The following is a 270,999-nucleotide window of genomic DNA, read 5'->3' as shown; positions in this document are numbered from 1 at the left end:
CCCATGTGTGCTTTTTTGAACGGTATTTCAAAACTTTATTAATATACGATTAGTCCTCCATTACAATTTCATTCTTCTGGGAAGGCTTTCGGTCCCACTAAGCACGTTTTCACACCTGGCTCGTTTCGAGCGTTTGTTTCGGAACCTGGTGCGTTTTTTGCCTTATTAGTTGGGTTCGTTTAGGCCTAAACACGGCATTCACACTCAATTGAAAACAAACTCTGGGGCGGTTCGGTTGAGGTGAGAAAGCAATCCGACCCAACGGACCAACAAACCAAGCGATATAATAATAATCTGCGGCAGTGTCTGATTCTGTAAGTGAGCATGTCACAGATGAAGAGTGCCTCTTCATCTTAAAAATTGCTTTTCTCCGTGCATTGCAAGAATGCTGTCCCAACAAAGTCTGGATTCCAGTTATAACTGCATTATATATCAGGACAGCTACAGATAATGCCACTATGAGCTTTAAAGGGGTTCTATTATGCTTTTTCACTTTTTCAAATTTAGTTAGTGTGTAATGTTGCTGTTCGGGCATAATAAAGATCTGCAAGGTTACGAAGCTCCACTCCAAAGGGAGATATTTTATTTAACAGAATCCACTTTCCAAGAACTACAACGAACGACTCGTTTGGAAGTCATAATGTTACTCATTTAAATAATCTCTTAAATAATACTCACCCATGGAATATGCAAAAAGGGGACACGGCCTAGCTGAACTGCATTAGAGAAGACCGTGTTGTCGCTATGTCAAAGAGACAGTGACTACCACAGTAGGAAAAAATAAAATACTGTGGTAGTTGTCAATGGGGCCAGAGATCTGCTTGGTTACAAACATTCTTCCAAATATCTTCCTTTGAGTACAGCAGAACAAAGACATTTATACAGGTTTGGAAAAACTTAAGGGTGAGTAAATGACAGAATTTTTATTTAGGGATGAACTATCCATTAAAGTGTCTTATTTGTCATCCAAATGTAATGGCCTTACATTTAAGTTAATGATTTGTTTTTGTTTTGTTTTTTCATTGTAGGCCTACTTATATTTTTAAAAAATCTACCTGTAATATAGCTGTAATTAATTTCTGTAATAATTACAAATAATTTGACCCTTCCCATACACCTGTGCCCAACCTTAAAAGGTTAGTTCACCCAAAAATGAAAATTCTGTCATTAATTACTCACCCTCATATCGTTCCAAACCCGTAAAACTTTCGTTCATCTTTTTGATTAAATCTGAGAGCTTTTGGTCCCTCTTTTGACAGCAACATGCAAATACCACTTTGATGCTTCAAAACATCATCCTGTCATTTTAAGCCAAAAATTGGGGTCAACCTTGGACAAATTGCAACAGAAGCAAACTCAACTGATTTTGTATCCTCAATATGTCCTGAGTAAGGAAAATAAAGTCCCGAAGAATCCCATTAGGAGAAAGTTTCTAAAAAGAGTCAGTCCCATGGACCCAGCCCCAAACCCCATCTCTGCAATAATAATGAATAAAGGCTGGTTTAAAGTACTTCTTCCTGCCTCTATGTATTAATGCTCGTAAATGGGTTCCATTCAGACCTTAACATTAAGTCCTTTACTCTTATATGTCAACAAGATTCAACAAGACATTTTCACCTGGCTGTACCCAATGTTTAGACCTGTTGTGGTATTTATGCAAATTAGCACATACGTAGTTAGATTATGCACCGTTTGCCCATGTTAACAAACAATTTCAAAAAACTTGTAATACATTTTTTGTTTGTCTTGATGTAAGTAATCAACTCAGTCATTTTCATGGTGATATCTAAAGGTTAAATTTTTTACCCTATTCACGTGAGAAAAAGAATGAATAGGCGTATGAATAGGCTATATTTGGGTTTTTTTTCAAAACTTTCCCCTAATGGGATTCTTCTGGGCTTTTTTTTTTTTTTTTTTTTTCTTACTCAGGACATATTGAGGATACAAAATCAGTCGAGTTTGCTTCTGTTGCAATTTGTCCTACCTTTTTTCATAAAATGACTGAAGAGACGATCTCTTTAAATGATGAACAGATTAAATAGGCTTTTATTTACATATAAACATTGATCAACTCACACATCATTTGGGGTAAACGGAAGCTCAAGCATGCTCGCTTGACACGCGAGAAGGCATTAGGTTTATTCTCATGTGTGAAGCCATTTGAGCTTCTGAAAGAAACAATGAGGTTTGTGTTTGTGTTCCGAAGATGAACAGAAGTCTCACGGGTTTGGAACGACACGAGGGTGAGTAAAAAATTTTTTGGGTGAACTATCCTTTTAAGATGTGTCACTGCAATTAACTTCAATTAAAGCGATAGTTTACCAAGAAAAAAGTAAACATCAAGTCATCATTTAGACATTTACTCACCTTCATGACATTTCAAACATGTTAACTGTGTGACGAAGAGACCAAAGTCATTTACTGAAACATTTTCCGGCTGTCAACTGCTGTTAAGTGGGCTGAACAATAGATAAGTTTATTGTTAGAATCTGAACAAATCTTTTTACCTGGTTTTGTGAACTGAATCAATTGACTCTTTTGTCTCCACAGAGCAGTTCATTCACTAATCAATGTTTGTGTTCTACAGAAGGAAGTCGTGCAGGATTTATCATGATTAAGTTGCAGAACAGATTTCATCACTGATTGATTTATATTGTAATAGTCACGGCAATTCGTACAAATTCAATGAGGTGGCTAATTCCTACGAATTCATACGACCTCACTCATATGAATTAGATTTTTGCTAAATCGCACATATTTTACGAATTGCCCAATTCGTATGAATTCATACGAATGACCTACCCCAAATTCGTACGAGTGAGGTCGTACAAATTCATACGAATTAGCCACCTTTTTTATCACTCGTACGAATTCGTACGAATTGGTTGTGAGATCATGTTGCTTTGTTTGTATTGATATTGTCATGGAACAGAAGAATGCAGACAAAGGTAAACTCTGAATGGAGTGTATTGAATTACACCGGTTATCAGCAGGTGAGTCTCTGGATTGCAGATAGTTCTGGTGATACTTGGCATGTGAATGAAAGTTTTATCTTTTGTAGGTGACAGAGAGAAGTGCCCGGAGACTGGCAGACGGTGACGAACAGAAGACTGAAGATGATGAAGGATGAGACGAGAAGGTTCGATGCATAGGTTAGGCCTAGTTTTCCACAGGTAGGTATCGGGTATGAGTGTGTGAAGCAGACTTAAGTGGTGTGGAGCTGATGAAGGTGAATAATGGCAGGTGTGGATGATTGATGAGTGTGGGAGCTGGGAAATGTAGTGCAGTGGTGACAGGACTAGTGACTGAGGATTGTGACAGATATAGGAGACAACAACCTACGACACAACTGGATCACATATGATGAAAAAAGTAGCTAACTATTTTAGACAGGCTTCAGATTCAGAAAGAAATTACTTGAGTCGGTTTTGTAATGAATAATTCTGAGTAGCCAAATCAGTCAGATGAATCCGTCAGAACAGCTAGTTCCATGCCAATGCATCATTAGCCTCATAAATACAGCCATCTCTGTAATTTGACAAGGACAGTAAAAAAATTAACTAAAATAGGTCATATGTCTATTTAGCTCTTTAACTTTTAAAGTTTAAAAAGTGTTTGCTGGGTCTCAAGATTGATTACACCTCTCTTGGTGGGTCCTATGAAAACCCTTGTCCTAACTATGAAGTGAAGTTACATAATCATAGTCTTCCTGATCTAAGAGTTTCAGAAAATAATTTGATCAGAGGCCAACTCTTTTTTCAAAATATCAATTTCCTTGTTGTCTCATGAATGTTTTACTCATAGTGTATTAATGGAAACCCTAGATCATGAAGGGATTTCTCCTTAAATTTTCATTTCCTTCTTCCTTGTACACTGATCAGCCGCAACATTAAAGCCACATGCCATATATCATGTAGGTCCTCATCAGACTGCCAAAACAGCTCTGATACGTCGAGGCATGGACTTCACATGTCCTCCACATGTCCTCCACAAGTCCTCTGAATGTTTTATGTGATATCTGGCACAAAAACAATAGCAGCAGATCCTCTAAGTTCTGCAAGATGCGAGGAGGGGTCTCCAAGGATCAGATTTGTCCAAATGTCTGTTCCCCAGGTAAACTATGCACATGCACCTGGGCATCCACCTGATCTTAAAAAATGTGATTCATCAGACCAAACAACCTTCTTCCATTGCTCCATTGCCCATTTCTGATGCTCAGGGTCTACAGCATTACAGTTGGCCCCTACCCCCGAATAAAAATGTCACTAGGCAGTTAGTCAGTACATTTCAAATTGTGAAACATTACTTTAGAAACATTTCTTCCTTGTTTTTCTAGATGAAAAGCCCTTGATAACCCCTACTACTCTCTGTATGAACGTACAACAGGATCTATCAACTATAACCATAGTGACATTGACTAAAGTAAATACAGTTTTAAAGTCTTATCACATTTGAAAGAGACGAGGCGAATGTTCATTCGTCAAATTAACCAACAACAGCTTTAATACCTGAGTGAGAGCAAAGCATTTGAGTCGTGCCAAAGACTTTATATAAGAGACTTTGGTCGCACATACATAACACTCACAGAGGCAGTTCAGTGGAAGACAGTGTCCATATCTAAAGTTCACCAGTTGTCCTTCCTTGCACCACTTTTGCTATGTACTAACCAATGCGTACCAGGAATAACCCACAAGACTTGCCATTTTGGAGATGATCTGACCCAGTCATCTTTGTCCCTGGTCAAAGTCACTCAGATCTTTTCGCTCGCCCATTTTTCCTGCTTCCAACACATGAAATTCAAAAACTGACTGTTCACTTGTGGCCGAATATATCCCACACCTTGACAGATGTCATTGTAATGATATAATCAATGTTATTCACTTTACCTTTCAGTGGTTTTAATGTGGCTGATCAGTTTATATCTTGCATATCGACAGTTACATTAATGTTCTTTGCATATGCTTATTTGGTCTTTGTGTGCTGTAAGTCAGCTAGTTCTTTCGCACGAACTCCATTTCCTTATGCATATTATGTGCATGAGAATTACCCCCCAAATTGCTGTATAGTGTGGCATTACAATATTTCTTCCCTGTAATTGTGTGTCATAGTATAATCCGTTAATTAGAAGGGATTTACCCCATTTGTTTAACCATGTAGTTGTATATCCGGTAAGTCGTTTAAAATATTTGAGAAACTCTTTTCATCATCAAAGGGAGTGGGAAATTAAACTGAACATGGACAGGTAGATGATTTATATGTAAAGATGAATACAGAAGTCACAGCATAGAAACTCCCTCCCTCCTGCTTATAAGGCTCTGGTCTGTTTTACATATGGTCAATCAAAGGTTTTTGCTGCCTTGCAAACATCACTATGGAAAAGCAGAAGAGACATGAATTCAGGTAATCATTTTTTGTTTTTCATTTATCAAACTTACATTAAATAATTAAAATTAAGATCTCCACAAACATTTAATTATGCAGCTAAATGCTTATTTTCGAATTTAACATTTTTAATATTCCACTTTCTCTCAAATTGATTTCTTTATAAAGAACAATTCTTTACCTATTCCTGGCATATATTCCTTCAATCTCTCTAGCATGATAAATACCAAAAAAAATTGTACATCTTTTAAATTTCTCGTTCAAGTGAACTTTAAATTTTCCATTAAGCTATTCCCTTTTTTTCTTCCCAAACAGGCGACCTTGGGATGCGTGCAGAGAAGTGCCGATCATTCAAGATGAGCAGATACCAAAGAAACGAGTGCGGTGTTTGAAATGGTTCTCGTGTGCCATTGTTGGCGTACTTGTCTTTGCCCTTGCGCTGCTCAGTAAAGTGAGCTGCTTTAATAATCATTGGCTAATCATTTTTGGGTGATAGGATAACAATTAACTTGTCTATTGAATATTACACAAAAGGCTCGGCTAGACTGAAACTAATTTTTTTTTTCTTTACAGACATCATTTTTGCTTTTGATAACATTTGGGAACAATGAAACTGAGATTATATGTTCAGAAAAGAAGCCGGCCGCCCTACTTGGCATTGGCTTTGTTCTGGTTGGGCCGAGTGTTCTCCTTTTGCTAAAAAGCACATGGAAGTTCATTTTCAAGAGTGCAGCCATGCCCTCTAAAAAAACTGTTTTTTGGGTAAGCAAACAGAGTTTTTGTTAAACAGATGTATAGTAGCAGAGAAACTGATTGTTATGGCAGTAACCTTTCTGACTTTGATTTGATCTGTGCTCTAGGTCCTGTGTGTTGAGTTCCTGGTAGCATTGGGAGCTGCAATTCTAACAATAGTAGCCATGCCACACTTTGACATTGTCACTAATGTGATGATCCTAAACAGTGTGAGCATCCTGTCAGCAGTGTTCCAGGTAGTCGCTGAGTGCCTCGCCAAAGAGAGGAAGCGGCTTATAATGCTCCCCGTAAGCTCCATTTTCTTAATCGTCCTGGGTTATGTGCTTTTTGTAGTCAGTTATCTGGCAAACGAACATTCCCCTCAGATGAGAATATCAATTGGCCTTGCCATTGTGGGGACCATCTGTGTTTCTGTGAACTGGTGGGAAAACTACAGCACGCTCTTCTCCATCTCATGTCTAGAGGACATTTCCAAAGACATCGCTCAGTCCCGTAATGTGGTGTGCATCATCTCCAGTTTGATGAGAATCCTGATTACTTCAGCTGTGGTTGTAGCCTATGTTCCTCTGTCTGGTCAGAACTGGGAATCGGTCAAATCCATCTTCGAAACAGTCATTATTTCATTGGTGGCGCTCCAGATTGTATCCTCTGCGCTGTGCCACTGGTTTGTAGTTGTGGCTTGCAAGATGCACTCCCTGCACCGCAGCTTCGCTTTGCCCATGTACATGGCCTCGATTGCAGTTTTGGCAGTGTTTTTGAGTCCACTTGCATTTAAACTCCCAGAGTCTAATCAAACTTCTACTTGTTTTGAGAACGTTCAGTCAAAATCCAGTGATACATTGTTGCGGTTGATGTTGACTGATGCTACAAATACTCTAAAAGCCAGGTACATCGTGGAAAAAATGAGTAAAGGAGGACTGGCGTGTTTGATCTGCTCTGCTCTGAGCTGGTGGTTGGGACTCATGCTCAGTACATTTTACATCTGGTTCCTGAAGATCCATCGAATAGAAAGAACCCAAGATCTGTTCGTGCGACGCATGTATGAAGGAGCGTTTCTGGAACAGTCCATGTTGCTGAACACCCGTTTTGAAATCAGAAAGAAAATCAAGGAGAAACGGTGGTAAGTGTTTCAACTTTCTAACTCTAAGTATGGTTGCATATTGTTCATATCAGCCAATATTAGATATTTTTAAATGATCTGTATCGATGTTGAATGGTGCATTCTCATTGTTTTTTACATTTATGTTATCTGACTCTTACTTCATGTCCATCTATATATAATAACACTGTTAAATGCAAAGTAATTAAATACCCATTTTCATACTGTAATGTTGTGATGCATAGTCACTTGTGTCCTTACATTTTTTTTTTGACTTTTTAGTGCGTTATTTTGAATATATTCAGACAAATTAGACAAACTTATCTTGATCAAAGCATTTTACACAGTAAATGTGTTCCCATTAAATTTTTTTCTAATATGAAGACATCAGTGAGATTAAAAGGAGAGTAAATGGAGTCTCCGGCTTCTCAAATGTTTGGTCTGACAAAAAGACTTTAATTTTACATGTATCCCATATAGTTTTAAAAGAGTTTCAGCATCTCAGACTGTACACTCGCCAAAATACCAAAGTTTGCAATAAAACTCAAATTGCTCGAGTAAACTCTAATAAAAAAGAATTTTAACATGAACTCAAACACGTCTTATCACATTCTTCCAAATCCAAATTATCACAGCTATGCCGTGCACTGTAATTTTGTAGCTTTATACTTTTAACTGTATGTCAACTAACAATTGATTCACTTGCTTCAAATTTTACAAATGTTAGTAATTAAATGAAATGTATCTGAGAGCGACCTCTGAGGAATTACAATTTTCCTTTGGATTTCTTAAAGGAGAACTCCAGTCAATTTTAACATTGAGCTCATTTTTTTGTAAATTTGGAGTGCTGTCAGTACAGAGAACAACGACAAAAATCGGTGTTGCCTACACCATGTTATCCTCTTTTTAAAATTTGCACTCTGTTGACTTCAATGGGGCAAGTTTTAAACCTGCTTTTAGCCTCTTAACATCATTGATGTGTCATTACAAGTGCCCAGCCATGTGAGTGATTCCTTCAGAGTGAACACGGGTGAATCTGACTGCAGTAGATGTGAAAGATATTAATAAAAGTGATGTTAATTCAGCCAGCGCTCATACCTGTATTTACATCCTGTTTTCGGTCGAAGTCCAAAGTAGTCGATTGTCGAGTTCACGCGCGTGATAATAGGTAACTAAACCTATGCGCGTGAACTCGACAATCGACTACATTGAAGTCAACAGGGTGCAAATTTTCAAAATAGAATAACACGGTGTAGGCAACACCGATTTTTGTCGTTGTTCTCTGTACTGACAGCACTCCAAATTTACAAAAAAATGAGCTCAATGTTAAAATTGACCGGAGTTCTCCTTTAATATGTGTTCCTCAGCACAGAAGAAACCATCAGAGTGTTTCTGTGTGCAACGATGTGGCATGAGACCTACGATGAAATGATGAAGATAATCATCTCTATGTTCAGGTAAACATACACTTACTCATTCAGTCTCAATTGAATTGTACTTGTAATTAAATACTATTTCTTTTACTACCAGGCTCGATAAATACAGGCCCAAGACCGACAAACACAGAGACGTCGAGTTTGAATTCCATATTTATTTTGATGACGCTTTCGTGGATGTTGATAATGGAAGGCAGCGCCATGCAAATGAATACGCTGAAATTCTTGTGGATGTAATTAAAGAAGTTTACACGTAAGAATCCTCTTTATTTTGATCTGTTTATGGTTACTGAGAATTTATGGGAAAAACTAATCTAATATTACTTCACATGCATTAGCATTTTTAGTGAGGAGGATCCATGTATATTCAAGCAGACGCCACCACTACCATGGCAGAAGATCATAAACACCCCCTATGGAGGTCGTCTGGAATACACCCTTCCTAATGGCAATGTGATAATGGTTCACTTCAAAGACAAGCAACTTATTCGTCACAAAAAAAGATGGTCTCAGGTAAGGGTCATGCAGCTAAACACAGGTGCAGATGTTTTGTGCCCAGAACTTCACTAATCATCTGTGTTTGCAGATAATGTACTTGTATTACATTTTTGGTTGGAGACTTAACAGACAGTACTTCAAAAAGTTTGAGGTAGGAGAAGAACTGGATGACCTTAAGGAGAAACTGAAGGTTAGATGCTTAACTTTAAAGTTCACCACTAGTATTTCTACAGAATAATACAATATCAGCTAGACTCTGAATGTTTTTAATGCTCATTAGAGAGAGAAGGAGAACACGTATATCTTGGCCCTGGATGGGGATACTGATTTCCAGCCATCCGCAGTCATGCTGTTAATTGACAGACTGAAACTATACCCAGAGGTTGGGGCTGCCTGTGGCAGGATTCATCCAACAGGCACAGGTTGGATATATATATATTAAGTATAAACCATTTTTATCAGGTCATTTTATTGTTTTTGATTCATTACTGTAAAATTTTCTAAACATCTAGAATAGAATAGTTTTGGTTCAGTAAGATTTTTTTTATATATATATCAAAGAAATCACATGTGAGTGATTCCTTCAGAGTGAACACGGTGAATCTGACTGCAGTAGATGTGAAAGATATGGATAAAAATTATGTTTATTCAGCCAGCGCAAATACCTGTATTTACTTCCCGTTTTCGGTCGAAGACCACAGTAGTCGATTGTCGAGTTCTCCACTATTGCTTAGTTACCTATGATCACGCGCGTGAACTCGACAATCGACTACTGTGGTCTTCGACCGAAAACAGGAAGTAAATACAGGTATTTGCGCTGGCTGAATAAACATAATTTTTATCCATATCTTTCACATCTACTGCAGTCAGATTCACCGTGTTCACTCTGAAGGAATCACTCACATGGCTGTGCACTTGTAATGACACATCAAGGATGTTAAGAGGCTAAAAGCAGGTTTAAAACTTGCCCCATTGAAGTCAACAGGGTGCACATTTTAAAAAGAGGATAACACGATGTAGGCAACACCGATTTTTGTCGTTGTTCTCTGTACTGACAGCACTCCAAATTTACAAAAAAATGAGCTCAATGTTAAAATTGACCGGAGTTCTCCTTTAAGGAGTACACTACTATGGACTATATGAAGCTAATAGGCATTAACTAAAAGCCATGAAACTCTAATATGACTGTTTTTACTGTATTTTTGATCAAATAAATGCAACCTTGGTGAGCATAAGAGACTTCTTTCAAAAACATTTTTAAAATCTTCCTGGAACCCAAACTTTTAAAAAACTTTTCTAGAATGGTTTTCAAAGTATGAGGCAGAGGAAATATGAAGAATAATTAACCAGATAAAACTACTAATAATAAATTAAATTAGAAAAATAATTCAAAGAGAATCAAAATAAATAAATTACAATTTAAAAATAAATAAATAAATCAAGATAAAAACCAAATATGTCTGAGCTGTATGTATTATCTGTAGGGATAAAGCCAGTTATGATACCTATAATCATACAGTAGGTGGTATTTTCCACCAAATTCATCTGTCATTTGGTAGAAACTAGTCGCAAATATAGACATGCACTCATCTTTGAACTATGGAAACATCTACATTAAATATGGTACGATGATTAACTATTTCGCCGCTTGATGACCATTGTAAAATCTGAGATCCACTCATCTATTCTAAAGAAAACTGCACGTGCGACTACTTATGTATAGTATAGATTATAAAGGTGATAAACTGACTAATAAGATATTATGCTTAAAGGGCCCATGGTGTGGTATCAGAAGTTTGAATATGCGGTAGGCCACTGGCTGCAAAAGACTGCAGAGCACGTGTTCGGCTGTGTACTGTGCAGCCCTGGATGTTTCAGTCTTTTCAGAGGAGCCGCACTCATGGACGACAACGTCATGAAGAGGTATACAACTAAAGCAAGTGAAGCCAGCCACTACGTACAGTATGATCAAGGTAATGTCTACATGAAGCTAACCACATGACAAATAATATCAATTCAGCCTAGACTAAATAAATTCACCCTCTTTTCGGTGTAACGTCAGGTGAGGACCGCTGGTTATGCACTCTGCTTCTGCAGCAGGGTTGGAGGGTTGAGTATAATGCAGCATCTGATGCCTACACCAATGCACCTCAGGATTTTAAAGAGTTCTACAACCAGCGCAGACGCTGGGGGCCTTCTACCATGGCCAACACCATCGACCTCTTGGGCTCAGGAGGACTGACCTCTGAGAGGAACAGCTCTATCTCAAAACTTTACATCTTGTACCAGATTATCAGCATGGCAGCTTCCATCTTGGGCCCTGCCACTATCTGTCTCATGATATCAGGTAAGGATTTGCTTGCATAGAAAAATTGACAGTAATTTATTTGCATTAGATTCAGTGTGCTGTTTTATGGCAGAAAAAAGGGCTATTAAATGGCTATTAAAGTGCTTTCTTTATCTTGCAGGAAGCTTTGTGTTCATTTTGGAAATCGGTGAAAATATTGCTCTTGCTTTGGCCATAGTGCCCCCTACTGTTTATCTCATCTTGTGCTTCAAACTGACATCTGACATGCAGATTAAAATTGCAGCAATTATGAGTGTGTTCTACGCATTTCTCATGGCGGGAACAATTCTCTGCATCATAGGTAACGGCTATGTCTTTTTTCATGCCTAAAAAACTATTTAGAACATCAATATTTTTAGACTGCACATACTTAATTTCCTCATTTCTACTCTCATAGGGGATTTAGTGAGGCAAAAAACTTTTCTGACCCCCAGTGGTCTGTTCCTCATCGGCATGGTGGTGTTGTACATCATTACGGCAGCTTTACACCCTCAGGAGTTCTCGCTGGTCATCTATGGGTTGTTATACTTCCTCTGCATTCCCAGCGGGTATTTACTCTTGGCCATTTACTCTATAGTCAACATGAACAATGTCACGTGGGGCACTCGTGAAACCGGCGGCCAGGCTAAGACTACAGCAGTCGATACCTTCAAGAAGAAGGTCATGAATGCCACATGTTGCAAATGTCCATGTTTGGAATCTGAAGAAGATTCGAGCAAGGAGATACTACCTGCAGAAACCATAACAGAAACTGAAAAGCCACATGTTCCTTTGGAAACACAAAGGTTAAAAAAACAAAAACAAAACTACACTATAGCATAAATTCACATTGTTTCATCCCATTTCTATCCACCTGTGTAGAATTTTTATATAGATTTTTAAAAATTAAATTAACTAATTACTTTCAGATTACAGTGGATGTTTTTAATACTACTATCACTAATAATACTGTATTCCTTCAATGTAGGGCAGAGGAGTTCCCACTCAGTGCTCATCAAAGTAAGTATGACTTCCATACTTAAAGGGTTAGTTCACCCAAAAATGAAAATTCTGTCAGTAATTACTCACCCTCATGTTGTTCCAACCCCGTAAGACCTTCGTTCATCTTCGGAACACAAATTAAGATATTTTTGATTAAATCTGAGAGCTGGATCACTCCTCCATAGGCTTCTAAGTGATTGAAACTTGCTGGCCCAGAAAAGTTATTAAAGAGATCGTTAATATAGTCCAAGTGACTACAGTGGCTCAATCTTAAGTTTATCAAGCGACGAGAATACTTTTTGTGCGCAAAAACAAACAAAAATAACGACTTTATTCTACTATTCATTTCCTTCTCTCTGAGCCTCGAGTTAGTGTACGTAGTGTTTTTGCGTAGCGCGTCTGTGTTGCACGTCACCACGTATGCTCACTATTGGCCGACGCTTGTCATGTGTGTGATGCGTGATGACGTGCAACACAGACGCGCTACGCAAAAACACTACGAGGCCCAGAGAGAAGGAAATGAAAAGTGGAATAAAGTCGTTATTTTTGTTTGTTTTTGCGCACAAAAAGTATTCTCGTCGCTTGATAAACTTAAGATTAAGCCACTGTAGTCACTTGGACTATATTAACGATGTCTTTAATAACTTTTCTGGGCCAGCAAGTTTCAATCCCTTAGAAGCCTATGGAGGAGTGATCCAGCTCTCAGATTTAATCAAAAATATCTTAATTTGTGTTCCGAAGATGAACGAAGGTCTTACGGGGTTTGAACAACATGAGGGTGAGTAATTACTGACAGAATTTTCATTTTTGGGTGAACTAACCCTTTAATATCCTAATATTCTAGCTGTTGACTTATTGAATTAGATTACGATTAAAACGGTTATATATTTCATTCCAAAAGCTTGGATTGAACATCTGCAGATGAAATCTTATGACTTTCCCTTGCATGAATCTGCGCTTCCAATGGTAAGACAAATTGGAAGAAATAAATTATATTATATTATATTATATTATATTATATTATATTATATTATATTATATTATATTATATTATATTATATTATATTATATTATATTATATTATATTATATTTGTTTATAATTGTTTTATAATTTTTTTTATTTTTGCTAAATAATTATGTTTATTATTATTCTGCCATAATACATGGCTACATTTGAATGGACGTCAGTGGAGAAACTTGCTTTTTGCAGGTTTTTTATTTTATTTTATTTTTTTGGCTGTGCTAACTGGCCCTGCCCTTGGTTGCTGCAGATATGTCACATGCATAGTGCATACACATAATATACATGTACTGTTTCACCACATGCAGGATGAAATCGATTTCTGGAGAGAATTGCAAAGAAAATATCTAGAACCTCTTAAAGAGAATAAAGAACAACAGGAAAAAATAGCTAATGATCTGAGAGAACTTCGAAATAAGGTAAGCCTCGTAAGCTTGTCAATATGCAAAAATGACTTTGTATGTGGTTTTGTCTATATGCTCTGGAACAGTAAATTTTGGTCTCCATGCTGTTTTGCTGTTCCCTTTCATATAGGTTACATTTGCCTTTTTCTTCTGCAATGCACTTTGGCTAGTGGCAACTTTCTTCCTTGAGACAATTGGTGACTCAATCTCCATAAAGATCCCAAAAATGTTTCCTAATGGGACTCGATCCCCAACAGAAGTTTTTTCCCTTGATCCAATTGCACTGATGTTTCTACTGAGCTTCGCATTATTGCTGATAGTGCAATTTATTGCAATGCTATACCACAGGTAACTAAACATGCACAAAAGAATAAAATCACTATCACTGATTCTTTTGTATGGTGAAAATTGCCAGACCTTTTTGTTTTAGTGTTTCACTAAATCACAAAGTGGAGATCATGCAATACATTATATATAGAACCAGTCTAAAGTCTGAAGATAAATCATTCCGTTTTATTCCTATTTTTAGTAATGGTGTATTATGTTTGTTTGTTTCAGAGTCTACACATTAATCCATTTTGTGGCATATGCTGATACAGAAATTAAAGCTTGTAGAAAGCAGTCACATCAGGTGAGCCAATGGATACACACTACATTGCCATTTTAAATGTTTTTTTATTTATATTATTAACGATGTCCACGTTTCAATAGGTTGCACAGATCCAGGACTCAAACCCCCAGTATGAGACGTATGAGCCAGATACAGCCTTATGTTTTCAGAACCCCTCTGTTTTGAGAAGAGGTGTGACTTCTGTATAAGGATTTGTATTTAAATCTAAAGATTTATTGTCCTATAGATACTAATGTAGCACTAATAACATTTTCTGAATTATTTATTTAAGGAGTTCATTAATTTATTAATTATTTAAAATTGAAAGAGTAAAAAATATGTCAATTAATGATTTTTATTGAGGTAATTACATGATATGGCAACTAATAATCAGATTAATCACAAGCAATCACCGATAATGGGTAGTTTTTGCTAAATATTACATTATTTCTGCCTAATAAAGCTTTGGATATATGAACATTACTAGAGAATGACCTTTTAAGGAGATTATGTTACTTGTTAAATTAACAATCCTAAAAAATATTTTAAATGATTTCTTTGTACATATTTACTGTTGAGTGTATTTAAATAAAAATGATGTATTATCTTTTGTAATCGTCTCTCATTGTGACTCCAGACGTAATGTTATTGAATAGATCACAGTTTTATGCCATCATTGATGTGACATATGAATGGTGCATTTAAATTAATGTATTAATTAATTATAGAAAGGCCGATGGTAGTGTTTACTTGTTAATGTTTAAATGCCAATTTGACATATAAATACATTTATAAGTTATTAGGTTTCCTACACTTATTATATTGATTCTCACAATGTTGGCCAAACACACACACACACCCACACACATGGTTAAGTTAAAGTTTATTTAGATTAGTTTATATCCCAAATAGTAAATACAATGGTACAATAAAAATCAGCACCAACTATGTCTATGTAGAGCATTTTGCCTCTAACAATATGAGAGAGTCATAGTAGCATGTCTTTCTAAACAATTATACAAAAATGGGAAGCTTTTATAACAGCTTTCAATAATAAGCTACTAAATATGATAAGCTTAGATCAATAGTTAATTTACATTCAAACATGAATATATGTACATTCACTAGTGATCTGCTAACCATATGCAATGTAATGTTTGTTAATGTCATTAATGAAAGTTGTTGCCATATCTTTAAGTATAACCTGAAAAAATTATACAATATTTACATAATAATTTGTGATGTGTAAAAGCACATAACAATAGCACTATGTTAGAGGACCGAATGTATTGGCAAATTTAGTACAAAAACAAAAGGTTAAAGGCTGAGCTATGAATTATTCAGTACTAGTTCTCAGGGGAAAGTTCTGTCTATGTTCATGGAATCGGCATAAGGATAGACCAGGAATCCAGAGAATGTTGTGTAGCGTCCTTGGTTGCTGTAAACGGCGTATCCGTCATCCTGCTGACTGTACAGCCAGACACTGTCTCCTCTTTTCAGTGACAACAGCAGACTCTGACTCTGCATCTCTCTCCTCCGCGACAAGTCCTCGTCGAACACCATGGCCCGCACCTCCCCTCTGCCCAACATCAGCTTCACCGACAACGCCCGACGAGGGTGTTTCCCCACAGTAAACGCGAAGAAGTACGCACCGGGGAAGTGGCAGGTGAAACGTCCAGAAGTTTTATTAAAGTGGCCGCCTATGTTAACGTACTCCACGTCAAACGTGAGAGCTTCTCTTTCCCGATGCCCTCTGCTTTCACCCAGCACTGATGATGTTCTTGCCACTGAAAACGCAGAACGTGGTTCCTCAATGGTTGTTCTTCTCCAGTCATAATGGGCATCTATAGGGGGAGGACAACCTGGAATATGGAGGCCTGGAGGAGATAGGTGGTTACTGAGATCTCCAACAGATGATGTGGAGTCTGGGTAGACGAGATAACCGCTAAATGTGATGTATGGTCCAACGTTGCTGTAGATGGCGTAGTCGGGATTCTCCTGAAGCAGAAGGTAGACCGTATCCAAGGGCTTCAGACTGACCATCACGCTCTGGCTCTGCACCTTGCGACCCTGGTTCCGGTATCCGTCGTACGCCATGGCCTGCACCTCCATCCCGTTCTTCACCAGCATGACAGACAGCATCTTCTTGGGAAACTTTCCCACGGTGAACGAGAAGTAGTACGCACCAGGCAGGCGGCATCTGAAACCGCCTGTATCTGGGTTGAAGTCATCACCGATGTTGACGAGAAGGCGGTCAAAGGTCACGACCCGCTGAGTGCCACCCAACACGCTGCTGCTACGTGTGGCGGAAAAGGCCGAGCGCGGGCCTGAAGTCATTGGGGGGATGTTGAGGGACGCTACACAGCCCAGACATGTGACCAGCCCAAGTAAACAGGACACACCACTGCTTGGTCTCCATAACGTCACGCCAGCTGCTGTAGAAAAATACATTATCGTTATCAGAAGTCTTCAATGTCACTTCTTGGCACTGTTGAAAACGTAAAAAATAGTTTGCAAACAACTCCAAGTAATTATTCAAAAATATATCAGTGTGCCATTATGTATTTTGTACCAAAGGTACAAATTTAAATCTGTAATGCTGTATAATACTTTAAAATCAAACATTTTTGAACTCTGGTGGTCTTCAGTCAGTAGGCTATGACATTTTTTTCACTTTATCGGAATTATACGAAATTATATCGCTATATGTACACACAAAAATGTGGATCTGATCAGAAAAGGCTAAACTGTCTTTAAAAAAAATTGTTTCAGTTGAAAATGACAGCCATAGGAAATGAATGGGAAATATAAAAAATATGAAGCAATTTTCTGTGGTACTGTCTACAAATCAGCCATGATAAAGTAGTATTTGATATTGTCTAAGTATATATCCAAAGGGAAAACCTAAAAATGCCCTTATAAACAACTGGGGAATACCCAGCCAAATATATATTTGCAGACATCTAGTGGTTGCACTATAGTATAACATGATTTTGACATGAATACACCAATCTGCCTTCCGTGCATTATATTTTAAATAACTCATGCTCTATTTTTAACTTAAACACTGTATTCATTGAAAATAAATATTAAAATATTATAATTATTTTATGTAGAAATAAATGTGCATCATTTAGAGGTGTGTTGTCTAGTACAATAAAATCCCCTCAAAATACAAAATATTAAAGAGTAAATATTATCAAAACAAAATATAGTAGGCCTACATTCCTTTTTAAAAAGTTATCCTTTTTGTCTCCTGTTCACAAGTGTGAAACAATAAGGAATACCAAAGGATTATATAAAGATTTGTATCTAATCTTTTTTTCACTTTTAATCACTCGAAAAAACAACATCAAAGTTCTGCACTTTTGGCATATTAAATGTGTAATGAACTGGTTAAAATGCCATATCAACGTGCTAGGAAGTTAGGTTTAGCGCTGTCAGAATGGATTCTGCCGTTCATATCAAGTGCTCAGGAAGCAGTAGTCCCTCTAATTCAGCTGGCATTGTCTGTTCACAGTGTGCACCGGGAAAAGGCAATAGATTAGACATTGGTTCATCTGCTCCTATGTGCTGGAACAAAGGCATATTTGGGAGGGAGAATTGACTGACTAAATTTCAGTCTTTCAATTTAAGACCTACACTTTTGAATATATTTTGATATGTAAATGCTTATAAACATAAAATAAATAAATATGAATTCTTAATAATATAATACACATGTAGAGCATAACATAAAAATAGGCCTATCAATCTTAAAGTTTTAGCTAGGTTTTGTCAATAATGGGAATTGCTATATTAAACAGGTGTTATTAAACAGGTTATGTTATTCAATATAAATTAAATATGACTTTGTAGAATGCACTGTAGATTCAAACTACAAAAAGAAGAAGAGTTATTGTTGTCTACTATTAGCCTACTGTAACACAATATTTGAGCATAAATCATACTGATTAAAGACAATAAGAAAATATTTTTTAAGCAAACACAGTTTTCATACCTGGTCTAAGTATCTGCAGAAACTTCATTTCTGTGACGACCTGCTCCCTTGTCTCTTAAGCCTCGGTTTGTACACCGCTGTGAAGAGGTCCAAAAGTTAATTCTGTGTGGCATCTACTCTCTCCAAAAACTAATGCCTCTCATGTCCAAATAAAAGAGGTATTAGGGGGGAGAGAGAGAGAGAGAGAGAGAGAGAGAGAGAGAGAGAGAGAGAGAGAGAGAGAGAGAGAGAGAGAGAGAGAGAGAGAGAGAGAGAGAGAGAGAGAGAGAGAGAGAGAGAGAGAGAGAGAGAGAGAGAGAGAGAAGGTGCTTTATGAATAAATTTTTTCAACCTAAATCAAATTTATTGCGTTTTATGATTTCAAGACTGCAAATATGCATGTATAGAGTTAAGTATTTATGTAAATAAAAACTAATAATAGGCTAAACATTATTTTGCAATTAGGATGGTGGTTATTTGTATATAGCAGTGTTCACTGTTCAACCTTATGTATAGATAATTTTATTGTTTTTACACAAGTAAACATCCTTCATTAAACTTTAAAAAGCTAAAGAAAAAACTAGATTTTAGTTATAAATATTTTTTACGAGAAATTAATTTTACGAAATCTTTTCTTTTCACTTTTCTTTTTCTTTTCTATTCCGTGGAAACAAGTTTCTGTATTAAAAACTTCACTCAAGTGTGTTTTTCGGTGAAAGAAACAGCTTTACCTCAATACAAAACTACAACAACTTCGATATTATTGTCGTCATCATCATCAATTGCGCACGTTTCCGCGTGCGTCTAGACGCAACGCGCCGGAAGGCGTGTGTGCACTGCGTCTCCGCCGTCAATGCAAACGAAGTAAGAAGCACCGAGAGTCAAAGCTAAAATCCGCATTCAAGACAAGATGGCAGGGTTGCCCCGCAGGATCATTAAGGTAATCGTGAAGTGAGACACACTGCACATTTGTAGTCTATCTTTTTTTATCATATCTCCACGAAATCCTCAAATATCATTGTAATTATCAGCCAAAGAGAAGCGACAGATGGCTTAGCGTTTGGCACTGTATTTGTTAGCCACTTCCGTTTCGGTACATTCAGTCGTATCCCGAATATGGGTGGGTTAAAAATACATTCACCGCTGTGAAAAATGGCGGAGGGCCTGTGTCTTATTCATTACTATTTGGTGCACAGAATCAAAAGCATTAAGAAATGACAAACGTTCCCATAAGTCTAAATGAGAGTGGCTCGCTCGCGGCCATTCATTGCTTAAGCTCGAGCTGTTGTGTGTGTGTGAGCTCGCGAGACTGCTAACAGCTCCAGAGACGGCTAGCTAGGCGTAAAAACTTAGTAATATAATCCGATTTAAGCAGTCACAATTATTTTCACAACGATTTTACATATAGATTATATATGTATACCATTTTTACTGCGTGCAGGTTGTCTTATCTGGCCATTTAGGGCACGAACATTTGCAATATAATTTGTCTCGCTCGCTTCCTGTCGGCTAGGGAAGCTGTTGCGATGCTTTTGCTAAACGAGCTAATGACTGCAGGCCCCAAACAGCAGAAATGTCAAATAAAACACAACATGAGGTAACATTAATTTAAGAACGGCCCATCCTAAAAGAGAACTGTTGTTTATTTTCACGGAAAATGTCAACATTTGTAACGTTGGAGGAAAGCGACAGTTCATCCAAAAATCATATTAAAATCGTCATCGTTTATTAACTTATGGTGATGCAAACCAAAAGCAAAATATTTATGTCCGTCTGGAACGCAGAAGGAAATGTTAGACAGAATGAAAGTCTCCATTCACTTTCATTGTGTGAAAAAATGCAAAATTCTAGTCTCACAGATAAACGTTATATTCCTTTTGGACAACAGGAGAGTGAACAAATAATGACAGAATTTTCTTTTAAAAAACACAATGAAAATAACTCGGATGAACAGATTTATGGCTAGTGAAATTACGTAAATGGCTTCCTCCTGATAAAAATCACAACTCTGAGTTTGGTTTCATTTTATTGTACAGTATGTGCACTTACATGTATCAGTGTCCTTAAGAAAATACTGGGTAACTAAATGGGTTAAGGTTAGGTTTAGGGTTAGGTTCAGGGTTATTACCCAGTTATTGTAACACATATAATACGTACATCGTATAAATGCGGAACAGGACTAAAATAAAGTGCTACCGGGAGTCTGAATGCGTATGCTTCTGCATCTGTATATTATCAAGAAGGTTTCTCGCTTTGCATTGTCCACTTCTGCTGTTGTCCAGTAATTAATGCTTATATGTCGAGCACTTCCAGGAATGTTTGACCACAGGGAGGAAACGTTCTTTTATTTGCACCGTTCTCTGAATAAGACATTGAAACAGTTGCAGTAGGTTTGCGTGTGAAATGAAGTGGGTGGGATGGGAATGCATCCTTGATGGCCCGTTCCCCAAGCATGAGACCATGACAGGGAGCCCCTCTCTTGTCTGTGTTTGCTCTGCATGGTTTTGTCTGTAGGATATCTGAAACATGCGAGGAATTTCATTCTGAGCACAATGTATATGCTGGGTTAAAGGATCAAAGTAATGTAATGAATGTGATGATAAACCGTTTGAGAGTCGTCATCACACAATAAACCCCTCTAGATCATCACATTAAGGTCCTGATCATGCAGTCAGGCATTAATTGATTAATGCACATTATTCCTTACATGATTGCGCTATAGTGTACGATTTAAAATAGTACAAAAGATTTATATTTCAATTAAATGTTCTTTTGAACTTTCTATTCATCAAAGATTCCTGAAAACGTGTTTGTTGATGATAATGATGATGATAAATTATTCTTGAGCAGCGAATTGATTTCTGAAGGATCATGTGACACTGAAAACTGGAGTAATAATGCTGAAAATTCAGCTTTGCTATCACAGGAAAAAATTACATTTAAAGATCTATTTAAATAGAAGTTATTTTAAATTTTTAAATTTTCAAAAACATTTAAAAAAAAGTCCAACCCCAAAATTTACATTAGATCTTTCTTGGTTGGTTGATTGATTTTGAATTGTAGGCTATATGACAGCTTTTATTAACCAGTATCAGGATTATACAAATATATAATGCTAGATTTGTTTAGTTGAAATACTGGAAATAGAAGAGAAGAGTCTTGTTTTACAGGTTCATTATCATATGGCCGAAGAACTCTCCTTTTTTGAACCAGGTTGCAGAACAGGTGTGGTAGCTTTTAAACATAAGTTTATAACACTGAGATTGTAATATCCACTTTTTGGCATGAGTTCTCAGATGCCAAACAGTCAATCTATAAGGAGTGCAGCATAGTACAGCAGTTCTCAGATGAACAACGTCTCCAGACTCAAGCATTCCACGGGTGATATCAGATTCTCATTAGTCATATGGGTGTGTGTTTCCAAAGGACTGTCAGGGTCAGCCCTGTTTCTCTCTCTAACTGAATGCAAAGTGTCTGTCTTGATTGGCTTGTAATGGCTGTCAGTTTCACCCTTGTAGTATTATTGGTTTTAGATTATTTCTGGAACATGGGTTGTATTTTGAGATATTACTCCATGTTAAATGTCATTGAGCAGTGCAAGATGCAGATACAGGACTGCATCAAGACTGATCATGGAATAAAAAGATATAAAACCGTGCTTGATATTGAAATAGCAAGATACTAATGTGATGCAAACTAAGAGAGTGTTTACTGAAAACATTTATAGTGCCTAACCAGTAACATCTGTGGTGATGTAAGATCGTCCTCTGCCCTTCTGAAGGTTAAGGATACTGTATTATCTGTAAATATTCTAGTTCTGACATTGGTTACTATTTAAGCACACATAAAGTTTGTGACTTTGCTGAAATGTACAACTTTTCCTATTTTTCGTGGTTAACATAGTTGTGCATACGAAAGTTTGGGGTCAGTAAGGTTTTTCTTTAAATAATGTTTTTGAAAGGAGTCTCTTATGTGCACAAAGGCTGCACTGATATGATCAAAATACAGTAAAAGCATTATTATTGGGAAATAATTACATTTTAAATTACGTTTAATATGTCATTTATTCCTGCGATGACCAGGCTGAATTTTCAACATCATTACTCCAGTCTTTAGTGTCACATGATTCTTCAGAAATCACTTCTAATTGGCTGATTTGCTGCATAAGAAACATTTCTTATTTTAATCAGTGTTGAAAACGGTTATAATCTTTTTTTTTTTTTTTTTAGGATTTAATAGAACATACAAAATAATAGCATTTATTTGAAATAAGCTAGAGTTCTTTTAAATGGTTTTGTCTACAAATAAGAATGCAGGACTCACATTTTACCATGTTTAAATTCATTCTGCCATTTTGACCCTAATATCAGTGCTGATAAGTATATGTGGGCCTGGCCAAACCAATATCTACTTAAAAAAAAAGTATTCATAAAATTATAAACCTAAAATGATTCATGACCTGTCAGATATGAATCACTTTGCTGTACAGGTTTGTTTGCCATTGGAATGTTGTTGATGCAGGACAATTTGTCTTTTGTTACATAGCCATTGTGCAAGGCAACAAGGTGAAGTTATACCGTTTTTTCAAAAGAAAAAATTCTGTCATTGTGTTCATTACATGTTGGCTCTTTCTACTGTTTTGTTTACTCCCGTGTACTCGACCGTCTCACTGCCAGTGCTTTGGCTAATCAGCTGAGTGTGTAGAGATGCCTTATGTTCCTGCCAGCCTAATTGATCTTGTTTCCATGCGTGTGTGTAGGAAACACAGCGTTTGTTGGCAGAGCCGGTGCCAGGTATAAAGGCAGAGCCAGATGAGGGGAACGCTCGCTACTTCCACGTGGTCATCGCCGGACCTCAAGACTCCCCCTTTGAGGGGGGAACTTTTAAACTTGAACTCTTTCTTCCTGAAGAATATCCCATGGCAGCTCCGAAAGTACGCTTCATGACCAAAATATATCACCCTAATGTAGACAAGCTGGGAAGAATATGTCTAGATATTTTGAAAGGTGAGAGACCATTTTATTCCATCTTCTAAAACTTTCAGATTATACTGATTTTTACTCATCATGACCTAAACATGATTAAGAGTTTAATGCTTTAATTCTGTTGTAACTGAATGCCATTATTTTTTAAATAGCAATATTTACACTTTGAAATTAATCTGAGATGATCATCATCACTAGATTTTCCATTAGTCAGTTATCATTTATTCATTCTGAAGGGCCTTTTTCTAACATGTCATGCAGACTTAATTTTTATTCAGCAAGGATGCATCATATTGACCAAAAGTGACAGTAAAGACATTTACAGTGTTACAAAAGATTTCTATTTCAAGATTTTCTCTTTCTATTCATCAAAGAATCCTGAAAATTGTATCAAGGGGTTCACAAAAATCTTAAAGGAGAACTCCGGTCAATTTTAACATTGAGCTAATTTTTTTTGTAAATTTGGAGTGCTGTCAGTACAGAGAAAAACGACAAAAATCGGTGTTGCCTACACCGTGTTATCCTTTTTAAAATTTGCACTCTGTTGACTTCAATGGGGCAAGTTTTAAACCTGCTTTTAGCCTCTTAACATCCTTGATGTGTCATTACAAGTGCACAGGTCATGTGAGTGATTCCTTTAGAGTGAACACGGGTGAATCTGACTGCAGTAGATGTGAAAGATATTAATAAAAGTGATGTTATTTCAGCCAGCGCACATACCTGTATTTACATCCTGTTTTCGGTCGAAGTCCACAGTAATCGATTGTCGAGTTCACACGCATAGGTTTAGTACCTATATGATCACGCGCGTGAACTCGACAATCGATTACTTTGGACTTCGACCGAAAACAGGATGTAAATACAGGTATGAGCGCTGGCTGAATAAACATCATTTTTATTCATATCTTTCACATCGACTGCAGTCAGATTCACTCGTGTTCACTCTGAAGGAATCACTCACATGGCTGTGCACTTGTAATGACACATCAAGGATGTTAAGAGGCTAAAAGCAGGTTTAAAACTTGCCCCATTGAAGTCAACAGGGTGCAAATTTTAAAAAGTGGATAACACGATGTAGGCAACACCGATTTTTGTCATTTTTCTCTGTACTGACTGCACTCCAAATTTACAAAAAAATGAGCTCAATGTTAAAAATGACCGGAGTTCTCCTTTAAGGGCTACTTTGTATTCATCAAAGAATTGTGAAACATATGTATCATGGTTTCAACAAAAATATTAAGCAGCACAACTGTTTTCAACATTGATGATGATAATAAGAAATGTTTCTTGAGCAGAGCACCAGATCAGCATATTAGAATGATTTCTGAAGGATCATGTGACACTGGAGTAATGGCTTATTGTCAATTAATTTATCAGTGAGAATGCTAGATATTACAATATCAATATTTATCATTAATTGTCAAGATTGTTTATGTTTGTATCTGATGCCCACATAGAGAGAGAGCACAGAAAATGGGAGAAGCAGAAAATTAACATAAAGAACATATTTAACATTTTTATTCAAAATATTGCTTTATTTATTTCTGAAGTCTGCTAGTAATGGCAAAATGTTGGACAGTAGAAATGTTAAATGATGTCTTGTCTTTTTCACCCCCTTTTAGGTGAAGTAGGTGATAAAACGTACTATTAAAATAAGCGACATTAGGATCTTGTCCCTAGAGAGTATGGGAGAAAAATGAATGTGTCATGATTTCTGGAAAATACTCATTTTATCTTTACCTCATAGCAATGGCAGTTTGAGTCTGTAACATCTTATAGCTCCCTTACCTGACATACTGTGAAAGATGTGCCCATTTAATCTCTTTAAGAAGATTGAGGATCTCAGATTACACTTTTGACCCCATAGAGAATGATCCCTCTGCTCAACTGTACATGGCTAGACTTAGCGCATATGAAAGCTAGCAGGTACTTTTCTCCTAATGCTCTTTCTCTTGTTGATCTCTCTCCATGGCATGATGTCAAACAGATAAGTGGTCTCCAGCCTTGCAGATCCGCACAGTGCTGCTATCAATCCAGGCATTACTAAGTGCACCCAACCCTGATGATCCTCTAGCAAATGATGTCGCAGAGCAGTGGAAGTCTAACGAAGCTCAAGCCATAGAGACAGGTGGGTGCTGGTTAAATGCGCTTAAAGGGATGGTTCAATGAAGAATAGATATTGCCAATGTTTATTTGTCCGCATTGATTTAAATCAGGGGTTTTTCTGGGAGCTTTAAGAGGCCAGTGACACTACTTCAGTAGCCGTGTTTCCACTGTCGGGACAAAAGCGAGCGTGCTAGTGCGTGCCAGGGCCAGTCGCGTTTCCACTGTCACTTCCGGGGCTTGATCGGGCCTCATCTGGGATTCCTCGGGGTCAACAGCCCCCGGTCCAAATCGGTCCAACTGGGGCTTGAGGAGTGATCATGAACAAAGGCGGAGTCAGGAGTAACACTGCTGTTTTCTAACCTCAACATTTAAAACAATTTTCAGCTCAAACTTCCTTTCAGACACCAGTGAGTGTTTAAAATAACGTCAGATTGCGATCCAATGGGGATTCTGATCACTGTATGAGGCAGAAATATATTTATATGTGATGCTAAAGGCTGCTTATGCTAACCATTGTGAAACTAAATACACATATGAACATGGAAAATACCAGAGACCTTCATATATAATCATATACCGGACTTGAACTTAGACTTGTTATAAATTACTCTCCGGTTAACAACACGTATAACTCCTGTTTTCTGTCCATCTCTGTTGCTCTGGCTGAAAGGATAACAGTATAGTGAGACAGGAGAGATCTTTTAAACCTCCTTAGAGCACATCATTTCATGGGAAATTATTAGAAATGCTCATTCTTTCTTAAGAAATGTGATGTGAACAAATAAATGGGAAGCAGGTGCGACAGAATAAGTATGTGTTCTCTTTTTTTATGTGGTTTTCAGTCTGCTAGGTGTGACGTTATTCTATGGAGGCGGGTTTAGGGTAGCTCTAGGGGGCGACTGACCTGACAGTGGAAACGCAGCTTAATTTTAGCCTTGAGGCTATTGGCCCCACCGGCACGCTCTTAGTCCTGGCTCTCACTGGCCTGATGATGGAAAAGCGGCTATTGATAATCTTTCTGTCGCAAAGGATAATGCAGAATAGTTATTTTCATGTAGCTGTCTTTGAAGTACATTGTTTGGCTATTGCTAATTAGAAAAAATGCACACCCTTTTTATTCACACAACTGTAGTTGAAGTCAGTTTTGTGCTGAAGATGCCAAGTAATTTATCTCTACAGAGTATGAGAAAGCATTTGGTGGTGTATTAACTCTGCATTTGTTTGTCTTTTTCAGCTCGAACATGGACCAGGCTTTATGCCGGAAACAATATTGAAGTCTAGAGATGTTTGGGGGCACAAAAAGAGAGAGAGAGGAAAAAAAAAAAAAAATGGAAGTCAAGAGTGAACAACTCCATGTTCTGCCAAGACCTATTCATTTTCATGTAAAGGACACAGTCTTAGGAAACAAAAAAAATTATGATAAACTGAAAAGAATATATTAACAAAAGTAAACAGAAAACTTCAGACAATTTGTGATTTAAATGCACATTAGTACAAAAAAAAAAAAACCACGCGTCTTTGTCCTGATTCACTGCTGTTCTGATGCATGGGCAGATGATCTACTCATACGGCTTTCTTTTACAGTGGTTGGGGAGGTAGCCACAGACTTCTGCTATGAAGCGTGCATTAAAACTGACTGTCATTTTGTCTGTCCCATTGCATTTTTTTGGGGGGTGGGGGGGGGTGGGGTGGTAATTTTTTATATTTCTTTTAACCTTTTTTTTCTTCTCATTGCTCTTTGTTAATGAGGAGCAGCAGACTAGCCCCTGTTTAGAAAACTTGTCAGACCTACCCTCTTAGAAGAAAACCTAGCAAAAAAAGTATAGGTTCTTTAAAACGGAAAAGAGACGCAAGATTGAAACCACATGCAAACAATTTCACCTAGGAAATGGTTCAGCTGGAAAGTCTTTCCACCATCACAGAAACTGTTGAAGATGTAAACCCTAATGTAGAATTTGTTCTGGACTATGGGTAAGGTAGAGCCTAGAGAGAAGGGAGAATTTGCGTAATATTTCTTTAGTATGACCATTCTGTCATCATATCCGGTTTTTAGTGTTTTGTTTTATCTATCTTGCCATCGCTGTACTAATTGCACTCTTGAAACTCCATTGCGTGCTTTTATTCTTGTGTCCATCACAGTCCAGTGCATTGAGATTCATTTGTCTGTTTCTTCCCTTCAGCATTTATTTTGAAACGCCAAGGTTGCAGGAGACTGGAGATGAATGATAAATAGTACGATTTTAGTAAAGGGATGAGGGGTGGGAATGTTTGCAGAAACATTGCAAAAGATCAATAAAGGCTTTGTCTCAATTTCCTCGATTGGTCTTTGGTTAAAATGTCAACTTCAAATCTGTTTGTAAATTCCTGCTTTCTATAGAAAGGGGGAAAAAATCCTACTTTATAAAATGTGATGACAACAGTCCACACACATATTTCTGTTCTTTCTGTAAATAAAATCTGTTGATTAATAAGAAATATTTATGTGGTGCTTTTATTACATTTCTGAGAATGATAAGCAGGTTAACTGCTCACTTGTTTTTTCTTATGCTGTTCTCCTACCTTTCAGTAGGCTTTCATAAGAAAATGTTAGTCACATCTTAAAGTTTATCATGACTCCAAAATAACCTGAGCGATCAATTTCAGATTTATTTCACTTAAAGAAATTCCACCAAGTAGCCTACATCTTTAAAGGATTTTGTGAGTTCTGAAGATGGTTGTTCATCATCATCATTGAATTATATTAACTGTTAATAATTAAGGATTTACGGATTAACACATTTAAGTTGGTTTCCCATGCAATTTCACAGAATTGCTCTTTTGTTGTTAGTAACGCGAAGTCCGACTTTCTATGAATCGGTTCTTTTCATAGAATCGGTTCTTTCACTCAACTGGTTTCAAAGAAACGGTTAAACGCTTCGTCGGTCAGGCTGCCTGACAATACGGGTAACGTTATGGTCAGTCTCTTTTAGAACATTGATAAGTTGCTTAGAGACAATTCTTAAACTAAATTACATCTGTTGGCTGCAAAGTTGCACGTTTTAATTAAAAAAAATGTGTGGTGAGAAAACTGTTAGGTCTAAGCCATAGACAAGCACATGGAGGTGTTGGTTGTCTTTATATAAGGATATCTGAATCATTTGGGACACAAAGAAAATGTATATTGATAAATCAACAAACCGTTCTAATGCTTTGCTGTCTGACTGAATATATTGCTCTGTTAATTCCAACCTAGATTTGAGAATCAGGTATATTATAATGAAGAAAATAAATGATTTAATAGCCTACAAAAAAAATAAAAAACTGTTAGGTAACTTAGGCCTAATCTTACGTAAACGTTTCCAGTAGGATACATTTTACTTGTTTCATTTCAACTATTAAATTAACGCTCTTTTCCTTCCATAAGTCAAATCCTCGATTCACTCTTGGTTTGTCAAGTGTAACCTGTCAAAATAAAAATCAGTGAATCGTTTATTCAAGAATATTTCGGACGGTTCACTCCGTTAGGCTATATTATATTAGTTTACTCTTAAAACTATTCCATTAAAGGGATAGTTCACCCAAAAATTTAAATTTTGTCATAATTTACTCACCCTCATGTTGTTCCAAACAAACCTGTTTCTCTCTTCTGTTGAACACAAAATAAGATATTTTAAAGAATGTTGGTAACCTGACAGTTGGCGGCAGCCAAAAAGAAGGAAGTCAATGGATGCCGTCAACTGTCACCAACATTCTTTAAAATATCTTCTTTTGTGTTCAACAGAAGAAAGAAACTCAAACATGTTTGGAACAACATTAGGAGTAGTAAATTATGCCACATTTTTTATTTTTGTGTGAACTATCCCTTTAATACTCAGGTACCAGCAGATGGCGCAAATACAACATCACAATCTCAGTTATAACGCTGCAGTGTTGCTTTTGTCTCTGCGACTTTAAATCAATAACCGACGATTGTATCAAATTTATAGCGATGCAGCATCGTTCAATTATACCCGCTTCAAGCGTCGGTGAATCATTTCCCCCTTTCCGCTGGCGGCTGAGATGATGTCTCATTCATATTTCCAATCAGGGAAACGCCTATCTGTTGATGGCATCTTGGGTTTGTAACGCAGATCCTATTGCAGCTGATTTAAGGCGACTGCGCAGAACTGAAGAGCCGCAGCAGAGGAGTGTTCACACTTCACACAGCACCAACCAGACACCATGGTCAAGATGAGAACACCCCAACTCACGATCTCCGCTTTCCAGAGAGGAATTATGTCTTCAACATGAGGCACGTCTTATAAATGCAAACTGCATGATCAGCCTGGAAAATCTGGGACGACTTTCAGCTCTTGGCCTGAAAGGCAGTTGCGTTGAGCGTACGATCCAACAACTAGGCAACCGAGAACACTTGTATTCTTGTTTTGTTCGGAGAAAACCCCACATGATGAAATTCAAGCCAAATCAGACAAGGACATATGACGGAGAGGGCTTTAAAAAACGAGCAGCGTGTCTATGTTTCAAGAACGATCGGGAGGATGAGGTAAGGTTGAGAAAAGTGCAAATGGGGTTTATGTAGTGATATAACTGTCGACTACTGTACGACTATTGTCGCCTACAGACACGTCAGAAATAGATATTGAAACCTGTTTTAAAGTGACATTACTTGTTACTACCTAGTAGGCTATGACTTATTGCTTAAATCAATGTAAACCAACAATTAGTGACTAGAATCATTAGATTCTTGTTTTATAACACTTCAACATAATGTATTATTAATGCATTAACTAACTAACAATGAACAATGCATTTATTTCACTCTTTATTTATCTTTTTTAACGTTCTTTAATAACAATACAACTGTTCATTGTTAGTTCATTTTAGCTCAGGTGCATTAAATAGGCTAATATTAACAGATGGAAGTGGAACTTGATTGGAATCATTTATTATAAGTAAATGTTTAAAATAAACTTACTAATATTAATGAACGTTTTAAAAGTATGTTAACTAAAGTAACGTTATTGTAACATGTGACCACCTAATTAGTTACTTAGTTACTATCTGTTAACTGTTCCACTGCAACTTTGCTGTCGAGTATCTTCCGACTATGAAGTTCCTCCTTTATGTCTCACGTCAAGTTCCTTTGACTGTTAAACATTCTGTTGGACTGTCATTTTTATGATACTGCTAGAAAATGCTTTTATTTAGAAACATGTTAACATGGAATATTTCAGAATGGTTCACCCACATGTATTTTAGATTTTATATGTCAGGTTGAAATGTATTACATAATAATTGATAATTTTATGTATTGTGATATTAACATGTAAATATGTAAATTAGCCCGATGCTAACATGGCTATAATAGATGCAGCAGTTATGTAATCCAAATTTACCAGCAAATATTTAATAGGTACTAGTAGCCTACTTATTTATTGTTACTAGTAACTATCCGTATGTGTTTCAGCTTTATTTGTTGTACCAGTAGGCCTACCATTTTTTTTAAAGGGATACTCCACTTTAAAATGAAAATTCTGTCATCATATACTCACCCTCATGTTGTTTCAAACCTGTATGAATTTCTTTCTTCTGCTGAACAGAAAGGAAGATATTTAGAAGAATGTCAGTAACCAGACAGTTTTTGGTACCATTGACTTCCATAGTATATTTTTTTCTTACTATGGAAGTCAATGGTACCAAAAACTGTCTGGTTACTGACATTCTTCTAAATATCTTCCTTTCTGTTCAGCAGAAGAAAGAAATTCATACAGGTATGAAACAACATGAAGGTGAGTATATGATGACATAATTTTCATTTTAAAGTGGAGTATCCCTTTAAATTACAGTTGTTAATCAGAATTGCTACAATAGTTCAACTAAAAATATTGGTCACACTTTAGTTTAGTGTCCAATTATCACTATTAACTAACTATTAACTCTGACTTTTGCCTCAATAATCTCCTAATTACTGCTTATTAATAGTTAGTAAGGTAGTTGTTAAGTTTAGGAATTGAGGGATTGAGAATATTGTCATGCAGAATAAGGCATTAATTTGTGCTTTATAAGTACTAGGCCTAATAAACAGCAACTAGTTAATAGTGAGAATTGGACCCTAAACTGTTACCAAAATTGTACTTGTAAGATGAAAAATGAATTTTGAAAAATGAATGAATGTGTCTATTTAAATAGTATCACAAAAGAAGGAATATGTTCTAATAACTATCTGAATAGTTAAAAGTAACTAAATAATATTACAAATAAAGATTGCACTTTACAAAAAGCTTCTCAACGCTCAATGACCATTAATCCATGATTCATGTCTAGAAATATATGACTGTGCATGGAGGACTGATGGCAGGTTTTATAAATGTAATCAATGAGATCAGCACACTAAAAGCCAGCAGTGAGCTTTACTCCTGAGTAATGACAGCTGTTCAAAACAGGTTCAAAACAAAATATGAGTATATGAGAACGAGAATAAAGGCACACAATGTTCTTAATAAGCAGGGTTGCACTTGTTACCTAAGCTCTTTAAATGTACTGTATAGTATGAGATTTTGTTTTCATAGAGCTAGTTTGCTTGGTCTCAGATATTTTTTTAAGACAGACTATATAGAACTATATGTTGTTTTATAGAGCTGGGTTTAGTGTGTAAGGTTTTTGTGATTGACTGGCGAATGCTTGCCATGTACAGTACAGACAATTTATGCACCTTTAGGCTCAAAATGTCAAATGGATAGTCACAAACAATCAGTTTTAGATCTAAATCACCCAAAAATGTATCATTTACATAATTTACTCACCCTCATGTCATTCTAAATCTGAATGATTTACTTTAATCTGTGAGATATTTTGAAAATATATGTTTTTTTTTTGTCTATGCATTGAAAGTCTTTCAAAATATAATGTGTTCCACAGAATTTAAAGTCTCTCATTGAAAAGTACTATCAAATTAATCACCCGCAGCATTTTGCGACCTCCTCGAAAGTAGTTTCTGCTTAGACTAAAAATACTGTCTATTATGAAACTTGTCAGTCACAGTCGAGGTGTTCTTGACTCCTGAGACGAGGGCTTGACCTGATGTGGAAAGTGCACTCAGAAATTACAGGAAAATGCTGTTGTATACACAAATACTCCCCCATAGATGTTTTCTTTTCCTTAAATGAACTTGACCAAACTACCAAGTCAGTGAATCTTTAATTAAGTAATACTAGAGTTGTCAAAGTTACATAAAGCATGTTGAGGCACGGGAGCCTCCGACCCTGAATGTTCCGCATTGCAACAGGACCTGGTCTCCCAGGTTTCTCCTCCATGTGATTAGCACTAAGAGAGGGGGGTGGGGAGGGGGTAAGTTACACTATGTTCTAAGGCTCCAAGTGACATATCAGGAGCAATTTATAGAACCAGGATGACAGCAATTACTGTCCCCTGACAGAGTCCTTTTTCCACTTTTTTAATCTGTCTCTTTCTTTCTAATTTTGTATCTGATTGCAGTTTAGCTCTCTTTTATCCTCCTCTTTGGGAAGGATCTTACCTCTTTTTTTTGTGTATTTCTATGCTCTTCTGATCATTTGAAGTGTTGAGTACAGGAACTCTACTGTGGACGTCAGTGCATTCCTGCCGTGGTGATAGTTAGCTGAGTACAAGGTACAACATAGCTCACTTGAGAGAAGTGCAGTCCTTCAGCTCATCTGCCATTTGTGCTCTTGTCCTACAAGACCTCACAAAGCCTCATAACAGGGCTGGGGGAAAATCTCAATTTCTCGGTTTTAATCAATTCTCATTTTGATGAACCGATATCGATTCTTAAATCCCAAGAATCGATCTTTTGGTCTATGCTGTTTTCAGTTGATTAATGAACAAAACGTTGTAGCGTGCGTGCCCCCCATCCAATAAATTGCAATAGAGTGGTGCAGGTATGACTTCAGAACCCGGAAGTCTAATTCGCCGCTGGTTCCTTAGAGAATTTCCTGTTTTTTTTAATGGGTTTTTCAATTTATGAGTAAAATAAAGCCTGTGGTAAACATAACTTGACGATACTTTGACAACGTTTGGTTCTACAAGGTAAATTACTCACACCCATATCGAAAACGCAAATTTTAAAGCATTTGTGTTTATTTTTGGAAACATATGTTTCTAATAAGTAACTAAACAACAGTTTTGGGTGTGTGCAGTGTATGTTGTAGAAAAAAATGTCAAAGTATCGTCAAGACCTTATTTAACTTATGAACTGAAAACTCCCATTATAAAACCCCACAGGAAGATCTCGAAGGAACCAGCGGTGAATTAGACTTCTGGGTTCTGACGTCATACCTGCACCACTCTATAAGCTTTGTTCTTTGTTACTGTTGTAATGAAACAAAGTATCAGCTTTCAAATTCTGTCAATGAATATCATTTTGGCGCTCTTTAAAGTCCCTGTGGACCACAAGTTGCAACCGACTTTACTTCAGTGTTGTGACGTATTTCCCAGTGAAACAGAATATTGAATTGGGGTTTTACTTTAACACACCTCCTCTCCATCCCTTGCTCATAGCAGACTGACGGTTGGAGGGAAGTGGTTAAGGATATTCAACCCAAGACGTCAAACTGACGTCATCAGAGAAGGAACGTCATAGAGTGGTGCAGGTATGACATCACTTTGTAGGCCAAAACGTGGAAGCGAGTTAGCATTTAAGCACCTCCGGTTCCATCATCCCGAAGTCAATGGGGTTTTTTGAATGGGTTTTTGTTAAATGGCTGAAATAAGGTCTCTGGTGAACACAAGCTCAAGACACTTTTATTCCGTGACATAAAACACCTCAGGATTACCCCAGGCGGTTTGCTAACAATTGGCTAAATGGGACTACAGCGGCAGTCAAGGAGATTAAACGTCATTATGCCGAACATGTAAGCTCAGTTCGCTTTTATAGCCTCGTTATGCTTTTAATTGTGCTCTTTATAAACTATTCTAACTCAAACTTTCTGGGGAAAAGTATTTAAGATAACCGAAAGAGTTGTCGGAAGCTTAGTGATGGTGACGTTGAAATCGCGAGACCGTGATGTACGCTAGTTCGTTCATAGCCTACCTTTTGCTTTTTACTTCTGGTGACTGCATTTAGGCTTCAAAATTCATAAAAGTTGTGTTCATCTGTGAAAATTATGAACAAAACGTGCAAGTATCATAAACTTTTGTTGATCACAGAGCTTGTTTTTAGCGACAATCCATAAGCCTATGGGAAAATCCTATTGGGTTTTTTCGAGGGAACCAGTGTGATGCTAACTGCTGGTTGGCCTACAAAGTGAAGTCATACCTGCACCACTCTATTCCGGAGTGGAAGCTTGGAATCGTGGAAGGCAGCGTGGAAAAATTACCACGACAAACAAATGTTTTTTCTAACTTTCACGGATTAATTGTTCACCACAAGAATAGTAATGTGCGCTATAGTAAATAGGGTCAATTTGGATTTCATGATGACTCCCGAAGTGGCAAGCAATGCAGAGCGCACGTGAACTGATCATCTCTTTCTCTTTACTACTAGTTGCAGCATAAAATAAACATGAATGAACATCATAAGGTATGTTGAAAGATACAGTGCAACTTATCAAAATCTGTAATATGTCTCATGTAGTCGCTGAATCAGTGTTTCAACCACGGAAAGACGTCAATAGCTTGTAAACTATATAGCTCGTATTTGTCAAATAATCAGTCAAATAATCTCTCAAAGGGTGTTAAAAAATTATGCAGAATATTACTTCTGGTTCATTCATTACACTGGAAAGGTCAAAAGTTGAGCGTATTGAATTATGAGGTACAGTATTCCAAACATAACAATAATTTGCTTGTGTGCATTGAATGGTATTACTACAGCAGTAATAAGCATGTCATTTTATCAGAAAAAAACATGCTTTGTTGACTTTCCTCATGACAGTGTGGTTAAGATGTGTATTTACATTCAGAAAGAATACTGCTGATACAGTGCTTCTGCAAATGTGTTTGTGTTTTTGGGTGTGTGTTTCGGTTGAGCAACTGTCATTCTGTTGCCCACTTAAGACTTTTATTGAATGTGGTGGCTTTGCTAGTCTTTGTTTTGCATCTTGGCAAAATGCCTGAACTGTTTTTCTTTGGACAGAGTTGTCCCAAACAAAAGTAGATTTTATAACTTTAGCTTTAAATATACAAAGAATTATGTTAGGGATAAACAGTCATTTCTGGTCTACCAAAAGGACCACGTTCGCCTCAGGGACTTTATTTCAGTTTTTGAACTGTCAAGCTCAGCAGACTGGTTCAATAACAGTTGTGCCAGAGTTGTCATAGCAACAATGATCCCCTTAAATGCGAACATGATACAGTGGACTGAACCTGAACAATGACCCTTAAAACAAGCCAGAATGAAATGGCACTCAGTTGCGTGCTGTACGTGACTGATTTTAAGCCGCAAGCGTTTCCTCCTTTAGCTTGTGAGCTTTACATTTCAAACTTGCAAATGAAGTGAAAGGTTTGAAAGCGTGAATGTCTTGGTAGCCTAGTTTTGTGCTATTATGCATGTGAGTTGGTTTAGCATGTCAGTAGCTCGTCTGGGACAGCATTACGTTAGCAACTGGAAGGTCATGGGTTCGATTCACAGGGAACACACACTGATGTGTGTTTTGGTCGATCGGATCACAAGTGGACGATGCTAAATACAGGTGTAAATGGGGTCTAAAAAGTTTTGAGCTTGTCCACTTTTGACCACTTCCAGAAGTAGTCGAAAGTGCATTTGACCGGATTGCTTTCATGGTGTAGTAGACGCTCATGTGGTTGAATGCGTTTGAACAGCCGCAAAAGGCTGCCTACTCTCTGCATACTGACCTTTGGGAAGCCCACTAGCCAGATTGGATTTAAACTTTGTCGGCTGAAGACCTAAGTTTGGCTTGAAGACGAAATGCGTACCAAGCACAATGTTCTCTCACCCTGATTTCTAACATGGAAATCAGATTAAAAACTAAAGCTGATGCTCCGTCTCCGTGCGCGTTCAAATGTAAATTACACAAGCTTATTTTGTCCATTAGATCGAAAGATCTGAAAAAGCCCATACATTTACCCGCCCATAGACCTCCCCTCGAAGAAATCAGGACAGAAATGGTTGAAAGTGGACAAAAGAGATGGATTAAAACACCAGGTGTGAACGGGAATGTGTCTCCCTCGTCTACTTGTGATACGATCGAGCAAAACACATCTTAATAGGATAATAGCCTATAGGATAAAAGTATTTGCCAAATATGATGTCTTGCATTCAAAGTTGCAAACTATCTGTGAAATTGTAAAACCTTTTATAATCTAATCCACAAATACATTTACAGACTTTCCCGAAATGTCAAACACAGCCCTGACCCTCATGCCTGTCGTGACTGGAAGACAGCCTGTCTGCTGGGGTTTGCCCAACTGAAAAGATTCACGTTCTCTTTGGTCATGTTTATGATGATGGGGTCACATGTGCCCCTCAGACTCAGGCTGGGATTTAACATGCATTTCATCTTGAGTGTCAGTGGGGCTCTGAACTGGGTCAGTATGTCAGTAGATGCTCAGGTCTATGAGGGGTTGGAGTAATAAATAATCATTTTTATAATGGAGAAAAAGATTGAGTAATTGATTGATTATACAAGTAATGCTATTCAGATGAATGGGCTGTTTTTAAAGTCATAGAAACTGTTATCCATTTGTTGTGGCTTAAAGACAGTCCTTGATTCAGTCCTTTTACCCTTGATTTTTAACGTCATCGGCTGGTAGAGTGTTCTATAAACAGCAGGGTTGTGCAATGTGCACCATTCAAAACGAGGAACGGGAAACACGAGAAAGCCGAACTTTGAAACAAATGTTTAACAAAAGGAAAACTATACAAAAGATATGTGTAATGTAGCAGTCAGGCATCAGTAGTGTAATGTTAAATGAATGCAGGGAAATTTAATATGCTGTGGCATTGTGGTGTGTGCAAAAAGAAGCACAAGAAAACAAAGAACAAAAGGAAACAAATCAAGTAGGCCGCCCGCATCTGTGATCCATCTTGCTTCTTTTAAAGGCCCAAAGGGAAGTAAGCAACAGGTGTCTACAATGTGACCATTTAGGATGGCGAAGACATCCAGCCAGCGCTGGGGAAAACCCCACTAAAGACACGGGTCGACAAAATATAAAACAAAAATTAAACCCATATTATTTCTAGTTGCCAAGACAGTATTTCTCATTTATCATTTAGCTTAACTTGATGTACTAAAACTAAGAAAAAAGAAAAAAAAAAAAAAAACTAGATAGCCATTAAAAAATAATACAAATAAAAAAAATTACTAAAACTTTAACAGATCTTAAAATTAAAAATATGAATAAAATCTATAATATCTAATTTCCAAAATAACAATAATACAGTGAACACTGTTACAAACAGAATTCTTGCAATTTGAAGTAGAACGGAGTGAAATGTCTAACTGCAAAAATCTTTGAATAATGCATTTAATTACAATTTTTTGAATTATACCCATAAATGTTGTCATACATATTTCTACAATAAGGAAATTATATTAATTAGAAGCGTTTGAAATTCCAAATGTAGGAATTTAATTTATCTAAATTGTATTAATTTATATTTATTAATAATTTAACTTATGTTATAGACCAAGGGTGCCCAATCCTGCTCCTGCTGATCGACTGTCCTGCACAGTTCATCTCCAACCCTAATCAAACACACCTGAAGCAACCAATTAAGGTCTTCAGGATCACTTGAAAATTAAAGGCAGGTGTGTTTGATTAGGGTTGGAGATGAACTGTGCAGGACAGTCGATCAGCAGGAGCAGGATTGGGCACACCTGTTATAGACTATGGTGGCAGAACAGTTCATTTCCCAGAATGCTCTAATTTACTCAATGTAAAATATAATAAAAATATTTGAGATTCTTGGATTTGATGGTTAATAATGTAGTCTATTAATGTATCTGCCTGTCAGACATAATTATTCAAAATTGTTTCTATCTACCTTTGCTGTTTTGTGCTGTTAGTCAGAAGATTTGATAACATTGTGGCTTAGTTTTATCAATTTATCAGTTTAAAGTTTTTTTTTCAAAGCTATCAGTAGTTGGGGAACTTTGCAAAACAGTTCACATAGCCAAATATTGACTGTAATGCTTGCTGAAATGAAAGTGCACTAAATTGCTAAAAATAAAGGTGAACAACTTTAACTCTAATTACCATGCTGTATTTTTATCCTTGAACAACTACTGTAACTGAACCATCTGCATTAGTGGGCATATTGATTCTTAGGTTTTCCCAAACCAAGGCTATGATTGAACCGTGTGATCCTTCAGGAGAAATGTAAAGGCGGAACCTGTGAGATTTCTCCACATCTCTCTTGGTCACCTGGTCTAGCCGCAGCTGTTTTTGCTCCCACACCTCATACCCCAAAGCAGAGCTTGACTCTCAGCAGACAGAATCTGTCGCTATGGCTGAGACAGCTGTTGCCGGTAGTTTATTTATAAGACGTGATTCCACAGATATACGATTGCCTTCTAGAAGAGTGGTGGAGAGTGACAGCATTGAGCGAGTGTAATGTAGTAGCTCATTATGGAAGCAGAAATGCAATTGTAATAAATATAAAAATTTTAGTAAAAGACTGTGATCAAACTTTCTAAAAGATATTTTGGGAAATGTCTTTTTTTGTCCATGCAATGAAAGGCAATGGGGTCCAATGTTGTTTTGGAACCCATTGACATTCATTACATGGACAAAAAACATCAAAACATTAACCATTTCTCACTATTAACTAACTATTAACTATAACTTTTGCCTCAATAAACTCCTAATTACTGCTTATTAATAGTTAGTAAGGTAATTGTTAAGTTTAGGTATTGGATAGGAGGATTAAGGGATGTAGACTATTAAGACATTGAACAATTGACACTGAAGACTGAAAAACTGTCAAAACATTAACTATCACTCTTAATAAAAATGAAATGAATTGCTACAGTACATGCTGAGGCCAACATTTCTTCTAGAGCGCAAGGAAGTTTATCAGATGGATGGTATTTTTGCTACTGATGGTACTTTGAGCAGTATCAGGTTAGGCTTAGTGATACAATCAAGATATCCTGACAAAGTGTTGATGAGCACTTGGATTTGGACTAGCTGACTAAGCTCTGCTTGTGAATGTGTGTGTGTGTGTGTGTGTGTCAGGTTTTGCTCGTTAGCAGCAGTCGACACCCAGATCAGTGGATCGTTCCAGGAGGAGGGATGGAGCCAGAAGAGGAGCCTGGAGGAGCTGCGGTTCGAGAGGTCTATGAGGAGGTGAGCTCTGTCCTCGAGGTTTCTTTCTCATTGGTTCTCGACTCTAGCCCTGAAGCTCCAAATTCCTGCAGAGGGAAAGTTGCTTTCACACCATTTCATAATTATAGTACCAGTTCTGAACTGTAAAAAGCCTTCACGTGCTTGTTGAACTTGTAATTACAAAGTGTAAACTCGTAATTTTCTGAGAGCTATGATTTTTACTAGCTGACCACTGCAGATTTAAAGGGTTAGTTCACCCAAAAATGAAATTTCTGTCATTAATTACTCACTCTGATACTTACTCAGTCGTTCCAAACCTGTAAGACCTTTGTTCATCTTCGGAACACAAATTAAGATATTTTTGATGAAATCTGAGAGGTTTCTGAACCAGCCATAGGCAGCAATGTCATTGCAACTTTCAAGGCCCAGAAAGGGGGTAAAGACATCGTTAAAATAGTCCATGTGACTACAGTGCTTCAATCTTAATGTCATGAAGCAACGAGAATACTTTTTGTGCGCAAAAAACAAACAAAAATAACAACTTTATTCAACAATTTCTTCTCTTCCGTGTCAGTCTCCTACGCTGTTGATGTTGTAAACACAATGTAGCGATTCCAGGTTCTACGACAGATAGCCGGCTCATTATTGGCTGGCGCTGTTTACGTAAGCACCACGACGCATGCATGTGATGCTGACCCTGGAGCTGGCCAATAATGAGCCGGCGTTCTGACGTAGAACCCGGAAGCGTTACACTGTGTTTACAACATCAACAGCGTAGGAGACTGACACAGAAGAGAAGAAATTGTTGAATAAAGTTGTTATTTTTGTTTGTTTTTTATCAGTAACTGTGACTTATCATGTTATTTATGTATTTATTAGCGTAAAATAAAAACCTTGTCTTATCTTCTCTGGTTTACTGAAGGGGGTTGCATCATCAGGTGGTCTGTTGGGTAATGTTGGTCCCTCAGGCTTCTGAGGGTCTGTCGGTAGGTCCAAGGTCCTAAATGAGGCTTGACTGTACTGTAGTTATGTTTAAAGTGCCAACATAGAGACCGTGATCATGTTTAGGTGAGAGTTATGGTTTGCAGCTGTCTCATATCTTGTCACCAGGATTTTTTGTTTTACACCATGCCATACTGCTTATTGCATACTTAGCAGTATATACTATATGCTGCATACTATTTTTTTAAAGTAACACAGTATAGCAAGTTGCAACCAATCATCATCTTGGTAAACCAATTTTTAATCCAGTTGTGGACAAATGTCTTAAATTAGTCAAATAATGACTCAAGAATAATATTACAAACTAAAGACTAAGGTCACATCTTTGTTCATCTTTTTTAATGTGTTTTATGCAGTTCAATTATCCATAAAAAGTCCATGAAACTCTCTCATTCACACTGCATTCCATTCAGTTTTTGCCCACACCTTTGACTCAACTGTTTTCGGTATAAGAGCTATGGTCATGTGATACCACCACCACCACCACCATATAGGTTCCTCAATCATCATTCACAATCTGTACATCAGCCTGTTTTCTTTCATCTTCAATTTAAGAGGCTTCACTAAATGAATCTTTTCATGTTTAGCCCTGCTAATGGTTATGTGGTCCATTTCAAGGATGGGCTGTGTCATGACATTGAAGTGCCATCATAGAGGATGCCAGGAGGGTAATTTGTTGACAGCTGTGAAGCATTACAGCGACATTTAGAAACCGTGTACTGTTACCGTTGGCCTCGTCCGTCTGAAATGCACATGTCCCTGAGGTTCAAGAGTCATGGTGTTTGGACACTTGCAGTTGCCCAATGTGAATGCAGCTTAATTACAGCAGTCAATGTTTTTTTTAAAGTATGAAATTAATTATTGTACCCTAAACGAATAGTGACATTTACAACAGGGCTGGACACGCTATCTGGCTGTATAACAAAATAAATCAGCCAGCGTTAATGCTTTCTTTAATAACATATTGAACTCAATTCAATAATTTAAAATCGATTGAATGAGTTTTACATTTTAGTGAACTAAAGCATAATTGCATAACACTGAAAAAAAAAAAAAACCTGCCCAACTAAGTAATATTTGGCCTATTTTTTCCTTCATGCATAAGACTTTATTTTGTACTTCGAGGGATTTATTTGTTACATAATGGTTTAAAAGGTGTAACTCAAGCCATTCGAGTGTTAGGGAGACCCTGGAGGAGACCATAAACCTGTCTGTGAATTACAGCATGCTGCTACTGGTTATGGCAACACTCATGGGACATAAACTACTACCCCCCCCCCCCGGGGGTTTGCCAGGGATGGGATGTCCCAAAGCTCTTGCGAAGCGGGTCGTTTTTTATAACAGGCCTCTTGTAAAAAGGAACTTTTTTTTATTGTTTAATGAAAACTGAATACATTTGTTTACTTGAAATGTTAAAGAGGACCTATTATGCTTTATTACATTTCAGGTCTCTTAAGTATGTAATTTTGTTGTTTGCACTATGCACATTAAAAAGTCTGCAAAGTTACAAAGTACAAAGTCCACTCCAAAGTGAGTTATTCTCTATATCAGTAAAAACTGTTTCTGAATTCCCTGAAACGCCTCAGTTGTACACTCCTGGGCAGAAAAAAAAGGCCAAGCCCAAAATGGCTAAACACTAAGCTTTTCATTGTCTTAACCACAAATTATTGGTCAGGAAATTAGCAAAATGTAAGCAAATGCACTCCTATGTGTGTGGAGTGATTAATCACTATGAAGCATGAGTTGCATGGTGACGCTCCAGAGCGGTGTCTTTGGAAATCTGGTGAGAAATATAACAATGAACGCATCTCTACCACAGTGAAACATGGAGGAAGAGGAGTCATAGTACAGGAGAATATTGCAGAATGGCTTGCTTCACAAATGAAAAGTTGTTATCTAAAGAGAAATTATCAGATGTTATTTTTCAACAAGACAATGCTCCGGCCCAAATTGCAAAGACAACCAAGAAGTGGCTTGAGAACAAGTCCATGAGGCTCATGTTTTGGCCTGGTCAGAGTCCAGATTTGAACCCTATAGTGCATATATGGTTTCACAATAAACTCAAATGAACTGGGAGACATTTTTCAACTCTAATGAACTGTTTGAAATCATTAACATTGAGTGAAACAACACTGACTCTTCTTCATGTAAAAGGCTGTCTGCAAGTTGGGGAAAGGCTATTCCTAAGTTACTTTATCTACAGTATTTGTGCAATTCTTGTTAATTTCCCGACCAGTGATTTGTGATTAAAATGGTTAAGAGCATTAAAAGACCACTAAATATTTTGCCATTTTTGGCTTGGCCTGTTGTTTTTGCCCAGGAGTAGTGTAGTCTTGAGTTTTCTTCTGGGAACGTACACATCACAACATCCCACATTGAAATATTTATTGCCTGAGGCATGCACAAAAAAGTCTTCTTGGTTGAGTTGCATTTGTAGTGTGTTGAAACTCGTGGCTATGGTAAGGGGTGTGACATTTCCGAAACAGGTTTGAAGCGGTTGATTAATTACAACACACTGGTCCAACCAACCAATGAGGGGCTTTGAAAGGAGGGGCTTTATAAGAGACCGGAACTAAACAGATAGTTACTGACAGACTGGGAAGCGAGGTGCTGCAACAATGGAAAATATGTGTATAAGATAAAATAAGGTGCTTTTTTAACATTCAAGCATGAAAACCTATTCTAATTGACCCCAAAAACAAAATCAAGACTTTGTAGAAGTCTTTTGGAGTATAATAGGTCCTCTTAAAAATGAATGTAGCTAGGCCTAAACTCTGGATGGCACATAAAAACGACATGAAATGTTTCAATTTGGTCCTTTTCCAGCTATGATGTTTATTTTCAGGGTTTGTCTAGGGCAATGCTCATGTTAAGTGATCGTGTCAGATGAGGATACACAGAGATGACAGAAACACTCTCGAGGCATTTTAAATAGACAAATCTCTCATAGTCCCTCAAATCGCCCCCTGTTGTTTGTCAGTTCCGATTTTGAACAGTCGTATCAACCCAATTTACAGGGTGAGCTCGGGCTGGTTGGGGCATTTTGCAATGTCTGAATGAAGACATGATGTTCCCTTATGAGCATTATGTTGTCCGGGAGTCTCCTGTGTTATGGAAACACGCAGCTCAGGTCTCCCGGATCAGTGAGCTGGGGCTAATGTTTTGGCCTGATGTGTCGGTGTCAGCTGGTACGGTTCCAGAAATTTGGTGTGTTCATCTTCATGTTAAGCCGCTGTTAGCACTGATAGAATCATGCTGCAGTTTATGTCATAGCCGAAGTCATTTGCCGAAGTCATTTGATTTGTTATGGGACTATATTTTTTGTTATTCAACTATATTTTTGTATGATTTACAGCTTGATGCCTCAACCATGTTTAAAACTGAAAAAGCTTGTAGGTTGGGACAAAAGTGAGTCTCTCTAATGCCTTTTCCGTGTCTATTCCTGCTTAAACAGGCTGGTGTGAGGGGTACCCTTGGCAGGCTACTGGGGGTGTTTGAGGTAAGACTGCCAAACTGCCTTATAAAAAATAAGACTCTGTCACTGATACTTCAATAAACAAGGCTTTATTTCATAAACATTCTTAAATATCTTATCTTCACACCTACTCAATGCACATTGTGTAGCCATGTGATAACTTTATATTTCTCATTCTGTACAGCAGAACCAGGACAGCAAGCATCGGACATATGTGTATGTGCTTACTGTTACAGAGACACTGGAAGACTGGGAGGACTCAGTCAATATTGGTGAGTTGATGTTATGAATAAGACTGTCTTTTGTATATTCAAATTGAGATTAATTCAGTAACTGCTGAAATGTGATTCATAATTGTTTTTCATTCACTAAAATGAACCGACTCAGAGTTGTTCACGTGTGAATCAGATCAAATTTGATTTGGATTTGCTTTTGAGTTGATTTACTTTTTTGAATGAAATTTATACTTCTGTTGCGCAAGGATACAATAAGTTGATCAATAGAGACAGTAAAGACAGTTTGCAAAAAAATTCTGTTTCAAATAAATGCTGTTATTTTAAACTGTCTATTCATCAAAGAATCCTGGAAAATTTCCACAAAAATATTAGGCAGCACAACTGTTTACAACATTGATCATGACAAGTTTTTTGTGCACCAGGGGCCGTATTCACAAAGAATTTTAAGGCTAAATGTAGCTCCAAACTGGCGAATTTAGGAGCAACTCCTAAAAATAATGGGCGTGTCACTCGTAACTTTAGGACTCCTAATTTTTTTTGACTAAGAGTAATACACGAAGCATTTTAGCCCTAAAAGTAGCACCTAAGCCTGGGACAGCTTAAAAGAAGTCGAGAGGACTCCTAACTCACTAAGACCTATTCACAAACTGCTTTTTGTGGCATTTCACGTTGCCATGTTTTGAAATGCGTATGCGGCGGCTACAGGAGCTTCCAATCGCGAGGGAACAATTAGCATTTTAGGCATAACTAGGGATGCAATAACGCCACCAACAATAACCAAAACTAGGCTACTCATTGCATGTAAACTAATTGTAACGTTTCATTGTGAATCAAATTAAAATGTTCTTCTCTTTGCAAACGTAGGCAGAGGCATATAGTGACAGATTAATTCAATAATGTTGCAAAGATATTGCATCAATCCATATGTTTCATTAGGCTACTAGGCTATTTGTTTTGCCTTACTCTTTATTCATTTAGGCTATTTATTCAGTTATTCATCATCTTCCGTCCTTCGCACTACTTGTGTAGCGCACACACTCTCAGACCTGTCACCTGTCACTCATCATCGTAGGGGAGGTGTTTGGAATCATTCCCGCGTTACAATCATCAGCCAATCAAGGTGGTCACTTCAGTCAAGCTCGTGCATGAGTAATGACGTCATCCATAGCAACGAAGACTCACTCTTAGTTTAGGAGTTGTCATTTTTCTTTACTAAGAGTAGGTCTGAAAGGCGTTGTGAATAACTTTTAAGAGAAAACTCCAAGCTAAAATCTTTTAGTGCGATTTAGGAGTACTCCTAGTGGTAAGATAAAATTCTTTGTGAATACGGCCCCAGATCAGCATATTAGAATGATTTCTGAAGGGTCACGTGACACTACATTTTAAATTGTAATATTAAAATAATATTGCTGCTTTTACTGTATTTTGATCAAATAAATACAGCCATAAAAAAACTATAAGGTAAACTGTTATTTTAAAAGGTTAAAAAAAGGTTTACTAATTCTTGATCGACTTTTTTGTGGAACACAAAAGAAGTAATATTGTATTGAATCGTATCATTGAATCGTAATATTGAATCATGGCAGAGTCGACGAAGAAAGCGCTGTCGGAAGAGTGCAGAGACGGCACTGCGTGAGTGGTATTTACGACAGTAACGTTAAATACAAGTACTCCACAGCGACTCTAGGGGTCGCTGTTTGAGAAAAACGGAAACTGCATAGTGTGCCTTTAAACGACACCGTTTTCAACTAAAAACGTAAAACTTTTTACGCCGTTTTACATTTTTAGTACATTGTTTTTGTGTAAATGCACCCTTAGGCTGATAAAAAAAAAAAAGTCTTGAAAGTTGTCTGATTTGTGTGCTATATTACAATTCTTCTGAAGCCATTTGACAAAGTTGCTCACTAAAAATCCTCCTCTCCGCCATAGTTCTCAAATCTCATGCGAAGCTATCATACGGCTTCAGAACAAGACTTGGAATATTGCAGCACACAGGCCGCATTGATTACCATGGAAATTGGGTCCTTCAGAGAAGTTCACCTGTAACAAAGTGACCTCTTCCCAAGTCTGCAGTAAATCAATAGTCGCGACTTTATTTGTCTACAAACAGCTTAGTCTGCTAACAGGGCAGAATTTAAATAGTTTTAGACAAGCTTATCATAACCAGCTCATTTCTTTTCATAAGGCGCAACTGCTGATCTGTAAGCAGCTGCAAATATGGGGATTTATGTAACTATTCTCCAAAGCTATTACAGATACAGAGCAGGCATGTGGATTAGCCACTTAAAACCTTCTGTTTACTGAATTTTTGTTGTCAGGAAGGATACACAATAATAACATTTTCCCACAGACAGCGCAATTCAAAACTTGCACTATTTGTAGATGGTGAGGAAAGAAAAAAAACAGGTAATCCTTCAGTCCAAGCAGCCGTATAAATAGACCGAAGTTTGTTCACAGGGAGGCGTGCTGTTAGCAGGGGCACAGTTGTTTTCCAGTTAGCGTCACTACACCCCCCTAACGCTGGCCTCGCTCTGCTTGTACCATAGTTTCGGCTGCCAAATAGGGCATCATAACCTCAATACACAGAGAGGAAGCGGGTGTACTTGACACAGAGCTGAGCTGAATGCATAGAAAAGCTCAATAGTCTGATTGTCAAAGTAATGACCTTTAACCTTCCTGCATATATGACATATTTAAAAATGCTTAAGGTGAAATTTTTAAGTTTCAGCACTTTGTGAGAGACAGTTTTGAGGACTATAAATACAGTGGAATGTTTGCCAGTCAGATGGTTGGGCAGCCAAATGTCTGTCAAGTTTACTGTGAAGTTGACCTTTTGTGCTGTATTTAAATAAAGCTGTGCATTTTTAAAACTGAGCAGCAAGTCTTCAAACCGTCTAGATCTTTAATTCAGGTCTGTCTCCTTAATGATGATTCTGGTCTTTGCGTTGGCTGGTTTTGCGTCCGCAAAAAAACGAAAACAAAAAGCAATTCAAAATTGGTTTACGCCACATATGTGTACCAAAACATACTGGATATATAACTTTCTTAACATAGTAAAATATTAATGTACAACAGCACAACTTAACAAGGTTAACCCTGCTACTATTGATGCCTGGACACCCTTATCGTTCCATTTACTGGATTGTATAAAGAACATTGGACATTTTTTATTGGATGTCTGTTGCCTCCCTTTCCCCTATTTGCGCTTGTTGGATAACTATATATTTGCGCTATATGTTTTGGTATTTTTTTTTTTATATTTGAAAAAAAAACTGAGCAGTAAGTGTATTTACCCGGCTAACAGGAAATGTTCTCAACTCTGGCTAATGTTCTGGCAAGGTTTTCTCAAAGTTATGAGCAAACATGTAAATAGAACACTAATTCAGAGTTATTTGGTCTTTAATAATGTTATTTGTGCATTGTTCGCTTTTTTCTGAAACGTTTTAGTTGGATGTTTGTCTAATGTTTTTTAAATGTTACTACTTGTTTTGAACGTTCAGAGAACATTCAGAAATGAGGGTTCTCGCACCATTGGTGCTCGGACCCTATATCATTTTCATAATTTAACGGGATTCTAAGAACATATTTTTGTTAGCTGGGCAATTTCATTATGTCAGAAGTAAATGTACACTGTAAAAAAAAAAATCTGTTACATTTACGGTAAAATACCGGCAGCTGTGGTTGCCAGAAATTTACTGTAAAAAATACGGTAGCAACATTTTAGATTTTACAGACTTTACTTAAATTTACAGTAATAAACCGTATTTAATTATCTGATATAATGTTAATTTACTGACCTATTGAAGTATTTATATCTGTTTTGTACCATAGTAATACACTGACAACCACCAATCACAGTGGAGATGAAAATCACATGATGAATTAAAGCTCATCACAAGCAGCTCTTTCACAAGAACGTTAATACTAATATATAGAAGCTGCACAGTGTCATTAACAAACACTAAACACCATCATGTTTCACATAACACACGTGACATTTTAAAAATGCAATAAACATTCATTTAACAATATTAAATGTAACATAAACCCCTAATGTCATAACTGATTAGAAAAAACTAAGAAAACTATGAAGAAACATAGTCATTTCAACAAAAATACATCAAATGTGAAGTGTCACGCAGGGAATTGTGGGAATGTCAATTTACGTTTTTTCAATGTAAATTATACAACTTATTCTTTTTCACTTCCAAAAACTGTAAATTTAACGGTATTTTACAGTAAAATTACATTAAATGTACCGTTAGATCTATCACAATTGTTTACCGTATATAGTAAGGAAACTTTCTCTTAACCAATAAACAATTTTTCACTGTAGCGTTTTTACAGTCTTTGACCGTTAAAATCACGATATTTTTTTACAGTGTAGCTCTTGCGAGTACAAAATGAATCACCTCAGGCAATAGATAAAAAACATGGTGAAAATGAGGAACAAATATTTTTCAATGCTTTTGCATTCGCTTACATAGGGGCGGTACATCTGCATATACCAATAGACACAATTAACTGGTTGAAATTTGTCAACCGGTAGAGATTTTGGACTATCTGCTCTATCGCGGTTACACGGCTCACATGAAGTTGCTGTCCTACGCAGTCACGAAAGCTTATTGTTTGCATGCATTTTTTAACTATTGCTGTTTAAAAACAAGTGATTTAGCTGCGTTAAAGTGCAGTTAGCAGCGAAAGACGACTCATTTCACTATATGCGCGCTATATTTCTCATCACAGTCTGAGAGACACGCGCAAGTGTTTTTTGCCGACTAATTGGGCTTGAAGAGTTAAAGGGATAGTCATCCCTTTCTGTCATCATTTACTCACTCTATGAATGTCTTTCCTCTGTTGAACAAAAAAGAAGATATTTTGAAGTAACCAAACAGTTGTGATGCACCATTGACTTCCATAGTATTTCTTTCCTACTATGGAAGTCAATGGGGAGCAAAAATTTTTTAGTTACCCATATTCTTCAAATATATCTTCATTTGTGTTCAACAGAGGAAAGAAATTCATAGGGTGAGTAAATTATGACAGAATTTTACGATTTGTGTCTTTGTTCTATTGTAGTTTTTTCCTATATGCTTGTAATTGGTTTCTTTGTTCTTTCTTTATCACTTTTTGCAAGTCTCAGTAAGCTTTAGAGTTGTTGTTTTTTTACTTAGGCCAGTATTATTTTTTTGTTGTATTGAAAATGGTGACAAGAATTATGAAATTTCTAGTAATTTTAACTAGTAATTTTATTTATTGAGATCATCATAACCTTATTTAGAGCAAAAATAACTACATTGTGATATATATGGTTATCGTGAAATAAAAGTCATATCGCGATATAAGATTTTGGTCATATCACCTACCCATACTTCGCACAAAGGGGAACGCAAAACTTTTGTGAGAGTATGGGAGGGCGATATGACCAATATCTTATACCACGATATGACTAATTTTATTTATCTAGGATTGACACCATTTTTCCTCCCATCTAATTTTTTTTCCATCACCATGTCCCTTAAGGTGATCCGTAGACTACTGTATTTTATGCTTTTAAATATTTCAAAATGCTCTGAAATATGTTTTGCAGGTCGGAAGCGGAAATGGTTCAAGATCGACGAGGCGATCCGGGTGCTACAGTGCCACAAACCTGTCCACGCAGAGTATCTCCGCAAACTCACTCCTCACTGCGGCCCCACAAACGGCAATGCTCAGGAGCCGGAGAACACGGATGACAACGCCCCCCTCCGCCAGACAGCCTCACAGGACTGTGAACTGGCCCGTTTGCACAGATAGAACTGCCACTAGAAGGCACCGATGCAAGGAAAACCATTGGAAAAGACAGTTTTGCATGTATAATTTCAATGTTTACTATTTGAAATTTTTTTCAAGTGTAGAAACCAAAGGCTTGTCGTGAAATGCCTGCAAGTTTCCGGGTCAATAAGAACAAGGAGAGTTGTTTTCATAATATTTCATTCGTAAACGTGCATTTCAAGCCAAATAAGGTAAAGTTATTTGAAGAAGAGTGACGTCAAGTAAGCGCATATTAATGGAGACGCGTGCCGTGATGGATATTTTAGAAATATTATTTTACAGATGCTTTAGGTGGAGGAAGACAATGATGGATGTGAAAAGGACTGATTGTTGTTTAGAAAGGATAAAGGATGGGTCTTTTTGAAATGCTGTCTATTTATATCTAATAGATAACTACTCTTATTTGTTAGGTATTGGGTAAAATTCTTGATAAAGAACCAAGTAGGGGTAAAAAATTATCATAATCATGAATTATAGAATACGTAAATAGTCTAAAAGAGGATTTGGGCTACTTTTGGTTATATTAGATGCCTTCATCACAGATATCTACCTGTAATATAGGTTTAACATGCTGTGAAGTTGAAGGTCTTTTCACAGTTTGGTCTTAAATGTGAATTTGCCACATTAAGCGGTGCAATGTGATTACCCTTCTTTCTCTTTGCACATAAAGGTTTAATTTTCCATCTCCTATAATTACTTCTGAGCCACTGTCTCTTTAAGACACAATGGCATTTGGTAAAATGTGAGAAAAAAAATAAAAAAATAAAAGTCTGGTGTCATTGGTCCATGAAAGACTATGTAATGTTATGCTGTTTATATTGCCTGAAGTGATATTCTGAATATTTCAGAAAAAAAAAGGCATAAACACCTAATGTTAACCCTAATACATCTCTTGTCAAACCAGTTTTTTCTAAGATCTGCAGAAATGCAGTATACATTTATTTTGATTATAGTAACAATTCACGCATAAATAGCTAAATCTTGGGAGTTTAAATAGCTGAGGAGGAATTTTATGTAATTGTGCATAATGCTTTTCCTTTGAGGCCTTTGTAATCTTCCAATGTTTGTTTGTTTTTTTTGTTGTTTTTTTTTCAGTGGAATTTTTATGCGGAATTCACTGAACGGGATGGAATATGTGGCCAAACTGTTTTATTAAGACTGTAAATGGTAAACTTACCTTTCTTCAGAGGGAAGATTGCATGTTAGGTTGTAAATATGTTTTAATATTAAAAATGTCAGCTTCTGCCTTAGTAGTTTATTTGGTATTATGAGTCCCACATTTGTTTTAGACATTTAAAGTTAAAGTTAAATTATTGCACTGCTAAAAACACAGGCACCTCAGCTCTTTAATTGTTTATCAGCGAGGCTCAATGAACACTGTTTGATATGTAAAACATTATGGTGTTAAAATGTCCACAATGTGAATGTGATTTGACAGAAATTGAATTTTTTTTTTTTTGCTTGTCTTCGGAAATCAAAATTTTCAAACAAAATAAACTCATCTCTGATCCAAACTCAGAATGAACTCTGTAAAGAACAAGTCAGGATGTTAACTGTGATTTGTAATAGCTTATCTGTGTGCATACGTTGCTTTAAAAAAACAGAGGGATTCGGCATGATAACATAGGATAACATAATAATCAGGTATGGATTTCCTTGGAAAGTCATGTGGCAAGTCTTCTCTTGGAGGCATATAACTGAATGCAGGTAAAGTGGGCCGTTTAAGCTTGATTGTACTGTGCTCAATGGGTTTATACATTCAGAGCATAACAATGGTCTTTATTAAAGAGATTCTATTTCTTTAAATATTAAAATAATTTTGGTTGATGCAATATGACATTAGGGGGTGTGGCCACGCCTCAAAGGAAGATTCCCTCAAGGTGAAAGGTTGAAAACACCTTTTCAACCTTACCCTTCGACATAAGATTTTCATTTTTAACATAAGGTTGCTCTCTAAATCTATACAAATATTATTCTTGACATTAACCATTTTGTTTGTTACTACAGTTGACAAGGAATAAAATTGTTGTATGAATGTAAAAATGTTTAAATATTTGTTAGATTTCTTGTAAGGTGCAAATTTTTGCTGACCCACTTTGGCTGAATGTGTTGGGGTTTAGGTAAAGTGGGCGACCTTTAACCTTCATTAATTATAATTCAATTCTTTAAATAAATTGGCATCCACTGGTTATTTAATAGCTGATGTGTATAATCTACTTTTTTAGGAAAATGAGTGTGCAGTCAAGTCAGAAATAGAAGAAAGGAAAGAAAGATTAGAAAGGAAGGCAAGGCATTAAGTTTAATCTGTGGTGTGAAGAAAGGATGAGAGGAGCAACATTTAAATGTAGAGTATAAAGCTTTAACAATTGGACACAAAGTTAATTTAAGGTGTTTAGAGAAAACAGACAGAATTTTTTTTTTCAATATGGTTACCATTTTTGTTAGCCTTGCATGTGTTATAGTCAATGCTGAGAGTTCATTTTCATACACATTCTGATTTCTGAATACTTTGACATTCAGATTTCATTCAATTTAATGTAAACACAACATTTACTATCAGTTTTGAATTTTAAATTGAGTGAACTTGTGTATTTTACGCAGAGGTGGACAGTAACAAAGTACATTTACTTGAGTACTGTACTTAAGTACACTTTTTGAGTATCATACTTGAGTATTATATTTTCTGGAAACTTTTTACTTCAACTTCAACATTTGAAAGACAAATATCGTACTTTTTACTCCACTACAATTCTGTCAAGGTCCTTGAGTAGAAAGTAGTAACTAGTAAGTCTGGGGATGATTTTGGTTGCAGGGGTTACATTTAGGTGGAAATGAAAGTCCGGTTGACGTCAACATCCAATATTGGACAGACGTTGGATTTTGTTTGGAAATGAAAGTCGGAAAGACGTCAACCCGGTTTTCATTTTCAGCCACAATACAACATCTGTCCAACGTTGGATTCTGACATCAACCTGATTTTCTTTTTTAAAGTCTTCTAAATGCGAATTTTGTCATTATTTTGGAGCACACTAACTTATAGATAACAGTAAGGCTAACATATTCATACTAAAAGCCAAAAAAACTTTTCATAGGGCACTATTTGAAGGAACAGCCATTTGGGTGTCTCAAACCAAATTTGAAATTTGTCTGGAGAGCGTGATCTATAATGTTTTGTTGGTTTAATAGGCTACATTTAATAGGTAGCCTATATTTAAGAGGCTACTCGATCAAAAGAGTTAACACAACTACAAGCCTATAGCCTATACTTTGAATAGCCTACTTAATTATACTTTTATATCTCGATCAAAAGATTGAGTACAACTACAGGCCAAATTGGACTTTTCTCTCAGTATAAGTAAAGTACACTTAAGTGTAATTTTAAGTATATTTTCTGAGAAGTACATAAAGTATATTTTTGAGAAGTATATAAAATGTAGACTGAAAGTATACTTTCTTATTTTTAGTTTAAAATATGTATACTAATAGAACACTTGAATGAACTTCTTTTTCGTAAGGGTGGGCAGAGGAGAAGGCCAAGAAAAAGGAGGAGAAGAAAATAATCAAGGAGAAGGAGCGAAGAGAAAAAGAGTTGCTGCTGGAACGTTACATGAACGATCCGAAACTGAAGCACTTGTGGATCAACAAGCACAACCGCAACTACAACTCCTCCTAATGCAGATCATCGTCCCTCTTCACCTTTAACCTGTGTAAATAAAAAAGTGTGCAAGTTGAAAAATCCATGACTTCCTGATAATTAAAACGTATAACACGTGTAATATGAAGTGAATCAATTTGAGTAACTGTTTACAGCAGCAGAAAGGGAATTATTCAATGCAGTTCATAACAGTGTTCACAGATCAATATATTTTCTCTGATGTGGATCCTTCCAATCCATCACCTCCATGCTCGTCTTTTCATGTTTCTTGTCTATTGTTGTTTTTGTTCGTTTTGTGTAGCCTATGTAAAATTGTAAAAGAAAATTGTATTATTATTATTATTTTCATTGAATAATACATAGCCTAAATACAGATATCAAAATTATTAATCTTGATTATAATATCTGTTTTCCTTTTCTAATTTTTCCCCTCCATATCCACCCAAAAATTATTTGTGTGTACACAATTACAAAAAAGGACAACAGATTATTTTTCTGATGAACAAAAATCACAGGAATAATCAATATCGTAATGAAATCTCTGAGTAACACTTTTGGCTGGATAGAGAGCAAAGAACTTCCACGCTCATTTGCAATGCAAATAAAGTAATCGAGTCTGACGACCCACACTCTCAAACAACTTATATTTATCTGTATATATTTGACTATTTCTCCATTCGTAGAATTCGTTGGACTCTATTACGTCATTCGTAATGCTTCGTGGGATGCGTAGTTCATGGCCTCATTACCTTTCTGCACTTCTCCGATTTTCTAACACTTTTTTTGAAAAATAATATTTGTTATGTTGCGATTAATGTCTGATCTGGTTGCTTTTGTTAATGGATAAGAATATTTTACAGTTGATTTTTTTTTAATCCTAATAGACCTTTCTCACAATAACCGGAAATACGTAATCGTTGTGGAAGCGGAGTTCCTGTCAAGCGAAAGAAAAAAAAAAATGAATGGGAAATTACTTTCTTTTACTGTCTATGGGAAATTACCATAGACTGTAAAAGGATAATACTTCCGGAATAAAGGAAAAGTGAACGGTCACTGTTGCGACAAATCCCGCCTTTAAACTAATCTCTCTTTTCAATGATTGGTGGACGCTCCTTTCAGACAGCCTACAATTGGGCAGCTTAGAAGCCATTCATGCAGGCGGACCAATCATCGCAAACATTGATTAGATGAAGGGCGGGACTTATCAGGAAACGGTGTGCTTCTACAGAAGCAGCAGTGTGTGTCTGCAGGTGTCAACAACACAATATTTATACACTCCCTCATTAGCACAAAACTTTTAAGATTGGATTTTTCATAGTTCTAGTCAGAGAAAGGACCAGAATGTTAAGACGAATATTACAGATGGTGAGTGAAATACACACAGACACTCATTCAGTTGCATGTGATTTGTAGCTCGTCGGGCCTGACACTGAATGATGGCCTTTGCTCAAGATTGATTAAAATGACTTTTCGCTTGTGGTTTCTTGACGACAGTCTCGAATCGCGACTGGATCAGATCTCTTTTGTTCTTGAGGAACAGTGAATATTGTGATGATGTCATTCTGCGTGAATGTTGACATGGAGACTGAGCTGTTAGCCGGTTAGCGGGCTAATAACATAGCTTTGTCGAATTGCTTATTCATAAGTCGTTTTATGATTAACGACAAGCAATGACAAGGTGTCAGCTTTGATAATTTTGTCCCAAAGACGTGTCCCGTTGAAATAACTGGTGTGAATGTATTTTTCAGTCATCTGTCAAGCTGTGACTCACACTAGATGATTTCCCCATTAATAGAAATGTCTGATCTGTCATGTCCTATTGCTAATAGTTAAGTTATACAACCTGATATTTTAGGCAGCAGCTGACAGTCCTTGAGTCTTTCATATCTGCTTAATAATATTCCTGTAAGATCCTGTGGATCTACCATAGGTTTTTCGTCTAGCAGCAGACACCTTAAGATGTTAGGTCATCCATTATGGTAATGTACATTCTTTTGGACATGCAACATAATAATAACATGTAATGAAGTGCCTTGGAGTGCCCATGCAAACTGTGTAGTGTTGGTGTATAAACATCACCTTTCTAAAGATTTTTTTTTTTTTTTTTTTTTAAAGAAGTCTTATATGCTCAGCAAGGCTGCATTTATTTGATAAAAACAGTAATATAAAATATTAGTACTATTTCAAATAGCTATTTAATGTGTTAATGTATATTAAAATGTAATTTATTGAATAAGCTGAATTTTCAGTCCTCAGTGTCACATGATCCTTCAGAAATCATTGTAATATGCTGATTCTGTGCTCAAGAAACATTATTATTTTCTTAACTTAGTGGTGCTGCTTAATATATCTTTTTAAACTGATACTTTTTTAAGGATCCTTTAATGAATAAAAAGTTGCAAGAACAGCATTTATTTAAAATATAAATCTTTTTTAACATTAAAAATGTCACCTTTGATCTATTTAATGCATCTTTGCTAAATAAAAGTTTAATTTCATTCAAAAAGATACCCTCCTGGGACCCAAGAATAGACTTTTGTCCACTGTAGTGGACATTATATTTTAGTGGATTTCTCTGACATCATACATGTCACATGACACAACCTGGGTGTCCTGTAAAGAGCACATTCAGGACTTTTCAGAGATACCAAATGTTTGGAGGTTTCACCATGAAAACAACTACTCCTTGGTCTTTAAAAATGTCTGACATTAATTTAGTGATCAAATGTAGCATTCTTATGGAAATATGATAATATATTGTAATTATAATTTAAATTGGACTACTTTTCAAATTGTATTTCATAAAACAACATCTCAGGAAAATATTAAGGGGTTTCAAATTAAAACAAATACTTTCTGTTACAGAACGTTGTAATTGATTTCAAACGTGTCCACTGTAGAGGACATCAGGACTTAAATCATGTTTATCAGGCATTTTGTGAGACACAACAAGTGAATATGGAAATAAATTATACATCAACATTCCTATGAAATATTAGATATTACTATTAAAATGTTGCCAATTATTACTCCAATTATTACACTTCTTTTTTCATTAAATGTTGCTCCAAGAACACATTAATGTGCAAATTAGATACAGTGTATAGATACATTGCATTGAATGGGAATATTAATTTATGGCCATTTTACCCACATATTGCAGAAAGTAAAATGGTGTATCAATTCATTCCGTTATTTCTTTCATAACATAGTTGAGAATAATCTTTATACAAATTTTGGTTGAAAAAATCCTGAAACCCCAAAATTTATTGGTGATTGAAAAAAAAATCCCATTGTTTTTGCCTATACATATAATTTCATGTCATTTTATTTTTTAAACAACTTAGTCCTGGCGTCCACTACAGAGGACATAGCATAACGTATGAATAAAATATTATTTTTCAAAAATGTTTTTTTACCATTTGTTTATTGTGCTCTAAACAGTGTGATGACATGGAAAAAAACTAAATTCACAAAACTTTTTTTTTCTGGGTCTCAGGAGGATATTATAAGTATTTATACATCCTGGTAGAATTTTCTGAACTGCCTTTATTTAAAAGTTAATATTTTTTTAAATCATTGCAAAACACTGTTTGTGACTGAATTACAGTAAATGATTGCAGTGCAGTAATGAGAATTGGGGGATACAATGTTACTATTTGTCCTAAAAATAATATCATAGTGCAAAAAGTTTTAAGGGTCTTAATATCAAAATAAAATTATGCAAAGTAAAGGTTCTTTTTTCTTTTAGTTTTGGGCTGTTACATGAACATTTATTGACCCAACTCCCATCTCTAATACAGAGAGTCATTGAGGATTTGAAAGTCCTGTTTATTTGACGTGCTTTTTTTTTATACTAGTAAAAATATTTCTTGAACCAAGCCATGTGTTACGTGGCGAGGTGTCAAAGTTATTCTCTTTCAGAAGTGGAAGGGAAGCTGAAAGTAAGGTCTAATTATGACTAAGCCGTAGTTTTCGGCCACTTGTATCCCTGTTGTGACTTGTGACATCTTGTGATCTGACAGTAAGCACATATGAAATGTCAAGGGCGTATCAATGTTAGAGAACAGCATTGTTTGACATCATACTGCTCTCGATTGCCAAGATCGAGGGAAACGTTAAACTACCCTCTTGCTGAGTATACCGTTTCAGCCCGATGACTGACAGCCATGCCGAGCACATCCCAAGAAATGAACAAAGCGATCTTTGCCTTTACACCTTGTGAATGACATGATATGATGTGCACTCATTCTTGATCAGCAGCCCAGATACCTGATCAGCTGTGCCAGACATGAATAGTGTGAAATAATGAGATGAGTTTCATCGCAGCTGACATCTGATTCAAATCCTTCCTTTCTCTACTTTCTCTGCACATATCTTTGTGGATATAGACTCCTGGGAAAGGAGGATCCCAGAGCTCGGAGTCTGAGCAGCCGTCTGCTGATATGAATAATGAGTCCTCGGAGGTAAGCCGAATTAAATGTATAACCCTACCATATTAATGCCAAATGCCTCATTGCCTTAATATCTTTTTCTGTCATTTGCTAAAATGATATCAGTGTTGCATTCAGGACTTTAGGGATAGTTGACGCAGAAATGAAAGTTCTGCCATCATTTAGCCACTCACTCTTATTAGGATTTTCTTGCAAAATAAGTTTATCAAAATGTTCACTCTGCTCTTATGAAAGTGAATGGGGACGAGGGTCCGTCAAGCTTCTAGGGGTGTAACAATATATCGTGTCACAATATATCGCAATTCAATCGTGGATAGTGACAATCTGTATTGTGTATAGTTCACCCAAAATAAAAATTACTGTGTGAGAAAAAAATCAAGTTTACAGAGTTTTAATCGTTAGTATTAGTATTAACATTAATATTAGTATTAATGTTAGTATTAAACTACTATATATAATGTTTAGTATAATGTATAATAATGCAATGGGGGGATATTTGTGGGTCCTGATAATGCCAAATGTCTTATGTTACCAGTAAAAAGTGGCCTATATTATTTTAAATAGGCCTATATCTAGTGCAAACATATTCATCTAAAATAATTCTGTATTTTCAGCTTCATAATCATTAATATGTTTATTCTGGTGTCACCATTGTCCTGTGCATTGGGTTACCAGCACCAAGTCCAAGCCTATTCATTGAAACCCACCATTTAATACTAAATTTAGCATTTGAATCAACTGTAAGTTTTTTGTTAACTTTTTACCATATATATCTTGGAGTATCGCAATAATATTGTATTGTCTGTTCAGTATCGTTATATGTATCAAATCATGACATGAAGGTATCGTTACACCCCTACAAGCTTCAGAAGTGGCAAAAAAGCACCATAAAATCCAGTCCATATGACTCAACTCTTACAAAGTCATATTATAGCTTTATGTGAGCATTGTGAGGAATAAACTTAAATTTCAGTGAAGTTGTTGTCGCACAGCAGCTCTCAAATCTCATTGACATTTGCATTTATATTCAGGTAATGAGTGTCAAGACTTGTATCCAACCACAATGTGCCAAATTTGAATATGTACATATTCTAATTGTACAAATTAAAGTCTTTTTGTGTGTGTGTGTGTGTGTGTGTTTTGTGGTCACATTTACTTTCCAAGGTGCCAACAGAACATGTTTTTGCATTTCACTTTGCTGCTTTTCCATTGTTTTCCTATGTAAACATGCTAGACGATCACATTTGACCGTTGCTTTTATGTCTGGCATGTTTTGCAGCGTCTTGCATTTGAATCAGCATTCTAAATGCGCCGCTGAAGTTAAGAGAAGTCTAGACACTGGGTCTCATTCACTAATAATTGCATGGATTATGCTGTATTTGTACGCATAGCAGAACATTACACGAAAAATCTTCACAACACATGCGTATGCACATGAATTTAGTGAATCTAGTATTCTAAATGAGCGGCCGCGTGCACGAGGTTAGTCATTTGGATAGGACATAAGGACTTTCCACACAACCTTTCCTTTACAGCCTTTCATCACTCGTCAAACATATGCCGCTCTCTGGCCAGATCCTCGAGCAATGCCAAGTGTGTCATTCTCAAAACCAGTTCAAACACAAAAAACACCTTTATTGACACCTTATATTACTTTTATTCAGACGCAGATTACAGACCTCTCAGTATTCAGCTGTACATACGAGTAAATCTGCATTATCTAAACCTCACAGCTAAAGCTATAACGCAGCTTTTCTTACTCTTTCACTGTAGGCTATATGATGAAATATATTTAAGATGAAATTAAATTGTAATATTTATTGTTATAATATAATCATGTTTTGTTTGTGAAAATGTTAGTATGCCGATGTTGCGCACAAATTTGTGTGTATGCATGCTTAGTGAATAAGACCCAATTTTTCATTCCCCTGTTTCTCAATTTTTTAGATGTAAATACACGTTCTGTGTAATTGGCTCCTTAGTTTGGTAAAGAGTATCTTGACTTGAACGTCCTGCCTAACATCTCCTATTGTGTTCAATGGAAGAAATAAATGAGGGTTAATAAATGATGAGAGGATATAAATTCTTTCTTTAACTCTCATTTTAATAACGGATGTATGATGATGTTAAGTCATGTGTTCATTGCTCTTTCGAATCTCATTGTGGTGTTAATTGGTTTGTCTGCAGGGCTTCATTTGTCCCCAGTGTATGAAGTCACATAACTCTGCTGAGGAGCTCTTCAAACATTATGAGGTGTTCCATGAGCCAGGAGACCAGCCGTCCCCCTTCAGCCCTGGCAGGTGGGCTTCTGTAGTATTAAACCCTTCTTGCTCCCTTTCCTGTCAGGAAAACTCAGTTGCTCAGTCAGATAATCTTGCCATCCTGAGATTTAGGCTGAATTTAATCTTAATGTGAAATATGCTATGAAAGGAATAGTTCGGCCAAAAATGATATTTAACCCATGATTTACTCACCCTCAAGCCGTTCGAGATGCATATGTCAATCATTTTTCAGACGAACACATTTTCAGTTATTTTAGAAAATGTCTTAGATCTTTCAGTGGTTATAATGTGAAGCTATGGGGGTCCACCTCCTTCAAGTCCCAAAATGTGCATGCATCCTTCACAAAAGTAATACATCCGGCTCCAGGGGGATAAACGAAGGCCTTCTGAGGGTAATCCGTGCGGTTAGGGTTAGGGTTAGGACCCTATAGCTTCACATTATAACCACTGAAAGATCTAAGACATTTTCTAAAATAACTGAAAATGTGTTCGTCTGAAAAAAGATTGACATATGCATCTCGAACGGCTTGAGGGTGAGTAAATCATGGGTTAAATATCATTTTTGGCCGAACTATCCCTTGAAGTAAGGAATACAGAAAAGAAAGAAAGAAATAGTCATTTTGTTTTATTGTGGACCATGTATATCATGTTCACCATCAAAGAAACATCATGTATTGCGACAAGTTATTCCACAGAAAACTGCATAATATGAAAAGTTTATTATAAAGGCATGTCTTTTTCTTGTTAAGGGAGGATCTAGTCCTTCGACAGGAAGTCCAAGATTTACAGACTTCACTGAAGGTATTCTGCCTTTGACTCCCACCCTTTTTATCAGCCTTAGTATGCCTGAAATGCGCACTACTCATAACACCATTACTCAATTATGTTATTTTCCATTGGATGTGTCTATTGGGTTTGAAATTGCTGATGTGAAATTTGTGGTGTGTGTTTTCAGGAGGAACGCTGGTATTCTGCGGAACTGAAAAAAGAATTAGACAAAGTACAAGGACAACTATCGACTAATAAAGTAAATCCTTAGAAATGCTTGGTTTTTCACACAGAGATCAAAGATGGTTTAAGAAAGGTTTACGCTTTTAATAATGTCTATTGATTACTGAAGGAATGTTTGCTGTGTTCTCTAATTGAATGGCTGGATGTGTATTGATTTTAGGTCTCGCAGAGTGGTGGTACCAGTGGAGAACAATCAGGTTAGTTGAGTAGTGTTAATTAGTTCTTTAAAGGAATGTAGCAGGTTCAATAAAAGTTAAGCTCAATCAATAGATCTGTGGGATTACATTGATTCATTGATTGCATTCTTAGAAATATCCTGTAATCATATAATTGTTTAAAATTTGTGTGTGTGTATAATATATATATATATATATATATATATATATATATATATATATATATATATATATATATATATATATATATATATATATATATATAAAAATAAGAGCTTCACATTTTGGCTTTTAAACCTTTTGGCCAAGTTTACTTATACTGTAAGTATGGTGTGGTACAGTAGAATCAATTTAAATTATATATACTTGGAAATAATTTTGACAACTGAATGTGTCTTGTATTGTATCATTTTGTATCATCTTCTCAGAGCTCGAGGTAAGGCTCAATGAGTCTGAGACAGAGAAGTTCAACATCAAACAGATGAAAGACTTATTTGAACAGAAAGCTGCTCAGCTCGCAACTGAGATAGTTGGTAAGTTTGCAGGAAAGTTCCTGCCTTTTATATTTATGCAGTTTGTATGGTGACCGAGAGAGCTCAACGGGCTGCAACTGAGGAAAACACCTGCAAATTAAAGGGGTGGTATAATGCCCTTTTCACAAGATGTAAAATAAGTTTCTGATGGTCCCCAGAGTGTGTATGTGAAGTTTTAGCTCAAAATACCCCACAGATATTTTTATATAGCATGTTACACTTTTTGAGGGTTAGCAAAAACGGCCCGCCGGCCCAAAGTTGCAAGGGTGGTTATTCGGCTCACAGGCGCTTGGGGGGTGCGAGACGACCACCATTCAACCCGAAAAAAGTCATATAACTATTCCAATGACTCCGAAGCTGTTCAGTTAAGGTAAAAAAGTTACTTAGTTCACCTTAAAAAAACGATTTCTTTAAAAGCAAATATCTCCCTTTGCTTTGAACTTTGAGCTTTGTAACTTTGCAGATGTTGTTTATGCTCAAACAGCAATATTACACACTAACTAAAGTTAGAAAAGTGATATCATAATCAACCACCCCTTTAAGAAAACATCATCCGTTTGACAACACACGTGCTGCAAATACTCACAATGCAACCAAATACAGAAACGAGCTGCAAATAGCACAGACCACAACGGAAATGTTTAATACGCTGGGACCGTTAATTGTTCAATACTCGTCAGTGGTGATGTCAATGACCTGAAAGGTTAGGATTTTTTCCTGATCGCATGTGCGCTGTGAGTATTTGCAGCGCGTTTCCGTATTTGTTGCGTTGTCAGTGTTTGCAGGCATTTGGTTGCGTTGTGAACATTTGCAGCACTTATGTTGTCGTACTGATGAAGATGCGCAATGAGCTCTCTCAGCCACCGTGAGTTTGTTTCTTTTATATATAAATACAGAAGTTATTAAATATTAAATTTCTTGTATATATATATGAAATAAAATAAAACGGCTTTAAAATAAGTATGTGTTTCATATCTCAGACATCAAATCTCGTTATGATGAGGAGAAAAGCATGAGAGAAATGTTGGAGCAGAGGCTGGCCAATCTAAACCAAGATCTGCAGAGAGAGAAACAGGAGAAGGAGAAACTGGCGGCAGAGCTGGTAACGTCTCCTTTATTGTCTCATGATAATTAATGAGTTCGCATCCTCTCAGCTGCTGCTGCGTATACATCATCAATCTTTCCCAGCTTAATCCGGTCTGTCATTGACTCTCCTCCAGCTTCAGAGGCCTGGAGTGGAAGACGTGGAGGTGTTGAAGAAAGAGTTGGTGCAGGTGCAGACTCTCATGGATAACATGACCCGAGAGAGGGAGGAGGAGTCCGTGCGCCTCAGGAGCCAGTACGAACTGTTGCAGGCGAACTTCACTACCTCAGAGGTGAGCTCAAACCTGCTGTGACCTTGTCTGCACTGCACTGACATAAGGACAGAGTTACCATGATGTTTGCTTTATAAACAATTGATCTCTGTGCTGTTTATTCGGAAAATGTAGGTATTGATAGTATCTGGCAAATATGTAGACTCATGCCAGAATCAATAGCTCGTGAAGGCAGGGATAATAAGAGGTCATTCTGAGACAGAGATAAGCAGCTGACCTTTGATTGGGTGCACCAGTGACGTCACTTTGCCCTTTGAAGCAAACCAAGACTATAGCCGATTGTAGATTACTGGTTACCCTGTCTAGACAACAACTATGAAGATACATTTTCAAGGGATTTTATACTGTAGGTTACAATCATAATGTAGTATCCGGACGTGTTTGTTAAATGTCTGAGGGTCACACTGACTGTCATTTTGAACAGATTCCTGAGGTTAACCATTAACCCCCTTGCAGGCCTCCCACCTCTTGAGTGTTTCCTGTAAACATGCCTGTAATCGCCTGCACTTTTGACCTAAATATTTCTTCTCATTATATAAGGTCCCTCAAAAGCAGAATAGTCCTGGTTCATAGATCATTACACACAGGTTACTTGAGTGCACTTTTTTCACATATTCCTTTTTGACTTTGGTTGGTCTACTCAATTCAAAGGCTGCCATCTAGTGACTGTATAAGGAAATATTAAGGATGCAAACCTCATTCTTCACAAAATACCTCCATAAATCCATTAGATTATAGTGTCACTGTTTCAGACTCTTGAGAGCTGTCTAGTATAGCAATAAGCTGCAACTTAATAACTGATTTTTTTCTTACATGAATCACACGCCCAAAAGTTAGATTAACTATTTCATTTTAAATTTGATGTTTTTCCCCCCAATAACTTTCAGTACTAAACATATTCCAAGACTTCCTTTCAAAAGTGTCAGTCAGATTTGTTTTTTGATTTTTTTGAAAGAAGTCTCTTATGCTCAACAAGGCTGCATTTATTTGATCAAAATTACAGTAAAGACAGTAATTGTGAAATATTATTACAATTTAAAATAACTTTTCTAGTTTAATATATTTTAAAATGTAATTTAATCCCATGGTGACAAAATAAAATTTTCAGCAGCTATTTCTCCAGTCATCCAGTCTCGCAGTCTCACCAAATTATTATAATATGCTAATTTGGACTCTAGAAATAGTTCTTATTATTCGAATTGTTTAAATTGTTAAATTCTTGTGCTGCTAACATTTTGTGGAAACAGTGATCCAACTTTTTCAGTATTCTTAGATGAATAGAAAATGTATTTGAAATAGAATTTTACAGTTACTTTTGATCAATTTAAAGGCACAGTATGTAAGATTTTTTTATTTAAATATCCAAAAAACCACTAGAACAGTGTTATATATTTTGTTGACTTGTGTACTTACATTATCCCAAATGTTTCCAGCAATGTTTAAATCCAGAGAAATTCGGCATTTTAACCAGTGTAACGTCCCGTGTCATTGCGTCGCCTGTCAATTACGTCATATCCGCCTTACCCTCGATGTCCGGTTTTATTTCGGTAGAAACCACGGAAACAACAAAGATGCTTTAATGTTTTTTGTTTTATTAGACCGGTGAGCTGTTTGTAATCTTTATCGATAGAAAACTAATCATTGCTATCTTATTGATTGATTCAATTGTTTTCTTGATTTTCCGCGAATAACATGTTTGTACCATGCATTACAGACAATGCTATTTTTATTAATATGATATTCTAAACTTGCATACTGTACCTTTAATGCATCTTTGCTGAATAAAAATATTAATATATTTTTAAAAACCTAACTAAAACTTCCACCTAGGTAGGCAGCTCACTAGGGTTTGAAACACAGCCAGTGTTTTGCTCCAATGTACTTGTCATAACCTGTAGGCGCAGTGTATTGGCACCTCTGTCATTGTACTGCATGTCCTGTCTCACCTCACTGGTTTGTGTATTGTGTGTCCTTCTCCCTTGTTCTCTCTCACCCTTCACTTAACACTGCACCTGCTTTGCATTCTCTTGGAGATTCGTAAACTCGAGGTAACCATTTTCTGTCTTGAAGTAGTCCCTCTTAATATCTTATTACTGCATCCCATGTCGCCTATTTGTACAATACCCTAAAAGTAAGTACTGTTTTTGTTAATAAAAAATACATACTTTTTGGGTGAACTATCCCTTTAAATGTCAGTCTCACATATCTGCCATGTTAGTAGTTTTTTTCTAATCGAATTCTCGTCCAATGCACAATAGGTTGTGGGCAATATTAGCCATTAAGAGTGTACATGGATCTGCACTTTGGATTCTAACCGGAAAAAGTAAACCAATCGGGTATCTTTGGAATACTCATTTCAACATACTACTATTTGTGACACACTAATTCTAATTCCAAATACTATTTAGGACGGATAGTATGCGAATGGGGACGCAGAATACATTCTTTTATGTTTCTTTAGGTTTTTTTTTTACCCACATTCTCCACCATTATGCAATGCTCTTTTTAATTTCTCACTCAATTTTAAAATCCTTTTCTTGTTTTTGACACATGCAAAAAGTATTAAACCGAGTAGATGACATTAAAATTGATGTGAGCAAAAATGACAACGTGAGGGAAGGTAGTATAGTCTTTAAGTCCGTGTCCATGTCCATTCAATGCTATCAACAAAGAAGGAAGTCTGTAAGATGATGCAAAATTAAGATATGATGTATGAATGAACAGTAATTGAGTCATGCAGATGTTGCTTGGTATTCTGTGAGCAGGGCTGTCATCTTCGTAGAATATGTAAATAGCAGCATATAGACATATACACTGCCATTCAAAAGTTCAGGATCGAAGAAGTCTCTTAAAAACAGTAATATTGTGGAATATTATTACAGTTTAAAATAACTGTTTTCTATTTTGATCAATTTAAAACGTAATTTATTCCTGTGATGGCAAAGCTGAATTTTCAGAAGCCATTCATCCAGTCTTCAGTGTCACATGATCATTTAAAAAATCAGTCTAATGCTGATCTGGTGCTCAAAAAACATTTATTTTTATTATCAATGTTGTGCTGCTTAATGTTTTTGTGGAAACTGATTTCTTTAGAATTTTTGATTAGTACAAAAATCGAAAGAAAAGCATTTATTTGAAATAGAAATCTATGTAACATTATAAATATCTTGAACTTTTGATCAATTTTAATGCTGTCACTGGGAAAAAAGTAATAAAAATAAATAAATAAACACTTAAATGTTTATTTCATCAGCTGAATGCTTGACACCCAGTTTCCCAACAGTTGCAAATGAATTACAGGTCATACTACAGGCTAGACTTGATTTCTGTGGCGGTCTCACATTTGTGTGCTTGTTTGTAGAAAACGATTGCTCAGTTGAAGGCGGAACTTGAGAAAGGTCCTCAGGAGGCAGCGGTCTACACCCAACAGATCCACCAATTACAGAGCAACCTGAACAACTTCCAGCAGCAGACCCAGGTAACACTCACATACACAAACAAACGCAGATATGTTGTGTCTTGTTACTGGACCCCCCCTAAGCAACAAGGTATGCTCACAGCAAATCCAGCTGTATATTTTAATGGCCTACTTTATGGCTTTACAGAACACACGCCAATGCCGACTATGTTAAGACCTGCCAGCCTCTGCACCCACTTCCAAATTTAAGTTTACTGTACCTCTTGTTTACAATCACTACCAGTTGGCTTTCAGGAAACGGCCTGACACATTTCTCAGGAAGTTGCTTGGGCTGCTGGCCCTGTGTATCCAGTCCAAACTGGCCCCATTGACCTGTCAGCACACTGTGTGTTTTGATTGGCCATTAAAGAGTGTTGACATGTGCATCACAGATGCTGTGTAATTAAAGCAGCAGGGGATGTTTCGTCTCGTGCCTGTTTTGATGGTCAGAGCGATATACGGCCGCAGGTAATGACCCACAACTCTCTAGTCCATTGTTTAAGTTGTCAGGACGGGATTAGGAGATCAGAGTCCAAAGGCCCGCTGACTTCTGGAAAACGTGGACCATGGTACTGATGGGAAGTGAAATAGGGGCGATTAAGGGGTCGTTAATAGAACCATCCCTGTGAAACGTACTGCGGGATAAATATACGATAATTTCAAGGTCTTTCAAGGACAGGAATAAGAGAGAGAGTGAACTTAAACTTGCTACTCACTTGTTTCATCTAGTCTATAACTTTTTAAAGGCAGCATAACATTAGTAGATATTTATTTATTTATTGGTAACACTTTATAATGAGGTTTGATTTGTCAAATTTAACATAAGTTTATGCATTTGGGCATCTTGAAGAGTGAATAAATTTTGGTTTGATTGTATATTCTGTGATAATGGTTCAGACACCTTCAACATTTCTCACATTATCACAGTTTATTCGCTATAGTTTAGAAAATGGTAATAAAATATGACAAGAACTCAGATCAAATCAGTTGATATTTCACTGGTTTTGGCCATCCTTCTGTTTGACTGTCACAAATGAATTAGGTTGAATAGCTGTCAGCTGTTAAATTTACACAATTAGATAATACCAATTTAGGTCAACCAGTTACCAAGCAATGGTTAATTTTGTTCAGTATGTGGTGTAAAAAGTTCGCATTAGCAATTAAAGAAAAAACACTTAAGCATAACATGGTCAGGTCAAAGTGTCTGAATACATTTTTGTCCCAAATTTTTATGCATTTTACTGGTAGTTCACTGAATGAAGAATTATTGGGTATAATATGTCTCAGTTTAATTTATTTTGCTATCCTCACTTACATAAATGAACTATAGTCAGGGGTGCACATAAGTTTTTCCATCTGGTTCTCATGAGCACCTGGAGATTCGGGTTGGTGCTCACATTGCACATAGTGTGACCCATCCATTTTATTTAGTGTTTTTTTTTATTTTGATAAAATAAACAAAATAATGAATAAGGTGTGATAATACTATATATATTTTTTTTTTTTATTAAATTAAAATACAATTATTTTATAGTACACTTAAAAAATACAATGCTAATATTCACATTTACATTTTCTTTTTTCTTCTTCTTTTTTTCTTTTTTTTTAATAAAAGTTCCCACAATTTTCAAACCTAAAATCAGCAAGCTTTTATTTTGGCAGGTTGCCAGGAAGTAAGTACTTTAGTGCTGGTTTTAGCACTGCCAAATGAAGCGAGTCAGTGAATGTCACAGTTTTGCATTATGCTCTGAAACCGGCACATAAATGCATTCATTTCAAATGGAAATCTTATACAGTATTACAGTGTCGGTCTTAAATGGTGTTTGTTCATTAACAGCTGTCAACCATGTCGGTATGCAAATGAGCGGTCTGAACATATTTACCCAGCGCATTTTTTATTTTGGTACTCCACACACTAGTAAAAAAATATAAAAAATTATATCTGGTGTCTGATTAATTTTTGGTTTGACTGTATATGTATATATTTACATATATATACATATAAAATATACCACTGCTCTAAAATACTGGAAAGTGTAACTGGGGAAAAAAGAAAGTATTTCAGGTTTGAAACAAACCTCATGTTGACAAATGTTTAAGTTTTGGGAGAACTATCCCTTTAAGACTCTTTCAGACACTTGGAGGACTAAATAGAAAATGGAATAATGCAAGAAGACACTGTTAACAGCAACACATGACCGAATGAGACCGCAGCCTTTAGCTTACAAAGATGTTGGACGAAAAGGGAAAGGGTATTCAGCTGCTCTCAACCTTGACATTATGTACTGAAGTAAAGCTCAGGATATGATGTATTTATCGTCTTCGTGTCACCTTTGTGTTAGTCACTGCGCCCTTATCCTCCTTGCCCTTTAATAGCTGTCACAAGTAAAGGTCAGAACACAATTATCCAGCCCTGCCCTCAAAAAACTCATAAAAGACGTCTGGGAGATATCTCAGATTTCTGAGACATTTTGTCATCATGCCGCAACACTGTTGTTTGCCATCTTGTTGAGTCTTGAGTACAGTATGCATAGACTGGTCTGATGAGTGCTTGTTTTACTGTGTTTTTATAGGTTGTCATTAAAAGACAATAAATGTTATATGAATGAGATGTCATTTTATGTAGTAAGTGTCTAATCTTTCTGCCACTCCTTAGCTTTTGTCAGAGAAGTTATCTCGTAAGGAGAAGGAGAATCAGGATTTTGAGGAGCGTCTGGGTCAGGAACAGGCCTCTAAGAAGAGTCTTCAGGCTAGTCTGCACCAGAAAGACCTGGACCTCCAGGAGAGCCAAGCCCGGGTGTCATCAGGGGAGGCAGCTCTGAGTCGGGTCCAGACTGAATCGACCGAACGCGGGGAAGAGGTCACACGACTCAGACAGGAACTCACTGAGCTGGAGAGGAACCACCAGGAGTTGAAGGTAGAGAGGAAACAACTCCAACAGCAGAGAGACGATAAAGAAAACCAGGGCCTGCAGCAGCAAAGTGAGATTAGCAAGGTGAGAAAGAGAATCCATCCGTCCAGTTAGAATCAAATCCATCCAACTATCCAGAATCACATCCATCTATCCTTTAGTTCAGAATCAAATCCATCCATCTTTTAGTTCAGAATCAAATCTATCCATTCATCCATGCGATTCAATTTTTTTCATTTGCAATCATAATCAACATCAAATCCATTTCTCCAGGATCAGTCCCATCCATCCATTACACATTTATACTTGTACATTAAGATGATATTATATCAAGCTGTATCATCGTAATCAGGCTCTCATATTTTCCTCCTCTTCAGCTGCATGCGAAGCTGCTGGACACCGAGCGTCAGTTGGGGGAGCTGCAGGGCCGGCTTAAAGAGCAAAGACAGCTGTCAGGAGAGAAACTCAAAGATCGGGAACAGCAGGTGGCAGACCTGCAGCTTAAACTCTCCCGCGTGGATGAACAGGTAAAGACAGAAAATGGCTGATTATTAGAATTTTTTCAGGACTGGACATGCAAGCTGGAAGACTTGGAGCACACGAATGCAGTGATGCACACTAAGAGTAATTATTAGTTTAATCAGCTTCTAAATTTATAAAGTGTGTATTTACGTGCCAGACAGAATAATTATTACTGTGGTGGGCTTGAGTGTCTTGTTTTCACTTTTTACCACTGCATGTGTCTCTCTCTCTCTCTCTCTCTCTCTCTCTCTCTCTCTCTCTCTCTCTCTCTCTCTCTCTCTCTCTCTCTCTCTCTCTCTCTCTCTCTCTCTCTCTCTCTCTCTCTCTCTCTCTGGATATATCTGTGACCATGTTCGTATAGTTGAAGGAGACCTCTGCCAAGTCTACTGACCTACAGCATCAGCTGGACAAATCCAAACAGCAAAACCAAGAACTACAAACCCTTCAACAGAGCACTAATGGCAAACTTAGAGAAGCTCAGGTAAACATAACTGTAGCAGCTCATAAAGAGCCTTTTAACTGGATTTTTCTAAAAACAAAACAAAAAAAAAAACACATTATTTGCTCCACTGTGCATGAAAATATCTTCAGACATATATAAGGATATTGCTATCATAACTGGCAGGGCTTAACATTAAAGATGACCCATTTCTTACAGTATATGCCATTTTCAAAAATGTGTATATGTATTTATGACATTATTGCTATATTATTTCAAGATGTTATTGAGATTAAAACATACATACCGGTAATTATTTTTATTTTTTGGAAAGAAAATATAATTTTATTAATGAATAAACCCTATATATATATGTTTATAATTATAATAATTATATATAAAGTTAAAGAATAATATATTATGATGAAAGAGACTACTTTCAAACATATTTAAAAAAATCTGATGTCAGTAAGATTTTTTTTTTATTATGTTTGAAAGTAGTCTCTTATGCTTATGCATTTATTTGATCAGAAATAATGTAAATTGTGAAATAATAATACAATATAAAAAAAACTTTGTCTTTTTAAATATTTTTTAAAATGTTATTTATTCCTGTAATGTAAAATAACAATATTCCTGTTCCTGTAAAACTGAATTTTGAGCATCATTACTCCAGTCATTAGTGCCATTTTGGAAACCATGATACATACATGTTTCTTTGACCTTCTCATGCAGAACGACCTGGAGCAGGTGTTGCGTCAGATCGGGGACAAGGACCAGAAGATCCAGAATCTTGAAGCTTTGCTGCAGAAGAGTAAGGACAGCGTGAGCCAGCTGGAGGCCGAGAGAGAGGATCTGTGTGCTAAGATCCAGGCCGGTGAAGGAGAGGCAGCTGTGTTGAACCAACTACAGGAGAAAAATCATTCACTACAGGAACAAGTACTGGACACTGCACTAGTGTTACTAGACAATCCTACTCTATGAACAGGGCAGAATCTGACTCTAGCTTTCCACTCATGTGTTCATTTAGATTACGCAGCTAACTGACAAGCTCAAGAACCAGTCAGAGAGCCACAAACAGGCTCAGGACAACCTTCATGAGCAAGTACAGGAGCAGAAGACCCACCTGCGTTCAGCGCAAGACCGGTGCCAGGGCCTAGAGACCACCATCTCTGAACTTAACACTCAGCTCACAGAGAGCAAAGAGAAGATTGTCCAGCTAGACACACAGGTACTTGTGTTGTGTTAGTTCATAAGATCTTGACCAAAAATTGATGCACCTCTTAAAGCTACAATATGTTTTTTTTTTTTCGCCGCTAGGGGTCGCTAACCTCTTACAATAACAAAGGCGTAGATTGATGATGCAGTGATAAGCGGAATCATGGAACTTGTCGTCATGCCGATGGATCTAATAATGTTTATGGATAAGTGAATGACTGTGGTATGAAGCTGTGCGCGATTGCTAATGAGAGACAGATATCAGCGCCACACGCGAGTCCAGCGGATATAAAGTAATAAGGACATTTCATTTTATCCGAACTACACACAAGTGCTGAATTACTATTGACACAGGTCATTTTATTAGACTAATTAAATTTGTGAGTCAACGCAGCGCTGTTTCACTTGGTCTGACGTTACACTATCATACTAAACTGCACTTGAGTGTGTTGAAAGTTATAATGTTATTCTATGTGTTAGTTTGTTTGCTATATGAGACTAGCAGTAAGCTAGATCAACTTGAGAATACCATACTGATCATATTCTAACATTTCATCATGTTGAGCTATATAACATTGATTAGTTTTATGTACATTTGCTCACCTGTCTAATAAACACCTGTCATGCAAGAGCGGCGTCTCTGTCAAGCCGTGACTCGTGAAGCTCTGTCAAGTCCAAGTTTGTCATGGAGCTCTCGGCATCTCGAAAACGCCATTCCGATATTGATCCTTGTTTTATTTCTACTTTTGTCCCAAAGTCTGCTTGCCATGGTCTATAATGTTTGAACGAAACAACAACAGCGTGAGCGTGCCGCTAGACGTAACGCAGTTGTCCACGTCTGTCGCCATGGTTACTATGGCAGTACAAGCGGAAACCAGGGATAACGCGGATATTACGTCACTGACAGGCGACAAGTGACAAGGGATTATTCTAAAATTATTTAATACACTATTTAAAATTGTGAATTTCTCTGAATTTACAAATTCTTGGAAACATTTAGGATAATGTAAGTACACAATTGAAAGAAATATATAACACTGTGTGAGTGGTTTTTGAATATTTTGATACAAAAATTCTTACATATTGTACCTTTAATGCAAAGTGACATTAGAGTGTTTTTTATTTTTATTTATCCCAGTCTAATGATTTCCTATGTTAGATGTGTTAAAATATTGGTCAAGTTTGTTAATATTTAATTATAATAATTGAATAATCTAAAAAAACTCATGCCTTTTTTTTCTTAGATGAAAGCCAAGACAGAGATGCTATTGTCTGCCGAAGCAGCAAAAATTGCTCAGCGAGCCGACTTAGAGAACCATCTAGAGACTGCCCAGAATGCACTGCAAGACAAGCAACAAGTATGTACTATTGCTGTGACACCATTTGATCCTGTTATATTTGTATTAGGCAAGGCAAGTTTATTTATATAGCACAGTTCATACACAATGGTAAGACAAACAGTGGCACAGTGCTCATTCAGTAAATGCATAGCTAAACAGATGTGTTTTGAGTCTGGATTTGAATGTGACTACTGTAGGAGCACATCTGATCGCTGTATTAGTCGGCATAACTATATTAGTCAAATAGAAGAGTGTCACGAGGGTTGTAAGTTCATAGAAGTGTTTTTTTTGTGTGTGTTTGCACAGGAGTTGAGTAAAGTGCAGGCTCAGCTGGAGGAGCAGGGCCGCAGGCTGCAGGAGAAGCAGGAGCAGAGCTCTCAGCTGGAGACCGGTCTGAAAGACAGCAGAGACAAACTGCTGACTGCAGAGCAGAGGATAGAGACACTGGAGACCCAGACCAAGGTCAGCATCACTGCAGCACATTTCTGCTTCGTCAACATGACTTCATTTTAGAAACGTTTCACGCCTGCTGTGTGTTAGATGTCAAACGTCAATAATCAGACAACAGTGTTGACAAGAAATTGGTCTTGATTTATTTATTTGCTGTTTGTTATTGACTAATAATTACTTGAAACGTTTACTTGGTTGAGAAATACTTAAAAGCTACATGCCGTTGTATTAATCGAATGAAACATCAGTGATCTGATGTGTTTTCTGTGTGTTTTTGTCTGACATAGAAAGCTGAGGTTGAGATAGTTGAGCTTCGTTCTGGAAGGGAACAAGCTCAGAAGGAGCAGCAGATGCTGAAGAAGCAGATCAGTGAGCTGGAGATGAAGACGAAGGAGCTGAACCGTCTTTTAGACTCTGAAAAACAAGGGTAGGTACTTCATATTGGAAAATGTGCAATGTTAAAGACTGAAATATCTTTGTTTTGGAACAGTTTTTGTTCCTGTGTTTGTGTATTTCCTATTGAAATTGGAAGTTAGAGTAGGACATATCGAAGGGTTAATTCTGATTTAAAAACAAACATTAACATGCATACATGCATGCATACATACAGTTTAATTAGTTTCCAGGAAGAGAAAGATTATACCTTTTATATGTGTATGTGCTAGCATAACAGTTTGGGGTCAGAATTTTAAAATACTTTTATTCCGCAAGGATGCGTTAAATTGATCAAAAGTAAAGACATTTATAATGTTACAAATTTCTATTTAAATAAATGCTGTTCTTTTGAACAAAAAAGTCTCACGGTTTTATTATAATATATATTAAGCAGCCAACTGTTTTCAACATTGAAAATAAGAAAAAAATTGTTTCTTGAGCACCAAATCAGCATATTAAAATGATTTCTGAAGGATCATGTGACACTAATGACTGTAATGATGCTGAAAATTCAGCTTTAACTGCATAGGAATAAATTATATTTATTCTAGAATGTAATTTATTACAGTTTAAATTTCACAGTAGTATTTTTGATCAAATAAATGTAGCCTTGGTGATCAAAAGAGACTTCTTTCAAAAACATTTAAAAAAACACGAACCTCAAACCTTTAATTTGATGAGTATAAAATCCCTTTCCTTTCTGTTTCAGAGCTGCCAGCCAGCAAGAGGAGCTGAAGAAGAAAACCTCAGCCCTCTCCGAAACAAGACAACAGCTGGAGAAGGCAGAGCAGGAGCGTGTGACCCTGCAGGCCAGCCTGGATAATCTGTCTCAGGAGAGTCAGAAGCGGCAGGCAGAGTTAGACAAGAAAGTTCAGGGTCTGAGTGCAGATCTCCAGAAAGCTCAGGAGGAAAAGGAAGCTCAGACTAAAGAAATGGCAAGAGTGAAAGAGGCTCTGAGCAAAGCTTCTAAAGCCCTGAAAGAGAGCCAGACTCAACTGGAGAAAGAAAAGAAGAGCAGCACGGCCACTTTGGAAGAGAAGGTGGGTCACATGACAGTTTGTCATCAAAAAGTATTTGGAAACTTGTGTATGTATAAAAAATAAATTAAAGTCATGGCATTGTACAACAAATCTCAATACATTTGGCAACAGTTTTCAAGCAAAACATTTCTCAAAAAGAAGTTTAATTATCAGCTTTACTCTAATTTTTAGGAGAAGATCTATCAGAAAGCACAGCAAGAACTTCAGAAAAACACGGAGACCACTTCTAAAGAGCTCAGCCATGTTAAAGGTCTGCTCGAAAAATCGACAGAGGTAAGATTGTGAAATATAACTCCTGTTAAGTTTCAAGGAAACATTTAATCCCATGTTAGATGAATCATGATATTTCGCAATTGTTGAATTTTCTAGGCAGAAAAGGGTCTACAATCTCAGCTGACCTTACTGAACACTCAGCTAAAACAATCTCAAGATACACTGAAAGAGAGGGAAAAGAGTGCACAGCAGCTACAGGCAGAGCTGAAGACTGCGCAGGGGTCCTTGAGCCAGGAAGTGAAGAAACATAAGGCACAAGTGTCCGAGTTGCAGGCTTCCCTCGCTAAGAAGGCACGTACAGTCTTCATACGCACTAATGTGTCATAAAATGCACATAAATGTACTCTTAACTCACCCAAATCGACTGTTTCATTTCCTGTTCTTAAAGGATCCACCCAAAAGTGAAAATTCTGTCATTCTCACACTCACCCTCATGTCGTTCCAAATCTGTAAAACTTTCTTTCTTCTGTCGAACATGCCAGAAGATATTTTGAAGAATGTTGGGAACCAAAACTGGTTACCAACATTCTTCAAGTTATCTTTTTTGTGTTCTGCAGAAGAAAGAAAGACATATGGGTTCAGAAAAACATGAGGGTGAGTAAATGAAGGCAGAATTACAATTTTTGGGTTGACGATGCCTTTAAATCTGACATGTCGTTGGACATTATGACTGAACTACTTCTTCAAATAACATTGAATTGTGTTTCAGGCCGAAGAGGAGGCCAGGCTGAAGGAGCAGGTGACGGCGCTGTCTAAAGATTTAACCTCTGAAATGAATCGCTGTGCAGAGCTGCAGAAGACCAGCGACAGCACCAAAGAGAGTCTCGCCACCATTCAGTCTGATTACTACGGCAAAGAGTCCGAGCTCTCTGCTGTACGCCAGGACCTCAAGGTCAGTTTTATAAAGTACAAGAACATCCTAATAAATGATTATGTGCAGTATCTGATTATTATCTGTTGTAGGTGTGTGAGGAGAAGCTGGTTCTAGCTCAGGAAGAGCTGGTGGCCAATAGGAACCAGCTTGGTGCTCACGAAACCCAGATCAAGGAGCTGAAGACGGTCCGCACAACGCTAGAGAAAGACCTCGGAAAGAGAGACGAGAAGATCGAACAGCAGGTGGAGGCTCTGCAGAAACTCCAGAAACAACAGGTAACAAAATATGCTACAGGTTTTTGAGATATAACCATTGTGCCCTCAGGCAAGGCCTTGAACCACAGGGTTTTCTGTGGTGTGAAAGTTACAGAAATAAATGCCACCGGGCTCGATTTTGTGGCGATACTCTGTTCTGTTTTATTCCAGGCACAGTGAAACAACACAACCTTCTGTTCTAGCCAGGAATAGTCATAAGTTTAATTTGCTAATCAACACAGTCATGGAGAATGTAATTTCAGAATGATTATGGAAATGTCGAGTTGCTCAGCTGACTGTGTGTCTTTGTGTCTTTTACAGGAACAAACGAAGGAGCAGCTGGAGAAGGAGAAAGCTCAATGCGAAGAGTTGAGAGAGTGCCAGAGCGCTCTGGAAAAGGACAAGAACAAACTGTGTGCTGATCTCAAAGCTCTGGCCGAGAAGAATGAGAAGGTCAGTCTGTTGACCTCTAACCCCACTTTATATACACATTTATGAATCAAAGCAACTTGTTTGAAGGTGCACTGTTTTTTCATTGAAAAAAAAGTTACTATTATTATTATTAATTGCTAATTTCCCCCCCAATATAATTTAATTATGAATGAGTCATAAAAAAGCTGCGCCCCCCCTCATAGGGACCCTCATGTTGAGATTAAATGTCTAGCCAAAATTACTTTATTTCAGTGATCTATTTTTATACATTCTTGGTTACTGAATAAATTAAGCATGACAGATGGGTACTTCTATAATGGTATCTCTGGAATGGTGAAATATTTCACATTTGTGTGAGACTGTACACTAGTGTTCAAAACTTTTTTTTTTTTTTAAGTATCTCTTATGCTTATCAAGGCTGCTCACCAAGGCTAAATTTATTTGATCAAAAATACACAATAGTAAAAACAATACAGTTGTAAAATATTATTATTTAAGATACCTGTTTTATATTTTTAATATATTCCGGTAATGGCAAAGTTGAATTTTTAGCATCATTACTCCAGTCATCAGTGTCACATGATCCTTCAGAAATCATTCTAATATGCTGATTTGGTGCTCAAGAAACATTTCTTATAATCAATGTTGAAAACAGTCATGCTGCTTAATATTTTTGTGGAAACCAGGACACGTTTTTGAAGGATTATTTGATTAATAGAAAGTTCAAAAGAACAGCATTTATTTCAAACCTTTGAATAGTAATGTATCTATCCTGATAATTTTGAGTATAAAGTACAAGACCACCGTTGAATCAGCCCACGAAACATGAACGTAAATGCACCTTAGAATGACATACAGCATCGTCTACTTTTCTATCCTAAGTTTTTTTGATGACTTTTGAATTCTTGTGCATTATGTAACATGGTTTGATGATCTGGGCTTGCAACCAAAAACAGTGCAGATTCAAATCCCACTATGTGTTTCTAACTGGGATAATGGTTTGTATGTCGCAGGAGCTGAAGGAGCTTCAGGCAGTGAAGCAGCTGTTGATTCAGCAGAAGGTGGAGCAGCAAGGGAAAGTGGAAGCAGCTCAAGCATCTCTGGAACAGGAGCAGAGAGAGCATCAGAAGACCAGAGACTCCATCAAACAAAAACAGCAGCTGCTCAAAGCTGAGACCGACAAACTACACCAGCAATTGGTACGGATTATATTATATTATATTATATTATATTATATTATATTTAACACTTTTCAATGAGTTACATTAGTTAATTACCTTTGTTAACTACCTTTGTTAACTTGAACTAATAATGAACAATACTTCAGCATTTATTAATCTTAGTTAATATTAATTTCAACTTTTACTAATACGTTTTAAAATCAAACGTTGTATTTGTTAACATTAGTTAATGCACTGTGAACTAACATGAACAAACAATGAACAGCTTTTTTTATTTTATTAACACTAACAAAGATTAATAAATATTCAAAAGTGTTACCATATTATATTATACTATTATATTTATATGTGACCCTGGACCACAAAACCAGTCACATGGGTCAATTTTTTTGAAATTTATTTCAAAGATTTATACATCATCTGAAAGCTGAATAAATAAGTATGATGTATATTGTTAGGATAGGACAATATTTGGCCGAGATACAACTATTTGAAAATCTGGAATCTGAGGGTGCAAAAAAATCTAAACATTGAGAAAATCGCCTTTAAATTTGTCCATTTATGTTCGCGATTGTGCTGCATTCACTCACAAAAATAAATGTTTTATATATTTATGGTAGGAAATTTGCAAAATATCTTCATGGAACATGATCTTTAATAATATCCTAATAATTTTTGGCATAAAAGAAAAATCGATAATTTTGACCCATACAATGTATTGTTGGCTATTGCCACAAATATACCCGTGCGACTTGTGACTGGTTTTGTGATCCAGGGTCACATATTATATTAATTATATTATATATTCATAATAGTTCTTGTTGTTAATATTAATATTTAGTATTATTTACGATTAGTAAGTAACCTCTATTGCTGACTTATTTAGCAAAATTGCCACAAAATTTTCCACAGAAAAGTTTTAATTTCTTCATTTTAGGCATCTGAAGTGAAGGCTAAAGAGGAGGTGGAGAAGCAGAGGGAAGAGGAGAAGGTGAAGATTAATCTGCAGGTGACGGCACTAAATGAGAATGTGGCCACGCTGAAGCGTGAGTGGCAGAGCAGCCAGAGGCGGGTGGGTGAGCTGGAGAAACAGACGGATGAGCTGAGAGGGGAGATCGCCGTGTTGGAGGCCACCGTCCAGAACAACCAGGACGAGAGACGTGCACTGCTCGAGAGGTTTGATGGCTCTAGGCATTTTTTTAGTAGGGGTGTGACGGTTAGTATATAACCGTGAGACCGACGGTTATAGTTGAACACCGTCATTAGAACTCTATAACCGGCAAAACCGTGTTGTTAAAATATTTTTTACAAAAAAAAATTTATCACAGAGAATGTTTAAATACTAATTAAAAACAATTGTTAACAATCTGTGTTATTAATGGTTTATGTCGTTTCCAACTGTACTTGATTCTTTGCCAAGTATTCTTTGCCGGAGACCGACAGCCAATCATTTGAGATAGAAAGATAGGATCATGAGATGCGCAATATATCGGGAGACATGGTTTTTACCACTTAATGAAGTTTTGTTTTATAAATCGTCAGACATGATTTTTACTACTTCATTATGTTTTGCTTTGTAGAAAGCCTTTCTTTAAAACGAATTTCGTTTTGTACAAATTGTATCTTAATTTTAATAAATGTTTCATCAACCAATTGCATGTATTAAATAAATAAAAAGCAAATATAGCAGACAATATAATAACTGTGACATTGAGGCGCCAGAGCGCCGCGTTCACTTGCATTGCATTATTAAAAGCCTTTCTTTAAAGCAAATTTCGTTTTGTACAAATTGTATCTTAATTTTGATAAATGTTTCATCAACCAATGGCATGCATTTAATAAATAAAAAGCAAATATAGCAGACAATATAATAACCGTGACATGGAGGCGCTGGTGCACCGCGTTCACTTGCAACGCATCTCATCGTAAATGAATGAAACTCAGCGTAGACCTATGCCTCATACATTAGCATTAAATATCTTTGCTGCATCCTTTCTAGAACAGACAAGGGCTTTCTTGCGGCTCGCATCAGCAGAGCATTGCATCGTCCATAGACCGCAAAACAATCAGCGGATGGCGGGCGTCTGCGGCTTTAAAATTTGGTCAAAAAACGTTGGTGCGGATGATGAGTTTTGTGATGCGGTTGCGGATGAAATAATACCCCATCCTCGTATCTCTATCGATAACAACATTGAACACTACACAAATATTTTATTTTTTTCATTTAGGCGATCAAGTAGCTAATCAGCGTCTGCTGTCCTATAACAGATGAACATCGCAACGCGATTTTCTGATTTCTGATTAAATGAAAAATTGTGCCCTTTTAAAGGCTACTAATGTAGCACAAAACACTTGATAGTGCAGCAGATTAATGGCATATTTCAAGAGAATCGTTCAAATTGGTATAGAAGCATGAAATTTGGCACAGATACTCTCTAAGGGTCACTCTTTGGGAAAAAGGCGTTGGCCATCCAAAAATTCAACATGGCGGCCATTTTTTCAAGATGGCCGCTATTTCTGTCAAATGCTCATTATGTCAATCGTTCAAACAGTGATGTAGGCATAACATTTTGTGAAAATACTCTCTTCAGAATGTTTTTTTTGGAAAACGGTGCTTGTCCCTCAAAAATTCAAGATGGCAACCATTTTTCAAGATGGCCGCCATTTTTCAAGATGGCCGCCATTTTTCTTGAATCCTTTTTTTTTTTTTTTCAAATGGTGATGCTATCATGAAATTTGGTACAAATATTCTTAAAGGAACATTATCATGGAAAAAGATGTGTGCCACTCAAAAATTCAAGATGGCGACCATTTTCAAGATGGCCACCATTTCTGTCAGAGCTCAATTTAATGTGTTAAGGAAGGTTTTGTTTAATAGAGTGAACGTCATTACACAACCAGGGCACACTGGTGACTTCACTGCTGTGGAACTCAGCATGGGATTCAGTGTCAGCTGATCTAGTTTTACTTTCACTGTAGTTCTTGACTAGTAGTAATAGTATAGCTAAGTTTAGTGTCCCAAATGCTTTCTAACAGCCCCTCATCAATTAGCTAGTAATAGATGTATTTAGATAGCCGCACCTGAATTGACAGGTTGTGCCAGCGTGGGAGAGCCGAGCCAAGGGTAAGCGGGGCAATACATGACTTGTTTATGTATGCTTACCTGGAAGGTGTACAGATCACACGGGACTTAAATGGCACTGGATGAATGATCGGGCTAGGTGTAGGTGACCCGTACCTAGTTGTATCCCATACCTGAATGTGTACTATGTCTATGATTGAGGTGGTAAAAGGATAACCCCTCTGCCTTAATCAGACAACAAACCTCCAAAATGGCAAATGAAAATCCCATGTCAGCCAAGAGGCCAACTGATTGGATGAAATGTTGTCTTTGTCAGACAGACACAAAGGAACCCCTCCAATCACCACCTACCCATCATGTTTCTCAACATGATGGCTATAAAATGATTGCCACCAACATTCCACTCTTTCACAAGATGAACAAAATGCCAATGACCCTGGACCTGGAACGACTGGATGAAGGTGGTGGTATAGAAGCTACTTTGAGAAGGAACCAAGCGAAGTATCACTACAATTGTCGACTTCGGTTCAACAACACAAAGTTACTTCGTGCCCAGAAGCAACAATCCGATGCTCAATGTAGTGAGACAGATGAAGGCCAAACAAAGCATCGCAGAACCATGATGCAGAAAAGTCTAGATGATCAGGTTTGCTTTTTTTGTGATAACATATCTCCTGAATCTGACCTACATCAGGTAATGACACTGCAACTGAATGACAGACTACATGAATGTGCACAAACACTGAATGATGCTAAATTATTGTCTCAACTAAGTGGTGCTGATGCCATTGCACAGGAGCTGAAATACCATCATTTGTGTCTCATTCATCTTTACAACAGAGAGAAACTCCACCTCAGAAGGCTTGAGAAAGAGTCACAGAGTGAAACAATTCAACCAGCCATCTTTCTTATGGCTCTTTCTGAACTGGTCACCTATATTGTTGAAACCAGTCTTAATTCTGATGGTCCTTCCGCCTTCCCTCTCGCAGATACAGTACAGCAATAAGGACTTTCAGCTCCTCCAAAGATCTTCTATTGGGTTCAGGTCTGGAGACTGGCTAGGCCACTCCAGGACCTTGAGATGCTTCTTACGGAGCCACTCCTTAGTTGCCCTGGCTGTGTGTTTCGGGTCGTTGTCCTGCTGGAAGACCCAGCCACGACCCATCTTCAATGCTCTTACTAAGGGAAGGAGGTTGTTGGCCAAGATCTCGCAATACATGGCCCCATCCATCCTCCCCTCAATACGGTGCAGTCGGCCTGTCCCCTTTGCAGAAAAGCATCCCCAAAGAATGATGTTTCCACCTCCATGCTTCACAGTTGGGATGGTGTTCTTGGGGTTGTACTCATCCTTCTTCTTCCTCCAAACACAGCGAGTGGAGTTTAGACCAAAAAGCTCTATTTTTGTCTCATCAGACCACATGACCTTCTCCCATTCCTCCTCTGGATCATCCAGATGGTCATTGGCAAACTTCAGACGGGCCTGGACATGCTTCGGCTTGAGCAGGGGGACCTTGCGTGCACTGCAGGATTTTAATCCATGACGGCGTAGTGTGTTACTAATAGGGATCGACCGATATGGATTTTTTAGTGCCGATGCCGATACCGATTTCTTTTCATCAGCCTTAGCCGATGACCGATACGGGCTGCCGATTTTCTTGGGCCGATATTTGGAGCCGATACTGCTTTTGCTCACTCAGTTTACATCATAAAAATTACACATATATAATATATAATGATAACAACTGTTACAAGTCTCAATTAAGAAAGGAACATTTATTGAACTTAAAAAAAAAAACTTCTTCCATTTTCTAATAATTGCGCCAACAGTTGTTGCCTTCTCACCAAGCTGCTTGCCTATTGTCCTGTAGCCCATCCCAGCCTTAAGCAGGTCTACAATTTTATCCCTGATGTCCTTACAAAGCTCTCTGGTCTTGGCCATTGTGGAGAGGTTAGAGTCTGTTTGATTGAGTGTGTGTACAGGTATACAGGTAACGAGTTCAAACAGGTGCCGTTAATACAGGTAATGAGTGGAGAGCCGGAGGGCTTCTTAAAGAAAAACTAACAGGTCTGTGAGAGTCGGAATTCTTACTGGTTGGTAGGTGATCAAATACTTATGTCATGCAATAAAATGCAAATTAATTATTTAAAAATCATACAATGTGATTTTCTGGATTTCCGTCTCTCACAGTTGAAGTGTACCTATGATAAAAATTACAGACCTCTACATGCTTTGTAAGTAGGAAAACCTTCAAAATCAGCAGTGTATCCAATACTTGTTCTCCCCATGTGCAACCTGTTCCAGCAGCGTATCCTTTTTTCTAACAGTGGCCTTTCCTCTCTGTGGACTACACCTTGCCGTGGTGGAGAGGCTTGTGTATGAACTCCGTTGAACCTGAGAGCTATGCCGGCGGGAATTTTATATCCCTGGCAAGTTTAACTAAGCTGGACAGGTCAAAGAAGAGGAGGCAGACAAAGCAGACATCATAACTATTTGACAGAAATGGTGGCCATCTTGAAAATGGTGGCCATCCTGAATTTTTGAGTGGCACATACCTTTTTCCAAAAGAGTGTTCCTTGAAGAGTATTTCTGCCTAATTGTATGCTTGCATCACCATTTTAACAATTTAAATAATTAAGGCGAGACACTACGGGTGAATAGGGTAAAAATTATAACTAGCAGATATCACCATGAAACTTTCCCAGTTGATTACCTACATTAAGATGAGAAAAAAATGTATTAAAAGTTTTCTGTAATTTAATGTTTAAATATGCAAATTAGGCAATATCTAATTAAATATGCGCTAATTTGTATATATTTAAAAAAACGAAATCTGAGTATTGGATAAAGCCAGATTAAAAATTATTTTTTCATTGTGTTCACATATTAGATGGGGAAAAAATACAGAGGCATTTATGGATATCTACTTTTGTTATCCTGTAAATCATAATATACTGTCAATAGCCTTAAAAAATGATTTTCGCCATGTTTTTTGGAATAAAATGTTATATAAATCAGGCAAGGAATAATATATTTACAGATCCCTCTGTAAATGTCTTCATAATATAACTAGGTACAAGACTGGAAAGATTGGTGTATATAGGTGCTACTGAAGTGGAGATTTCAGACTTGGAGTATGAGAGAAAGGTAATTTTGAGAAAATGGGCTTTAAAGATTTATCATCAGCCAATGAGATTGCGCATTCAGCCCTTTTACTTTCACGATTGGTTGCTGATAAAAAGGAAATGACCATATTTGGATCCGACAGCATTGTACAGTGAAGAGAGAGCTTTCCAGCGGTGCCTGTGATGACAGAGAGCAGACAGAGATCGCGGATCGGCGGGAGGATTTACAACAACAACTTTTGTTGAATTTACGCGAAATCTACAGACGCAAACAGACAAAGTGTAGGCCTAGTAAAATAAAGACCTAAATGTGTATTTCGGACTTTTTTTCACCACAGTCTGAAAGAAGACATGGTATTGAAGACAAATATCCAAAAATCTCAAAATTGACCAGTAAAAAAAAAAACAATGTTTTTGCCTGCCATGTCTCACCTTAATATTCGACAGGAACAATGGCCATCTTTAAAAATGGCGGCCATCTTGAATTTTTGAGGGACAAGCATCTTTTTCTATTAACATGTCCTTTAGAGAGTATATTTGTATAAAATGTTATGCTTGGATTACTGTTTGAATAATTGATATAATAAGCATTGAATAGCAATGGCGGCCATTTTGAAAAATGGCCGCCATATTGAATTTTTGAGTGGCCAACGCCTTTTTCCAAAATAGTGGCCCTTAGAGAGTATCTGTGCCAAATTTCATGCTTCTATACCAAAGTGAAGATTTTTTTACTAATCTGCTGCACTATGAGTTAAGATCAAAATTTTGTCTTCTCATATTATGACTTTTACAAAACAGAGAAATATCTGACACTGAGCAGAAATATTTAACACACACAGACTTACTTTAAAATACTAGACTTACCCGAAGAGGAACACTGGCAGCTGAACTTGAACTTTAGTCAAGCGTGTCAGAGGTTTTGGGTTCTAATCCGCATTCGTATTTTTTTTTATTTTTTATATATATATATTTTTTAAACCAATTATGCTCATCAGTGGTTGTATATCAAGCAGGGACACTTTGTGTCCATTATATTTTGAGATTTCACCAGAGCGAATAGATATGAGGCGCCGTCTAGGGCTTAAATCAAACTTCATTCAAGCACATATGAAACCCTTGCATACACATATACTAGGTAGTCACACATACATGTATCCTGCTGAATGCTCAAACTAATACATATGAAATGCACGACTTCTAAAGTCGCTCACGCACACACACGCAAACTCTACACACACGAGACGCGCGGAACTCTCCGCGCACATACTCATCTGAGACGCGAGCACACACACACACACACACACACACACACACACACACACACACAAACTCTCCGCGCACATACTCATCTAAGACGCGAGCACACACACACAAACTCTCCGCGCACATAATCATATAGACGGCGCCTCATAAATAGATCGATCTCCGCAACGTATTGAAGCGCGCGTCCGAGTGAAGAATCCGAGCGCGTCCTGATCGCAGCGGCAACGAGCACTTTGTCTTTGATCACTTGATTTAAAAAACACATTTCAGCGCTAGATCTCTTATTTAACAAACAAACTAAATGAATGCTCTGCTGGTTAACTGGAGATGTTTTATTATTGGATCATTCGTGCCGCGAGATGTTTTATAGGGGGCGGTAAAAAACGTCAGGCACCGAAATCAGGCACCGAAAGTTTCGTTCTTATTCGGTCTGGTTACTACCGTTTACGTTGGAACCGGTTCCCTATTGGAACCGGGTTTCGGTACCCAACCCTAGTCATAACCGTCATCACCAATTCTGAAAACGGCACACCCCTATTTTTTAGACCTAAATAAACAAACAGAAAGTGGACATTCATTAACCATTAAGTCCAGTCATATTTTTTCATTCACCAATTTTCATGAACTTTTAATGGTCGCTCATGCTGTCGCTCCTGTTCCAGGTGTGTCCAGGGTGAGGGTGAGATTGAGAAGCTTCAGGCTAAGATGGTGGAGATGCGGAGGAAACTGGATGACACCACGGCCGCCATGCAGGAGCTTGGCCGTGAAAACCAGTCTTTACAGGTCAGACTGACCCCAACACCAGACACACTGATTTTACTGGCCTTACAATGTACCCTAGTTATGTAAACTTTAGTATTTAGTCGAATGTGATTCCTTTTTCCTGTTCCAGATAAAACAGTCGCAGTCCCTCACACGGAAGTGGGCGGAAGATCACGAGGTGCAGAACTGCATGGCTTGTGGGAAAGGCTTCTCTCTCGCTGTCAGAAAGGTTTGCACTATGCATTCACACACACTCACATGAAGCTGTCTCTCCAATGAATCAAAGAATGAGATCAATTCAGTGTTAATGATCAATCCCTGTGTTTCTCAACCAGTGGGTCACGACCCAAAAGTGGGTCACGGAATGTGTAGTCAATGAAACAACAGCAATAAAAAACATAATCCTAAATGTTTTTCTAGTGCGAGGATTTTATTTTGAAAGATGTGCATGAAAGCTGTTGACTCTCCTGCCAGACGCAGTTTAAGTAAAGCGTGACTGAGAAAAACATGTTGTCCTGATTCAGTATCTGCTATCAGATGAGATGTTGTCACGCTATATGTCAGAGTCATTATTCTAGCATTATTTTCTTAACTTGTTGCGATTATAAAAAGTATCTCACCTCAGAGAAACGAACTGTCTTGTCCTGTCAGATGTTATTCTATGCCTGCTGCACGTAAATACAGAGACGCACGCTGCATAAAGAGCAAATTTAATTACTAGCATGCTATGAGTCATGATATTAACAGAAAGTACCTATAAATGAATAATTAGTTACTGTAGTTTCCAAAATACCTATTTATTTTCACTTAGTTTGTTATTTTTGAAATTTTATTGACTGTGGGTCATACCAGCTTAATAACTTTATTGTATTATCAAAAACTATTATCAAAAACTAGTTTGGGACTAGATGCAACACCAAGACGCAAATAAAAGTTCCAAAATGTGCATTAGAAAGAAATATCTGAATAACTGAAATATCTCTAAATGAAGCAGATTCAGTACCCAAATCAAACTGTGAATACAATCTTTTGAGTCAAATCAATTCTGATACCCAGCCCTAATAATCACTGCATCTAACTTTTATCACTTCCATTCTATTAATCAGTCACGTTAACCTAAACCTAACTTAACCACCTGACCTGAATCATGACCTCTCTCTCTCTCTCTCTCTCTCTCTCTCTCTCTCTCTCTCTCTCTCTCTCTCTCTCTCTCTCTCTCTCTCTCTCTCTCTCTCTCTCTCTCTCTCTCTCTCTCTCTCTCTCTCTCTCTCTCTCTCTCTCTCTCTCTCTCACTCTCTCTCTCTCTCTATTCCCCCAGCACCACTGTCGACACTGCGGCAACATCTTCTGCGCAGAATGCTCGGCCCGCAACGCCCTGACGCCCTCCTCCAAGAAGCCCGTCCGAGTGTGTGACGGTTGCTTTGATGAGCTCCAGGGCTGATGGCCCTCACACACAAACCCGTCCCCTGCAGCCCTCGGCGTCCCGCTCACCCTGACCTCTCCCTAATAAGATGAGCAACCAGGAGAGGCCAGCTGAGGGCTGCAGGGACCACTGAGGAACAGCATGTTGCGGTGGTCACATGATGCTGAAAATCAGATCAAAATTAAGACCGGCCAGAATGGCTGTCCTCATCTGTCCAGTGCCTTTGCCACTTACGGGGCCACTTTCAGACCCAGAGGAATTAAAAGGGAGGGACCGCTTGAGCAGATGGATTACTTGTAATATAAAGATCAGCTCCTTACAGATGTTTTATGCTAAAGTACAGCAGCTTTGGCACTCAGGATTGAGGTTTACATCGATATCGTCTTTTAGAAAGATTTAACTATAAGAGGCCGAGGGTGTATACAGAGGGGTTCTGAGTAGAACCAAAGCTGTCCGCAGGGTCCTAATTCGATGTATCGTATTTGTAAGTAAATGTACAGACAAAAGAGGCACATGTGAATAATTCAGATATAATTGTCACTCTATGGAGACTGTAACATTTGTCATTCAGTGTGGGCATGTTAACATAAGGTATGTGGGTGTAATGTACATGCTTGCTTTGCTGCTCTTATCTCTGTTGAAATGAAACACTTGATGTTTGTTTTGCATTCATAATCTCACCAGTAAAAGTTGGTGATTCTTTGAAAGATTTACACACAAAAATTTTTTTTTTTTTACACAAAAAAAACTTATCAAATTGTACGTGTCAGATATACGTGCCCTGCTTTTAAGCAATAACTGCATTGGATGTGATTGTGTGCCTGCTAGCATATTGAAAAAGAATGACAGACCGCTGATTGTTTTTAAAATCTCAGCTGCTACATTTTAGATTTAAAGGTGTAGTTCACCTAAAACTGAAAATTCTGTCCAAGTTTGTCATTTCAAACCGGTATGACTTTCATTGTATGGACAAAACGGCAGATATTTGATTGTGTTCCTGTCATAGCGGTTTGAAACGACATGAGAGTGCGTAAATGACAAGACAAATTTCGTTTTAATTTTTTGTAAACTATTCTTTTATTAGAAGCCGCAAGTGTGGCGAGATGGTCCGAGCGTCGTTGTACCCAGCTAATAAAAACAAGTTCAAGGAATGTTTTGCTAACGTTAGCCACTAAGTTATGAAAACGTTATTTCTGAAGGTTTTCTGAACGTTTTTTACAATTGTTTTAAAAACATCTTTACGTGGTCTTATGGCCACAACAGTAACATTTAAAAATGTTAGACGAACGTCCAACTTAAACCTTTAATAAATCATTTCATGAACGAAGTACATAATGCTACATATGAACGAAGTACATACTCGCTTTTGTGCTAACGTTTTGTGAACATTATTAAAGACCGTAACTTTGACAGCACCTTGCCAGAATGTTAGGTGAAGCTCTGAGAACATTCCGTTATTAGCTGGGTAAACGCTTTAGTGTAGAACTGAATGTGAGCGAGTGCACTGCAACTAACTGCTGTAAAGTACGCTTCACTGTAGCCACGTTCTCGCTTAATAGGTTCCACATCGACTTGCAGCATCAATGGCACTGTTTGTTGTCAGTGTGATTCTTATGTATTGATTACTTGCTGTTTGTGTCGGTAGATGGATTCAGGAGCATAATGATTTTTATGTGTGTTAGGAAAAATCAAAAGTGTCTCAGGATGTTTTGCGCACATCACCAGCTCAGTCAAGTAACGTGACTTCAGAAAATGGATTATTATATGCCCTTTAACTTGATTTTGAATGGAATGTGTGCTGCAGTCAACAACAGTATCATATCACTCAGTGCCAACTGGTCAAAACCCTCCATCTGACATCACGTCCTGTTTTCTCTAACCATTAACAATGCTGTAATTATTAGCAGTGTTTGTAGCACATTCAGAAGAAACACAGGTTGTGCAGCTTGCAAATAAAGCTAAGTTGTGACCGCATATGCAAAGTGCATCACTTGTATCAGCACTACACACTAACAGTATCTGTTATATGGTTGTTTATTATTACTGATTGACACATTTAATTTGCTGAACAGCAGGGTGTTCACATTCATGTTGTGGTGGTGTAGGTGTGTGCCTTATGTCAAGCTTTGTTTGTGTCATCTTTGTGTATTTCTGAATGCAGAAAAGTCCCACCTGGCAAAAACCATCAATATGTTGATTCATTTCGCAGGTTTCTACATATTTGTGATGTGAAAGCAGTATCGGACATAGATGAAAAATCAGAGTATTATTAAAAAAAGCATAAAAATTGTGCAAAAATATCAAATTCCAAAGGTAATTTCAGGTTAACTGGAGTCATGACTCGAATGAAGAACGGGTGAATTACCCGTTTGTTGTTATTGATGTTTTCTAATTTTCCATCATGTTTAAAAGTAAATAATAAACTAGTTGTTTCTATTTTCTTTCAGTGTCATGCAGTGTTATTTTACTATTAATATTTTGAATGAGCTTTTTTTCTTTTTAATTTTAGTAATTTTGTCATGTGCTTTTGTGGGTTTTATTGTTGTGTTTTTTTATATATTTCTATATAGCTTTAATTTTTTATTTTAATTTAGTAATGTTAGTACTTAAACCCATATAGCACACGTACGTACATCTCGGAGACGTCTATTTGATGTGCTCGTTTACATCTGGATGTATTTTTTAGAGTGTGTGCTCATCTGCAATACGTCTATAGGACGTTTCCTGTCAGATGTCAAATAGACGTTTAGACAATGTCTTTAAGATGTTTATGTTTTAGAATGTATGTAAAACTGACATCTTAAAAACGTCTATTAGATGTTTGTAAACAGCAGATGCTTTCCAGATTAAGGATCTTTAACAGACATCTTGCAGTACGTGTAACTGAAAGTTGGTGTTTCTCATCGAATATTTGTATTTTATGGTACATTTACACGACAACAATGGACTAAAATATATGTCTGTACTTTTCGTGTACAGACGACCACATTGTCGAAACGATCCCCGTTCACACGAATCCGCGAGAACAACTAAAGAAACTACGTGCCTATAGACTGAACACGCAATACGCATGACGTCACCGTTATCACAAATTCACAATTTTCGTAGTTTACACGGAGACGATAACGGACTCTTGTACTTTGAAAAGTTTGCGGGTTTTTTTAGGCCCCCAAAATGCCGTTGTTGTGTAAATGAATGTTCAAAACGTTTTTTGTTTTTTTTTATTTTTAGTTGAAAATGGTGTTGTGTAAACTCCTCCTTAGTTTATTTCAGCTTTATTTACATTACTGAAAACGATTAATAGTTGTAGTTTTGGGGGCTGTTTACTCAACACTTTTTTTCAACTAAAAATGGAAAACTTTTTATACATTTTGGGGGCAAAGTTTTAAACTGCAAATTTTTGAAAACTATAACATTATCGTCTTAGTGTAGACAACCCCCCCACAAATTTGTAAAAAATGCGACATCATATGCTTCAGTCTATAGTGTTTCTTAGTTTACAAAGTGACATCGCCAACTACAGGCCTGGCAGCATAATGCATCATTTTTAGTCATTTTCGAGAATCCGAGTAAACGGGGATCATTTTGACAACGTTGGCATCTGTACATGAAAAATGCAAAGAAAAAACGTTTCCATTTTTAGTAGGATCGTTACCTGTAGAGTTAATACTGGTAAATGAAATACTTTGTTCACAATGTATAAAAACAACTTGACAATATTTAATTTTACATGGTCAAACATGGAAATTATTTCCAACACAATGTAGAGCATAATCATTTTTTTAAAGAAAATTTAAATTTATACAAAAATGTGAACAACTGCAAACTTACAAACACTGTATTCCAATCTACATGGGTTATTTATCTAAGCCTTTAACTTTCCCACAATACATGTCCATGTGACAAAAAAAAATTCAGCATCTTTATTTGCGACAGGAACATGCAACATGGTTCGTTCTCCAAAAATTCAAAAAGGGAATTGAAAAATGGTTCCTCTTGTGAAACTTCAAACTGCTCAGGGTCACCACAGTTACAGCTGTGCTGTTTATCCATTTTTAGCACACACACACACACACACACACAAATATTAAATTAATGTTGCTTTAAAATCAACCCTAACTGTCAAATATTGTTGATCCAAACCTCTATGACTTTCTTTCTGGGATATAAAAGGAGATGTTTAGCACAATGTGAGCCATATGGAGGACTTTCATAATACTCAAAGGTGATTTCTGTCCTTTTAGAAGCTTGACGGCCTCGGTTCCCACCGTACTGTTCTGTTAAACGGAAGGTTCGGAACGACATGAGGGCGAGTAAATGATGACAGAATTTTCATTTCTGGGTGAATTACTCAGATGCATTGTGCAATGCAGTGGTCTTTTGGCACTCTGGAGGAGGTTCTACAGAAAGTGTCTATAAATTAGATCTGTGAAGACTCCAGATAAAGAAAAGAGTTCTTGACCCGCGGCTGCTGACAGTCCTGCTTCAGCAGAGAATTGATGGCATCCTCAATCACAGACACCCACGCTTTCTGAAACATACATAACATACAGCCTGAATAAGATCTTTAGCATGATTGATAATACCATTGTTGTAAGATTTCATTGCTAATTTGAAATGTTATTGAAATGTAAAAATGTTTTGCTGCTTTTTTTAAAACAAAAACACCGTAAACACAGTAATATTGTGAAATATTATTACAATTTAAAATAATTTTTTTTCTATTGTAATATATTTTAAGATGTAATGGCAAAGCTGAATTTTCAGCAGCCATTAGTCCAGTCTTCAATATGGTTGCTGAGTAAACTGACTTATCTTAAAGGTATAGTTCACCTAAAAGTGGCAATTTAGTCATAATTTACTCACCCTCAAGTTGTTCCAGATCCGTATGAATTTTTTTCTTATGTTGAACACAAACCCAATTGCGGTTATATTCAGAGATTTGATAATGTACCTTGTTTGTTTGTGTTATCTTCTTTTGTGTTCAACAGAAGAAAGAAACTCATACAGGTTTGGAACAACTTGAGGGTGAGTAAATGATGACAGAATGATTATTAAAACGGCTGTAATTTCTAAGAAAGCATCTGCTAGAACATTCAATGTAATGTCATTTAAACATGACATTAATATCGAGTAACCTGATGATGTTTGGCACGTCGGCACTAGTTGATCTTGCGAATTAGGAATGTTGGGTGGAAATCAAAGCCTGTGTCTGTTGAAATTCAACATAAAAAAAGCAGAATCTTCTATTCACCTTCATAGATTCAGTCTGGGCTTGTAGAATGAAGACTCCAATGCATTGCTGGTAACGATTCTGGTGCATTATTATGAATGAATTGGGCAGACCAGAGGCTGAAACGTTCAAAAGACAACAGTGAACACTCTTTCAGTGTTTGTATCGACATCATTATCAGTGCTGACATGGATTCGTCCTCAAGCGATTACATAACTGCACTAAACAACTGCAACATGACCTTAATCCAAAGAATGTGTCATGGTATGTGTGTGTGTGACGTCAACACCTGTGGCATTGATCTGGTCTATGTTCTTTAACTGTAGGCGGTCCAGAGAGATGGGCTGGTCCAGGACAGTGAAACTACAGCCCTCCTGCAATAAGAGCTCAAGCTCTTGGCCCGCAGCCGGACGCAGGGGGTTCGACTCCACTACGCCAGACTTCTACAACATAAAACACACAAGCCTGTGATAATAGCGGTTTAAGAGTTTGACCATTCCCAAAAAGACAAATGCTAAGATTTCTTATTATTATAAAAGTTGAAAACAGTCATGCTGCTTAATATTAAGTTTTTTTCGGATACTTTGCTGAACAGAAAGTAGAAAAGATCTGTATATATTTAAAATATAATTTTATGCAGCAATGTAAAGTATTTGATCAATTTAAGGCAACATTGCGGAATAAAAATATTCATTTCTTTAAAAAAAATAAATCGTACTAACCCCAAACCATTAAACGGTAGTGTATATAATATAAAAAGTAAATGGGTTTTCATGTTGACTTTTCAGCATTTTAGACCTGTATATTAACTTGCAAAATAAGCTTTTTTTGTATCATTGTGATACATCTCATAAAAAAGATAAAATACATTTATATAATATATTCAACTTTTAATCTGTATAATATTATGATCTGTCACAATCCACTGATCTCTATTAAACCTTAGAGTGTAAAAGGGAGTAATGGCTTGAATCAATAATCACTCCCAGACAGAATCAACAAATCTATTTTCCATCACACGCTCGTACACATCACCCATGCTTTGATTCATGTCAATAGAGGCATGGCTGCGAGGCATTTCACAGTAATAACACCAAACAGTCACGCTTAAAAATCATACTTAACCGCACCTTTTTGCTGCGCTTGATCTTCGTGATTAGAAGGAATTCGTCAAAGAGAAGTAGGTAGACCTCATGCGACTTTGCATTTTCTAAGTGCAAAAGCAGAAATAATGTAAGTTCACACCACGCAACCATCCTAAATGCACAAGTTTCACCGATGAGAAAAACTCAGCCATCCGACCTATGAGAACGAGCTTCCCATCGTGCAGAAGACTACGGTGAGACACCAGGTTCTCCAGGGTTACAGATTTTAGCAAGTGCTTCAGATTCTGTGAAGGATCAAACATGCACAGCCGTTAAATCTCTTTAAATGCGGGCATTATTAAAGGCACAATATGTAAGATTTTTGGATTCAAATATCCAAAAACCACTAGAACAATGTTATTTTGTAAAATATATTTTGTTGGCTTGAGTACTTGCATTATTCCAAATGTTTCCAGCAATGTTTAAATCCAGAGAAATTAGCAATTTCAATTTAAAACAACGCTGCGTTACCCCACAATTTTATTTCGTATAATAATGTAAAAATAATGTGAATTTAAGTGATCAAACGTAACTGTTACAAAGTTCATGGAAGGAGGCAGACGTTAAACGAAACTTTAATCGTAAAATATACAACGAAAGCAGCGGAAGCGACCAACTGCGGCATATAAGAATAATAAAAACAGCAACGTAAAATTCCCAAGGCTCTCTGCCCCGCCCTGCTTCATACCACAATAACGTTAAAGGGATAGTTCACCCAAAAATGAAAATTCTGTCATCATTTACTCTCCCTCAAGTTGTTCCAAACCTGTATGACTTTCTTTCTTCTGCTGAACACAAAAGAAGATATTTTGAAGAAAGTCGGTAACCAAACGACTGATGGACCCCATTGACTTCCATAGTAGGAAAAAAAAAATACTATGGATGTCAATGGGGACCAGCAACTGTTTAATTACCAACCTTCTTTAAAATGTCTTCTTTTGTGTTCAGCAGAAGAAAGGAAATCATACAGGTTTGGAACAACTTGAGGGAGAGTAAATTATGACAGAATTTTCATTTTTGGGTGAACTATCCCTTTAATAAAACTTTAATACATTTGCTCATCCATGAACATGATTTCTGCCCGAATCCTGTCGGATTGCTTTCCATCAGCTGTGGAGGAAGACGAATACTCCCATGATTCCACGCTCATTCACGGCGTCATCAAGCTACGCCTTTGTTATTGTTTTAAACAAGCGACCTCTAGTGGCAAAACTTACATACTGTGCCTTTAAGTATAACGTGTGTTTATAGAGACAGATTTTGACAGACCTCAGGAACATGCGCCCTCTTGTCTCGCTCCCACACAGGAAGCCACACTAGAGATTCCTTCAGCTGCTTCACCTTCTGGTAGTTGTCCAACCACTTTACTTTTCCTTCAAGATCATCTGTACAGAGACCGAAAGAGAGAGAGATTTGGGTGGGTAACTTATTGTCTCATCAGCCCACACAAAGGTGGTTGGCTTTGAAAGGTTCAGTGCATTAATCCACACCTCCCCAAACAAACATTACTGCTTTTATACAACCACAGATCCTGTTTTTGTTTGTTCAGACTTTATTTCAATTCTAGATTCTTCCCATTCCAAGTAAAGGCTCTTTCATCAACAATGACGAACATTCATGTTGTTTGAACCCCACACCCATCAGACAACTGAAAGTCACCAGGAAGAGTTGAACACACACCCTTATATTGGTTAAACTGTGTCATTATGTGTGTTGAAATGAGCTGCTCCCATCTTGGGACGTTGTTGTATAGAAGATTAACCTATTATTCATTTCATGCTTGTCTAGTCAAGAAGCAGGTCAAGTCAAATGCAATCATTACCATCACAACAAATATTGTAGAGAATATTACTGAAAGGTAATTGCGACTTTTTAACTCACAGTTCAGACTGTTTTCTCCCAATTGCGAGTTTATATTTCACAATTCTAAGAAAAATCAGAATAGTGAGTGAGTCATAAAATCCGAAATATGAGATATAAACGTACAATTCTGAGAAAAAAAGTCAGAATTGTGAGATATAAACTCACAATTGCACGAAAAAAGTCAGAATTGTGAGATATAACCTCACAATTGTGAGAAAAAAAGTCAGAATTGTGAGATATTATTATTGAAAAAGTAAGAAAATTATGAGATAAAAAATTGCAATTACCTTTTTTTATTTTTTATTCTGTGACAGAAACAAGCTTCCATAAATTTCACTGCATTTTTATGTTGAAAGTGAAATACATATATCATCACACATAGTCAGTTAGTGGGTTATTTGTTTCAAAATAAGAAAAAAAATGTTTTGTCTTTTAAAATGACTAAATATAGAACCAGACTTTGTTGTGTGTCAACAGCAAAATCTTGTATCTCTACCACATGGTCATTACCATCATAACGGCATTTTTGATTTTAAATAAATCTATTTTATATAAACAAAAACTATTTTTATTTATTAAAAAAAAAATTATATATATATATATATATATAATTTTTTTTTTTAATAAATAAAAATAGTATATATATACTTTTATATATATATATATATATATATTTTTTTTTTTTTTCTTTTTTTTTATTAAAATACAAATATTTTAACAGATGGAAGGGCAAACATGAATGCATGAAAACACAGAGTGTGTATTTATCTCATTTCCTTATCAAAACAGTGTACTTGATAAAAACATAATGGATTTATGACAAGGTGTGCAATGCTTCAGAAAAGATAACTACGTATATCAGGTTTTCATGACTAACTAAAACATGGCAGCTGTGTGATTCACACTGATTTTGCAGCTGTCACTCTGCATATCTTTTCTCACAGCGGCTGTCACAACAAACCTCACAAACATCTTCTCTATGAAAACAGGAAAAGTCACCTTTCACTGCTTCTAATTCCTGGTTTGACAAGAGCGTTTTACACAAACCAGATCAAAGCATCTGCATATGAGGAACAAAGAAAACTATTTCCAATAAAAACTATTTCCACAGACAAAATAGTATAACATTTAAATATCACTTATAGTAAATTTTTTAAAAACACTAATTTAACAACTTCTAAAAGTAATATTTAGTAAATCTCAAAATTAATATACATTTTTCACGTAACTAAATTAACTTTTATTCACTTAATTTCAGCATTTAAAACAATTTATTTTAGTTATAAGCGTTTTATTTTTAATTTATTTAGACAAAATAGTATTACTTTTTTTAATATCCGCCATTTATCAGTTATCAGCCATAACACGAAAATAATTTTTAGCTTATTGGTATTGCCATGAATTTTCATATCGTGCATCGGTCCTTTAAACTGTCACATTAATATCATTGACTTACAGATGGCTCTGTCAACAAGATCCACGATGCTCTGTATGGTGTTCTCCTCGGCCTCGGAGCAACTCCTCTTCCCAATGTTCTTCAACAGCAGAGGGTACCGTGTAAACCTCTGCAGAGGAATCACCAGAAGATCCTTCAACTGCAGTCTGCGGCACTGCTCGTTACGTTCACACCACTGGATGAGAGAAAGAGTGAAGGATGGGAAGAAAGATGTAGTATTAAAGTGCCCCTATTATGTAGTTTTTTTAAGGCTCCTAATTTTGTTTTGGAGGTCTCCTACATGCATCCAAGGTAAAATAACACTTTATTTTTCTCATAATATACATTGCAGCATCACGTTTTTTCTCACAGTGTCTGAAACGTTTCAATAAAGGATGATTTCATGAATAGATTAGATAGATTACATGAGACATGACACTTTCTGTAAGTTGTACTGTATCTTTCAACATACCTTCTAATGTTCATTCGTGTTTATATACTTTTAACTAGTACACTGTAAAAAAAGGTTGCTGCATTCAATTTTTAAGTACAATCAATTTGGATGTTTAAAGGGGTGGTTGATTATGATTGAACTTTTTTAACTTTAGTTAGTGTGTAATGTTGCTGTTTGAGCATAAACAACATCTGCAAAGTTACAATGCTCAAAGTTCAAAGCAAAGGGAGATATTTGCTTTTAAAGAAATCACTTTTTAAGGACTACAACAAACGGCTGGTTGGGACTACGATACACGACATTCCTCCAGGGTTAGTGACATCACCAACCCTAAAATTTACATAAACTCCACCCCCGGAACACGATTTATAGATTATCAAGACAGAATATGCTAATCAATGACTAGAAGATAACTACACATAAGCTACATAAATTCATCAACTAACCATTCAGAAATGTCCTGTTGCTTCTACATGTTGTCACCTCTTCTTGAGTCTCTCCATCATTGTCTGACTCCGGTTTGAACATAAAAGGCTAAAAGTTTTTTACATTTTCAGTGAATGTCTGTGTGAGTGCAAGCTGTTGAAGCTCCGCCCTCTGTGCCGCGAGCAGCGGCTCATTTGCATTTAAAGGAACAGACACAAAACGGTGTGTTTTTGCTCACCCTCAAAAACGGACAATTTTAAAATGCTATATAAAAATATCTGTGGGGTATTTTGAGGTAAAACTTCACATACACACTCTGGGGCAGGGTTCTCAAGTCTCACGCATTGGCCGTGAGACACACGCAATTCAACCAGTTCACACGCTCACACGCCACACCGTGTATTTCTCACGCTGAAAAGGCAATGCCAACCCAGTTGTCCTGCAAGCTTTATATATAACGTTGTATACGAGGCGCAGGCACACAAAGTGAAGTTTCCTGCCGCCAGCACGTATCTCGGCCAGATTGCGTTCGTTACTAGGCAACATAGATGCGCGAACACACGGAAGTTGACGGAACATTCTCGGCCACCGTACGTTCGTTACTTGGTAACCAACAACATCGCGCGAACACACGTCGTGATGATGGAGAAGGTAAAGTTGGAAGAAAGCTCGTCTAACAGTGCTAGAACATTTAATATATAACCCATCGTATACATTATTATTGATGCAGTCAAAAACTCTACAACTACTTTGCAACCAGGCCAGAAGCTTTGGCTCAGTTTGGCTAGCTTACGTTATCTGAAACTAAGGGAAATGTTAGTGGGTATGGGAAGGAATGAAGATGTATTTCTTCATTTTATTTTAAATAAATTTAAATGTATTTATTTTATTTTAAACTATATTATATATTATACTGTATTAATAGTATTTCTAGTTACATTAAGGCTACATACGTATTAAAGCAGAGTGCTCTGGGTAATATTTTATATCCTGTCAAAACATAACGTTACATTAATCATTGCCATTGCATTTGTATTTTTCAAACACTTGCAACACAAAACACATTTCATAAGCTGGAGTGTGTACTCTTGTGTACACACACACACACACACACACACACACACACAAACACACACACATACCTTAATAATACTCTGTCATTTGTTCTCAATGTCCCACCACACAATAAATTATTATACCATTTCGACTAGACACATTCAAAATGCAAAATTTTTTGTTTTTCCAAACTGTTTGGAGCAATTTGTTATATTTTTGTAATTTTTGTAACTTAATTGTAATTTTGAAATATAACATTAAAGAGTATATTTGATGTGATTAATTGCTCTGTCATTTATCAGATTTACCAATTGTTATAATTTCAATTTGTGCTGGTTAATTATGAACAATGGGTAAAATTGGGGGGGGGGGGGGGATGGCGCAGGTGGGGGCGGGGCTCCATTAGGGCTCCTCCCCCAACCGCTTGTGATCTCACTCCAAGATTTTGATCAAACTTGAGAACCCTGCTCTGGGGACATCAAAGACTTATTTTACATCTTGTGAAAATGGCATTATACCACCCCTTTAAGTTATTTCAAATTAAATGATATTAAACTGACTTAAAAAAAATGAGTTGAATCTTGTATTACTTATAAAAAAAGTTGAAAATTGCTTAACTTATTTTGATGAGTTAAAGCAATGTAAAAACATGTTGTTATAACTTATTGATCATATAATTTGTCACAGTGTAATAAAGAGGAACACAGATGCCACTTGAACTGAGGCGCTACAATGATCGGTCACGTTACATTTAAGAGTGACAAAACGTTATTTAATGTTTGAATTTCCTAATAGCAGTGACAGAATTTGAAAGCTTAGACTTTGTTTCATATCAAAAGTAACCTGCTCTGTCTTGTCTTTCGGTGTCAGTGTCCTCTTTGCGTCACGATTTTTCAATGCTTTAGAAAATGGATGTGTGGCGTGAGAGAGTGAGAACAGTGCGTGAGAGTTGGCAGGCCTGAGTAGATGTTGTTGTCAGGCAAACGTGTTGTAGGTTCATGCAGGAAGTAAGACTGGAATTATTGATGACACGATTCAAGCAGATTAGAATCGATTCTTTCTTTTGGAAAATAATGGCTGCATACGAAAACTTGGGCAATGACTTCGCAGGCAGCGTTTGCGCAAGAAGGTACCTTACGAAACTGATTTCAGAAAGACTACTGAGGCAGCGTAACAGTTTAATGATCTAAAATGAGCAAAATAGAGAGAGCTTTGGTGAGATCTAAACAAATATTTAATTACTACAGTAGTAATTTCTCACTAGAAATGACATCAGAAGTGGAAAACGTTGGTCAAAAACGTACATTTACACACAAACTGACCAGCAACCGCAACTTTCAGTCGCCATCTTTCTTTTTCTAGCTCAAGTGTCACCAAATGGAACGCATAGGATTGTGGGATATCAAAAGCAGTGAAGATGCTTCCCTAAAAAGAATCGATCAGATGAAGGTATCTCAGGAGAAGTGAAGCTAACATTGGATTCAGACGTGCCTTGATGCCTTCCTACCCTGAAATAGAGCATTTTTAAGTTTTCGGATGCAGCCAATAACTCTGCTTGTCGTGCACTTTGATCTTTGAAATTTTGCAGACCTTTAACATTCATAAACAGCTATATTAAACATTACATAAAAGGTCATATCTAAAAAAGCACAATAGTGGCACATTTTTGATAATACTGTAGCCTACTTCTTGTCATGAATATAATACTGACAAATCAGATCCCCTGTGTGCAAGTGGAAAAGTAAGAAGCGACAGGCCAAAATTGATGTGGAGACAGCTGAAGGTGTAAGAGAGGGAAAGTAGCAGAGTCAACAGTTTTTCAGTGTTCAATGTTCCTGCGTGAGAAGCAACGGTCCCTGACAACTACCCTGCAGTGGCCTGAACCTCGTGTGGGAACATTTGCCCTGTTCCCTAGATCTTGTCAGTACATTGAGACCAAGCCCTGATTTACCATATCAAATCTTGCCTGCCACGGTTACCTTCACGAAAGAGCCAAAGTCCTCCCTGAGCTTCAGGCTGTCCAGATAAAAGATGGCCGTACTGTAATTCAGGCAGTATTTCTGTAGACAATGGCAAATGCTCTCCCCAAACGCCTGTAAAGTCAACAGTCAATAAGGGAGAGTGATCAGAAGAGAACAATAGAGAAAAAGTTCTGTTATCTTTTAGCAAACGGAACAAAAGATTAGCGGTGTTCAGTTTTTTTGTTTTCTAAAACAATCATTTGCTTAATGTCTAACATAATAATACATTATGTAAGCACAACATTGCTAAGGGGTTGGATCTCATGTTTGCTTTTGAGCAGTTATACATTATGTTTAAAGGTCACTGACCGTGTCTTTCCATTTCTATGAGCATTTTTTATTTTAGATTGTAGGAGTTATTTTGTATGTAAAGACTTTTACATTGTTAAAGATTTCGGTCACACTTTAGTTTAAGGTCCAATTATCACTATTAACTAGTTGCTTATTAGCATGCACATTACCAGGATTTTGGCAGTTTATTAGTACTTATAAAGCACATATTAATGCCTGGTTCTGCATGACCATTTCTACATCCCTTAATCCTACCCCATACCTAAACTACCTTACTAACCTTTAATAAGCAGTAATTAGGAGTTTATTGAGGCACATGTCATAGTTAATAGTTAGTCACTAGTGAGAAAAGGACTCTAAACTAAAGTGTGACCAAGATTTCTACTTCAAATACATGCTGTTCTTTAGAACTTTAAATTTATCAAAAAATATCAGCATATTAGAATGATTTCTGAAGGATCATGTGACACTGAAAACTCAAGTAATGATGCTGAAAATTCAGCTTTTCCAACACAGGAATAAATTACATTTTAAACATATATTAAATATAAAACAGTTTAAATAAAAGTTCACAGTATCACTGTTTTTACTCTATTTTTGATCAAATAAATCATAAGAGACTTCTTTCAAAAAACACCTTTGAATAGTACACACACGCACACACACACACACACACACACACATATATATCAACCTACGGTATCCTACCTTTCTAAGGAGTTCATGCAGAGATTGAGTACTATTGTTGTCTGGACTGGCCCACATTTCCTTAATGACACGCAAGAGACTTGTAAGGAAGCCGAAGCTAACCTGAAATATAGTAAGAAACAAAAGAGAACTAAGAACAATATTTTATATTATAAACCAGACTAGTCACAAAACTGCAGTTGTTAAATTTCCTGTTACAATTTTCCACCAAACTCATTGAAGTCTTACCAGACAGAGCTCATTGAGATTCGCAAAGAGCCTCCAGGAGTCAATATCCAGTAGACACTCTCTCATCTGCAGGTCTGTTAGTGTGGTCAGAAACACCTATACGCAGAACAAAGGCAAGCACATTTAAGCTCTATTCCTACAGAGTGACGAAATGGTTGGTTGGCACCAGACTATTTGTGTTAGCTTGCAGTTCACTGGTAAATTTCACTGTAACCATGCATATAAAGTACGATAAAAACTGTATTTGTCTCTTTCACTGGAGGACATGCCATTCCATAATACTAAAGGTATCATGTTCACACCTCTTTTAAAACCATAAGCTGATCAAGGAAGTAGACACATTCACTGGTGAAAAGCTCCCAAATGGCCTCCTGTTTTCGGTAGGCTTTTGGATTCTCCGCTGCTTCCAGTTCAGAGCGACCGCTCAAAAAGTCCTCCAAAGACATATCCTGAAAGAAGAGAGAGAAATTTGACTCCTTAAGGCAAGACACCACAGGCAAAAATATTTTTCATGAAGAAATAAAGATATAAAGTCAGAACTGCAAGATATAAAGTCAATTTTGTCTTTTTCTCTCGCAATTGCAAGTTTATATCCTGCAGGTCTGACTTTATAACTCGCAATTGGAAAGTTATATCTCACAATTCTCAGAAAAAAGAATTGTGAGATAAAAAGTCAATATTGCCTTTATTATATTTTTACTCCGCTGCAGAAAAAAGCCTCTATAATTTTCTGATTTTCTGGGTGTCTTGACTTAATAATAACAAAAATAGGACTTCTAAGGTGCCATGCATAAAAACGAAGGTTGCTCTAAAGCTCATCTCAGGTGGTCAAAATCAACAGATTTTTTACCTTAAATGTCTGAAAGTCTGTGTCTCTCCATTCCTGGACCTGAACGCCAGCCAGACACTTGTCAATGTCGGCTACGCTGCAAGTCTTTCCTTTTGTCTGTTGGAAAACACCACTCACATTTACTCAACATCACACTGCCCGGCCCTCAACAGGTCTCTTTGTGTTTGAGCACAAACTGTGGAGCAGATTAGATAGCAGGACATGTTCGAGCTCTGTTAGACAGGCCCGTTTTGTTGTTGTTTACTGTTAATTGAATTGATTGGGTGGAAGGTGTGCATGCATTCAAATCTGATGTAGCTCAAAATGGGTCAGTGAACACTATGTGCTAGACATCATCCGAATGACACGAAGCATCTGAAAAATTACAATGGCACCAACCACAGAACTGGCATTAGATCAAAACTTCATGGGAGAGATTATTGAAATGTTAAAATACGGGAACTTACTGTGCTACGCCTCATGAAGGGCCACTTTGATTTCTTAGTGTCTGTAAAAAATGCAATAATAAAATGCTGGTAACACTTTACAATAAGGTTCATTAGTTAACATTCGTTAACTAAGATGAACTAACAATGAGCAATACATTTGATACTGTATTTATTAATCTTTGTTAATGTTAGTTAATAAAAATACAGCTGTTCATTGTTTGTTCGTTACTTCACAGTGCATTAAAGTTAACAAATACAACCTTTGATTTTAATAGTGTATCAGTACATTTTGAAATTAATATTAACTAAGATTAATAAATGATGTACAGTAGAAGTATTGTTCATTCTTAGTTCATGTTAACTAAGGTAGTTAACAAATGAACCTTATTGTAAAGTGTTACCAAAATGCTTAACTTTATACGGAGCAAAACATTCAAGTATTGCAATTTGGAGAATGTGCTATAAAGCTACTTATTCTTTCTTTAAGATTTAATTCTGTGAGTGTCAATATAGGTTAGTAAATGTTAGCAATACATATCAAACCCTGAGTCATGACATTGACTGAGGCATGACTAACCTGAATAGTCTGATTTATTTAAAATATCAGCAGCGCCATTGGACACAAACAAATCTCCAGGAGAAACATCCAATCCAGGAAGACTCACAACCACGGAGCTCCGCCTCCTCTCCTGCAGCCTGAGAAAAAGCAAACCAGAAGAGAACAGGTGAGTTCGGAGAACATTCCAGCCCCTGAGGTAGCCAGTCTTTCAAAGTAAAAGTATGCATGATGGATGTGTACTGAAATAATGTTGGTTAACCACAGAACATCACATTCAACATTTATTTGCTTTGCATTTGTATAACGACACTTTCTACAAGTTCACCACGATCTTAGAGGGTAGATTTGCATGTGAAATGCAATTCAGCCAAATTAATTTAACCTCTATCCAGTCCAGAATAGCACAATAGCTCCTTATACCTCGGAAAACAATTATTTCACTAAATTAATCTGAGAAGGTTTGATAAACCTTGGCCAATGCGCTGTAGTAATCTCTTTATGCAGAGCCAAGCCGTGCTAAACTTGAAATTTCATACCAGATTTGCTTTAGCAGGAAATCAAAGAATTCCATGTTCACATTTCTAACATGCCTTGCTAGTATTAGGTGGCCGGAACGGCGTTTGCAAAGACGACTAACGAAACCATTCCACGTAACAGCTGTACCTGCACACCATTGCATGGATTTATAGGTCTGTCAACGGACAACTGAGCAGTGGGATATATCGGAAGATACAGATTATTATATTCACTGGTTGAGAACAAAGAGCAGCAGCAGGGGTGGGAAGTCAGCAGCACCCTGATTTTTAGCCTGCGGCAGTAGGAGCGAAGTCATTATTAATCAAATCAAATGATTTTTTTTTGTTTTGTTGAGAAAACAAACATGTAATAAGCTCATTTATGTGGTGGACTGCAAACAATGTAGAGAAGGACACATTTCTGCTCTTGTCCAGTTCCCCATACAATTAAATCATCATTATAGTTTATAATCACTATATTATATTAAACATGAATATAGTTCCGCACAGTGAATTTCTGTTTTTTTTTTTTCTGCTCTGCTTCAGGTTCCCTGTCACATTTTGACATAAAATCCTAAGGGCTTTTAGGCAGAGCTATGACTGTTTTCACACACAACTCGAAAGTCTGGTTTTTGTTTGAGTCACTCTCAGCTTTGTGCCTATCCATCTGTACAGAGACTCAATGATGTGGTGTGTGTCAATAAACAGTTTACAGGGGCTTACTTACATCTTCAAATGCAGGTATGGGGGAGCAATAAGAGCTTGGAAGTAAGAGAAAATCATACCTTCCATCCATGTAATAAAAACAAATCTGTTTTACTACAACATTAAAGTTAAAAACAAAGGTTGATCAAGGCAAACTTTGACTGTAGGCTTTACAAATCTTTAAATGAAATGTGAAGGCCTAGAAATTTGAAAGCCAGACAGAGAGAGATGGATGGATGGATGGATGGATGGATGGATGGATGGATGGATGGATGGATGGATGGATGGATGGATGGATGGATGGATGGATGGATGGATGGATGGATGGATGGATGGATGGATGGATGGATGGATGGATGGATGGATGGATGGATGGATTCTAAAGAGGGGCATTTTAATCAATAGGTGCACTATATTACATATCCATTATATTTTTTTACTTAACCACTAGTCTTCCTTATTGAATGTATGTTTAAATAAATCTGTCATGAAAGAAGTTAGTACACCATTGTTTGGATGGATAGATGGATGGATGCCTAGATTGGTGTCCATTACTTGAGTTTGCCAAACCAACATAACAAGAACCCCAACTGAAGAACTGAATACAATAACAACTCCAGATACTATATCAGTCTTTCCATGTTCATCACAGTGAATCTGGGATCATATACCAATAAACACTTGACTCATATAAAGTTGCTATGAGATATGAATTCTTCAGCATTATAAAGTGAACACCCATTTCCACGGTCCCTGGCACAATGAACCCATCAAATACTTCCTTTTTAACTTTATACTTTGTTAAAACCCCTTAAAAAAACCCTATGTGTTCGCTTTTTACACTTCCAACTTCTCCTTTGCAAGTGCAAACAGAAACACAGATGCCAGTACATTGAACCCTACCAGTAAAAAGTCACTCATTGCATCTCCTTTTTACCGACATTAAAAACAGGTCACTGCTAATGGCTTGTTATCTAGAGGCAATCCTAGAATGAAGCAGCCCTCTATGCCGACTATCCCTGCCCCAGCACGACCACAAAGAAGGGAGCATTGTCCTCGCACCTCCAAGGAATAAAGATGCCCCCTTAACATAGCTGTCCCGTCCAATCGCCGTCCAGGGATGAGCACTGCAATCAGACGGTGCCATACTGTAATTAAGGCCACAATAGCTGCCTAATTATCCACCGCTGAAAAGACGACCGTGGCCCAAGCAGAGTGGGCCCGACAGGGGGAAAAGCATCACTAATGAGAGTTTGTCTGGCCCGTACAGGGCCGAACGATGGAACTCTAATAACTCTCCATTAAAAGTTCATGTGCAGCTAACAAAGCGGCAATACAATGAACAAAGAACTTCCCTCTATCCCAACACCCCCTGCGCCAGCATGGTGGCGCTCTACTGAAAAAGTGTCCTGCTTTAGCCTCATTACCCCAAACGGTGTGTTTCCACACAAACAAATTCCTGGATTAATGAAACAACTTTTCAAATGAGAGATGTTGAGCAACAAGTATCGGCCGGGTAGTTTAAGTGAACAAGAAAATGCTGGTTTGACACAGAACAAAGTGACCATACACACTAAGGGCAAAATTACGGTTCACATGCAAATATGACTCGGGTGGGGGCGGTTTATGCAAAACATTAGATAGAAACAGCTCACCTACCTTTTATGACAGAGATCCTTGGCCTGTAATCAAAAGCAGATACAACAAAACATGAGCAAAGTACTTTAAGAAGAAAAAAAACACTAGTCATTTCTAAGTCTGCATAATATCAATTTCAAAGGATCTCATTATACAACTGGTGCGGGTTAAAGAACCCTAAAGTTCTCACATCTACAGATATCTCACTCCATTGTGGAAATGCTTGGATGAATGTGTGAGAGGAGTGAATGGGGCTTTCCTTTTATACTTTTGATTCTTCACTGACCCTTCCATTATTTGGTGATTGCTGAATGCGCTGAATGGAGCTTCATCAGAGGAGAGGTCTGAAGCTGACAATGCATGAAACTACTGATTCAATTGCTGTCAAAAGCTCTTATTGTGAACTACTACCTCAGGAGGTCGAAGAGGAATGAGACAAGAGACAAGAGGCTTTCTTTGATAAGAGCGGAAAGACTCTTGCAATTTGATTTACAGGCATGAAAAAAAGACTGTTTCATCACATATCATATGAAACTTATTATCATCAATATAGAAAAGGATAATGTACAGCCAGAAAATCAAATAAACACTGACAGGGTGATCAGGACCAGGGTTATTATCATTAACTAAAACTAAGCCAATTAAAAACATATTGTTAATTGAAATAAAGCTAAAAATTGTATGAAAATCTAAATGAAAAAAACCTGAAAAAAAACTAAACAAAAATGAGGAGTAACTGAAATAAGTTTAAGTTTAAACTACTAAAGCTTATACAAAACTAAACAAAAATATTAAATAAAAGCTAAATATTTAAAATATTATAAAATCTATCATCGACACCTATATTTTTTACGCTGTTACTTAGCAAATAAACACATTTGAGATTAAATAAGTGTATAATTGATCATTTTACCTTTATATTACCTTAATGCTTTTGCTAAAAAACAAATGGCCCTATAACACTGACTGCAACAATATTACAGTAATACCAAGCATGAAAGTTACAGTGTTTTACCTGAATAAGCAGTCTGATGTTATGGACGATGGGAAATATTAGGAAATATCATAACACTAGCGCTATTGATCAGAAGTAAGTATTCTAGAGTACCATGTTTCAGTTAAGTCTCTCATATTTACTTTTTAGATATATAGAGTTAGGAATGTAAAGCCTGTAGAATTTTAAAGACATATACCTGCTCATTGTCATCGGTGGAGCTCTCATTGTCATCAGAAACAGGTTCTTTTGAATCACGAGACTCTTTGCTCTTGCAAATGACACCATTGTCAAGGGTCTTTGATCTGTGTGATCTGATTTTCCCATGAATCATTGAAGATTCAAAGTTCCCGCTCTCTCCATCCAACTGAACAGCCAGTGGAGATGACTGCCGGAAAAATTGAGAAAGGGGACTCGTCGGAGCGGGAGACTCCACTCCTAAAGGACTGTCTAACTTGCTTGGTTCTCGGTAGGAGATTCTCGTACTCCTCATCCTCCTCAGAGTTGGGGACGTGGAGATGCGGGCCGGGGCTTGTCTATCAAACTGGCATAAATGTGCGGGCACGCCGTCAGACTCCGTGAGGGAACCATACCTCAGTCTGGATGACGTCCTTCCTAAATCTATTCGCATTAAGAAAGGACTAGCCGTTTGTGTGTCTTTGTCCTCGCTTTGCACACATTGGGTTTGAGTCTGTGCATCCGTTCCTTTTACCGTTATCCTCGCATGCCAGTCTATACAACTCCAGTCCAAAGTTTTATCCACTTCCTTCCCGTTTTCGCTTATGAAAGCATAATTCAACTCAGTCATTTTGAGTAATCCAGCATTATATCCCACAACAGAAGACTGATTAAGAATCAGATGCAGGTTTGGCTTAAGTCATTCCCACAAAAATGTATCCAATCCTTAAACCCATGTCTCTGGAGCTTCTGAAAAGCAAGAAAGGATTAGAAAAGCCACCCACTATGTTTATTGCAACTCTTGTAGAATTAGCCATGTACAGTATGCCCATTTAATCCCAAAATTTTCCCAGCACAAGTATTTGTCTCCTTAGATAACCAAATGAAACAAACTGCATGCATTGTCTTAAAAAGTTACTCAATAAGAACCAATAGAATTTAAATAAAATTTAACCCCCCAACTGAAGTAATCAGTTGTGGAAAAAAAGGAATGATACACTATAAATTCAAGAAAACCTGCAGTTTCATTTGTAGTTTATAACTGTGTATAATACATCAACAACTCTTTTTAGAACCTTCAAACTCTACTAAATAATTTTTGGTCACAAATGGGATTAAATGGTTTAATCTGCATTCACCAATACTTATGAAGTTAAGCGCCCAGACATTGAAAGCCCCTATAAACATTATGCAATTTTCAAGCAAACAATTCAGGAGGATTAATTTTTTTTTTTTTTTTTTTTTTACCACATTCTCAATAGGCAGTCTGTAGTTTATCATATAGCATGTTTAAAGTGATATTCCTTATGTTGTAGTAGCCATCATATTGTCCATCAAGTCTATCATATTGTATGATATCGTAGCATAGGCCTACTTGTATTTATTTATGCATGTTCACTTTCTAACTTTTAACTCCTATCTTATATCTGTGATTTTATCTCTGTATTCTTCTGTGGAGCCTGCAGAAACTGGATCATTACATGAAATGGGGGCCTTTTGTGATTTTTGAAAGTATATTTAATTTATATACATTATATTTATATATATATATATATATATATATATATATGTATGTATGTATGTATGTATGTACAGTATGTATATATATATATACTAAATTAGCTGTAAAACTATCAACCCTGTTAGTTTTTTAATGTTGCTGATTGCACAATTGGTTTTGTAATATGAAATATGTTATTTTCTGAATTATATATATATATATATATATATATAAAATTACAGCTAATTTAGTCATTACCAAATATCCATCAAATATCCAGTTATTTCAATAATCAATTGTTTATACAAAAATTATGGTTTAAGGGGGTGACTATATAAGAAATCAAACAGAATATAGGAGAAAGTGATAAAAAAAGATATATAACATTTTAGTAAGGATGGGTTATGACGGTAACCTTGAACACACAACACACAAAGAAACCTATACTGTACGTTTGTTGTTGGTGTGTTAGGAAATATCATGCGTGGTCATTGTTTACATGCGAGAAACAAAAAGGCACCTTTTATGAGGAATGACCCAAATACATTTCCAACATTAGCCTACATTTAATAACTACTGCATGCGTTATTATTGTGTACTTGATAAAGAAACTTGACATCACTGTGACAGAGCAGCGTGGGAAAAGGCACCTGATCCTGCTCTGGCAACTAGTGTAGGTTAACAGTGATGATGCTAATAATAAATACACTTTATTTATGAATAAACCACAGTAAAAGGCATGATGTTGTATAATGCACTCGTATAAAAAACAGACAGTAAAATACCTTAGCTTAGTTCTTTGTTTCTGTAAACAAGAAACAAAGAACTAAACGTTTATTGTTGCGGACGAATCGCAGATGTATCTTTTCAGACAATGAAAAAAAAAAAAAAAGTTAAAGGCTATTTGATTACTATAAGTGTCGATTATTATTTAAGTCTGTGCCACTTACCGCTTAGTTGTTCCCGGGTGATCTGCGAATCGGTCAGCTGGAGGGAAAAGAGTTGGACCAAATGTACAAGTCTCTGCTACAGTTTCAAACCGGCTATTTATCCTCAAAAAGGTAAACGCAACAACAGAATCCTGCTCCGTTTAAAGTGAAATAAGCGTATGATAAAATACTGCAATTGACTCTGAGGCACCGCAGGTTTTGTGTGAGGGAGGTTTTCTTTGCTGCTTTGTCGCCTAAGGTCAATGGAGGTGGAGCATAGCTGTATTGTGTTGATATGTGTGTGTGTGTGCGGTGTGTAATCTCGTACTGCGTGTGTTCATGACCTCATATTTCTTTAGACAGATAGGTAAGTAAGTAAATGACAGGTACCGTACATCCAGGTTAGATGTCGTAGACGTAGTCAGTCACACATGAGCTTTAACCTCATGGAAACTGTGAGCAAATGTCAAGCATCTTAGTTTTCCTTCCAGTGACCACGTGATAGGGTTGATGCTGAGATCAGCCAGGTTGTTATTCTCAACCTTTATTTATTTATTTATTTATTGGACGGTGTATTATTGTCATTGACAAATTAGGATGACTGATATTATAAATTGTAAAATCTGGTTTAAAAAAAACATACCAAGCTGAAATGTCCTTGTAATTCATGATGGTTTATGTTTTGAAAAACGTATTATCTAAAAAGGTGATTCGTTAAATATTTAAATACTAATTCAGTAGCCTAATTAAAAAGTTGATCGCAGAAGAGTTGTATTCAAGTCAGTATTTGTATGAATGTCATTTTTATTTTATTTTTTCGTGTTTTTAAGAACTTCATAGAATTCACAGAATTCTAAGTAATGATAAAGGTAATGAAAAAAGATTTTTGTCAGTAAAGAACCCAGCTATATAATTAATTAAATACAATTACACCTACACATTTATTTGAAAATATGGGAAATTTCAGTCATTTGTATCATCTCTCTCATCTAGGTCACAATTCAAAGTTCTACACGTACAATTTTAAAAATAGACTTTTTTTTTTTTTACATTACATTATGTGGCTGTGGAGTTGTATTAATTATATTATAAAACCAAAATTCAGTAAAAACCAAGAAAACATGACCATGTGGCTTTATTTTGTTTATTTCATCCCAAATGACACTAGATGGCAGTGCAGGCGAGTTTAATCAAACCTGAGGTCGGGCGAATTCATGTTCAAGAGATCTAGATCGAGCATACAATGTAGGCTATAAGGTATTATGCTATTACAGTATATAGAAACATATAATATATAAATTATTTTTTTTAAATCTCATAATGGAAAAAGATAAAACATTTGGTCATCTATTCAATTTGTTCAACAAATTACACCTGAATAAATATTAGAACTATTAGGCCTAATCATAAATATTATTACTGAATGTCTGATAAGCACACAGTGGGTGCTGTGATTATGCAAACATGGCCTAGATTATTTAAAGAAACTTTGACACTTTATCTGACCTTTAAGAGTGACTCCTTTAAATAGGTTACAAAGCTATCTCATTTCATATATTCAGAAGTATTTTACCAATATTCATTAGCTATATCTGGTAAGGAACTTTTCTCTTTTTTCCCCAAATAGCACGAAAAGGCGTCAAATAAAAAACAAAACAAAACAAAACTAAAACATCTCAATTTATTGTTTAATGGCAAGTATTATTATGATTTTTTTGTGCTAAATGTTGCATGCTTGCATGTACATGTATAATTAAAAACAAAACAAATAATGCCTTTTCATTCATCTACCGATATTATATTAAATATGAAATGCTCTAATAGGCTTTTTCGCGAATACATAAGCATTACAGAATTATTTGAAGTTATTAACAAAATGAAAAAGTTTGAGGAGAAACTTTAATAATTTTGCACCTCCTCACCGACACAATGCATGCACGACTGCACAAACACGCAAGTTGCATTCTCACTTTTTGTTAGTGAGTTGCATTGTGCATACCACAGCAAAAGACAGACAGCATCACTTCCTTGATTTCACGGGACAGAGGGTGAGTCTCCTCCCACTCGAGTGGCATATTGGTGAGAAAAAGCCTCGTTTGTTTCACAGGAAGAAGTTGAAAACATGAAGAAACGCGACAGTTAGAGGAATCAAAACTCAAAAGTCGCATCTCTTCTCTGGGCGGCTGGATTAAAATGCGTTACTGTCAAAGCGCAGGAACAAGTGGATTGAGACATTGAGTCGACTGGACACCACAACGCGCTGGATCAGAGTAGTTAAAGTATCAGAAAATCTTCTGAAACATTTGCAGATATGTCGGAACACAGGTCCAGTTTCCTTCACATTGGGGATATCGTGTCTCTGTACGCGGAGGGAACTGTCAATGGATTTATCAGTACTTTAGGGTAAGTGCCTCCCAATGATTATTATATTAGTCTTAAAAATGACTAAACATGGCAGTTATACATTTTATTTAGATATAGCTACTGGTGTGATTATGTTGCCCAAATATGCAATAGTAAAATATTAAAAAAAACATCCAATACAATTTCAAAGATATTTCAGATGCCAGATGAAGTTTGTTTAGTCGAAGTAGGAAGTGATTTGAGTACACACTGAAGGCCAGAGGTGCAGTTACAGCATTGCTTCAAAAGCAATAATGCAAATCATGAGCAGGAATGCAAAGTTTGCTGTTAGTTTACACACCAATACTAATACAACAATGTTGGCCTTTTTTTTGGGTCATTTTTTAATTTAAAAATCCCATTTTACACATGGGAAAATGAACAGCACATTTGAGAGAAATATCACTGCAGTGCACACAACATGCATGAAGACTCCAGGCATATCTTTCTTCTAGAAAAATCTGTTTTATTTTACATGGAGCGGGTCACCACCTCATGGGTGCCGCCATTTTTTATATCACGTGACCTGCTGTCATGCAATTGGCCTACTAATAATCATGATTATAATAATGTTCACTTTATCGAAACTCTTTCAGTTAGTGCTCTTTACAAAGTATAGCAAATAAAACAATATGACAACAAACACATTATACTGCAGACATGGAGTCTTATCAACATCATACTGTAGTTCAGAGTAAAGATATTAATTAGGATGTGTGCAATTTAACCACCCAGACAGAATTAGTATGCGTGGATAAAAAATAGTACATTTAAATCCAAAAACACTGGAACTCTTGGAATGAATAAGACTGAGCTAAACGCAGATAGAAACTTGGTGAGTGCACCGTTATTATTAACGTCGTCAAATTTAATTTGACCGTTTCTGAGACTACACTGTACACGAAGAATTTCATTCGATTTTCACGTGGTCATGTAGGAACACATCTGCTTGGGGGTTGTGTGGAATCACTTTTGCATTGTTGTGCAGTGACTCATCAAGCAATTAATGTGCAGAACAAATGACGCTCACTGTGGTCACAATATACAGCTTTTCTTTGCTCAAATATTCATTGATAGATTTTGCAGCATTGCATCAGATGGATTGCAGCAACTGTCACTTCTCTGTCACTTTTCGCAATTCATGACAGAGCTGTTTAGTGGTTTTGGAGTATTCATATTTGTAAAACTTCATGTGTAGTTTTTCAATTTCCTGCTATGATAGCATATGATTCAAATGTAACCACAGAGGTTTTGTTTGAGAGCATAAATTCTGACATGCACATAGTTCACACATACTTTGTGTCAAAGTAAGCTGTCAGACTGCATGTTTCCAGTGTTGTAGTGCAAAGTTAATATTGCAGTTTTTGTTAGGTCTTTTGTTGTATTTCTATCCAGTCATATTGTTCCATATTTTGAGACCGGCAGCGTTTGTTGAGGATAGGATATTAACATACTATTCTTACTGTCTCTGCAATTTATGAATACTGTGCACAGTACAGTATGTAGAAATTGTGCATAGACCTCAGATGACCTACTACATCTGCTAAAATGTACAGTACAGAACACTGCAATAGAGTGCAACAGTCGGGTTAAAAAAAAAACAAAAAAACAATTCCAATTAATTTTCTCCATAAAAGGGGAGTTGATTTTTGACTTCTAAACCTTTAAAGACAGACCTAGCACCCACTCCCTCCCATGAAGCACTGCGAATGATTTAGTCAGTGTCTCTAAGCACTCTCTCAAACTACTCAAAGGGATAGTTCACCCTAAAACAAAAAATGTCATAATTCACTCACCCTGATGTTGTTCTAATGACATGCCTTTCTTTCTTTTTCTGACCACAAAAGTTTTTACATTTTTTAAAAAGGCGTTACATGTACTTTTTTCTCCGAGGTTAACATAGTCTTAGTGTTCTTTGCAAAAAGAAAGTTATCACGTTCACATCTGTCAGCGGCTATTCTGACTGTCATCAGACAAGCAGAGTTCTTGTCCGGAGATGTTCAACTCAGTGAAGAATGTACATACTGTAGATACTTTTTTTGTTAGGGATGCTCCGATCATAATTTTTGCAGCTGATACCGACTACCGATTTCTTGTCATCATGATCGTCCGATATCAATTCATTTAAGCTTTATATTGATATGTAAGATCTGTGTTGACTGTCACTTAGGGCTGGAGCGGCATTTACAACACAGAGCCGTAGTTAACTGACAAGCTGAGCCATATAGCATTAATTATCGTGGACGTATCACCTGCGATAATTAATGCGATATGGCTCAGCTTGTCAGTTAACTACGGCTCTGTGTTGTAAATGCCGCTCCATCTGAAAGCAGGTAATGGCGATTTACTACTAATCAAGGAACCGGCTTTACTGACGATATGCGCCTAACAATGTCATGCGATATATCGCCCAGCCCTACTGTCACTGTTAACCCCTTACACCCTGAAGGCATTTACATGATTTCTCATTTGATAGGAAACCTTTAAAATTTTGAAGAAAATAGTACTTATGTACTTAACAGACAATCCCAGAAAAAGGTGTTGCAATTTATTGATTTATTTTGTTATTTACTCATGCTTGACATGATGACTATTAGAAAGTACATATGGCAGGTCATAAAATCAAGTTTGGTTTAGTTTGTGATGATCTTCCAGCAGGCACTGATTTAGAAAGCAGAGGCCCCTGGGCACAAAATCTTGGAGGCCCTTCTCCCCCTCGTAGGCTCGTGGCCCAAACTAACACAGCATCTTAATTTTTAGAAACCGTAAAAGGAAGCTGTGGGTTTTTCTTTACTTTAAAACAAAACCACTTTGTCCAACTCCATTTCTTGTAATGTTAACTGTGACAGCTAGGGATGGGACTTTTTGTCGACAAAACGACCGACATTCGACACATGCTCCACTCGACAAAAAAAATAGAGTGTCGACATGTCGAGGGGGCGGGGCTTGTGGGATTTCCAAATTGCATTTTTTTTTGGCTTTTAATTTATTACATTTAATAAACTTTATTTTTATTTACTTTACTTAAGTTATTATAACTTTACTTTAACCTCGGTTCCCTGAGAGATAAGGGAACGAGTATTGCGTTGCAAACGCTATGAGAAAACTCCTTTTCTCGAGAAAAGAACGACCATGGTGTGTAAACAGAAGCAGCAGCGGAAATATGCACGATCCGCGAGTGCTGAAGACGTTCTGCACCGCAGGAGGACACAAATGGGCGGCGACAGCTTCTTACAGTGGCGGGAGCTTTTTCCTCAGCGCCGTCAACAGAAAGAGCGTTAACTGTAGGTACGTACACACCGCCGCCGACTTGAGCTGCAAAGAAGCTCTGGCCGCCCTGTCAAGGACGCTTGTCGAAAGGACGCCTGGCCGGGACTCGCTCTCTCTCTCTGCTCGTGCGTGCGCGCTTAAAATTTCATATTTTGTTATGAACATTCACCCGCCAGTGTGGCGGATAGCCTTTTGAGGTTTACTCGCCAAACAGAAAATCTACCCGCATTTGGCCTTAATTTCGGACCCTGATGTAGAATATTTTCCACCCTCCGCATTGCTGCTGCTCTTTAAAAAAGAAAAAAAAGGCCGACAATCCGACAAAAAGTCGACACATGGGCCTCGACAGTCGATTTCCCAAATCCCGTGTCGTTCCCATCCCTAGTGACAGCAAAGGAGATCTATAAATGCACTGTTAGACATTTTATCGTATTTTTGCGGTAACTTACTGGCAGCACTATTGCCAGTAAGTTACTGTAAGTTCCCCTTTACAGTAGCTTACCTTTAAATGTGTTTTACGGTATGATGCCCTTACCGCAATTTAATTTTACAGTTTGATGCCCTTACTGCAGTTTAATTTTACAGTATGATGCCCTTACCACAAGTTAATTTTACAGTAAGATGCCCTTACTGCAGTTTAATTTTACAGTATGATGGCCTTACTGCAATTTAATTTTACAGTATGATGCCCTTACTGCAATTTAATTTTACAGTAAGATGCCCATACCGCAATTTCATTTTACAGTATTATGCCCTTATTGCGACTTATTTTTACAGTATAAAACAGTACTATTTTATTATTTATATTTTATATGAATGCTATTGAATTTAATAAATTCCAAAAAAGTGACTTGAGTCCATGTATATCAGCATATTCTTTATTCACTGTCACAATCAATTACATCCATTTTATTTTTTTTATTGTGATGCAACATTAGGCAAGGCAGTTTTATTCATATAGCACATGTCATACACTTTGGCAATTAAAAGTGCTTTACACAGTAAGGAATTAAAATAATCACAAAATAAAATTATGGATTTTTGAAAATGACCTTTCATGTAGTGTGTAACAGCTCTAAGGCCTCGTTTACACTGTAAGTGAAATCTAACCCAATTCCCATTTTTTGCTCATATGTGACACAGATCGGATGTGTTCTATGACAGTGTAAACCGGAAAAAAAGGCATGCATTCGGATATTTCGAGATCGGTTTCAGGCCTCATTCATATGTGGAAATAAATCAGATATAAATCAGATATGTGCCAATGCGACTGTCATATAAACAGGCAGATTGGATTTTCTGAGGCATTAGGCAACGTCTCCGCGGTTTAATGATGAGAGCAACCCTGACGCGCGTCTGCAAAGGGACGGATGGGCCTCGTTTTCACTGCAGGTCTTGATGCCCAATTCTGATTTGTTGCCTATATCCAATTTTTTTGACCGTCCGTTTACACGTTCTTTCAATTGTGACCCATATCCGATTCACGTATTTACACTTGACATACTATCTGAAATGCTGCACATGATTAAAGGGGGTTCTTGTACGGATGGACAAACTGCAGTATAAACGAGGCCTAAGTGAATGAAAACATCCTGCAAATTTTTAAATCTGAAAGTGCACTGTATATAAAGTTATTTTCTTTCAAAAGTAAGAGTCGACAATGAAATGAATCGTTTTTCAAACGAGTCATAAGCCATTTTGTTGTGACGTCAAGACGAAACATTTGCATATTGCCGACTCCAGGAAAAACTTGAAACCCTTCAAACACTACAGCTGATCCATGTGGATGCTGGATAGCATCATGTTGAGAAGACGCTGTGCTCGACAATGTGACGGTAAAGCCAGTTTTATTTTCTCTGCCCAAGAAAGAGTATGTGAAGAATCAGTGGTTAAAGTTCATCTTTACCACGATATCATAGCAGTATAATCATAAACTTTTGCTGCGTTCCCTTTATTTTACTGACGACTGCTTCTCAAATCTCGGAGTTCAATGCAGGATTCGCAAACCCCTTGCTCTTGGAAGATGGAGTTCAAAATACTTAGTTTTGAGTTTTATTTTGTGTAGGTCTCCTGTTAACTGGCTAACTCACGTTATCACTGTCTTACTTAAATACCTATGCTAATCAGTTTGTGGGCCACTATTACCTATAACTGTGTCTATTAATGCAGATTGTCTGTCGTTCTCACTACTTTGAGGAAAGATTAAGCATGGAGCAAGATTTGTTTTACCAACATTTATGTTACATCAGTCATTCACGCTAGAGCTCGGCTAATGTATGCACTGTAATTGATACGGTTTCCACGTGTTCACCGCAATAAATTAGAAAAATACTCTGTAAATAAATAAGTAAAATAATCGGTTTGTTTGATGTACATGCACTTGTTAATGCTGATGGTGAGGAATTACAGTTGCAACATCTCATAATGTACCTCAAACTGAGTAATGTATCACTGAGAAACGTCCTGCTCAAGTCGTCCTTGCGATGGAGGTTCGGGTTGAATTACTAGTTCTTCCAGTGTTTCATTATTGGACTCACGTTCGGATTGATATGGTAAAATCGACGTCATCATTCGTTACTGTGTTTAGTTTACGGTGTAGGAAGCCTCTATCCTGGAAATCCAGACCTAAATCTAAAAGATTAATGGTCTGGCGTCGACTAATGAAAATCGCCCAGCTCGAGGGGCGGTACCAAGCATGCATTTGAAAATCTCACTGCACGCAATTGGATAAGACTACAACCAATCACAACAATAAACCCCATACGCTTAGCTACCAGTGGAGCTAATTGGTAGATTAGACTCTTACCATATCCGGTCGGCAAAACAGCAAAAACGTCCTTCTTGCAAAGGAGCGATTCGAGCGCCGTCTTCTGTTCCTGTTTTAGATAAAAAGCCAAGTCTAACTCATTCATTGTAGCAGCCAAAACCGTTTAAAAAAACTGGTGTTCATCCATAGCCATCTTGCAATGTTTATAATGACTTCGACGTCACAGCGCTGTCGTCATCTGTTTAGCTCGCCTCTGGCCCACCTACATACCAGATAACCGGATGTGATTGGTGCAGCTCAGATCGAGGAGCATATTTAATGAGCACCATTACTCGACACCAGAGTAACTCGCTGAGCAAATTCAACTTGTGCTCTCGCGAGAACTCTGGATTACCAGGGTAGGAAGCCTCAGGACAAAAAAACTGATCTGATCATGATACTTTTTTGTGTGCAAATAAATTATTGTTAACACACATCCACACAAACACACACACACACTCATTAATGAATTTTATTTTAATAAAAAAAAAGAAAAAAGGATGAGGTCACACAGTTAGTGGGGTCTTGGAGGCCCCCTAGAGGTCGGAGGCCCCCGGGCACCAGCCCAATCGGCCCGGTGGTAAATCTGGCCTTGTCTTCCAGCGCTGTTTCAGCTGTGCGCTCCTATACTATGTCGCACGGTACATCAAGACCCTGTCAATCCCATCCAAGCGTGCTTCAGCTGTAAAACAGTCTGAGATCCCAGAAGTCCTGTAGCTTTAGCCAAGCAGCATTTCATGTCACTCCGTGAGGATTTTCTCAAGAGCTACGCATCATGTTATGTTGTGTATGATTTTGTTTGGATCGAGACAAACTGCTCTAAATAATGTTGTGAGATTTACTATGGTTTGCTAATGTTTTGCGAAGTTACAAAGCAGAACGTGACACAAAAACCTGATCTGGAAACTGTTTACATGCGCGTCGGTGGCAACTTTTTACGGTTTACCTCATCAAATTGCATTTGTAGAGATATGTGTTGGTCGCCATTCACTGCCATTATATGGACGTGCGAGCGGGACATTTAAAAAAAAATCTCCTCTTGTGGTCTGAAACAGAAAGAAGGGCATTCTGGCATTAGAACAACACCAGGGTGAGTAAATAATGACTTTTTTTCATTTTAGGGTGAACTATCCCTTTAAATATTTATATGCATAATATGTATATTTTGCAATAAATGTGAAATATTTTGTTTCTACATATAAGATCACCATCTTTAATTCAATAATGTCATTCATAATGCTTCATGGGATTGTAGTTCTATCCTTTATTAAAGCCGTTAAGTACAGTCTTATACCTTTTGTCTTTTTGTCTGATTTTCAAGTACTTTTTTTGGTTCAAATCAAAGTTTGTCATGTTGTGATTCACCTCATAGCTTGTTGGTTTACTTTGGTTCATGACTTATAACTCTTAAAAAAAGACTTTTATGAAAACCATAAGGGAAAAATACTTTAGAAACCAAGGCCGCTGAAAATGTTGGTGGCCACTTTTTCACATTATGGGAGTGAAAAACCCAGAATGCAATGTGTTTGATTTAACTTTCTACTGTGATGATTATTCGTTATTTGACACGTTATTTGAGTAAACTGGAACATTATTTGATCAGACTGCCAAAAGACATGTTTTACAAATTTTTTCTGTTTGCATATCGCCAATTCGAACTATTTTGCAAACTTGGCAGTTGTATAAACTGCAGTATTCAGTAGTATACTTGTAGTCCATGCCGAACATAGCCAAAGCCTTTCTTCTGAATCTGATCCTAAACAAGGCGATTTTGGATTATTTCCCAGGCTGTCATGGGTTTGTAGAGATATAATGGAAGTTGTTAAATAGACTTAAATTAGAAAGGCTTGTCTAAGGACTCGTTGTGATGTACTGGAAACCTAGAGGAAATACTGATAAGAGGCTTCATTGGTTAAAATTCAACATAATAAACATTTATGACCATAATTTGAAAGTAGTTTGGTTAAAAGCACAATAATGTGGGTGGTTTAGTTCTGTATACTGTATCAGTTCAAGGTTGTAAAAGCAAATGTAGTTGATTTTAGTCTCAATTTCTTACATACAAAAAACACACAGCTTCTCTTTTAAGTAAAAGAATAGGATTTGTTATAACATGCTTCACTTGTAGCAAAGAATGATCATTTTGCTTAGGCAAGGTCTAACTCCTTCACTCATGTCATCAAGTAATGGAGCTATAATTAGCATGTTTGAACACTGCCGGTCAGGCTTGCATTTGGTTCATGTTTAACTTGCTGTACTTTGTTGTCTTTTGAAGATTGCTGGCTGTCAAACAGTTTTAAAGAGAACAAGAAGCACTCTGTTACTCATTTATGAGCATGTAAAACTAGACCGTTAGCACCTTTCCTGTTTTCTACCCCCCTTTCTATTACACATCCTATTAATGTACTTAATGTCTTTGTTTAATACACCTATACAGATACACAGGAAGATGAGGAAGTGTGCAGGCAAAGCCAATAAAACAATTTGTCACTATAAAAATATCCATTTGCAGCACTTATTTGGCTTAGTCATCATTTGGTGGAGTGGCTCTTTCTGTGGTGGCTTGGTAGCTCTGTGGTTGTTGATGTTTTTTTTTTTAAATATATAATTATTAATCATAAGGGATTGTTATTAAATGCAGACATACCTAAAGGTTAATGTGAGGATAGGCAGATTTTAATAAAGCATTTTTGATAAATTGCGTACAATTCCTTATATTTCCCTCTAAGGTTTTTCATAGTCCTTATTAGAGGTGCACTCTTAAGAAAAATGGTTCTAAACAGTACCAAATTAGTGTTATTCGGCTTGTAACAATATAACCCTTCTTGGTGCTAAATAGAACCCTTTTTAGAACCATGCTTTGAAAGTGATATAGGACCTTAATGGTGTTATAAATAACCTTTTCAATGATATTTATTTTCATTAATATTAGTATATTAGTATCTTCATATTATTATTAATATTCATATAATTTTTTTATAAATGATTTATTAATATTGGTTTTTTTTTAGCGCTCTATCTGCCTGGTCTTACCTTGTTGCCTCTATTTTGGTTTTACATTTTAAAAAAAACAGCATGTTGTGTCAATTTAGGTACTTTTATTCTTTATTGACATGCCAGATTGTAGCAAAAATTATGGTGCTCTAACAACAGAGGATAGCTAAATACATTAATAAATAACAATTGACATTGAACATGATATAGATGTAATTAGGACCAAGTTCCATTGAAATATCTTCACTAATCCCCTATGATGTCTTTACAGCCTTCATTATGTGTGTATTCTGAGTGGCAGTTTCTCTCTGCAGATGATGAGGTTATGATACGTGACAGCATTTGAAATACACAATTGAGTTTAGCGTTACATTGTGTCTCTTTCATTTGATTATGTAAAAACAATTATGTTCATGAAGGCCAAAATGAGCAAAAATGGACAGAATGAGCCCTTTACCATGTTAACAAGAAAAAGTGATATAAAGTCATGGTATAGATTTGATGTGTGTGTGTTTTTATTTTTTTTTGTGAATGGGTATGTTTAGGCATAAAGTCATAATTAAAAAAATCAAACAATATGGATCATAAATTCCATATCTGTTACTTTGTGGAGAAGAGAAGATGAGTATCCTTAACTGAACAGAGCTGCTCATACTTACATGTTCTGTTAACTAAAAAGAGAAAAAGACATGATTGTTAGGAAATGATTGTTACATTTTTTAAAGTTATAGTTTATAGACATTTTAAGAAATTAATAATTTATTGTTGAAAGTATGTTGACAGTATGTGTATAGCTGAGCTCCAGAAAATCAGTAATGAGGAGGTTTTGACAGTTACAGATTTGAAACACAAAAAGGCGGGAATAAAGAACACAAAGAACCATTTCAGCATATAAAGGGTTCTTCAGGATGATACAGTACTAAATAGAACTATTATTACGTGTAAAGAACCTTTAAAGAACCATCTTTCTTTTAGAGTGTGGGTGATATACCGGTAGACATGATTAGAGTTCTCAACGGGTCGGGTCGGCCCGACAAACCCGACGGGACCCGCGGGTTCGGGCCGGGTTCGGGTCGAAAATATAATCAAATGACTCGGGTCGGGTCGGACCTCGGGCTTAATCTTTTCCGCTCAAAAAATAAATAAAACATTTATTAATCATCGCTGCTGTTGACCGTAAAGAAAGTCTGGCTGCTGCGTGTAACGTGCATCATGGAGAGGGGCGGGGCAGACCACATTCTCTGGGCAGACCTGACGCCGCTGCGTGCACGCCTTTAGTCTGGAGAAGAAGATGGAGTGAGGAGTAAACTTGCCGCAGGTGAATTCACCGCCGCTACTACAGCCTATTTATATATTTAAAGTTTATTGTTTCAGTTGTTTGTATTGTTTGTATTGTTAAAAGGTGTGAACATTAAAGGTTGATTTGAATTCCCATCTGCTGGTCATGATAATACGTTTATGAGAGAAAAAAAAAATCCGACGCGGCGTCGGGCCGCGGGTCGGGTTCGGGCAGATAATTCATGTTTATGTGTCGGGTTACATCGGGTCCGGGCTTTAAAAGCCACGGGCCGGGTCGGGTCGGGTTGTAATTTTTAGGCCCGTTGAGAACTCTAGACATGATTAACAGGTAGAAATTTGTCAACCAGTTGAGATTTTGAACTATTGTCTCTGTCGTGGTTGCGCTCATACCATACCATTCAAGCGCAATAAGCAGCGAAAGAGGACTCACCTGCTGTCTGAGAGACTGTTTTTGAACACATACACCTGCTCATACAGCGCGTGAGTACTGAACTTGGCGCCTAGAATTCTTTTTAGCGCCTTACTGGGCTTGAACTGTCAAATACACACACTTACATATCAAAATGCCTACCTTTGCGAGTATTCTCATAAACACGTTTATGTCTTAAGTGAACATAAATGTTTGAGAAAGAAAGCGCATGTGTACTGTATCAGTATAGCATATGAGATTAGTGCATTCACTCTTAAAGTTCTATTGTAGTCTTTTATTTCTAGTGCTTAAAGTTTTTCAGGTAGGTCTATTTCATTTGTGTCTTTGTTCTATTGTAGTTTTTTGTCCTGTTGCTTGTAATTATTTTCTTTGTTCCTATTTTATCACTGACTGTTTACTTGTTTTTTGTATTTTACTTAGTTAGGCAAGCATTAGTTTTTTTAATGTGATTTTTATTTTATTTTATTTTTTTTATTAGTGATGAGATTTATGAAATTTCAGTAAAATGTTTATATCATAACTTTATTTAAAGCAAAAATAACTCTTATCGTGATATATCGTCATTGTGATTTAAAATTATTCATATTGTGTTATTAGATTTTGGTCATATCGCCCACACCTAATTCTTATTTTAATGACCTTGAAGCAATGATGTAGTGCAAAAAAAAAAAAAAGCTCTCAAATTCTGGGAGAAACACTTAGCTGTCAGAGAGCAACTTGCTGTTACTTGATGTTATAGACCTGAAAATCTGGTCTTTGCAACTTTGGCATTCAAGAGAATTTAACTTCTTACTGTAGAAGGAAATTCATACATTGAGTTGAGTCTTTTTTCTTTTTCACAATGCTAAATTGTTCAGTGCTCTTTATTCTGTCTCAAAGCATGGAAACTAATAGTAATTAAATATATATATATATTTTTTATATAATTAAAGAAAACAATTCAAAAAGTGCATCAATGCTTATAAAATATCAGAATCAGAATCAGAATCAGAATCAGAAAGAGCTTTATTGCCAAGTGTGCTTGCACCCACAAGGAATTTTTCTTGGTACTGAAGCTTCCAGTGCACATATACAAATACAAATACAACAAGAAACATAGTAATACAAATTCTAAGAATAAAAATATATAAAAAATAAATAAAAATAGTATAAAAGTAAAAAAGTAGGGTCACAGTTGGGTTTAGTCCGAATAAACATTTACAGATTATGAACATATTTACAGTATTTTGAGTAGTATGAATAATATAAATATAAATATCACCTGAGTTAGAGAATATTGCACTAGACAGTGGGAGTATTGCACTTACAGGCATATTCCTTGGGGGCATGTTAAGTGTTCAGAAGGGAAATGGCCTGTGGAAAGAAACTGTTCCTGTGCCTGGATGTTCTTGTGGCCAGTGATCTGTGTCGCCGTCCTGACGGTAACAGTTCAAACAGGTGGTGTCCAGGGTGAGTGGAGTCTGTGATGATTTTACCTGCTCTCTTCCTCACTCTGGAAGAGTACAGGTCCTGGAGGGTTGGCAGGGGGGCACCAATAATCCTCTCTGCAGTCCGGACTGTCCGTTGTAGTCTCCTGATGTCCGATTTGGAAGCTGAACCAAACCAGACAGTGATGGAAGTGCTTAAAACAGACTCAATGATGGCTGAGTAGAACTGGATCAGCAGCTCCTGTGGCAGATTGAACTTCTTCAGCTGGCGAAGGAAGTACAGTCTCTGCTGGGCCTTTTTCACAATGGAGTCAATGTGATTTGCCCACTTCAGGTCCTGAGAGATGGTAGAGCCCAGGAACCTGAATGACTCCACTGCTTCCACAGTGCTGTTCATGATGGTGAGTGGGGGGAGTCCTGGGGTGTTTCTCCTGAAGTCCACGATCATCTCCACTGTTTTGAGCGTGTTCAGCTCAAGGTTGTTATAACTGCACCAGACAGCCAACTGTTCAACCCCCAGTCTGTAAGCAGACTCGTCACCATTTTGGATGAGACCGATGACAGTGGTGTCGTCTGCAAATTTCAGGAGCTTGACAGAGGGGTCTTTAGAAGTGCAGTCATTAGTGTACAGGGAGAAGAGCAGAGGGGAGAGAACGCACCCTTGGGGGGCGCCAGTGCTGATGGTGAGGGTCCTGGATGTGAGTTTCCCCAGTCTCACTAGCTGCTGCCGGTCCGTCAGGAAGCTGGAGATCCACTGACAGATTGAGGATGGCATGGAGAGCTGAGTCAGTTTGGCTGTGAGAAGATCAGGGATGATGGTATTGAAGGCCGAACTGAAGTCCACGAATAAGATCCGTGCATAAGTCCCAGGTCTGTCAAGATGTTGCAGGATATAGTGCAGTCCCATGTTGACTGCATCATCCACAGACCTGTTTGCTCTGTAAGCAAACTGAAAGGGATCCAGCAGGGGTCCAGTGATGTCCTTCAGATAGGCCAACACCAGTCTTTCAAACGACTTCATGACCACAGACGTGAGAGCGACAGGTCTGTAGTCATTAAGTCCAGTGATTTTAGTTTTTTTGGGAACCGGAATGATAGTGGAGCGTTTGAAGCAGCAGGGAACTTCACACTGCTCCAATGATCTGTTGAAGATCTGTGTGAAGACTGGGGCCAGTTGGTCAGCGCAGGCTTTTAGACAAGCAGATGAGATGCCGTCTGGGCCTGAAGCTTTCCTAGTCTTCTGTTTTTTGAAGACTCTGCTCACGTCCTCCACGCAGACCTTAAGCTCAGGTTGGATGGCAGAAGGGGGGAGGAGAGGGGTTGCAGGAGGTGATGGTGGATGTGTGAAGTGCACATCAGAGCGGGTGTGAGGTGTGAGTCTGGGCTTCTCAAACCTGCAATAGAATGCATTGAGAGTGTCAGCCAGTTGTTGATTCTCCACAGATGGGGGGGATGGTGATTTGTAGTTGGTGATGTTCCTCAGGCCTCTCCAGACTGATGCCGGGTCGTTGGCTGAAAACTGGTTTTTCAGCTTTTCAGAGTAGCTTTTTTTAGCAACTCTGATCTCCTTTGTCAGTCTGTTTCTGGCCTGGTTATACAAGATTTTATCCCCACTTCTGTAAGCATCTTCTTTGGCATGACGAAGCTGTTTGAGTTTCCCAGTAAACCATGGTTTATCATTAGTGAATGATAAGAATGTCCTGGTAGGAATGCATGTATCCTCACAGAAACTGATATATGATGTTACAGTATCTGTGAGCTCATCCAGATCGGTGGCTGCAGCTTCAAAAACAGTCCAATCAGTGCAATCGAAGCAGGCCTGTAGGCCCTGCTCTGCTTCGTTGGTCCATCTTTTTACAGTCCTTATTACAGGTTTAGCTGATTTCAGTTTCTGCCTGTAGGTCGGTATAAGATGAACCAAACAGTGATCAGAGAGCCCCAAAGCTGCCCGTGGGACGGAGTGATACGCATTCTTTACCGTGGTGTAACAGTGGTCCAATATATTACTGTCTCTGGTAGGACATGTAACATGCTGTCTGTATTTTGGCAGTTCACGGGAGAGATTTGCTTTGTTAAAATCCCCAAGAATGATTAAAAGAGAGTCTGGGTACCTTTGTTCCATTTCAGCTATATGTTCAGCCAGCTGTTGTAGCGCCGCGCTCACACACGCGTCTGGAGGAATGTAAACATTCGCGAGAATGAATGAGGAAAACTCCCGCGGCGAGTAGAAAGGTTTACAGTTTATGAAATGCACCTCTAAATTAGGAGAGCACATCTTCTTCAGTGTTGTTACATCTGAACACCAACTTTCGTTAATGTAGAAACACAATCCACCACCTCTCGTTTTCCCCGTTAGTTCCGCGATGCGATCCGCTCGGAACAGCTGGAAGCCCGGCAGATGTAGTGCGTTGTCCGGTATGGCTTCACTCAGCCAGGTTTCAGTGAAGCACAGAGCAGCGGAGTTTAAAAAATCCTTGTTAGTGCGGGTGAGGAGAAGAAGTTCGTCCATTTTGTTAGGAAGAGATCGGAGATTCGCAAGATGAATACTGGGTAGTGCAGTGCGGAGGCCACGCTCGCGGAGTTTAACCAGCGCGCCGGCGCGCTTCCCGCGTTTGCGTCTGACCGCGCGTTTTAACAACACCGCTGCCCCTCCAACGAGAATGTCCAGTAAAACGTCTGAGTTATCAAAATCTGTAAAAAACTTGTCTGGTGTGTGTTTCCTAATGTCCAGAAGTTCGTCTTTGGTGAAACTGATAGGAAAAGAATGACTAAACGCAGAACAAACGAACAAAAACAATACAATGACTGGAGAGCTCCACACCGAGGCAGCCATCCGCGGCGCCATCTTGATTTTGGAATGATGAACTCTTTGTATACCTGCGATAATTAAATAGAACAGCTTGTCCCACACTTTATGGGCTTATTATTGTGCATATTTTACCAATATGCTAGCCTGCCACATAATATACCCCTGGTTTCACAGACAAGGCTTAAAGGGATAGTTCCCCCAAAAATGAAAATTATCCCATGATTTACTCACCCTCATATATAAACCCTCACCCTAAAAACATATTCTGGCTCTTCCAAGCTTTATAATGGTAGTGAATGGGACCTAATATTTTGAATATATCGTATTCCAGCACGTGACGTAGGACGTCGGCGAAGCGTAAGCTCCGGTGAGAAGTGATGAACACAGAAGTGCAGAGAGGAGAGAGCAAAAGTCCAAAACGAGGATTTTAAAGGAAAAAATGACAGAGGATTTCGATATAAGAGGAGCTTTTGTTTGTTCAGCCCTATTTGTTTGAACCGAGAGGCGTTTAGGTTTAAGCTTATGCTACTCCTACATCCTACGTCAAACACTGCGTCAGAAGTTACTCTTTTGCCGCAAGTTGACTTGCGTAGGCCGTCTGCTGGAAGCTAGTTATTTTAGTTAATAACATTATAAATATGGATATTTTTCTTACAAAAGCTCATCGCTTTGCTTCAGAAGGCCTTTATTCACCCCCTGGAGTCAAATGGATTACTTTTATGATGAATGCATGCACTTTTTTTGGCCTTCAAAATATTGCTTCCCATTCACTACCATTATAAAGCTTGGAAGAGCAAGGATATTTTTTAATCTGATTGTGTTTGTCTGAAAGAAGATAGTCAAATACACCTAGGATGGTTGAGGGTGAGTAAATCATGGGATAATTTTGATTTTTGGGTGAACTATCCCTTTAAGCCTAGTCCTGGACTAGAATGCATGTTTGAGCTGTTTTAACTGAAAGCAACTTGCTCTGACATATCCTTAAATATGTCAGTGCCCCTGTAATGTTTTGTTCTAAGGTACGTTTATAAAAGCTATTAAATGCCCTAATTGAAGCCCTGAAATCGGGCCATAGTCTTTTTTTATTTACATAAATGATGGGTTTCACTTGATGATTCATACTTGTTATCAGTTTAAAGGAGCACATTTCTGGTTTGTTGTTGAGGAAAGGGTACTTGAGGTACAAAAAGGTTGGGGAAACACTACTGTCACCCAGCTCTTGGTTATGAGCTTGAGAGAGTAACAGGTGAAAAGTAATACAACTGCTCCGAAAACAGCCTTTCTGTGTGGCACTTCCTTCAAATGTTCCCTTTTTTGTGTCTTCTGCCATTGTAAGGAAGGAAGATTAGCTTGATGTTGTAGTGCTGGTTTGATTCATGAAGCATTTAGCATATTCATAAATTCAGATTAAACAGCAAATGAATTCAATAAGCAACTTAATTTTACTGTGACAACACAACATGTAACCTTTAAGAGTCTACACACACCCATGTTCCTCCGGTCAGTTCAGCGCAGTGGAGTGAACTTCATTTTATTGCTGAAGTATTTATTTACAGATCTGTGTTCACAAGATAGCCGAGCTGAGTCAAGGGCTATAATTAAGAAAACCTTGAGCTGTCGTTGATAAGTTATTGCCTATTTTTAGTTTTAACTATAACACTGAGGGAAGCCTGGGTGTTAGTATGTTTATCAGGCCTACAAAGAGCACTGTAGCTTCCTTCTTTATCTAAAGTTGGTCCAAGCTTTCACAAAAAACTCTATGTTTAAGGAGAGGCTCGTCAGTTAAATTTCCCCTCAAATCTCTGGTAAATTGTTGATGATAAACTAAATAAAATCATATTCTGAAAGATTTCAACATTTCTGTAACCTTATTCTGTTATGAGCGCCTGTGACTGAGGATAGTGTGTAATTTAAATTAGACTGTATGGGTTTGCATTGACAATAGAGTGGGCAAATATGTTCTGCATTCAAAGAGAGTTGAATAGTTTGTTGATTTAGGATTATAGAAGCATTGTCATTGTCAATTGAGTCCTCGTGGGAGGAAACTGTTTGCTTTGATATACTATTAAAGGGGGGGTGAAATGCTCATTTTCACTCAATCTCCTGTTAATCTTGAGTACCTATAGAGTAGTATTGCATCCTTCATATCTCCAAAAAGTCTTTAGTTTTATTATATTTATAAAAGAAAATAGGCTGTACCGAGTCTTTCCGGAAAAAAACGAGCGGCTGGAGGCGGGCCCTGTGGGCGAAGCTAAAGCTGTGCTAACGCGCCGAGCTAGTAACACACAGAGACAATAGAAGCAGTTTTACTCACCGAACCTTTATCATTGTGACTGCTCGATCCTTAAGCATTAGACGATCTGCAAATCCGTCGATCTGGGCTTTGTTTATAAAACAATCATCGTCGAAATGCAGAGAACAAACAGTCTACACAACTCCGTTTATGCTCAGGAAAAACAAACTCCATCCACTGGTGCCTTAACGCCGGGTTCTTTGGGAATCTGTGCAGGGTTGTCTTGCCCTGGCAACCAAAAACACACTTCTTTGGTGACATTGGCTTCCCAAAAGCCGGGCAGGGCGCTTTGATGGCGAACTGCTTTCGCTCTCTTGCTCTGGTCTACGAGTGCGCGCGCGCCCGCGATCTTACCGGAGAAGTGCCCTTAGGACCCATATAAGGAAATTCCGTTACATCTGACGTCACACATACCCATACTCGAAAAAAACTTTCCGAAACTTGTGACAAACCGGAAGGACAATTTTTGGCACAGAAATACTCCTTCAAACGTACAATTTAATTTTTGAAACTTTGTCCATGTTTAGCATGGGAATCCAACTCTTTAACAGTGTAAAAAACTCAGTATGCATGAAATAGCATTTCACCCCCCCTTTAAGCCTACTAAATCTAATTTCTTCATAAAACCTGAATTGTCAAGTTGCTCATTTTGCGTCTACCATGTACTTTCTGATGTGCTTCAGAATCCCCAGAGGATCTTACTTCCACTCTTTGAGTTGATGCATGGCAGTTGCACTCATAAGCATAGAAACATTTTTGAAAATCTCTTTTAGACCAGTCAGTGTCCACAGCGAGACTTCAGTAAATGATGCTGGACTTATTGACTTTGTTTGAAGTTTTAACCGACTGAACGCAAATCTGACTTGGTTTTCAAATCTGAACTTTAGGACTGATTTTCTACACTTTCATTTTACAAGTAATGTAATCTGATCCACTTGTTCAATATCTGATGGAAATTTTGCCACATCTCTAACGTAAATTGGAGAAAGGTCCCTAAGAGAACATAATTGACTGAGGCATTTTTCCAGTGTTCAAACAAATGTCTTGAGGAAAGAGAGCAAAAATGAATGTATACATTAGCTTCAGATAGTACCATTCAAAAGATCAGGGTTGGTAATTTTTTTTTTTTATGTTTTTGAAACAAGTATATTACGCTCACCAAAGCTGCATTTCTTTAGTTAAAACAGTAATATTGTGAAATATTTTGAAGATAATTTGAACTATGATGTTACAACAATAAAACAAACTACACAGTCACATTCCTGAGAATGAGAACTTTTCTGTTTTGTGAAATACGTAAAAAAATACATATTCATATTTATATTTGTGCATCGCTATTTTGGGGGAGGAGCGATTTTGTGACGATTGTATTTTTAAGCTTTAGATTAATTCTTTGTGTTCCACATACACAAATGTCATTATATTCTGTGTAAAGATGAGATTTTAAGATTTAAAATGATACCATATTTGGGGTGATAATATCTCCAGAAACCTTAAAAAATTAAGTGTAAATATAATTACGTAGCTCTAGGCCCCGCCCCGCCCACGGACAAGTAGAGTGGAAGAGGTTAAGCTGACTGTTTTATACACAGTTATAGTTTATTGTATTGTTATTTTCATTTTGTGTAATTTTTCTGTATTTCATACAACAGCCCAAGCATACATATACAATGGAGTGTAAAATGGAGCTGATTTATTACAGTTTTTTTCCCTTATGAGTTTGTCAAACTCATAAGGGAAAAAAAACTGTAATAAATCAGCTCCATTGAGGATTCCAAGTGATCAAGGGTATGACGTACATCCGAATGAACGAGACTGAGGGACGTTAGTGAGGGAATGGTGTAAAAAAATGGACTTGGACGCAGGAACAATGGGCTCAGCCCGAGACCCATTCTAATAAAATATGATTTCGAAGTTTAAACCATATATCCATCCATTCCCCAAACTGCTTATCCTCTGAAGGGTCAACCCATGTACTGTTTTCAAAAAATCTGAGGTTTTCTGCTTGTCTGAACAAAGAAAATGATCTCTGTTTCTATTTAGTTTTGTTAGTAATTTTCTATTTTAAGGAAATTGTTGACATTGAATCATTCAATGAATGAATACTAATAAGTTGTCATATTTTCCTTCTCAGTTTGGTGGATGACAGATGTGTGGTGCAGCCTGATGCTGGGGATCTTACAAACCCACCGAAAAAGTTTAGAGGTGAGTCAGTTCGACAACAATCACCTTAAATGCCCCAATGCTAACATATTAGCGCCATTACATGCCAATGGACTGTTAAATCAATCAATCATTTGTTTATTTATAAAGTTAGCGTCGCTACTTTTGCTTAGTTCCACTGCAGTGTATTCATAAAAGTGGCAGGCAAAATAAATCCCAACACCAAACAGTATAAATATGTAGCTGTAGCTTCCTGTGTCTGTGTTTCTTAACACCTGCTCAGTGCTCAGCCACTGATTAATTACTCGGCCCTTGAGCGATAACAGCCTCCCACACACTGAATCTTTGCTCTTGCCAAGGCCATGCAGTCTGTCTGCGCCCCACGTCTTCAGCTTTATAGTGAGATCTCAGTAGGGTGCCTGGCTGTTGCTTAATGACTACAATTGTAAGCTGAGGTGGGTAAACAGTGTTGTTCCTCAAGTGCAATTTGGTAGACTTTACACGAATCAGAATAGCACAAACTGTAAACTCTTATTTCCCTCTTGTGCTGGAGGGCTTTGTTGAAACAAGAGGCGCAGTACGAGTCAATACAAGCATACTGTGCTTTTGAATGTAACAGCCTTGTCATAATTACTTGCGCTTTTTTTAAACTACTGATGAATTTTCTAAGTAATAGTTTAATGATAATTGAGGGTAAAATATGCTTTTAATGACTTTCATATAACAAAAATGTCAAATTTGTATTTTTAAATAAAAATCAGCCCCTCGGATATTAAAGTACCTGTAAGTTTAATTTCAGGTCTATTGTCAATAGTGTAGCGATGTTTAAAGCTTACTTTATGAGTAAGTCACATTCAAACTATAAGCAGCTTTCTGGTGGTCAATGCGCTAAAACTCGTCAACCCAATGCGAAACATGTTGGGAAATCTTATGGCCTCTTGCGAAATTTCTGATTGTGTTGATTCCTTTTACAATGACCTACAATAATATAATGGTTTATGTGGTGATTCATCTAATCGCAAAGTCAATGAGCATGTGTATAAATCCAAGTGAGAGGATTTATTCTGTTTAAAATGTTTCCTTATGTCTTTTTAAAATCAGACTTTACCCTTTATATTTTACTTATACCTTTTTTGGAATAGACACATTTTGGTTTTATTTCTATTTCAGTTTTATTTCTGTTTAATATAATTTATATGCGTGTGTGTGTGTGGGTTTGTGTGGGTTTGGGTGGGTGTGTGTGGGTGTGTGTGTTTATGCAGTATGTGTATATATATATATATGTGTGTGTGTATGTGTGTGTGTATGTATGAATGAATGAAATGATTTATATAGTATATATAAATTAACTATATAAATATGTATAAATGCCTCCATTCATTCATTCATTCATATATATATATATATATTATACAGTGTGTATATATATATATATATATATATATATATATATATATATATATATAATATACATACACACACACACACACACACACACACACACACACACACACACACACACACACACACACACACACCATGTGTATCCAGAAATCTTCAGCAGCTAGTACAATAATTGTTCTTTCTGTTGTCTAGATTGTCTCTTCAAGGTGTGTCCTATGAATAGGTACTCTGCACAGAGACAGTTCTGGAAAGCAAAACAGGGAAAACATGGGAACAACTCACAGGGAGATCTCTTCAAGAAATTACAGGTAGAACAGGCTGCAGACAGTAGATATGCATCTTAGTTCTTTAAAATCACTGATTATGCAATAGAATGGTATTTTGACATTGCTAATTATAGTTTGCTGTCCTTTCTCCTTCATTTTGCAGCATGCTGCGGAACTGGAGCAGAAACAAAATGACACTGAGAACAAGAAATTGCTGGGAGAGGTTGTCAAATACAGTCGGGTTATACAGGTACAGTCAAGCTTCCTTCTTATCAACAAATGTTGTTTTTTTTTGTGTTTTTTTTACACTTTTGGCTGGACATCGAGAATGTTCTGTTTGTTTTCACACTGTTGCCAAGGCTGCTAGTGCACTGCTCAAGGGCCAAATATGCATTTGACAGCGTGGGTGATATACAGCTCCCGAACCAATAGAAAGAAAGGCCTGTTTGATTGGTCACTTCAGTCTAAATGTTTCTATGAGCTTTCACCAAAGCCATAGTTTCAGACATTTTACCAAACTTATTTGACCCAAAGGGCCCCTCCTTTGAGAGGCTGCTGAGAGCTCCCCCTTTCTGGATGTAATTTGGGGCGTAATGGGTGGAGCTAGAAGGTCCAACCACACCATAACCCTACCCATAACTCTATCCCTCCACCCATTAGATCCACAGAGGAGGAGCTGGACTGGGTCAGGCTCAACCCATGACGTCATTTGGCTCTGCATTGAGCACCGCTTGCCGCCTTTTGACTTCCGCTGTTGCTTTCAAAGCTAATGATTTATGAAGTCATGATTATGGAGCTAAATCCATGTGCCAGTGGCCTTGTGTTTCACTTTGAGTTTATTGTCAGATTATAGTCTCACATAGCCAGACTTCTTACTGCTGAATAATGTCTGGTCTATGTTGCAGCTTATTTAGTCTCCCACTTACATTGTGTATACATCCATATCACGCCCACTTACATTTTCTAAATCCATACTGTATTAACTAATATGACTGTTCATAAGTGTGGGGTTGGAACATTTAAGTTTTTTTTTTTTTTTTCATGTTTTGAAAAGTCGTTTCTTATGCTCACCAAGACTGCATTTATTTGATCAAAAATACAGAAAACAGTAATATTGTGAAATATTAATACAATTTAAAATAATGGTTTTCTATTTTAATATATTTTAAAATTAAATTGATTACTGTGATGGCAAAGTTGAATTTTCAGCAACTCCATGTCACATGATCCTTGAGAAATCATTCTAATTTGCTGGTTTGATGCTCAAGAAACGTTTATTATTATTAGCAAAGTTGAAATCTGTTGTGCTGCTTGTGCTGACTTCTGAACGGTAATCTATATGTTACAGTATTTTTAATACACTATCCTTACATTTTCAGCTGCTCCATATTAAGAGTAATAAGTACCTGACGGTGAATAAGCGTCTGCCGGCCCTGCTGGAGAAGAACGCCATGCGTGTTTCTCTGGACCCTTCGGGAAATGAGGGCTCCTGGTTCTACATCCAGCCTTTCTGGAAACTACGCAGTGAAGGAGACAATGTAGGCACAGAAAAACATCTGAAACACTCACTGTTTAGTTTCTGATGTTTATCATGTTTATTTCTTTTTTTTTTAACATTGAAATAGTGTGCAGCAGTGGTTTATGGGTCTTTTACCCATTTTAAAAAGCTAATCGCCTCATCATAACATTAACATCTTATTGTCTTAACTCATCTGGTTTCTCTTCTTGTTTTCATCTCAGCAACTGAATCATGAAGGTATATAATCTGTTTGCAGCATGCATGTATGCGAGTGTGTGTGTACACAGAGAAGTTTGCAGCATGCTAACGTGCATGTAACATGCAACCCTAACAGCCTGTTACAGAATGTTTGCACAAAGTTGTGGTAGATTTTTTTTGTCTTGATTACTTTTTTCTTTCAAGCCTGAATTATTAAATAGTTTCCAAATACTATTAGATCTAGTTTGCAACTGGTATCCAAATCTGAATAGAATTATTAAATAGTATTCACAATGTTGACATTGACAGGTTGAGGTCTGAATGTCATGCTTGTCTATGATGTTATGTTGTGTATAGAGAGGAAGAGAGTGCTAAACGACACACTTCACTCACACATTCTTTACAAATTGTGTTCACTACCACTTGCAGCATGCTATGGTCATTATATTTGTGTGTGTGTGTGTGTAAACAAGTTCTCTATTCTGTTGAATATTTAGTGCTCTCATTAGTATCTGCTCTTTAAAGACCCCACGAAATGGCTTGACAAATGTAGTTTTCTTTCCCATGTGACATAATATATTTTCTTTCTTAATAGCCAATGTCCTTTAGTTAGTTTGTTTTACAGCCATGAATCATTATATGGATCTTACTAATCAAGTTACTGTAGATGTTGGCTAATGGTATTAGGGAGAAGGATATTTTTATTCTAGAGAATTTATTGGACAAAAATTTGTGGATTCTTGTTCATCAATTCAGGAGTCATCAATATTTTTTATCTGTTTTCCCAGAAGAGAAAGACTATAAATGTGAACATTTGCTAAAAGTTAACTATGTCAACCTGTAGGAATATACTAGCAGGGATGCTAACAGACATGTACTGAAAAGAATAAAGAATCCCTGAAAACCATACTTGAGTAAAAGTACAGATACCTTACAACGAAAATGATTCCAATGCAAGTTACAATTTCAATACGACTTGAGTAAAAGTCTTACCCCTGGTTTCACAGATGAGGCTTAAGCCTAGTTCCAGACTAAAATGTATGTTTGACCTGTTTTAACTGAACACAACTTGTACTGACATGTCTTATAATATGTCACTGAAATTGTTTTGTCTCAACCAGTAATGTTTTTTTCTAGGGTACGTTTATTAAAGCTACTTAAATGTCCTAGTTTAACTAAGGCCTAATCCTGGCTGTGAAACCAGGCCTCAGAGTATCTGATTTTAACAGTACTTGAGTATTTTACTTATACTGAATGTAGGCTCAAAGATGCACTAGTCCTCAACACCTAAGAGACATGCCAGTGAAATACAAGAAACAGTTGATTTGTTCTATTGAGATGATCAAAATATTGTAATGTTGCAACACCTCAATATTGTAATAAATCAAGGTTGACACAACGTCTACAAACACTCAAGTCACAGTTAAGCTCTAATGCTCAAACGGGGAAAAGAAAACCAATATCTTTCAAAAAGTTATTATTAATATAATGGATACATGAAATATTGTAAAGTAAAATGAAATAGTCAAAGCCTTCTCGCACTGGACACTGGTTTCGGCCTCATCACCGGCTGCAGTCATGTCCTCATCTCAAATATGAAACACCTGCGATTCAGCATCTAGCTGCTAATGTGCTCGCATTTGTGTAAAGTAACCTTGTTGACAAATTACTGGGTGAGTAAGGGCAAAACTCACAAGATTTAGTACCTTCAATGCCCTGTAGATGGCGATATTGATTATTTTGTAGCAGAAATAAACTGCTGCAGAAAAAGTTAAGTGCCATGCAAAATGTAACAAGTAATTGCATTACTCATCACAAATGTATTGGATTTAAGAGTATACTTATTCAAAAACGTAGTCGAGTAGAGAGTAAAAGTTACTAATTTCTTCGATACTCTGTAAAACTACAAAGTAACCAAAAAAATTCTTAATTAGTAACTAATTACATTTACTCAAATACTTTACACCACTGACTGAAAGCCACGAAATTCCAGTTTAGATTTCATGGGGTCAAGAATGTCTCTAAAACACCAATTTCCAAACTATGCATGTCACATGATGTGATGTCATTTTGTTTCCTTTATTGTTGAAAAGTAGCCACAGCAGAAACAGTTGATGTGGAATGCAGTGTTACTTGTGTGTGTATGTTTGTAGGTGGTGGTTGGAGATAAAGTGGTTCTAATGCCTGTGAACGCAGGGCAGCCTCTCCATGCCAGCAACATCGAACTCCTGGATAACCGTGGCTGCAAAGAGGTCAGGCACTAGATGTGTTCTCAACAGTGCTGTTAATGAAATCACATGATGATGCACAAGTTCTGATGCGTTGTGTTAGTTACCTGGAAAACCTGAAAATATCAGGGATGTTTAGGATTCCAGGCTTGGAAAAGTCATGGAAGTTGATACAATGTTATGTATATCTTGAAAATGTCATGGGAATTTCTTATTAGAGAATATACTGATGTATATTTGAAAAAGTGTACTTGTGATGTATTTTTTTTTAAAAAGTCACCCGAATGTATTTTAAATTTTTTGTCTCACCTTACATTTTTTTAATGTCTTGTATAGTTTTTGGTTAATTGTATGACTTTTGTTGTTTATTTTGTTCTTGCCATTAAGATAGACCTGCTGTTGACATGACATTAAAATATTAAATATGATAAAAAAAATAAAAAAAATATTAAAAAAATAATAATGTATATATGGATATCTAATGGAAATTCAATAAAGATGTGTGTTTTATATTTCCGTTGTGACAGGTTAATGCTTTGAACTGCACCACCAGTTGGAAAGTCACTCTCTTCATGAAATTTAGTGAATACAGAGATGATGTCTTAAAAGGGGTGAGTCTGTTGTTTGCGGATTGTTAGTTATGTGGGGATTGATGTTTAGGTTTGTTTTGTGGTTAATATTCTCTCTTTAACCATGTGGGTATCTCATTTTGCTTCACTCAGGGGGATGTGGTGAGGTTGTTTCATGCAGAGCAAGAAAAGTTTCTTACTTGTGATGAGTACAAGAAGCAGCAGTATGTCTTCTTACGGACCACCCTCCGCCAATCAGCAACCTCCGCCACCAGTTCAAAAGCACTCTGGGAAGTGGAGGTATAGTTCTGTATGATGAAATACAAATATTTTCCTTGCAGTTCTTCAGTTTAGTTTTTACAAACTAAAAGTTATCTGTATGTAATGAAGTAAAATGTATCATAATAACATTTTATGGTTTATAAATGTGGTATACGCTACCGTTTAAAAATTTGGGGTCAGAAAAAATGTTTTTTGAAAGAAATTCAATCTAATCCTGTCCCGTGTGCTTCAGGTTGTCCACTATGACCCCTGCAGAGGAGGAGCCGGTCAATGGAACAGCCTGTTTCGTTTCAAACACCTCGCCACAGGACACTACCTTGCGGCCGAGGTACACATTCAATCTACTTTGTCTGGTCCTTTCCTGAAACTGTTTTCCTTTTTAAAGAGCTGTGTAGTATATGGTTTGACCTGGTGTGGTTTGTGTGAATGCCTGTGGTTTACATTTATTTGCATGCAGCACATGAAGCTTTTCCTAGGGCGATTTAGCTGTATTTACTTAGCTGACCCTGACGTAACAGTATCTGAACGCTAGGCTTTGTTTACGCCTGGTCACTTCGTAAGATGCATTCGAATTCTGCATCACTCAAACCACTTCAGGAGGTGGGATGAGACTCATTCCTGATGAACTAGACAAGTGTAAATGCATCTGGTTGTTGGAGCCTCATGTGTAAATTTTACTCCTCCTAAAATGGTACCAAAAAAATAAATAAACGTGTGAGTGCATGTTATAGGGTACTGGGGCAACTCAATAGGCTATAGGCTGCTCAAACATTTCTCATCAAATTCTCCCAAAACCAATCTGAGATATAATAATATTACAATTCATTTTATAGCTCTGTATTTTTACTGTATGTCAGTCTCATTTGTGGCTTATTTTTTTCTGTTAAGGAATTTTGGAGTAAATACCTGAGAAACATATTAAGAACCATCCTAATTCTTTTATGTGACATGTTTTAATGTTCAAACGTTTGGTATCAGAAAGTTTTTCCTGAAAGAAATTAATACTTTTATTCAGTAAAGATAGAATAAACTTATCAAAAGTGACGGTAAAGACATTTTATAATGTTACAAAATATTTCTGTTTCAAATAAATGCCGTTCTTTTGAACTTTCTATTTACCAAGTAACCTTGGTTTCCACAAAAATATGAAGCAGCACAACTGTTTTCAACATTGATAATAATAAAAAATGTTTCTTGAGCATCATTTCAGATTTTTATTATTTCTGGAGGATCTTGTGGCAATGAAAATTCAGCTTTGCCATCGCAGGAATGAATAACATTTTTAAATCAATAACAATTTTTAATCTATATTAATCTATTAATAGTATTAATACTATTAATATTGTAAAAGAAGAAACTTTTTGTTTCTAAATTAAGCTTTATATATATATATATATATATATATATATATATATATATATATATATATATATATATATATATATATATATATATATATATATATATATATATATAAAAAAGTTTAATAATAACTTTAATAATAATCTTACCGACCCAAACATTTGAACGGTAGTGTATACGTAATTGTAAACCTCTCTGAATTCTCTTAATGATCTCTTAAACTATGAAGGACTAACCTCTGAGCAACAAAATGTTCTTCTGGAGGGGTGTATTATTATATTTTATGGTTTTGAGAGTGCAGAAGATGGGCTGCAGGTGGCAGTCTTCACAATGTTTTCGTCACAGTGGTACAGAACCATTCGCAGCCATCCACTGTGCACAGGCCAGACAGAGGGCTTATTGTCTGAGATAAAAATGCTGAAAGAATCTGCCTTTGTCTCTGTGTGAATGTCATAGGGCTTTCATAAGCACTTCTGGTTCTGTTTCAGGTGAATCCTGAATTTAAAGATCGAAAAGACAGTATCAGCACCAAAAATGAGGTAAGTCAGACCTCACTTGGATGCCAGCTCTACACAATAGAACTTAAATGTCATTACTAGGACTTCAAGGAGTCTGAGCTTGCAAAATTTCACAGAAAGTGAATGGAAAAATGCTTTTTCCATTCACTAGAATTCCACACATTTTTCCCCACAATCACCACAGAAATGTAACACAAGTTTGCAGATTCTGTCTGGGCATGTCCTGGATCTAGCAATCGATAAAACATTGATGCAAGGCTTTAAAGTTAAAACCAGCCCTAACAAATAGATAGTGTATGCAAGAATCACATTTGTTGATTGTGTTAAACTTTAGAGGAAGTTTTGCATCTGACTCGCTCTGCTTAAAGGGATAGTTCACCCAAAAATGAAAATTAGCCCATGATTTTACTCACTCTCAAGTCATCCTAAGTGTATATGACATTCTTCTTTCAGACGAATACAATTGGAGTTATATTAAAAAAATGTCCTGGCTCTTCCAAGCTTTATAATGGCAGTGAATGGCTGTTTCTGTTTTGAAGTCCATAAAAGTGCATCTATCCATCATAAAAGTGCTCCACACGGCTCCGGGGGGTTAATAAAGGCCTTCTGAAGTACTGTCGTACGTGCGTTCGCGAGAGACTGGCGTTCCAGCGTATGACGTAAATTCCGGTGACGAACGCGGAAGCGCAGAGGATAGAGCAAAACCACTGATCTATATAAATTATAGTATTAATATTATTATAGTATAATTATAGTATTAGTATTATAGTCATTCTATATAGATCAGTGAGCAAAACACCGGAGCGTCCTACGTCATACGCTGGAACGGCAGTCTTTCGTGAACGCGCGAACGACAGTTAGCGGAAGTTAGAGATTACAGTTTGTAAAGTTTTAAATATGGATATTTTTCTTACACAAACGCTTCAGAAGGCCTTTATTAACCCTCCGGAGCCATGTGGAGCACTTTTATGATGGATAGATGCACTTTTATGGACTTCAAAATAGAAACAGCCATTTATTGCCATTATAAAGCTTGGAAGAGCCAGGACATTTTTTTAATAAAACTCCAATTCTATTCGTCTGAAAGAAGAATGTCATATACACCTAGGATGACTTGAGGGTGAGTAAATCATGGGCTAATTTTAACTTTTGGGTGAACTATCCCTTTAAGTGAACTACCCCTTTCTGTCTCGGCTACACGGCATTGCGGCTCAGCCCAACTCTCTTGCACAACTTCACTATTACGTAATCCGTTTCTCTCCCTTCCTTCCCGCTGCAACAGACAGACTCGCACAACTCTCGTTCTCCTACTCTCCAGAGAATTTTTTTCGTCTTCTGCCTGCATCACGCACTGCACCTTTCCGCTGTATTAGCATTCTGCTTCAGCAGCCTCACAGACAAACACACTCGCACACGCGCAGAGGGGGCTCCTTACATAAGGTCTGAATCTGGGGGTGCCCCGTGAGAGTCAGGCAGACGTGCTGTCTGTGTCTGCTTTCGTGGAGGAGTGAGTCAGAGGAGCTGCAGAGAGTCAGAGCAGAGGAGAATGTATAATGCCGCTCTCCAAATAGCCCTCCATCAAAAAAGCTCTGGTGAAAAGAGTCTGTGCCACAGATGCAGTCCTGCATAATGTCCTCACTGTAGATGACCTCTGTGTTTGTCTCCTCTGGATATATATATATATATATATATATATATATATATATATATATATATGTATGTGTATTTTTTTTTTTTTTTTTTTGCAGGAGCTGTGTCTATTATAGTAATTCCTGGTTCAATGCTGTCAATTAATACCGAACATTATTCCTACTCATTTCCTCAGTTTTTAAAAACAAGGCAAATATTTTGCACCAGAAAAACACTAATGGAAATATAGCCACAATACATAAACATTGTACATTTTAACATGAGATTAGTGTTATTAAATTGCTTGCAATCATGTCAAGCTTTGAATCCTGTCCTGATTTAACAAAAATAAGAATTGCACATTTCTGTTTTTAAATGCTTAGCTTCATAGACTTCCATTGGAATTGCATCACTATAAATGGATTTATTTTATTTTATTTTATTTTTATTTTGTTTTACTTTTAGTTAACTATAATAACCCTGGTTTGAGGTCCGTCACCCTGATTTTCTTTTAATGTAAAAATAATGAAAATTGTAGATAAATTGTACATTGTAGAAAATAAAAACTCAGGAGAAAAAAAAACTACATATTATTACCTATAACTGCAGATTCAGTGAACTTTATACACCGATGTGACCTTCCCCTTTCTCTCTGTGCAACATCAGACCAACACAGACTCTTTGTACTCTAAAAAGAAGTGGCAGGCTGACAAGATCCCCTACACCCTTGTTGCAGTGCCCCATGGCAATGACATCGCCTCTCTCTTCGAATTGGATGCCACCACCTTACAGCGGGCAGACTGCCTGGTTCCCAGGTTAGTTCCTCTTCACCAAAATAACTTTCATCCATGACAACCCTATTAGAATGGTTTTGCATTTAGATTTGCATTTATTTGTTTAGCAAACACTTTTATCCAAAATAAGGAACTGTACAAGGAATCACCCTTACAGAAGCTGTACGAACATCCAAAATTGGATAAAAGTGCAAGTTAAGAGATGTAGGTGTGAAAAAGCAGCAGTATGGGTTTTTGAAAGGGTGTATAGTGTGTTAATGATTGTAGAACAAGTGATCTCAATGCATTCAAGTGCTCACAAAGCCTTTTTAGTGCAACCTTTTGGATTTTAAAAATGTACTTAAAAACCATTTGTCCAGGTTAGTTTTTATTCAAGTGCTATCAATGGGATAGGAGTCCATAATATGTCGCATCTACTGTTGGGTATTTCCTGTAGCTCAAACATCAGAGAATGACGCTACCTACTGCAAGTTCTTTGGTTCGATCCCTTGAAAATATGTACCTTCTTTTTTCAGGAACTCATATGTGAGACTCAGGAACTTGTGCACAAACACCTGGGTGACCAGTACTAACATTCCTATTGATGTTGAGGAAGAACGACCCGTTATGCTCAAGGTTGTTTATTTCCATTTTTGATTTGAAGAAAAATTATCCTTGTCAATGAAAGCTCATGTAATTGCTCTCTTTATTTGTGCAGATCGGCACCTGCCACATGAAGGAGGACAAGGAGGCGTTCTCCATTAATTCTGTCCCCCTATCAGAGGTCAGAGACTTGGACTTTGCCAACGATGCCAACAAGGTCCTGGAATCATTTGTGCATATATTGGGTATCAGCAATTTCGCAGCAGCAAATGAACGCAGGTAATGTCATACTTACTGGAGGCCTTTTAATGCGTTAAGTTGTGGTCACATTGGCCTTCATGGTGCGGTCACAATGGACCTTTTCGTTGCACTTTAGCAAAAACATGTCCATGCCAATAGCATGCACTCTTAAAAATAAGATTCTTTATTGGCATCTATTTTTCCATTTAACACCCATGAAACCTTTCCACTGCCCTAAAGGTTCTTTATAGTGGAAAAAGATTCTTTAGATTATTAAAATGTTCTTCACACTAAGAAAAATTGGTTCTTTTAAGAACTATTCACTAAAATGTTCTTTGGTGAACCCAGAATGGTTCATCTATCTATAAAAATCTTTATTTTTAAAAGTGTAGAGATGTATATCTCTATGTATGTGTCTAACCAAGTAGCCTTTTCTGTTGGTCAGCACTGTGAATTCAAGTGTCCAATGTGAACATGAGTGAAAACTTATTTTCACTCTTCCAAATTATATATTGGGTTACATTTCCATAAGCAAAGGATTCTTATGAATTAGATGTGATCACTACTATACATTTATAATTTTAAAAACATACTTGCTCTTATGTTTTTATGTTCAGGTTTACTATTAAGCTGTTGGAGGATCTGATCTTCTTTTTGTGCGAGGTGCCAAACAACGGGCAGGACGTTCTGGCTGTTGTCATCTCGAACCCCAACAGAGAGAGGCAGAAACTCATGAGAGAGCAAAACATCCTGGCACAGGTTTGCTCAAACAGTGTACTTACAGTAAACTGATTCTTTAAAGTCCCCCTGTAGTCAATAGTTTTATCCCTTAAAACTCATCTTTGATCACCAAAATGACATATTGAAACTTTTTTTTCCCTGTAAAAAAGTTCTTTATTCCTTAAAATAGCTTGAATTCAACTCTACAGTACACCCTTTCTTCATTTAGTATACGCAGACTCATGAATATGAAAATTAGCTCCGCCTCCAATCAATCACATGATCCACTCACTCAACTTTACTGTAGTAAACGCTGCACAATGGCAGGTGAAAATACTGGTTAATTAATTTAATTCAACCATATATGTTTGAACCAGAAACTGATTCAGAAGAAGAAGTGGAAGAGTGAATTATACAGGCTCGTATACAAGTCGATGTATCAGAATGGTAATGCGTTTTATGTATGCCGGTAATTAATATGATTAGCATTTGGCTTGACTACGTTATTAAACAGCTAATAATGTGTTGCTAATGTTAAAACCATGTTCCTGTTCGCCATTTCAGAGTCAGACGGCTGCCTTCTAAAAATCAGCATCCTTACAAACGCTTAGAACAACTTAGAACGCCAGTGGAGAAAGGCATATAGTTCATCATGACATCGTAATATCCATAATTCAATTGTACCCGATTTTTCATATCAACAGAAAAATATACCACGATAACCTGGCTTCTCTTGAGACTACCCTTCTTCACAGCTTGTTTAATGATATGCTAAACCCTGCCCACACATTGACTTGATTGGTTACAAGGTAGTTTGTGACATAAGAAACACCGGCGATTTCAAACCGCTTTTTTGAGACTGTCTTTGGTTCACTGCAGTTTTAAGGAGAAAATACTCAGTAATGGTGTTGACTTATGAATTTGCACATGGTTTGTCTTAAAGTATATTATTAAAAACACCACATAAACAACATTAAAAACTTGATTTAAGGACTTTAAGGACCATCGTTTCCATGGCAGATTTCTGACTGTAATTTTTACGTTTGCAGATCTTTGGAATTCTTAAAGCCCCATTTTCGGAGATTAAAGACTCGCCAATGCCGAAGCTTGAAGATGTGGGCGAGCAGCGCAACGCTGCATTTAAATACATGCTACAGCTGTGTTACAGAATCCTGCGCCATTCCCAACAAGACTACCGCAAGAATCAGGCAAGGAACATCTTCAATTATCAACTCCAATTAATCAATCAATGTATGAGACTAATACACGTGTCCTCTTTATCACAGGAGTACATAGCCAAGAATTTTTCCATCATGCAGGCTCAGATCGGCTACGAGATCCTGGCCGAAGACACAATCACTGCTCTTCTGCACAACAACCGCAAGCTGTTAGAGAAGCACATCACCGCACGTGAGATCGAGACCTTTGTCAAACTTCTGCGCAGGAACCGAGAGCCCAGGTCTGACCCAGAGATTTTGACATCCACTCAAATGTCTGGTACTAACCAAAACTTGCAGAAAGTATGAAAGGAAATGGAATGGAATCTTTAAGGAAAACTAATTTTTTTAATTTGGGACGAGCTATATTGAGATCAAATAAGAGATTTTTAAGAATTCTTTATGACACATATGCTGTGATGTCCTGCTGGATGAAAAGAAATTAAGCATATTTTTATTTTCCAATTTCTTATTTTATTTTTTAGAAAATTATTATTTGTCCTATTAGGATCATTTAGAATTGGTTCCAAATTATGATTTAATTACATAGGCATAAGCTTTCCTTGATGTTTTTGGTTGGTTTTTTTTTTTTTTTCTGGCTAGGTATTTGCAGCGTTCTTACTGTAGAACCATGTTTTTTGTTTTTGTCGAGTTTTGTACACTACCATTCAAAAGTCTGGTCAGTAAGATTTTTTGATGTTTTTGGAAGAAGTCTCTTATGCTCACCAAGGCTGCCTTTTTGTTATCAAAAAAGTAAAACAGTAATATTGTAATGTTATCACAGTTGAAAACAGTTGTGATGCTTAATATTTTTGTGGAAACAATGATGCATAAAAAACAGCATTAATTTAATGCGTCCTTGCTGAATAAAAGTCTTAATTTCTTTAAAATAAAATACTAACCCCAAACATCTGAGTAGTAAACATTCAGATGTGATTCTTGCATTCGATGCAACTACAAGTACCACATTTTCACATTGGTTAGCAGTGGTTATAAGGTTCTTGTGCATTTTCCCCCAGGTTTCTGGATTATTTGTCTGACCTGTGTGTCTCCAACAAAACAGCCATTCCTGTCACTCAGGAGCTCATTTGCAAATTCATGCTGAACCCCATCAACGCAGACATCCTCATCCAGACCAAGTGAGAGCTGTTCTGTGCTGCCTCCTGACATTATCTGTATAACAATGACTCTGTATACAGCTATTGACAAGGTCATTTAGCTTTTTATGTTAAGATATATGACTGGGGCTTGTGTTTCTTTAGACTGATCCCACACACTGAGACCTCTCTGGAGTCATCTTTAATCCAGGAGGATGGTGAGGATGAAGAAGTGTGGCTATACTGGATTGATAACCACAAAGAGCCTCATGGGAAGTCCATCCGTCACCTGGCTCAGGAAGCCAAGAATGGACAAAAGTTGGACGTTGACACAATTACATATTATAGGTGAGAGTTTAATCACATTTAATTTTTTTATTTTAGGCAGGTTGCTTTTCACTTTGAATCGGAGTACTTCTGAATGTTTAAACAGCTGTGTTATCAAGTGCCCTATCCATTCTCTTGCAGGTGCCAACTCAATCTCTTTGCTAAAATGTGCCTGGACCGGCAGTATCTGGCCATCAATCAGATTTCCAGTCAGCTGCCGGTGGATCTAATCCTGCGCTGCATGTTTGATGACTGCCTGCCTTACAACCTGCGTGCCTCATTTTGTCGTCTAATGTTGCACATGCACGTGGACCGCGACCCGCAGGAGGCCGTGGTGCCCGTTCGCTATGCTCGTCTGTGGACCGAGATACCCTCCAAGATCTCCGTCAATGAGTAAGATGGAAGCCAGTTTTTTACCAGTGTTACTTCTAGCATCACATTGCTTTATTTATAGGACTGTTTTGTGTTGTTTGGCTTGTCTGAATGTGTATTTGGTGCACAGGTATGATTATGAGTTCAGAGACACGTCCAGAGAGGAGATGAAGAGAAAGTTTGCCCCTACAATGCATTTTGTGGATGAATATCTCAAAGATGTTGTCAGTCAGCCTGATCCATTTGGAGACAGTGAAAAGAATGAACTGACCCTTGAGGTGAGATTATGGTTGGTTCCTATAACAGTTCTCACATGTGTAATTTTCCATAAATGTGGACAGAAAACCATGCAGAAATGCTATGACATTGTTTCCTGGTCTATTCAGCAACACCACTTTTGAATCTACAGTGCAATACAAACAGCCTGACGATTCCTGAATTAATGACTCTCTAAGTTGATTTTTCGAACGTTTGACTCAAGTGAGTTGGATGTAGTGAATCAGAACCATACAGTGCAAACAGTGTCCACTTCTTGAAGTATTCACCATTATAAGCTGCTTTTGTTAGTGAATCAAATCCATTCATAGAGCATGACCGGTGTATTCCGACCTGATTCCTGAGCAAATGACTTTAAAGAGTTGGTTTTGATTCCCAAATGAATGACATTATGAGCAATTTTCTTTAGTAAATAAAATCTATCCGTATACAGTGGAACAATGTAGTCCAACGGATTCCCAAACAAATGACTCTGAGTTGGTTCTTGTAGAGAATCAAAACAACACAGCACGGCCATTGTAGTCCTTTTTTAGTGAATCACATCATGTTGTATTTGATGCTTGTGACATCTAAATCGGTGTAGTTAGTGACAATGTATATATCTGTTATTTGTGTGTCAGGTCTGAGGTTTTTCCTGAGCGTATTATGTGATGTGTCCAGAGGACAGAGCAGATTGGCTGCATTAGCTCTAACAGAATACTAATGATTCACTCCCTAACACTTTGAATTTGAATGGCTTTGCCTCTGTCTGTCTCTCTCACAGGTGGTCCACCTGGCACGTAACCTGGTCTACTTTGGCTTCTACAGCTTTAATGAGCTTTTGTGCCTCACGCGCACCCTGCTGGCCATCCTGGACATTGTCCAACCCACGTTCACATTCATGTCCAAACTCAACAAGGGCCCTGAGGGAGGTGAGAGACTTTTTCAAGTTGTCTGTTTTCACTCAAGCAATGCGTCTTCAGTATTTGTTTTACAAGATAATAGCTGCTTGTGCTTGAGGAGGTGTAACACTTCAGGCTGTGTTTGTGTAGGTAATAATGTCATGCGTACCATCCACGGTGTGGGTGAGATGGTGACTCAGATGGTTCTGAGCAGAGGCTTGATGATGGCCCACTGTCTCCCCGATGCTCAGCCAATCCACGGAAAGCAAATCTGTCTCCCTGACAACGAGAACGTCATGGTGATGGACACCAAGCTCAGGATTATTGAGATTCTGCAGGTGATGCCCTCATAGATTGCTGTAAATCTGTTGCAATGAACTAAATGTATTAATTACACTGCACAAAACTCAAGTTTATGTCTTCCACACTATGTCAAAGAAAGGTTTTGGAAATTATATTAAAGGGTTAGTTCACCTTTGAAACAAATAAAGATATTTTTAATGAAATTTGAGAGATTTTTGTCCCTCCATTAAATTCTATTCACTCAAAAATCTGATGCTTCAAAACAGTCACAGAGATGGAATCCATATTAATGGATTAATCGGTTTAACATTTGAATGGTTTAACATTTTGATGAACAAATTTAATTTAGGCTTTTATTCACATATAAACACTGATCAACTAACATATATAGAGCAGTCAAATTTGGTAAATGGAAGCTCAAGACTTGGATTAAAGTGTCTGAGTTTGGGTGGACTATCCCTTTAAATGTTGGCATCATTTTACATTTCATCTTTTCCTTTTATAGTTCATTCTGAATGTGCGTCTCGATTACCGCATCACCTATCTGCTGTCTATCTATAAAAAAGAGTTTGGCGAGCAGACTTTGGACACTTCTGCCTCAGTGACGGAAGTTCCTGTCATGGCTGGTGAGAGACATTTCATGACATACAGTAAACATTCATTTTCAGATCCCAGTTGAGGAGTTTATTCTTGTTTTAAGGGTCTGTTTGCATATGTTTTAATATTCCTATTGTGTATTTCAGAGCCAAACATTGAGGAAATTGCAGAGAAAGCAGAGAACATGTTTTCGGGAAGGTGAGGGAGTGATTATGCTTAAGAATTAACTATTGGAATAGCTTGATTGATATCGGCACTGATGCTGACTTTTTTTATAATTTTTTTTAAATGGGTTAGTTATCAGTCAGACATAGCCAAATTAAAATACTGATTGATACTGTGTGTTAATTGCTGCCAAGCTCCAAAACAAACAAAAACAGACTGAAATTTACACTACTATTCGGTTTGGGTTGGTAACTTTAAAAAAAAAAAAAAGGTTTTTTTAATGTTTTGAGAAGCGTCAGAGACTGACACAGAAGAGAAGAAATTGTTTAATAAAGTCGTTATTTTTGGGGGGTTTTGCGCACAAAAAGTATTCTTGTCACTTCATAACATTAAAGGGGTGATGAACTGAGAAATCAAAGTTTCCTTGAGCTTTTGACATATAAGAGATCATCATACTATAATAATATCCTGTAAGTTTCAGAACTGAAAACTACCTTGTTAGTCCAATAAAAGCTTTTATAGACATCAGGCTCAGCAAACGACTCGTTTTTCAAAGTGGGGAACTATGACGTCAAAGAGGATAAAACACCGCCTCCACAAAAGTAGATCAACTCCTACTTCAACACGGCCTGTTTAGCCCCGCCCACCGATTCGCCCAAACATGCTAAATAACATAGGACGACATGATAATTGCTACCGGATCGAGCTACTTACAAGCAATAAACATGCTGTTTACTAAATATTGTGCAGTGCCTGTTTGTGGAAGAAGACAGTCATAAGCTTCCTTCGGATTCCAGCATGGTTAAACTTTATTAAATCAGTCAATCACAATTTCCCGACACGGATCTGCCAGCAACATGTAAGTAACCATGTGTATTCTAATGCCTGATCTGCGATCAGTGATTTCGGTGTAATTATTCAAGTTCAGATATTTCTCTTAAAATCGTTCAATACTGTTTATGCATCAGTGACTAAACGATCAACTTCACATCATTTCTCGTAGTATTATGAAAATAATCTTTTTTTAAACTGTTATTAAATTATATAGCCTACAGAAAGCGATCAAAGAACGATCCCTTTCCATTCGCCCAAGCCGTCAATCAAACAGCACAGCGCGAGCCGCGAGAGCTTATCTGGACACTTACCAAACTCGTGATGAAATAATGACACTGTTACACTACACAACGAAGCTCTTACTGTGTACTCACATCGTGTTTGCATTGTGATTTGGTGTAAGCATTTGTGAGAGTGCAAAAATTGCATTGCAATGATAAGATCTTTATTCACGCGATCAACAGACTGTCTGTCATCTGCTCAGTGCTCATCATGCTGCAACCTTTCATGTGATGGAATAGATTTAAATATAATGCTTTAAACGATACTTTTCACGATTTGTTAATCTCGATAGCTGTAATAGTAAAAACGTAGTAAAAGTTTTCGAGAGAGTTCCTGTAATACTAGCTATTTCATATGCAAGCATGTCAGCCAATCACAGCAGTGGGCGTTTACACTGCAGTCTCACAGCAGACACGCCCCTTAAAACGGAGCGTTCAAATCTGAGGCAGAAATCAGGCTTGGAAAAATGGCTTTTATTTATAAATTATGACAATTTTTTATGTAAAAATCATACTAACATTATAAGGGCACCCCAGGCAACATTATAAAATAATAAAACAATCCAGTTCAGGACCCCTTTAAGGTTGAACCACTGTAGTCACATGGACTATTTTAACGATGTCTTTACTACCTTTCTGGGTCTTGAAAGTGGTAATTAAATTGCTGCCAATGGAGGGACAGAAAGCCCTCGGATTTCATCAAAAATATCGTAATTTGTGTTCGGAAGATGAACGAAGTTCTTACAGGTTTGGAACGACATGAGGGTGAGTAATTAATGACAGAATTTTTATTTTTGGGTGAACTAACCCTTCAATTTGATTAAAATACAGTATGTTGTAAAATATTATTACAATGTAAAATAGCTGTTTTCTATTTTAACATATATTTTAAAAAGTAATTTATTCCTGTGATGGAATAAATTCCTGTCTTCACTGTCACATGATCCTTCAGAAGTCTTTGTAATATGCTGATTTGCTGCTCAAGAAAGTTATTATTTCTTCTTTTTTTTCCCCTCAGTGTTGAAAAGAGTTTTGCTGCTTAATATTGGAAACAGTGATAAAAAAAATTTCCAGGGTTAATAGAAAGTATATATTGATCATAGAAAGATTAATAGAAAGTTCAAAAGAACAGCATTTATTTGAAATATATTTTTTGTAATAGTTGATCAGTTTAATGCGTCTTTGCTGCATAAAATAATTTATTTATTTCAAACAAAAAAAGGAAATCTTTCTGAAACCCAAACTTTTAAATGGCAGTGTAAACTTCTGTAACTTTTCTTGTTTTAATTTTCAGGAGCATTTGTGAGGGCATATTTTCTAACCATAAAAAGAAAAAGTGTGCTGTCCATTTATGTCAAATACTTGAATTAATTGAAACAAATAACAAACAACAATATTAACAAATATAGCTGTTAAATATAAAAAATCAACATCAAATATGAAGAATTTGTAAATAATACACAAGATATCAAAACACAAAACTCATTCTGCTACATTACATTTCAATAATTTTGCAGGCCCATATGTATCTGACATTTTTTCCCCAATCTCTATTTAATTTCTGACCCTTTTTCCATCCTCTCAGACACTTAAAATGTACCATTTCTTGCTGCTGTCTTTTAAACTTCTAATTAAAAAACACATTAATCAGGCCTTGTGTTTTGTGTTCACAGTGCTAAGGAGAGGAGCCCAGTGGACCTCGATGATGAAGGTGGTCAGACGTTTCTGCGGGTGCTCATTCACCTCATCATGCAGGACTACCCTCCACTGGTCTCCGGCTCCCTTCAGCTCATCTTTAAACACTTCAGCCAGAGAGCCGAAGTTCTGCAGGCCTTCAAACAGGTCTCACTCTCACTCATACTACTGTCTTCGTATCAGTGTATGGAGACTGGCAAGTTTTTAAATGGTCTGTTTTACTGATAGACGCATTATTTGCCAATGAATGTTTTTTGTTCTGCAGGTCCAGTTGCTAGTTTCTGAGGAGGATGTGGAGAATTATAAAAAGATTAAGGCAAGCCTGGACCAGCTGCGTCTGACAGTGGAGAAGTCTGAGCTGTGGGTTGAGAAGAGTGGAGGTTACGGCGGTGAAGATATTGCTGAGAATCAAAACAAAGAGCAGAATTCAGAGGTGTGCACCTACTGGCAGGAGAAACACTGCAAGCGTATTGCTAAATTATAATGCAACAGATTTGCTTCTTCATCACAGTGCATTGTGAATTCAATACAGAGAATACATTCAAAATCTTATTTTGATGCAGTGATTAATGTTTGATGTTGATTAATTCTCTTACCCTTAAAAGATTGGCTGACTAATAATTTAGTTCTAGTAATCGACCAACATTATATTACAGATATTAGAAATATAATATTCATAATGCACATGCTCTTGTAGTTTAATAATCATTTTTAATCATAATTTTGTTATTATTGTGTCAAAAATCAGAACAGTGTTGTTAGTAACTAAATCTATTAAAAAACATTTTTGTTAATTGACATGAAGCTAAAATAAAATATACATTTTATTTCAGTTAGTTGACAAAGCAAGATTTCTAATTTTGTTTGTTGAAATACTAAATCTACTAAAACTAATCTGAAATAAAACAAAGCTAAATACAAATATAAAAAAACTAACAAAAATGACAAAAGCGCATAACAAAATGACTAAAAACTTAATTAAATGTAAAATTAAAAATACACTTAAAAGGAATTTTCTTTCAGTTAGTTGCCATTTAAGTTGAAATACTTAAAACTGCTAAAACTAAAATATAAAATATGAATAAATTAGGGCTGTCAAACGATTAATCGCGATTAATCGCATCCAAAATAAAAGTTTGTTTCTACATAATATATGTGTGTACGGTGTATAATTATTTTCTATATATAAATACACACACATGCATGTATATATTTAAGAAATATTTGCATGTATATACTGTGTATATATATTTATATTATATATAATTTATATTATATATAAATATTTTATATATAAATAACACATTTTTCTTAAATATATATGCATGTGTGTGTATTTATATATAGAAAATAATTATACTCCATACACACACATATATTATGTAAACACAAACTTTTATTTTGGATGCGATTAATCGCGATTAATCGTTTGACAGCCCTAGAATAAATATATAAAATATAAAATATTACTAAAGATAAATGAAAGCTTAGAAATATTAAAAAATAATAATAATAAAAATGGCAAAAGCACAAAATTACTAAAACTAAATTTAAAATGAAAACTGAAAATATAGTTATTCCAAAAATATGAATAAATACTTATTAAACAAGTATGAATAAATACTCTAGTAGTATATAAATAATACTTCAATGACACTAAAGCAGAAATAAGAGTTAAATAGTGCTGCATATCTGTTATGTGATACAGTAACATAATCTATATCAGTATCGGTCATAGAAAATCAATATCGATGATGTTACCTGACTGTGTGTAATATCTGGTTTACAGGAAGCAGGTATCTTGAGCCCAGTGCAGGATGGGAACAATAAACCTCAAATAGACAGCAACAAAGCCAACAACTACAAAATTGTGAAAGAGGTGTGAACTTTTTCACTCAATGTTTCCTCCACTCCAAAGAGTACAAGTCTTACATATTACATAACGGCAATGCTAATAGCCGCATACACAGCAGAATTCCCTCTAAATGTAATGCCGGTCTCATGGTTTTGTGTCTGGTGTGACATAGATCCTGCTGAGTCTCAGTAAACTCTGCTCTCCTGCTAAGAAGATTCGCGTGCAGCAGCAGAGGCTGCTGAAGAACATGGGAGCTCACACTGTGGTGCTGGACCTGCTCCAGATCCCGTATGAGAAGGTGAGTGGACATTCCTTCAATCATATTACAGTAAATATTACAGTATTACAGTACATGCTGCAGTAAAATGACTCTAGATTTGGAGATTATCATTTCGGGATCCTTATGCTGCCAAATTCTTGCTGCTCCATCTCCAGGGGGATGAAAAGATGGACGAGATCATGACTCTAGCCCACACTTTCCTTCAGTACTTCTGCAGAGACAACCCTCAAAACCAGGCGCTGCTGCACAAACACCTCAACCTCTTCCTCACACCCGGGGTGCGTTTCACCAGAGAGCTATTCACCCAAAATATGAAAATTCTGTCATAATTTACTCACCCTCAAATTGTTCGAAACCTGTATGAATTTCTTTCTTCTGCTGAAAACGGAAGATGATATTTTGAAGAATGTTCACAACCAAACAGTTGTGGGGCACCATTGACTTCCATAGTATTTTTTCCCCATACTATGGAAGTCAGTGGGGCCCATCAACTGTTTGGTTACCGACATTCTTCAAAATATCTTCTTTTGTGTTCAGCAGAAGAAAGGACAGGTTTGGAACAACTTGAGGGTGAGTAAATGATGACAGAATTTTCATTTTTGGGTGAACTATCCCTTTAAATGAGCATTACATGTCCTTGCAATTAATAATAGATTATTTGGTGTTGAAAGGGAATTCTGAGAATATTTGATTTGATTCTGTCTACGCTTCACTCAGCTTCTGGAGGCCAAGACAATGTGCTACATCTTCAGGAACAACTACCACCTGTGCAATGAGATCAGCGACCGCGTGGTGCATCACTTTGTGCACTGCATTGAGACCCACGGCCGTCACGTGGAGTACCTGCGCTTCCTCCAAACCATCGTCAAAGCGGATGGCAAATACGTGAAGGAATGTCAGTGCAAAATCATGAATGAGGTGAGATGGACTTTGAATTTAATGCTCCATGGAGATAAGCGCAATTCAGACTCAAAGCACACATTAATCATGTTCATAATACACATTAATATTAAAACAATATATTTTGCACATATTTTTAAAGTATAATAATTAATACTATTTTTAAAATGTTTGTATTTATAAATTTCTTTATTAAATGTTTTTATTTATTTTTTTAATTTCAGTATTTTTTTAATAACTTTTCTTAAAAATGTGTATTTCGTGATAGTTATCCTTACATTTTGAGAACATCTTAACATTCATTCTAGTATTCCTCTCCACTTATTGTCAAAAAACGCTTCCATTCACATGAAAGTGAATTTATATAGTGTTCTAGGTGATAAATCAGACAATGTGTTTGTTTTGGACGGTAGCTGGTGAACGGAGGAGAAGACGTGTTGGTCTTCTATAATGACCGTGCCTCTTTTCCGGCACTGCAAAATATGATGTCTTCTGGGCGGGATGAGAACGGGTCTCTGGCGTACCACATCACTCTGGTTGAGCTGCTGGCAGCTTGCACCGAGGGCAAGAATGTTGATACCGAGCTCAAGTGCAACTCGCTTCTGCCACTTGATGATATTGTCAAAGTGGTCACGCACGAAGACTGCACTGCAGAGGTAACAGAACATTATCCCTATCTGAAAAGTTCTTCTCTTGAAAAGTGATGGAGCTGTTGTACATGTTGTTGTTTATGCACTTTATAAGTTATCTAATGATATTTGTCTGATTATGGAGAAAAAAATGTCCAATTACAGTCCATTCCAAATGAGCTAAAAGTTAAACACACTAAAGGCCTCATTATACTTCTGCGTCGGACCTACGCCGGAGCCTATACGCCGTAGGCAACGAGTTGGTTTTAATTTATACTTCTGTGTCGTTGTCCGCGTTGACGCGCACCTAGGGAGCATGTGAAACCCCGAGGGAGGGGTTCTGGCAGACCAATCACCGCGCTTGTGTCCGCGTAGAATTGACGCGTTGTTACATTTTTGGAGAGGTGCACGTCAGGGTACGCCGTAGGGTACGCGCGCTACACACAGCCTACGACGTAGCTACGGCGGCAGTTCGACGCAGAAGTATAAAACAGGCTTAAAGAACATGTACAGTAGGAAGCTGACGCTTAGAAAAAAGGCACAGTGATGGTATAAGATGGAATTACCATAATGCATTGATATACAGAAGTTAAAAAAAAACACACTACAGTTTAAAAGTTCCTGGTCAGTAAGATTTTAAAGAATTTTTTATTAAGAATTATTACTTTTTTTCCAAAAACAAAAGATTTCTGTTTAAAAATCAGCAGCACAACTGTTTTCAACATTGATGATAATAATAAGAAACGTGTCATGAGCACCGAATCAGCATATTAGAATGATTTCTCAAGTATCATGTGTTTACTGTTTTTACTGTATTTTTGATCAAATAAATGCAGCTTTGGTGAACATAAGAGACCTCTTTCAAAAACATTAAAATCTTACCAGCCCCAAACTTTTAAACAGTAGTGTATGTATATTTTTTGTCCACACATTTAAAATGTATGAATGTTATTGAATAATATAAAATAATTATCAATAATGTAATTTAAAATGAGAAATATGTTTATTTACATTGAAAAGGTGTTTTTGGGTCATTGGATACCATGGTACTGAAAGATTACAGAGAACATATACTCTGGTATTTAGCTGGTATTCCAAGGTACTTCAAAGAACATCATAAAACCACGATTGTATTTAAACTACTTATACTATACTATTTAAAACCATTTTTTTAAGTGACATCAGCTAGCCTTTTTGAGCATTGTTTTTTCCTCTTTTGCAGGTGAAAATAGCATATGTAAATTTTGTGAACCACTGCTATGTGGACACTGAGGTGGAGATGAAGGAGATCTACACCAGCAATCACATTTGGAAACTCTTCGACAGTTTCCTTATAGACATGGATAAGGTGAGTTAAATGACACCAACTCTCTCTTTCTCTTTCCCTCCCTCGCAATTTGTGAGGCATGATATATTACACACTGGTTCGAAGAGCTGTTTAGATCATCTGTGACTGATTTGTGATTGCTATGTGGGCGATAAGCATCCTGAACTGTGATGATGTTGTTGTAGGTCACTAGCAGCTCCACAGACAGGAAGCATGCTGACACATGCCTCGAAAAATACGTCACCGATACCATCATGGCCATCGTCAAGGGCTTCTTCGGTTCCCAGTTCTCTGTCAGCAATTCAAACCTTCAGGTAGAGCGAGAAAGTTTAATCTATGAGTTTGACCACAACATGTCTCATTCGTCTGAAGCATTTCTCCTCTATGAATCAGTCATATTAATGTGGTGTTACTTGTGATGTTTGAGTGGGAAATCATACTGGATCTCTTCATCAGGCCCATCAAGAAACTTTCACAAAAGTGCTGCAGTCCTCCTGCACACTCTACAACTGCACCTGGCTTAACTCCCTGCAGAAGACTAACATCGAGGGTTGCATTAAAACCCTTAATGATGTCGGTAAGTTGTCAGACACGTGTCTTTTAATCCAAATATAAGGCCGCCATGTGACAGAGGGTTTTGGATTGCCCTTAAAATGTTATTTTTAATGTACGGTACTAATGTACTTAAAAAAAAATTAAGATATTTTACATATTTTATGGAAAAACAAATTAAAACATTCAACTTTGAGAATTTAGTAAAGATTTAGTGAAGATAAATACATACACAAATAAATATGCGATAAATCAAGGTAACGTCAAATAGACTTTTCACACTAACAGTTTAGTTTTAAACCCTAGGTTAATAAATCTTGGGTTATATTGTTCCCATTTTACTACATACTTCATCTTGGGTTAAGTAGTTAATTCTGGATAGTTAAGTCTAACTATTTCACTTGCTATATTTCTAAACCTTTTGTTCACATACTCATTTTCATACAGTATTTGTGAGGATAATAACATTTAATTTGACAAGTACAGCTCACAAAAAGCATGCAACCTGCAAAATAAATAAATAAATAATGTATGAATAAGAAATGTATCTGTGGAAATATTGTCACAAAATTGTACTCTTGCCTTAAATAATCTAAAAATCATACTATAAAACGTACCCAAAAAATCATAGGAAAATACAGAAGTGTTTGCTATCAGTTTTTGAGATTTAACATGTTTTTAAACGTGTTTCCCTCAGATAATGCATAAAGGTTTTTTCATTCATTTCTAATGAAGTTACAAATGTATTGTAGTCTGTAAATGTGTAGGCTACATTTGTAAACACTGTCTTCCTCTTAACCCTTCCCAGCCAAGAGTCGGGCCATCCCTATTCCAGTGGACCTGGACGGTCTAGTCAATGCCCTGTCGCTGAAGACACACACCAGCATGGTGCAGCGTGCAGTGAAGGACTGGAAGCTGTCGGCCCGTGGCCGTCCCCGCAAGGAGCCCTTTGGGGCCCATGATTACAAGATCATTGAGAAACTACAGGTAACGTCACCTTCACATCAAAAACGGTCACCGTTAAAACACCCTCATCTGTGTAGTTTTCTAAAGGCAACTGACCAATCAGAATCATGTACCCGAATGCAAGTGGCATAATTTTACCATCTGAAACGTGCTGTGACTTATATTCCAAAGCAACTTAATGTAATTAACAGCAAGCACGCAAAACATGCTACACACAAGTACACACATTTGAGAAATGTGGTATGAATTTAATTTTATAACGCATTTCCCAAATGCCCATATTTTTTGGGGTTTTTTTGGTCGTACGGTAGCCTATTCCATATGCTATTATTTATAAAATGTAATAATACACCTCCTTGCACATCCTCACTGATCCAGTAATTTTCATATGCTAACCCTAGGGGGTCCGTGGAAATGTCTAAGGAAAAACTGTGTACATTTTTTATGAATAAATATCATGATATCATGACACGAGATCTCGCGAGACTAAAATGTGACGAGATTTCTCGTCGAATGAAAAGCTGTCTTGCCTCCACTGTCGTTTTGCTGTTTATAAAAATAAAAACCATTGTAAATTATTGTAAACGTCTACTCTGCTCATCCAGCACGAGTTGCAGTCACATACATACTGTGACAGTGCAGCAGGAATCACAGTTCACCGATCTGCGTGACGATGGCGGAGGATTTGTTGCGCAACAGAGCGTTGACCACACAAAACGCGTTTTTCCATTCCAATGCGGTACTTTTCCATTGTTTTTTCTATGTAAACACGCGCTAGACGGATGTGTATAACGTTGCGTTCGTGTCTTGCACCTTTTGCAGCGTCTCGCGCATAACACAGCATTCTAAAAACGCGGCGCTCAAGTTAAAATCAGTTCCCCCATTCCACTGCCAGCGTCTCGTTTTACAAAGCAAAAACGCGTTCTGTGTGAATGGCCCCTTAGCGCGATCACGAATTTAAAAGTGAAAGTAAAACACGAGCTCCCTGATGCACGCAAATTAGACTGCATACAATAGCACGTCTCCCAATATCAAACCTATCTCTAGACGGTGTAGTTGTGGCTCTGGTCTCTGTTTGCACTTTGAATACTGAGAGAGTTGGCCTACTTTATGGTTGCACTTGCACTTAATTATTGCTTGCACTAATAAGACTAAGAAAAACTGTTATTTACACTGTTTTTATTTCTATTTTTAATTTGTGGAAAGTAGTTCCATTAGGAGGTCACACACAGCCTCAATCAGAAGCTCTTGAAGCTCATAATTCATGTACAGTAAGGTCCGTTTGAAATCATACTTGAGAGAAGCCAGTCAGTTGAGTTTGTGGTAAAACCTTGTACAGTGCTTGTATATTGTTGTATTTCATTGTATTTGATAATTCATACTCAAAGTAGAACTGAAATGACATTCATTACAAGATGATTTAGTTAAAACATTTCAAAATGCACCTGCAGACTATTTTTCCAGTCATGAATTTTGTCATTGATGATTTCTATAAAATATTGTGCAAAAATCTTGTCTCATTCTTGTGAACCCAATCTCGTGTCTCGTCTTGTCTCGTGAGATAGTGTCTCATCACACCCCTATAATTAAATGGTCACACACTTTAGTTTGCGGATCACATATTCACTATTAACTATGACTTTTGCCTCAAACTCCTAATTTCCTGCGTATTAACAGTTAGTAAGGTAGTTGTTATAATAAGTTTAGGTATGGGGTAGGGATAAGGGATAAAGAATATGGTCATGCAGAATAAGGCATTATTATGCACTAATAAACAACTAGTTAATAGTGAGATTTGGTCCCCAAACTAAATTAGCAAATGAATAAATAAAAAACAAGATTAAACTAAGTAAATGGAATAAAATAAAACTGAGTAAAATAAATACATTACAGTAATTTCATATTTAGGGGTCCATGGCATCTAAAAGATTGAAAACCCCTGTGCTAAACTGCTAATTATAACAGTAATAGTACTTGTGTTAAAAGCCTTGTGTATGTGAAAAAAGGCTTTTGTCTTAAATCGATTACTACTTTTGATTTGATTGATTTGATTTATGTGTTTCAGGGAGTCGTTGCATATCTGGAGGAGCAGTTTAGTCCACGGGTACAAGCAGAGTTCTCTGTATTAGTAGATGTGCTGCACAGCCCAGAGATGCTGTTTCCAGAGTCTGCTCAGCTCCGCAGTGAAGATGGAGCCTTCATGTCGAAGTGAGACACGCACCCACATCAAACAAATTAAAGCTGTGCGTCATCCACAATGAATATTAAACAGGTCCAGTGACAGTGTTAAAAATAGCCGTAGGTATAAGTATGACATTATAGATCCATGATAATTTCTGCTATCTTTCCAAACATTATATCAGCAACATCCTAAACAACTGATTTTTTGTTGTTGTATGTTTTGCCTGTAAAAATGGGATTAAGTATTGAAGTAGAATTGAAAACATTTTATGTTCGTATAAATGTGTCAGACCTGCTTCTGCTGTGAATGGTATACCAGCAACATCATATATAAGCTATAAAATGTATTTGTTGTGAATGTGCCTGGGGTTCTGAGTGCCTTATATAAGCAATTATCTGTGTCTGAGCAAGATATACCTCTAAAATCACAGTAGGTCTGTTTTTGAGGTGCACTTGTATATGTCTACACGGCTAAGACATAAAATATATTTCCTGTTTCCTGATTTTTTTTGGCCATTCCATTCATTGAAATTACTTGACTTATGGAAATTTGTTGTGCAAAAACAATTTAAATACTTGAATGCAATCCCTGATAATATGTGATAGCACAGGTAGGTTTCTTCAAGCATCTTGGAGACGTTGCAGCAGTTCTTGTTTTTTTCTGATTCTTCATGTAATCGCAGACAGACTGGATAAGATCTGGAGCACCGGCTGTTGTCAGACTCTTTGTGCACACAGAAATCTCACTGGATTATTACAATTAATGGCAAAAGGAATGTTTGAAAATGTAAACTGATATTTACTACTGACACACTACAGCAAAAGATATAAATAACTGGCTTAAAACTATTTTTTTAGACTTTTGCACAGTACTGTATGTTCACTTTTAATGTTATCGTTATCGGCCCGATAAGAAAATTTGGCTGATATATTTAAGCCGATGAATAATGGATTATTTCCTTCAGCTATACACTTCAGTTGTGCACTGTTCATCATGATGGTTTAGAATTGCTTGAAATATGATTGAAATTAGAGGAACAAAGAGGAAAATACAGTTAAGTGCAATGTGCAGCGCAAGTCTGTCATATAGGCTACATAACATTATAATGAGAATATTATATACAGCGGGGAAAATAAGTATTGAACACGTCATCATTTTTCTCAGTAAATATATTTCCAAAGGTGCTATTGACATGAAGTTTTCACCAGATGTTGGTAACAACCCAAGTAAGCCATACATACAAAGAAACAAACAAAAATAAGTTCAGAAATTAAGTTATGTGTAATAATGTGAAATGACACAGGGAAAAAGTATTGAACTATATAGACAACTGCTGAAAACTTACAGTAATTAAAAAGCAATCCAGCCCCCTGTCAGTGGAAATTAATAACAGCTGGTTCAGTCCCAAATGATGGCCTACAAAAAGGTCTCATTGCCAAGGTGTCAAACAAGACACATCTCATGATGGGTAAAAGCGAAGAGCTGTCTCAAGACCTTCGCAACCTAATTGTTGCAAAACATAATGATGGCATTGGTTATAGGCGCCATTCTAAGCTTCTGAATGGTCCAGTGAGCACTTTTGGGGCCATAATACGGAAGTGGAAAGACAATAATTTCACCATAAATTTGCCTCGACCAGTGCTCCTCGCAAGATTTCTGATAGAGGAGTGAAAAGAATAATCAGAAGAGTTGTCCAAGAGCCAAGGATCACTTGTGGAGAGCTTCAAAAAGACCTGCAGATAGCAGGTACTGTTGTCTCAAAGAAAACAGTAAGTAATGCACTCCACCGCCATGGCCTGTATGCACGCTCACCACGCAAGACTCCATTAGTGGAAAAAAAAGTGAAAATACTGGGAGAATATAGTGTGGTCACATGAGAGCAAAATTGAACTGTTTGGATGCTATAATACACACCATGTTTGGAGGAGAAATGGCAGTGCACATTACTCTAAAAACACCATACAACTTGGTCTTGGCTCTTGGACAAATCTTCTGATTATTCTTTTCACTCCTCTATCAGAAATCTTGCGAGGAGCACTGGTCGAGGCAAATTTATGGTGAAATTATTGTCTTTCCACTTCCGTATTATGGCCCCAACAGTGCTCACTGGACCATTAGAATGGCGCCTATAACCAATGCCATCATTATGTTTAGCAACAATTAGGTTGCGAAGGTCTTGAGACAGCTCTTTGCTTTTACCCATCATGAGATGTGTCTTGTTTGACACCTTGGCAATGAGACCTTTTTGTAGGCCATCATTTGGGACTGAACCAGCTGTTATTAATTTCCACTGACAGGGGGCTGGATTGTTTTTTAATTACTGTAAGTTTTCAGCAGTTGTCTTGGCTTTCAATGCCTTTTTGCGCCTCCCTTTCTTCATGTGTTCAATACTTTTTCCCTGTGTCATTTCACATTATTACACATAACTTAATTTCTGAACTTATTTTTGTTTGTTTCTTTGTATGTATGGCTTACTTGGGTTGTTACCAACATCTGGTGAAAACTTCATGTCAATAGCACCTTTGGAAATATATTTACTGAGAAAAATGATGACGTGTTCAATACTTATTTTCCCCGCTGTATAATTGTGTGCTTGGGACATGGCTTTTAATGATGAGACTTTTGTTTTTGTAATCAGGCTCTCAAAAATTATATAATAATTTGGATTTAGATTTATTGGCCAATATATCGCTTATCGGCTTTCAAATATAAATAATTATTGGTATTGGGCAAAATGTTCATATCGGTGCATCCCTATATGCGCCTAAAGGGTTAGTAGTTTTTCCTCAAATCTGGCTTGCAAATCAATTGATTTTATTGACAGATATCAAATATGTGGATTGATTTACACTATGTTAACTACTCTTATGGGGTCAGTAAGATTTCATGTTCAGCAAGGATGCATTAAATTGATCAAAACTAGTAAAGACTTCTACATTGACTTGTACATTGGCCAGTTTGGTATTCCTGATTTATTGTTAATGTTAAATATGATACTATATTTTCTCGCAGGCTTATCAAACACACCAAGAAACTGATGGAGAAAGAGGAGAAGTTGTGCATTAAGATCCTGCAGACTCTTCGAGAGATGCTGGATAGGAAGGAGACACTCGAGGAAAAGGTAAGTGTGATGAGAACGTTTCCATAACCTAATTTCAGCCTTTTTTATTCCCTCTTTTACTTCATGAATGAATAAGTTATCTTAGTCTTGAACCAAAATTACAACTCATCTTGTTCACGGAGTGTATAAAATGCACACTGTAATTTATTCCTGTGTTGGCAAAGCTGAATTGTCAGCAGTCTTCAGTGTCACATGATCCTTCAGAAATCATTCTAATGTGTTGATTTGCTGCTCAATAAAGTTCTTAAAAAAAAAAAAATTGTTCAGCAAGGACGCGTGAAAGACATTTAGAATAGACTTCTTTCAAAAACATTAAAAACACATGAAAAATCTTTTAACTAATAGTGTAGAAATGTTTTTCTAATGCAACCTTACACTAACAAATAGCGGATCAGCTCATGTTGTGTAGCACACATCAAATATGCACCTGCCATCTGTGATGTCATAATGCCTCTAGGGATTGTTGATGCCATACCAAAAACCACCAGAAGAGGGCGCTAGTGCCAAAACCAAGAACTGTGAACCTGATGACCCTTCCCCAGAGCACGAGAGAGTGTGCGTGTGTGCGCATATGCGGGGCGAGTGAAGTGAAGCGCAGCTCTCGGGCCTCTGCAGTGTCGTTGGCATCTGTGGCAGAGTGAATGCTGGGAGTCCTAAAGCTCCAGACAGTTAATCAGCATTCAGCGGAGAAAGAGTCCCGCGCTGTTACATAAGCAAAGGCACATGAGGACACACTCATAGTGTTGGAGCAGGTAGCCAAATCACCCAGCACCACAAATCAATACTGCAGAGAGCTGACTACAGCCTTGCACATGGGGATAGAGAGAGCCAGAGAAAAATAAGGAAGAGGACAGAATAAAGGACAGGAAAAGCAGATTTATTCCCAGCTGTTGCATCATTAACATTATGACATCATAGTCATTATGACATCACAGTTAGTCGTGGAATGTCCTTAATGTAACATTTCAGCTGATTCAGCTTTGTTTCATTATGTTTCATAAACTGAACTAAATCCGCACTGAACTGACTTGAGCTGAATAATGACACTGTTGTCTTTTTTTGAGCTGTTTTATAGCAGAATTGAATTCTGTTTGCATCAATGATTCTGTTATTTTCCTGTTTGTCACTGTAAAGCTGCTTTGAAACAATCTCTATTGTATAAAGCACTATATAGATAAAGGTGACTTGACTTAACATACACGACTTGTCAAGTTAAGTCAACTTTATTTGTATAGCGCATTATACAGATTGTTTCACTGTAATAAATCGCAAAATAATATTGCCAACAATGCAAATTTCATTAAATATGAGATCAATTCAAACTGCTGTAAAGCAGCTTCAAAAATACAATAGTATCATTATTCAGCTCAAGTGAGATCTGTGTTAGTTCAGATCAATAACTGTGAAAAGTTCATTAATTATGAAACAAGTTCAATTCAGCTATAAGCAGCTCTACAGAAGACAATAGTGTCGTTATTCAGCTGGAGTTAGTTCAATGTTGCCTCAGTTCTAGGCCGCATTTCCCAAAAGTATTGTAAGCTAAGAGAACATTGGTGAGCTTTTGTGAAACAGCCCAGGTCAGTAGTTGATGTTGCAAAAATTTGTCAATTATGAAACACATTCGTTGCCATAAAGCAGCTTTACAGAAGACAACAGTGCCTTCAACCAGCTCAATTCAGAACTTGTGACAAGTTTGAAAGCAACTCATATTTGTTCCATCTCTCCACCACTGAAACGATAGTGTGCATAATTCCACGTCAGTTTGTGTTTATTTTGGAGCGCTCGTTCTCCACGGGGTTGAGCTGTTTTGTCGTGTTCTTCCCGCCCTGAGAGTGGTGCTGCAGTTTCACGCAGGCATGCTCGGCACAGACCGCCGGCTCCCCGGGGAGAGAGAGAGTAGGAGGGTGAGCTAGGGGAAAGAAGAAGGGAGGGAGCGAGCATGTGAGAAGCCATGTGAGGGAAGAGAAAAAGCGTGGCGCAGCAGCAGGCGGAGGGATTGGAGAGGTGCGGTGTCTGCTGAGTCCATGAGGCGACAGAGTGGGGGGTGTTTACGTAACCGGCCTGCAGTGTCTGAGCCAAACTCACGTGGCTCATCATGTTCTCGCTCTTGCTCACTCGCTCGGTCTCTCCCTTCATTTACCACTTGTTTATCTCAGTGTTTTTCTCTAAGCCTTTGTTTTTTGGTTGAATTTTGCTTGTATTAGCTAGAAGCCATTCTCTTTTTATCTCTTTCTATCACTTTCACCAATGACTTAGTGGTTTGGTTGCTGAGCAGCAGGTCATGACTCATGAACATAATTGGCCTTTCTTGCTCTCCCTCTCTCTCTCTCTCTCTCTCTCTTTCTCTCTCTCCGAGGTGAACGTGAGCATGTGGCAGCACACAATGTTCAGAATGTCAAGCAGGTGCTGTTGTTTTCTGCTGTTGTTTTAGATATGTGGTAATGGCCAAACGGTCAAAGCAGAGAAGGCTGACAACAAAGCTTCAAATCGCAGTGTATCAATACTGTTTTTGACACTATAGAAGGATTGTGTGTAGTTGCGTTCAGACTTGTGGTTCCAGAGAGAGGGCATGGTTTCTGTGATGACTTATAGTCCCCATGAAATCAAAAGCGACAGTTCTTTTTTTGATTGAATATTTCAGTGTTAATTTTTTTTTTTAAAAAGTGCCCTCGTACACGTAATCAAAAACGTTAACTTGCACTTCCCTCACAATGATAATTAAAGCTTGGATAGGCAATTTTTTTTTTCAAATGTTGTCCAATCATTACATTCGGTCCGAATGCAATGATAGGATGTCCAACCTGCTTGTCAACATATATTTACATACCTTCGCTCACACAGACATCACAAATCATCATTGTTCCATGAGGACACGGAGTCACAGAGTGCTTCAAACAAACAGCTTTTACAGTTCCTCCTGAACCAAAACAACAAGCTTATGTTGCATTCACGCTATGTCATAATTACCATAATTATGCGATGGCAACCCGCAACGTTCTACTCAGAGCTGTTCACATCCTTTGACTCAGATTTATGGTTTTTTGGCAACACTATCAACGCCGTCTATCGTGACGCTTTGCAGACTCAGCTCTGAATAAAGTTGCACTTTTTGGTGTTCAAACAAGAAAGTTCTCAAAACAAAGACTGGGATGTACTGTACTATGTTCGTGGGCAGGTTGTGTTCTAACATAGTCAGTTACGTCAATGAAAACACAGATCTGTTCATAAATCCCTCTGGACTAACTCGAGCACGAGCACCAGGACGATTTCCATGGAAAAGGCGGTAATAGAGACACCACACAGGGTTCATGTTTTTGCAGAAATTGATAAATGTGTGAGTGTTCATGGCTCAGTGTACATGTAAAAACCCCTCTGTAAGACATCCAGGCCAGTTATATTCTTTAGCGCATACTTTTCCCTCTTTTCCAAGACTTTGCGTCCAGCTCTTGTTACAAAACATTAACCGCGGCCTGTTCTGGAGTGTGTTTGTATAGAGTAATACCTCACGTCTCACGAGTCAGGCGTGCCCTTGAAGTAAACTCTCTCATGCCAGTATTTGGTGACTAACTTTGTGTGTGTGTGCGCACAGGTCTCTCCTGTTTGTTGACAAAGGAAAGAAAAGCCCTGTTACATAACAGACTATGTCTCTCTCTCTCTCTCTCCCTCTCTCTCTCTCCCTCTCTCTCTCTCTCTCTCTCTCATCCTGCTGGATCTCTCTCCAGCCAAGTTTCACACTACCGCCCGGAGGCAAAGCAGCTTTTCAGATTACCAACCTCACACGGTTAAACCCCTCACACACATGCAGATGCACACACTCACACACCACTGAACTGGGGGTGGGACACGTACATGCTCTAAAACGCAGCTCATACACTAGCTCAGTGCTAGCAGGTCTCCCTGATGACTGCAATGAAATACGACTGTTTCAGCCCACACACAAATCCCACCAGAGCATTCAGAGCTCTTAGACCAAAGCCTACACAGACACACACACACGTTTAACCCCAGGGTCTCGCCAATGCCATATGCCAGCAGACCTGTTCTCACAGTTCTTACAGTGAAATAAAGCAGGATGTGGCGTTCCTGCTGCTACAGTTGGCATTTAAAATCTATATGAAACGTGTTCGCGACACATTTAACTTCTGTACTGGGACCTACGGTTGGGGACATTCAAGATTGAGACCATATTGAAAGTCTGGAATTCAAAATTTGGAAATAAGCAAACTGTTTTTGAAAAATGTAGAATAAAGAAACTTTGGTAACACTTAAGTTTAGGGTCCAATTTTCACCATAAACTATTCTTACTATAAACAATTACTAATAACATTAACTTAATCAGTGCAAGTTTACATTTTATTTGATACTTGATCTAAATTAATTTAAATAAACTAAAAGGAAAAAAACTAAAATAAAATAAATGTAAATAATGTCTAGCTTACAGCGGAAACCCACCAGTAGGTGGCGGAAAGTCACATCACATTGAGTCCTTGGGCCCTGTCTTACACCCGGCGAAATGCAGCGCCAAGCGCGACGCAAGTTTTTTTTTGCTAGTTTCAGTCCGACGCGGTTATCATTTTCACGCCCTGCGCCACGTTGTTTAAATAGCAAATGCATTTGCGCCCACTTGTGCACCCATGGGTGTGCTTATCTGAAAACGAGGTGTGTTCTGACACATTGTTGGCGCATTGCTATTTTGAGGCAACAGAAATAGACTGCGCCATTGCCCAACTGAAACCTGGTCTAAAGTCAATGGCGCAATATTTTTTTTGTTATTTAATGAGCGCGTTAGTAATGTGCGCCTGCCGGCGGGTTCACAACGTGCGTACACTCTTCTTATTAAACACACAGGGACGCACAGCAGCACACAAACATGCCAAATATTTTAAATAAAAGGATTACAATGTAAAAGATTATTATTGTATACATAAAGATATGGTGGAATCCGGCTTGTCCCGTAGATGGTCGCACTTTTACCTCGCGCACAAGCAGATCCGTTTGCGCTCTGGAGACGCGTTCGGTCTTTCCACTATCAAATTCCGTCAGGTAAATAGCGAATTTGCCATGGCACGAGTGCAACTGGCATTTAAAGGGAATGGGAGATGAGACTCTGATTGGTTTAACGCAAGTAAATCCCAAAACACACCCATTACTCAGAATAGGGACAACCCTTTTAGACCATGTGCCTGCCGCGCCGACCATTTTCCCCGTCGTTAAACTAGCAAAAGTGGATTCGGACACGCCTTAAGTGAACTTGCGCCGTGCGCTTTAGACCATGCGCTTATATCGTTAAAATAGGGCCCATTGAATCATTCATTCAAATCAATTCATTCAGAAACGTTGATTCATTTAGGAACGAAACATGGTGCTCGAAGACGCGCAACATGATGTGGCTTTTTTTGGAACTATTTTCATTGAAGGAACAAAAACAGACTACTGTGTTACTTAATACTAATTGTTTGTTGAACTTTTCTATAATCTCAATATCACATTTGCAATAAATTCAGGGATATATCAGCACTCCTGCTGTTGCTTAACTATTGTTATAAATGTAAAAACCAGGAACTGATTATTGGGGTATTTTTTTACCCTTATAACTTGAATTTTGGGGACATTTTTGTTCATTTTGATGCCATTTTTGCCACAAGCCCCCGTTAATTGCAGACCCTGGTGTGTGTCAATCTAGATCCAAGAGGAATCAAACCATACAATCCCGTTTCGAGAAAGAAAACAATGTAAAATTAAAACAATTTAATAAGAGGAAAGGTTTGTAGCACACTTACAATTTAAAGTTAAATTCATTACTGAAGGTAACCTATACTGATTTAAAAATGACTGATTTCTTTATAAATATTGCGTTGTGTTTATAAACCTGTGAAAATAGTTCCCGTGCCCCTGGCCAAATTAGAAGAGATCAACAAGCATTCTTTTAGCAGTTATCAAGCTAACGTTATCGATCAAATCCTTGCCAATTAAATTAGATCTGGAAAACGGGATTCACATACTATTCATTAACACACACAGCGATACCTCTTTTTAGCTGCAATGTATCGTCGGACTGCAAGTCGAGGATACCAAGGCAAAATGTGGAAGGCTCGTGCCCCAGTTAAAAGGGTCTAGCAATGCCCCTGACTTAATCCTACCAAATACCTAAACTTAACGACTACCTTACTAACTATTAATAAGCAGTAATTTGGAGTTTATTGAGGCAAAAGCCGTAGTTAATAGTCAATAGTAAGAATTGGACCCTAAATTAAAGTGTGACAATGAGTAAGAAATTACATTTTCTATTCAACTTTTCACTAACATTTAATTAGAAAAATACTCAGAATTTGAACTAGTGTTCTTCTCCCATATTTTTATATTCAGAGCCGAGTGTCTCTTTAATATATAACTCTTGTTGAAAAATTTTCAATCTGTTTGCAAGTTTGCGTTCTGTATTCATGAGGATGGTGTTTTTTCCTTCCCACCCCGTTTAAATAAGTCATCAAGCATGGTGCATGAGGTGTGTGGTCGCCATGGAAATAAGCCAGTACATGCTGTACAGCTCCTTTTCCTTTAAGAGTCAGAAAAACACACCTATAAGATGATCCACAGGGGGTTCACAGAATGCAGCAGCAGTGAGCTTCAGTGAAAGGACTAACTTCAGGAGCAGCATGTACTCAGCAGCTTACAGTAGATCTGGTTCTTTATAGTCAAAAAACACCATTGGAAGACACCGTAGTTGTTACTCATGGGAATATATTTTTTAATAAAACCGTCTAAGAAGAATTGGAAATAATTACCTGTGGAATTTGCTTAGGACACAATGTCTGAACCTACTTGCCATACCACCCTTATTATTTACTTACAGGACATTAACTGATTACTTATCAGACTACATATATAGGCTGCATTTATTTGTATTGAAAATATAGTAAAATATTCTGATTTAAAATAAATGTTTTCTGTTTTTGTACATTTTAAATGGTAATTTATTCCTGTGATGCAAAGCTGAATTTCCAGCATCATTATTCCAGTTTTCAGTGTCACATGATCCTTCAGAAATCATTTCTGCTCAAGTAACATTTCTTATTATTAGCAATGTTAATTTCTTTTGCTACCGTGATAAAAAAAATCAGTATTATTGATGAATAGAAAGTTCAAAAGAGAAGCATTTTTTGAAACAGAAATCTTTTGTAACATTATAAATGTCTTTACTGTCACTTTAGATCAACTGAATGCAGTCTTGCTAATAATATCTGTAAGTTTTAAAGTTCATCTGTTTGTTATCCAACTTGTTGTTTTTTAACTTAATTTTAAGGGGGTTCAATCTTTATTTAGGGATTCACACCCTAGTAAAGTGCTTCAGTGGTTTGTGCTCATTTGATATCCAAAACAAATTGATATCTCCATCCTACATGCTTTTATAACTACCTCAATGGAAGGCTGTACAACAGATGTTATAAATGCTGGCAGTTTGTCAGTCCTTTGCTTATAAATTTGAAGTGGATTCATCATGCAGATTAATTGTGCATGAGACTAAGCATCTGTAAATGTGTACGGAGTACTGTTTGTGTAACATGCCGTGTTAATGTGTGTAAATGCTCACTTTGGTGGGTTCCGAAGGTTCGGGTGTGTCTGAAAACAAGGCCCAAGCTTCCACGGGTCAGGCGCTGACGGCATACAGTGCATCTCACAAACACATCCTGTGCCCCTAATGATGTTAGCCGATCACATGCCCCACTTCCGAATGACACCAGGGTCGGTCATCTTCAGGAATGGTTGTTTACGGCTGTTTGTCTTGGCCCTGCCTGCAAATCAACAAATTTCTCCAATTGCTCTCACATGCAAGACTAATTTGTTTTGCTCCTAGTGGCACTGTTTATGAGGAGAGCCACATTGAACACTGCTGCCACTGAGAGCGGGTCATAAGAGACGTCTGGACCAATCGCAGAGGGTCAGGCCACTAGCCTGGGCGGATGCTTACAGGAACCCTGAGTTAAGAGTCTTCACTGTGAGAAGATGAAATGCAATGGGAGATTGATATTAGAGAGTAGCGTTGGGTTTTATGGCCAGAACCAAAGCCAGTGTAGCTTATGATCAAGATGCAGCAAGATCTTGAAATGTTCTTTAAAAAAAACAATTGAACGGATCTTTCAGATCAGTTTTGTGAACCAGATAAACTCTTTCAAAGAAAAGATACAGCTCAAAAGAATGATTCATTCCACTCGAATGAACAGAGCTATTAAGTGCATGAGTCATGTGGATCACTTTCATATAAGGGTCAGAAATGTACTTTTCCATTAAGGGGCAGCATTTGCTTCCTGGAATTGATTTCCTAGGGCATTTTTTACCTTTATAATTTTTATATATATACCTTTTTAATGTTTCTGTGTTGCCTTTTATGTCAGATACTTAAATTTAACAATTACTTCAGTCAATTAGAATACTATAACCTATAAAAAATCAAGGCTTCACATTGGTTATTTTAGTAGCATGGAAAAAATAGTTCAAATTGGGGATAAATTAAATACAGAGAGTGAGCAAAGATTGTTCCCCATTACTAAAGCGGCCCATCTAATTCAAGTTATACATTCTCGCCGAAACTCACGTTACAATCACTGTATCTGGACTTTGTTGTTTATGATGAGAGGATTTTTTTCACCTCGCAATGTTTGGATTTTTTATTTTTAACCGAAACTTGGCTCAATGTTGGCGACCTGAGCCCTTTCACAGAGCTTGTACCACTGGACTGTGATTTTCTTAGTTCACCCCGTACCACTGGTCGCCGTGGGGGAGGTATTGCATCAGTTTTTAAAAAGAAATTTGACTGTCGAAGCATGAAGACAAACATCTTCTCAAGATTCGAAGTGCAGTTGATGCAAATTGACATATAAAATCCGGTGTTATGTGTGTTGGTGTATCGACCACCCAAAACAAATAAGAACTTTATTCCTGAGTTCACTGAGTTTTTAGGGGGAATCATGACGAAGCATGATAGGCTCTTGATGATCGAGGATTTTAATATTCATGTGTGTTGTCCCTCAAATGTGCTGGCAAGAGATTTTTTAAATCTTATTGATTGATTTAATCTTGTCCAGTCTGTGACAGACCCGACACATTAACATGGACACACCTTGGATCTTGTTTTATCTTATGGTTTAGCGGTATGTGATCTTGAAATTACTGATACTGGTTTCTCTGATCATAAGTCTGTTGCTTTCAAAATTTCTCTATCATACCCTGTGGGGAAATCCTTTGTGTCCCCTCGCAGGTGTCGTACTATGAACTCTGAAACTATTGAAGATTTTTGTAGTATGTATAATGAGGTTGAAGGCCAGACGTGTTAAACCAAAATTAGAACCATGGTTAAACGATTCCACTCGTGCTCTCCGTTGGTTGTGTAGACGTGTAGAGCGAAAGTGGAAGAAGAATAAGCTCCAAGTTTCTCACGATATTTTTAAGGGCCCGCTGTCAAATTATCAGGAAATGGTCAAAACTGTGAGGGGCAAATATTTTTCTGATCTTATTGAAAAGAATCTCCATAATTCTAGAGTTTTATTTAATACATTGAATGCTGCGATAAATCCTCCTGCCTCCAATGGTATTGATGTCTCTGTGCAAACTTGTGAAAATTTTCGCACACATTTTATAGACAAGATTGGAACACCATGTTGGAGTGCGAGGAATGGCCCTTCAGTACTTTAAGTTCTATCTAACGAACCGTAGTTTTGCAGTTAAACTTGGCGAATGTTTGTCGACTTCACCTCCACTTACTTGTGGTGTACCTCAAGGGTCCATTCTTGCTCCCCTTTTGTTTTTGTTATACATGCTCCCTTTGGGATCTATTTTCAACAAACATGGTGTTTCTTTTCACTGTTATGCCGACGACACGCAGATTTATCTGCCATTCAAAAAGAATAACAAGAACGCTTTAAGTCTGCTTTTGGACTGTCTAAATGACGTAAAAAGCTGGATGGCTTTAAATGATCTGAAACTTAATGATAATAAAACAGAAATTATTTTATTTGGACAAATTGAAAATTCAGTTTCTCTCAATTCTAATCTTGGTCCCTTGGCTATGTACAATAAGGCGTATTATTTGACAAAGAACTCAAATTTGATAAGCAAATAAATAATGTTGTTAAATCCTGCTTTTTTAATCTGAGACTTCTATCCAAGGTAAAGAGCTTTCTTTCTTTTAATGATCTTGAGACAGCCTTTATCTTATCACGACTCGATTACTGTAATACTCTCTACACAGGAGTTAGCCAGACAGCGTTGGCGCGTTTGCAGATTGTCCAAAATGTGGCCGCTAGGCTATTGACAGGTACAAGAAAGCATGAGCACATTACTCCAATTTTGTACTTGCTCCAATGGTTGCTGATCCGTTTCCGTATAGAACATAAACTTTTAATGTTTGTTTTTAAATCCTTAAATGGTTTGGCACCTACATATCTTGATTCCTTAGTGAAACGTTATATACATCAAATAGATCCCTGCGGTCTTCCGATCAGTCTCTTTTAACGATTCCAAGATCTAGATTTAAACTTAGGGGTGACCGCGCCTTCTCGATCGCTGCCCCGAAACTTTGGAATTTGTTACCCGTTCACATCAGATTGGCTCAGACTATTTCGAGTTTTAAATCATTGTTAAAAACTCATTCAATTCAACCAATGAGCATGTCCACTGAACAGCGGTGACTCTGATTGGCCTTTGCATTCATAAGCTCGACAGTAACAAGTGTGCACAATGATGCAAAAACTTTAAAAAAGGAAATCTGATGCAAGGTGAACAGATCTAAATGTAATTCTGCAGTCGACACTCTTCATCCATTTTCACATTTTACTTAAATCGCTAAATTGTAATAGATTTAGTTTAACTGTTATTTTTTTACCCCCTTATTTTGAATTTGGGGGGCTTTTTGTTCCTTTTAGTGGTATTTTTGTCTCAAGCACTTGTTCATTTCCGACCCTACTTTCATGTGCTTTTGCATCTTGAAAGCTTTCAAGCTTCAAAAAGAATGCAAAGGCACCATAAAGCTACTGTATATCTTTTTCTCACTCATTCTTTCCCACTTCCCCGGTTTCTGTTATACCAGTTCTCAACTCTGAAAAGATGTAGCCATGGTGTTCATGTCTAGACTGCCCAATGAGATTTTAGGTGTATGGATTTTTCTCTCTCACTCTTTCTCTTCCATAAATCTGTTCCACCCAAAGCCATAGTCCTCCTTCCGCCCTTAGATGAGAGTGCAAGGTTTCAGTCTATTCACTTTACAGTGCCAATGAAGTTTTCTGAAGGTCTTTTGTTTACAGAATCGTTTTAATGGTTAAAACATAAAATTACTTCCTTGGCTTAAATTAGCAGGGAATTTTTGGTTGTAATACACCTCACCTGTCACAGACTTTATTATTACTTTAGCACCCTTTAAAAATGTTATATTATTATACTTAAACAGCAAGTTAGGCTGCATTTATTCAAATTTTTTTTGTAAAAAACGTAATAATGTGAAATATTATTACAGTTTAAAACAATTTTCTATTTGAATATAGTATTTGAATATATTTTTAAATTTGTACATTTTCAAAATTTACTCCAGTCTTCAGTGTCAAATGACCCTTCAGAAATCATTCAAATATGCTGATTTAGTGCTCAAGACATATTTCTACTTTATTGTCAATGTTGAAAATGGTTGTCCATATGAAGAGTTCAGATGCAAAAGCCTCTAAGTGCCATCTGAAATTTTCTTCTAGAATGATCATTTTTATCAAGCTCATATATTTAAGTTCAATAATTTCACTTAAATGACAATTAATAGGTCATTTTCATTGTCATTTAAGTGAAATTACTGAACTCTATTGAATTCTAGAAGAAAATTTCAGATGGCACTTAGAGGCTTTTGCATCTGAACCCTTCATATACAAAATTGTGTGTGTATATGTGTGTGTGTGTATATATATATGTATATATATATACATATGCACTGTGATGTGTGTGTATATATATATATATATATATATATATACACATACAGACATACATATACATACACATACACATACACACACACACACACACACAATTTTGTATATGGACAACAAAATTATATATATATAATTTTGTTATCATTATTTTTTACTGTATACTTTTTAACAAAACTTAAAACTAGTAAAAAAAAAAAGTGTGGCAGCTGTAAGTTTAGAGCAGAGCTCAATGTGTTGTAATGGGAGGTGAAATGACTCAGGGTGTGCTGTGAGGCCTAAGACAAAACCTGACTTGATGAGACCAGCAGCACAGAGCAACCCTCCCTCTCTCTCTCTCTCTCTCTCTCTCTCTCTCTCCCTCTCTCTCTCTCTCTCTCTCTCTCCCTCTCTCTCTCTCTCTCTCTCTCTCTCTCTCTCTCTCTCCCCCTTTCTCTCTCTCTCTCTCTCTCTCTCTCTCTCTCTATCTCTCTCTATCTATCTATCTCTCATTCTCTTGATCCCTCCATCCGAAGTTCGCAGTTACCTGCAAGACAGCAGCAGAGGGCTTTTTTTTTAAGCTTGCTGAAGCATCCCAGGCTTAGCCAGGCCAGCCGCAGTGTGGCGTGCCCGTGCACATTTTAAAAAAAGTCAGCCTGTCTGTTTCTTCCTCCCCACTGCTTTATCTATCTCTCCATCTTTCCCTCAGCCGCCTTCTCTCTCTCTTTCTTTCTCTATCTCCTATGTGTCTTTTTTTTCTTGCTCTCGCAGTCTCTCTCTCTCTTTTGTTCTCACTTCACCTGCGCAGGGTTTTTTTTTTACATGCAGCAGCAGACGGATGAGTCAGGCTGGCACAGCTACCTTCATCTCTCACGTTCCTCCTCTGTCTTCCTATAAAGTCCTCTGCAGAAGTGCAAGAAAGACTGCAGCATCAGGAGACACTAAACTCCCCCATTACAGCTGATTTTGTTGGAGAGAAAGCAGCTTCTAGGAAAGCATGTCCAATTACAGTGAACAGGAGCAGGACATGACACGAAGAGGCCCCGAATATAGACATATATGGTTTATTATGGCTTATGTCTGAAACCTAAAGGGATGATTCACCCAGGAATTGTGTCATTGTTTACTGTCACATTGTTATCCTCACATCGCTCCAAACCTGCATGACTTTGTTTCTTCTGTGGAACACAAAATAAGATATTGTGAGAAATGTCTCACAAAAGTCACCAAAACTGTTTGGTTACCAACATTATTTTGTGTTCTGCAGAAGAAAGTAAGTTTGAAACGAACATATGGGGTGAATAAATGATGACAGAACTTTAATTTTTGGATTAACTATTTCTTAAATTGTGTGTGTGTGTCTTCACAAGGGAAATGGATTAATAAACATACTAAATGATGTTTTCTTGAACATGTAAAAATGCAGAACGTTTTCTGTGTTGGGTAGGGTTAGTGTTAGGGGATAGAATATACAGTTCGGACAGTATAAAAATCTTTACGCCTATGGAGAGTCCCCACAAAGATAGCGAAACCGAATGTGTGTGTGTGTGATGGTTTGTCCAGACTGTTGAAGCAGACACAGTCTGTGCTGACTGCTGATGGGTGTTTACTGAGAGAGTGGGAACAGCAACAACACGTGCTTGTCAGAGTGAGAGAGAAAAGTGTCTTCTCTCTGTGGCAGTTTGTCAGTCTTGTGTCAGCACATGCATGGCCACACAGCCACCCTGGGTTTCATTATCCTCCTGTGCAACAGTGTAGAAGGGCAAAGTGAGTAAAATGTCATGGCTTGTCTGCCACGTTACTTGTTTCTTGGTGCCCACAGGGGATTCAACAACCATGATTTGCTGTTAGCTAGTCGGTTGCAGGTGGTGTTTGTGGGAGGGACATTGTCATTCTGGGATTTAAATCTACAAAATGTGTAGAATTTGTTCACACTATTTTTAGTAGATTAACCCGAAAAGTGAAATACTGTATGATTTAAAAGTAAACTAACATATTGGTGACCTGAATTATATACATGTATAAGGCAAGGCAAGGCAAGTTTATTTATATAGCACATTTCATACACAATGGCAATTCAAAGTGCTTTTACATAGAAGAAATTTAAATAATAAAAAGAAATAAGAATAATTAAAACAGTTTAGAAAACAGTGGGACAGTGCTCATTCAGTAAATGCACAGCTAAACAGAAGTGTTTTGAGTCTGGATTTGAAAGTGAGTACTGTAGGAGCACATCTGATCTCTTCTGGAAGCTGGTTCCAGCTGCGGCTGGCATAATAGCTAAAAGCGGACTTGCCATGCTTAGAGTGAACCCTTGGTATTTCTAGCTGATGTGAACCTAATGATCTGAGTGATCTGTTGGGTTTATATTCAGTGAGCATATCTGCAATGTATTGAGGTCCTAGGCCATTGAATGATTTATATACCAGTAATAATACTTTAAAATCAATCCTACAGTACATCTAACTGGGAGCCAGTGTAAAGACCTGAGGACTGGTGTGATATGTTCATATTTTCTGGTTCTGCTCAGAATCCTGGCGGCAACGTTCTGTATGAGCTGCAACTGTCTTATGGTCTTTTTGGGAAGGCCAGTGAGGAGTCCATTACAATAGGTCTGACTCTAGTGTCACACCAAGATTCCTGACTTGATTTTTAGTTGTTTGACCCCTAGAGTGAAGGTATGTGTTCACCTTGAGAACTTCATCTTTGTTTCCAAACGCAATGACAGTTTTGTGTTTGTTTAACTGAAGAAAGTTTTGGCACATCCAACTGTTGACTTCATCAATGCATTGGCACAGGGAGTCAATGGGGCTGTAATCGTTAGGCGATAGGGCTAAGTAGATCTGTGTGTCGTCTGTGGTAAGCAATTTGGTTCTTTCTCATTATTTGGCTCATTGGGAGCATATACAGGTTGAACAGGAGTGGCGCAAGAATTGAGCCTTGAGGGACTCCGCATGTCATGGATGTCCACTCAGACTTATGGTCTCCTATACTCACATACAGTACTAACCTAACATATATATATATATATATATATATATATATATATATATATATATATATATATATATATATATATATATATATATATATATATATATATATATGAAGACTTCAGATGCAAAAGCCTCTAAGTGCCATCTGAAATTTTCGTCTAGAATGATCATTTTTATCAAGCTTGCATGTTTATGTTCAGTTATTTCACTTTAATGGCAATGACAATTACCTATTAATTGTCATTAAAGTGAAATTACTGAACTTAAATATATGAGCTTGATAAAAATGCTCATTTTAGAAGGAAAGTTTACATGGCACTTAGAGGCTTTTTCATCTGAAGTCTTCATATATATATATGTGTGTGTGTATGTATATTTTTTTTAAATTTTATTATTTATTTATTTATTTATTTTTCATTGTTTTGTTGTTTTATTTTACTGTTTCATTGTTATTTTTTATTGTTGAATTGTTTTATTTAATTTATATATATATATATTATTGTTTTAGTTTTATTTCATTTGTTTTTATTGTTTTTATTTTATTACTTTTTATCGTTTTTGTTCATTTAATTTTTTTATTTTTTTTTATTGAATTTGTTATTTTTCATTTCTATTTTATTTTATTATTTTATTGTATTTTTTTTTTATTTTTTTTATTTTTTTTATTTCGGACTCCTTTCTGAAATGTCATGTCAATTATGAATTTCTGGTGTAATGGTGATCTTTGATATTTCATACTTTCATACAACTGATATTTGAGCCACTCCTACAAGCTGTCGAATGAACAGGACAAACCGAGAGTCACACCTGTTGATAAATACGTTTGTCAATCGTAATTAAACTGTGACCACGTGAACAGTCTTTCTCTCTCCAAACTCAAAAACACAGAAAAATAGCTGCAACCATTCCCAACCAGATGTATAAAAGCAAGAGAATGAGACAGGCAGGAAGGATACAAAGATAATAAAAAAGCATTCGGTCAGGAGACAAAGGAAGGGAGAGACAATCACTATACCATCCCGCTCCTTCCGCCGTGTCTTCCTCGTGATCTCTCAGCAAGCCACCACCAGGTGTTACATAACTCTCTCTCTCTCTCTCTCTCTCGCTGTGTTGATCTGTCTATCTCTCTCGCTTGCTCTTGGTCTCTATGCCAGCCACTCTCCCCCCCACCCTCTGTCTTTTTCACACGTTCAGTTTCTCTCCCACTGGGAAACAGATTTTCAAGGCAGCCGTCTGCTCTCTACCTTCAGCACTCGCTGTCTACCCTCTGCCTCCCTGAGGTTTCGCTACACTTCTGGCATAATTACAGCAATTACTACAGTTTATACTAGTTATGTAAAAGTTGTCCCATGTGAGTGTGTGTTTTTATCCAACACGGTTGGGAGGAAAACACGTGAAAGTGTGAAGGGAATCAAAACGGACAGGAAATGAAGCACTCTGAAAAACTGAGTTTACTATGAATAGCAGTAGGTAGTCAAAAACATTTTTTTTTTTTTTTTAAATAAATATACTTAAAGGAATGTTCAGGGTTCAGTACAGATTAAGATCCATTTAGTTATATTTCTGTAAGTCTCTTATGCTTATGTATTTATTTGATCAAAAATACAGTAAAACCATTTTTTTAAAAACTTTAAATAACGGTTTTCTGTTTGGATAAAATTTTAAATGTAATATATTCATGAATTTTCATAATCATTACTGCAGTTTTAAGTGTCACATGATCCTTCAGAGAGCATTCTAATATGTTATTATATATTAGTAATATATTATTAGTAAGAAATAATTGACATTCTGGCCTGTTGAATTGTTAAAAAATCAGGCACTCCTCGGGTGGGCAGTATTTTCTAATAATTCAACGGACCAGTCAATTAGTTCGCTTATTCTACGGTTACACTACACCTCAAGACATTGTTCAGATGATGTGTTTCAAGACATTTGTCAGGTTTTTGTCCTTAAAAGGCCTAACCCTAATTTCTTAATTTCTTCTGGGCATCTAATCCCACACCTCCGTTGCTAAATCCAAAATGTCATTTTAGAGTTAGTAACGGAAGCTTCAGCCACTGATAGCAGACTAATAGTTATTAATGAGAGAGAGAGAGAGAGAGAGAGAGAGAGAGAGAGAGAGAGAGAGAGAGAGAGAGAGAGAGAGAGAGAGAGAGAGAGAGAGAGAGAGAGAGAGAGAGAGAGAGAGAGAGAGAGAGAGAGAGAGAGAGAGAGAGATTTAGCAGATTGTGAATTACTTGAATCTATGTTGAATCTCAGCTAAATAATTTGGTGATGTGAAAGGAGCATGCAATGCGGTCAAGACCTGTCTGGAACTACTTTAGCCGTGCATTTCCCTGAAAATAATAGTGCAACAGTTGGGTTCCGGAAGTAAAAACTCCATTCATTTTTGCCATAGGTAAATTGATTTTAAACGGTATCTTATAAACCTTTAAAGACAGACCTTCTGTGAGCTACAAGGTTGTTAATCGATGGTATTTGCTTATGCTTATGCCAAAGCCATCAGCCTGCATTATTTCAGCTTATTTTTAAAATAGTAGTGTTTAACAGTTGAATTCCTGGTTAAAAACTACATTACCCATGATGCTGGACAGAAATTTACACCAGAGAGTCGAAAAAGCAACACACTCCAAAATAGCTCTTTAGAACAGTTCTGTTCTTTAAACAACATATTATTTAACTATAATAAAAGTAATTTGATAATAAAAGTTATAGAATGATACATCTGTCTATCTGTATATGGGGTTTCTTGAACATTTAGAATATGCCATATTTTGAGGATGACTCAACTGCCTTTCTCTGTTGTTTCCTCAGGGTACCACACTGAGGAAGAGTCTCCTTACACACTACTTTGGCAACCAGCGACCCCACACCAAAGCCCTGGATTACAGCAGTGGGAACAGTTCTTCCTCTGGAGGTCTGGGACAAAGATGACCATTAGAAGAAACACTGTCCGCTCACCATAAACATCCTGACTCAACAGTGTGTTTCTGTGTGTATAGGTAGCTCTCCTGGGCAGGACTCTGATAAGCCAGGCACTAGCGTAGCAGACATCCAGTGTGCGCTGGACAACGTGGGAGCGTCCGAGCTGGTCATCGACCTCATCGTCAGCACTAAGAATGACCGTATATTTGAGGAAAGCATTCTGCTGGGCATTGCACTGCTGAGAGGAGGGAATACACAGATTCAGGTATATAAAGGTGGTGCTACACATTCACAACATGCCATCCACAAGATCCAGATGATGTAATTTCCTTCATGTCTCCCTGCAGAACTCTTTCTTCCATCAACTGCACAAGCAGAAGAAGTCTGAGAAGTTCTTCAAGGTCTTCTATGACCGGATGGAGCAGGCTCAGAAAGAGATCCGCTCTAGTGTGTCAGTCAACATGTTTGAGCTCAGCTGCAGGAAGAGAGAAGAGGAAGGAGAAGGCTCTGGAATCAGATATAAGAAAGGTGTACTTCCACTTTCTTTCATTAGAAAAATGTTTTTTTTTTAAGACCATGGAAGGTGAATATGATGAAAGTATGAAGAAATGTTGGGTCATATTTCACCCCAAAATTAACAGAACAGTATAATCATATTTTGTTTAAGAAAATCAAGCAAGTTATTTATTTATACATTTATTTCTTTATTTTCTTCTTATATTTTTTTCTTCCATTTTCATTTTGAGATTGACTCGGGAATGTTTCTTTGTATGTTTTCAGAAGTTCATGCTTCATTCTGAAATATGAGTTCAGAGATAATTCAGTAGATCTAAAGATTTCCCATGGTTAACAGATTTATTTATTTCAATACAAGGTTGATAAATGGTCTGAATGAAAATTCTGGATGCTCTTGGCTGAAAACTGAAAATGCTTTTTAAAAAGGATTCATTTTTTATTTTAAATTAGCATTTTTGTATAAGTGTATTAATATTATACTTGTTAATGATACTGAATTTAAAAAATACAAGCTAATACAATAAAGTAACCACACTTTTGTTGAAAGTAACACTATAATTGGACAGAATATATATTAATATTAAATATCAATGTATTATTCTATATTCGGTTCTATGCAACAGAATCAGATTTATTTTATTTTTTTTACCAATTATTCAAATAATATAAAGTCCTACAACGCTTTTATTATCAGAGCATGTGAGCAGATCAGTGAACGAGAGGCTAACGTCGTTTTCCCAGTGTTTCCCAGCATGGCTATACCACACCATCTTACAGCACAAGTATAGACCTAGTACTTCATAGAAATTTCATGTTGGCGCATTATTTGAGCGGTCGTTGCTTTTCCAATGAGAATGAGCGGTACATGGGTGGAGCGTTCACATGGGCCGTAAGCAACTGAGCTTTGCACATGCAAAGAGCAGAATATTGAGCAGAGCGTCACAACTCGCAGTGACAACGGCTAGAGCGAGAGTGAAACTTGAGCGCTGAACACTGAGGGGCGGGGAGGCATATATTTTTGGACGTTTTTCAAAATGCCATTTTCGGTTTTAGTCTCTTGCTGAAAATAGAGATGTGTCCTAATTGCAGTGTTCTGCTTTATCATGTTTAGACCTAAAAAGAATGACCTAGACTCTCTAAATGATGTGCTATGTCTGAATTAGAAGTATGTCATTGGTCCTGTGAAAAGCCTGTTTATCACAAACAAGTGTGCCTTAATGCATAGCTAACCATGTGATTGCAGTTCAGGCCTGAGGCAGCGTAAATGAAGGGACAGTCAGGCATATGAATAGTATCTGTCCCCATTTCAACTGCTGTGCTCCATATCCTGTCACATGAGGTCATGTGAGGGGTAGCTGGCATTTTATCAAAGGCCTGCTGTTAAAAAGCAGGGTTTTATTTAACACTTCTCATCGAGAGAGGAAAGATATCAAATTCGCCTAGTCGAACGGTGTAGTGCACAAGACATGATTGCCTGATAAGGAGAAATGTTGTTGACAGTTACATGGCAATTCAGTTTTGAATAATAATATTCAAATGTGCCTTAATATGTATCCAAAAACAACAAAAAAGATCTATTTCTTTCAAAAGGAGTACCTACGACTTACTATGGATGACTTTGAATTGGTATATCAATTCTCTAGCATGCTGAAGAGAACTCAATCAGTATATCCTGCAAGAATTTGTCATTTATTGAAGATAGAAATACATTGTTGGCTATTTGTTACCACTATAGACATTTAAGGGGGGCTAAGTCTATCAATATCAGTTATCAAGTTTAACATTCCACATTTGCACGTAAAGTTTTTACGTTTAAGGATTTGCAATTAAATCCATGATTGAGTGATTCATTTGCTTAAGCAAATCGTTCAGTGGTGCTGATTCATCAGATTGTGTCTGGTTTTATTTGAAAATATTTGTTATAGCTTATAATATTGTTTCTGAGTTTAAGTTGTTAAATATTCTATAACAACCTGTTTATTGAACTATAATATAAAAGTAATACCAATAAATATCAGCCTGTGGCTTTATGCTTATGACTGAATCACAGCTCTTGAATGTGTGATATATTCCTTGATGTTGTGATAATAATAAATATATTTTATCAAAAGTACTTCCAGGTACAGTACCTAGTATGGATGACAGATTTTGAATTTGAATTGACCTTTGAATAATATTTTGCAAATGTTCTTTAATATTACATCCCATTCAATGTTGTTATACTGTAGTTAACTAAAGAAATTAAAAATTAAAATAATTTTCAGTTATTGAAATACAGCTGAAATAAAATATAAATATTTAATGAAATACTTAACTTAAACTTAAACATAAATGAAATGTTTCCTTGGCTAATAACTGAAACAAAATATTCTACATAAATTATTAAAAAATACAACTAAAACAAATATAAATGAAAGCTAAATAGAAATATATTTTTTAAAAATACTTAAAAATAATATAACTGATTAAAAAAAATCACTTCAATTGAAATTTTTTTAAATTAAAATATAAAAATAAAAGCTAATTCAAGATATTGATGAATACTAAATAAAATTGATTCTTTAACAATTTAATAATCAGAAGTTCATTCTTTCTTCTCTTATGAAGTTCGAGACTCCTTACACCTCAGAGAAGAGATGCGGGGTCAGCTTAAAGATGCCTCCTCGGTCACCTCAAAGGCCTACAGCATCTTTCGCCGGGAATTGGACCCCGAGATGGAGCCGATGGGGTCGGGACAGGACGGGATGGAGGAGGTGGTGGAGGAGACTCAGATGAGCCAGGCCATCACCATCATGAAACCAATCCTTCGCTTCCTTCAGCTGCTCTGTGAGAATCATAACAGGCACTTGCAGGTAGGTGATGCAAATCTTCTATAATTATTATTCGTCCAATTGTTCTCAGCCTTAGTTTGTTTGACTGTAAACCATTCCAGTGTGCTTAGAAGTGAAAACGAACAATGCTGCCTTTTACAGTGTCAGAAATCATAGGGCTTTAAATTAGTGCTTTTCCATTGTGAGAACAAAAAAACATTTTTTGTTGTGCAGATAAACATCTCAAGGGACCCCTGACCTAGTTATGGACGAGTCTGTCTGAACTGAGATACTAATTACTGCCACTCAGGACTCGACTTGAGTTATTAGTCAAAATCTTTCTGTTCTCTTGTATACAGAACTTTCTGCGAGATCAGAGCAACAAAACCAATTATAACCTGGTGTGTGAGACATTGCAGTTTCTTGACTGTATCTGTGGAAGCACAACGGGAGGACTGGGGCTGCTGGGGCTCTACATTAATGAGAGGAACGTATACCTGGTCATACAGACGCTTGAAACCATCACAGAGTACTGCCAGGGTCCTTGCCATGAAAACCAGGTATTGATTGAAACATCGTCTTCATTGGAAAATGGGGAGAAATCCGTTTCCACATAGAGTCCAAGTGTTAGATTTGGTACCAAAATTAATTTATTTCTAGCTTTATTAAAGATGCAAAAATAAGTCTTTTCTACATGTCTAAGACTTGATAAATAATAGTTTGGTATCATAGATTGTGTATTTTCTCCTCCGCAGTCATGCATAGCAAGGCATGAGTCAAACGGCATTGACATCATCATCGCGCTCATTGTGAATCCAATTGATCCGTTGGGAAAGAACCGACTTGACCTTGTACTGGAGCTGAAGGTACTTGTTTGTTTGCAGTTAATCACGTAGTTTGAATAAGGAGGCAATTGATGTATAATACAATTTTACAGATAACAAATTGTTTTGAAGCATTGCAAATTTTGGATTTGGCATGTAAAAACATCTGCACTTTTAGCTCCAGGAGAAAAATGTGTGAATATTCTTAACTTCACAGTCATTTATTATTAAAAGGCTCTTTTCTTTACAATTAACTATCAGAACAATGCATCTAAACTTCTCTTGGCCATCATGGAGAGTCGTCATGACAGCGAGAATGCGGAGAAGATCCTGTACAAGATGAGACCCAATGAACTGGTGAGCTAATCCGTATCATACAATATTGCTGCTGTTGGATGATACTGTATATCAGCGTTCTTAGAACCTGAACGAACTGTTGTGCATGTGCAATCAATAAATATGCTTTAGATCATCTTTTATCAGCCAAAACATGTCTGTTCTGTGCTATAAATGCAGTAATGTTCTCATCTACAGGTTGATGTGATGAAGGAGGCTTACGTTCAAGGAGAAGAGAGTGAGATTGATCAAGAGACATCAGATCAGATCAAACCTAAAGATGTTGGCCACAACATCTTCATCCTGGCCCATCAGGTAACATTTAGATGTTTAATGTGAGCTACCAAGCAGGTCTGTGTTTACATCAGGGGTACTTACAGTTGAAAGACTTACATTTTGCTTTGTTAAACCTATGATAACTAATCAGGGTTAATAGCATTTGTTGGTGCAGATTAAGGGTACTTGAGCATAATGAAAAGGTTGGGAAACGCTATTGAATGTGACACAATATAACAATTAATGATAGAACACATTGCAATATCTGTTAAAAGTACAAACCTACTGAAGATAACGGAGGATTAGATGAAAAATCAAAAAATCCCTCTGAAGAAGGGTTAAGGGATAGATCACTCAGAATTCTTTCATTAATTACTCGCCTTCATGCTGTTCCAATCCCGTAAGACTTTCGTTCATCTTTGGAACACAAAATGAGGATCTTTTTGATGAAATCTGAGAGCTTTCTGTCCCTCCATTGACAGCTACGCAACTACCATTTATATGTGAATAAAAGCCTAAATTCAATCTGTTCATCATATAAAGGGATCGAGTCACTTCAGAAAATGTGGACTAAACCGCTCAATTCATATGGATTACTTTTACGATCTCTTTATGACATTTTTGAAGCGTCAAAATGGTAGTTGCGTAGCTGCCAGTGGAGGGACAGAAAGCTCTCAGATTTCATTAAAAATACCTTAATTTGTGTCATTTTCAAGTAATTAATGACAGAGTTTTAATTTTTGGGTGCACTAACACTTTAAGGCCTCTTGTGAGTTAATTCTCAATCAAGTTGTGCATTTCTCAGTTTCAATCTTCTCTTTCACTTCCACTGTCTCAGCCATCTGCCAGACAGTTTATATCTGTCTAACTGGCTGCTTTCATAATGACATAACTTCAGGTGTTCATCTATCTCTGTTTTTTCAAACACAAATCACATCACACAGACGACTGAGAGAGAACTCTAGTACAAGTATGCATAGTTCTCTCACTGTTAGCTTTGCTGGAATAATATATGTTATGGCAAACTCTTGCCACAGTTTTCAGTGATATTTTTGTTTAAAATTCAGGACTTTTACGCAGACCTTGTGGCTATTTTAGATAGACAATGGTTTGAGAAACACTGGCATATGGCTATATGATCTAGTTGGGGAGATTCTACTTCACTTGGACCATTTGCATAATGTTTGTCAGTCTCATTTCCCTGTGTAAATTTTCACTATTAGAAAACAAGCAGAGCCTGAGGACATAATAGTCGAGCGGAGAAAGAAGGAGAGGGAGTCAAAGGAAAGGAATAATCCCTTATTTTCTAATTTCTCTGACACTGAGAAAGAAATAAACAGAAATTACTTTAAAGGGGACCTAATATGCAACATTCACTTTTACATGGTGTTTGAACATTAATGTGTGTCAACAGTGTTTGTACACAACCACCCTATAATGGTGAAAATCCACCTACTCCTTTTTTATATTCCCCATAAATCATAAACAGTGTATTAAAAAAAAGATGTTCGCATTTTCTACACATTGTGACGTCAAGACTGGTGACAGAATCGAACCTATTAGCTTAGATCCTCCCCTGAGTGAGCTGGGGGGCGGGGAAAGCAGCTCATTTGCATTTAAAGATAGCATGTTTTTGATTCCATTAAAAAAGGGGCATGCTATAATAAATGATCTTTGAGGTATTTTGAGTTGAAACTTCACATGACACATACAAACTGACACATACTGGGGACACCTGAGACTTAAATTACATCTTATATTAATAGGTCTTTTGCTTAAAAATTGATCAAACATGTACATTTATTAATGATTACTGACATTTATTTTTAATTAGTGGCGTTGTTAAGGCAAGTGTCACTTTTGCAATTGTTCATACTTAGAATTTACAGTTTTCTATCAAGTAACCACTCAGAAACAGCATAACAACATGATAAAAACCATCCATTACACCCTAGCACCTTGAACCAAGAACCAAGTCCAGGTCACAATTACTTCAAATTTTTCAAAAAAAATGTTTTCATGTAGTTGCATAATGCTGCGGATGGTTTGAAATGTCAGTTTTGGCCACAATTAAAAATGGACATTTTTAAATAGTTTATTCAACAAGGCAATTGTTTGAATTGCTGTGAACTTATGTTCATGAGAGAACGCTCTGTAAACATTCTTTGATTGTCACAGAAATGTGTGTAAATTTACTTTGTTCCTCAGGAAGTTAAATTGAATAGTGATACTGTAAACGGTTTTGACAAAGAACATTCCCATGTCCTTTTTTCCATTGTGGTTTCAATTTCTTTTTGTTTGCTCAGCGTTGTTGGCGTGTTTTTTTTTGTTAGCTACAGTGCTGAAAAACAACTGCCAAATACAAGATCCTCCTGTGTTTACTGGGAACATGACAAAGTAAATGACATTATTTGGTGTCAGTTTAGCTCTCAATTGCGTGTCTTGCTCTCTTCCAGCTCTTATAAACCGATTCCTGATGTTACTGTAGCTTTGATCTGAAATGAAAAGAACACTGTAAACATTTTTGGCTTAGACCTCAGTGAGGAGGCAAAGTGATTTCACCTTCTTAGTGTCTCAATGCGCACATCTTTTGTGTTCTTTCAGCGTGTATGAAAACAAGCATGTAAATCCCTCGCTCCTATTTACCGCGTTAAGGCCATTATGCGATGAAGGAAAGGAGGGTGTGGAATGATTGCTTGTCTGTCTCAAGGACTTGTCCTTGTTTGAGGTTACAGAGAGTGACCGTCTGCCTTTTTAGAAAGACTGGTTACTTCAATAGACTGAGCAGCATTCTTTATGTATAAACTACCTTGTTTTTTATGGAGATGGTTCTTTACTTAAATGAATTGCTTGGATCTTGCTGAGCGGTATTGATCGTTCGTTGCCCTTTGATCCCGTCATCTGTTGGAAATGATTTTCAGAGCACTGTTTTTGATTAGGTTGTCTCTGGATGTTGTTGTCTCAATAAGGAATCTTGGCCACATCACTGTGGGTATTCAGTCATTAAGATAAACATCAGAGTTCTTCGGCATGGGCTGATCTTAAAATGTTTTGATTTTGAAGTAATCCGGTTGATCAGTCCTGACCTCTTATGAATTGACTCATCCAGTGGTTGCACTGGCATTATGAAACTTCTAAATTGCTAATGTGATTTGTGTTAGTCAAATCAGCAATGCGTCACTAATAGATTAATGGTGTTCCTGCAACTTCATGCACTTTGTCTCAGAGGTTGACTTTTATTAAAACTAACAAATTGTAGCATTTTTTCTCTTTTTTGTTGTTGCTATTTTTCAAATGTTTAGATTTTGTTGATGCACCATTGTCTCAAAGTCAGACTTTAAATTTTAAACTAAGAAAATCCATTATAAGTTATGAGTTATTACATCTAAATATACATCTAAATAAAATAAACCATTTCAATATTTATTTTGTGAAAATTATATATATATATTTATACAAAAATGAATAGCCTATATATATATATATATATATATATATATATATATATATATATATATATATATATATATATATTTAATCTATATTTAAATTTGGTTTTATATATTTTTTTTTTTTTACACACATCCTCAGTTGTAGCATTATTTCCACCACATCAAACATTTTTTTAAAACTTTTTTTAGGTAATAAATTTTTTATCAAAAGTTAATATACTTTATCAAGAGATGAATACGAAAAAGATAAATATCACTTGAAAACACTCTTCTTTTTTTGACTGTCCATCATTTTCAATCATGTTGGAATTTTTATTTAGTTATTCAAAAAGTTTTTAAAAATATGCATTTTTTTAAATTCTTGAAAAATACAATGAGTTAAATTCAATTAGTTTCATAATAATTATTTAAAGGGCTAGTTCACCACAAAATTTTGTTATTCACAATGTTTGGATGAATTTTGTTTTGTATGTTGGGTATCTTGCCACTGTTCTTGTCCATTTTGCTTTAACTTAATAATTGTGTATTGGCATACATAAAATTCTAGCTATGAAATTAAATTTAGCATGACAAAATAAAGGCCATTTTATTACAAAAATTTAATTTCCACATAACAATGTTATAAAATGTAACGCATAATTTGAGGTAAGGTGAAAATGAAACTGTGGTGGAATGTTCATGTTTTTAAGCAAAAATGACAGAATTCACCTGTACAGGATGTATAGTTTTTGTCTATTTTTAGTAGACAAAAACTAAAAACAAATTTAAACTTGTAAGACAAATTTAAAAAATGTCTAAAAGTTCGCATATTTTGAAGAATCACCCTGATATGGAACTGTTGTTTCTGAATCTGTTGTGTTGACTGAAGTGTTTTTTTATGATCAGTTGGCACGCCACAATAAAAACCTCCAGCAGAGTTTGAAACCTGGCCTAGACCCCAGCATCGAGGGAGAGACAGCGCTCAGATACTACGCCAACCACACTGCTCAGATAGAGGTACGACAATTAGAGAGTTTGCTTAATTGCAAAATTAACTGCTTAATTTAATGGCTTTTCTGTAACTTTATTATGACACATTTGATGACCTATTTACATATCGTTGCTTTTATCAGAAATTTAAGTCAAAGTGTATTATTTAAACTTAAACTTAAAATTGTCAATTTTTTTATTACATTTTTAGATTGTTCGTCATGATCGCACAATGGAGCAGATCGTGTTTCCTGTGCCCAACATCTGTGAGTACTTAACAGAAGAATCAAAAGTGCGTGTATTCACCACCACAGAGCGAGACGACCAGGGCAGCAAGGTCAACGACTTCTTCCAGCAGTTTGATGACCTCTACAATGAGATGAGGTGGCAGAAAAAAATAAGAAGTGGGTTGTTTTTACTTTGCTCAAATGTAACAATTTATCACAAGTTTGAGTCTGTGCCAGAGTTATTATACTGATGTATTGGTGTGTGTTTGCAGATAATGCACCACTTTTCTGGGTGTCAAAACATATATCTCTATGGGGTAGTATCTCCTTTAACTTGGCTGTGTTAATCAACTTGGCTGTGGCTCTTTTCTACCCATTTGGAGATGATGGAGATGAAGGTACGGCTTTGATTCTTGATATCTAAAAAGTTGCGTAATTATGGCCCTATGATTTCCGTGGCACGAAACACAAACGGAATCTATTCATAAAAATGCAATTGACTGTATAACATGGAATGTCACTGAATTTAGCAAAAATTGGATGAATAAATCAAAAGTGCACATTAAATCGTATATGGACTAGTGTCTGTGAATATTACATTTAGATATGTAGTTTGCATGTTCTGTGTGAATTAGTAAATACACAACGTAGTGTTTCATATAAACTTCTCTAGAGCTGCTTTGAGAGTCACTTAATCCAGCATTTCACCTTTTCATTTAATAAAAACTAAGCTCTTTATACAAACTGCTAAAATAAAGTTTTGGTTTAACTTGAACAAATTATGACAGAATTATATATTGTACAGTATAATGTACTTCTTAAAGTACTACGTAATTACAATAATAATAATAAAAAAAAAAGTTTTCAAAACATTATTTTAAAAGTATATCACTGTTTTTCATCCATGTTTTAAATGAAACCTCTTTAATTGCAAACCTCTGTTGTGCAGCACTTTGTTTGCAAAAAAGGTTACTTTGATGACTGCAGTTTTTGATAATACATTTGTAGTAAATCATAAAAAAAGAAAAATCCAGAAAATGTTTAAATAGAATTTCTGAAAAAATACAGCACATTTCAAATGGCATTCTTGTTGTTAAAATTTTAATAAATTATTAAATTATTCTTTTAACCATTAAAATGGGATCCAGAAAAATTGAAATGGAAAACACTGAAATCAGTTTATTTTAATTTTTACAAATTCTAAGGGTCATTACATCATAATGATATTATTTTATCTTCATGCAGTTCATTGTTTTGTCTTTTAGGTATCTTGCCTCCATTCTTGTCGGTATTGCTTTGGGTGGCAGTGGTCGTGAGCACCTTCACATTGTTTGTTCTTCCACGGCGTGGAGGTATCCTGGCGTTCCTGGTCACCGTCATCTTCCGCTCTATATACACGCTGGGCTTAGGACCCACACTGCTGCTTCTGGGGGCCGCCAACGTAAGGCAAATTCATTACAAACCATTCACGCTTCATTTAGCCCGTCAGTATTCAGCGTCCGTGAACTGATTAAGTGTCAAAGTGTTGTTTTTTTTTCATTTATAAACCAACCGAACTTCTATTAAAATAGACCATCCACTAACACCTCATGTCCGCTGATTAATCGTTAATACCTATTAATTACAAAAAGCCGCTCGATATCTGGCTAAATATGAAAGATGTCAGCAGAGGATCTAGCGTTGCCATTTTGAATCAGTGTCAGTTACATGTATGATGACAGAAGCGGCTGATGTGCTTGATGTGCGTTCAGATAAAAAATGAGAGTGATTTCATGCCTCCCTCTCAGCCAAATGGAGCTCCAGCCTTCAAACTGCTGACACGTCCCTCTGTTGTGTCAGTCTGTTTGCGTCTGTTTAAGCTGGCGTCTCCTCAGCCATTATGGCACCACATGAAGGACCAACAGAGACATGTGCTGAAACAGATTCTAGAAGTCTGGGATACTAGATGCCACTCGCCACATCTTCCTAGTAGTCGCCACAAACCATGTTTATCCTCGCTGCAAGTGCAGACCGTATATATTTTCTTTCACCTTGCTCATGGTTTTGAGTAAGTACTAGCTTTCTAAGTGACACATGAATTTGCTCTAAATTCAAGGCTTAAGGCCTGTTTACACCTAGTCACTTCATGCATGTTTACTGATCAGATTGACTGTAGCCTATAACACGCTCACACGTTTATTTAAAAAAAAAATTGGGAGGAGTACAATTTACATATGTGCCTCCCAATAGCCAGATCCATTTACACTTGTCCAGTTTTGTCTGGAATGAGTCTCATACCACCTCCTGAAGTGGTTTGAGTGATCTCAAAAGCATTTCAGAGGGCATTAACAACTGGTCTCCTCATGCTATCTGGATATCTTGGATAGCTATCTGATCAGGAAAAAAACTCATGACCAGGTATAAACAGGCCCATATTTACTTACTTTGAGGATAACAACAAAGGATATGGAAATATTTTCCTATCATTTAAAAGATATTTAATTAAAAGCCTATTTTTCCCCAACTATGCATGATTTATATGGTTTAGGTGCATTATATTATTTGCATTTATCGTTGTTTTTTCTTTGCTATGTGTGAAAGGTGTTTGTATTGAAGGATGTTTTAATATGATTGTAAGGATCTATTGCTGTCGGGTAGCATTATCTTCTAATGTCTTCTCACAGCTGCTGAATAAAATCGTGTTCCTGGTTAGTTTTGTGGGGAACCAGGGCACGTTCACACGAGGGTACAAAGCAGTTATCATGGACATCTTCTTCCTTCTGCACGTCGGTTACGTCATCGTGTGCATGCTGGGTCTGTTCGTGCATGAGTTCTTCTACAGTATCCTGGTACGATTTCACACTTTTTGCAATATAATTTTTTTTTATAAATGAAATTAATGATTTAATTCTGTTTTGTTTTTTGTATTGTTTTTAAAGTGGGGTCCAGGGATGCTTCCTTTGAGAGAAAAAAATCTCAATGTATTTCTATGGCTGTCAAAGTTGTTAGCTTAGGATATTAATTAAATAGATAATATAATCATTTAACACATTTACTGATTTTTTTTTACTATTACAGTTTCTTTCTGGCTTCTAAAAACTGGACAGAAATTATGAGATTAGTTACAATTAATTGTATTCTATTGACAGTGCTAGTTTTAACAGTAAGAAATAAAAAAACAAATGTTTTTGTATACACAGATTTTATTTAATGTTTATAAAGGTTTCTTATGCTCACTAAGGCTGCATTTATTTGATCAAAAATACAGTAAAATCAGTAATATTGTGAAATATTACAATTTGAAATAAACGTTTTCTTTTTTTAATATATTTTAAAATGTAAATTATTCCTGTGATGGCAAAGCAAATGGTCAGTATCATTACCCCAGTCTTTAGTGTCACATGATCCTTCCGAAATCATTTTAATATGCTGATTTGGTGCTAATGCAATTATTATCATTATTAACAGTTGTGCTGTTTAATATTTTTGTGGAAACCGTGATATCTTTTTTTCAGGATTCTTTGATTAGAAAGTTCAAAAGAACAGCGTTTTAAATAATAAATTATTTTACATTGCTACAAAATATTGTCAATTTTGATCAATTTAATGCAAATGTAATAATTTATTTTGACTTTAGAACAATGATAATTTAAATATTTAAAATTATTTATTTTTGAAACATGTTTTTATAATATTCCTCTTTCTTTCCTTCTCTAGTTGTTTGATCTTGTGCGTAGAGAGGAAACGCTCCTAAACGTGATGAGAAGTGTGACAAAGAACGGCCGCTCCATCTTCCTCACAGCTGTTCTGGCTATCATCCTGGTCTACCTCTTTTCCATTGTGGCCTTCCTCTTCTTTAAAGATGACTTCCTTATGGAAATAGACCGCCTCCCTTCTTTAAGTAAGCATGAAGTGTACATGATGTCCCTGTCACGCTCTTTGCTGTAATGGCCTCCTATCTTTCCAGCTGCACATTGCATAGAACTTGTTGTTTTGGTCTTTCATTTCATATTTCCCAAATGTTCTGTATGGATGAAGTCATTATCATATGCTAATGTGCAACCCTGCGTATCGTATATGTAAATGACTTAGTATGAATGGCAGTAAAATGTCTCTTTTAGTAAGAGTAGCACATCTGCGATGAATTCAGTATGTACATGTGGATGCGTGACGGTGAAGATATTCCGTGTATGTGTGTTTATATGAACACATGGCCATGTAGCGTTGTTGAGATGGGAGAGGACCTGCTAGCACATGGCACCTGTTGCATAACCCAGCAGTGGCCACACTCCCTTATATAATCACTTCCTCTGTGCACTGCAGCACTGCACAAGCACTGGGGACAGGAAAGGGACACGCATACACTGGAACACAACAAACATGATTTAATAAAGCTTTTCTATTGTGAAAAAAACTAGTGCTGTCAAATTGATTTAATCGCATCTAACATAAAAGTTTTTGTTTACATAATATATGTGTGTGTGTATATATTATTATATTTATATTTATATATATATATATACAGTATATATATATATATATATATATATATATATATATATATATATATATATATATATATGTGTGTGTGTGTGTGTGTGTGTGTGTGTGTGTGTGTATGTATATATATATATATATATATATATATATATATATATATATATATATATATATATATATATATATATATATATATATATATATATATATATATATATATATATATATATATATATATATATATGTATATGTATATGTATATATATGTATATGTATCCCCACCCCAAAAATGTCCCCAGAAATGGTTTTAAGTCAGTTATTTATATCTTTTGCTGTAGTGTGTCAGTAGGAAATATCAGTTTACATTTCCAAACATTCTTTTTGCCATTAATTGTAATAATCCAGTGAGATTTCAGTATGCACAAGGAGTCTGACAACAGCCGGTATGATCTGATTTCACCATCATCGAGTCCGTCTGTGATTACATGAAGAAACAGAAAAAACTGAGACAGACTAAATCCAGAAGAACTGCGGGAACATCTCCGAGATGCTTGAAGAAACCTTCCTGCAAAGCTACCTGAAAAACTATGCGCAAGTGTACCTGGACAAAAGCCGTTTTAAACGCAAAGGGTCGTTACACCATATATTGATTTGAATTAGTTAATAGAAGTTAAATCATAAATAAATTCAATTTGTGATTTTATTTTTGAAAGCATTCTCACTTTACAGCATTTTAACACAAGTGCCAGTACTTTTCACAGTACTGTAGCTTTGCAGGAAGGTTTCTTCAAGCATCTCGGAGATGTTCCCGCAGTTCTTCTGGATTTAGTCTGTCTCAGTTTTTTCTGTTTCTTCATGTAATCACAGACGGACTCGATGATGGTGAGATCAGATCATACCGGCTGCTGTCAGACTCCTTGTGCATACAGAAATCTCACTGGATTATTACAATTAATGGCAAAAAGAATGTTTGGAAATGTAAACTGATAGTTGCTACTGACACACTACAGCAAAAGATATAAATAACTGACTTACAACCATTTTTGGGGACATTTTTGGGGTGGGGATATTAACATGCCTAAGACTTTTGCACAGTACTGTATATGTTTGTATATATGTATATGTAGGTCTGTCTGTGTGTGTGTACGTGTCTGTGTATATATACTGTATATATGTATAAATATGTGTTTGTATAAACAGTATACACACACAGACATATATATATATATATAATATATAAATAAAATATGCACACACATATATTATGTAAACAAAAACTTTCATGTTAGATGCGATTAATCGATCACAAACGCATGCTATGAATGCAGATTTGAATGTTTTTACCAAAAAAACTCAATATTTGTTTGGTTTGTTTTTTAGAGAGGCCAAATGTGAAGGAGTCTATGAGCTGTCTGAGTGAGTCCTGTTCCAACTCCGCCTTTAGTTCTCACCACGGTAAGTCACCTCTGTATTTGTTTTTACAGTGGCAACGCCCCCCAAAGACTTTCTGGACAGTCAGGCCACACTTAAAATGTATGAATGTCCTTGAAATAGACAGCAAAATGTCAAACCAAGTGGCATTTAGTTCAAGAAATGGCGCACAAGCACGGTTTTCAGGCAAAACATTTCACAAATAGAAGCTTTTAAATGATAACATATTTTTGCAGATGCCACTTGATCTGGTATATTTTTTGGCTAATGTAATGACATTCATGCATTTTTAAAAGTGATTTAGGTGTTACTTAAATGATACTTTTTAGAACCACAGTTTGCGATATTGATGTCCCATCAAATGGGACTTCCATTGTACAGCTGTGCATGTGTATTGTTAAACTGTAAAATCCTGGACTCATGGATTTATTTGTGTAGTTTGAATGTCGCATTGAGAACGACATCAAGAATAATTCAGCATTTACTGTGCAGCACTGCAGTTTCTCTTTTGATTTAACCTCCGTCTCACCCTTCAGCTGAATGTTCTAGCATAAAATGCGTTACTGGTGGCATGTCGTGTGATTTGTGTGTGCGTGTGTGTTTATGGTTTTTTGAAGTGTATGTTTGTGAAAGGCTGGTCGTGTGTATTTATTATAGAGGTTAAGGTGCTGAAATGACCCATGAGAGAGAGAGAGAGAGAGAGTGTGTGTGTGTGTTGAGGAGATGACTCATGTGCTGCTTTGTTCTGCTTTGCCCTGGGAGTCTTTAAAGATCACCTGTGCTTCTAGATATCAACACGTGCGCACTCTTTCTCTCACACGCTCACCCTCTTTCTTTCTTTGACCTCTCCCTCACTGTCTCCCATCTCTCTCTGTGTCCCTCATGTATTCCTTACTTACCTTTCCATGCTCATTTCTTCAATCTTCCTGTCTTTCTTACTTTGTTGATGTGTCTTTTCTTAGTCTCTGCTCCTGCACAATTTCTTTTAAAAGCCTAATGGCCTTCTCAAACTGTGTATATACATTACAGTGGGGTCCAAAAGTCTGAGACCACTAGTACAAATCCGTTATTTGCATGTGATGGATAGATGAATAAATGGAATGATTGATTGATTGATTGTATTATTATTATTTATTAATATGAATAATTCTAAAAATGTATAAAAAAATAAAAATTGTATAATTAAAAAAATGTAAATGCATAATTTAAAATGTAAATATTTCAAGAAATAGATCTTTAAATGAGTAATTAATCTGAATACATAATTATAAGTCTAAATATATAAATAAAAATGTAAGTAAAAATCCTGAATATATAGTTATAAACCTGAATAAATATTTATGAACCTGCAGACGTACTTAAAATATTAAATGTATAAATAAGTAAAAATTCTGAATATATAATAATTATTTCTGAATAGATAAGTAGAAAAAAAGAATAATATATATATATTCTTGAATATATAGTTACAAATGTTTAAAACTGTTATGTTATCTATGTCTGTATATTTGTGTGTGTGTTCGTCCCAGTGGAAGTAACGGATGAAGATGATACAGAACGGGTGTGTGACACCCTGCTGATGTGCATCATTACGGTTCTGAACCATGGGCTGAGAAACGGGGGAGGAATCGCAGATGTTCTGCGCAAGCTCTCCAAAGAGGTGAACAGAATATCATCAATGCAACACATTCAGACATGAGATACGCCAATAAATCCTTCGTGGCGTCACTAATACTGTCAGTATAATCCATCCAGACATCTGTACATCATGCTTTTACAGACCCCTGCATTCGTTTACACTCTCTCTGAGCGTCTGTCTATATTCTTTGAAGCGTTGCAAAATCAGTTATGGCTGCTTCAAAGGGTCTTTTTTGTGGATGATTGAAAACTGCTGATCAATAATTTGATTTAAAAAAACTGAATTTAGGTCTTATTTTGCAATATTTCACTTTTACAGCCGAAATATCTCAAGTAAAATCTTAATTTATAACCCCCTCGCTGTTGCTCCTCAGGAGCCCATGTTCCCGGCACGTGTCGTGTTCGACCTCTTGTTCTTCTTCATTGTCATCATCATTGTATTGAACCTCATCTTTGGTGTGATCATCGACACCTTCGCTGACCTGAGGAGTGAGAAACAGAGAAAGGAAGAAATTCTGAAGACCACCTGCTTCATTTGTGGTATGTCTTTCTTAAAGGGAACATATTATGAAAAACAGGAGGTTAGCTAATCATAACAGTGTTTGTTTCTATATTTTGTAGAATTTCTGAACTAAAATGAAAATGAATAGCTGGGTTCATGTGTTCATTAAAAACGTGAAAATATTTGTCTTTTCACAAAATCACTGGATCTTTCAGTAAAATTGATATGAATTGTTCTTCATACCTCAAAGTGGTATGATGGAGCTTAAAGAGGACCCATTATGCTTTTTCTTTACATTTTCAACTTTCTTTAGTGTGTAATGTTGCTGTTTGAGCATGAAAAAGGTCTACAAACCTACAAAGCACAAAGTCCAATTCAAAGGGACATCAAATCTTCCAGGAACGTATTCGTCACAGTATACCACATTTAAATAATTCCCGCCGAAGGCATACACACACAAAAACAAACAGGTGCGAGGCCTAATTGAGTTACATTATTAGTGTATTGAAACTTGCAGTTATGGTAAGAGGCGTGACATTTAAGAAACACACTCTTAAGTAATTGGCCAATCACAACACACTGGTCCAGCAGACCAATCAGAGCACACTGTGCTTTTCAGAAGGAAGGTCTTTATAAGAGACGGGAACAAAACAGTTACTAAAAGACTGGAAAGAAGGCAACAATGTAGAATATGTGACAAATAATGTTTTTTGAACATTCAAGCATGAAAACCTATTATTGTAGACTCCAAAAACAAAATCAAGACTTTGTAAAAGGGCATAATATGACCTCTTTAAGATTTCAGTCTATTCCACATGCAAAAGTTACTTTAAAGGTACAGTTGCAAAATTTCTTAGAGAGGGCTGAGAATTGTCAAGTAAAACATTTGTTGCCTATTTTAATGCAAAAAATAAAATGCTACAAATGTGTAGAATATCATAGCTTTAAACGCAGGTATTTTCAACATCTGCACACCAGCGAAACATCTTCGAATGGCTTGGAACTAGCCAGTGGTGCGGCTGTAAGCAGATGTCATGCCCTGTCACATTCTGTTACTCTGACTGCCTTTGAATTTTTATATGAGGTCTGTGACAGGCCTTTTTATTTGATGGATTCAACTATGATCATGGTGACATTTACTCCAATGAAGAAGACCATGGTAGAGAAGAACAGATGTGGGGGAAAGTTTTATAGTGACTATAAACAGTGGAATACCATGAATAAACAAATGATTTTGACTGACAGAATGGCTTTTCTTTGAAGAATCATTATCTTATTATCTGCTCATCTTCAGGACTTGAGAGAGACAAGTTTGATAACAAGACCGTGTCGTTTGAGGAGCACATCAAGTCGGAGCACAGCATGTGGCACTATTTGTACTTCCTGGTCTTGGTGAAGGTGAAGGACCCCACCGAGTACACAGGGCCCGAGAGCTACGTGGCCCAAATGATTAAGGTTAGTCCTCTGGCACAGTTGGTACCATGATACAGTGACCCCTAAAATGTATTTGGACACTTTGTGTCTGTCAAACTTTATTGGATTTTTTTGTCCCCACTAGGAAAACAGCTTATAACTCAGTGATATATAAAAAGTGATGTTTCTGAAAATGTAAAATTGCATAAAATTTTCTGTGATGGATAGGTTTAGGGGAAGGGTTAGTGTGGGGATATAAGACAGATTGTTCAGTATAAAAATCATTATGTCTATGGAAAGTCCCCATAAAACATGAAAACACTGTGTGTGTGTGTGTGTGTTTATATCTCTGTGCACTGTTTTCAGTTGACGCCAGCTAAAGGAGACCGTGAACTTCCTTAAAATAAGAGAAAGACTCCCTTGATGGCATTCCTAATGTCTTTTGATGCGTGTGTGTGTTCTAATTTGTTTGTTTATATTTGTGTGTGTGTGACCTTCTCTTGCTCCTGGTATCTCACAGAGAATACTGAAAGTAGTGTAGTAATTAAAGCCTTCGTTAAGACTGCTTTTTCTCTATAATAATGGGCTGAGTGGGACTAATGTTTATCGTGGAGGGTAGGAGAACGATCTCTGTGGTGTTATATGGCAATTTCATATTTTCTGCACCATTGGTAGTTTGCAAAATTCAGAAAAGTTTATTAAAGGGTAAATTTACAGTTACAGCAGTCCATTAATATGGGTTTTACAATTCAAGACAATTAAAAATGATGCCTACTTGCGCATATTTTTATGAAAATTAATTATAATTCAATATTTTTTTAAATGGAGAAGTTGGAACAGGTTTTGCTGGAATACATTTGCAGGGAATCCCGTTCACAGCCGTTTAAAAAGCATTCCAGGACATGAAGAGTGTGCGTGAGCTCTGAAGAGTATATAACATGATTGATTTGTTTACCATTTTTGGTTACTATACATACAGTAATTCTTGAATGTGAGTTCATGTGTTCTAATATACACTACCATTCAAAAGTTTGGGGTCGGAGAAATTTGTTATATAGCTCACCAAGGCTGCATTTATTTGATCAAAAATACAGTAAAAACTGTAATACTGTGAAATATTATTACTATTTAAAACAACTGATTATTATTTTAAAATCTATATTTTAAAATGTAATTTTTTCCGGTCCCACTTTATATTAAGTGGCTTTAAGTACTATGTACTTACATTGAAATTAATAATTTGATACAATGTACTTATTGTGTAACTACATGTTTTTACATTGTACTTACATTTAAAAAATTCCTGCATGTAATTACAGCTGTAATTAATTTATGTAATTACATTTGTAATTACACAGTTGACCCTTCCCTTACACCTTAAACCTACCCAATCCACCACACCTGTCCCTAACCTTACCCGTATCACACCTCAATAGCAGCAAAAGTGTTTTACAATACAACATGAACACATCAAAAAATAAGTACAATGTACTTGTTGTAAGTACATAGTACTTAACGCCACTTAATATAAAGTGGGACCTTTTTTCCTTTTCAGCATCACATGATTCTTTAGAAATCATTCTAATATGCCGATTTGGTGCTCAAGAAACATCAATGTTGAAAACAGTTAGCTTTTTATGGAAACCGTGATGCTTTTCTTTATTTTTCAGGCTTCTTTGATTAATAGACATTTTTGTAACACTATACATGTCTTGACTCTTTTGATCAGTTTAATGCATCCTTGCTGATTAAAAGTATATATATTTTTTCTTTTAAATCTAACTGACCCCAGACTTTTTCGGTAGTGTATATAAATGTAAAAAAAAATTATGTGTAGATCTTGGTTCTGACAGAAAGGAGTGCAAACACTGTTAATCAGCTAGGCATTAGCGGCAGATGCTGATAATCTGAAAATGGCCAAAGGTTGGTCAGTTTATCAGCCTGGCCAATAAAATGGCATATTAGTAGACTGAATGTTTGGGTTCAGTGGAAATCTACAGAGCTTTTCTGCTGGATACTGCATGCTCAGAATCCATGAAGTCCTGCTGATGACACACTGAGTTCTACAGTATAGTACTACATTAACTAATTACTGTGTGTTGCTACAAACACAAGGGCCCTTATTAAAGCTGTGATGGGAGAGTTGAGACATGGGCGATGCATAACTAAGGGAGACAAGTTTGTTTAGTTTCATCAGTGTTGTTCTGTCTCGTGTAAGGATGGGTTAGGAAACAGTAACTGAATGCAAAAACACTACAGCCTGGCACTGACACTTTTTGAGCACAGCAGTTTCAACTGCAGGTTTACATTGAAGTGTGTGTGTGTGTTTGTGAGTTTGTGAGATTATCACTCACAGGCTGCTGGAAAAAGAGTGTGAGCAGGTACTGCAGCAGTCACAGCATTATGTAACCCATCTCAAGTGGCCTGCTATTAGCTCAGCCTATCTTCACACGTGCTCTCCTGTGTCCCACACACACACACACACCTGCCACGCCACTCATTATCACACAGTGAGTCAGGCGTCTCCTTGGCAACACGGTCGTCATGCACTGTCGGCAGGAACGAGAAAAAAAAAAAACTCTTCGGCCTCTAGACTTGTGATCAATGCAAGTTCAAAGGTCACGCATTCACCGTTGTATCCGTTTCTCCCAGCTGGGCGTCTCAGGATGCGTGTGTGTGTGTGTGTGTGTGTGTGTGTGTGTGTGTGTGTGTGTGTGTGTGTGTGTGTGTGTGTGAACAGATGACTGCAGGAGTGCGTGCGCAGCGGCTGGCCATACTAATCAAACTGATTATTGCAATCATGCTGCTATTTCCAGAGCCGAGTCGATGGCAGCGCTCTGAAACTGCCTTTCCATTGCAAAACAGCATCTTTATGATGATGAGAGACGAGGACACGTGATCGAACGATTATGCAGTCTGTCAGATGGGAAAAGAAGTTTAATGGCACTTTAATGACAGTCGAAACACCTTTCCCACACACTAGTCTGCAGCAGTGTGCTTGTGCCAAAGCGTATATGTACGTTTGTGAGGTGTTAGCTGCCATGCGCTTTGATGTTAAAATGCTTTCTTCTATATACCTTAATGATAAGCCAATGAGAAGTAATCCATTTGCAGGTTGATTTGGCTTGATTTGGTTGTTTGTTTGGGGTCTGTAAGATTTGTTTTTGAAGGAAGTCTCTAATTCTCACCAAGCCTGCATTTATCTGACAGTAGAAACTAAGCTTGTGAAGTATTTTTTTTTAGTTTTTTTTTACAATTTGTAGTATTTGTTTTCTAATATATTTTAATTTATTCCTGTGATGGTAAATCTGAATTTTCAGCAGCCATTTCTCCAGTCTTCAGTGTCACACGATCCTTCAGAAATCATTCTAATATGCTGATTTGCTGCTCAAGAAACATTTCTCATTATTATCAGTGTTAAAAACAGTTGTGCTGCTTACATAAAAAAAAAAAAAATTAAGATTGTAAACGTCTTTTTGATTAATTTAATGTACCCTTGCTGAAGAAAAGTATTCATTTCTTAAAGGGGACCTGTCATGCAAAATTCACGTTTCTGAACATATTGTGTCTGCAGTGTGTGTACACAACCACCCTATCGTGGTAAAAATCCATCCACTCCATTTGTTATTTTCTCCATAAATCTTAAACCGTGTCTCAAAATGAGCTGATCAGGAATATACTCCAATGTTGACATCCCACTGGAACAGTCCCCGCCCACGACTGGCGACGGAATATGTCCTATTAGCTTAGCTCCTCCCCTTAATGAGCTCAGCCCAGAACATTTAACAGCAGCATTCAAGTAAGAAATGTATTCTTATTAAAGCTAATGTGGTCATTCGGTCAAGTGCTGTGAGGGATCTTCTGTTTTCCTTTTGTTGTTTGGTTCATATTGACAGCATATATGGCAGTAGGTACTATATATTATGCTGTTGTCACTTTAATACACAGACATTACCTTGTGTTTATTTGACAGTTTAAGTTCAATAAGAGAACTTAGTTTAATACTCACATGACACGCTGTCTGACATCCAGTTTCTGTGCGCGTGCTTCGGATGTGTGCGCTCAGAAAACCAGAATCAAAACTGATATGACTGTAAAATGCATGCAAATAAAAAACTTCCATGATGACGAAGAACTCCAGTGTCACGTGAGCGTGGCCCGCGATAGAGATGATAATCAAAACTAAACAGATGTTTATCTGACCCGAGGCTCGAGCTGTACAGGCTCCGCCCTCTTCTGGAAAGCTGGGTGGAGTGCAGCAGCTCATTTGCATTTAAAGATACATGCACGAAAACGGCATGTTTTTCCTTCCACTCAAATTGTAAAGTGTTACCAAAAATCTTACTGTCCCCAACCTTTTGAGCTGTACTTTATGAAGCAACTGGATTGCCTTTATCATTGAATGTTCAATGTTAATTAATCATAGATAATTTATGATAAGTTATGATCAGGGGCCAGTTGCATGAACATAGCCATTATGTTAAGACTGTGTCTTAAGAACTAGTACAAACAACTAGCGATTAGTTAGGGATATTCAGTCTTACTTTTCGGTATTAGACCAATCTACGTTTTTATATTCCTGACTTAAAAAAAGTTATGTGCAGTCCTGAAGAAAAAGTTTGATGTCTAACTTGTAAGACTAGTCTTAGCATGCAACCGGCTCCTGGTGACCCTCACTAAACTCCATTGCTCAATGTTGTCCAGGTTTCATGAGAAAGATACTTTGTCCCTACTCTATCTTTCAATTTGGTTTGTTTGTTTCCCCCGCTGGCCAGACATAACAATGTTGTTTTCATGTTTGGTTTTTCGCTCCCTTTATATCCTCAGGTTGCATCTTTACTAAAAATATGGGGCATTTCATGATACTTGACCCTCACAATCTGGTCTCTGTTCATCCGTCCTCACTTAACCTATGTTTCCCCACTTCATTCCTTGTTTTTCATAGAGTTCATAATGCACCATTCTCTGGAACCAATTAGCCGCAATTTATGCCTAATCCTAATTTCCCCTTTTTCCTGTTTTAGATCCCAATGAAACATTCTGCAAAACAAGATTGCTCTTTTCCAGAGAGATAGAGGTGCTTTGTCCCAATTTTGATCTGAAAGAGTGCTTGACCTTGTTCATGCGCCTGTTTCTCAGAAGAGCAACGGATTTTTTCACTGTGTTTTTCTTGGAAAGCCTCACTCCCTATTGTATAGCGGAGAAAAGCACTGCGTTTGAGTACGAATGTGCGCATGCCCGGGTGTGTCTCCTCGTGAGTGTGTGTTGTTTCATAATTGTGTAAGGGAAGGCAGTCTTTTCCCACCTCTAAACATATCCTGGAACTCTCTGTGTACCTTGCAGCTCTCCTGTCAGGCTGACTGTGAAAAGCACCTTACATAACTGCTGTGCTGAGACTGCACTGTTACCCCCCTCCTTATCTCGCACACCCCAGACTAGATCAAATCATATACATGCACATTAATCGCATACGCGCTCGCACACACAATTTGTAGAACACAAACAAATATCTTGTACGTGAGCTACTGTGTGGGCACACACACTTTACAAACATAATGACTCACTGTTATTATCGAAAACACAAAAAAGCATTTATAACTGGCTGCAGTTGATTTGCGTGACTACTTCCTGATTCTAAAGTTATCTTTGCATCCAGGCCTTTGTTGTCTAGATCTACCTCTATATGCTTTAGATTTTGGAGTTGGAGTTTTAGCACACTTGCTCATATTTATAAGCATGCAATTGCTAGCAGAGAGGGGTCATGATGATTGACTCGGAAGTCCGTGTTCTAGTGTAGTCAGGCTATGATTCACAGCACTAAACCATTTCATATTTAGTCAGGGTCTTATATTCCTTTACATTGCATAATTTGGTTTGTTTTTAGGATGATGTCAGACATCCTGTCTATGTTGACACCAAGTGATGAGTTTGCATTCTTAATTGGATTTTTCGCTGTTCTAACTTGGCACGATTAAATAGGTTATTGCGTATTAGTACACTACCGTTCAAAAGTTTGGGGTCTGTAAGTTTTAATAGCGAGGATGCATTAAATTGAACAAAAATTATATTAAAGACTTTTGGGTCATTTCGTGTCAAATCAACCAAATTTCAGAAACTTTCCCAGCTAAAATGTTTGATTTTGTTAATATTTTTTCTAAAGAAAGTCTAGCATAAATAGTGATGAATGCCAAAATATAAAATTTTATGGGTGTATATTTACTGAATAATCCACTATTTTGTAGAGGGGGGGTCAAAAATGATTTGGAGCCAGATTACAGAAGGGTAAAAATGACTTTAGAAAGATGGCAGCATCATTATTTTATTTTTACACAGAGATTGGTTGGTCTATTTGTAAAATCTGTTGACTTTGGCAATCTTTGTTGATATTATTTGCCAACAGTGACAGTACAAAAATGGAAAAAAGCTCTTCTTTACTAAATTTTGCATGCCTGTAACTGTAAGATAACTTCATATCCTTTTGCATTTTGTTCTATAAACTTTTCTATAGATATCCATATTTTTAAAGACTTATATGGAGCAATTTCAGATATATTAGATGTCAATATGACTCTGAGTAAGTTGTACATGTTTTTAGGTGGTCAAAATTCAAATATGGGTCACTTTTTTTATACAGCTAATATTTTTTTTCTTTCAAAGAGGAACAGCTGAAGAACAAATAATATTGAAACTACTAATTTTTTTTTTTTTTCAATCAAAACAGTTGCATAGAACATACCTGTCAGAGTGCCATAGATATTGTTTTTCCAAAGTTTGCATGCCTGTAACTCAAAAAGTATTATATCTTTTAGTAAAGTAAGATATTGCAATATGATTTTAGATTCTGGTTCTTAACAAACTTTTCTTTTGAAGTCTTCATTTCAGCAATACATGGTTCAATCCCAATAGATATGGGAATCTCAATGTGGCTCCATGTTTAAATTGTTGAATTCTACCCATTTTCAGTGGACAAAAACCAAATGTGAGTCACTTTGCAGTTTGCACACAGCTGATAGTTATTGCATTTAAAGGGAAATGCCTGAATAATAAATAATGTTGAAACTAGGAATGTATCTTGTTTTCCCCCATCAAAACAATTGCAAATAACACACCTCTCTCAGTGCCAAAAATCCACTGAAATGGTCAAATTGAGACACATTGTTCTTCAAGTGTATTTATAAGAATCTATATTTGAATTAGTTTCAAGGATATTTGGAAGAAGGGATTTTGTTCATTTTAACAGATTCTGAAGCTACATGTTAACATTGACATCTCAATATCTCTGGGATTAAACCATATAGCCTTAAAAAAAGATTTCAAAAGAAAAGTTTCATAGGAAGGAACAAGAATCAAAAATGATATTCAGAGTCAGATATCTTTAATACTTTAAATACAAAAAGTATCAGCTGTACCACTTAAAATCTGTCCAATTTAACAAGTTACTCATGGAACCACATTGAAATCCCATTATCTCTGATATACAGACCTATCAATAAAGTATTTTTACCCCCCTGTAATCTGGCTCCAAATCTCAGGTGAAAATTGTCCTTTTGACCCCCAACCTTTAAACAGTAGTGTATATTTAGTTTGCATTGTTTCTATCCCACAACCTTATTAGAACAGACTTGCGACCTATTTTTGCGGCCCACCATTTGCCAGAGAGGCAGTTTCTGAGTGACAACATGATGTGCTTTAGTGCACTACAGTCTTTGAGACCTTTAACTGCTACTGTTATGCAACAAAACTCTACTGCTATACTTGCACTATGGAGTGTGAGACTGTCAGCAGGGTAAAACATCCTCCAAGAAGTTGTTAAATTCTACAGCCATTAATCCCACACAATCACCGCATTCATCAATGATTTTGAAGATAATTACTGTCATTCTTCAAATGACCTGTTGTGTGCAGTGTTCCTGTTATTATCTATTATCTTAAGTCTCTGTTTTTTGTGAGAACTATTATTGTTTTGTACTTATTTAGCCTATTTATTTGTTGAATACGTCTGTTAACTGTTTAAAGAGCTGCACTTAAGCCATTAGTCCATATATCGCAATACAACGCCACTTTTTCAGCAGAAGTATTTTTTCCTATTTGTTTTCTTGAAAATAATAAATTTCTAAAAATGTATAAATTATAAATTTATACAAATTTATTAAACATGTAAATCACCATGTTTGGGCTCAATAAGAATTTTCTATATTTAATACATTTTAAAATGTTATTTATTCCTGTGGTGGCAAAGCTGAATTTTCAGCAGCCATTCGTCCAGTTTTCAGTGTCACACGATCCTTCAGAAATCATTTTTATATACTGATTTGGTGTTCAAGAAACATTTCTTATTATCATCAATGTTAAAAACAGTTGTGCTGCTTAATATTTTTGTGGAAATTGATCTTTTTTGTTTTGAATTCTATTATGTATAGAAGGTTCTAAAGAACCCAAAAAACTCTTGCTGAGTTTTCGAATGATAGTGTAAATGTGTAAAACTGTTTCTTTGCAAAACAGTCATTGGGAAACAACATTCACAACTCTCTCTTCCCTTCAGGAGAAGAATCTGGACTGGTTTCCCCGGATGCGGGCCATGTCTCTGGTGAGCTCGGAGGGAGATAGCGAACAGAACGAGATCCGATCGCTGCACGAGAGATTGGACACCACTGTCTGTCTCGTGTCTCAGCTGTCTGGCCAGCTCTCTGAGCTTAAAGAACAGGTAACATACAGCACGCCATCCAATGGGACAGCCCGGTTTCACAGAGCAAAACATTCTTTCTCCTCACAGGGCCTCTGAAGTGTTTACTATTAGGCCCTGCTGTGGAAGTGCGTCAGAGCTGGGGTGGGGCGGCGCCCCGGGGCGATGTGGATGTTCCGGCTTTGCTCCGCTGTGTCGGATCACTGCCATCACCTGCCTGGCCCACATGTGATTCCGCACAAACAGTTTAACCGATTCACATGACACTGGGAGAGGGAGAACTGTAGGTTTTAATGGGACGTTAGAAAAGAAATTGCTGCCCCATGGCTCAGTTTTTTTTTGTCTGCATGGTTTGACCTTAGACTTCAGAGTTGAACTGTGTTATGTGCAGAAACGCACAAGAACTGCACAGTCATTGAGAATCGGCACTGGTCCAAACCAGTGGGCCAGAAACATTCGAACTAGAACATTTAACCACACCGCGGTGCCCCTCACATCCTTCTGATTCCTGACGGTCACGAGGAGCGGGCTTACTGTAATTCTCCTGGCAGTGCTAGATGTTAAATAACTTATTAAAGTGATTTCTCCTCCGACAGCCAGGCCTAATTAAACAGATTCTCCTCACCTCTCAGCTCCAGCTAGGCTGAGATCCAGCTCAGATACAGTAGGCCAAATCCCAACTTGTCATGTTTTCAGACAAACAGGCTCTCTCTGATTTAGTGTAGCTCACTGTGTTCCACCTCCATTCTCTCGCTAGGCCTGTTTACTTAGTAGTTCCCTTTTTTTTGTCTGGAACACCCACGAAAAAAGGTACAGTAGTGACCAAAGGTGATGTCCGGAGGAGATATTTGTTTTATATATATATATATATATATATATATATATATACATATATATATACAGTACCAGTCAAAAGTTTGGAAACATTACTATTTTTAATGTTTTTGAAAGAAGTCTCTTATGCTCATCAAGCCTGCAGTTAAAAAAAAAAAAAAAAAACAGTAATATTATGAAATATTATTACAATTTAAAATAATGGTTCTCTTTTTTAATATACTTTAAAATGTAATTTATTTTTGTGATGCAAAGCTGAATTTTCATCAGCAAGTACTCCAGTCTTTGGTGTCTTATGATCCTTCAGAAATCATTCTAATATGATGATTTGATACTCAGTTATTATCAATGATGGAAACAGTTGTGCTGTTTAATATATTTTTTTGGAATACTTTTTTCAGGATTCATTGATGAGTAAAACGTTAACAGCATTTATTCATAAAAACAGCATTTATTCAAAATAAAAACATTTCTAACAATATAAATCGTTACCATCACCTTTTATCAATTTAACGCATCCTTGTTGAATTAAAGTACTAATTTCTTTAAAAAAAAAAAAGTTATTGTTCCCAAACTTTTGAACGGTAGTGTATATTGTTACAAAAGATTTCTATTCTAAATAAATACAGTTCTTTTTAACTTTTTATTCATCAAATAATCCTGAAAAAAGTATCTCAGGTTATAAAAAAAATATTAAGCAGCACATCTGTTTCCAACATTGATCATAAATCAGCATATTAGAATGATTTCTGAAGGATCATAAGACACCAAAGACTGGAGTACTTGCTGATGAAAATTCAGCTTTGCATCACAAAAAAATTTTACATTTTAAAGTATATTAAAAAAGAGAACCATTATTTTAAATTGTAATAATATTTCATAATATTACTGGGGGGTTTTTTCTGTTTTTTTTTTTTTTAACTGCAGGCTTGATGAGCATAAGAGACTTCTTTCAAAAACATTAAACTTTACTTTACTGATAAGTAAAAAACAAAGACGAAACTTGTTTCAATGAAAACACATCAATTGTGAGCCGTTACACAGAGAATTCAGTTTTTTCACTGTAAATTATAAGATGACATGTTCTTTAACACTGTACATGAAACGTCTCATTAGATCTATACAGTTTTTTACTGTAGAGTATGGGAAGTTACAGTTAACCTGTTTTGTGTGTGTCTTTATCCACATGTACAGATGACGGAGCAAAGGAAGAACAAACAGAGACAGGGCTTTCTTGGACCATCACAAATAAACCATCAAATCCCCCCTCCACACTGAGGATGAACTTATCACCTCTTCACACACACTCACACACAGATGCTGATGTTCACACCATGAACAACAATACACTCATGGTGATATCACACTTTACATCATGACATGACAGTTGTCCAGTTAGATGAATAGAAATGACTACAGACTTGAGTGTCATTTCATAAGTGTTTCCTCGTTTAAATCTTATAGATGGAAGACGTTTGTTAATGCACAGAGTGTTTTTATTCGGAATATCACAAACCCTGGGCTCATGAGGGAATTTCCATTTTCTCCCAGAGGACTCGGCTGTCTGAATTTTTTTTTATTTTTTTTTCTATCAAGGGTCAAGTATTAACTCCCTCACATTTTAATTGTCCTGTCCATAAGTATTGCTGTAACTCAAAGTGGACTTTAATCAGTGCTGGAATAACTGGAGAGATAAAGTGCCTTTAGAGAGTTTCATAGTTTTTTTATAATTCACAATTACTTTAATGAAAGATAGAAGACTGGAAACATTGTTATCTCATAACCAGACAATCATGTGACCGTTGGAATGTGTTTGCATCACCTTCTACAAAGACCTAAAAGCTAGTCTTAACTCTTAATGACTTTTATTGTGTATTTTTATGTCAGACATGTGACTAGCATGTTTGTGCTTGCCTTATATACAGTTGTACAGAAAATAATAAAGAATTTATATTTGGTATTACAATGCTTAGTTTGACTGGATGTTGTGCAGAATGACTGTGACCCAAAGTTAAACTCATGTGATTCTCTAGTCTATTCTTTAAACCTTTTAGAAACTCAAGATTAAGGTTTGGAGTTAATCCACCCATTTCCCATTAATTTTATTGGCAGTCATTTATGAGTATTTTTTTTTAGGACCATTTAACCGTTTGACTCATGTGGGACCCTGTTGTAACATCCTACAAGGTAAAAAAAAAATCCAACATCAGTCTGTCCGACGTTGGATGTTGACGTCAATCTGACGTCAACCCGACTTTATTTTCCAACTAAAATGCAACCCCTGCAACCAAAATCATCCCCTGACTGACGTTACTACTTTCTACTCAAGGACCTTGACAGAATTGTAGTGGAGTAAAAAGTAGTGAAGTTTCAAATGTAGTGAAGTTGAAGTAAAAAGTTTCCAAAAAAAATAATACTCACGTAAAGTACAGATACTCAAAAAGTGTACTTAAGTACAGTACTCAAGTAAATGTACTTTGTTACTGTCCAACTCTGCTCATGTCCTCAATTTATTTGTGTTCTCATAGCAAGTGCCACAAAAGTCACCAAGTATCACACCATTCCAACGTAAAAAAAAATAAATAATTTAAATGTAAAATATTTTTGGTCCTAAGTGACTGAGGAGCACCAGAGGGTTATATCTAAATTAAAATAAAATAAAATTGTACCTTATTTCCTCAAAATTATTAGTATATAATCTATACGTTTGTAAATCAAAGACAATTTAACTGAAATGTTTAGTTAAGTCAAAGTCTTATATAAGTAAGTGTTGGGGAAAGTTACTTTTAAAAGTAATGCATTACAATATTCCGTTACTCCGTAAAAAAAAGTAACTAATCGTGTTACTTAATGTTACATTACTTTTGCATTACTTTTTCTCACCTGGACTGGGCTTGTTTGTTTGTTTTTTACACTCCAAAAGTGAAATTAATAAGCCTCAGGCTGAAGAAAATGCAAAACACTCCTGTACAGTAGAGGGTGACTCTCAAACAAACCTTTTGCAGAAGAATAGGACACACGAGAAGAAAGTTTGACACTCTTATTTCAGCAATTAAAAAAAAAGCCAATGTTTTGTTTACCTAAAGTCATTCTTGCTTATTAATTTGGCTGAATTGGATCATCGAAGGTCAGCAAAGACATTGGTTAATAAAGTGAGATTAAATACATCAAGTATATTTGTGTAATTTAACATTTAATTATTACAGGTTTGCATAATACGAATTTGCATTTCACTGTTTTTATTCACTTTGAACAATACTGAATCTGTTTTTGTCAAGTGAGATGAGTAAATGCATGCTAGAACTCCATCATATTTACACAGCGCACACTCTGCACCTTAATCACGATTTCTCTAAGCATTGGGAGAAGAGAGGTGTCAGTCAATAACTGGCAAAACAAAGTAACTTGTAACAGATATTTTGTTGGAAATTTAAAAGCAATGCGTTACTTTACTAGTTGAAAAAAGTAATCTGATTACATGTGTCGATAATGATTGTTGGAGTAATTTTGCATTAAAAAACATCCATTGATTGCTTAAGCTATAGTATTGATATAGCCTAGGGTAGAAGACTAGTTTATTCAGAGTACAAAGGCTCGTGCCTTAACTCTGGCACGGGTTAAAATTAGCCCCTGATGCCTCCATAATAGCTCACAGCTGTCACTAAGCAGGGGAAAGTCCAACATGTCTGGAATGCACCATCAGGGTCCAGAAGACAGTTAGTTGGATAACTGCCACTCTTACTAAATGTCCCCACTCGCTCTGATCGCACGTCTTTCAATCTAGAAGCAAACGTCATAGACATACTAGCAGTTATTCAATGTTCAGTCTCCCCCTCAGAATGCATTTTAATGATCGTTGATCCTCCGTAACAACTTGACTCACACATTTCCGTCATTCAGGTGTGCGCAGTTGGTAGGGCAAGACAGTGTACACCATCCTGCATAAACACACTCATTAATCTAAATATACCACCCTCCCTTCCTCCTTTCTGCATGTGACTGTGCGTGTTGTTGTCATGCTGGTGGGTCTGAGAGCAGATGAGATCTGTCACATGAGCTGGTCTCGGAGAGGCGAGAGATCACCCCTGCTGCACTCTTTCCTAAAAGCACTGCAAATGTGAGGGGGATTTTTCATTTGACTCAGCGTTCCTGCTTAATCGATTAGTGTACGGAGTGACTTGCTGAAGTTCTGAGAGACAGAGAGATCAAAGCCATTTTTCTAAAGGAATGAAAAAGATGTTTTTCAAATGTTCACTGCTCTTGTCCATACAATGAAAGTTAATTGTCATCTATCAGGCTAAAACAACACAAAATCAATAGCATAAGTATACTATAGATTTTTAAATTAATTAATTAATTTATTTATTTCCAGCAAGGATTCATAAAATTAATAAAACTTTTTAATGTTAGAAAAGATTATTCATAAAAAATCATGGAAAAAATTGATCAAGGTTTCTACAAAAATATTAAGCAGCACAACAGTTTTCAACATTGATAATAATAAGAAATGTTTCTTGAGCACCAAATCAGTAGCCTAGAAATCTAGACGCACTGGCAGCAAAATTTATTTTGCAGCCAGGGTAGTCTAGCAACTCTCCGTTGACTTTCAGAGCTGTAAAAACCTAAGTTGGGTCAGGCCAATCACATCGTGTATAGAGTAGGCGGGGCGGGCTTAACATAATGACGACAGAGTCGCGACGGTTCCCTGCTACTTGAAAACAAAGAATGGTGGCTGCTGCTGGAGAACAGTCTTTCGAATCGGCTTTGGCCGCGACTCTGGAGGACTTGAAGTTAAGTTTTTCTTTGAGAAAAGAGCAAAGAACGGCACTTAAATCATTCTTTAAAAAGGGAGATGTGTTCGCAGTTTTGCTTTTGCCGGCCAGATTCAAAAGTTGAATCAACTAACGTCAGCTCCGCTGTTGGGAAAACGCTCTGGTTGGTTGAAGCGCTGTCCTATTGCATGCAGAGTGAATTTGAAAGACAGCTGTTTATCCCGCCCCTCGGATTGAGCCGTGTCTATGGTGAGTTGCCAGACCTAACATCTTGTCTGGCTTGCCAGACTACCAAATCAGTATATTAGAATGATTTCTAAAGGATCATGTGACACTGACTGCAGTAATGATGCTGAAAATTGAGTTCAATTGAAAATATCTTAAAATAAAAAAATACTTTTTAATAAATTATTGTTTATTTTTTAGATTAAATATGACCTGGACACATTCTTGACAGCTTTTGTGTGATACACCTATAGGAAACTGATAATTATTTAAACGGAGAAAAGCATTCCTGCACAATTGTTATGCAAAATCAATATTATTACAAGAATAATATAGTAATATAAAACAACAAGACTTATTTGTGTTGTAAACAGTGAGGTACTTAAATTTGAGGATGTGGTCCAATGATGGCATAGTTTGGCAGCATGAGAAAAACCAGCCTGATCTCACGGCAATTCGTACGAATTCTACGAGGTGGCTAATTTGTACGAATTCATACGACCTCACTCGTACGAATTCGTTCGATTTTTGCTAAATCGTACATATTTTACGAATTGCCCAATTCGTATGAATTCATACGAATGACCTACCCCTGACCCCGCCCCTAAACCTACCCATCACGTGGGTTTAGACAAATCGTACAAATTCGTACGAGTGACGTCGTGAGGAATTAGCCACTTTTTAATCACTCGTACGAATTGGTCGTGAGATAGCGTTGGAAAAACACATAAGTATGAAATTCAGTTAATCATTTTTAAAGGACATGCAATTGGATGGAAAATGAGAGAGAGTTATGTAAATGCCTTTTATTAGAAATCAGCTCAAAGGAAAGATGAGTCATACAAAGCTTACATTTATGAGTGTTTTTTTCCTATGCCGAAGCATCATGTTGCATCTCTTCCCAACACCAGACTGAAGGTCTCTTTAAAGCAACAGACTCTTTTAACACATCAAGCAACCGTCTTCCTGTTGGCAGTGTTCAAATCACTCAGTCCTTTTCATTTGCTCAGTTTCGTTTCATTGACAATGAGTTAATAAGTACAGACTGAGCTTTTTTGGATTGATTGTCAAGTTTCTCTCAGTTTTCACCTTAAAATGAAAAGGTTAAACTGCATGTACCCTTCCACTGAATGTAGTGTATCTGTTTGTCTAAGTACCCCTTTAATCCCCCCCACTGGCTGTATGAAGAGTGACTTCAGTTCACAAGCCTGTCCAGCCTCGTCACTCATTTCTGACTGCTGTTTTTTACAAGTTCTCGAGACAGTTCTTCAGTTTAAGCAGTACTGTATTTATTTTGGTATGTTTGTGTTATATTTTAGAAATTTATATATATATATTATATATATAGTAAAAAATCTACATTTCAAATTTCTCTGTTGCATGAATCTAACTGATCGTTATAAGCTAACAAGTTTTACTAAAATAATGCAAAAAAATGCAAAACATATGTATTTATATATGTATGTATATATTAGTTCATATATTAGTTAATATATTAGTTAAGCGCGATTAATCACATCTAACATAAAGGTTTGTGTTTATGTGTGTTTATTATATTTATTTATACATATGTTATATGTGTGTGTGTGTGTGTGTATGTGTATGCATATACAGTATGTGTGTGTGTGTATATATATATATATATATATATATATATATATATATATACTGTATACACAGTAGTCAACATTTGATCAAACATTAGGCTCGTAGGCACCACGTAGGCTCACTATTGGCCGACGCTGGTCATATGTGATACGTGGTGACGTGCAACACAGACGCGCTACGCTTAAACACTACGTGAAAAGACCCGAGGCCCAGAGAGAAGGAAATGAAAAGTGGAATAAAGTCCTTATTTTTGTTTGTTTTTGCACACAAAAAGTATTCTCGTCGCTTTATAAACTTAAGATTGAGCCACTGGAGTTACTTGGACTATATTAACGATGTCTTTAATACATTTTCTAGGCCAGCAAGTTTCGGTCCCTAAGAAGCCTATGGAGGAGTGAGACAACTCTCAGATTTAATCAAAAATATCTTAATTTGTGTTCCGAAGATGAACGAATGTCTTACGGGGTTGGAACAACATGAGGGTGAGTAATTACTGACAGAATTTTCATTTTTGGGTGAACGATCCCTTTAACAAATTAACTTTTTTTGATCCACTAGAAATGTTGACTACTGTATATACACCCATATATTATATAAACACAAACTTTTTTGTTAGATCCGATTAATCGCGGTTAATCGATTTGACAGATATACAATGTTTTGAATAATTTGTAAATATTCTTCTGCAAACTCGGATGGAACACCAGGAATTTCGAAAGTGTGAAGAAAATGCATGCGAAAGGTGAAGTTTGTGCAATTGATTGCATTTCTTTTTTAATTTTTATTTAATACTGGCACTTAATACTTTATTTAATTTTTATGCATGACATTACCACAATAGTAACAACAACAGCAGATTGTGTCACTATTTTATTTTTTTAATCTTCAGGTCTTGTTTTGCATCATAGATAAAAATACTCTCCTTGGCAGTGGTAACCAATGTAGAAAAATACAATGAGTCTAAAAATTGCATAAAACTTTCCAAAATATTGTAATATGGCAATACAAACACAGACTCGTTCAATTGCTTTGATAAAAGGTTGCATGGCAGATAGCTCCCACTGGGGCAGATATTGCAGCAAACAGTTTCTTCCCTAAAGGCACAAACACTCCCACGCGCCACATGTTTACTTCTCCACGGAAATCTCTCGGTGCCCTAAACTTTCTGCCAGTTCTGGTCGGAAGGAGATCCCATCTGTAGTCCAGCGAAAAACACCTGGTACCTGTGCTTCCAGATCAGGAAAGCCCCCAGCAGACAGACGATAGCTTGAGCCAGGTTCAGCAGCATCTGCAGAAGGTAATACATCGGTAGAGTGCTTATGATGGCACTGCAGTCTGTCACACCTCTGTAGGCGAAAGTGCGGGCGATGGGGTCCTCGGGGTCCAGGGTGCACGTACAGTCCTCCTTCATTTCCTTGCAGCTGTAGCTGTTGGTCAGGGCGTAATGGTAGCACTGGAATGCGATGACCAGTACGGAAATGACCAGCCCCATAGTGCACAGGAAGAAGTACAGGAGCTGGGCAGAAGTCATTTGTGATGATTAAGGCAGGGCGATGGAGATAAGATTTTAATTAGACTCAAATGCCTATACTTGTTCATTTAAAACCAGCTCAGTGTCTTGGTGACTCAGGAATGGTACTGGCAATATCAATGGTCCATTAAATATTAAAAAATGCCTAATTAAAGAGACAGTTCACCACGAAATTTTAATTTTGTCATTAGCACACTCAGGCCATACAAAATTAATTTCTTGCGTTAAACACAAAAGGAGATGTAGGCATAATGTTTACCTCATGATAACAATGGATAATGATTTTAAATGTCAAGCCCCGTGCAAAAAAACAAACAAAAAGTTTGAAAAAATGAGAGTATCATAAATGTGGTCTTGTGTTTTGTGGCGCCACCCTTAAAGGTTCCCAAAGAGAGTTTAAGCAGCGATGCCATAGAAGAACCACTTTGGGTTTCCCAAAGAATGTTTCAGTGAACAGTTCTTAAAATGTTTATTATCTGAAGGTTCAATGGATGTTAAAGGTTCTTCATGGAACCACAGATGCTAATAAAGGACCTTTGATTTTTAAGAGTGTTTTTAAGCAACGACAAAGGTAAACGATTTAGAATTGTGATGGGAAATCCGACTCATTTTCAGAGCCAAAAGAATAAGACCAATTGGACATCTTCTTGGTTCAATGAGCAGGCGAGCTGTTGACTCGAGAACCAACAGAACCAAATTGTCCGGTTTTGTTAACCGCTTCAAACTATTTATTGAAAACAACTGACTCGAAGGAGCATTGCTTATTCATAATTCAAAGACTTGGAATATTGAGCTTGATAAGTATGCCCCACTTTTATAATACTATTATGGTGTTTTTTTTTGTTTGTTTTTTTGAGACATTTAAAATCACTTTCCAGAAATAAAGGTTCCAAAAGGGATTTTTGTGATGCCATAGGAGAACCATTTTGGGTTCCCTAAAGAATCTTTCAGTGATCAGATCTTAAAATAAATTTTTTTCTTTGTATGAAGAACATTTTAATAATCCAAAGAAACGTTTTCCACTATAAAGAACCTTTTGTGCAATGGAAAGGTTCCATGGATGTTAGCATGAAACCATCAATGCCAATAAAGAACCTTTATTTTTAAAGAGTGAATGGCAAAAAATGGCAATCCTTTTGTGTTTCATGGAAGAAATAAATAAAATAATAGTGTGTTGGAATGACGTGGTGAGTAAATGATCATCATATAATGAAATAATTTTTAATTTCTGGATATTTCATTCAGTTCATATATGATGATATGTAGATTTTTTTAACCTGTTGCCATAGCTAGAAGTATCTTGAGCTACTGTAGCACCTTTGTGAGTTTTAAAGTCTATTTGAAATGTATTTACATACAGTATGAGGAGGCAATTGGAATTGTCAATTTATCCAAAAGCTGCATTTATTTTTCACCTTTATGATAAACTGAACCGATGCTCTCTCATCAGGCACTCTGGTGATGCAGAAGAGGATGAATCCCAGCAGAGACACCACACACATCTGCAAAACACAAACATACAGTAGAGAAATTTTAATAGACTTGTCACTCAGACCCCAAATGTACCAAAAAATAATTGAGTTGGAGGGTGGATCACTGTTATCATGTGCAACTCAAAGTCTGTTGCTGAAATCTTTTGTCATTGTTGCCATGAACACATACCAGTCACTGGATTGATCTAATCTTATTTGCAGTGCAGCAGAGCTCCTGAGTTTCTGTGTCTGCCAGGCTTGTCATGAGCCAACCATAACCCTCATTGTAATCAGCATTGTGCAACTCAGCATTGAGCTGTCATCTGATAATACATTGACTGCTGCTGCAAATTGAATAGCTTGACCCCCCCCCCCCCATGATATCTTTATCTCTCACGCTTTTTATCTCTCTCTTTTCTTCTCTCTCTCTCTCTCTCTCTCTGTGTTTTCCCCGCTCTTTTCTCAGCGTGATTGGAGTCTTGTGACTAACGTGTGGTATCTAATTTGATTGTTTTTCCCAGGTTCTGAGGCAGAGAAGTCTTGGTGACCTCAGCGTTTTTCTCTCGTGAGGCCTAAACTTGAGATCTCTGATCTATATTGCTGCAATGAAATGTGTGCGTTTTAGGATTCTGAATTTGTGTATTCAACATAGCCGTCGCTTATGTTATGTTTTATTGCCACATTAGCTAATGTTTTACACAATAAAAGTGTTGTTGGGGGTTGTGTGGCAGTCAGAATTGAACAGAGAATGCTTTTTACATTTCATTTTAATTTCTTGATTTGAATTGAGGTAGCAAACAGTATGCAAAACTGCAATTTGAATTGAAATGTAACATTTTAACAACTAAAAGCAAAGTTGGTAACACTTAGCCTAGTTAACCACATTCATCTTAATGTTAATTTCAACATATACTAATATATTATTAATATCAAAAGTTGTTTTGTAGTTGTAATATTTTTTTTAAAAAAGTTGTAATGTTATTTAAAGGGTTAGTTCACCCAAAAATGAAAATTCTGTCAGTAATTACTCACCCTCATGTTGTTCCAACCGCGTAAGACCTTCGTTCATCTTCTGAACACAAATTAAGATATTTTTGATGAAATCAGAGCTATGTCTCACTCCTCCATAGGCTGCTATGTGACCGAAACTTGCTGGCCCAGAAAAGTCATCAAAGAGATCGTTAATATAGTCCAAGTGACTCCAGTGGCTCAATCTTATGCCTGGTTCAGATTACACGATTTTTTTGTCTGTTACGATAGTCACTGTGTCAGATTACACGATTTTGACTCCTAAAAATCTTGTCATGTCGTGGACAAGAAACATGTCAGACTACACGTTGTTTTCCGACCAGTCATCGCGAGCCGTCTCACACACTCATTCACTCGCACATATAGCCTAATACACGCACTCACTCACTCACTCACTCACACACACACGCTCACTCACTCGCACATACACACTCGCTCACTCGCGCACACACACACACACACACACACACACACACTCACTCGCTCACACATACGCACTCTCTCTCTCTCTCTCTCTCTCTCTCTCTCTCTCTCTCTCACACACACACACACTCGCTCACTCACTCGCGAACACAGGTCTCACTCACTCACTCGCGCGCCGTCGTCGTGGAGGACCGTTAAAAAATTAAACATGCTAGTCTTTCTGTCCTGATGTCGTGAAGCATCGCAGACGCGACGTAGGTTGTCGCCCACTATGACACACTATACGAGATGAAACGATCGAATCTTGCGTCCCGACGCCCGTTGTCGTTTGCGAATCCCCACGACACCCTACGTCAAACGGATCGTGCCAAAATCGGGCTAAAATCGTGTAATCTGAACCAGGCATTAAGTATATCAAGCGACGAGAATACTTTTTGTGCGCAAAAACAAACAAAAATAACGACTTTATTCCACTTTTCATTTCCTTCTCTCTGGGCCTCTAGTTGGTTCGCGTAGTCTTTTTGCGCAGCGCGTCTGTGTTCACGTCACCACGTAGGCTCACTATTGGCCGACGCCGGTCATGTGTGTGATGCGTGATGACGTGCAACACAGACGCGCAGCGCAAAAACACTACGAGGCCCAGAGAGAAGGAAATGAAAAGTGGAATAAAGTCGTTATTTTTGTTTGTTTTTGCGCACAAAAAGTATTCTCGTCGCTTGATATACTTAAGATTGAGCCACTGGAGTCACTTGGACTATATTAACGATCTCTTTAATAACTTTTCTGGGCCAGCAAGTTTCGGTCACATAGCAGCCTATGGAGGAGTGAGACATAGCTCTGATTTCATCAAAAATATCTTAATTTGTGTTCCGAAGATGAACGAAGGTCTTACGCGGTTGGAACAACATGAGGGTGAGTAATTACTGACAGAATTTTCATTTTCATTTTTTTCAATTTTCATCTTTAATGGACATGAGCTAACATGAACTAACAAAGAACAGTTGTACTAAAGTTGAAGAAAGATTAAAGGGACAGTTCACCTAAAAATCATTTACTCACCTTCATGTTGTTCCAAACCTGTCTGAGTTTCTGCTAAACACAAAATACGATATTGTTAAGAATGTTGGTAACCAGAGAGTTGATGATAGCCATTGACTTCCATAGTATTTTTTTTCCTACTATGGAAGTCAATGGGTCCCATCAACAGTTTGATTACCAACATTCTTTAATATATCTTCTTTTTTGTTCAACAGAAGAACGAAAGTCATACAGGTTTGGAACGACATGAGGGTGAGTAAATGATGACACAATTTTTATTTTTTGGTGAACTATCCCTTTAATACTATAACAAATGCATTACATTTACTCAAACTTAAATTAAATAATGTAATTTCTATTATATTCATCTTAAAACTGATGCATGCAAAGTTATTTCAGACCCCGTTATGTTTCCGGTCTACGTGACTGAACATGATGTCTGCACTCAGGGATTGCTTTGAGCTGGCTTGAATCTTTTGAACAATTTTGCTATTTATAAGTTTGATCTTACTCTCTTGTGATTCTCAAACAAAAACAGCTGTAGTATTTTTAGATTTATTTAGCTGAGGAACCCGAGTTGTTTTTAAACTCTAAATAGGCTTCTGCAACTGAATACTTATGTGCAAAATTTAAGAAGCATGAATTCTTTGTAAATCACTGCTGAACAAGTGAAATTTAATCAAAATCTCTCAGTGGTGAATCTCATATCAGCTTTACAACATTCAGACTGCAGGAAAATGTGACTCAAATATATATATATTTTTTTCTTTCATTAAAGTGTGAACAGCACAAACCACATGGCAACTGATCTTTTCATTTAAGCCTCTTCCATACACTGTAAAAAAAAATCCTTTAAATTTACGGTAAAAAAAAAAAACGGCAGCTGTGGTTGCCAGAAATTTACCATAAAAAATACGGTAGCAACATTTTAGGTTTTACAGATTTAACTTAAATTTAATGTAAAATACCGTATTACATTAACTGATATAACGTTAATATACCAATCTACTGAAGTACTTTATAACTTTGTAGTACACTGACAGACACCAAACACAGTGGCGATGAGAGTCACATGATGATTCAAAGCCTATCACAAGCAGCTTTTCCACAAGTTGAGAAGGTCAAAACTAATTATTAGAAGGTGCACAATGTAATTCACACAAACACTAAACACCATCATTAAAAAAATGCAATAAACATTAATTTACCAACATTAGATGTAACATAAAACATTAAATGTACATAACTAATAGGAAAAACAAAAACTAAGAAGAAACAGAAACAGTTATTCAATGTGAAGTGTCTTGCAGGGAATTCTGGGAATGTCAATTTACAGTTTTTCACTTTTCTTTTTCACTTCCAAAAACGTTAACGTATTTTACTGTAAAATTACATTAAATGTACGGTTCGATCTATTACAGTTATTCACCATATATAGCACTGAAACTTTCTGTTAACCAATTAACTGCTCTTCACCGTAGCATTTTTACAGTATTTTACCGTTAAAATCACAATCAGTTTTTACAGTGACCGGACCTCAGTCTGAACAGTCATATCGTAATTCATGCTACTTTAACCCTTTCATGCATGAATTATGATATCCTCAGTCAGGATTTTTTTCCTATGTGTTTTTATTGCTCTTAGGGCATGAAAAACAAGAATTGATTTTTATTTTATTTTTTTACAAATTTTTCAAAGAGATCTTCAGATGTCCACTTGAGTGGACAGCATGCATTTGGTTTAAACTTAAGATATACTAGATTTAATATAAGACAATAATCAAACACATAAAGTATGTGAATTTAACGAACTAATCAATACAATTATATCAAATCATGTGAAAACTATAAAATATATACAAAAAATCTAAATGCAAAATATTGCAAAGGCTTCATACAACTTCATACAAGTTGCACTTGGCGTATCTTTGATATCAGAACATGAGGACATGATTCCATCAGATTTTTCTACAGTCTGTCAAGGTACAACTGTGGAAACCAGTCAGATGCTCCCTCCAGTGCACCAGAGTATGGAGATTTACCCTTATTAGCTGATAATTCTGATTATGTTCAAGATGGACATGCACATTTCTATCATAGCCCTCCTCTGAGAAAACCTAGCGATACGTTTTTTCAATCTCATCTGAAATGATCAGTGTTGGGGGTAACGCACTACAACTAACATGCATGACCCATTCAGATTACTTTTTTGATGTTACAAGTAAAGTAATGTGTTACAAGTAACATGCATTACCTAATCAGATTACTTTTTGATCTAACAGGTAATTAACTACAAGTAATGTGCATTACCTAATCAGATTACTTTTTTATGTAACAAGTAAAGAAACGCATTACAAGTAACATGCATTACATAATCAGATTACTTTGTGATGTTATGAGTAAAGAAATGCATTAAAATAATGCATATTACATAATCAGATTACTTTTTGATGTTATGAGTAAGGAAACACATTACAAGTAACATGCATTATGTAATCAGATTACTTTTTGATGTTATGAGTAAAGAAACACATTACAAGTAACATGCATTACGTAATCAGATTACTTTTTGATGTTATGAGTAAAAAAACACATTACAATAACGTGCATTATGAAATCAGATTACTTTTTGATCTAACAAATAAAGTAATGCATTACAAGTGTCATACATATGTAATCACATGACTTTTTTCAATGTCAATGAAAATTACTTTCTAATAATACAAGTACATTTATTTACAGTAAAAAAGTCACTGCAGATTAAGTTTTTAAGTTTTAAATTTCAAAAACAATATTCACATTATAATTATGAATTGTAGCTGAAATATAGCAGTTGATGCATGACGTCCACTACAGTGGACATGTGATTAATCAGAGTTTTCTCTCAATCTAAAATCAAAACTTGGAAAATTTTACTGTGATATGACTCATTAGATATTGCTTGATGCTGCAATATTTTTTTTACCTCCAAGAGTCTCCTAGATTCGAAGGAATGGGTGGATATTCTGGAGCAACTTGGCATGTCTGACTGACCCTTGGCCATCTTAGTTTGGAGGGGGGAAAAATCGAAACACAAAGGCTTGCCACTTGATTGCAATTTATAGGATGATGCACAAGGGTCCAATGAAGAGATTGATGTGCAACTTTGCCATAAAAACCCGTGCAAATTCAAGAAAATGCATTTTTAATAGCTGTCCACTGTAGTGACCACTATGCGTGAAAGGGTTAATGACTTTTCCATAAGTTTCAAGGTGACAGCTTTACACAAGCAAAACTTTAGGGGTCGTATCGTAAATATTGAAATATTATCTCCTCATGCTTGTCTTTGTCCTTCTTATCGCCTGTGCATCACCTTAGGAATGAACAAATAACACTGACTTCAGTGGCCTTCCCATGACAGCGTGCTGTATATGCGGTCTTTGTTTTTGTTCTTTTGCGCATGCGATGCCAGTTCAGGATAGAGATCAGTTCACACTTGAATCTGATATTTTAAACCCATTTTAGAAAGACAAAAAAAAGCCTTGCAGTGTGAACGTAGTTATTATTTTTGTACTTGGATGTGCACATGCTCTCTCTAACAGCATGCTTGTATGCTTATGTACAGTATAAGGCTGTGCGGCCAATGAATCTGATGCGATGGCCTCATGCATGAAAGAGTAAAACAAGGCATGCTGGGAGTTGAGGGAGAGGTTGATGAAGAGCAAAAGGAAGCTTACAATGATGCCGGCCCAATGGGGCGTCTCCCTGGCCAGGAGAGAGGGGCTAATGGCAACCATGAGGAAGGCCACCCCTGCTACTGCGATGCCCAACAGAAGCTGGAACACAGCGACCAGCAAAGGAAAGCGGCAGCCACAACATGTTTGGACATCCTCCAGTAATGGGCCTTCAGGTTTTGCTTTTCCCTTCTTCTCATTGCCAGGGGTTGCGTTACCTCCTCCAGGCGACCCTTTCGGACTCGTCCCCGACCCCATAATTCCTCCTGTCTCGTGCTGAGATTCTTAATCTTCCTTTGAGGCCGACTGGATGTTCTTGCTCTCGCCCTCTATCTGTTTGTCCTTCTTTTTCTTTCTCGCCTGCCGTTTCTTTTGCTCTCTTTAGCTAGACTGTTCCTTCACGCTGCCTGCCCTGCCCTGCCCTTCCCCTCCCTCCTCACTGGAGGCTTCTCTCCCTACGCGATCCCTGCTCGCTATTCAGAAGCAGAAAGGGCTCTGAACTAATATGGAAAACATTTGGAGCAGATTCCACAAGAGCCACATATAGAGCACTAGGAGAGGAGACGGAAAGGAGGGAGGGTAGGAAAGGAGAGGGGAGACATAAAGGGGGGACTCCAACACACGACAACTACTAGACTCCCTGAAACTAAACAGGAAACAGGGTTCTTACAGAGAGAGTAGAAACAATTCTAGTCACTGGCAAACATGTGGGTGTGTTTTACAGCCTGGAGTTAGTCACATGATTTTGATGAAGTTACGTGATCCGCGGGCATGTGAGAGGGTTACAGTTAATCTCTTATTAATATTATGAGAGAGAGCAGATATTTCACTTTGTGTTAATTATGGAAATTCATTAACTACATGCAGGACACGTTTCTTATAGTGGATATGTCTGTATTCACCTAGAGCTTCTTTTTTTTCTCATTTTATATTTCATGCTCTGATTTTAATAGGTTCATCAGCTGAAGTGTTCTGAAGGCTGGATATTGACAGAACGTGGTCTATTTTTAGCCTATATTGAGAGCTTATTCTATGTGCTGTTGTGTAATGTCACAGTCACACCTCGTCTTATATCATAAGCAAAGCATTCTCAGTAGATTTTATAGATGTCAATTCATGCTCAACATGCTGCACAAAACTCTAGAAAAGTTTCCGTTATAAAGTTGCGAATATCGTAGCAGACAAATTGAAAAACAAATTGATACAGTTCATTTCGTTTAAAATAAATACCAGATAATCATAACTGTCCATTTGCAAATAATAAACAGATTACTAATAAAATATGATTAAGAAGAAGAATTTATTGACATCAAGCATGATTATGACCCCCACCCCCCACCAAAAGAGGAATTATCATCTTAGACAAATAGTGATAATTATATTTGGCAAACCTGATAAACAGCCTATATGAAGGCATTTTGATTTATTTAGCGACTTAAATGTGCTTTTGAATGTTTGTTTACATTAAATTATGAAATATTCGTGTTGATGTTGTTTTTTCTAAAAAGATTTTGTGTTGGTTTAGCCTATAATAATTTGAACTGTCTTCATATAGAAACATTTAAATGTTATTAGTGCTGGTGTTTCATATTTACATGTGTAGATATTATTCCTGAGATTTAAAATGCAATTATTTTAATGCTTTGGAGCGATATGCTGAGGATTCTTTTTCAGAGTCTATTCAGCAATGAACTGACAACTTTCAAAACCCGTTTAATTCCCAGACTCTCGAGCTGGTGCATTTACACGTGAGTGTGCGCGCGGTTCCTGCCTGGTGGAGGCGCGCGTGCGCGGTAGTCGCCACGAGCAGACTGAGTGCTGGGCAAAGTGGCAGCTCAGGCGAGCGCGCACACACTTCATCATTCAGAGGTGCTGTGCGAGACCGGACACAACGCACTGACGCTCCGCTGATACTGGATTAACCAAACCTGATTGTAAAGAAGCGAACAAGAAAGTGGGACAAAGTTATGGATGAAAGAATACCTAGAATGCAGGGCAGACAGTTCCTGGATCACGCGGATTTCTTGGGGTAATTTTATTTTCGTTTTTTTTATTTTTATTTTTTTTTATTAAATTTAGTTTAAAGCAACGTTATTATTTTTTAATGTGTGTTGAGATTAAAATAGTGTTTTCTTTTTACAGGGTTGAATATTCGTCTCTCTACATGTGCAAATCCAAAAGAGGGATGAAGAGAGAGGAAGGAAAGGTAAGCAAACTGTGGACCCGTGATGGAAACGTGATGTCCGTCAAGTTCACGTAACACCATCGTTATTAAGAATTTGAGTGATAATTATTACTTTAAGAACTTTTTTGCAATGGCTGCTACTTCCCATTCGCAGGACGCGTACAAGTTACCACACAGACTGATCGAGAAAAAGAGGAGGGACCGAATAAATGAATGTATTGGGCAGCTGAAAGATTTATTACCCGAACATCTCAAACTTACGGTAACATCACTTGAATTTTTATTTTATTTTTTAGTCTTATTAAAATGTGTTTTGTAAATTTATATTAGGGAAATCCTATAAATGTTCGTATTGTCTTACAGACTCTTGGTCACTTGGAAAAAGCGGTAGTTCTTGAGTTGACGCTGAAGCATTTGAACGCTTTGACAGCTGTCACAGAGCAACAGCACCAGAAGATCATCGCTTTGCAGAACGGTAAATTACATAATATGCAACCCACACAATACAACCTGAGAAACATCTATACCACATGAAGTAAAACAGAGTAAATGTAGCTTAAACACTAACATAACTGCACATATTGGCATAATTATGTGTATTTATCTTATTTATATTAATGTCACGTGTTTTATATATTTAAATCTTATATATTTATATCTGTTTTGCATCTATCTATCTGTCTATCTATCTATCTATCTATCAATCAAGCAGTGATCTATCTATCTATCTAATCTATGTATAGTTTATCTGTCTGTCTATCTGTCATTTTTCTGTTGTATATGACAGGACTTTGTCTTTGTTTTATGACAGGTGAGCGATCGTTAAAGTCCTCCCTCCAGGCTGACTTAGACGCGTTCCACTCAGGCTTTCAAGCATGTGCCAAAGAAGTCCTGCAGTATCTGAACAAGGTGGAGAACTGGACGGCGCGCGAGCAGAGGTGCACGCGACTCATCAACCACTTACACAAAGTTTCCGCGCAGTTCCAGTCGGGCGCAGGGATCCTGCAGCAGCAGCAGCAGCAGTTGCCAGGCGACGACGCTCCGGAACGGGACACGCAGAGAGACACACAAGCCAACTGCGTCCCTGTCATCCAGAGGACTCAGAACCTCGAGCTGAACGAGAACGACACAGACACTGACAGCGGATATGGAGGAGAGGCGGAGAAAGGCGATGGCAAATGCGAGAAAGGATGTGACACAGCGAAAGGAGTTAAGATCAAGCAGGAGTTCGGAGACGAACGCGTCACCAAAAAAGCCAAACTGAACTGGTCTGCGAACGGCGCATCTGATTCCGCCAATACCCGACCGGACGTGGCGCTCATGAACTCTTTAATGGGAATGACGGGTGTTGGTGGACAACAGACTCCCTTTTGCATGCCGTTTTACTTCATAAACCCGTCCGCAGCAGCATCGTACATGCCTTTGTTTGATAAAAGTCATTTGGAGAAGTTGGTGTATCCAGCGGCTGCGGCGCTGACCACGCCGTTCCCGTGGCTTTACCCCGGGATTCCCACTCACGCCTCCACCGCAGCTGCGGCCGCCGCTGCCATCGGTTTCGCCGGTGCGTGCGCCGATAAAACCTCCGGATTTGACGCAGCATCCTCAAAAGACGACGAGCCGCTGTCTCCTGACGGCGACCTGTCCAGCGACGCCGACCTGGCCTCTCCTGTGTCTGGGGACCATGGCTCAGAGAATGATGCCGGTCATCAGTCCCAAAGAAATGAAAACGATGGTACATAAAGCTGGTCCTTTGACCGTTGAGTGCACACTAGTTTGCTTGTAAAATTGCTATTTATCTGTTTATCTTAATTTAATTGTCATTGAGTATTTAGTATTAGTGTTTCTATGGATTTCCAAGCAAAGGCTATTCTTTTATTGTTTTGTTTTTGTTTTGTATTATTATAATTATTATTAGGATTCAAAATTTCACAACAAACTGGTTTATCAGAATGGGGAGAATGGGGGACGTTGTAACAGCCAGTGCCTTTTGCACTGATTCCTTGAGATATTTGAATGAAAATCCAATTGACTGCAGCCACTTTTATGTCCTTTATGTCTCGCCATTTAATGGCATATTAGCATTGACTGAAAATGTGTGAAATCTCAGACTTTGCTCTGGGGTTTTTTTTGGGTTGTTGTTGTAGTTGTCTTTTATTTTTTTTAATTTTTTGATGAAGAAATGTAGATTAGTGCAATACAAATGCTCTTTAAGCTAAAGAACGGCACTTATGCTAGCTGAGTTTTCTTTTTTTGTGAAGATTTGGAAGTCACATATTGGACTCTTGGATGTAATGTTTGATATTGACCTCAAGCAGGCTGGTGTGACTGCTGCAGTATTTGTCAGATATAACTTTCTATTATAGTATGACTGGATTTCAGTCCTATTTCGCTCTTTTCAATGTTCGGTGCTTGAAAGAGTTGCCTACATACCTCAACATACCGTAGAGTTTGGGCCACGACTCATTTCTTAGAGATGCTCCTCTGGTAGGGGTGGTGACGGAATGTTTCGAGCGATTTTAATTGGACAAATGGTGTGAGCAACAATCCTCCGATGTAATGTTACAGCAGCCCCCGTCTCTCTCTCTCTCTCCCTCTCCCGAACAATTGTTCTGAATCACTTGTTGTGAAGGAAATCAGCACTCCAGATGAGAATGGCGGGACCAATCACCTGTCAATCATCACTGAGAGTGCTTTGCCAACAATCTGACATCAGTGTCCTGTGTCACCTCTAGCAAAAATGTACAAGGTATTATAGCACCTTATGGAACTTTGATATTGAATGTAATCTGTGTTCTTTTGGTAGATATAAAAGTTTGTACTGTATATATTCTGATAAAAGTAGTTATTTAATCCAGAGGTAAAGTGCACTTTTTCTTGCCTTCTCAGTTTCCTATTACACAATCCTCACTCTTCGTTTTTAAGCCAATGCCCTTTGAACTCAAACTATGATGTATGTCTTTCTTAAGGAAATCTTCTTAAATACAAGGCAAGTGTTGGAATATATGTATGGCATCATACTCTTGAGCTAGCATAAACAAACAAACGTGAGCTGGCTCATTTTAGTCTGTGGTAGGAGAGACAGCTGTTGAAAAGTATGTAAGGTAAGAGATATGTGATTATATCAAATGTGTTTTGCCTTTTCGGAAACATTGTCACTATTCATGACCTTGAAAAAGCTAAATGGGTCATGCTGTGTATTGTACAAATGTTGTGGAGCACTGTAACATGACATGAATAAACATGTAAACGGACCTTTTTAGATTGGATAGATCTGAAAAATCAGGAGATCACGGAAGGCTCTTGAGTTTTATTGAATGTGATTATTTTTCTAGGCCTGGGTTTATTAATGCATAGGAACAGTGATGTACCAGCTGCCATTTATTTCTGCATTGTAACACATTTCATAGGCCCTATAGTGTCTTTGCCTCAACTGTCATTTGCCTAAACAGTGGCATGTGGATGTATATAGTTTGTGAATATGCTGTATGTTTAATGTTCATGTTGTAGAAGAAATCTATGGATTTTTTTAAAGGATACACTGAGAGACTGCTGCACATTTCCTTAATGCTTTACACATTTGCTGTTTGAAATTATGCAGCTCAGTTGTCAAATAAAAATAAGCTCATGTAAACAAAATGCTATCACCCAACTCATTCATTTCAGCACCGATATGCACATGATATTCATATAGGCCTATTACACAGTATAACACTTCATTGCAGTCAGTGACAGTCCGTTTGAGTGTTATTTTCTATGTGAACCACCCAGAAACACCCACTTACCTGCAGCTGACATCAAGAGATCTGCTAACACTAGCTTCATGTAAATAGATTTTATGCATATTTAACAAAACCTTTCGCTATTTAATAAAAGGCAACCAGGAAATCTAAAAATCAGTTTAGTCTGAAACTGGATACTTCTAAGGAGTCAACCATAACTTTTGGATCAATAAGCTAAATAAAAACTATCCTGTTTAGAAACTAAAATGTGCCAATTTCTTTACTGTCATTAATCAAAAATGTAATTAAATTGTGTTTAATGGGCCCAACAAACAAAACCTATAAAATGACCTTTTATAAATGAAATAATAGGATCCTTTTTGCTTATGTTTGGATGTTTGTGTTGAGAACCAAAGAATGAGTCAGCTTGTAAATCAGCTGACAGGAGATTCATAATGTTGGAATGTTGAACAACCAAAGTTAACATGTGATATTAATCTGTAAAACAAGGAAGCTAACCACAGACATACAGTACATTTTTAGAGAGAAAAATCGGCAAATCATAGCTTTGTGTGAAATAAAAAGGATAAACCAACAGCAGGGGCTCGTCTACTAAATGCTTATATAAACATGTAGCTATATGTCTGGAAGTCTTATGCAATAGAGTTGTGATAAATGGTGTTATTTCAGTGGTTGCACTGAACTGAAAATAGTTATTTAACGTTACTTCTTCAGGACACCCATGTTGGGGATGTGTGAAGTGATAAGAACGCATTCGTTTTTACATTTCAGCGTTCTGTTTTGCTAAACAAGTTCAACTTTGTTGTAAATTTGTGGAATCTGCTGTCAGTGTTCTGACGGTCCTTTGCCACATTCTCAGACTGGAACGAGAACATTATCGAGATCACACTGACCTCTAGTGGTAAAACTGTGAAGACACATGTCATTTAAAGCTTACAATTTCAAATAGCCGCGGTGTATTCAATACAATACAACATGAACACAAAAAGTACATTGTACTTATTTTTCAATGTAAGTACATAGTACTTAACGCCACTTAATATAAAGTGGGACCGATCATTTTCAAGTAAAACCTGTTGTTGAAACACTGATAACTTAACAGGGAGTTTTTTAAGGTCATAATCACATCTGGGGAAGATTCACGCCTCCTAATTTCATAAAGATTTGACTGGGGATATGAAACCAAAAACTATTTTCATTTTTCAAAAAAGATCTTAGTCAATTCGTTTTAATAGTACCATTAATACATCCAATGTCAATTGCTTTTAGCCCTCCTTCTTCATACTCTTTATTCCTTTTCTAATGTTGTGTGTTTTCTTTTCCAGATAAAATTGAAGTTGGCTTGATTTATAGCTTTTAATGCATTCTTATGAGTTTGAGTAAGCTGGGTTAATGAGTCTAGAAATGCATTCCTATTCTCCGCAATCCTGTAGCCTACATTTATTGAAATTTTTTTTTGAAGTTTGTGACTAAACAAAAAGATCTTTGTTTAAATCGGTGAGATTTTTATTTCAAAATGTAGGCTAATTGAGATTTATTAATCTAATAATTCAAACATAAAAATGGAAATAAATAAATAAATCACTTAATGGACAAATTAATAGACATTTAACTCATGTTTTAAAATGAAGTTAAATAAAATAATATTTTAATATTTTATTTTTTAATTGAACAATAAATCTACACATTTAAGGTTTATTCACTTCATGTTTTAAAATGTAGTTCAATAAAATAATGAAATAGTAAATACATTTTACAATTTTACCAGTAAACAATAAATAAACCGTTTTTTATGTCTATCTGTCAATGTCAAATTGCCCATTTTAAAAGTAATTTATTTCTATTTTCTATTTTTTTCCATTTGAATTATTTAATTGGTAAGTTTTATTTTAAGTGTCACTTTTAGTCCTTTATAGTTGTAGCCTATGCAAATATGTATGTAAATTGTGAAATTAAGGGGGGAAATCCGAATTGAAACGATCAGCACCAGTGTCCACCAAGTGACATTCCATGTCATTCCAAATGGATCTTTAACAGGGACATAGGCTAAAAACACTGCCCAGGCCAAAAAAATTACATAAAATTTGATTTAAAGTTTGGATTTAAAAAGGCAAATGCTTGCGGGTACTGTATATGATTGGATCATTATTGCAGTGATTATTGTGTTTCTAGCATGTTATGTTGGCAACAGTTCTACTAACTCCAGGTGCATACAGTACATTTTTGGTCAAGATCTAATATTGACAATGCAAGAGACAAGCACTCTGTAAAGTCTATTCCAGCACATCCCAAAGACTTTCAATGAATTTAAGGTCTGGACTCAGAGGCACCAATTCATGTATGAACATGATTCTTCATGCTCACTCTCAACCATTCTTTCACAATTTGAGCCTGATGAATCTTGACATTGGCATCCTGGAATATGGCCATGATGTGTCTTCCTACATGGTTGTTTAACCCTAAAACTGGCAATGTGATCTGGGTGTAACATAGTTTTTGTCATCTTTTTTGGGGCGTAAGAATGATTTTTTCATCAAATCCTTTAATCATTTATCACAGCCTGGTCTGTCTTGAGTATGCTGGTCACATGATTTGTTTAATTTTTTTGTGATTAATTAGTCAGCCTGACCTAAATCCAACATGGCTGCCAGTGGTGCAGGACATTCAGATTTTGAGATAAGTAAATATGTATTAAACTTACTTTTCTTTTGAAAAAATAATACTAACACTGCTAACATTAATTATGAACATTGTCTTAAGGAGCTGAAAAAGAAAATTTATAAAAATGTTGCATGTTGTTATTTAGCACGTTTTGAAATAATGTTACACCTGAGTCACATTGCCACTTTTGGGTATAAAAAAGGGATTAACTTTGTATTCATTTTTGTAACAATCTTTGTATTCTGAGTTTTTTTTTTTTTTTTTTTTTACAAATTATAAAATTTACAGGTTAAACTGATACAGCCTGTCTGTCTTGAGTATGCTGGTCACATGATTTGCTTCAAGTTATCTGTGATCAATTAGTCAGCCTGACCTAAATCCAACATTTTTTTACCATTTTATCAATTTTTATGGTAAGGCAAGGTCTGATCTCAAAACGGTTTTAACAGGCTGAATCTTGAGTTTGCAAGCTTTCCAATGAGATATAATATGTCAACATTATATGAGTTGAAGTATAGGATATAATTGTTTTAAACATGCAATGGCAGTTACCGTTATAGCTTTGGTCCTTTTTTTATACCCTAAACAGGCAATGTGATCTGGGAGTCACAACTCATAAAATCCAAAATACATAACATTTTTCAAAAATTCTTTTGGATATGATTTACTTAAGTCCAGATGATATAAAAAATGACATGAAATTATTTGTTGCTTATCATTTTCTACTCTTGCCTGTTTAAAGGTTAAATTTAAGAAATGAAAAGCTACTCACAAGTAGGGCAAGAAGAACTGTTGTCCAACAAATAACATGCTGGAGTATAATAATCACTGCAATAATGATCCAATTATAGACTTCTAAGCAATTGCCTATTTAAATCCAAACAGCAACTTTTTTGGCAGAACAGTGTAGGCTACTATAAGGCCATACATATAATCAGATTTATTTAGTTAAAATACTATATATATATATATATATATATATATATATATATATATATATATATATATATATATATATATAATTTTTTTTTTTTTTTTTTTTTTTTTTAGGTACATATATTTAACATATTCGACCAAATTAAAATGTGATTAATTTGATGTAATTACATTTATTCCGGTCAAAAAAAGAGTCGACAGATTAATCACCAGTAGTTTAATCTTCTTCACGTCCGTGTCTAATAAACATTTCCTCAGAGCCTTTATTCAAATTCTAAATGCGCAGAATCGAGCGCAGCCTTGACGTTCTTCAATGCATCATCACATGACGGTGAGCAAAAGTTGCTCGGCAGCACCATCACGTCAGCTGACTGCAGCCGTTTGTATTATATCAGATCACACAACAACACACTCTCAACAGACAGATACTACTCCTCAGATGCGTTAACAGGTCCCGAGGACTCGCCAACATGAGAATCGCCTGTGTGCTGCTAGCTGCTGCCTTTATGTGGACGTCCGACGCTATTGTTCGGTAAGGTCGAACAAACAAACTTAACAATAACAACAACACAATCCGATCATATCGCCTTGTAAACATCGCAGTGTGATCATTGTAGTTCATTCACGTTACTTGCACTAGTTTAATTAAAAAGATTATAGTTGTCTCTTAAGACGTAGTGCCTCTATATCATTTTAAACGTGTAATAATGCTGTCTAGTTAGGCTGCTCACCAGGTTTTAAGACACAGTCCTGTGTGAAAACGATTAACGTTACAGAGACTCAGAGGTCGTTACGGGTCTCCCACTAGACAACGAGGCTGGTCGTTTGTGATTCAGCAGAAACTAGGAGCTGTTTATAGACCAATATGAAGGGCCCTTTAAAGTTCAAACCTTTAGAAATCCCGTTTAGTGCACTGAAGCTGATAAATCTCTCCCAAATGACTCAAAAACAAGTGAATAATGGTTTTTTTCACGTGGTCATCAATTACTTTATTTTGTGGAAGGCCTTTGTTTTGTAGTTGTATTTAACTTGAATGTTATAAATTGACCTAATTTTTCTGTCAGTGACACATACTGAGGTTTATTATTCACCGCCTTATCAAAGTCCAAAACACTGCTGGTTTTACGGCATCACTTATTGTTATACACATGCAAAGAGAAAATTATATTTGTTAGCCATAACCGATGCAACTAATTCATTTGTAATGTGCTTATTTAACTTGGCATGATTGATTGTAAGTATGTATAGTGAGCCATTGGTAAGGTTCTTGCCCTACTTAAAAGTTGTGTTCATCATGATAAAGGGGGTGGAAAGGAGCCTTGACTTGCGTTTAGCATGAGAATGTTTGTAGTTTGCTGCAGGTGATGTGGTTATGACCGCAAGATAACCGTGTGCGGTTTACTAAATCCAAATGTGTCTGTTTCTCTCCAGGATTCCTCTAAAGAAGTTCCGTTCCATCAGACGGACACTGAGTGACTCTGGCAGAGCTGTGGAGGAGCTTGTGGCTGGTTCTGTGCCCCTGAAATACAACCTGGGCTTCCCAGCTAGTAATGGTCCTACTCCAGAAACCCTCAAGAACTACCTGGATGTGAGTATTGCTTGTTTACGTCATTTCCTGTGTAGGGCAACTGTGGTTTGCGCTGTTTTGCTAATGCACATTAATCCGTTGGCTCTACTTAATGTAAAACCATTTACTAAACATCTCTAATTGTAACCTATGTTGTTTTTTCGGAATATCACTAATGAATTAATTTGACTTCAGAGGCATGTGAATGTCTCTTTTTAACTGCAGAGGTTGCACAATGCTGTACATCCAGGAAGTAGCAAATGCGAGAGGACGAGCAGTTGTTTTAGTTTAACTAAATCAAGTAAGGGTACTGTTGGCGGTGGAAACACAAGCCGGATCAGGGTTTACCGTCCCGAATCGTACTGTACCGTACCGTACCATACCATACCGCTCGGTGGAAACGAGCCATTACAGTCCTTTTGCAGAGTCATGTCATGTGATTAGTAAATACCACTATGTCGGCATTATGGAACGTGACTAAGTGTAGGAAAAAGTGAACCTGAAACTTGTCCTGTCATCTTTATTCACCACAATGTGCTAGTCTGTTTCCTGTCATAAGCTGTAATGGACAGCATGATGGTGTGATTGACAAACTGGTCATGAGTTTGTTTGTCATGCTTCTGTCACAGTGCCTTTCCCACAGTAGGCCACGACAATCCTCTTTGGCAATGAACAGCTGATATTATTGCTGAAACAGGCTTAAGTAATTGATGCAAGATCTTAAGGGTTAAAAGATCACATTCGTTTTTTGAGTGACTTATGGGAGATGCACATTATGATTAAAAAAAAAATGTTGTCCTAAAAATGTCCAGTTTTCTTTTCTTTTTTTTGTATCTCAATCTCAATTACATCTAGAAAAAAACGTTGGTTGGCATTTGTAGTTAAGGTAATAATAAATTAGAATATCAGTAAATCAGTAAAAAATGTATTGTGACATTTATTGCATTTTTCTTATTAAATTCTGAGATTTTCAATTCACAGTGGAACTGAAATCTTCAATATTTGCATGCATAAGTTTTCGTTTTTTCGGAGGACCTAGTAATTGTAAACAAATTGTACAGACTGTTGTGGCGCTGAATTTTGAATAAATTTTTTGTTTACAGGCTCAGTACTATGGAGAGATCGGGCTTGGCACTCCTGTCCAGACCTTCACTGTAGTGTTTGACACTGGATCCTCCAACCTGTGGGTGCCCTCGGTCCACTGTTCCCTGACTGATATCGCCTGCTGTAAGTCCACGCAGAGCCTAGGGATTTTATCTCAAACAATATTGTCAGATCAGTGTTGTCCTTACAATAAAATCTACATGAATTCTTCAAGAAACAAGAAGTTATTTGACTCTGGCCAAATGTTGCTCAAGCTTGTCAGTGACATCTTTTTAGTGGTAGCAAGTTTGTTCCTGTATTCTGAAAAAGAACTTTTTAGAGATTGTATCACTACATTTCAACATAGTTTGGTGAAGTCTTGCAGATCAGCCTCAGTGACAACTTTACTTGGTGTGAATGTTTGGGTGTTTTAAAATGTGAGCAAAGTTCTGTATCTTTAGTCAAATTTGTACAGTTAGAGATAAGGGCACCATGAAATCAAAATTGACTTCATATTTTATAGAATATTGCAGTATTTATTATAAATTATTTATCCGTGCACACCGGGGGTGGGGGTGGGGGTGGAAATAGGCTAACCCAGAAATAGGCTACGTTTTTAATAATCTGTCAACCCCAAAAAATGAGCGTTTAAGGACACAAAAGTGGATACAGGCTGGAACGAATGGCTCAATTGTGGGATCCTGACACTCAGTATGCACTAAAAAATACACTTACCAGTGACAATGTTTACTGCAGTGCACACAATCAGCAACGAGTTAAATCATAACATTACAAACTTTGATTTGAAGCAAAAAAGTATTTGGAAATTGGACAAAAATACAAGGGTACAAGACTATTTACTTAATGGCTTTAGTGAGAGAAAGAACTACAATCCCATGAAGCATTGCGAACAACATAAATGAAAAACAATAAAATGTTGATTATAGACAATACATTAAGTTTATTGCAAAATATGCATAAATATGCAAACATTTAAGTATTTTGAGAGTGTTGGGAGACCGACTCAATTATGTCATTAGCAGTGCTTCATGGGAGTGGGCGGGGTGTTTTGCTTGTTTCGACTCTCTGATTGGTGGAATTTTCTGTACAGCATCATGAGTAATGTAGTTTTTAAACCACGAATTCCGCTGTTCAACAATTATTTTACGTCGAAATAATGCGGGTGACGGCTTCAACAGAAGTAAATGCTATCAATTAGCAACCTCATAGCTCACAGTAAGGCTGAAAATGGAGCCTTAATGGAGTTTTTAAGTTTTTACTTCTGGAACCCCACTGTTGCACTCTGAGCAAACCACAACCATCCAACGAGCCAATCAATTCCTGATGGATAAAATCAAGTCCCGCCCTACCCTACTTTTCTTGTTCGAGAAGCCATTTCACTCGGATATATGTCACAATAGAGAAGAAGAATATTGCAACTTCAGTATTTCTTTTTTTAAACCTGTAGTGCTTCATCACAAGTACAACGGGGGCAAGTCAAGCACTTATGTGAAGAACGGGACTGAATTTGCCATACAGTATGGATCCGGAAGCTTGTCTGGGTATCTCAGCCAGGACACATGCACGGTAGGAATCAACAAGTAACAAGTCTGAACATTTTTTTTGTCACCAGAAATGGTGAAGGCAAGAAACCGATCTGTTACTTCTCTTTCAGGTTGGGGATATTGCGGTTGAGAAGCAGATATTTGGAGAGGCTATCAAACAGCCTGGAGTGGCCTTCATCGCAGCCAAGTTCGATGGTATTCTCGGCATGGCCTACCCTCGCATTTCCGTAGATGGGGTTCCTCCTGTGTTTGACATGATGATGAGCCAGAAGAAAGTGGAGAAAAATATTTTCTCTTTCTACCTAAACAGGTAAATGAATTTATTCAGGCCATCCTGGTTTATCCAAGATGCTTATAAAATAATCAAATAGTTACATGTCAGTCTGTCATAAATGTGTATTAAATGCAGTTGAATCATTCGGGCCTGATTGTTTTGGATGTCCTTGTTTTAATTGCCCGACAGAAACCCTGACACCCAACCTGGTGGTGAGTTGCTCCTTGGAGGCACAGACTCCAAATATTACACTGGAGACTTTAACTATGTGGACATCAGCAGACAGGCCTATTGGCAGATTCACATGGATGGGTGAGAGATTTTTGGCTTCTGTGTAACGCAGTGGTCGTCTAAACATTTAGTTGATTTATACAAATCTATGTTTAGAAATCAAGAGTTGGGAAATGGTTTATCTTTAGGCAAGAAAGTATCTCATTGCAAACTTTCTGGCTGTTTAAGCCTTTCCATCATGCATTGCTCTGTGGGAATCACATTTTAAGTGCACAAACTGTCCACTATTAAGTGGTCTTTTTTTGAAAATTTTAGGTTATAGAGCTTTAAATATGGTAATTTCTTCCCTTTATCATAAAAATTCAGTGCCTTTTAAGCACAGTTTGTTCATTTATGTTTGAATTTGAGTTTAGCAAATTTGTCATTTATATGAAAAATGGCATGCATGCATATGTAATATACTGGTCTGTCATGTGATAGGCAGGAATTCTACCACTGAACCACCAATGCAGAAGATCACTATAACAATAATGTAGTGTTAACAGTTCCCTGTTTATGTGTGTAGCATGAGTATCGGCAGCGAGCTGACTCTGTGTAAAGGAGGATGTGAAGCCATCGTGGACACTGGGACTTCCCTGATCACCGGCCCCGCCGCTGAGGTCAAAGCCCTGCAGAAAGCTATAGGAGCAATCCCTCTGATCCAAGGAGAGGTACTGCAACTTGAAATATTGATATTATTATACACCTATAATACACTATTATAAATAATAGTTTTCTATTTAAAAATTCCTGTGATGGCAGATTTTCTTCATTACTACAGTCTTCAGTGTCACATGATCCTTCAGAAAACATTATAATATGCTGATTTGGTACTCAGGAAACATTTCTTATTATCAGTGTTAAAAAACAATGTGCTGCTTAATATTTTTGTGGAAAAAAAAGATTTTTTGATCAATAGAAAGTAAAAACATTTATTTGAATGGAAATCTTCTGTAATTGTATTTCTTTACTGTAACTTTTGACCAATTTAATGCTTCCTTGCTGAATAAAAGTATTAATTTCTTTTTTTTTTTTTAATCATACTGACCCCAAACTTTTTTAAATCAATTTTTTTATTATTATTCATATTTATATATTTTTAAAAGTCTATTGTGAACAAAGCATGCATTCTTAGTGTGTTTTTAATAGTGTAGGAAAATCTAACATTTTGATAACTTTCTCTTATTAAACACGTTTCCTCTCTAGTACATGGTTGACTGTAAGAAAGTGCCCACACTCCCCACCGTCTCATTCGTCCTGGGTGGAAAGACTTACACACTGACTGGAGAACAGTACATACTCAAGGTTAGTCTTGTTTTGTCACCTCACTGCTGTTGTTTTGATGTGGTACTTTGCATTAGCAGAACTGTGAAATCGAGGTGTTGTTTGAGGAAAAAGTCACGCCTGAGTCAGAATAAAATCATGTGCCTGATGTTTCTTATAAATCACATGCAGCTAGTAGCCAGTGAAAGCAAAACATTCTTACGTATGACAAAGACATTCTAAAGATTGTGTGTGTGTTTACAGGAAAGCCAGGCTGGAAAGGACATCTGTCTGAGTGGATTCATGGGTCTGGATATCCCACCCCCCGCTGGACCACTGTGGATTCTGGGTGATGTGTTCATAGGGCAGTACTACACCGTGTTTGATCGAGAGAGTAACCGAGTGGGCTTTGCTAAGGCCGCCCAATTGTAGAACTTAACACTTAAGATGTGTCATGAAAGTAATAAGAAATCTAGGAATCTTTCAATATCATCTCTGCTTAAATGATAGTGTAGCAGTATGATTGTGTTTGCACTGCTCCTAGCTTTCTGATGTTTTCGTTTTAAAGTGGCATGTTGAGATGAAATGATTCAGGGAAAAGTCAAAAAGATGACAATTTACACTCATTTGCTTTTTAGATGAAGCTTATTTTAATCCTTATGTGATTGTAACACCAGGTTTTAACATTTATTTTCTAATTGTTATGTCATTGATTTTAGACACTACCTGTTTTGAGATTTTTATTGTTGAAAACGACCTTCCAATGACAGAACAAATCAAAATGGACAATAAAGATGTTTTAAACCCACCCATGTTGTCAAACCTTTTCATTTAACAAGGGCTCAGGTTTAAGGTTTCATTTTTTTTTTAAGATGCATAATATAAATTAATATTTGAGGAGTTCAGTGCCATCTGAAATTTTCTTCTAGAATGATAATTTTTATCAAGCTCGTATGTGTAAGTTCAGTAATTTCACTTAAATGGCAATGAAAATTACCTATTAATTGTCATTTAAGTGAAATTACTGAACTTAAATATACAAGCCTGATAATTATCATTCTAGAAGAAAATTTCAGATGGCACTTAGAGTCTTTTGCATCTGAACTCGTCATTTATAAGTTGATGATTTAATCATAATGGCAACACTGGAATGTTAATTATATATATATATTAGGGGTGTAACGATATTCGAACCGAACCGAAAAACCGCGATACACCACCCACGATACGAATCGCGATACTCTCATGGCGTACCGAACACGCCCACCCCGCCCCTGCTGTCCCGGCTCATTGGACCTCATGTCTTATGTGTACACAACGAATACAGCGTTGTTGCCTAACCACCATTAACCACATTTAATCGCAATAAGCTCAGTGTTTTGTAACTTTCGATAATAAGCAAGGTGTAATCTTTCAAATTCTGTCTATTTGATCACGAAATTCAAACCTTGAATGTCGTTTTGGCGCTCTTTGATGTGGCGTGACAGGCTCCTCATTTAAAGCGGCAGCGCGGAGCGCGAGTAAATGCGAGCATCTCGTCCTGAGTTACAGAATAAACATGAATGGACACCTGAAGGTATGTGGAAAGATACAGTATACTTACTGAAAGGCATCATAACTCGTGTAATCGCTCAGTCAGTGTTTCAACAGCGGAAATACGTCAATAAAACGCTTAGTTTTTCACATAGCTTTATTTAGCTCAGGCAAGTCATTCAGTGTCCACAGCTTGTTGGTTTGCTAAGGAAATGAACTCTTTCACTAAATAAATGCACTATATTAGCCTATATATTATATTTTACTTAACCTGTTAATGACATCTTGATTATTTAATGTATGTTTAAAATATCTGTCATGAAAATGATTATATTTCAATAATAAATTAGAGTAAAAACATATGTTAATGTAAAAACTGCCTTATGTGCAGTTTACATGTTTTCATACAATTTGTTACTTGAGTGTTGATTATTATTATATCTAAAAATAAATAGCAACTGAATTTAGGCTAAAAGTCTAGGCTCTGTTGTTAAGCTTTAATGTTATAGTAATGTGAAAGTAAGGGCTCCTATATAGTTTACAGCATTAGCAGCAGATACAATTTTTTTTATCCTTGCGAAACGTTTACTTGTTACTTAAAATTAATTTAAAGACAAGGACACAATTTGTTAATTAAAGCACTGTTTAAAAAAAAAAAAAAGCAATTTTAGCTTTCTAAACCCCCCACCCCACCTAAATGAACCGAACCGAACCGAGACGTCAAAACCGTGGGACGTACCGAACCGTCAGTTTTGTGTATCGTTACACCCCTAATATATATATATATATATATCAGGCAGAATTTTAATATTGGTGCATCCTTAATATTTGTCCATGTACAGTTTTGATCGTGGTCATGTTGTTGTGAAGTGCAACAAAGTAGTAAAGCACAAAAGTGTGTCTGAATCCTTTATCTTTTAATCTCAATACTGAGAAAGAAAATACTGCGTCATTGAGCAAATTCATGAAAAATATATACAGGAAGAGGGAGGAGTATCAAGACTCCATACAATGATAGCACGTCAGCAAACATACAAACAAAAAAAGTCAGCGTACTGAATTAAGCACTTACCAAAAAACATGATCTGTATTCCAAACTATATTAGAATAAATGTATTCATAATATATTTACAGAATACCTTAAATGTACAACATTCACTCCTTGTATTCTATTAACATTTTTAGGTTTGTTTAGGCACACATTTTTTCGAACAATGAGTTAGGGTTGTATTAAATGCAATCCATACACAATTTAATTACATCCAAGATAAACATGTTGCATGTTTTCCACTTTTTACGCATACATTTACATTCTAGTCTTTTCAACAGCTGCTAAGCTGCTTCTAATCTCTTTTTTTTTTTTTTTTTTTGTGGACAGTAACTGCCCTGCCTTGCAACATTATCTGTTTTTACAAATAGCCATTCTAGAGTAGAGCATAAACCAGGGGTCTACAGGCCCCTAGAGAGTCGGGTAAGTGCATGTAAGCAGTTGGGGCAATGGGTCGGGATAGGGGTGCGTTAGAGCTAGCTACACATATAATACAATTACCCCCCGGTTTCACAGACGAGGCTTAAACTAGTCCCAGACTAAAATGCATGTTTGAGCTGTTTTAACTGAAAGCAACTTGCACTGACATATCTAAAAATATGTCGGTGCCAGTCTTTTGTCTCAAGATGCACACCAGTAATGTTTTTTTCTAGGGCGCATATATAAAAGCTACTTAAATTGAACTAAGGCCTAATCCTGGCTTAATCTAAGCCCTGTCTGTGTAACCAGGCCTGGACCTGTGAGGATGGAAGAGAGCTGTTCGAAGCAAAGAGAATAAGAGAATGCTGTCTGTTAGCATTCCTGTTCATCTCAATGAGAGGGAGCTTGATTGTGATTGGTTAGTCAGGTGATTGACATTTGAAGCGCTGGAACTTGAAGATGATGAGGTTCTTACAGGGTAAATGAACTGACGCTGGCCCTCACAGTTACAGATGACACTGGACAGGTCCTCACAAGTCAGATTCGGGCATGTCCGGAATGTCTGTAATATTGGGCATTGTGTATCCAGTGCTGCAGCTACCGTTGAGCGTGACGTCTGCGCTTGAAGGAGGGCCGTTCTGCTTACGGTAGTTGGCCGGCATGGGCGATGGGGCTTCGCTCGGCGTCTTCGCGTTGAGAAGACTTGCGTCATCTTCATCCTCTTCTCTGCTCCTACAAGCGGTGTCTTTTATAATGCGGCCCTTCTTGTAGGAGACGGTGGACAGGCCTCCTGCGTTCTCGTCGATGATGTTCAGACAGCGCAGGATGAAAACCACAGGCACAGGGAGGATGGCGGTGACCACCAGTGAGATGCAGACAGCCAGGCCCCAGGGCGGATAGCTGAGAGTCTGTTCTTGAGCCTGAGAACAGACACAGTGATTGGATTATTCCGGCAAAGGAATAATTCCACTTTAATCCTGTGGTAAAACTGCGCATCGAAAGCCTTAGAACAACCTGGGCTTAAAGAAACAGTCAATTTTCTGAAAAGCAATGGCATTAACTTATCTCAATAGTCACATATAGATTAGTGCTCATAATTGCACTAGTCACACCAATAAATGTCCTTACCCTAAGCTTTTTAAAACTGACAATTACTGTAATAAGATGCACAATTCACTTTATCATTGTTACAGGTATTGTATTATATAATTAGGATCATGTGACACTTAAGACTGGAGTAATGGCTGCTAAAAATACATGCATGATCAAATACATGCAGCCTTGGTGAGCATGAGATTTTTTTCCGATTGTTTTATTTAATTCATTTTTTGTTTTATTTGATTTATGGTGAATGCAAGATGTACATTTTATTTTTTACATGCGTTTGCAGGTTCTATGTTCCCATATTATCTCTTTTTATTTCTATTTATTATCCCTCATGTTGATTTATTGTCTGTAATATTGAGTTGTTGTAAACATTTCTAAATGCTACATATTTTCCCAGAAAACTACTTTAAAGTGATTTGAAATGAAATGATTTGAATGACTAAATAATAAAACTGACTAAATAAAACACAGTTTAGTATGCAAATAGATGGACAAAAGACCAATTTTAATACCCTAATTAGTCTTAAATTCTAAAGACTAAATTAATTAGTCTTAAAATCTTAAATTAATAAATGATTTTTAAACTTTAGTACAAAATATATTAAACATTATATATATGTTTCAGGTTTAAAAAACAAACCAAAAACAGAACACCTATAGGTGAAATAATCTGAATGGAATCTGTACCTCTCTGAAATATAACCTCTGAATAAAAAAATGTCTGAATAAAATGATAGCCATATTTTAAGTTCAAAACATTATTGCACCTTAAGTATTAAAGTGTACCCACCAGTTGCTGGTTCCATGCACTGTAACTAGGTGGCGACAGTCCCAGCTGAATGAGACTTGCGGCCAGAAGACCCAGCAGCAGCACCGGTGTGACAAACTTCCACATATAGTAATAGAAGCGGTATGGAGTGAAACCAAGCATGTCCTTCAGATCCTCAAAGAACCTGAATAAACCCACAGAAGAGAGAGAGAGAGGCATCAATGCCACAATCACTGCAAATTAGCTTATTTTGATGGTTTAATCAAACTTGTAGGGTCATTAAAACCAAATCCTCAAACCAATTCTCTCCGGACATAACTTTTGGTCACTATACTGTATGAAATTTCATTTACATTTATTTTCCATCGGTTAGTTTGTAACCGTAACTAACTTGAATTTCAATAAATATACAGTATATAAAGATGAAAACAAATACCTCTCACATCAATATGAATCTCAGTATTCAGTGTTTTTATTTTTTTTTATTTAGTCTTAAATATTTTAAATAGTTCTAATAAAAAAAGAAAATGAACAAAACAAAAACAAAGTTTAATATTTTAAACTCATTTTTTGTCATATATCTTAAAATATCTTTTTCAGACATCTTAGACTTTTAAATTGCGAGCTGGCCTTTTTTCAATCAAGATGATTTAATCAGTCAATGCCACAATCAATTGAAAGTAGTAGTTTATGTCATTTAATTGGGTTGTGAAAACAATCTATTCTTTTATGATTGCATAATTATAATAAAAAATGTCTTAAGGTAGTATAAGACAGTAACAAACTTGAATTTTAATAAATAAATGTAGTTGATAAATTCTCTTGATATAAATACGTCGCTCATCATGCCACCAGAGGGCGCTGTAAGCTCTCTAATTAGAGGCTGAGTAACATACTTGTCGGTGCCGTAGACCCAGGCCACAGCAATGTTCTCCAGAAGAACCACGATGAGCAGGGGTAGAGTGGCAGAATAATCGTCAAACATGGCCACAAAGTAGTTCCCTGATCGCTGGACAAATATTAAACCAATAAAGAAGGCAAGTACACAGCAACCAACTGTAAAGAAAGCAGAGAGCAACAATGTGTATAAATCCAAAGGATAAGTTAAACTGGAAATGGGAAGGGGGTACGACGTTATCCTCTCAGTATTTTATGAAAGCTCATAGAGTTATTATTCTCATTAATGTTACTCGATTTTCTGCGTCTGTGAGTGGGCATTGTTGACTTTTGTGAGTAGTGGAAGTAGCCTAACGTTACGGAAATGTGTCTGTCAGGCCGATAAGTTACTTAAAGGGATAGTTCACTTTGAAATAAAATTTTGGTATGTTTTAGCTTACCTCAAGGGCATCCAAGATTGTAGGTGTCTTTTTTTCTGCAGTAGTTTAAATTTTGACATTTTTAGGTCAAACCGTTCTTGTCTGTCAGTCATTTAATGCAGGTCTATGGTCACTGTCTCAAAGAGCATGCACAGAGTCCAAATTAAAACAATTTAAAGTTGTTAAATTTAAATTAAAGCGGAAAAAAAGACACCTACATCTTGGATGCCCTTGAGGTAAGCTAAAACATACCAAAATTTAATTTCAAAGTGAACTATCCCTTTAAGTTACTTTTACCTTTACATGGATAAACTTAAGTGAAATTATTTAGGTTTAATCTGATTAAATGTCAATTAAATCCATGCAGTATACTGTTAAAGTAAAAATTTGGGGTCAGTAGAATAAAAAAAAAAAAAAAAGAAAAGATGAATCAGTAAGGATACATTAAATTGATCAAAAGTGACAGTAAATACATTTATAATGTTACAAAAGATTTCTGTTTTAAAGATTAAGGAAAAAAAATGTATCATGATTTCCACAAAAATATTAAGTGTTTTCAACATTGATGATAATGTTTGTTGTGATTAAAGGAATATTTCAGCTAAAAATGCAAATCTATCATATGGTTTCAGAGACAGATCAAATAATGATCCATTATATTCTTCAAATTATTAAGTAAAAATGTTTCCTTCTCATATTGCAGAGTCATGTTTTTTTTTGGCATTGGCTGACCTGTGAGGTATTCCTTCCGTACTTTGAAGGTGTCCACAATGGGGGTAAGGATGCCCTGGATAGTGCCGAACATGCTGCCCAGTCCCAGATTGACCAACATAAGGAAGAACATCACAGACCAAAAAGGTGAGGCTGGGAAATGAGTCATGGCTTCAGTGAAAGCGATGAAGGCCAAGCCTGTGCCCTGCACCGCCTGTGAGAGAAAAGATAAAGGTAGGATTCAAGCATGCCTTCAAAAACATGAACATATAAATAAAAAGACAAGTGTAAGATTAGGCTTGACTTGTATCATGGCAGCTTGTTTTGCACAGGCAAACATAACTTGTATTTTCCTCAGAAAAAGTAAAATATACTTTATCATTTTTTTTTTTTTAATGTCAAGATATTAATATTAGATTACTGCTATAGCGATAATGTACATACATCTGTTTATTCTGTACTGTTAAAATGCTGTAGTTTGCTTGAGGCCTCTGCATGAATTATTCAACATGTTTTAGTGTGAGGGTTTATGTCGAAGCAAGCAGAAACGTACAAAAATAGATTTGGGTAAAACAAAACACATCAAAAGATGCAGGAGGAAATGTGCCTGTGTTAAGAAAGAGCCATATTCTAGTAGGCCTATGACGGTTCTTGCAGGTGTTTGTGGTTTAATCTGATAATGGAATCACCTCAGCCAACACGTACCACATATATTTCCTTTTGTTTCATCATGTAGCGCCTCTTAATCTCCTACACACTAAAGGCCACTAAAGTACTTCCTCTGCAGTTTCCATTATTTTGGTCATAAACTTTTAAGTATTTATATATCCTCTTTATGTGATCTCAGAATTGCATGATATAAACGCGAGATATAAAGTCAGAATTGTGAGATATAAACTTGCGATTCTGAGAAAAAAAAAGTCAGAATTGTGAGATGTAAATGCGCAATTATCTTTTAAAATGTTTTATTCTGTGGTGGAAAAAAGCTTCCACAAAAAATACATTTTTTTTAGTAAAAAACAAGCAAGCAGGCCCAGCCCAGGTGAGAAAAAGTAACGCATAAGTAACAACACATTCATTTCCATAAAAAGTAACTTAGTAGTTACTTTTTCAGGGAGTAACACAATATGGTAACACATTACTTTTAAAAGTAATTTTCCCCAACGCTACTCATCATTGACCCCTATCTATTTAGTTTGTTTGTTAGATTTTCTAATAGCTGTGAAGTATGGGTTTTAAAATGACACTTTTGATAGCGAGTGCTCTCTTGTGTTGTATTAACTTTCAAAACATGACTGGAGAGAGAGCCTAACCAGCAGGGTTAAATTCCATGGAAAGTTTGTGTTTTCAGTTGTCTCTAAGGTTTCCCCGTGTGTCTCTAAGGTTTCCCCGTGGTGTATCAGTTCACTATAAGCTCCTCCTCACCTTGTTCAGCTCCTCTTTGATGTCGCAGTTGTCTAAGCCTAGGCGTGGGTAATCGTTTTCCATCACGCCCTGGATAACGCTGGTCATTTGCTGGTAGTCCTCGGGGCTAACATTACTGAAGTTAATATGGTGTGGGATCAAGCTTGGATTAATCTCTTTGCCAAGGAAATCAATGATCTTCTTTGTGTTCCTAAGATACATTAAAACAAGAAATTCAACTACCGGTCATTGGACCTGTATGCAGTTTCATGACAGTTATGGACTGTAAATTTATTTGAATAATATTTGGAACTTGCTACTAAACTGCTACTCAGGGTTTTGTCTTGGACTTACATTTCCACACATTTGTCAATCATGATGTTGGCTTTGAAGCCCAGCACAGCGAACACTACTAGAGTGGCCAACACTGAGGTGAAGAAGTTAATGAAGGAGACCAGCACAGCATCAAAGTGGCAGTTGTTGTCTCGCTTGTTGTAGCTGGAGAAGGCGATAACACCACCGAAACCAAGACCCAGGGCAAAAAAGACCTGCGTGGCAGCTTCACGCCACACTTTGGGCTCCAGCATGATTTCCAGCTGTAAGAAGATAGTGAAGTTTATTATTTGTCACATGCTAAATCATGCACTGTGATATGCTTTTTATTTAGAATATCTGAAAACATTAGAAAATATATAAATTTGCCTATGGTTAAACTGAGAAGCCAATTTTTTAACCATCCAGGCTGATAGCTACTTTAAACATTTAAACCACATATTTTAACATATGATCATATAAATAATTACCTTGAGTCATACACACACAGTAACACTCTTAAAGGGAAATTCTTTCATCATTTACTCACACTTTTATTGTTCCAAAGCTGTTCAGGGTTATTATCATTAACTAAAACTAAACTTTTTTATTAATTAAAATAAAGCTATATATTAGATGGACAACTTAAACTGAGAAAATTAGAAATATTGCCTCAGCATCTACCTGAAATAAGTTCAAGCTGAAGCACTAAAATGATTGGAATCTGGAAAAAAATGGAAATAAAAAACTAAAACTGAAATAAAAATAAATGAAACCTTTATAGTAATATTTAAAAAGAATCAAAACCCACTAAAAGTGACATAATCACATAATTACTAAAATATAAAAATTAATTAAAAACATGAACGAAAACTGTAATATTGTATAAATAATACCAAAATAGCACTGTGAATTACTTTTCTTTTGTGGAACCTAAAAGAAGATATTACTAAAGAATAGGGTTTTTTTGGCCATAATGGATGTCAGTAGTCAACAAAACTGTTTGGTTACCAACATTATTTCTTTTTTTGTGTGTTCCGCAGAATAAAAAAATGCATCTAACCATTTGGAGAGTAAATTATGACAGAATATTTATATAAATATAAATAGAATAATACTTAATCAGCCTTTTTAACTACTGAATTGCACCATTGATAACATAAATGTAAAAACAGCTCTAAAAAGCTTGTTAAATATAGGATTTTATATAAAAAGAAAAAATATTGTCCCCCCATTTCAGCAGTGCAGTGATTGTAATGGCTCTGTACTAATTACCATTGTGTGTGAAACAGAAGCAGTACAAATCTAAAGCTTTGGCCACGTACTATCATTTAATTGTGTGTTACACAAACCACCGTCTGATAAGACTCTAAAGCGACATGTAACTCAACAATGGACACATTGACAGCCCTTTGCTCTGAGGAGAAAGTGTGACCACATCTTGTGTCTGTGTGTTGGATGGATATTATGTAAAATAGCTGGCACAATTAGACAGTCTGCTGCATTTCAATGTGTGCTGATGGAAGATTTAATTCACTTCTGCCGAGTCACATCACAAATGCATGCTGGGAAATCTGGCTAGGGTATTGTTTCCATAGATACATCTACTGGTCTTCACCGAACTGAGATGAGTGATACACATAGGAATTAATTATGGATGATTACGGTAATTCTCAATAAATTGGATTAATTGCTGCAGTGTGAACCAGAGCATGTAGAATAAATTGGTCTAACCATTGTGGTAATGTGTCATCTGCTCACACATACACAGCGTCTTACCTTCGGGGTGAACATGTGGATGATGCCGTCTATAGAACCTTTGAGTAGGAAAGCACGAACCAGGAAACAAATAAGCACCACATAGGGGAACAGAGAGCTGAAGTACATCACCTGCAGTCAGACATAAACAGATTATCAAATAATGCCAATGTAAAATTGAATGCTAGTATTTCTTAAGCTGTAAGATCATTTTCTGCACCTTAAGGGGCAGAAAAATGTGCCCTCACTTGCTGACAAACTACGAATCGACTGTAAGGCTTTTTCTTTTTTATAGTGCACCCAATTCTGGTTTGTTTTCCAAACCTTTAAAGTCCCCCTGTGGTGAAAATCAAGGTTTTAATATTGTTTATAAGTCTATGTGGTGTTGTTAATATGCTCTAAGACAAACCATGTGTAAATTCATAAGTCAACACTTTTTTTTCCTTAAAACTGCAGTGAACCAAAGACAGTCTCAAAAAACGCAGTTTGAAATCGCTGGTGTTTCTGGCGTCACAAAATACCTTGTAACCAATCAAGTCAATGCGTGATTAACGAGTGGATCTCTGAGCAGTGAGTGGAGGCGGGGCTAATTTGCATATTCATAGAACCGCACATACTAAATGGGGCAAGGGTGAAGAGTTACATTCAAGTTATTTTAAGGCATGACATTTTTTTTTTAAAGGAAAAAGTGCTTAAATATGTCATTTTGGTCTGCTGTCATTCACAGATGAGTTTTAAGGGATAAAATGATTGACTACAGAGGGACTTTTAGTTACGTTTTCACAGTCATTTGCATTTGTTCAAACATTACAGTGAAAAAATTATTTTATTACAATAGACAGCTCATTTTGAATGAACGTTAATGAAGATAGATGCTTTGTTTAAGCCAGATGGTGTGGTTTAGGCATCTATGACAGGCCTGAATGCAACATGTGACTGTAAATGAGTGAATTGAGACACAGCTGCAGACACTTTGTGTGTGATGTAAAATGCTAGCCTGAATGGCTAGTTCAATCAGACTGAAGCATATTTCCAGAAATCTGACATATGGATTTGGTTTTGATCTAGTTTGTAATAACTGGGTTTCAAACTTTCATGTGGTATTTTGCCATTCAAAATACAACTAAACGCATTTAAGTCAGAACTATTTTTGCTGACTGTCTGAACAAAGCCTAGACTTAAGTGTCTAGTGCTTATCCTGGCAATACATGGATAGTCAGCTACAGAACTAAGATGATGATACTGATTGCGGTTTGTCGAGGGATGTTGTAACCAAAGGCTTTGCTCTAAACGTACATCAAAAGAGATGGAACTGTTGAGTTTTATATCTTGCATTGTTGCTGACAATGAGATCATGTGTGACTCAGTGTTGTTATTGTTAACTAAAACTATATCTAAAGTGATTACAAATTTTTTTTTTTTTTTTGAAAACTGAAGCAAAGCTAAAAAATATAACTATTCAATAAACTTTTTAAACTTAAAATTAAAAATGTTTCCTTGGCAACTAACTGATAAAAATAAGATAACGTTAAAGTATTAAAATGACTAAAACTAAATGTAATAAAGAATAAATTAAAGCTATAGAAAAAAACTAATAAAACTGATTTTTACTATAACTTAAACTGTAATTGAAATCTGAAAATATAAAAATAAAAGCTCAAAAATATTACAATAACTCTGTTGTGACTCAAAACCTTGCGGCAATGGGAACAGTTGGTTCTCTTTATGAGTTCAGTACAGTCATAAAGTTACACCCCAAACTTAATTTCATAATTTTCTATTTTACAAGAATGATAATTTGGGGGCTTTAATGATTAATACTTAACTTAATCCTTAAATCACATACATAATTGATTTTATGGACAGATTTTAATTAGGGTTATATTCATTTTTAATGTGTATTTTAGGAACTTGCATTGCATTGAGGTTATACATTTTATCAGTTCATGCATTCCCTGGGATTTAAATCCATGACCTTGGCATTACTAGCACCATGCTCTGTCTGATATAAAAAATATATGTGCAGTCATATATTCATTTAAATGACTTTTTTAAGTAAACAAAACGGCCTTTGTTGATGGCATTAATGACTTGTACATACTGTATGACCATAATGCTCAAAAGCCTATACTGACTCATCTCTGATTCATCAAGGGCGGACCAGTCTTATAGTGTAAAGTCTTAACTTCAACTATCCCACAACTTAAAAGATTAAAAGACATTTCTTTGTGGTTCCCCAAAAGTTAAGCATCACAAAGGTTATACGAAGATCCTTTAAATAAATATATCCTTCTTCCTGCAGACACAACTCTAATTCTACAGTACAGTATACTCAAACACCAATAATTGTAGTTGAGTAAGGTTACAGGGTACAGTGCCACAGAACTGTGAATAGGGATGGTGCACATAAAACCATGGCAACCAGCACTGCCATGCTTTTGTGCACACAATGACAAAGAAGAAGAAGAAAAAAATCACTGTAGGATTTTTTTTGTGTGAAATACGCTTTTGTGGGAATGTTGAATGAGAGATTGGTATTCTTTTGTGAGGTAAATCCTAGATTAGGCTTCAAAGGTTGTCTTTATCCCCTTCAGAGTATAGCATATATATCCCATACTATAATATCCTTACTGACTGAGGGGCCAAACTTACACAGTAGAAGGGATTGCTGTCCCTTTAACTGGCAATATATTGAAGTCACCATGAAACCAAAATGGACATTTCCTCCTTTTTTGTGGAATATTGCTGTATTTATTAATTCTAAATTATTTATCCGTCCACATCATCATCATTATTATTATTATTTTATTTTTTTAATTAATGTGCCCTTATAATCTTTAACTTCCCTTCTTCTCTTCTCTGATGGCGTGTGGGTGGGAAAACCTGTCGCTCACATGAGATCACAGCAATAGCAAACCACAACCATCCAACGAGCCAATCAATTGCTGATGGACAAAATGAAGTCCCGCCCTACATTTATTCTTGTTCGAATACACAATAGGGAAGAAAATGCTATTGCAACTTTCGTTTCATACCAACTTTAACTGCTGTTCAGAAACCTCTATAGATGATCTATCACGAGCAAACATCTATTTAGTGCACCCTGTAATCAAATGTAATCAATTTGTGGATATTGAAACGTATATGTAATTAATCATATTTATACTACGGGGGAATGCTTGAACCTGATTGGTTGACGAACGTTCTAAGGTGTGCAATTATTTTCAGGGAAACATACGGCTAAAGTAGTTCAAGGCAGGTCTTGACCGCATTATAGTTCTATATCACTTCGCCAAATGATTCAAAGGTCCTTACAGCCCACAACAGCAAGAATTGTGGATGAGCATGTTTTTTTTTTGCCACAAAATTACGTTTTATTATGTACGGAAAGTTTCTCCCGCTTTTTCTCCCACTTAAACATCAGCAATTGATTGGCTTTGATGATTTTAGCAGAAAAATTGTTTACCAAACTTAAAAGCTACATGAAATTTCTCACTAGCGAGGTAATAATGACGCTGTTCTTGTAGCAGATAAACTTGCAGTTGAGACGCTGCTGCCAAACACTGTTGAGAGACGCATAGACTTAGGTAGTTCACATACGATTGCTCTCTCTCTCTCTCTCTCTCTAACTGCATTAATAACTGCATTAGTCTGCTATCAGTGGCTGAAGCCTCTGTTACCAGCTCTAAAGTGACGTTTTGGAATTAGCAACTGAGTTTTAGGATTAGATGCTTAAATTAGTCCTACACCTAAAAGCGATTTAAGGACAAAACCCTGACAAATGTCTTGAAATACATCATCTGAAAAATGTTTTGAGGTGTGGTAACTGTAGTTTAAGCAGAATAATTGACTCCGGGCCGTTGAATTATTGAAAAATAATACACACCTGAGGCATTACCACCTCGGGTGTGCGTTATTTTTCTAATAATTCAACAGCCCGTCGTCAATTATTCCTTACCCATGTATAATTATATGTATTTTTTCCCATATGCACTATGATAATGGATGCCTTTAAAAATGAAAACCCCTCAATATGGGGGTTTTAATACCCACATGAATTGAAAATCAGCTGTCAAAAGGGAACCGGGTCAAAAGCTCACTGATGTCAGAGTACCACATTTGGTTTTATCAGTATGGACGCTGCATCACGTTTCACAAAGTTATGCAGGCATGGATCACATGAGAGGCTGATGGTTCTCATTGATATAGGACGGATCAGTCTGAGGGTCAGTGTTTCTCTCTGTGCTACTATTAAGACATCCCTTGAGGTCTTGGCTGACTTTATTCTGTGACTAAAGGCAGACTTTCCTAGAACAAAATACAAAACACTTTTCTTACCTTTCCAGAAGACTGGATACCCTTCATCATAGCAAGACACACCATGGTCCAAGCAACCAACAGGCACAAAGTCATCTTCCAGTTAAGTCCTCCACTCTCAGAGATGGAATCGGAGATATCCAGGGCCACACGATACCAGTAGAACGTAGTAGCTGAACTTTTCTCACACTCTGGTTCAATATCTACACAATAACATGAAACTTATAATCTTGTACAGCATTATAAGATTCATTCGAAAAGTTATTCAGTATATTAAAATCTATTGTTTCTGTCTACATACAGTATGTAATATACTGAATGTATTTAAAAAAAATAACTTACATGTATTCGTTTTGTTTTTGACCAGGGGACACTCGTGCCACGGAAGAGGATGCTGGAAGGACTGCGAGAAGTAGAAGAGACTCCAGCCGATGATGACATTGTAGTAGAGTGCCACAAAAAAACACACCTGCAATTAGAGCGAATGCAGTTAAATGAATGAGCTACACCCTCTACTCCATCTCCCCAACTCTTTAAAAGGTTTAATTAGTCACCTCTCCCCTGAGCAAAGACTGTGTCCATCTTTGGTTATTTTTATACAGTGCACTTAAAATAACGTATGTCTACATGAAAGCACTGATATTCACCAAACAGCTGGCGAAGCCGATGCCACCCAGGCGTGGACTGATGTAGTTCCACACCCCGATACTGCCCCGTCGGATGCGCTGGCCCACTGCTAGCTCCAGGAAGAAGAGGGGAATCCCTATCACCACCAGCAGAATGAAGTAGGGAACCAGATACGCTCCTACAAAGAGGAGAACTGGTTATGGCCCTATTTATTTTGGAAGCAAACTTCCACACTGTTATACACAGGACTTGGGATATACAGTATGCCAGATACACAAGTGACAGTGATAATCAAACATTCTTCAAGGTCAATGTTTGATAATTCTTTAACTGCCATTATTGGTGTCTAAAAAAAATTAAGTTTTTAACGTTAGTGTGTATTTTATACTGTATTGATAGTTTTTTTTCCTGGTTTTATGCCGATTTATTTATCCATTCATTTATTAGTTTGTTGTTTCTTGATTTATGGTTATTTATCATGCTAATCATGTAAATGTTTTGTGTCTAATCCAATGTTATTTTAGTATTATTTATATAGTATTTATTAATATTTTGAAATAGCTTTTATTTTTATATTTTCAATTTTCATTTTAAAGTAATTTAGTTATGTTCTTTTGTTTTATTATTATTTAGCTTTAAGTTATTTTTATTTCACTTTTAATGATTCAACTTTTTTTTTCAGCTTTATTTTAAGACAGTTTTTCAGTGTTTAATAGTTTTAGTTTTGTAACAACACTGGTACAATCTAAAAAAATATATAAAATATGAAAGAACTGGTTAACCCACTGTTATCTGCAAATACTTTCTCTCTTGAATTAAACTCTCATTACAGAGAGCCAAAGAAGGACGAGACTGACATTTCAAAACTGTTCAAGCATTGCCAATGGCACAGGATAGAACATTCCTTCCCAGTGCCTTATGGGGAACAACTTCAATACAATGGCATTGCTTTGATGGTCTGCTGCTCTTCCAACATGTTGCAGTCATGTGCTTTAACACATAGAAACCTACTGAGATTCACAGATAAGTATGATTTTAGACACCACCATCTGGTATATTTAGAGACCTGAATCATATTAGAAACATAAACTACAGAGTCATTTACAAAAATTAAACTAGACAGTAAGTACTCTATGTTCTGTAAACTGCAGCTTGGTTTGTAAGATCAACTTCAACCTGTATATTTTATTAAGTGGCAACTATACAGTACAGGCTTTGAAATATCATGAAATGTAATTTACAATTTTGAGCCATTTTGCATTGATTCCCTTTGTCATACAGTATATGCGTAATCTAATTTCTGGAGCACCTGACCCAGGCAATGAAAAAGGTGAGCTCCACCACTGATTTTAATGTTTTATCATTAAATGCATTTAGCAGCCTTATTGTAGTCAGCAATAGTGGTATTTAGATCTTGTGTTGTGCCCAATTAACTTTGAAGTATTAGAATCTTACCAAAATTGTCATGTTTTTGCATTTTGTTTAAGGTTTAATGTAGGTCAGATTGGTGCGCAGTGAGATGCTTGTTTAAAAATGTATGACTCCACGGGTTGTGCCTAAGATGACATCTGGCAGACTGGGGCAGCAAAACGTCATAGGTGTGTTTCTTTGAGGACAAAATATGCTGTCATTGATGCCACATACTGTAGATGGTGCGGTGTTGTGGTTGCTCTGCCCTGGCAAAGACAGAGACAGCCCACACACAGTGGCCTATTTAATCTAATTACAGATCTGCACAGCAGGGTGGCCACACGCACTTATTATAACCTGGAGTAAGTAGTAAGACACGGCAGGGTTGTGGTCAAATTCTCATGCAGTTAGACAGAAAAGTGTATACAAATGATAGCTATTGCATATGTTTCTTTCTCGTCTGTCTTTCTTTCTGATACAGAAATCATTCACTAACGCTGAAAGTGTCATTTCCAAATGACATAAGGAGAACAAAGAGAGACATGAGTAATCTTATCTACTGTATGTCATTGTTCTCAGGGAGACTAGGTTAAGAAGCTGTAATCTGCTTTCTCTTGACATTAAACAGCTTTGTATAATCACAGATGGGTAATATAACCTGTGATTATCCTGTAACATGCAAAACGTTTCATTTCAATGCCATGCCTGACTGATGTGAGAACATAGATATCTCACTCAAACAACTGTTTCTAATTCGTTTTTATTGACTGATATACACTATATGAACAAAAGTATCGGGACAACTGACGATTACACCAACAGGGACTGTAATGACATTGCATTCTAAATACAGACATTAATATTGAGTTGGTCCCCCCCTTTGCAGCTACAACAGCTTCCACTCTTCTGGGAAGGGTTGTCCCCCCCCCTAAAAATATCATTAAAAACCACACTGTGTAGTGTAAATAATATAATGATATATACTTAAAATAATTGTGTAAGTAGTAAAACTATTTTTTTTAAAAGCGCTGTAAGTTTAGAAACATTTTGAGTCTCCCGTCCCTTGCCTCACAGTGTTTTGGTCCACTGCCCGCTTTCCCTTTACCTCACCTACACACAAGTCCAGTGGGAGAAAACTAAGTTCTTCAGTATTGTGGAAGGCTAAGTTGGCTGAGTTGGCTGTCAAGGCTATTTTATTCACTTTAAACATCGGATGAAGTGATTCTTTTCTCTTTAATACAGACGATGCTGAGTCATTAATAAATTAGTCATGACAAAAAATTATGATAACCGTTTTTTTCCCCCCATAAATCCGCTATAACGTTACCCAGCTTGTTTGGTAGCTTGTTTAATGCTGCAGCTTGTTGGATAGTAAGTCACCCACTACAACTAACATGGCGATAAGCCTATGTGTGATCTGATACGAGGCTTATATTTTAGATCTACCGTTGTGTTGGGTTTTGCTCAATACGATGTTAAGTGGCAGATCAGTGGGCTTGCTGAATATCAGAGACGTCCTCTATCCCAGACGAAACCTAAAATACTATGTGGAGGATGCCAGATAATTTAATAATTATAATATGACCACATGGTGAACCTAACTCGTATTTAAACAACTATCGTTGTCCCTCCAAACTGCTGATGAAATTTACACCCATGACGAGAAGTGTTGGCTTGCAATCTCTGTTCCATTTCAGCCAAAAGTTGTTCAACGAGGTTGAGGTCAGGGCTCTGTGCGAGCCATTCCCATAAAGTTGGAAGCATCGCATTGTCCAAAATGTCTTAGTATGCTTCAGCATTAAGATTTCCCTTCACTGGAAGTAAGGGGCCTAGCCTAACTCCTGAAAAACAGCCCCATTATACCATTATCAGGCAGCTTACGTTCTACTGGCATTTGGCAAACCCAGTCTCGCCCATCAGACTGCCAAACAGAGAGGCGTGATTCGTCACTCCCAAGAACATGTTTCCACTGCTCCAGAGTCCAGAGGCGGCATGCTTTACCCCACTCCATCCGACACTTGACATTGGACTTTGTGATATGAGGCTTGCATGCAGCTGCTCGGTCATGGAAACCCATTCCATGAAGCTTCTGCCGCACAGTTTTTGCTATGGAATCTGCAGAGCGTTGGCAACTTTTACCTCAGCACTTGGTGACCCCGCTCTGTAACTTTATGTGGTCTTCTGCTTTGTGGCTGGGTTGCTGCTGTTTCTAAACACTTCCACTTTCCAATAATACCACTTACAGTTGACCATGGAATAGGGCCTATCTAGCAGGGATTATTTCACAAACTTGACTTATTGCAAAGGTGGCATCCTATCACAGTACCATGTTAGAATTCACTGAGCTCTTCAGAATGAACCATTTGTTTCACAAATGATTGTAAATGCAGACTGCATGTATAGGTGCTTGCTTTTAGATACCTGTGGCAATGGGTCTGATTGATGGGGCAGTTTTTTTTTTAAACCTGTCCTGGAGGACCCCCAGCACCACACATTTTGTATGTCTTTTTTACACACCTGATTCAACTCATCAGCTCATTAGTAGAGACTGCAAGACCTGAATGTGTGTCAGGGAGACATACAAAATGTGCAGTGCCTGGGATCCTTCAGGAGAGGTTTGATAACCCCTGAGTGGACCACTTCATTATGGCAGATCTTTGTTTATTTTGACTAAGTTTTATTTTATTTGTTGTAATATTATGCCTCAAAATGACATTCATTTCTCTTAATTGTGTGTATTTTCAGAGAAAGACCTCTGGCACTGAGAATCGTGTTTCCTGCAGACACGTATGCAGGAAATGTATAATGAGAACTTGCAAATAAGGTGTCAGACATATGTCTGACTTTAGGTTGTCAAGTTTTTGAAATGAGGTTTGTGTTCAAGCATTATAAAAACAATGGTTTATTTAATTCCATTTATATACATTTTGAGGGGAACCACAAGGGTTCTCACAATTAAAAAAATATTCTGTAATTGATAGAAGATAGTGTTACTGAACTGAAAAAGTTCACAGTTTCAGATTCAATTCCCAGTCCACAGACTCTCTAAAGATTCTTCATTCAATTGTTTTTGTGATTTATGAGGATAGAAATTTGTATAACGACATGGGTATTACACTGGTATTACAACGTGAATGTGATTTATGAGGACATTTCCTGAGTCCTCGTATTTCAAATGGCTTAAAAAAATATACTAAACAGTGTTTTATTAAAAATGTAAAAATGCATAAAGTGTTCTGTGATGGGTAATGTTAGTGTAGAGGGACTGAATATACAGTTTGGACAGTATAAAAACCATTACGCCTATGGAATGTCCTCACAAGTATAGCAAAACAAACCTGTGTGTGTGTGTAAATGTATATTTCCTAACAATGAGAATAGGTACTGCAATTCAGTATGATTGTGTACTGATAGGATATTCGTTTTAAATAAAAAAGGAAAATATAGGACATTTTTGTAAGCTCTAAAATAATGCTGATCATATATCTATGTATTAAATTGATAATGGTCATTTTGAGACATTTAATTGGATTTACACTCTTATAAAAAATGTATTTTGCTGAAATGCATAACCTACCACCACCGTTTTTCTGGCACAAATATGGGAACCTCCAGACGTTGCCCAGGCCCACTGAAAAGCCCACTTGGGCGAGGATGTACTGGAGCTTGCTGCTCCAGGCGGGTCTCTCCTCCTCTTCCTCCTCCTCTTCCTCTGAGCCCTCTTCAACATCCCGCTCCTTATTCTGAGGAACATCTCCTACCATTAGAGAGCTCTTTTTGAAAGAGTCCTCACAGCTATCTTCATTGGAGAGTAAATCTTTGACAGATTCCGTAACATCGTCATCGTCAATCTCTCGCTTGACGGTTTTGCTGTTTTTGGGCATTTGAAAATGTCTTTTTTGGCGATGGGGAGGGAGAGATTCTAGGAAATCCTTTTCGACAGGGTAGGTTTCGTTCAAAAGGGCAGATGTAGGTCAGATAGACTAATTTAGTCAACGGAAAGAAAAGTGTGGGTTGATGAAACGTTTATCTTCTCATTTTCACGGTACAGGCTTCCTATTAGATACAAAAACAAAGAACAGAAACTAGACAGCTTAATTCCCCACACATGATGCAATGTGACACTTAATTGCATGTTAAATGTCCTTAAAAAAAAGATGACTTACAAATGTAATATTTTTGTAGCAATAACTTATTGTTTTACATCAGGCAGATAACACAAATCTTTATTTTTCTCCACTGACTGCATATCACAGAAACAAGTGTAATTCCCAGAATATCTCATTAAGTTGGGACAGTTTATGCATTACGTTTAGGGAAAAAATCGCGAGATTTCTTTCACATAGAGAGTACTTTTAATTTCGCATTCATTTTAGTAACAGCAAATTTGTTACACGAACGTAAATAGAGCACAATACAGTGTTTTCAATAGGAGGCTGTGAGTAAACCATGACTCGCATCACAGCTTCCATCTGATATCAAATGTCATTTAAACCAACCGAATCGTTCGGAACACGATCATATTTCCCATCTAAATAATTTAAGCCCCACTTCATAGCACGAGGTCGGTTCATTTGCATACGAACCCAAACAGACAAGAGCGCGCCTTCTGTGATCACGTGGCGCATCGCCCCAGAATAAAGGTTTGAAGAGCGGATTTGCAATAGATGGACAGTGAAATAATAGTAATCACGCTATTAAATCAATCTTTTGTGGCTCGAAACCTCTGGTTTTGTACATTGTATGCTAAACCACGAGTGTACAATGTGAATGATGCTGCACGGCCGCTCTCGGTCGAAGCTCATGTGATTAACAGATTTCTTTCAAGGCTGCACCTTTTGCAGCCTCCAGCAGAACACATTTTGGCCTCTTCGTTATTGAATTTACAGTCAAATCTCTTAAAAAATAACGCCTATATTCTCTAAAATCTTTTAAAATGAGCTAAAAAAAAAGGGGGAAAAAAGCATCGTTAAAATAAGGTCATGAAATCTATATGCGCATAGGGTGTCAACAATATAGGCTAAAGTACATAATTTGTCATTAGCAAAGGCCATTGTGTCAACATGTGTAGATCCAATTTAAATTCCACTTATTTTAGGAAAAAAACACTGACTGAAAATAGACACTTACGCTCATGCGAATAACATTTATTATTTACGAATGAAATACAATATACATTTGTAAAGAACTTCATTTTTACCCCCCGCCCGAATTTACTGTCACCCATGTGCGAGGTTTCATCATACACACTGGATGTGATTGCGCAGCCGTTCTCATCCCTATGTCAAATAAGCACAATCAAATAGAAAAATAAAACAATCTTACCTTATAACGAATCGAATGGAAATGAACAAAGGTTTTGAAAAGAGCTGTTTCGACCTAAATACGGTTTATATTCGATGGTTTGGACATCTCATATACAATCTGATGTAAATGTGATGCAGGAGGCGCAGATGCTCTGTCTACTGTATCAGTGTCGTCCGTCCCACACGGGATTGGGGAGGGAACTGATTTGAGATCCCCGAAGAAGTAGAATAGGCGTGTCTTATGTAGGCTATTAACATCATTTATTTGAACAGATCAATTAATATGGCAACACTGAATTTTGGTTTAGAGTGTGTTTTTGATGTTTGAAAATAATTGTAAATCGGACCCCCACCCCCACCCCATTACATAAAACAGTGGTACAACCCACTACAGCCCACCACAAGCTGATTTTTAGGGGTGTACCGGTAACCTCGTGCTTGGAAATCTTACATCAGCTTTACAATAAAATGGCTGAAATCATAGATATTGACACGGATTTAATCAAAGGGCCACTTCGTTGGAAACGCTGCTGTTTTGTCTGGATTATTATTATGCTTTTTTTTTTTTTTTTTGTCTTAGAACGGGATGTACGGATCTGTAAATGGTAGAAACTTGAAATTTGGATGTCTGAAACGCGCGCCCCTACTCAGGGAATAAATGGAGAAATCAAATGCGCGTAAATTGCACTGTTGGGGGCGCTATAGAGAAAACAAAATGAATAAATTGTGACTTTTTGGTTATAATTCATAATTTCTAATAATAATAATGTGTTTTACATTCACTAATTCCTTGGCTCATGCTCTTCGTATCACACGTAGCTCCATTTATACATGTTTGACTGATGTTTCAACGTGGCTCCTCAGCGAATAGGCCTACTATTTTAATGAAAACAAAATAACTCTTAATCAAAATGTCAGATTTTCAATCTGTATACAAAAGTATACAAAAAATGTGATGCTGTTTAGTCAAAGTGTGGCGCTAGCCTATAACAGTGACAAAAATGTAGCTTCATACTAAATGTAAATAAATTGGCAGTATTTATCAGTTAAAATTGTTGTAGTTTAGTATCAATTAAAAATGTACAGGCAAATGTTAGGCTTTAAGCTCATGTTCTTTTCTAAAATGTGTTGGTAACACTTTATTTTACTGTCCTTGTTACACATGCTACATGTAGTTACTGTAGTAATAACTACATATGCATATTTACGTGCAACTACTCCTAAACCAACCCCTATTCTTAACCCTAACCCTAAAGTAAGTACATTGTTTATTATTACTCAGTAGCCTATTTAAATGTATAATTACACTGTAACAAGGACACCTTAAAGGTGACATATTATGCCCCTTTTCACAAGATGTAATATAAGTGTCCCCAGAATGTGTCTGTGAAATTTTTCCCCCAGCTCAAAATACCCCCCAGATCATGTATAGCTTGTCAAATTTGCCCCTTTTTGGGTACGAGCAAAACGCGCCCGTTTTTGTGTGTGTCCCTTTAAATGCAAATGAGCTGCTGCTCCCCGCCCCGCCCCGTTCAGAAGACGATCGATCCTTTTACACGAGCTTCGGATACAATAACAAAACATGTGAATAATCGCACTTATTGCAACTTTTAGACGCACCTGGACATTTCTGAATGGTTAGTGGATACATTTATGTAAGCTAGTTGTTGTGGAGTTACATTGATTATGTTACATGTACCGTCATGTTGCTTTTACACAAGTCGACAGTTCCCTGAGGTCTTTAAGACAGCTGTGACATTTTTTGGGGGGTCAAATAGTGTTCTGTGCTCGTCTGTACAACCAACTACAGAACAGTTTGCATGCTTCGCTAGAACTTTTTCCATTACGTTATAACTGGTTAACGTTACATTGTTGTCGTTTGCGAAAACCAAATGGCGGTGCCAAGGTGGAAATGTGCAGATGGGGCTGTAATATTATAATAAAATCCCCTCCCTATGTCAGAAAGGGAGTGAAATCTGATCAGTTTATTTTTTTGACATGCTTGCAGAGAAAGGCTTACCAAAACAAAGTTACTGGATTGTCACTTTTCATGTTTTCTGGTTTGGTAAATGCACTGGGAATCCGATTATAGCACTTGAACATGGAAAAGTCCTATTTTCATGGCATGTCCCCTTTAAAATAAATTATGTTTATTTGAATGTGTGTAAAAAAACAAGCATTTCTTAAAGATTTTATGTGACTCCCAACACTGAGGGACAGTCAGTGTAAAGGTTCTGGAAAGTAACTCTGATACATGCTGCTAGTATACTAATTGGAAAATGTGTAATTGATTATAAAGTAATAACTTGTTCTTTAAAAGGGCACATCGATTGCTTTCTTGTTCCCAGGCTGTTGTCTGTTTGTGACATGTGACTGTACTGCTGATAGCTGGAGGTGATCATAATGTTCCTGGACCTTTAGTGTGATGTTACATTGCACTCAGCACATTGTGATGAGCCACAGGAGCAGTTTCCTTGGATAAGGTTTAATCCATGACACCATTAGATGAAACATAAAGCTAATTATGCCACAGACATCTCAATAGATTATTAGAACTACATTTATGTTGAAATATCACATCTTAGGAATCATTCATTATACATACATGTATGCATAAACATGCATTATGCATCTCCCAGGGCATTATTTTGGGAATGGTTCCAGCATGTGATGATAACAAACACAAACCAGTCTGTCACAGATGGCAGGTTGTTCTACCTACCTGTTAAATAGTTAATTTCTTAACTACGCCAGTCAAGTAACACGATGCTTTGCTGCTGTCACAAGTTGCTCTATTCGTTTGTTTTTTTACCCCAATACCAGATGTCCATTTTAAAATTGTGGCTGTTGTGGTTTTGTGGAACAACTAATTTATAATAGTTTGAGTCAAAGAGTTTAATTAATCTATATATCATTATGACAATTTAAAGTATACAATAGACAATTCATACACTGTTGCTTTCTTGGAGATAAATATACAAATTCCAGAAAGTGGTATTTCATGCATCCATCTCCAATCTCCAAGTTTGATCAGTGCTCATTTCCATTACTGAAATTATACTTAATGTAATGCGATATGATATGATTCTAAATAAATATGCATCTGAATCACAAATATCCATTTTAAAGAGTCCTGTACTGAATGAGTGTCCAGCAAGCCCAGGACAGTAAGCGGCTTTTCCCTGAGTGAATTAGCATTTAATATACTCTGACACCATTCACATACCATTGAATCCCACCCATGCTGTAGTTACCTTTATCCTAATGAAAAAAAGATGTATAATACTCTCCCCTCTGCTTTTTCTCTCTCGCTTTATCTTTATCTCCCTCTGTCCGGTACCCTTTTATTATATCTAAACTGTCCCAAGATAATGGAATTAATATGGGAATTGGAGTGGACAGCAGTGCCTTCACAAGATCTCGGAGATGCTTGACATTGAGAGGATTAATTTCAATGTGGTCTTGAAACTCTTCTTTCTCAAGAAAATATTTCTGTGTCATTGGGTTCAACTTAGTCATGGGATAATCAGAGGGTTGGGAATCCTTTAAGGAATGAAACCTATGGGAAATATCATAGACAAAAAAAAGGTCTATAATTTGATATCAATAGGTTCACTTTGTGAACTGCAATATTCACATATTAAATTGAATATTGGGTCAAGAGGGCAGTGTCAGGTACTTGCATGAACCCGTGCAAACCCAGAAAAAAAGACAATTAAGGTTAGATACCAACAGGAATAGTCATTCAGTAATAATAATGTGAACTTTTTATAATAATAATGTGATTTTTTCAGTTTGTTCATTTCTTATACATGCAGTGTAAAGGGAGGTGGGAAATATTTTACATTCGATGAAAGCTAAAATAAAATTAATAAAAATCCATAAATATTATTATTAAAATATATTTACTGTATTTTTGTCTTTATGCTGTACAAACAACATATGCAATACTACTAAAACATTGGGTGTTTTCACACTTGTAGTTCGGTTTGTTAGGTCCGGACCGGACCAAAAAACAACAACATTTAAGTCCACTTAAGCGTTCATATTGGCATTTTAACACCGAACCTAAATATACTGAACCAAAAAGCATAGGAATATGTTCACAATTGGTAGTTTTTTTTTACGTAGGCTATATTTTGATGGAACTTACCGAACATCCAAAACAATGCTGTGTTCTGGTGTCATGATTCCTGTCTTGTGTTCCCCTTGTCTTGTGTGGACTATTGTTATTTCTTGTCCTGTGCCATGTTTTGTAGTCCTTTGTAGTTTTTCTTGTTTATTAGTCTCCCCAGGTGTTTCTGATTAACCACGCCCCCTTGTTATCTTGTTTAGCTTGTTTGACTGTGTATTTAAACCTCTGTGCTTCAGTTGTTGTTTGTTGGTTGTTGTAGCTGTTTCCATGTTCCATGTTCCATGTTCCATGTTCCATGTTCCAGTCCTGAGTTCTGTGTTCCATTGTTTGCCCTGGATTTCCTGTTTGTTTCATTAAAGTAGTGCTTGCATGTGGATTCTCTCTCCACTTCGTTCCTGCCTCAATGTTACAGAACGACCGACCACAGATGAATCCAGCAGCATTAAAGGGGAATCTCCAGCCAAGTAGGCGGCCACGCCTGATTCTGGTTCCCAGGATGGCCACCGCCACGTCGCCTGAGAGATCGTCTACGGCAAAGATGGCCGCCGCCACGCCTAAGAGATCGTCTATGGCAAAGATGGCCGCTGCCACCCCTAAGAGATCGTCTCCGGCAAAGATGGCCGCTGCCACGCCTGAGAGATCGTCTCCGGCAAAGATGGCCGCTGCCACGGCTAAACCTGAGCCCTCAGCAGAGATGGCCGCTTCCACGCTTCCTGAGTCTCTTTCTGTTCCTTAGACATGCGAGTACAATTGTCCTCTTATTGGTCAGAGTTTCCTCTGTGTAATCCTTTAAGATGATTGACAAGTTCGCTCCATGAGCTTATTGTGGCTTTATTTGTAACTGTCGAGACACACGCAAACACTATACAAATTCCCGCTGTTAATTTATATAGCCTACTACATTCATATTAATACTGCAGCAAATTCAAACACGCTCTCTCTGGATCTTCCAGCATTGTCTAGATGTTAACTGTGTCCGGACACACGCAAATACTAGACGAATGTTATAATGCAGCTAGAGCAGGAATCAAGGCTTCATCGGCACAGCATTCTCGCACAGAGAAGCGTAATTACATTTTAAGATGAAGAGGTGCTCTTTTAGTTTTCAACTGTAATAATTAATGTGGTCACTCACAGAATCACTACTGCTTTTTATATAACACAAAACCCGTTATGAATTATAATACTATTTGATTCATTGGTCCGTTGGGTCCAATTGCTTTCACACCTCAAGCGAACCATCCCAGAGTTTGTTTGCAATCGGGCCGAGACCACCTCGTTCAGGCGATCTCGGAGCGATTGTTTTGGAGCGGATCTGAGCGCGATTGCCGTGTTCACAAATGCCTAAACGAAATGAAACAAGGGAGAAAATGCACCAGATTACAAAACAAATTCAGGTGTGAAAGCACCCTAATTCAAATGAACCGCACTAAGAGAACAATCGCACCAGGGTTCGTTTTAATCGAACCAAACATGCCAAGTGTAAACACCCTTGGTCCGCTTCTAAACGAACTCTGGTGCAGTTCAAATGAAAGGGTGCTTTCACACCTGCCTCATTTAGTTCGGTTGAATAGCACAAGGGTTTGTTGTTCCCCTTGGTGCGGTTCGCTCGGGCAGGTGTGAATGCAGCAATCGCACTCGGGTGCGCACCAAACAAGCGTA

The 270,999-nt window shown here is 36.9% G+C and overlaps 10 protein-coding genes across 13 annotated transcripts; 6 read left to right on the top strand and 4 right to left on the bottom strand.

Moving 5' to 3' along the window:
- Window positions 1-15,860: 15,860 nt before the first annotated feature.
- LOC307160517 (complement C1q tumor necrosis factor-related protein 4-like) lies at window positions 15,861-18,657 on the bottom strand. Its single transcript, XM_079874676.1, has 2 exons — window positions 18,533-18,657; window positions 15,861-16,967 (listed from the first exon to the last, which is right to left on the bottom strand). Exons 1-2 carry the CDS (start codon window positions 18,558-18,560, stop codon window positions 15,886-15,888), a joined length of 1,110 nt encoding a protein of 369 aa, XP_079730802.1. The 5' UTR covers window positions 18,561-18,657; the 3' UTR covers window positions 15,861-15,885.
- Window positions 18,658-19,280: 623 nt separating this feature from the next.
- On the top strand, window positions 19,281-26,989 carry ube2na (ubiquitin-conjugating enzyme E2Na). Its single transcript, XM_079874075.1, has 4 exons — window positions 19,281-19,451; window positions 23,271-23,517; window positions 25,484-25,624; window positions 26,837-26,989. The coding sequence occupies exons 1-4, from the start codon at window positions 19,422-19,424 to the stop codon at window positions 26,881-26,883; spliced, it is 465 nt and encodes a 154-aa protein (XP_079730201.1). The 5' UTR covers window positions 19,281-19,421; the 3' UTR covers window positions 26,884-26,989.
- A 2,536-nt stretch (window positions 26,990-29,525) lies between these two features.
- On the top strand, window positions 29,526-51,913 carry nudt4a (nudix (nucleoside diphosphate linked moiety X)-type motif 4a). 2 transcript variants are annotated; one of them, XM_079874557.1, is made up of 5 exons: window positions 29,526-30,124; window positions 39,757-39,867; window positions 44,303-44,347; window positions 44,511-44,595; window positions 50,150-51,913. In XM_079874557.1, exons 1-5 carry the CDS (start codon window positions 29,897-29,899, stop codon window positions 50,353-50,355), a joined length of 675 nt encoding a protein of 224 aa, XP_079730683.1. In that variant the 5' UTR covers window positions 29,526-29,896; the 3' UTR covers window positions 50,356-51,913. The 2 variants fall into 2 exon arrangements, with proteins under 2 accessions (XP_079730683.1, XP_079730682.1); XM_079874556.1 differs by having other exon boundaries at window positions 44,508-44,595.
- Window positions 51,914-55,213: 3,300 nt separating this feature from the next.
- On the top strand, window positions 55,214-90,778 carry eea1 (early endosome antigen 1). The gene is made up of 29 exons (XM_079873645.1): window positions 55,214-55,393; window positions 58,420-58,494; window positions 60,670-60,782; window positions 61,514-61,565; window positions 61,720-61,791; window positions 61,936-61,972; window positions 62,380-62,484; window positions 63,465-63,586; window positions 63,705-63,860; window positions 67,222-67,338; window positions 69,974-70,312; window positions 70,606-70,755; window positions 71,112-71,231; window positions 71,925-72,128; window positions 72,220-72,420; window positions 73,652-73,765; window positions 74,054-74,209; window positions 74,485-74,624; window positions 75,342-75,672; window positions 75,844-75,945; window positions 76,042-76,236; window positions 76,655-76,837; window positions 76,909-77,094; window positions 77,395-77,526; window positions 78,519-78,704; window positions 79,624-79,862; window positions 86,817-86,937; window positions 87,047-87,145; window positions 88,235-90,778. Exons 1-29 carry the CDS (start codon window positions 55,370-55,372, stop codon window positions 88,355-88,357), a joined length of 4,194 nt encoding a protein of 1,397 aa, XP_079729771.1. The 5' UTR covers window positions 55,214-55,369; the 3' UTR covers window positions 88,358-90,778.
- A 1,187-nt stretch (window positions 90,779-91,965) lies between these two features.
- plekhg7 (pleckstrin homology domain containing, family G (with RhoGef domain) member 7) lies at window positions 91,966-111,967 on the bottom strand. Its single transcript, XM_079873647.1, has 17 exons — window positions 111,517-111,967; window positions 109,088-109,815; window positions 107,916-107,938; window positions 105,055-105,173; window positions 104,496-104,536; window positions 104,050-104,145; window positions 103,502-103,648; window positions 103,200-103,295; window positions 102,972-103,073; window positions 101,931-102,044; window positions 98,037-98,211; window positions 95,987-96,102; window positions 94,875-94,962; window positions 94,703-94,782; window positions 93,862-94,015; window positions 93,594-93,691; window positions 91,966-92,870 (listed from the first exon to the last, which is right to left on the bottom strand). The coding sequence occupies exons 2-17, from the start codon at window positions 109,694-109,696 to the stop codon at window positions 92,760-92,762; spliced, it is 2,169 nt and encodes a 722-aa protein (XP_079729773.1). The 5' UTR covers window positions 109,697-109,815; window positions 111,517-111,967; the 3' UTR covers window positions 91,966-92,759.
- Window positions 111,968-113,554: 1,587 nt separating this feature from the next.
- itpr2 (inositol 1,4,5-trisphosphate receptor, type 2) lies at window positions 113,555-213,775 on the top strand. Of its 2 annotated transcripts, XM_079873643.1 has the most exons (57): window positions 113,555-113,898; window positions 133,361-133,431; window positions 134,986-135,101; window positions 135,223-135,309; window positions 136,439-136,597; window positions 138,930-139,028; window positions 139,532-139,615; window positions 139,727-139,873; window positions 140,088-140,183; window positions 141,706-141,756; window positions 144,031-144,179; window positions 144,674-144,773; window positions 144,856-145,019; window positions 145,598-145,739; window positions 146,750-146,908; window positions 146,987-147,159; window positions 147,937-148,056; window positions 148,180-148,362; window positions 148,483-148,734; window positions 148,844-148,991; window positions 149,753-149,900; window positions 150,021-150,208; window positions 150,679-150,799; window positions 150,917-150,968; window positions 153,724-153,892; window positions 154,011-154,178; window positions 155,535-155,624; window positions 155,773-155,898; window positions 156,036-156,158; window positions 156,598-156,798; window positions 157,194-157,436; window positions 158,632-158,757; window positions 158,922-159,050; window positions 159,193-159,313; window positions 160,097-160,275; window positions 162,320-162,462; window positions 165,449-165,557; window positions 183,310-183,412; window positions 183,498-183,685; window positions 183,768-183,948; window positions 186,544-186,788; window positions 187,106-187,306; window positions 187,502-187,612; window positions 187,832-187,927; window positions 188,105-188,221; window positions 192,520-192,630; window positions 192,815-193,007; window positions 193,103-193,228; window positions 194,096-194,271; window positions 195,494-195,658; window positions 196,527-196,710; window positions 198,690-198,764; window positions 200,270-200,400; window positions 200,753-200,918; window positions 202,175-202,335; window positions 210,836-210,997; window positions 213,005-213,775. In XM_079873643.1, the coding sequence occupies exons 1-57, from the start codon at window positions 113,807-113,809 to the stop codon at window positions 213,086-213,088; spliced, it is 8,004 nt and encodes a 2,667-aa protein (XP_079729769.1). In that variant the 5' UTR covers window positions 113,555-113,806; the 3' UTR covers window positions 213,089-213,775. The 2 variants fall into 2 exon arrangements, with proteins under 2 accessions (XP_079729769.1, XP_079729770.1); XM_079873644.1 differs by lacking the exons at window positions 113,555-113,898; window positions 133,361-133,431; window positions 134,986-135,101 and adding an exon at window positions 136,800-136,815 and having other exon boundaries at window positions 135,237-135,309.
- A 2,723-nt stretch (window positions 213,776-216,498) lies between these two features.
- bhlhe41 (basic helix-loop-helix family, member e41) lies at window positions 216,499-233,787 on the top strand. 2 transcript variants are annotated; one of them, XM_079873649.1, is made up of 6 exons: window positions 216,499-216,831; window positions 229,345-229,649; window positions 229,763-229,826; window positions 229,960-230,067; window positions 230,169-230,280; window positions 230,617-233,787. In XM_079873649.1, the coding sequence occupies exons 2-6, from the start codon at window positions 229,588-229,590 to the stop codon at window positions 231,543-231,545; spliced, it is 1,275 nt and encodes a 424-aa protein (XP_079729775.1). In that variant the 5' UTR covers window positions 216,499-216,831; window positions 229,345-229,587; the 3' UTR covers window positions 231,546-233,787. The 2 variants fall into 2 exon arrangements, with proteins under 2 accessions (XP_079729775.1, XP_079729774.1); XM_079873648.1 differs by lacking the exon at window positions 216,499-216,831 and having other exon boundaries at window positions 228,923-229,649.
- Window positions 219,159-228,272, bottom strand: sspn (sarcospan (Kras oncogene-associated gene)). Its single transcript, XM_079873651.1, has 3 exons — window positions 227,624-228,272; window positions 221,362-221,448; window positions 219,159-219,931 (listed from the first exon to the last, which is right to left on the bottom strand). The coding sequence occupies exons 1-3, from the start codon at window positions 227,876-227,878 to the stop codon at window positions 219,572-219,574; spliced, it is 702 nt and encodes a 233-aa protein (XP_079729777.1). The 5' UTR covers window positions 227,879-228,272; the 3' UTR covers window positions 219,159-219,571.
- Window positions 233,788-237,273: 3,486 nt separating the features above from the next.
- Window positions 237,274-243,973, top strand: ctsd (cathepsin D). Its single transcript, XM_079873650.1, has 9 exons — window positions 237,274-237,674; window positions 238,574-238,730; window positions 239,813-239,936; window positions 241,261-241,379; window positions 241,468-241,667; window positions 241,821-241,943; window positions 242,428-242,572; window positions 243,108-243,206; window positions 243,429-243,973. The coding sequence occupies exons 1-9, from the start codon at window positions 237,613-237,615 to the stop codon at window positions 243,594-243,596; spliced, it is 1,197 nt and encodes a 398-aa protein (XP_079729776.1). The 5' UTR covers window positions 237,274-237,612; the 3' UTR covers window positions 243,597-243,973.
- Window positions 243,974-245,594: 1,621 nt separating this feature from the next.
- On the bottom strand, window positions 245,595-265,387 carry slc6a15 (solute carrier family 6 member 15). Its single transcript, XM_079873646.1, has 12 exons — window positions 265,222-265,387; window positions 263,474-263,952; window positions 258,507-258,664; window positions 258,202-258,328; window positions 257,881-258,062; window positions 253,564-253,674; window positions 251,827-252,068; window positions 251,494-251,683; window positions 250,090-250,282; window positions 248,938-249,097; window positions 248,063-248,225; window positions 245,595-247,085 (listed from the first exon to the last, which is right to left on the bottom strand). The coding sequence occupies exons 2-12, from the start codon at window positions 263,778-263,780 to the stop codon at window positions 246,696-246,698; spliced, it is 2,223 nt and encodes a 740-aa protein (XP_079729772.1). The 5' UTR covers window positions 263,781-263,952; window positions 265,222-265,387; the 3' UTR covers window positions 245,595-246,695.
- Window positions 265,388-270,999: the final 5,612 nt, after the last annotated feature.

This window comes from Squalius cephalus (genome assembly GCF_949319135.1).
Source record: "Squalius cephalus genome assembly, chromosome: 6".
NCBI classification, from domain to species: domain Eukaryota; kingdom Metazoa; phylum Chordata; class Actinopteri; order Cypriniformes; family Leuciscidae; genus Squalius; species Squalius cephalus.
This window is presented reverse-complemented; position numbering and strand designations above follow the sequence as displayed.

Excerpts from the sequence above, each read along its gene's own strand:
- LOC307160517 (XM_079874676.1), bottom strand. The coding sequence starts at position 18,560 with ATGAAGTTTCTGCAGATACTTAGACCAG. Across the intron at positions 16,968-18,532 it reads TCTGCAGATACTTAGACCAG|CAGCTGGCGTGACGTTATGG; the intron begins GTATGAAAACTG and ends ATTTTTCTACAG.
- ube2na (XM_079874075.1), top strand. The coding sequence starts at position 19,422 with ATGGCAGGGTTGCCCCGCAGGATCATTAAG. Across the intron at positions 19,452-23,270 it reads TGCCCCGCAGGATCATTAAG|GAAACACAGCGTTTGTTGGC; the intron begins GTAATCGTGAAG and ends GCGTGTGTGTAG. Across the intron at positions 23,518-25,483 it reads ATGTCTAGATATTTTGAAAG|ATAAGTGGTCTCCAGCCTTG; the intron begins GTGAGAGACCAT and ends GATGTCAAACAG.
- nudt4a (XM_079874556.1), top strand. The coding sequence starts at position 29,897 with ATGATCAGCCTGGAAAATCTGGGACGACTTTCAGCTCTTGGCCTGAAA. Across the intron at positions 30,125-39,756 it reads AGAACGATCGGGAGGATGAG|GTTTTGCTCGTTAGCAGCAG; the intron begins GTAAGGTTGAGA and ends TGTGTGTGTCAG. Across the intron at positions 39,868-44,302 it reads TTCGAGAGGTCTATGAGGAG|GCTGGTGTGAGGGGTACCCT; the intron begins GTGAGCTCTGTC and ends CTGCTTAAACAG.
- eea1 (XM_079873645.1), top strand. The coding sequence starts at position 55,370 with ATGTTAAGACGAATATTACAGATG. Across the intron at positions 72,129-72,219 it reads ATCATTCACTACAGGAACAA|ATTACGCAGCTAACTGACAA; the intron begins GTACTGGACACT and ends GTGTTCATTTAG. Across the intron at positions 86,938-87,046 it reads GTGAAAACCAGTCTTTACAG|ATAAAACAGTCGCAGTCCCT; the intron begins GTCAGACTGACC and ends TTCCTGTTCCAG.
- plekhg7 (XM_079873647.1), bottom strand. The coding sequence starts at position 109,696 with ATGACTGAGTTGAATTATGCTTTCATAAGCGAAAACGGGAAGGAAGTG. Across the intron at positions 103,649-104,049 it reads CAGACTTTCAGACATTTAAG|GATATGTCTTTGGAGGACTT; the intron begins GTAAAAAATCTG and ends CTCTTCTTTCAG. Across the intron at positions 96,103-98,036 it reads TCTTGTTGACAGAGCCATCT|ATGATCTTGAAGGAAAAGTA; the intron begins GTAAGTCAATGA and ends GTCTCTGTACAG.
- itpr2 (XM_079873643.1), top strand. The coding sequence starts at position 113,807 with ATGTCGGAACACAGGTCCAGTTTCCTTCACATTGGGGATATCGTGTCT. Across the intron at positions 139,029-139,531 it reads ATAACCGTGGCTGCAAAGAG|GTTAATGCTTTGAACTGCAC; the intron begins GTCAGGCACTAG and ends CCGTTGTGACAG. Across the intron at positions 162,463-165,448 it reads GATGGAGCCTTCATGTCGAA|GCTTATCAAACACACCAAGA; the intron begins GTGAGACACGCA and ends ATTTTCTCGCAG.
- sspn (XM_079873651.1), bottom strand. The coding sequence starts at position 227,878 with ATGGGGTCGGGGACGAGTCCGAAAGGGTCGCCTGGAGGAGGTAACGCA. Across the intron at positions 221,449-227,623 it reads CCCATTGGGCCGGCATCATT|ATGTGTGTGGTGTCTCTGCT; the intron begins GTAAGCTTCCTT and ends TGTGTTTTGCAG. Across the intron at positions 219,932-221,361 it reads CGGTTCAGTTTATCATAAAG|CTCCTGTACTTCTTCCTGTG; the intron begins GTGAAAAATAAA and ends ACTTCTGCCCAG.
- bhlhe41 (XM_079873649.1), top strand. The coding sequence starts at position 229,588 with ATGGATGAAAGAATACCTAGAATGCAGGGCAGACAGTTCCTGGATCAC. Across the intron at positions 229,650-229,762 it reads GATCACGCGGATTTCTTGGG|GGTTGAATATTCGTCTCTCT; the intron begins GTAATTTTATTT and ends TTCTTTTTACAG. Across the intron at positions 230,281-230,616 it reads GATCATCGCTTTGCAGAACG|GTGAGCGATCGTTAAAGTCC; the intron begins GTAAATTACATA and ends GTTTTATGACAG.
- ctsd (XM_079873650.1), top strand. The coding sequence starts at position 237,613 with ATGAGAATCGCCTGTGTGCTGCTAGCTGCTGCCTTTATGTGGACGTCC. Across the intron at positions 237,675-238,573 it reads ACGTCCGACGCTATTGTTCG|GATTCCTCTAAAGAAGTTCC; the intron begins GTAAGGTCGAAC and ends GTTTCTCTCCAG. Across the intron at positions 239,937-241,260 it reads CCTGACTGATATCGCCTGCT|TGCTTCATCACAAGTACAAC; the intron begins GTAAGTCCACGC and ends TTAAACCTGTAG.
- slc6a15 (XM_079873646.1), bottom strand. The coding sequence starts at position 263,780 with ATGCCCAAAAACAGCAAAACCGTCAAGCGAGAGATTGACGATGACGAT. Across the intron at positions 258,063-258,201 it reads CAAAAACAAAACGAATACAT|ATATTGAACCAGAGTGTGAG; the intron begins GTAAGTTATTTT and ends GTTATTGTGTAG. Across the intron at positions 247,086-248,062 it reads GTGCATGGAACCAGCAACTG|GCTCAAGAACAGACTCTCAG; the intron begins GTGGGTACACTT and ends GTCTGTTCTCAG.